Source organism: Panthera tigris, chromosome B4 (assembly GCF_018350195.1).
Source record: "Panthera tigris isolate Pti1 chromosome B4, P.tigris_Pti1_mat1.1, whole genome shotgun sequence".
NCBI classification, from domain to species: Eukaryota; Metazoa; Chordata; class Mammalia; order Carnivora; family Felidae; genus Panthera; species Panthera tigris.
In genome coordinates this window covers 54,072,007-54,312,716 of record NC_056666.1, presented here as the reverse complement: position 1 = coordinate 54,312,716, position 240,710 = coordinate 54,072,007, and the positions used below count along the sequence as shown (strand labels likewise).

The window sequence follows — 240,710 nt, the reverse complement described above, 5'->3', positions numbered from 1 at the left end:
TTGTCTTTTTTATTTAACCATTCTGCCAGATATAAAGTGATATCTTATTGTAGCGTTAATATACATTTTCCTGATGATTAGTGAGGGGGAGTATCTTTCCCTGTGTCTATTGGCCATCTGTATATCCCGTTATGAAAATGTGTATTAAGGTCATCTGACCATATTTTTAATTGGATTATTTGTTTTTCTGGTGTTGAGTTGTATCAGTTTTTTATGTGTTTTGAGTATTAACCCCTTATTTGATGTATCATTTACAAATATCTTCTCCCATTCAGTAGGTAGCATTTTTGTTTTATTGATGGTTTCCTTTTTAGTGCAAAAACATTTTAGGTACATGAATTAAAAAAGATAGATACACCCCTATGTTTATTGCAGCATTATTTATAAAACGCAGAATATGTGCAAGAAACATGAAATTCAGCCCCTGCCCTTATTGAGCATATCTTCTAATCCAAGGGGTAAAGCATAGCTGTAACACAAAGTGGAAAATGTTTCATAAGTAATATACAAATAAGATGTCTTGGGAAATTGAGTGCAGGATTATCATTTGTGGCTGGCACAGTGATTTCTCTAAAAACAGAGAAGACTTTGTAGAGGAATGGCATTTGAGCTGGCTCTCTCCAAGGACAGATTAGGTTTTTCCCACACTTGGGCATCAGGGAGAGATTATAGGCAGAGAGAACAACACTTGGAAAAGCACAGGAAAATGAAGCCGTGTTCAGAGCACACTGAGCATACAGTGTAGCCTGAACCTTGGCTGTGAGGGGGGGGTGGCAACAGAACATGCACAGGTGGATTGGAGCCAGAGCTTTCCTCTGAGTGCAAAGCACTTTGGCTTTGAACTCACTACCCATGCTGAAAATCCTGAAGTTGGTTCTTCTACCAGGAACTATCTGCATTCTTGAACTTTAAATTTCTGTACTATTGTCTGCTTTGGTCCACCTACTCTGAAAGTGCACAATTGAGACCCAGGTGTCCTTGGTTCTGGTGTTGTTCCACCATGAACTATCAATGTGACCTTGAGCAAACTGCTCAGACCTTTATTGCTCTGCTTATTTATCTGTAACATGAAAGGTCAGGACTGATCATTTCTAAAGTTTCATTTACTTAAAAATTCTAGGACTTCTTCTGATTCTTCTGTCCTTTATTCTCTCCACTAGGTCTCTCTACTGTGTGGGGTCTGATGTACATTGTGCCCACTTTTCACTGAAGCCCATTGTTGGTGCTGTAGAAGTCCAATAAATAATTCCCCCAATTCCCCTTCCTGTGTTTAAAACCAAGTGATAATCAAGACATAGAGACATACTATTAAACAGTCAGCTACAGCCTAATTGGTTTGCTAAGCCCACATCATTAAATTAGACAGACTTACTCCTCACAGGTAGTGCTGAGCACAACCTGCCTCCCACCACAAGAGAGAGTCTGCTTTTATTAGATTTTCTCTTGTATGAGCAAGTTGGAATGCAAGTGTGCTGTGGACAAGTTCGTTCTGGATGAATAAAGAAAACCAACACAAAACTGGAAGGGGCTGAGCTGGGCATCCTCACAGCTGTCTCTTCAACTCACTACTCAAATTCTCAATGAGAGAGGATGTGGAGAGAGGCCAGGAATAGTACTGTGTTCAGGATGGCTCAAATTTTAGCTCCTGCCATCTCAATTGGAGGGCTTGTGAAAACTCTGCTCCTAGTGTTTGGAATTCAGTGGGCTTGGGTGTGGCCCAGAACTTGTACTTCTAACAGTTCCCAGGTGATGCTGCTGATGGTGGTCCAGGGACCACACTTTGAAAATCAAAGCTCCACCTGAAGCCTCTCCACATGTAATGATGAAGGGAAAAAAACAAAGTGCCTTTTTTTTTTCTCAATATATGAAGTTTATTGTCAAACTGGTTTCCATACAACACCCAGTGCTCATCCCAAAAGGTGCCCTCTTCAATACCAATCACCCACCCTCCCCTCCCTCCCACCCCCCATCAACCCTCAGTTTGTTCTCAGTTTTTAAGAGTCTCTTATGCTTTGGCTCTCTTCCACTCTAACCCCCCACCCCCCTTTTTTTTTCCTTCCCCTGCCCCATGGGTTTCTGTTAAGTTTCTCAGGATCCACATAAGAGTGAAACCATATGGTATCTGTCTTTCTCTGTATGGCTTATTTCACTTAGCATAACACTCTCTAGTTCCATCCATGTTGCTACAAAGAGCCGTATCCAAAATCTATAAAGAGCTCACCAAACTCCACACCCGAAAAACAAATAATCCAGTGAAGAAATGGGCAGAAAACATGAATCGACACTTCTCTAAAGAAGACATCCAGATGGCCAACAGGCACATGAAAAGATGCTCAACATCGCTCCTCATCAGGGAAATACAAGTCAAAACCACACTCAGGTATCACCTCACGCCAGTCAGAGTGGCCAAAATGAACAATCAGGAGACTATAGATGCTGGAGAAGATGTGGAGAAACGGGAACCCTCTTGCACTGTTGGTGGCAATGCAAATTGGTGCAGCCACTCTGGAAAACAGTGTGGAGGTTCCTCAAAAAATTAAAAATAGACCTACCCTATGACCCAGCAATAGCACTGCTAGGAATTTACCCAAGGGATACAGGAGTACTGATGCATAGGGGCACTTGTACCCCAATGTTTATAGCAGCACTCTCAACAATAACCAAATTACGGAAAGAGCCTAAATGTCCATCAACTGATGAATGGGTAAAGAAATTGTGGTTTATATACACAATGGAGTACTACGTGGCAATGACAAAGTGCCCTTTACATGGGAAATAGGTTCAAGAATTCCTTACACTTACATTAATAAGTTATAAAGGCTTAGGGCCCAAAGCCAATGCCAGAAAGTGAAAGCGCCCAAGGCTAGCCATTAAGTAGAACAAAACATAGAGTGGAGAGCCACGCTTCCACAGGACAAAAGCATCTGAGAACAGTTAGAAGCGAAAATCCACTTTAACAGGATGAAAGCGTCCAAGAACAGCTAATGGTACACAGGTTGTAATTGAATCTTGTGTAACTTATCATTCTCAGAATAGCATACTCCATTTATCTTAGTCCTTATAAAAGTCAGATAACCAGATGCAGTGCTTGCAGGAAATGGCCATCTGCGTGGCTCTGAGATGTTATGACCCTCACCTCTAACACTGCATGCCTTGGAGACCTTTTATCTTTCACACCCAAGTTAATGATGACTGTTTTATTGTTTCTTTCTGCATGCCCATCATGTATTTAAGTTTTCAAGATCCTAATAAACATGGAGAAAGGACCATCATTCAGGGCTCTTGTCTCCCCATAGACATTAACTTCTCTCATTTTCATTTCTGTGTCTGCTCTCTTGCCGGACAAGAGAGAACTCCAGATTCCTGATCTGCGACAACCTTCATATTTTAAACATTTAGATTAAAATAGCATCATTAATACTTTCACAGTGTGGAAATCATAGTGATTAATCTTGCAATGTATGTGTATATGAAATCACTACAAAGTACACTTTAAATATATTACAGTTTTATATGTCAGTTATACCTCAATAAAGCTGAAACAAAAAAATAATATACCACAGTTATCTGTGATTATTTATTTATTTTATTCCCTGATTGCAGATCATAGGTTGTGAGTGTATCTTATTCACTCCTCCTGACCATCCAGCTGGGGGCCAGGAACAGAATGAGTATATAATAAACTCATGTTAAATTGAATTGAGCCTTACACATTTCTTTGGTACTGAAATTTCTCCTAACCTTTCAGGCTATATGATGAGGGATGTGTTGTTTCACATTTGAAGGGAAATAATGGAACAGGTTTGTATTGTGTATTGTGCTCTGGAGCAAGATTCCTGAATCAGGAAGGGATGAGATATGACTCTTGTGTCAGCTGGAGGATAGACAGACAGAAGGATGTGGGCAGATAGACTCTTCATAGGAGACAGTTGTGTCAATTACTCTGGTCATCAAGATCCTTGCACTTTGAATTGTGGTCCATGGGTCAGCAGCATGGCTGTCACCTGGGAGCTTGTTAGAAATGAGAATCTCAGCCACACCCCGACCTACTGAATCAGAATCTACATTTTTAACAGGCTCCCAAGTGATCTATATGCTGTTTCCACTTTGAGAAGTACTGGCCTTAGATGATGGATGATAGACGTCTGGCCTCAAATGAGCACTAAGGAAGGTCTGAAAACTTTGGTATTTGGAACACAAGAGAATGGGCCTAGGCTTGGAAATTGAATTTTGGGAAGAGAGGGATCATTCTCCTGTCCCCAGGACTCCCACATTAGTCACTGTGGTAGGATTTGTCACTCTGCCCACATAGGGAAAATGTGGGAGGGAAAATGCCTGATGTGCCCTCTCTGGAGTCTGCCTGGTCCTCAGGGGCTCCCCTGGGGCAAGAATCGTGTGGGTCAGGGGTGCTGCCAATTCTGTTTCCCCTACTTCATGTGATGGCCTGAAAGGGACTGTGGAGGTCATATTAGTCACACTGAGCCTCAGGGTTGTACTTTCTCTTAATCAAATGAGTGATAACTTGATGATGCTAATTGAGGAGGTTATGGAGGTTGGGGATATTGAAATTGGAGTTCTTAACTTTCTGTCCTGGAAATTAGGATATTTTCATCCTTCAAAAACTTTACGGAGAGACAAGATGACTGCATGAGATGACTAAATCAATTCTTTTTGAGGACTCTTGAAGTTTTTAAATGGTTAATAACAAAATGTATGAGACCTATAATTACAGAGACCTGGACTGATTGGCAATGCATCAGTGTTACCAGGCAGGCATTTGAGAATTTTCTTCAGCCTTTGAGGGTTTGTGTACCTCATCCCCAACCAGAATGAGTGTAAAGAGAGGCCAATATTGAAGGAAGACAGATTGAGATAGAAGATAAGGAAGAATTTCTGAGATTGGACAGTGACCAGGAGAGATGAGAGGGAGCAAACTCCTCAGCCATGCACATGGCTGTCTCACTTGGGTTTGGAATGCCTCGGATGGGCCCCTGTCCAGAAAAAGGGTACTGTACAAAATGAACTCTCAAAATCTATTTCATCTCAAGAATTCTCCAGTCAACTCCTGAAATAAAAGGCTGGGGTGGACGTTTTGTATGTATAAGGCAGTGAGGTATGTGGATGATGAATGGCAGAAGGAAAAACCAATTTTAGAGCATTGAAATCTGTTGCAAATTTTAAAACAGGGCTTGGATTTAGGAGAATAAGTTGCATGTTAGGGTCAAGTAAGAGTTTTAGGTTTTCATGTCCTTCCCATCTGTATGTATTTATCTCATCTCACTGATGAGATTTAAAAATCTCCTAAGGGAAAAGAACATTTCTTTTATGTATGACTTTTATATCTGCAATGCCCCCAAAATGATGACAAAAGTAATAACTCCCATTGGCTGAGTGGTATGCCCTGTACTTTGACCCAAATATTTTACATAATCACCTCTTTCATACAAGAATTGTATGAGGTGAACATTGTTATGCTTTTACAAAAGTTGAGACTAATGCTCAGAGAGGTTAAATAATTTGTGCAAAGTGGGTGTGAAGCTAGGATTAGTGCTGAGTTTGAGCAAAGCTCACACAGCTCAGCCCTGAGCTATACTCTCTGTGGGGTAGTGGCTCAAAAAGGGGTAGATAATCACTGACACTTGATGGCATAGAGGTAATTGAAGGGCAGTGGATAATTCCAAATAGTGAGTCATGAGAAAACAATTTCTCTTTGTTTGTGGAGTGTAGTTGGAGAAACACTTGGTGACACGTGCAAGCTTCTACTCAGACATTCTTTCATTCACCTTCACTGTGCCACACCCTACAGTCAGAAGATTGGAAAGGGCCTGAGGCTGGGTACATATATTCATAAAGCACCTCACTGAAAGTCATGTATGTGCCTAGTATTTAGAACTATGTGTTTAAATTTGAGTGAAAATATGCAGCAATATTGGGGTATGCTTTCTAGGTAGGTTTACCAACAAGCATATTTGTTAGACTCTCTGATTATGGGGTGTGTGTGTTGTGTGTATACACAAATCCTGAAGGAGTTCAGCCAGTTATGAGGAATTAGCTGCCTTCCACTCCCAGCCATGTAGGTGTGTCTGTATCAAAAATTGACATTTATTTTTCATCACCTCTCAAGGGAACCTCAGTGAGTTTTCTTTCTGGTAAGATTATGGCTAAGATGCTGGGCTGCTTGGAGCCCTAGAAATCTGCTACAATCAGAAGAAGTTTGCAGCCGCAACACAATACCCTCCTGTCTTTTACTTTAGCCTAATACACAGCTGCCCTTGCATGCACACTACTCATGGAACCACCTCCTCTCTCCTAGAACCCCTCATGGAAGGTACTAAGAGAAAACATTTTATTTACTTCTTTGCTTGCAAGTAGGACTCTCTATTTGAGCCATCCCACAAAGAGGAGAAATGAAAGTTTTACCAATGAAGGAACCTAGAATTGAGATTGTGAGAATCAAGTAATTTGTGAAACTAACTTCATATAAAGCAATGGGCATTTATGGAAGCAAGGATAGTGAGAGAAGTTGACTCTCTCTCTTTACTTCTTTAGAAAACCTGAAGCAAAGTTCCTGGAAGCAGGCAGGGTATGACCAGCAAGTGGTTTGAAGGCAGACAGAGCACAGGAACCTCCTCCCCCACCTTTCAATGCCAGTATTTGGGAGACTTTTATGAGGGATTTTATGACAAACTTTACTTCACATCTGGCATTTCACAGCCTCTCTTTTCCAGAGAAGAAGGAAATGTAGATAATTATTGACATATAGTATCAGAATATGAAGGAAAATGGACTCTGGAGATGGAAGAGGAGATTTTCTCCCTTTCCCCAGGAAGGCAAATTACCTAACTTATTTGTGCAGTGTCTGCTTTTCTGTGCTTTGTGCTCTTCTCAGTAATGAGAGTAAGAAATCCTTTCATTGTTTATAAAGAACCCAGTGGGGGGAGACAGGAGATAAGAGACATATAGATGGAAGCATAATGGTTACATATGTTTACCATATATTCTTTATATCTATGGTGAAAATGTCCCATTTGAACCGTATACCTCTTCAATAAGATCAGGTGTAGGAGAAGTGGGGATAAAAAAGCTAAGCTGGGACCCAGGACCTGGCTCTGGTCTTCTGTATTTAAGGCCTCCAATTTCTGCAATTTTGCCTGGAATTTCACTGGTCCTTTCAGTTAGTTCACTCTCCAGTGATGAAGAGAAGTTCAATATCAATTGATGCCCAAAGTCAAGAAATCCTTGCCAGTAGCTGTGTCTTTTCCTTGGAATGCTACCTCTCAATCTCTGACTACTGAAGTCCTACACAGTCATCATGGTCCAATTTAAATGTTACCTCCTGTCACTGCCTTTCTGGATAATCCACCTCAGAAGTAATTTATTTCCTCTGACCCTATCATTTGTGTCAGTGTTACCATAGCTGTCTTTTTTTTTCTTTCCTTTTTTTCTTTTTTAGTTTACAAGAGTCAATTTATTAAAAGAATAAAGTCATTATTTAAGATAAAAATCAAAATATTACATAAACATGCCATATTACTAAGAGTAACAGTATTTCTTTAAAGAGAACATTGAATAACCAACATTTACTTTATTGTAACAAATCTTTTAACAACTTCAAGTTTAGTCACCTGTTATTTCTAACATTCGTCTTTCCCGTGACAACAATATATCACTATTTTTTGGTTAAAATCTAGATGCTCAGTTTTAGGTGAATGCAAGTGCTACACTTTGTCACTTTACAGTACTCAAATGCAACCTGTAAGTTAGGAATACACTTTCAATTCATAACACATGAACAGTGATCAAAATCTGAGAAATTCTCCAAACTCTGATATTATCATTAACATTTGTTGCCCTGACATCTTAGTGAGTTCTTTAAAGGTTGCAAACGTTGTCATTAGGCAATTATAGGGTGAGGGTGGGACAAGTTTGTCCCAGACAAGGGCACTGCGGACAGGAGATCATGGGTTACAGAAATGGAAAAGCTTCTGAGGCCTAGTAGGTGCTAAATTGGTGGAATCCACATCTCTTACGAAATGTCTCCACTCCAGCAGAGTGATGGGGCAGGGATCTACAGGGACAAAGAAAACAGGGCTTAGAAGAAACAGGCGAAGAGGAAAACAGCACTTGGGCTGCCCCTTTTGGGGTCCAGGCATTAGATCAGAAGCCGCTGGGCTAGGGGTTGGAGGCTGGCGGGGTGCTGAGCTCGTGGGGCCAGGCGGGACCCCGAGAAGCATGGGGCCACCACATCCGCTCACCTAGACAGGCCCAGCACGTCCCCAGCGACAGCAGCTCAAGGGGTCTGGGTCAGCTCAAGTGCCACCCTCCACCGCCCTGGTCCGCCTGTGTCTTACAGGCCCCTGCGCCACTTCTCCTCCTACCCACGGACTCCCTTGGGTCCCAACTTCTTCTGCTCTTCACCTCAGAGGGAGATGTCTAGAATCCTGGGAGGAAGATAACCCCAGGTGGTTTCTTAGCTGAGGAAATCAGCAGTGGGCATCCCCTGGAGAACTCTGCCCCCAGAGTCTCCTGTGGTGCCAACTCCCATGGCTGACTCTCCACAAACTGTCTTCATTGATGCTTCCCCTGTGACTTCTCTTCCTCCCTCACTAGCCTGTGGGCTTCTGGAGGGCAGAGACTGTGCCTGAACATACTGATATTCTCTCCACAGTGCTTAACACAGAGCTAAAGACTTGTTCAACAACTCTCACGTGTGGATACAGTTGTAGGACAGAGGCCAGGGGTAGAGAGGTAGAGGTAGGGGCATTATGAATATTGATTGAGGTTATTGTTAATAGAGACCTACACCATACTTTCAGGTAAAGATCATATTAGCAGGAATAATTTATCCCACGAGTAGATTTATTCTCATATAATATGTTTACTCATCATTCATTCTTTCTCTTGTTCATATATAGAGATTTTCCTAGTGGGAAAGCAAATGTTCACATAGTTACAGAGGGTGATAAACATCCCAAGGATATGAACAAGAACTTGGGATAAAGAATAACAGAATTTTCTTTAGATAGGGAGGTTAGGAAAGGCGTTTATGGTCACTGTCATATATTTATCCTACTATAATTATTAGTTAACTCAATTTCTAATCTGAAGAGCAAGAAAGATAAAATCATTAACAGTATGAGAATAACAGCCTTCCCACCAGGGGGCGTGTTAGCCAATCCAACCTTAGGAATGGCTCTTTCTCTGGTGGAACTTCCCAACCTCCCCCCTTGCTTTGACAAGAGGAAAGTCAGGGCCCTCCCCTTGCCTCAGGATGGACCCTGCCCCCTCTTCTGTAGCCTAGGAGTTGGGGGAAAAAAAAAACAGGTGTTAAAAGTTTTGAGATTGCTAGAGACTTGGAGGCAGATCAGTGTAGTGGCCTGTGAGTAATGCCCTAGGAGGTGAGAAGCTGAGGCAGAGATGGAGACAAAAGTACTCAGAGAGAGAGAGGGAAACTGCTGTCACAGAGATTCCCCTTTCACCTCCCACCTCAGTCTCAGTGGGTTCTGGGCTCTGTACACTTGGGGAGCTGGTCAGGGCTTTTAGGCTTTAGGGGAGGGGGTAGATATCCCATGAGGGACTTTAGAGACCATTGTCCCAGCAGCCTCAGCTAGCTCTTTCATTACCAGGTTGACTACTTTCCTGCTGCTCACATGCCAGCACAAGTTGGTATCATTAGTTTTGGTCTCTTGCAGGGCAGGGGGCACATTAGGAAAGGCTTGGGAGTGGGTACGAAGAATCTGAGACTGGTTCCCTGGAGCTTTTATACCCATTAACCCTTTCTTGTCCCTGCTTCCTGTTGGGATAACATGTTTTGGTTGCTACATCAAGAGGAATGGTTCCAGTTCACATGAACGGCCTGACCTCCTTGGTCCTGCTGAGGAACACCACAGGCTGTTAAGAAGTTCTTACTGAGGTTACCATAAGTTCCTCAAATTCAAGTTGTTGCCTTAACCTCTCTTCAGGCTTCCCCCACCGATTGGGACCAGCTTCTCTGCCAGTTGTATCTTGCACAAGAGTAAAGGCTGTACTTCTTTAAAAAAAATTTAATATTTATTTATTTTTGAGAGACAGAGCATGAGTGGGGGAGAGGCAGAGAGAGAGGGAGACACAGAATCTGAAGCAGGCTTCAGGCTCTGAGCTGTCAGCACAGAGCGCCATGCAGGGCTTTAACTCATGGACTGTGAGATCATGATCTGAGCTGAAGTTGGACACTTAAACAACTGAGCCACCCAGGAGTCCCAAGGCTGTACTTCTTCAAGAGGAACCTACCTCTCTGCTCCATAGTGCGTAGAGGACTTACATTGCTTTGTTTTAAAGAGATGCCTGTTCAGAGAGGAATAACTATACTTCCTTCTAGCTGCTCAGGGCACACACAAGACACACTCCTGATCCTCAGAAAGGACAGGCAATTTGGAGTAGTACCTACAGAGTGCTTGAAGTCAAACAATCAAGTTCTCGTCCAAGCAGGTCCACTTGCTGTGCCTGAAGCAGGACTTATATCTTCTAACATCTGCACTAAGGCCGGCACCTGAGATGAGATGGTTTTAGATCTGGCAAGGGACTTCAAACTATGGGTACAGGGAAGTGAGGTGGAAAGAATGAATACTGCTTGGAGAAGGAAGAGGAAGAGTGGGGCCAGAACACACATGGAGGCAGGGGAATGAGACAGTTGACTCCTGAACCCAGGGAGCTCAGATTTGTATCCAGGGCAGAGTTCATAATCTGTACACTGTACTCATGCTCTAGTTCCAAGCTGAAGGTCCTTTCTGGAGTCTCTCCCTCAATGGCAGCAGCCTTACTATCTCCCTTCTGTGGGAGACAGGATAGGGCATTAGGCTCAGGATAGGTCAGAGCAGATTCTGGTGGGAGAGCTGACATTAATGTGGGTGAATATGGACAGATTTTCCCAAGAGCTTTGTTCAAAAGTAGGAGGATTAGGGGATGGAAGACAGAGGAAGGAAGAAGGTCCAAGTATCCTCTCCGTGTTCACTGGATTAGGGGATGAGAGAGAAGGGGAGGCTTCAGTCAGATTCATGTCTCCATTAACTGTTTTGGTTTCCTACTTTATCCCTTTCAACCACAATCTAAGTGACTGAAAATAGAGGGTATATTGTTAATAACTTCCCTGGTCCTCCATTCCACATCATGTAAGTTTATCCTGTCACATGTCCCTGGAGCAGATACTCCTGTGACCCATCTCCTTCAGGGGAAGGCCTTTCAGTCCCAAGTCCCTCCCAGAACAGGCTCTACAACAGCAAAGCAGAATGTGTACTGGGGATTTCTCTTCATGCCTTAACTCATGTTGTTTTTCTACAGCAAAGCTGTCTGCCTACCTCCCCATTCCTCTCCTTTCTTCCTCTTTTCCCTCTTCACCACTCCTGTTTCTTTCTATAACCACCTGCTGGGGTTGGGGATTATGTTCTCTACATTTCACTCCCTCTACTCTTGTTTCTTCTGTCTTTTGATTCTCCTCTTAAAATCTCCCCCCGTCCCCCATCCTTGTCACTCCTCTCCTATCCCTGCTTGGTCAGTTCTTCCTGCCTTCTTCTGGGTCATTTCACTTCTCTTTTTCCTCTCAACCTTCTTTATCTATGACTCCAACTTTGAAGAGATGGGGAGATGAGTTTTATGGACAGCATCTGTGAGGGAGTGGGCTTTGGACACAGCAAGAGGCATGGTGGTCAGACATCCAGAGTAACCTGATAGGCACTGACAATGTGGCCTAAATGTCTTCTAACCCATCCTGTCTCTTAGATGGGACTGAGGTGCAAGTGACAGAGAGTAAAATAAAACTGGTTAGATTATGTGGTCAATAAGTCCTCTTTGCCTAAAGTCTAGGCTTAACAATATCCAAATATAAGGGGCACCTGGGTGGTTCAATCACTTAAAGATCTGACTTCAGCTAAGATCATGATCTCACAGTTTGTGAGTTTGAGCCCCACATTGGGTTCTGTGCTGACAGCTCAGAGACTGGAGCCTGCTTCAGATTTTGTGTCTCCTTCTCTCTCTGCTCTTCCCCTGCTCATGCTATGTCTCTCTCTGTCTCTCAAAAACAAACAAATGTTAAAAAAAAAAAACCAACTTAAAAAAACCCAAAAATAAATTTGAGGAGTCACTGGCAAGTGCAAGTGGGGATATGGGCATCCCCAGGTGCATCCTGTCTCTAGTCATAAGGAAAGTGGGGCCACACACTACTTCCTCAAGTTCACAGGTAACCCCATGAAATGGGGTAAGTTCCTGCTTTTAAGGCTCAATTTTGTATCCCAGCCACAGAGAACTGGTCAAGGTGATAGCTGAATCACACAATTGTCAGGGAGTGCATGCTATTGTTCAATTGTTCAAGTAATCGTATGCCCATGGGGTCCTGTTATTATCCCCACAGAGTAATAAGCATGAAGTTGGCTATAGATGGGATAAATTATATACTGTGATGAATTCCCTGACATTTACAAGTTGCCTTGCTTAGACAAACAACAAATATTCAAAGACTAATCAGAACTAGAATTCCACATTTATAAAGGTGTGTTACTGAAACATGAATTTTCTCTCTAAAATCACCCTCATTTCCAAAGAGAGTCAAATAGGGACTAAATCCTTGGAAAAGGAAGTCCAATTTTAACAAAGGTAACCTAATTATTTACATAAGCTCAGCAAGAATAGTGATTGATCTTATAGATTGTTTTAAACTTGCTTTGCTGGAACTTTTCATAAGGACTCTCTTGATGGCACTTTCAATAGTCTCTCGAGGCCAGAGGCCAAGCCGAATAAATACCTGCCATCAATTTTGCCAGTGATACTTGTAGATTTGGGTAAATTTCTCTTCTGAAAATCCTCCAAATTTATCCTGAGGTATACTGCACCTGCCAGGAAGTGATATTGTTTAATCACCTGGTAAGGCTGCTGGGAACTCAGTAAGCAGGTTATCAGGCCAACATTTCCAAGAGGCTTTATTGCCTCCATAAAGTCAACCTTAGTTCCTTAAAGCTGTCTGGTCATATGTGAGTCGATGCATGACTGTCTTAAACATGACATTCTAGTCAAAGTCTTGGTAGAGTAACCAATGTTTTCACTGGTGTCCTGTTATAAGGAGAATACCTCATTGAACTTGTGCAAAAAATGCACTTGCCTTGAAACAAAGAATACTCACAAAGAGTCTCAGTAACCAATGCTTTAGTGTTCTATCTTATTTGGAAAAGACTTAGATATCCAGTGAAATCCACCTAAGGTTTTATATAACTTAGCACAACTTTGGAAATTTCAAATTACTAAAGATTTTGAAAGCTATACACCTTTTTATTTATTCATCCAACTTACTCTTAACAATTACTCATGAAAACTTTATGAGTTTAATTAATCATCATTTAATTCACTTTTTGCTGACAAATGGCAATGGAGAGAACATGAGCTCCTTTGACCTCTACTAAAACTTGGTAGAATAAAAGTTTTATATATAATGCTAATACCTCTAAAAATCTTTCTTAAATTTTAATGAAACCAATGAATTTGAATTTACATTGGGGTGCTTCTTGCTCCATGATAGTGAGGGGAGGGGGAGCAGGAGCCTTTGGCACCCCTGGCAGGGAGGATGGCATAGGAGCCCATTATGTAAGTCCTGCCAATGCGGGAGCAGAAACAGGAGTTTTCAGAAAGGCCAGAGGCAGATCTAAAGTTTGGACTAACATTCCTTTCTTCTTTTGGTCTTCTGTCTCCCTCCTAAATAAAAACAAGGAAGTCCCTCCGCACCATTTATTCAAAATATTTCCTGATGGACGGATGAACTACTTTCTTTGGGAACAGGAGTATTCCTGTTTTCTTCCTGGGCAAAAGTTGAGAAGCAACACAGAAACAGAACTATCACTCTATGAATCCCAGAGTACCTCTGATGGCATTCTTTTCCCCCCAAAGGTGGTGCATCATGGACTGAACCAAATGGCTTCCTAGTTTCTGGTTCCTCCCCCAAAGTCAGAGTTCCACTGACTGAACAAAAGGTCTCCCTAGACAAACTTAAAGCCACACCTAAACTCCCTATTTGGAGACAACTCAATGGGAGGAAGAGATCCAAGAGACCCATTTCATGGCGATCTTTCCTCTGAACCTAACATACATGACAAGGTGGTATCACAATAAAAATTATTTCTTTCTTCCTGCCTACATTCCTCCCACATATTCCAATTTTGGTCCAGCAGGCTAACTGCTGGGATAGAGACGGAACTTCCCATTCTACATAAATTTAAACCACCACCCCCCCCACACACCAAAACAGATCTGTCGCAACTTCCAAATAAATTGAACATTAGTCATGTCCCTTTTAGTTTCTCAGGAAATCTGAGGCTTTCTAATAGGAAGAGCATGGGCAGGAAAACAACAACACACAGTGCTTCACAATTGAGAAACTTGTGTAGGTGTGGAGTCTGAGAGACTTGTCAGGTCCTGCATCTCTTCAGCTTCCCCAAATGCTCCTTTACTTCCAATCCAACCAACAAGCAAAGTTGGAAGTCAGCTTCAGTGAGGAATCAGCAGGGAGTTTCTCCTAGACAAAAAGAGTCTGGGAAGCTAGATGGACAGATGCCTCAGATTCCTCCCCTAAGAGCAACTAGCCTGGAGCAGCTAACCTCCTACTGTAGCCCAAGTTACTAGCCCAGGAGACTAGGGAGGAATCCTTGGCCTGGTATACATCAACTGCTCCAACTTTGGAGTCTAGGGGAACTGAATGGATGCCACAGGGACGTTGGTTCCTGGCTGGCTCGCCAAAATTTGTTACCTTACCCCAAGTGCAGCTGCTCACCACTCCAAATGCTAATACTCAAGAGAAGAGTTTTGACTGAAAAGGATTATGAGCTTTATTCAGGAGGCTGGCCCATGGGGAGAAGCTGACTCTTGTCCAAATGACAGATCTGAGGTTTTCACCTGGACCAGGAGTTTTAAAGGTGCTTAATTCATTAGTTAAGGGAGGACATTTCTGGAGCATGCAGATTCAATGGTACCAGCTATAGATGTTATCTCAGTGTAACTGGGTGTGGTTGCTTGCTGAGGGGTAAAGTGTTGTGCAAGGTCTCTGGTTTCTGTTTCATGATGTGCAGAAGGGCTCTATTCTTTTCTAGGTTAGAAGGCATGGTCTATTATAGGAATACAGAAAAGGTTAATCATTCATGTAGGCTAAGGGTGTTGATAAATGCATCAGGAATACTAGGTTTACTGGAGGGGCCCAGGTGCTTCAAGGTGTGATCTAAGATTCTGCCAGAATGGGGGCATTCACGCCAGTGTCCTAGGTGAAGCCTCAGAGGTCTGGTTTCTCTGGCTGAAGAGAGGGTTTGTGGCTGGTGGGGTGGGGGTACCGTGGCCTGAGTCTTGGGTTAAGCGTCCTGGTGTCCTGAGCTGGGCTGGGTGGAGGTGGTAGGAGGAGAGGACCACCCCCTCTGCTTAGGTAAGACTCAAGGCTCAGGTCCTGTCTTATAGCATATTTTCTCCAGGTGGCCCAGAGGGGAAGGGAAGAGAATGGGGCACAAGACACTTCAGACCAGTCCAGCCTCATTCCTACCCCTCTACCCTCCCTCACCTCACTAAGCCCAGCTTCTCAATGGGTCATGTCACACTTATTACACATGTGCTGTGTGCACAGAGCCCCAAAGTGATCTTTGGTCATTCTCACCCCAGGAACCCCTGCCTTCCCCCTTCAGTCCACACAGATCCTCAGACCCCTCAGCCCCTGGGTTGATCTCAGAGCCCTAAAGCCTCTTCAGAAGCTTCGGATCTGGAACCTAGATATTTGGGACATACCATGGAGACCCTGAAGAAGTGGAGACAGGGAAGGTTGGGAGATAGCCCCACAATTTCCTGGGGACAGGATGATGATTTACATTAGCAAGAAAGATTCACGTGAGAGGAGAGGAAGAACTTCGCAGGAGCACACATCAGTGGCTGGTTTTCTGAAGCAGAAATCCTGGGCCTGATACAGGGAGGGAGCAAGAAGAAAAGGAACCCATAGAGGGAGCTCCTCTCCCCATGAATGTTGGGGTTTAGCAATGTGTGGTGGGGAATAGGAAGACCACATGGAGCAAACAGGCAGGAAACAAGGGAGACTCTGGGGGAATCTCTGGCTTCCACGTGGAAGCGCGAGGCCTGTCCCACGTACACACTGTAAATGCCAAATTAAGAGGAGGAGGCTGGGCTCTCAGACATCACTGATCTGGGAGGAGACAAGGTGCAGAGGCGGCGCAGGTTACTTTCTCTCCTGCAAACCCGCTCTAGCAGCTGAGGGTGAGTCTCCCTCCAGCGTGAGTGGAGCCGCAGGTGGTGGGACGACCTGATGGGCACAGTCAACATTTCCTCTGTCTTCTCCAGAGACAAAGTGGCTTTGTGGGTAATGAGGCTATCGCGAGTTCCCACTAGGCAAAGGGTCCTGGGGCAGGGCCAGGCTGTGGGCTGGCCCCGCCCCACTAAGACAGTGAGAAGGGGGCAGGGTTTGTGATGGGCGGGGCTTCCTCCAGTTGGGATGGAATTACCTAGGAGGTTTTCCTTGGTCACCATATTCCTCTGAGCATCCAGCCCAGCACCTCGCTGATGAGATGTCTTTTCAGCTCTCCTTAACACCCGACCAGGTCTGTTCCCAGGAAGAGTGGGGGGAGGGCAGACAGAAGGCAGGAGGAGAGAGAAGGGGGCAAATGTCCATCCTTTCACTGGCCTCTGAGCCCCGATCGACTCCCTAGATTCTGAAGGGTGGGAAAGGTACAAAGACAGGTGTAGAAATGACTTGAAAGGGGGAGGAAAGGCAGGATGCAGCAGTGTGGAGAGATGGAGGTAATGGGAGAGTGGAGCCCACTGGGAGGTGGGGTTGTCTGGGGAGGTGAGCCAGGAGGGGGGAGGGAGGCAGTCTGGGTGGGGTGGAAGGTGGTCAATGTGGGAGGGAACAGAGTGAGAGATGGGCAGTGCAGGGGGTCAGAGGGATGGGGGTGGGCAGGTAGAGGAACCAGTATGGAGCAATGCCAGATGGAAAGTTAGACATGGTCAGGGTGGTGGATTATCTGGAAGGAGGGCTGGAGGAGGATCCCACTGGGACAGCAGTTAAGAAGCAGTCAGAACCTGGGAGGAATGTAGGGAGTACAGGCTGTGGCAGGGAAAGCAAGGATGTTTGTGGGTCCTTGGAGGGTCCCAGGAAGGTGAGGGTAAGAACTCCAGAGCCACCTCCCACTCAGGCTGAGGCCTGATTTGGAGGGGACCTGATGAGGCCACCTGAACAGCATGGATAGCAGTGCAGTACCTGCTCCCCTTAGACCCAGGCACCTGCAGAGTGTGCCCATCAGGGTGGGTACAGACTGGGCTGCTTCTCAGCTCTGAGGGCAGAATCTAATGGGGTTTCTTTGGAGCATTTTTTTTTTCATTTTTTTAGTATTCATGTAGTGACACAATCTCACCCACATCTCCTTATCACCCCAAGTCCTGTCACATAACTGTCTCCTGCTCTGTGTATAAAGAATGTTTCAGAATAGGAGTAATTCAGGGAAGTTAGGACACTGGAAGACTCCCCTGGGGATGATTCACCCTTCATGTCCATCTGTTGTGTGGGCTCAGTGCTCCATTGAGAACTATAGGACAGTGGTTAGCCCCATGAAAGATTTTAGTGAAAAAGCAACCTATAAAGGGGCAAGAGGCATGATGGACCAGGAGGGGCAGGGGCAGATATAGGGGTGAGGGTGTGGGATGGAGCCTGCCAAGTCTGAGATCAAGTTTCCCCAGGTGTGGACACCTGGTGGTCTGAGCCTGAAGCAGACTGATTTCTGTTTCAGGGACACAGGACTGGAGTGGTGTTGGGGAGATGCTCAGCACAGGGGCTGGGGAATGGAATGGTGTGGCTTTCCATGGGTCGACACGTGGCCGATGGAAGCTCTGCCTGTTTTAATCTTCACAGAATTATTAGGTAAATTTTATTAATCCCAACCTATATGTGATGAAACTGAGGCTCAGAGAGGCTATGGCAAGGACCCAAGATAACAGCTTATTGATAGACAAAGCAGGATTTGAACTCAAGTCCTTGGCTCCTGTGCTCTTGCTCTTTCCAGCACACCTCTGGGCAGAAGGTGTTATTCTGTGATGTGTCTGCCTCATTTAAGGCCTGGGGCTGGGAGGTGAGGGACTAGGATGGCAGATTGAGGCTCAAAAGTGTTTGTTGTATGAAAGAATGCGGATATAATATGGTCCTGCTTTGGTGGTTGGGCCTGAGTCCTAGAGACTCTGTGGTAGGAAGGGGAATATAGCAAAGGGGTTCCAATGTGGGCCAGGAAACTGGAAATAGGTTTCCTGTGGGTTTCCATGCTTTTCCTGGACATTCTAGGTCTCTAGATTCTAGAGGTCTGGGCACTGGATCTTTAGAAGAAGGAACGAAGTGGTGTATCTGTGAGCAAGGTGTGTTTAACGAGTGCACGAGTATGTCAGTTTGGGTGTGCATGCCTGTCTGTAAATACATGAGTTTGTGAGTAGGTGTCTTTTTGTTGCACACCTGTGAGAATGTTTGTGATGTGTGGGTGTATATATGTGTATATTTTGAGAGTATGTGTGTAGGTATGGGTGTGAGCATCTGAGTGTGTATCTGCATGGGTGAATGTGTGTTGCAGACTAGGAGTCTGGAGTTCTCTCTTGTCCAGCAAGAGAGAGGCTAATGTCTGGGAGGAGGCAAGAGCCCCAAACAGGACTTTCATCTCTGTATTTTAAAAAAAAAAATTTTTTTTAACGTTTTTTAATTTATCATTGAGAGACAGCGAGAGACAGAGCATGAGCATGAGTAGGGGAGGGGCAGAGAGAGGTGGAGACACAGAATCCGAAGCAGGCTCCAGGCTCCAAGCTGTCAGTACAGAGCCTGACGCGAGGCTCAAACTCACGAACTGTGAGATTGTGACCTGGGCCGAAGTCCGTCGCCCATCCGACTAAGTCACTCAGGTGCCCCTGGTCTCTGTATTTCTTGAGCTCTCAAGATCTTACACATATGGTGAATGTGAAGAAAACAATCCAAAATAATCATTAACGTGTGTGCGCAGGGAAGCAAAGGGTCTGAGGGGCAATTGGAGTTTGTGATCAAAGTACATTAGGATATTGACGTCAAGTGGAAAGTAATTCAGTGCAGGTGATAAGTTACTTGTGATCCCATTACAGTATCTCACTGGCTAACCTTGGGTACTTTCGCCATGTGGTGGCAGCCTTAAGCTTTTTCTAACCCATTTGTGTAAGTAGAACATATTTCCCTACAATTCCCCCTTTTTTGTTTTTGTCTTCTACAGTTTACATGCGAGGACTGTCATGATGAGCTCCTAATCTGTCTTTTCCTGTCAGGTGATATGGAGGGTGATTCTGCAAGAGCACAAAAACGACACAGTAAAAGTATTCCACTCCCAGAGTTATAATGGAGGATTAGTGCCTTTTGTGTTTTTCATATAAATTCAATGGCAGCCTCAAGGCTTGAAGGCATGCCAATATTTGTCTATAGAAGTTTGGCTTATTAGCTCTTTGGTAGTGTTTACCATAACTTGGTTAAGTACATGTGCAGTTTGGTAGTGTGGTGAAAGCTAATTCCAGCAATGGTAGCAGAGGCTATAATGCTTACGATGGCTAGGATCCCCATGATTAAAAGGCTTATGAATCACCTTTGTCTGTTTAATGAATACCAGTGATGGAGATCATAACCTTCAGATGCAAATCGGAGATATATATGCAATACCATTGTGCTCTAAGAGGATGCAGGCCTGGTTAGACAGGCGTTTAAGGCTTCCCATGTTATATCAGGGGCAAGGACTTAGGTTTGTAGAGTGGCTATAGGATGAGGAGTCAATAAAGAGGCTTCTTCCATCTTGAAAGAGGGGGACGGTGGTCACTCATTCATATTCTGGGGGGTCTCCACTCCATAGAGGCCTGGAATCTGAAAGAACACAAGCATATCCTCTACCCCAGGTGGATTTTGTATAGCACCATAGGACAGGAGGGTTTATCTAATTTAAAAGAATGTTGCTCAACTGCATTAGTCTTTGAGGGTCCAGATTTACAAAGTTAAGAGTGATAATAGCACAATCAAGGAGAAGTTGAGGTTGTAATATAGACAACCCTGGGTAATTCTCCCTTTGTTTGTTTTTTTTTTTTTAAGGCATTTTTAAGTTTATTATGTGCTCGTTCTACAATTGCTTAACTTTGTGGATTATTAGGAAATTTCATTTTGTCTGCCATTTTCTTCTGCCTTACCCCCCCCCCCCACATCATTCCCCCCTGAACTATTTGACCCTTAAAATCTTTAAGGTTGCTGGGGGAAGATGGTCTTCTCTTCTGTAACTTCTTCTGGCTGAATAGGGGCATAGAGATGCCCCTACCAATGGGTCAACATTGCTCAGTTGGGGTAGGTATAGGGGAGTTATGAAAGCAAAAGATAGAGTTTGGGGGAACCGGAGCATTCTTGAGCAGGAAGGACTGTCTGTGTACTGGAAATTACAACAGTGAAGAGGTCTTCCAACAAGAGTCACAAAACTAGGAAAAAAAGACTCAAAAATGGACATGATTAAAAGATGTAATACAAGTGACAAGGACATTCGGTTATTTCTGTGGCACATAACACTTCAATAATTAGAATATCAAGTGATGACCTTATACCAAAGAAATATTAAAACTAGGAATTGCATATAATCTCTAGAATAGTTATAGAATTTACTCAAATGTAACCTAAGGCTTATTCTGTGTTTGATTGTGCTTCCAGAGTAACTTAGCATACCAAAGAAGCCTAATTGGTCAAAAAGACTTCATTTACAATTTAAATCTTGGGAAATTTGTTAAACAAAACCTCAGAAAGTTATAAAGCACAAAGCATGTTTACCATCAGACCCTAATATCCCTAGTTTCTCTGCAGTAAGAAGCAAAAAGCAGATAAGCCTTGTTTGGTAATCAATGCTTTAGCATCCTATCCTATTTAGAAAAGTCCTAGGGGTGCCTGGGTGGCTCAGTCAGTTAAACATCTGACTTCAGCTTGGGTCATATGAGTTGGAGTCCAGCATTGGGCTCAGTGCTGACAGCTCAGAACCTGGAGCTGCCTCAGATTATGTGTCTCCCTCTTTCTCTCTGCCCCACCACAGCTTGCACTCTCTCTCTCTCAAAAATAAACATTAAAAAAAAAATTTTTTAAAGTCCTAGATTCAATCCCACTTTATCATGCAAGCAAAACTTTTTAGGTTCCAAAGGTTTTGAAAGCTATCTTAACAATTACCATGAAAAGTAGGAGGCAGGAAAAATTAACCATTACTTTAAGTCCTAACATGAGCTTACTTGACCTTTGATAAACAGGTCTATTCCAAACCAACAAACTTACATTTAGGTCCACCTAAGACAATTTGTTCCCCATGGTTAAGTTTTACCTGGAACACTGGTGGGGAAATCTGAAATGGGTGGTCTTTGCTCCTTGACATCTCAGAGACATTGTTTAAGGGTTGGGAAAAGGTTTCTATAGCTAATAATATGGCTCACAGTTCTAAATGTTAGTTAGGTAGATCTCGGTGCAATGTATATTATATGTTTCCGTTTTTTTCCAGTTTTCCAAAGGCAAGTAGTCTTGTGAGTTTTCCCCGAGGCATCTGTAAACACCATAAGGTCATTCTTAATAGGTTGTAGCATCGTGGTAAAGATGTCAGAGGGAATGTTTTGTTCCTTTAAAAGAACAGATTTTTTTTTCCAATGACAAAGCGGAGAGTTGACATTCTCTGGACATAGGGGTGTCAAAGGGTCTGGCTGACAATAAGGAGGTCTAGATTCCTTGGAAAAATTTGTATTTACGTTGGGTGGGTCTATGTCTTCATAACATTATCCGCACTCAGGGGCAGAAGGGCTGTAGTGACAATAGACCATGTAAGAATGACCTCAGGTGGAACATTGGCACCTTATGTATGGTGTTCCTTTAGTGTATTACCTATTTGTTCCCATGTCTAGGTCAAATGTTCCTTGTTCAGGAAACCAAGGTCAGTGTTGCTGGATAATCATTAATAATTTAAAGAGTGCTATATGAATGTATTGTTTCTGTTCTGGGGATAGGGAGTCTCCCATAATAATTCTCTCAAAAGTTCCACGGCAGCAGCTCCTAATATAGTTTCACTTTTCTCTTACCTCATCAGGAGAGATTAAAGTCTCATGCATTTTTTTCTTTTAGAGCTCTAGTCAATCCATGGCATTCTGTAGTCTTTGAGTACACACTGCTTTCTAGCCACATTGACCTCTAGTCACATAGGCTTTTCTTCTCATCACATCGGGGTCACCATCTGTCACAGATGATGAGTCTAGAGTTCTCTCTTGAGAGAGGGGATACAGAATTGAATATGAGAGTGGCTAATGTCCAGGAGAAGACAAGAGCCCCAACAGGGGTTTCATCTCTGTATTTATTGAGGTCTCAAGATCTTACACATGAGGTGAATGTGAAGAAAGCAATCAGATAGTAATCATTAACTTGCTTTGTGCAAGAAGCAAAGGGCCTGGGGGGCAAGTGGAGTTTGTGATCAAAGTACATTAGTATATTGACATCATATGGAAAGTAATTTCCTGCAGGTGATATAACAAGTAACTCATAATTCCTCTACACTATCTCACTAGCCAAGCTTCGGTGCTTTTGCCCTGTGGTGGCAGTTTTCCACCCTAAGCTTTTTTCTAACCCATTTATGTAAGTAGAACCTATTTCCCCACACATGTGTATATGTGTGTGCTGTTCCAGAAGATCCAGAAGACTCATAGCTGAAGATGTCTTTGGTTTGTGCACATTTGTAGCAGGACTCAGGCTGTTTTGTGGGGTGAGTGGGAGGCCAGAAGAGAAAGGCTGTCTGTGTTTGGGGTGTGGGGGATTGCACAGCCTGAGCATGGGGAGTCTCTGCCCTGCCAGGCACAAGGGGATGGCATCAGGGTCCCAGGACCTGAGACTGGGTGGGGCCTGAACTGAAGCCTTCACAAAGGGCTTGCATTGGAAGAGCTCAGATATCCTGCTCTGACCAGAGGGCCAGACTATGGAGGGTTCAGGCATACTGTCTCCCCCAAATCCCCCGAATCCCATCAGGATTTTGGAATAGTGTAACCAGGCTGCACTTCATAACTGTAGGCTCCACCCATTCTGTCTGAGAGCCATAGAGTTCCAAAAAGTCTTTGTGTGCTACCTCCTGAGGCTGGGATGACCACAATCACAGTGAAAACTTCTGTCTCTGACAGTACTAGCCAGACAGGCCCAAACCATGTCCTTGTCTCTTGGAGGCCTCTGGTAAGTCCATTCCTACATTCCTAGTGAATTTCACACAAGCTGAGGTTTTTCAGACCCCTTGTGCTGGGACGTTCTACGGAGTCTAACTTAAATCCTCTTGTTGCACTTTGCGCCTATAAGACCAGGTTGAGTTTGTTAAATGGATCCCAGCACCCTCTCCCCAAATTATGGAAGTGGTTTCTTTGTAAGGGACATGGATCCAGAGTGTAGGGACGCTGAGAGGATGTGAGGATAAGTCTAGTGGTTTGTGGATGGGTCAGACGTTTCCTGGGCAGGAAGGCCATGATCAACAGGGCAGATTGAGATAATGGAGTTCAGAAACCACTGGTTTCCCCTCTGTTTCCCTTCTGTTTCCCTTGTTACTCCAAGCTGTGCTGTGTCAAACAGGGACAAAGTTAGAATTTTAGAATTGGAAAGTGCTTCCCTGTCTGCAGCTTTGAGGAGCCTCTGGAAAAACAGGACAAAGAGCAAATGATGAATGAAGAGACATTGCTCTTCCAGCTCAGGAAGTAGGAGGAGAGGGTCAGGGGCTGTGGGACTCTGAAGGGCAGAGGGGTGTAAGTGCTGAGGGTGACGGTGTGCAGTGCATGGTGTTTGTGGTGTATGTGTCTGTGCTCTGTGGTTAACAGTCCTGTGTGTACCGTCATGTATGTGAACATGTATCACATGGGGAAGGGTACAGCTTTGATGGTTTTTTTAAACCACGGTTTGTGAGTAGGCTTCCCACTGGGGCCTATGAAGTGTGCTTTTCTTTAGGTGCAACAGTCAGAACAGATGGGAAGACCCTTGGAATGAGAAGCAAGAAAATGTGGTTCCATTCTGGCTCTAGGTATCAGCTGGGACTCTGTGAAGTGTCACCTCCATGCTGGGATGTCCCCTGCTGTATGAAAAACCACACAGCCCTTGTGGGCCAACAGAAAGGGAAAGGGGCCTGCAGTGGGTGATGACATTTCAGGCATCAAAGAAAATAAGGGGTGCCATGGGAAAGGACTGCACAGGGGTTCCAGAATTGGGAAATTCATGGGTTCCTGCTGGAGCCAAAGACTCTCTCAACTTGTGCAGCCCAGCCCTATGTCAGCACCCTGGGCCCAGGGCTGGCTCTGCAAAGAGAGCTATTCTTTGTTGCCCTCTTGTGGCCTCTGAGCCCTTTGTAGGTCGTTGCTGAGAATGTTCCCTCAAGTTCCCAGGGGCAGTACAGCACCCCCTACCCTCTGGTGGAAATTGCCTACAAGAGGAGAAGAGTTGTTTGGCAGGCTAACTATATCTTTTCCCCATCTCCCCTGGTTTCTGGAGGCACCCACAATCTCCTTAAGGCTGGAAAAGTCTTCCTGAGATCTCTTTTTGCCATTGTATGAGGTTTAAGTTCTGCTTTTGGGGACGTGCTATGGAGACAAGGGACTGAGATCAAGATATTGAGCAGTGAGAGCAACTTCTGTCCTCCTTAGGATCCATCTAAAACTTTGGCTTCTCAGGGTATTTGGGAGTTTTCAAGGAAAGATGGCAGGGGTGGTGACATTCCTGGAGAAAATGGGTCTGGAGCAGACCAGAGATTATGTGTGTAGGTTTCCATGAATTTGCACCTGACTCTGTCCCTCAGCCTCAGCAGGGAGATGGGTTGGCAGGAGCCAGGAGGCAAGAGACAGGGATGCTGGAGGGAGATGTCACATTTGACAGATGCTGAGGAGACTCTTTATCTGCTAGCTCTGGAATCTCCTCCCACCCACTACACTGCCCTTAACCCTCCCCTTCTAGTGCTCAGTGCTCATTAGTGACTGCCTGTCTTGGGGGAGACATCCAGGGGGCCAAGTTGCATTGGATGGGTAGGGGGGAGAGGTGGAGGGAGGGACACCAGGTACGTGATGAAGGAGGAGGTGTTGGAATGACTGGGATTTGAGCTCAGGTCTCATTATCACTGGGGTGCTTGGAAGGCTTGGCAGGGGAAACTGTCCTGGGGGTAGATACTGAGTTTCTGGGGGTGAGTGAGTGAGGGTGGGTGTGGGATTGAGTATTGAAAGAGATTGATATCCAATGGTTTCGGCACTTATTTTTGGGTACCTGTTGAAAGATGAGCAAATAACTTTATTGAAAACTTCCTATGTACAAGAAGAGTTACAGGTGCCATGAAGTGATAAAAGACAGATACACATTTTTTTATCTTCCCCTTCCCATATTTGAAGACCTACCACATGTCTTCCCTTGATTGGTTGAACAAAGGGGACCTCTCTGAGGGGTTCAAAGAGCCACTGTGCAGTTCTCACCCAGGATGCAGAGGCAAAGCTGTCAGTCTTTCTGTTCTGCACACCCTGCAAAGACCCTCTGTGAGCCTCCTGCCTCTCCTCACTCCTCTTCTCACAGAATTCTCCAGACTCATAGATACCTGGCAGAGGGGGACCTTGAGTGCCCTTCCAGAATGTCCAGTGCTCCCACTTGATAAAGTGGGGAGGGGTAGGGTAGACTCAATCCCTCACTGGGACCTGGAAGCCAATATGCAGACAACTGCTCCTTTCACCTTGTAAGAGTGTGTGTGTGTGTGTGTGTGTGCGCGTGCCACCTCCTTCAATCCTTCCCAATTCCACCTCACCCCCCTTCTCTGCACTCTTTGAGGCTGACTCCTGCTCCCCCTCTCTGAGCACTGCCTCTATCCGTGGGTTCCTCAATTTGCCTCAGTTCCACATTCCCTCTGCAGGTTCTCTCCCTTGCTCAGACTTTTCATACTTCCTCCTGGACTGAATCTTTCTGAGCCCAGGCCATCACTACCTCTCACTCCCTGGTGTCCTAGACTCTGTAACCTGGTTCCTCTGTGTCACCATCTTCTGCTCTGTCTACACCTTGCTTGGCCTCTCCTTGCAGGTCCTCCTTCCCCACTCTCAGGTGCTGCCTGAAGCTGTAGTCACCTCCCAGTGTGAGTCCTGGCCCTCAGTGTGCTTCTCCTGGGTTGCTCTCTCCCACTGACCCCTCTCCTGCTGGATATCAGGTGTGGTTCCTGGGCTTTGCCCCTGCCGCTTCCATGGGGGCTCTTCTGCCCACTCCAGAGTTCTAGTTTGGCCTGTGTCCTCCTCCCCCTTCCTTTTGTGTAGCTGCAGGCATTGCCTTCTGGCTCCCAGTCTCTGCCAGGACTCCCCTGGTTGGGGACAGTGGGTGGGATGGTGGTGGTGGGGCTGTGGTGAAGCAGGAGGTCTTGGGCTGATCTGGAATCCCAGCCCTGTTCCTCCCCATGTAGCCTCTTCACGTGGACTCACTCACCTGTGAAAGGTGGGAAGTAATTGCAATGGCTGCAGGAAATAATTCCTGGGACTGTAGTGAGAATTAGTGCTGTGGTCAGGATGCAACACTCTCAGCATGTAGTATGTGCTCAGTAAATAGTAGCTCTTATTATTTGTCCTTCCTCAGTCTGTTCTGCTTATCCTGGAGTCCAAAAAATGTCTAGACGAGGGAAAAACTAAAGTAATAGACTAAAGAAGCCAAAACCAAGTGACCATCAAGAATTTCATACAGTTCAACCTAACAAGTACTCTAAGCTCTGAACACAGGAAACGCCCATAAGTGTGGACAAGAAGGGAGCATGGGGACTGGACTGAACCACAGAACACAGAAAACCATGTGAATTGTGCACTTAATGGAACAAATTCCAACCCAGGGAGGATAGAGGCTGCCCAAAGTCTAGCCTCCATTCATCCTGTGGTGGCTGTGCTGGCCCCCCTCTGTCCCTGTAGTCATGGGCCTGTGTCTGCTGGGGCTGCAGAGGGTCTGGGAGTCCAGCTCCCAGAACACTCTCACCTCCAGACAGGACTTGGACTCCTGGAGCCTCATATGCACATCTTCCTCTCCCCTTCATTTGTGTTGTTAGGTGTGTGTGCGTAAACTCATACACACACATACACACACATACACACATGCACACCCACCCACATGCACATACAGGTGCCCTATGATCTCTAAATAAAGCATTGCCCCACTAGAGATGGATTCCCTCCAGCTTCCTGCTTCCCTGACACTAAACCTCACAGGACAGTGTAGGCTCAGATGTCCCTGCTTGGGTTTCTTTCTCAGTTCCCTCTTTTCTCCAAGGGAGCAGAATCAGCGAATCACACAATCTACACTCTATATGTGCTGGTCAGTGAGGGGAGACCTAGAGGGGGGAGCAGGGCCCTGTCCTGTGGGAGCTCCTGGCAGCTGGTGGGATGAGGCTGAGAGCCAAGACAGAGAGACACAGCACTCTAGGAACTCCCCCAGCAAATGTTTGTGACCTGAGTTGGTCAAAGGCAACTGGACCAGGCCTTGTGACTCGGACAATGGGAGACAGACAAACACCAAAGGTGGGAAGATGGAGGAGACACAGAACTCTAGAAGGTGTCCTAGGAGACAAGAAGAATAATACTCATTTATTTAGCAAGGAACAGGAGAACAGAGAGGAGAGGATCAGATAAGCTAGAGCTCTCAGTAAGTACATGACATTGAGGGAGATAATATGAACTTTATAGGCAGATGAGGCAGAAATATGTAGGTGTGGGGGGGGGGTAGAAAAAGTATGTTAGGGAGGCAGAGGGATGGAGGAGGCAGGGTCTGCAGGAGAGACAGAGAGCTTGGAGAACCCACCCTCAAGGGATAGTATATAACAGGGTGTTACAGGTGGTAGAGATGTGGGGCAGCAATGTAAAATGTGCCGTGGTTGTAGCTCCACAGTGACCCTGGGCTGGGTGGGCAAGATGCTGGGAAGCTAGGCTGACGTCCCTGGCTGTGATGTGTCCTCATAGGCTTGAGGATGAATGAGCCTCAACTGCATAGGCTAGTGAGCCATGGCTTGGGGGAGACAGCTGCCTATGCCTAGACAGGTGGGGAAGAGACCCCTGGGGGTCAGGAGACAGAAAGAGGGAGAGGGAGACAGGGATAGGGTGAGGAGAGGTAATGGGAAGACTGAGGCTTTGAGCCCTTATCCTGGCTATCCCCTCATCCACCCCTTCCATAGATTGAATCTTGTGTTTTAAAGCTCAAATATCTTTAGTAAATGATCTGCTTTAGCCTTTCATATTCAGAGGGTAAGGTATGACATCCCCACTTCCCAGATGAGGCCTCCACTTGGCCAAGCTCTCCTGGGCAGAACATGCTGAGAAGGGCTGCAGGTCTTTTGCCATCTGGGGGTCACTTCTCCCTCACACAAGTAGGCACCAGGTCTGGCTGCTTCCCAGAGCCTAATTTACAGAAGGGGGCACCATAGTGCAGTCATTTGAATCTTTGCTCTGTCCCTTACCAGCTCTGTGGCTTGAGGCAACTTACTTAACCTCTCTGTGCCTTAGTTTCATTATCTGTAAAATAGCACTAATACCTGCTTCTGTAGTCTGTTACTGAGCATCAAATGAAATATATGCAAAAGAAATGTGTAGAGTTGAACAGATTTATAAAACTAAATGTACTAGGCATTTCCATGTGTCTGTATCCATCTGGTTGTTTGCTTTGGAAAAGTGTCTATTCATATCTTCTGCTCATTTCTCCACTGGCTTATTTTATTTATTTATTTATTTTTTTGGTGTGAGTTTGATGAACTCTTTATAGATTTTGGATCCTAACCATTGATTCCATATGTCATTTGCAAATATATTCTCGTTGGTTGCCTTTTAGTTTTGTTGATTGTTTCTTTTGTTGTGTAGAAGCCTTTTATCTTGATGAGGTCTCAATAGTTCATTTTTGCTTTTATTTTCCCTGCCTCTGGAGACATGTCTACTAGGAAGTTACTGCGGCCAAGGTCAAAGCGGTTGCTGCCTGTTTTCTCCTGTAGGATTTTGACAATTTTCTGCCTCCCATTTAGGTCTTTCATTCATTTTGAATTTATTGTTGTGTAGAAAGTGGTCCGGTTTCATTGTTCTGCATGTTGCTGTCCAGTTTTCTCAGCGCCATTTGCCGAAAAGACTTTTTTCCATTGGCTACTCCTTCCTGCTTTGTTGAAGATTAATTGGCCATATATTTGTGGGCCCATTTGTGAGTTTTCTGTTCTATTCGATTGATCTATGTGTCTGTTTTTGTGCCAATACCATGCTCTCTTGATGATTACAGCTTTGTCATTCAGCTTAAAGTACGGATGTGATGCCTCCACGCTTTTGTTTTCTTTCTCAACGTTACTTTGGCTATTTGGGTTCCATAAAAATTTTAGGATTGTTTGTTCTAGCTCTGTAAAGAATCCTGGTGTTATTTTGATACATGAAAAGATGGTGAGCCTCATTCATCATCAGGGAAATACAAATCAAAACTGCAATGAGACACCACATCTCACCTGTCTGAATGGCTAAAATGAACACCTCAGGAAACAACAGATGCTGGTGAGGATGTGGAGGAAGGGGAACTCTTTTGCACTGCTGATGGGAATGCAAACTGATGCAGCCACTCTGGAAAACAGTATGGAGATTCCTCAAAAAATTAAAAATAGAACCACCCTATGACCCAGCAATTGCACTAGTAGGTAATTATCCAAAAGATACAAAAATGCTGATTTGGGGCACATGCACCCCAATGTTTATTGCAGCGCTATCAACAATAGCCAAATTATGGTAACATCCATAATGTCCATCAACTGATGAATGGATATGGAAGATGTGGTGTGTGTATGTATATGTATATATGTATGTGTGTATATGTATATATGTATATTTATATGTATATATATATACACACACACATACATATATACATATACATACACATGGTGATGTCTCAAAAACTACATATCCAATTACCATAGGATCCAGGAATCCCACTTCTGGTTCTGGTCCCACAGAATTCAGGGAAGGACTCAAGAAGATATTTCTATTCACATATTCATAACAGCATTATTCATAACAGCTAAAAGGTGAATCCGCCAGTGGATGGAATGTGAACAAGATGTGGGAGATACACAATGGAGTATTATTCAGCCTTAAAGAGGAAGGACATTCTGACATATATTCCAACCCGGATGAACCTTGAAGACACATGCTAAGCGGAATAAGTTGGTCACAAAAGGAGAATATTGTGTGATTCCACTTATATGAGGTACCTACAGTAGTCAAATTCAGAGAGGGAAAGTAGAATGGTGGTGCCAGGGACTGCAGGGAGGGAAGAATGGGGAGTTAATGTTTATGGGTACGGAGTTTCAGCTGAGGAAGATGAACAAATTCTGTGCAACAAGTTGCACAACAGTGTGAAGGTGAGGCTCTCTTAGATCACCCATTTTATAATCACAACACCCTCTGTGAACACATCCTAACCTTTTCTTGCTTCCCTTTTCTCTGCAGTGCTGATTGCAAATCCAACACAATGTATATGCATACAACTTATTTGTTTATTGTTTGCTTTCAACTACAGGATGTAACGAACTTGTGTGGAGAGATTTCTGTGCTTTTTCTGCTTCATCTGCAGTGCTGAATAAATGAGAATCAGTATATTAGTTGAACATATAAATGAAAGACCATGATTGGACACAGACTTGAAGAGAAGGCCAAACAGAAGGAGAAATTGGGAAGATTCCATTTTTCATTTGATTTTGGAAACCAATTTCTTCTACCCTTGGGTATTAGACTCAGCCCCAGTGTTCATGGTGGCTTTTGTTCATTTGCCTTTTCATATGCCTTGTGAACTCTTTCACTCTTGGACATGTTGCTGTACATGTACACAACATTTACCTTTACTTAAAACTCTTGCCCTGAACTCGAAGCTTCTACTCCTGTATTCATGACTGCCGCTACCTCAGTTGCAGGGCTGCTTGAGTTAGGACTTGAGAAACTCTGGGGTAGCTCAGCTTTCTAAAAACCTTTATAGTTGAGTGTTTGGGAGTCACTAGTTGGATTGGCTCCAGAGTCTTCATTGTCCAGAAATTTTAAGGAGGAAGAGAGTTTTCGTATACTTTAGGTGAGAAAGGATTTATGTTTGGATACAGAGGATTGATATGATCTCTGCAGATGTTATATTTAAATCCACTTCTCTGGAACTTTGGGAAGTAAAATAATTATTTAACAGCCTCATTAGCCTTCCTCTCGAGTCTTTATCAAATTTCTAGCAAAAAAACTGGTATCCAAACTCTCTTTGAAGCTATTCAGGTGGAAACACTAGGCCAACTTCCTGATGGGCTAGAGTGTTAACACCCAGCCAGAGGAGCCAGTAGAACTTACTGTCTTAGAAAATGTTTTGAAAAGGAAATGTCCAGATGAGGGCCGTACCCTTCTCAGAGACAGAGCAGCGAACACAATGACCTCTAGGCTAAAGAGCAGTGGTTGGGGCTGGCTGGGAGGGGAAGACAGACTGCAATTTAATGGGTGGATTGTTGGACTTGACAGGAGTTGTTGTGGGAGATTTGGGATGGAACTTTGGTTTTGGAGTTCGGAAGGAGTTCAGAGACTGAGAGAAATACACGGAGGAGAGGGAGGGAAGGGGGAGTTGGGGGCATTGTGGAATTCATACAAGCTGGCTTCATGTTCCCTGGCCTCTCTCTGCATTTCTTTCAGCACCTCCTATGCACCAAGCACCTCCTTTGGAGAGACTGTTTCCTAGTTAAAATGAGATTCACAGACCCAGGGCCCTTATTAGGGAAATATCCTGGAAATGTGCTTGAAATAGATGATGGTGCTTGTTCTACTCTCCTGTTTACACCTCTGTTTGGCCCTTTCTCTCTTTCAAAAACAAAAACAAACACAAATACCCAAACAAATAAACAGAAAACAAAACAAGCAAAACAAATTTTATATATATATATATATAAATATATATATATTTATTTATTTATATATATATATTTATATATATATATAAATTTATTTTCTCTGTCCTAAATGCCTCTTACGGTTGCTTCATATCATTATGAGCAGATTCTTGTCCTGGGTAGTGAGGTTGGAGGTGGGAGTGTGGATTCCAGAAGAAGGAGGTAGATAGATCCTGGCTCTGCCCTCTGGAAGCTTTTTAGACTATAAAGGAATTTAAGTGACACATGCAGGACACCAGCACACAGAAAGGGAAAATTAGTTTTAGCTGAGCATCAGGATGGACCTTAAGTGCAGATGGGTATTGGAGGGAGGTTGGAGATGGGACCAGTCAAGATGCCTTAGGAAATGCTTCCCTTACACAAGGGAAAACATTGTAGAATGGGACTGAGAAGACCTAGAACATGGCAACAGGATAAAACGGAGTGAGGAGGGCATCCCTGGCAGGACAGGCACTTACTCAGGCCAAAGGTTCATCCCAGGAAGGGTAAGTCAAGATGTGAGGAGCTGAGCTAGGAGGGAGGTGATGGGCCTGAGGGTAGAGGAAGCTTTAGGGAAGGGTTCTGAGAGGTGGGTCAGAGAGTCTGGACTGAATATAAACTATTGGAATAATTGTAAGTTACTGCACAGAGAAAGGGCCTTTCTGAAAATAGCACTTGAGGATGATGTTTTTGTGTATTGTTATGAACTGGATTTGTGGTAGGCTTTCTCAGGATTCCCAATCATGGCTTTGCTTTGTCTTCTGTAAGCTTGCTTGTTCATTTTTCTTCTGCCTGCTTGTGTTGGAGTAATGAAACGTGATAATTTAATTCCCAGATATTTTGTTCTTTGGGTTGTTTCTCTGGTATCTTCATACTTTGTCTGCAGCCCACTGTCCCTCATCTTCAGTAAATGTGAGAAGAGCACAAGGACCACCCTGCACAACACAGTTGAGGGAAACAGAAATGATCAAAAGGCTTACCCATCTCTGACCCTGCCATTCAGATGGTCCTCCTCTGGGATTCCTGCTCAGCATCTATGAATGGACTTCAGAAGACTGTAGGACATTTTTTTGAGGTGACTAACCTCAGAGGGGTCTGTGATTCAGCAAATGACAAGAACCACTGTTGTATCTTTGTTGGGAGGTTGGTGGCTGGAGATGGTTCCCCAGAGAGAGAAACATGGTACAAGTGTCCTTAGTGCCCAGTAAGGAAACTCCAGAACAGTTGAAGGAGATGAGGGCAAAAGAGGAATTGGGCAAAGGGAAATGGGTTTGGAGGGAACTGGTAAGAGGGGTGCCCCATCTTCCCTTGTTCTCCACCCTCTTTCTAGCAGCTATTCCTTCTCTGTGTTCTCCATGTCCTGACAATTACAGGGTACAGTTACCCTTCAACTAAACTCCCACAACATTATCTCATGCAATTCCTTGTTGAAACTGAAGTGCACAGAGTGGAGTCAACCCCTCCCTCAGCCATGGACTGAGCATCATTGCTTCCTGGTGGGCCCCTTTTCAATGCATTTTATTTTACCCCTTTCATCTTGATCTCTATTATTTCCCCTCCTCACTGGAGGCACTTCCTTCAGTGTATATAACAAATGTTCTCCCAATCCCTGCTCTATATGTGTATTTAGATACATTCCTTCACTCTACAAATACACAGTTGTAGTGTGGGAACTAGGCCAAGAGCGAAACAATAAAAATTTCCTGCTTTCATGAAATATACATCTTTTGGTGTGAGGAAATAATACAATTATTTAAAAGATATAGTACCTTGAATAGTGACAAGTGCTATTAGGAAAATGAGGGCATGGGGATAAGGGATGGCATGGGTGGTTAGGAGCAGATTGTAGTTTTATATATGGTGATTAAGGAAGGCTATGCTATACATGTTCTTTTACCAAATGCAGTGAAGTGAGCAACCATGGGGCTATCTGGGCTAGAAGTGGTATGGTCATAGGGACAGCAAGTACAAAGGCCGTGAGGTAGGGTCTTGCCTCGTATGTTAGGAGTTCAGAATGGTTAGGGGGCTAGAGAAATATGAGTGGGGGAGAGACAGAAACAGAGGCTGAGTAGCAGGTGGGTCAGTGACAAATACTGTAGGACTTTGTAGGTCATTGTAAATGCAAACATTGGCTTCTACTCTGCATAAAAGGAGAAACCAGTAGAAGGTTTTATCAGAGAATGACAAGAAAATTTTAATGGGTATGTGCGTATCCTTGACAAATAGGCAACGCTCTTTGGCTGTTTTGTAAATGTATATAAATGTAACTGCTGTATACCTCATCCTGCTTCTACTTCCGTTACTTAACATTGTTTCTGAAATGTACCCATGTTGTTATCTTTAATCTACTTTTTAAAATTTCTGACTGCTGTGTAATATTTCATTGTATATATATGACACATTTTACTTACACATTCCTCTAGTAACAGAGGCTGGCATAGCTCCAAATCAGAAACAGTCTTGTGATGAACTCGCTCATATGAGTCTCCTTATAAACTCAGGACAGAGTTTCCCTGGGGTGTATATCTCAGAGAGGGATTTCGGAGTGGGAGGGTGCGTGCATTCTTAATTCCACTGATTGTGCTTCAGGATGGTGACCCCAGCTATACTCCCACCAGCAGTGGGTGATGTTTTATATCTTCTCATCAAATTTTTATGTGGATCCTGTAAGGGAAGTGAAGTAAGGTTCCTTGTGGGTGAGGAAACCTGAGGCTTAGAGAGATCAAGCAAATAACCCTGGTTTATATAGTGAAGTGGATGAGGAAAGGTTCAAATCCAAAATTTCTGACATAATGTTCATTGCTCTTAGTACTATAGTATCCAGAACTGCCCCTTCTCGGAATAAGATGAGGCATCCATAGGCAAAAATATTGATGATGATGATGATGATGATGATGATGATGATGTTGTTTACGGCTTTCATTTTCTTGATGCCTGAACTAACCCAGTGAGCTTAGAACCTCCAAGTGTTTAGCACCATGTAGGGGGGTGTCTAATTGGGGTACGTAGCATTTCAAGGCAAAGTATATGGAATAAAGCTGTTTTCATTGTTTCATGAGGGCGAGCTAACAGGCTCGAATTTTAGTGGATGATTTTGGGGCTAGAAATTTATAAAGACTAACTGATTTTCAAATTTGGGAATTTGGATCGGATTTCAATATTAAACTTTAGGTAGATTATATTAATTGCATATTGTTTGCTAGGCACTGAGCTAACTACTTTATAGGCATAATTTCTGTTATGCCTCACAATTATCCTATGAGGTACTTTTACTTTCATTTGACTGTTATTGAAACTAAAGCACCGAGAGGTTAACTAATTTGTCCAGAGTACCCAGTATAAGGTTGAGTTGTGATTTGAACCTGAATCATGTGCCTGCAGAGCCTTTACTCCTAAATGCTAAACAGTGCTGCTTTCCTGTGAAGGAAGCTTTTGTAATCTCTCCCCTTTGAAATTGAGGACAATTTCTTGTCATTTGGGGTGATTTACAGTAGCAATGGGAAGCACAGGGCTAGTGGACAAGAATCTCCAGAGGGACAGGATATGAAGTTTGAAAGTGTTCCCCAGTGTCTTCATTATGCCTCCCTCTGTCCCCCAAAGTAAGAACCTCTGCCTTAGGACATCCCACCTAGATTATAGGGCCTGATATCTTCAAAACATGTGACAATTCTTTGTCACCATGTGTGGCTTATACCTGCCATGAATGATGTACAGTAAAGTTTCATCAGTTTGTCTTCCCTTCACACTTTTCATTTTGCTTGCCTTCTACAAGGATGGTAATATGATTTATATCTTTACCTAAATCAGGATTACAAATACTGTTTGGCTACAAAGTATGAATCTCTCAAAGGCAATTAGGTAGGAATTCTGGATTATGTTCTCTTTCAGATTTGTATTCTCAGTTTGTGTATTTGTTCAATAAGTATCTATTGAGAATCTAACTCACACTTTGATAGAAGACACAGGCAGCTGAGCAGAAATTCTGGTACATTAGGATAGATGGCACATGGGGTAAGCTAGGTGCTATAAAAACACACAGGAAGGGCAGCATAAGGTCAGGGGAGGCTTCCTGGGAAAGCAACTTCTGAGCTGGGAACTAAAGAGAAGTGGGGTTAGCTACGCAAACTGGACAAGAGGACATTGGAGGCAAGGGACCAGGTTGAGTGTTGATTCTTACAGCTGCAGCAGGAAGTGGACAGGGGATCAGGCTGGAAGAATCAACACAGCTCAGATGATGAAGGAAGGAAGAAAGGAAGGAAGGAAAGAAGGAGGGAGGAAGGAAGGAAGGAAGGAAGGAAGGAAGGAAGGAAGGAAGGAAGGGAGGGAGGAGGTGGAAGGAAGGAAGGAAGAAAGGAAAGAAGGAAGGAAGGAAGAGGAAGGAAAGAAGGAGGGAGGGAGGGAAGAAGGAAGGAAGGAAGGAAGGAAGGAAGGAAGGAAGGAAGGAAGGAAGGACTATGAAGGAAGGGCAGTGGGGAACCACTGAAGGATTTGAAGCCTGGGGGTGGGTGGGCAACATGTCAATGCTATTCATAGTGTAGCAAGATTCCATGAGTTAAGTATTGACTCTGTCTATGTTGTGTGCTTGTTAGTAAATCATAACCTTGGAACTGGTGGGTGGCAAATAAGGAGTCTAGATGGATTTGTACACAGAAGCTTTGACCCATAACATTAAGATTCCTTTTGATAATATGTAGAGAAGACAGTTCAATTTTGACTTGGTCTTTCTGCCTTAAAACCCTTTGACAACATTTCCTAAAATTCTCTCACAACCAAACCCCAAGTAGTGAGGAGAATGGGGGCTGCATGACTTTGTTTTCTGTTTTTCTGTATTCATTTCTGAGACATTGCTGTGAATTGTTCACCAAAGTCTTGCTCCATTTGATGGAGGGTGCCATTTGAATAGCAGCAGTGGAGGAAGGGGAAGGAGGAACCACATGTAGGGCTCCTTGAGTAACAAAACGTATTTGGCATATTGAGACCATGGTTTGAGCTAGTGAAAAATAACTATGGTAGAAAATTAAGAGGGAGTTACAAGTTTGTGTTTTAATATAAGCTCAGAGAGCAGGGCAGGGTCTCCAGGTGGCTGGCCACTGACATCACAGATGGCCCAGGATGTTTATAGAGCACAGTGTGGCCAGTGAGAAGACTCTCTCCAGAAGTGAGCTCACCTTCTCTCCTGGAACCCAGAGAGGGAGGAGACAGAACGAATTGTTTTGGCTGTGAGCAACTGAGCTAGGTGACCTACTGCTTTCCTTCCTACCCATCACACTCTCATAAATGTGGACATATAAACTGTAGTAAGTTTTGCCTTGTTGCTTTGGGTGAGGTTTACTGAATGTCAGAATTCACAAAATGCCCTTTCTGGCTCTTCTTCCTTAGTAATGGACACTTGGTTGGTGTATGCACCTATTTCTCCTGTGTTTCCTCACGAGAGAGTCCTCTAGTTCTTTCTGGGAATTATGAAGGCCTTGCTTCTTTCTCCCTCTTCCTCTCTTCTCACAGTGCTCCCTGTTGGCCTAGATGGGTAAAGGGAAGGGTTGGACTGTACTTTCCTTGCCATCAGTACAGCTAAATGGATGATGCAGGATGAGGAGAAAGGGGGCCATCTGATCTTGGGTACTGATTTGGGCGTAAAGAGTTTTAAGACAGTGGGACCAATATTTGTATTTTAAACTCAGATGATATTTGAGAAATGGTTCTGTACCTACAACGAGGTCCTCTAGTCCATGAATTAATGTGTCATAACTTATGCTGAAGCACCACACAAACATCTCATCTACAAATTGTTGCACAATAGCTTCATACCTTTTGTGTCCTACAGCTTAATTAGCCCACGAGGCTACATGAGTTAGATGAAACCAAATGGGATTTTGTCATGTGGTGTGTAAAAAGGAGAATATTGATAGATATTTGGCACTTTTCTGGGGGGTAAATGGCATTAATTTTTTATGATCTTTTGTTTCAGTTTCTGTGATACTTGGGCTGCAACAGGTGACATGGGAACTTCTGAGCTGTGGTTGTGAACTTTCGTAAGTTGGTTGTATACCATTGTTCAGTAAATATTTATTGTTTATTTAGGGTTTAGGAAGGGCTATTACATACCAGGTGAAATACAAAGGAGCAGCTTTGAAGCCTGAGTAACAAACCTCATCAACCCCAACTCAACTTGGCTAAATTCAGCCTCACCAAACCTGATCCCAGACTCTGCTCCCTGGACTTGCTGCAGCTCTCTGATCCTGGAATCCTCTTCAGTTCCAGCTAGATGCTGCGTCAGGCACTTCGTAGATTTGGTCAAAAACTGGTACGCAGACCTACGCTGAAGGAACCGGTGGCTGAGAATGACCCACGGAGAAGATTGAGCACTCTGGATTTAGTGACCCGGGGTGTGGGCCACACAGTGGGTATAGGTGTGTATGTCCTGGCTGGTGAGGTGGTCAGAAATCAAGCAGGACCATCTTTTGTGATCTGTGTTTTGGTGGCTGGCCTATCTTCTCTGTTGGCTGGGCTGTGCTATGCAGAGATTAGTACCCGCATTCCCCATTCTGGCTCTGCATATCTCTAAAGCTTTGTCACTATAGGTGAACTCTGGGCCTTCATCACTGGCTGGAACCTCATCCTCTCCCTTGTTGCTGAGAAAGCCATTGTGTTCATCACATGGATGTTAACTTTTGACAACCTGTGTGGGAACCGGCTGTCTCAGACTGTGCAAGAGAGCATCTCAGCACATGTTCCCCCTGTCCTTACAAAATATCTAGAATTCTCTGCTCTGGGTTTTGTGTTGTTGTTCATGGAATTCAGGAGTCTTTGGTATTCCGCATCATTATTGAGTTCCACAGCTGCCAAACTGGTCACATTGGTGAAACTTTTGGCTCTCAGCTTTGTCATAACCTCTGGCTTCATTAAGGGGGACCTGCACAACTGGAAGCTCACAGAAGAGGACTACGTAAAGGCTGGGCTCAATGACACCTCGAGCTTGGGCCCTCTGGGCTCTGGAGGATTTGTGCCTTTTGGCTTCAAGGGGATTCTTGGTGGATCAGCTACCTGTTTCTATGCATTTCTTGGTTTCAACCATATTGTTACCAGAGTTGAAAAAGCCCAGAGTCCCCAGCGTTCCATCCCCATTGGCATTGTGATTTCACTGTTCATCTGCTTTTTCGTGTATTTTGGTGTCTCTTCAGCATTCACGCTTATGGTGCCTTACTACCAGCTCCAACCTGGGAGCACCTTGCCTGAGGTATTTCTCCATATTGGCTGGGTCCCTGTCTACCAGGTAGCTTTTGCATTGCTGTGCATTCTTTCCGCCAGCCTTTGGAGCTTTGTGTGGCAAATGTGTCAGGTGCTATACATGATGGCAAAGGATGGCTTCCTGTTCCCTGTCCTTACCCATATCTCTTTCTTCCAATACTCTCTTATCATGATCATTGTGTTTGTTGGAACTATTCCAGTCATTGTAATCATCTTTGGAGTCACTGATCTCTTGGACCTAAGGTCAGTTGTGTCCCTGATTTTTCATTCCCTGTTTGTGATTTGTGTTCTCATCCTCAGGTATCAGCCTGAGATGCAGAATGAGGAAAATGAAGCACAGGTGCAGGAGGAGAATGGACCTGCAGCAGAGAGGCTGACTCTACAGCGACTACTTTTTCCAGGTAGTTCCACCCCCACTCCACTCTCTGGCCGGGTTGTCCATGTTTGTTCCTCACTGCTTGTCTGTTGCTCATTCTTCTTTGCCTGGTGCTGACCCAGGGGCCAGTTCTGCTTTCTGGAGACCCAGTGTGGATTTTGGTGGTTGTGCTGCTCCTGGTGCTCATCATTGGGATCACTGGGGTCATCTGGAGACAGCCTCAGAGCTCCAGTCCCCTTTACTTTAAGGTCCCTGCCTGCCTCTCCTCCCACTACTGAGCGTCTTTGTGAATGTTTACCTTATGATGCAGATGACAGCTGGCACCTGGATAGTATTTGGTGTCTGGATGCTAATTGGGTTTGTTATCTACTTCGCCTATGGGATCCAGCACAGCTGGGTCGCTATCCCCACTTAAGTCAGGGCAAAAAGTGTAGACCTTGAACTCAGCTGTGTCAGTACATATGCAGTTTGACATCATCGACCCAGTCAGGTCCCCCTGCATAATAATGGAATACTCTTGATCACAGGGAAAGGTGGGCCTCCCATGGGATGTTGGTGGGTGAACACCAATAGAGCTCTGTGTATATTGTGGAGTGATGGGTGCATCTTTGTTAATTTTCCTTTTTTTTTTTTTTTTTTTTTTTTTTTTACTTGTCTACTTGAATTGTATCTGTAGTTGCTTACTGGCTTTAAAATGTTATTATTATAAGAAACTAGAAAAAACATTTTTTATTTCCTTGCTTAAATATCCAGTACCCGTGGGGTGCCTGGCTGGCTCAATCACTAGGGCATGCATTTTTTTCTCTCAGGGTGGTAACTTTGAGCCCCATGTTGTGTGTAGAGATTATTTAAAAAAATAACCAGTAGCAGTATTACTGGATCATAGGTACTTTTATTTTTAATTTTTTGAGGAACCTCTATACTGCTTTCCGTAGTGGCTGCACCAACTGACATTCCCAACAAGAGTACCTGAGGGTTCCTTTTTCTCCACAATACTTGCTTATCTTTGTCTTTTTGATTTTAGCCATCCTGACAGGTTTAAAGTGATATCCAATTGTAGTGTTAATTTACATTTCGCTGTGATTAGTGATGGTGAACACCTTTCCGAGTGTCTGTTGGCCATCTGTATATCATCTTTGGAAAAATGTCTATTTAGTTCCTCTGCCCATTTTTCAAGTGGATTGAGTTGTATAAGTTGTTTCTGTATTTTGTGTATTAACCCATTATTGGATATATCATTTACAAATACCTTCCCTTATTCAGTGGGTTGCCTTTCTCTCTTGATGCTGATTTCCTCTTCAGGGCAAAAGCATTTTAGTTACATGATTTCAAAAAGATATATGCACCCCTATGTTTACTGTGGCATAGTTTACAATATCCAGGACATGGAAGCAACCCAAATGTCCCTTGATAGGTGAATAGATAAAGAAGATGTAATATCTATCAAATTATCTATTTGTCTATCTATCTATCTGTCATGGAATATTACTCAGCTATAAAAAAGAATGGAATCTTGGCATTTGTAACTACATGGATGGACCTAGAGGAAATAATATTATGTGAAATAAGTCTGTTCAGAGTAAGACAAACACCAAATGGTTCCACTCTTATACCAATTTAAGAAATAAAACAACAACAACAAAAAAGGAAAAAGTGAGACAAACAGTAAAAACAACCCCATACACTCAAATATAGGGAAAAAACTGTTGGTTGTCAAAGTGAAGTGGGTACAGGGATGGGTGAATAGATAAAGGGAATTAAGAGTATACTTATCTGGATGAGCACTGAGAAATGTGTGGAATCAATAAATCATTATGTACTACACCTAGAATAATATAATAACACTGTATGGTAATTATACTTCAACAAAAACAACAAAAAAAGAAACTAGAATCAAACCAAAAAAAACAAAAAAAAACCAAAAGATGAAATATGGCCCCTGCCCTTAAGGGGCTTATATTCTAATACAAGGGGTAAAGCATAGCTGTAACACAAAGTAGAAAGTGTTGTCATACTAAGTAATATATAAACAAAGTGTCCTGGGAATTCAGAGTGGTGGAGGATCCCATGGGGTTGGCACAGTGGTGAGGGTTGATTGGTGAAATCAGAGAAGACTTTGTAGAGGAATGGCATTTGAGTTGGCTCTCTCCAAGACAGGTTAGGATTTTTGCACATGTGGGCAGCGGTGAGAGACTGTAGGCTGAGAGAACAACACTTGGAGAAGCACAGGAAAATGAAGCAGTGTTCAGAACACACTGAACACACTGTAGTGTGTGTAGCCTGAGCCTTGGCTGTGAGAGGGGACAACAGAACATGCACAGGTGGATTGGAGCCAGAGCTCTCCTCTGAGCACAAAACACTTGGATTTGAACCCACTACCCATAATGAAAATCCATAGGGTTGGTTCTTCTACTTGGCAATATCTGCATTCTTGGACTTGAAAGTTTCTCCACTCTTGTCTGCTTTGGTCCACCTGCTCATAAAGTGCACAGCTGGGAGCCAAGTATCCTGGATTCTGCTCTTGTTCCCACCATTAACTAGCAATGTGACCTTGAGCAAGCCTTTTGGTTCCTTCAATGTTTTGCTTATTTATTTTTATTTTTTTGTAACACGAGACGTCAGAACTGATTATTTCTAAAGTTAGGTTCACTTACAGAATTCTAGGATTTCCTCTGGTTCTTGTGTCTTGTTATTCTCTCAGCTAGGTCTCTCTACTGCAGGCAACCTGAACGTGCATCCTGCCCACTTTTCACTACAACCCATGTTGGAGTTATAAGGATGTGATAAATAACACACCATTTCTCACTCCTATGTTTGGAACCAACTGATAATCAAGACATAGAGACAGTTGATTAAACACTTAGCTTTTGATCTGTAGCCCAATTGGCTTGCTAAGCCTGCATCACTAAATTAAACAGACTTATCCTCATCAGAAGTAATGCGAAGCAATCTCCACAAGACGCCACAGGAAAGATTCTGCTTTAATTAGATTTTTTATGTATGAGCACGTTGTAATGCATGTGCTTCGGTCAGTTTGGCACTGGATAAAAAAGGAAAACCAATAAAAAATGGAAGGGGCTGAGCTGGGCATGATTAGTGCTGTTTCTTTAACTCACTAATCAAAGTGACAGTGAGGGGGGCAGTTTTTTTCCTGGAGTGGGGCCAGGAATAGTACTCTGTCAGTGGTTCTCAGTCTTCAGCAGGTGTCACCATACCTTGAGGACTTGTGACAAAACAGATTGCTGGTCCCTGGCCCCAGCATTTAGAATTCAGTAGGTCTGGGTGGAGCCCACAACATGTACTTCTAACAAGTTCCCAGTTGATGCTGATGCTGTTGGTCCTGGGACCACATATAGAAAACCAAGTCTCCACATGGAAAGATGGAAGTGAAGGACACAATTTGCCTTTTGAACACTTGCCTTCATTTCATGAAACATTTAGATTAAAATACAATTGTTAATCCTATCACCTTGGGGAAATCATTGTGAATCATTTCACAATGTATATGTATGCCAGATAACCACAATGTATACTTTAAATATCTTAAATTTTATGTCAATTGTACATAAATAAAGCTGAAATAAAAATGAAATACCACAGTTATCTGAGTGCCTTTATTTTTGTATATTGTTCCTGATTGTAGATCATAGATAAGGAGTGTATCTTGTTCGCTCCCCCAGAGAATCCTCCTGTATCTAGACACACAATGAGCATTTAATAATTCATGGTGAATTGAATAGAGCTTTACACATTTCTTTGGTACAGACATTCTCCTTCCTTTTAGGCTAGCACTGTGTTTCTCCTTTAAAACTATCTTCCTGGAGCCTTGCTTGACAAACAGCATTTGCACCCAGAACTACATCTAGAAGTGTATCTAGATCTGTACCCAACATCTAGAACTGTACCCCAGCACGTGTAGTTTTGCCTTTGTGTGGCTCTGCCTGGAGTTCTAGTGACTGTCCTGTCTGTTCCATCAGAGTGGAGTCTTGCTCAGGACAAGGAGCAGATTCTCTCCTCCCTCTAGAGAGGGTAAGAACAATGGTAAGAACAATGTTCACTCAAAGAGCAACAGCACTGGTGCAGCTGATAGCCTGACATGACTCTCCTGGTCTTGCTGCATCCATACTCAAGGGACTTGGAGAGGGTCCAAGGTACCAAAATTAAGGGAAGTCTACCTGACTCCAGGGAATCCCTGAAGATGAGACTGGCTCCAGCTTGGGCACAACAGGCATCTTTCTTGAAGAGTCAGAGTTTTATGGTTGGCATATGGGAGCCAGTGTTTTCCTATTGTATTTATGTATGAGGCCTTACTAGAAAAGAAGGATGGGAAGCTACTTTCTTACTTGTGGAATTTGTCACCTTTCCAACAGAGAGTAGGTTTTTCCAGGGAAGCCTGCTAGAGGCAGGACTACCCATATACTTATCCCTTCCTTTAGATGATTTCTTGGGAGACTGGTGCAAAAATCTTGTTGAAGCATCTTCAATTCCTTTGGGTAAAGAGAATTTACACCCCAAATGGGAAGAAAAATGAACGGAAATAGGAGGAATTACTAACTGGACAGGGATTGAGACATCATTACTTTGGAAGGGAAGGTATGAGTAGAAACTGAGAAAGAGTCACTTCCTGGAGAGGGTGCCTATGGAGCAATTTGGGAAGTAGAAGAGGGACAGATGAACTGGAAAAGAAATGGGACAGTATTCTAGGCTACATGGACCTCTAGGAGGCATGAGATATTGAGACTTTTGTGAGGGATGTGTGTTGGCATTTGAAGGGAATTTATGAGCCAGGTTTGTATTGTGTATTGTGCATCGTGTTATGGAGTAAGATTTCTGAATCAGGAAGGAATGAGAGGAGGAGTTAAGATGGGGGAGACATAGCTGGAACCTGGGCTTTCCTCATCCCTCAAACACAGCTGTCAGATCACTTGGAAAACCCAGGAAACCTATCTGCAGAATGGCAGAAGGATTTCCACAGTTAGAAGGAGAAATCTTGGCAGGTGTGAGGTATGCGAAAGTGAATTGGGAGAAAGATGGCAGGCTGTAGAGGGGAGGGAACCCTTTCCATGGAGAGACAAAAGAGAGAAAAAGAGACCCGGTTTGAGAAAGTGCTGCATCAAATTCACACAAGGGGAAAACCTCTCTGGACCATGGGCTGGGGAGTGAGAAGTACTGAGTGTCCCAGTTATTTTTTTGCTTGCATTTGGGGCTCAAAGTCTGAAATTTTGGAACTGCACAACTTTCTAGAGTTGAACTGTAGAGCTGTTGCTTGTGCTCATGGTGAGGTGGGAGCTGGCCCCACAGTGCTAGCTTGGTGTAGGGATCTCTGGAATGCACTGGGACAGTAAAAGTCCCCTTCTTGGAGTACTTGTGGTAGAGGATGTATTGCCTCCCCAAGGACAAAATACTCTGCAGGTGCCAGCAAAAGGCCTTTCATTAGTGGGGGACAGAGACACACTCAGATGGAATATAACCTTTGCGGTTTTTAGCAGTGCTACTCCATAGATTCCTAACACTGCTCAGGTGTGGGACAGTTTTTCAGGGACAGAGAACTTCCAGCATGGAGAGGCTCTACTCTGGAGGAGGGGAGTGGATCTGCACAGTGCCAGTCTCACACTGGGGTGCGAGAGTCCCAGACCAGGATGAGAGACTGGGGTAATGCCATTTTCCCCCTAACACCAACATGGTGGGACTTCAGAGATCAGACAGTGGCGCTCAGTAGAGTTGGGACCTGCATACACTGAACCCTGGTCCCGTGCTGGCAGCTGCTTATTAATTGCGGCAGGACTGACTCTGAGCCAATGCAGCAGACCTCTCCTCCAGACCAGCACAGCCAGCACCTCTCATGCACCAAGTGCACTGAAAATGAAGCGCTTCAAAATGACGCCTGCAGTCCTTTTTTCTTTTTCCTTCTTCTTCTTTTGTTTGGAGTCAGGCTTATAGTTTCTTGTTGGTTTCATTCAGTTGTCTTTCTTTTTCCCGATTTTTTTGTGTAACAGGCTTCTCCCTCATCCCTTTTATCCAGGGTTACTTCAACAAAGAAACCAAAGCACACCAAGTTAAAGGTCCAACACTCCTACAATGAGTGCAAGGAGGAACTCTGCAGAGGACTGACCAGTGGGAAAGAGCACCCAAAATGCAACAGCAGAGTGCACACCAAAAATACTGGAGTGCCAGGCTCTGGGCAGTGTATGGCCCCATTTTAATATAGTAGTAACTCTCAGTGGTAGGAAACACAACAAGCTTTTATTTTTTTATTACTTATTTATTTAATATTTAAATTTTATTTATTTATTATTTTTTTAATATGAAATTTATTGTCAAATTGGTTCCATACAACACCCAGTGCTCACCCCAAAAGGTGCCCTCCTCAATACCCATCACCCACCCTCCCCTCCCTCCCACCCCCCATCAAACCTCAGTTTGTTCTCAGTTTTTAAGACTCTCTTGTGCTTTGGCTCTCTCCCTCTCTAACCTCTTTTTTATTTTTCTTCCCCTCTCCCATGGACTTCTGTTAAGTTTCTCAGGATCCACATAAGAGTGAAACCGTATGGTATCTGTCTTTCTCTGTATGGCTTATTTCACTTAGCATCACACTCTCCAGTGCCATCCACGTTGATACAAAAGGCCATATTTCATTCTTTCTCATTGCCACATAGTAGTCCATGGTGTATATAAACCACAATTTCTTTATCCATTCATCAGTTGATGGACATTAAGGCTCTTTCCATCATTTGGCTATTGTTGAAAGTGCTGCTATACACATTAGGGTACAAGTGCCCTTATGCATCAGCACTCCTGTATCCCTTGGGTAAATTTTCCCTTGGGTAAATTCCTAGCAGTATTATTGCTGGGTCATAGGGTAGATCTATTTTTAATTTTTTGAGGAACCTCCACACTGTTTTCCAGAGTGGCTGCACCAGTTTGTATTCCCACCAACAGTGCAAGAGGGTTCCTGTTTCTCCACATCCTCTCCAGCATCTATAGTCTCCTGATTTGTTCATTTTGGCCACTCTGACTGGTGTGAAGTGATATCTGAGTGTTGTTTTGATTTGTACTTCCCTGATGAGGAGTGACTTTGAGCATCTTTTCATGTGCCTATTGGCCATCTGGATGTCTTCTTTAGACAAGTGTCTATTTATGTTTTCTGCCCATTTCCTCCCTGGATTATTTGTTTTTTGGGTGTGGAGTTCGGTGAGCTCTTTATAGATTTTGGATACTAGCCCTTTGTCTGATATGTCATTTGCAAATATCTTTTCCCATTCCGTTGGTTGCCTTTTAGTTTTGTTGATTGTTTCCTTTGCTGTGCAGAAGCTTTTTATCTTCATGAGGTCCCAATAGTTTGTTTTTGCTTTTAATTCCTTTGCCTTTGGGGATGTGTCAAGTAAGAAATTGCTGTGGCTGAGGTCAGAGAGGCTTTTTTCCTGCTTTCTCCTCTAGTGTTTTGATGGTTTCCTGTCTCACATTCAGGTCCTTTATCCATTTTGAGTTTATTTTTATGAATGGTGTGAGAAAGAGGTCTAGTTTCATCCTTCTGCATGTTGCTGTCCATTTCTCCCAGCACCATTTGTTAAAGAGACTGTCTTTTTTCCATTGGATGTTCTTTCCGGCTTTGTCAAAGATCAGTTGGCCATACTTTTTGTGGGTCTAGTTCTGGGGTTTCTATTCTATTCCATTGGTCTATGTGTCTGTTTTTATGCCAATACCATGCTGTCTTGATGATTACAGTTTTGTAGTAGAGGCTAAAGTCTGGGATTGTGATGCCTCCTGCTTTGGTCTTCTTCAAAATTACTTTGGCTATTCGGGGCCTTTTGTGGTTCCATATGAATTTTAGGATTGCTTGTTCTAGCTCAGAGAAGAATGCTGGTACAATTTTGATTGGAATTGCATTGAATGTGTAGATAGCTTTGGGTAGTATTGACATTTTAACAATATTTATTCTTTCAATCTATGAGCACGGAATGTTTTTCCATTTCTTTAAATCTTCTTCAACTTCCTTCATAAGCTTTCTATAGTTTTCAGCATATAGATCTTTTACATCTTGGTTAGGTTTATTCCTAGGTATTTTATGCTTCTTGGTGCAATTGCGAATGGGATCAGTTTCTTGATTTGTCTTTCTGTTGCTTCGTTGTTAGTGTATAAGAATGCAACTGATTTCTGTACATTGATTTTGTGTCCTGCGACTTTGCTGAATTTATGTATCAGTTCTAGCAGACCTTTGGTGGAGTCTATAGGATTTTCCATGTATAATATCATGTCATCTGCAAAAAGTGAAAGCTTAAGTTCATCGTTGCCAGTTTTGATGCCTTTGATTTCCTTTTGTTGTCTGATTGCTGATGCTAGCACTTCCAACACTATGTTAAACAACAGCGGTGAGAGTGGACACCCCTGTCGTGTTCCTGACTCAGGGGGGAAAGAGCTCAGTTTTTCCCCATTGAGGATGATATTAGCTGTAGGCTTTTCATAAATGGCTTTTATGATGTTTAAGTATGTTCCTTCTATCCCGACTTTCTTGAGGGTTTTTATTAAGAAAGGATGCTGAATTTTGTCAAATACTTTTTCTGCATCATTTGATAGGATCCTATGGTTTTTATCTTTTCTTTTATTAATGTGATGTATCACACTGATTAATTTGTGAATGTTGAACCAGCCCTGCAGCCCTGGAATGAATCCTACTTGATCATGGTGAATAATTCTCTTTATATGCTGTTGAATTCGATTTGCTAGTATCTTATTGAGAATTTTTGCATCCATATTCATCAGGGATATTGGCCTGTAGTTCTCTTTTTTGCTGGGTCTCTGCTTTAGGAATCAAAGTAATGCTGGCTTCATAGAATGAGTCTGGAAGTTTTCCTTCCCTTTTTATTTTTTGTAATAGCTTGAGAAAGATAGGTATTATCTCTGCTTTAAATGTCTGGTAGAATTCCCCTTGGAAGCCATCTGGTCCTGGACTCTTATTTGTTGGGAGATTTTTGATAACTGATTCAATTTCTTCACTGGTTATGGGTCTGTTCAAGCTTTCTATGTCTTCCTGTTTGAGTTTTGGAAGTGTGTGGGTGTTTAGGAATTTGTCCATTTCTTCCAGGCTGTCCAGTTTGTTGGCATATAATTTTTCATAGTATTCCCTGATAATTGCTTATATTTCTGAGGGATTGGTTGTAGTAATTCCATTTTCATTCATGATTTTATCTATTTGGGTCATCTCCCTTTTCTTTTTGAGAAGCCTGGCTAGAGGTTTATCAATTTTGTTTATTTTTCCAAAAAAAGCAACTCTTGGTTTCATTGATCTTCTCTACAGATTTTTAGATTCTATATTGTTTATTTCTGCTCTGATCATTATTATTTCTCTTCTTCTGCTGGGTTTAGGCTGCCTTTGCTGTTCTGCTTCTATTTCCTTTAGGTGTGCTGTTAGATTTTGTATTTGGGATATTTCTTGTTTCTTGATACAGGCCTGGATTGCAATGTATTTTCCTCTCAGGACTGCCTTCGCTGCATCCCAAAGCGTTTGGATTGTTGTATTTTCATTTTCATTTGTTTCCATATATTTTTTAATTTCTTCTCTAATTGCTTGGTTGGCCCATTCATTCTTTAGTAGGGTGTTCTTTAACCTCCATGCTTTTGGAGGTTTTCCAGACTTTTTCCTGTGGCTGATTTCAATCTTCATAGCATTGTGGTTTGAAAGTATGCATGGTGTGATCTTAATTCTTGTATACTTATGAAGGGCTGTTGTGTGACCCAGTATGTGATCTATCTTGGAGAATGTTCCATGTGCACTGGAGAAGAAAGTATATTCTGTTGCTTTGGGATGCAGAGTTCTAAATATATCTGTCAAGTCCATCTGATCCAATGTATCATTCAGGGCCCTTGTTTCTTTACTGATCCTGTGTCTAGACGATCTATCCATTGTTGTAAGTGGAGTATTAAAGTCCCCTGCAATTACCACATTCTTATCAATAAGGTTGCTTATGTTTGTGATTAATTGTTTTATATACTTGGGGGCTCCTGTATTCGGCTCATAGACATTTATAATTGTTAGCTCTTCCTGATGGATAGACCCTGTAATTATTATATAATACCCTTCTCCATCTCCTAGTTTGTCTGATATAAGTATGGCTACTCCAGCTTTCTTTTGACTTCTAGTAGCATGATAGATATTTCTCCATCCCCTCACTTTCAATCTGAAGGTGTCCTCAGGTCTAAAATGAGGCTCTTGTAGACAGCAAATAGATGGGTCTTTTTTTAAATCCATCCTGATACCCTATGTCTTGGTTGGAGCATTTAGTCCATTTACATTTCAGTGTTATCATAGAAAGATATGGGTTTAGAGTCATTGTGATGTCTGTAGGTTTCATGCTTGCAGTGATGTCTCTGGTACTTTGTGGTCCTTGCAACATTTCACTCACAGAATCTCCCTTAGGATCTCTTGTAGGGCTGGTTTAGTGGTGATGAATTCCTTCAGTTTTTGTTTGTTTGGGAAGACCTTTATCTCTCCTTCTATTCTAAATGATAGACTTGCTGTATAAAGGATTTCTTGGCTGCATATTTTTTTCTGTTCATCACGTTGAAGATTCCCTGCCATTCCTTTCTGGCCTGCCAAGTTTCAGTAAGTAGATCTGTCACTAGTCTTATCAGTATCTCTTTATATGTTAGAGCATGTTTATCCCTAGCTGCTTTCAGAATTTTCTCTTTATCCTTGTATTTTTCCAGTTTCACTATGATATGTCGTGCAGAAGATTGATTCAAGTTACATCTGAAGGGAGTTCTCTGTGCCTCTTGGATTTCAATGCCTTTTTCCTTCCCCAGATCAGGGAAGTTATTAGCTATGATTTGTTCAAGTACACCTTCAGACCATTTCTCTGTCTCTTCCTCCTCTGGAATCCCTATTATATGGATATTGTTCCATTTGATTGCATCACTTAGTTCTCTAATTCTCCCCTAATACTCCTGGATTTTTTTTATCTCTCTTTTTCTCAGCTTCCTCTTTTTCCATAATTGTATCTTCTAATTCACCTATTCTCTCCTCTTCCTCTTCAATCCGAGCTGTGGTCGCCTCTATTTTATTTTACACCTCATTTATAGCATTTTTTTAGCTCCTCCTGACTATTTCTTAGTCCCTTGATCTCTGAAGCAATAGATTCTCTGCTGTCCTGTATACTTTTTTCAAACCAAGCGATTAATTTTATGACTATTATTTTAAATTCATGTTCCGTTACATTGCTTAAATAGTTTTTGATCAGTTCATTAGCTGTCGCTATTTCCTGGAGTATCTTTTGAGGAGAATTCTTCCGTTTTGTCATTTTGGATAGTCCCTGGAGTGGCAGGGAACTGCAGGGCACTTCCCCTGTGCTTTCTGGAGTAACTTGTGTTGGTGGGCAGGGCCACAGTCAGACCTGATGTCTGTCCCCAGCCCACTCCTGGGGCCACAGTCAGACTGGTGTGTACCTTATCTTCCCCTCTCCCAGGAGCAGGACTCACTGTGGAGTGGTGTGGGCCCTGTCTGGGCTACTTGCACACTGCCAGGGTGGTGGTGCTGCTTCTATGGGTTCTGGTGTATTAGCTGTGGTGGAGCTTCAAGGTTGACAGGGGCAGGAGGGGTAGGCTTAGCTTGCTTTACCATTGGTGGTCCCCTGCCAGAGAGGCCCTGCATAACTGGGAGGGAGGCAGGCAGACCCGTTGGAGGGACGGATCCACAGAAGCACAGTGTTGGGTGTTTGCATGGTGCAAGCAAGTTCAGTGACAGAAACTAGTTTCTTTGTGGCTTCGGCTGGGGGATGGGCAAGGGAGATGGCGCTGGCCAGTGCCTTTGTTCACTGCGGAGCTGAGCTCTGTCCTCCAGGGCTCAACAACTCTCCCTCCCGTTGTACTCTAGCCCTCCAGCTCTCCCAGCAGAGCTGTTGACTTATAACATTCCAGATGTTAAGTCCCGCTGGCTGTCAGAACTCATGCAGTCTGGCCCTTCCGCTTTTGCAAGTCAGACTTGAGGGCTCTGCCTTGCCGGGAGGGCTGCCCCTCCACCGCCCCAGCTCCCTCCCGCCAATCCGTGTAGTGCGCACCGCCTCTCTGCCTTCCTAGCCTCTTCCGTGGGCCTCTTGTCTATGCTTGGCTCCAGAGAGGCCATTCTGCTAGTCTTCTGGTGGTTTTCTGGGTTTTTTAGGCAGATGTGGGTGTAATCTCAGCGATCAGCAGGACGCATTGAGCCCAGCGTCCTCCTATGCCACCATCTTGTCCTTGCTCTAAATTTTTATTTATTTTTGACAGAGAGAAATACAGAGCATGAGCAGGGGAGGGTCAGAGAGAGAGGGAGACAGAATCTGAAGCAGGCTCCAGGCTCTGTGCTGTCAGGACAGAGCCTGATGTGGGGCTCCCACAACAAGCTTTTATATCACATAAAACACAGAAACTTAGCTAAAATGACAAGACAGAGGACTTCTCCCCAAAAGAAAGGTTAAGAAGAAATCTCAGCCAGGGACTTGATCAAACATATAGAAGCAATATATCTGAACAAGAATTTAGAACAATAGTCATAAGACTACTAGCTGGGCTTGGGAAAAAAAAAGCATAGAAGATACCAGAGAAACCCCTGATGCAGAGATCAAATACCTAAGAACTAGTCAGGATGAAATAAAAATTGTTATACCTAGGGGGGCTGGGTGGATAGTTGTTTAAGTGTCTGACTGTTCATTTTGGCTCAGGTCAAGATCTCCTGATTGTAATTCGAACCACACAGCATGATCCCCACTGACAGTGTGGAGCCTGCTTGGGATTCTCTCTCTCTCTCTCTCTCTCTCTCTCTCTCTCTCTCTCTCTCTCTCACACACACACACACACACACACACACACACACACACAATTAAAAAACCACATAAACTTTTTAAAATTGCTGTAACTGAGATGCAAAACAAACTGCATACAGTGACGAGAATTGAAGAAGCAGAGGAGAGAATAGGTGAGATAGAAGATAAAATTATGAAAAATAATGAAGCTGGAAAAAAAGAGGGAAAGGAAATTATTAGATCACAAGCGAGACTTAAAGAACTGATTCCTTGAAACGAAAAAATATTCATATTATGGGAACCCAGAAGAAGAGTGAGCAAAAGGGGTAGAATATTGATTTAAACAAATTATAACTGAGAACTTCACTAATCTGGGGAAAGAAACAGGCTTTCAAACCCAAGAGGAACAGAGAACTCCCCTCAAATGAACAAAAACAAGGCAACACCACAACATAGCATAGTGAAACTTGCAAAAATACAAATATGAAGATAATTCTAAAAGCTGCTAGGGATAAATTATCCTTAACCTACAGGGGTAGACTTTTAAGGTTAGTAGTACACCTGTACATGGAAATTTGGGAGGCTAGAAGAGAGTGGCAGGAAATATTCAATGTGTTGAATGGGAAAAATGTGCAGCCAAGAATCCTTTATCTAATAAGGTTCTCATTCAGAATAGAAGGAGAAAAAAAGACCTTCCCAGACAAAAAATAAGGAGTTTGTGACCACTAAACCAGGCTTGCAGGAAATTTTAAAGAGGACCCTGAGTGGAGGGGAAAAAAAAAAAGATCAAAGCAACAAGACTACAAAGTACCAGAGAACGTCACCAGTAACAGCAACTCTATAGGTAACACAATGGCACTAAATTCATATCTTTCAATAATCACTCTTAATGTAAATGGACTAAATGGTCCAGCAACAGACATAGGGTATCAGAATGGATAAACAAATGAAGATCCATCCATACATTGCCTACAAGGGACTCATTTTAGACCTAAAGGCACCTGCAGATTGAGAGCGAGGGGATGGAGAACCATCTGTCATGCTAATGGAGGTCAAAAGAAAGCTAGATTAGCCACACTTATATCAGACAAAGTAGATTTTATTTTATTTTTTTTTTATTTTTTATTTTTTTTTCAATATATTAAGTTTATTGTCAAATTGGTTTCCATACAACACCCAGTGGTCATCCCAAAAGGTGCCCTCCTCAATACCCATCACCCACCCACCCACCCCTCCCTCCCACCCCCCATCAACCCTCAGTTTGTTCTCAGTTTTTTTTTTTATTTTTATTTTTTAATATATGAAATTTACTGTCAAATTGGTTTCCATACAACACCCAGTGCTCATCCCAAAAGGTGCCCTCCTCAATACCCATCACCCACCCTGCCCTCCCTCCCACCCTGCCCTCCCTCCCACCCCCCATCAACCCTCAGTTTGTTCTCAGTTTTTAACAGTCTCTAATGCGACAAAGTAGATTTTAAACCAAAGACTGTAACAAGAGATGAGAAAGGCATTATCTCATAATTAAGGAGTCTATGCATCAGGAAGATCTAACAATTGTAAATATTTTTGTCCCAACTTGGAGCACCCAAATATAGAACTTAATAACAAACGTGAAGAAAATCATTGATAATAATACAATAGTAGTCGGGGACCTTAGTACCCCAATTACAACAATGGACAGATCATTTAAACAGAAAATCAACAAGAAAACAATGGCCTTGAAAGACACTGGACCAGATGGACTTAACAGATACATTCAGAACATTTCACACTAACGTTCTTCTCAAGGGCACATGGAACATTCTCCACAATAGATACCATACTGGGTCACAAATCAGCCCTCAACAGGTAAAGAAAGATTGAGATCATACCATGGAGTTTTTCAGAGCATAACACTACGAAATTTGAAATCAACCATCAGAAAAAATTTGGAAGGCCCTCAAATATATGGAAAGTTAAAGAAAACTTACTAAAGAATGACTGGGTTAACCAAGAAATTAAAGAAGCAATAAAAAAAATTACATGGAAGCCAATGAAAATGAAAACAGGACAGTCCAAACCCTTTGGTATGCAGTAAAGGCAGTCCTAACAGGAAAATACATTGCAATCCATTCTTATTTCAAGAAACAAGAAAAGTCATAAATACACAAGCTAAGCTTACACCTAAAGGAGGTAGAAAAGGATCAGGAAATGAAGCCTAACGCTAGCAGAGGAGGGAAATAATAAAGATTAGAGCAATAATAAAGGATTTGGAAACAAACAAACAAACAAAAAAACCCAAAAACCCAGTAGAACAGATCAATAAATCTAAGTGCTGGTTTTTTGAAAGAAGAAAGAAAATTGATAAATTCATAACCAGACTTACCATAATGAAAGAGGACCCAAATAGATAAAGTCACAAATGATAGAGGAGAGATCACAGCCAACACCACAGAAATACCAACGTTATAAGAAAATACTATGAAAAATTAAATGCCAACAACCTGGGCAGCAAATGGACAATCTCCTAGAAACTCACAAACTACCAAAATTGAAATAGGAAGAAATAGAAAATTTGAACAGCATGGTATCTATTATCAGAAATTCCAACAAATGAGTCCTGGGCCAGATGGCTTCCCAGGGGAATTCTACAACATATTTAAAGAGCGGTTAATACCTATTCTTCTCCAACTGTTCCAAAACATAGAAATGGAAGGAAAGCTTCCAAACTCATTCTATAAAGCCAGCATTACCTTGATTCACAAACCAAAGACCTGACTAAAAAGGGGAATTACAGGCCAATATCCCTGATGAAACTGGATGCAAAAATTCTCAACAAGATACTAGCAAATTGAATTCAATAGTACACTAAAAGAATTATTCAACATGATCAAGTGGGATTTATTCCTGGGCTGCAGGGATGGTTCAATAACCAGAAATTAATCAACATTATATATCACATTAATAAAAGAAAGTATAAGAACCACACGATCCTCTCAATAGATGCAGAAAAAGCATTTGACAAAACACAGATTTCTTTCTTTGTAAAAAACAAAAGCAAAAACAAAATCTTTATAAAGTGGGTATAGAAAGAACATACCTCGAGATCATATAGGCCATATGTGAAAGACCCACAGCTAATATCATCCTCAATGGGGAAAAACTGAGAGTTTTCCTAAGGTCAGGAACATGACAGGGATGTCCACTCTCATGAATGTTGTTCATGGAGTGTTGGAAGTCCAGGCTTGAGCAATCAGACAACACAAAGAAATAAAAGGCATTCAAATTGGCAACAAGAAGTCAAACTTTCACTCTATGCAGACGACATGATACTCTACATGGAAAACCTGAAAGACTCCACGAAAAAAATGCTAGAACTGAAACATGAAATCAGCCAAGTCATAGGAAAAAAACCAATGTACAAAAATCTGTGGCATTTCTATACACCAATAATGAAGCAGCAGAAAGAGAAATCAAGGAATTGATCCCATTTGCAGCAGACCAAAAACCATAAAATACCTAGGAATAAACTTAACCAAAGCGGTAAAGATTTATACACTGAAAACTGTACTCCCAAAGCCAAGACTACACTGTATACACTGTTGAATAAAAGTGTCTGGTTTGTCTGGGTTCTGTTTCATTGTGTGCAGAAGGGCTCTGTTGTTTTCCAGGAAAGAATGCACAATATATAGGTATACAAGGAAACATTAATCAATCATATGGGCTAAGGGTCCTGGCTAAAGCTTCAAGACTACTAACTTGATTGCAGTGGCCCAGGCAACACAAAGAGGTCACCTAAGATTCTGCCAGAATGAGGGCATTCACCCTGGTGTCCTAGGTGAAGAAGGCTCAGAGATCTGGGAGCCCTGGCTGAACAGAGGGTATATGTTGCTGGTGGGGTGGGAGTACAGTGGCCTGAGCTCTTGGAGATGTGTGTCCTGGTGTCCTGAGCTGGGCTGGGTGGAGGTGGTTGGAGGGGAGGACAACTCCATCAGCTTAGGGAGGACTCCAGGCTCAGGGTCTGTCTTAGAGCATATTCTCTCCAGGAGGCCCAGAGGGGAAGAGAAGAGAACGGGAAACAGACATTTCAGACCCATCCAGCCTCATTCCTTCCCCTCTACCCTTCCTCACCTAGCTTAGTCCAGCCTCTCAATGGGCCATTTCACACATATTACACACTGGCTGTGTGCACCAAGCTCCAAAGTGTTCTTGGCCCATTCTCACCCCAGGAACCACTGCCTTCCCCTTGCAACCACACAGATCCTCAGTATTCTCAGTCCCTAGCTTGATCTCAGAGCCCCGAAGCTTCTTTGGAAGCCTGGGGTGTGGAACCTAGATATTTGGGACATACCATGTAGACCCTGAAGAAGTGGGGGAAGGGAAGATTGGGAGAGAGCCCCACGATTTCCTGAGGACAGGATGATGGCTTACATTAGCAAGAAAGATTCAAGTGAGAGTAGATGAAGAACTTCTCTTGAGCAGACAGCACTACTTGTTTCTGAAGCTAAAATCCTGATACAGGGATGGAGTAAGATGAATAGGGTCCCATAGAGAGAGATCCTCTCCCCAGGAGTGTTTGGGCTAAGCAAGGTGTGGTGGGGGAAGGGAAGACCACCTGGAACAAACAGTTGGTAAACAAGGTGAGACTCTGGGGGAATCTGTGGTTTCCATGTGGAGGCCCGAGTCCTGTCCTGCACACACCATGTAATTGTGAAATTTTGCTGAATCCTCTGGGCTCTCAGACATCAGTGATCTTGGAGGAGAAAAGATGCAGAGGCTGAGCACATTCCTTTCTCTCCTGCAAACCTGTGCTAGGAGCTGAGGGGGAGTCTCCCTCCAGCGTAAGTGGAGGCAGAGGTGGTAGGACAACCTGCGGCAACAGTCGCCGTTTGCCTCTGTCCTCTCCTGAGACGAAGTGGCTTTGGGATGGCCAGGTAATCAGGCCTTCCCTGAGGTCCCTTTCAACCTGGGGCAGCACTGAGCTGTGGGTTGTCCCCGCCACTCAATGCCTGTCAGGAAGGGACAAGGTCACCATGGAGGTCCGAGTCCCCCAGGTGGGACTGAATTACCTAGGAAGTTTTTCTTGGTCACCTTATCCCACTCACCAATTTCCTGATGGAGAGAGGTCTCTTCAGCTCTCCTAAACACCTGACAGGGTTTGCCTAGAGGAAGAGAGAAGAGACAGTAGGCATATGGCAGGAAGAGAGAGAGGGGGGCAAATGTCCTTCCTGTCATTGGGCTCTGAGCCCTGTTCTACTCCCTAGATTCTGAAGGGTGTGAAAGGTGCAAAGGAAGGTGTAGAAATGACTTGAAATGGGGGCAGATTGGTAGGATGTAGCAGGGTGGAGAGATGGAGGTAATGGGAGAGTGGAGCCCACTGGGAGTTGGGGTTGTCTGGGGAGGTGAGCCAGGAGGGGGGAGGGAGGCAAGCTGGGTGGGGTGGAAGGTGGTGAAGGTGGGAGGGAACAGAGTGGGAGGTGGGCAGTGCAGGGGGTCAGAGGGAAGGGGATGAGCAGGGGAGGGAGGTGGAGGAACCAGGATGGAGCAATGCCTGATGGAAACTCAGAGATGGTCAGGGTGGTGGGTTGTCTGGAAGGACTGGAGCACGATCCCACTGGGAGGAGCCCAGAACCCCTTCCCCCAAGCATGGAAGTAGTTTCTTCTGGATAGGGAAGTGGGTTCAGGGTGTAGGGACGCTGAGAGGATAGGCGGTAAAGCTGGTGAATCACAGATGGGTCAGACATATCCTGGGCAGGAGGGCCATGATCAACAGGGCAGATTCAGAGAAGGGAGTTCAGAGATCACTGCTTGCAACACTCACACTTTACAGACAGGGGCCAGAGGCCCTGCAGGAGGGAACACTCAGTGTCCCCTGCTACGTGATGGCTGCCTCTGGAAAACCTGCCCCTGACTCCTAGTCTAGGAGTCCTTCTTGTTCCCCATTTGGAGGGCCCTGGACTCTATTCCCATTCTCTTGGCTTTATGGGATGGGAAGAGGTGGAGAAGGACTTCAGCTAGACTGGGATGATATTCCCCTTCCTCCTCCTCTAGTGACTCCTTTCCAGCCTTCCATCTAGACTTCCAGGCCTCCCATCCACTACACCCATTCCTTCTCCTTCCCACCCTCCCTCCACACTCTCCCAGGATCTGGTCTCTTAGCTCCTCCGGGCAGCCATTGCAGTGTTTAGTCCTCCCTACCCTGCTCTGGCCTCATAGTCTGACTCCAGTCTGAACCACCCCCTCTCCTCCTCTTCCTGCAGATTAGCCTCCTAGTCCTTTGCAAAATCACTGCTTACTCTCCTCCTCTGGGATGTCTTCTGTGATTAACTCTCCTGGTTCTGGATCCCACACTGTTTCTTTCTAAACCACAGGAAATGTACCTGCAGGCCTTTCCTTGTTCTGGTCTCTTCTGTTTCCTGACTGAGAGCCTTGTCCCTGCTCCTCACTCTGACATCCTCCCCTGGCATGGGACATGGACCTGGGCTTCCCCAAAGGAGGGCCATGGTTTTCTCCTTTCTCTCAGGACTCCGTGTATGGACCAGGAGGGCCAGTACTGCCCTGGAGAATTGCCTGAGCCCCTCCGTGTTCTCCGTGTTCTGGGAATGACAGAGATAATGATGTCCAACTGGGTTTCACCCCAAGGACGGAGGTGGCAGTGCAGACCCTTCCCTGTCTGTATCTCTGTGTTTTATTGGGGTGTAGACTTCACCTCCAGGTTGCATCCTCCTCCTGTTCCTGGTTGCCCTTGATCCAGTTAACCGGCTTCTTAAGGCTGCTGCCCTGGAGCTCCTGGGATGCTGGGACAGGCGTGTGTTGCAGGGAGTATGGCCGGAGTTGCAAAAGATGAGTCCATAAATAAAATGCATTTAAGTGAAGATCCTCATACTCATGTTGGAATGAGGCTCCGACTCCAGAAGGAAGCTTCTTTTTATTAGGATACTTGCTAAAGACTATGTGCATAAAGTCAGCTAAGCATGTGTATTAATCAATTTACTGGTTTAGCTTTTCAAGGTTGAATTTCGAGTTAATTGGTTTCTATAACACTAGGAAGGGTCAGGTGGGAAGAAGGATCCGGTCCTGGACAATATTAATGGCTCTAGGCGTTCCTTGTTCCTTGGGGAGCTGCAGCTTGCTTTCAGCTGTGTAAATGCATCCTAAGGCCTTGCACCTTCTCCAGCCTTTCCCTCTTGAAGTCTCTTCTTTTGATGCTTCGCTCCTGCATCTCCCACAGGTGTGGGGAGTGGCAGGCAGTCCAACTATGATTTCTCAACTTGGGCTTCACACTGCACCTGACCACTAGCTTCCTGGTTGGGTCTCTGCAGACCCGTTTTCCCTCTCAGGCTTGTCTTCCACCCTCACTTTCCTTTCTCCACTCCCTCCTCACACAGCCCACCTATCTCCAAAGCCTGAGTTCTCTCTGCAAGCTCTCTCTTTCCTGAGAACCTTGCGGTTGGCCTCCTGCCTGGCAAGGAGGATGTGTGGATGGAGATCTGGGTGGAGGAGATCAGTGTCCTGGCTCTGGTGAGGCACCAGGCCTAGCTCTGGGCCCATCTGTGCATTAGTTGCCACCTTATGGCCATTCTGAGAACCGCAGGACTGTGGGTCCTTGCTGAGAAAGGAAAGGGGGAGGGCCTGGTTGGCTTTTAGAGGGAAGCAGGCCTCAGAATTGCTAATTGACATTGGAGGTTTTCTCAGGGAGCCTTTGAATTCCTACCTGGCCTGGGAGTGGAAGCCAGGGAAGAAAGTCAAGTAGCAGGGATACACCTAGATGGAGAGAGATAATTGAAATTCTGTCCTCAAGTCTCAAACCTACAATTCAAATCCTCCCTCCCCAAAAGTGCCCTAAAGGGAAACAATCTGAAACCAAAGCAGGAGGAGGTGATATCTGACCTGAGAACTTCCCAATAAATTCCAAAGTGTATTGGGATGCCACTACTTGTGACAGTTGCCCAGTTTTACAATGCTTTGGGTCCCAGTGAGTGGCTCCTCCCCCTTCCCCAGGTTCCCTGATCTCATCATGCTCAGCTCATTGTGCCTATTCAGAAAAGCCCCGTTTCCTCAGCCTTCCCTACTCCAGTCTGAGTGTGGCTATGGGCAAGATGTTAATCTGGTAAGTCCCTTCTGTGGTCTAACTGCAGTCCTGCATGGAGCACTGGAAGTGGAGAGAACCTCCATATGCCCAGAAGAACTGCAGATGGGAAGGAGGCCAGAGAAATGACCTGCGAGGAAGGTTCTGAGGGAGGGCAGTTCTACCTCAGGTTCTACTCCATCCTCCTCTCTCCTGCCCCACTGGGTCTGTGGAGATGAAGACCATGGGACAGAGTGGTACACACCCTGGAGAACTCTCTCTGCTTGGGTTCAGGATTCACAGGTGGTGGGGGGAGGGGAAGCTGAGTTCCATCATGGCCCTTGTTATTATCTTCTGTAGAGTGGGTATATTGGGGAGGGAAGAGGGGAGACAGTGTTTGTCTCAATCAGCCTGAGTCCTTCTGGCCTCACCCAGAGTCCCTTTGAAGCCATTTTCTCTCCAGGCCCCAAAATCCCAGTCTCTCATAAGCCCCATGATGATACCTCCTCCTCCATCCTGACCACCCAACCCAGCACCCATTGCTGGGGGCTCAGAATCACTGAGTCCTCCTGACCATCACCCCTCTGTTTTCCCTGTCATTGCTTGGACATCTTGGCCAGGAGCCTTGGCTCTGTGGTTGTAGGGTGGGAGCTGTGTCCAGGCACCCTCCCTCTGAGATACCATTTCTCCCTTGCCTCTTTTGCTGCCACCCACCTTACTGAGTTAAATTAAACCGTAATGCTGTGTGTGGCTCCAGCCCCATGGAGCTTGGCTCTGGAAAATGAAGACAATTCCTGTCTCTGTCATCTGGTTGCCTTATAAGTTTTTCCCCTGCTACCTGGTATGCTCGTTTCTGTATTTGATAACATCAGAATGGTTTTGATGTCAAGAATTTATAACAGAATGGGCACCATGAGAGCCCCTAAAGGTGATTGGCATTTGTCTCAATCCTAAGCAAGGAGGAGGCTCTGTCTGCTGCCTCTTCCATTTTGGGGAAGTTGTGTGAGAGCTGCACCCAGAAGGTCTAGGAGAAAATGCAAACACTAGAGTGGACAAGGAGGCACATGGGGAGAGAGAAAGAAAAGGAGAGGGTTTTGTCTTTTCAGGTTTCCCCCATGAGAGGAAGGTTGGAATAAGGTGTCGGAAAGCTTGGCATATTTTTCTTCTCTGTTTTTATAAGGAAGGAGTCCTGGATTGGGGAATGGCAGGGAGTTCATGTGTGTGTGTGTGCGTGTGTGTGGGGGGGCTACATAGAAGCAGTGGTGTGTGGCATGCCTGCATGCACACATTCACCCTTCAGTTCACAAGTTTGCACATGTACCCCCCCCCAAACTTGCCCCATTCCACTGAGTCAATGCCCTCAATCTAGTTATTATTACTGCCTCAGCTTAGCTCCCAGGAGAGGGGAGGAAGTAAGGCTAGTCAGAACACTGGGTCATACTCAAGCCAGAAGTTCCCAGCTGAGGGTAAAGGGAACAGGACAGAGCCTTCCCTTGGTCTGCAGTTAGGTTTTCTTCCCTGTCCCTCCTATTCTTCCTTCTCTCTCCTTTCAGTGCTCACCTCCATAGTAGACCCAGCTTTTGAGGTTAAAAGAGGGTCAGTGGCAGCAAGAAGGATCTGGAGGAGGAGTCAGTAGGTCAGAAGAGGGATGGGAGGTGCAAGGAGCATTGAAGGGCCTGAGAGAGAGGATCCCTGGGAATAGAGACATGAAGACCCTGGATGCCCCCTCCTCTCCATGTGTACAGGGCTGTGGTGGGAATGAACAAGATTGGAACAGGAAAAGCGCCTTTCTGTCTATAACTCTGAAGAGCCTCTGGAAACACAGGACAAAGAGAAAATAACGAATGAAGAGAAGTTTCTCTTGCAGCTCAGGAAGTAGGAAGAGAGTGGCAGGGGCCGTGGGACTCTGAGGGGCAGAGGGGTGTGTGTGCTGAGGGTGAGGGTGTGCACAGCACGGTGTTTGTGGTGTATGTGTCTGTGTTCTGTGGTTAACAGTCCTGTGTGCACAAGTCATGTATGTAAACATGTGTCACATGGGAAAGGGTGCAGTTTTGATGGGTTTCTTAATCCAAGGTTGTGAGGAGCCTTCCCACTGGGGCCTATGAAGTGTGCTTTTCTGTTAGGAGCAGCAGTCAGAACAGATGGGAAGACCCCTGGATTGGGAATCAAGAAAACATGGATCCAGTTCTGGCTCTAGCCATCAGGTGGGACCCTGTGAAGCCTCACCTCTGTGAGCTTGGATGTCACCTGCTGAACAACCATAAAGTAAAAGCCATGTGGCCCTTCTGTGCCAGCAGCCCAAGTCAGGGGGACCAGAAAAGGGAAGGGGACTGGATGGGTGATGGCATTTCAGGGGCCAAAGGGAATAAGTGATTTGAGTGGAAAGGCTGTAAGAGGAGTTTCCTGAATTTTGAAATTCATGGGTTCATGCTGGAGCCAAGGACTCCTCCAGGCTGGGCAGCCCAGCCTTATCCCTGGACCCAGGGCCCAGGGCCCAGGACTGGCTCTGCAGGGAGAACTGTTCTCTGCCACCCTCTTGTGGTCACCAAGCCCATCGCAGGTCTTTCCTGAGAAGTTTCTGCTCAAGTCCTCCTTCCAAGTCCCTTGCCCAATGGTGGAAATTGTCTATATTAGGCAAAGGGACTTTTGGTTCTCTAACCTCATCTTTACCGCCATCTCCTGCGATTTCTGGAGACACTCACAATCTCCCTAAGGCTGGTATAGTCATCCTGAGATTTCATCCTCTTTGCCATTGCCTGAAGATTTAAGCTCTACTATTGGGTTTATGTGGTGGAGACCAGGGGTTGAGATGAAGATATTGAGCAAAGAGAGAAATTGCTCTTCCTCCTTGGGTTCCATCTACAACTTCAGCTTCCCAGAATTTTGGAGTTTTCAAAGAAAGACTGAAGGGAATAGTTACAGTCCTGGAGAACATAAGTCTGGAGCAGACCAGGCATTATATGTCTAGGCTTCTGCAAATTTGCTCCTGAACTCACTCCATCAGCCTCAGCAGGGAGGTGGATTAGCAGGAGCCAGGAGACAAGAGACAGGGATGCTGGAGGGAGATGGCATATCTGCTAGCTCTGGAATCCCCTCCCACACACCAGGCTGCCCTTGACCCTCCCCTTCCAGTGTTCATTGCTCATTAGTGACTGTCTGTCTTTGGGCAGACACCCTGGGGGCCAAGTTGCATTGAGTGGCAAGCAGGGAGAGGAGGAGGGAAGGTCACCAGGTAAATGACTGAGGAGGAGGGGTTGGAATGACTGGGATTTGAGCTGGGGTCCAATGCTTACTGGGTTGTTTGGAAGTCTTGTCAAGGAAAACTGTCCTGGGGGCAGATATTGACTTGTTGGAGGTCAGTGAGAGAGGGTGGAGTGGGAAGGATTCTTTAAAGGGCTTGATTTCCACTATTTAAGGCACTGTTTTGGTTGTGAAATATGAGCCAATGACTTTATTGAGAGCTTCCTGTGTCCAAGAAGGGTTACATGTGCCATGAAGAGATAAAAGAGGGACACACATATTTTCTCTTCCCTTCCCATATTTGAAGCCCAGCCCCATCTCCTCTCTCAACTGATTGACCCATGTGGGCCTGTCTGAGGGGTGCACGGAACCACTGGGCCATTCTTGTCCAGGATGCAGAGGCAAAACTCTCAGACTTTCTGTTCTGCACATCTCCCACCCCTTTGACAAATAACCTGCACAGGTTCTCCTGCCCCTCCTCACTCCTTTTCTAGCAGAATAATCCATTCATGTAGATCCCTGGACAAGGGAACTTGGAGTCCCCTTCCAGAATTTCCAGTGGCTCCCAGTGGAAGGATTTGGGAGGGGAAGGCCCAGACTTAAGGCCTGTCAGGCCAGCATAGCAGGAGGGAAGTGACCTGTATCTGGAGTCCTTGGGAATGTTCTGTGAGAATCAGAGTGCTGCAGTCAGGGATGGAAGTGCATATTAACCTGGCACATACCACCTTCCACACAAAGGGCTGCCCGCCTCATCTCTGCCCTCTGAGCCAGCCCACCCCTGGAATCCCAGGGCAGCAGGGGGAGGGTGCACAAAAGGGGAGAGATGGACACAGGGATGGGGACAGTAGGGCTCAGTAATTCAAGCCAAGTCCAACAGTTGGGACTCATAAGGCAGATTCAGTTCTAGCACCTTGAGTGTCCAAGAGACCAAGACACAGAGTTAACAGAGACAGTGGTCAGTGGAACAGAGAGACAGGCAGTCAGACTCAGAGACAGAAGAGAGGGAAGAGAGCATCAAGAGAGCAGAGAGAAATTTCCAAGACACACACAGAGAGACTCTGAGAGGCCAGAGAGAGTAGAGAGACACAGGGATTCAGAGACAGGAGTTGGACTCAGGTTCAAGGGACCCAACAGCCATTGACCAAAAGCGAAAGACAGATCCATGCACCCGGGTCCAGGACTGAGGAGGCAGCCAGGGAAGTGAACACAGAGAGGGAGGGAGAGGGAGACAGAGAAGGGAAAAGAGGAGGTGGAGACCAGAGGGGGAGGCAGTGAGAAGGGGCAGGTAGAGGTTGCAGAGGTGGGATGCAGACTCTGAGTCAAGGGCTCTGCTGCTGCTGCTGCTGCTGTGTGTGTGTGTGTGTGTGTGTGTGTGTGTGTGTCAGGAACACAACAATTCATAGCTCCATACAAAATGGCAGAGTCCTCTGGTGCTGAAGGAGACCCCACACCCTCCCTCTGCAAGATTGCTCTGAGCAGTGGAGGTGGAGGGGGGAGAACAGAAACAAGATGTGAGTTAGAGGAAGACTGAGATGGAGAAGAAATGACAGAGCCCTGACTGAGACCAGAAGGAGGAAAAGTGAGAGTGGAGCATGAAGAAGAGAGATGGACAGAAAACAGAAGGAGACAGAGGAGGAGAAAGAATACGTTGGAGGTGGGTGTGCAGAGGACAGGAAGAGGGAGGGCACCTCTCACTGCAGGAGGGACAGAGGTGAAGAGAGAGAGAGAGAGAGAGAGAGAGAGAGAGAGAGAGAGAGAGAGAGAGAGAGAGAGACAGGCTGTTGAGAAGCAGATGAGGGGAAAGGGGGGACAAAGCATGGCACCTGTCTCCTCAGAGAGGCTGGACTGGAATGAAACAACCCTGTGGGGAGGTGGGGAGGAGGTCAGTGAGTGCTTTTTAGGGTGACCATGTGTCTCTCTTGTTTTAAGTACAATGAACCTATTCCATGCAACCATCTTCTTCACAGGAGCACTTACAACTGCTGCTGCAGGTGCCTGGTCACCTGGCATCCTCTGTGGGAATTGGCTTCACAGCCTGCAGCACAGCTCTGAGCATCCTCACCAGAGGCACATGCTTGTCCTTGGGGTGGATATGATTTTTAAAAACTGCCAAGTTTTGTTTTTTTTTTCTGAGGCTTGAGAATAAGGTGAGGACCCAGCTGGGAAGCAGTATTTCTGGTTAAATACAAGGTGAATATGGGAAGACGCAGTGGAGGGTGTGCCCTCCTCCAAAATGGCTCTGAAAGGTCATTGTGAAGATGACATTTGCAGCAGGTGACAGATGAGACATTCCTTGTGGCTGCTGGAGCCCAGATTAATGTTCCTCTCTGTGAAATCAGGTAGTAGTGCTTCTGGGAACATTCTCAGCCTGGTACTGGAGGGGGAGAACTGCATTTGCCTGAGATACTGGGACCAGTCCTGTCCTTGGGAAGCTTACAGTCTCTCCCTGCTAATTGATATGCAAATTAACTGATTACACTCACCCAGCTCAGACCAACAAGTGCCAAAGACTAGGGCAAATTCAGAATCAGGGCCAGTTAGTTTATCAGGAAAGGCTACCTGGGGGAGGGGACTCATGAGTGGGGTGTAGAGGAAGAAATCCAACAAGGCATGGGATGGAGGAGGAAAATAAGAGAAATTCCTTCTGTTGCTTCTGAAGCAGGATGAGCAAACCATAAGGCAGGATGAGCAAACCATAAGGCAGGCAGGAGACAGCTTGGCTGGCCTGGAATAAACAGCTGGATTGGGAACCAGCATGAAGGAGAGTGGAGAGGAGCAGATCTTATGGCCAGGGTGGGTGTTCTGAATTTGCTGGGAGATGTGTTGGGGCCCACTGGAGGGTGCCCTGAGATGTTTGGTCAGTGATGTGTATGCACTCAATTGTCTCACTCAATTGGAGTGTGTATTGGATGTGTATGCACTCAATTGGAGAAGTGTATACCCCAGTTTTCATGCCTTCTGTGTGTGTGTTTATTAAGGGGGAGAAGCTGTACATCCAGTTTGCTTTGTGTCAAGGGGCTTTGTAACCCCAGCTCTTGGCTTTCCATTTGTGTAGACTATTGGCACAATGGTATGTTTGAGTGATTTTGTTCATTTGTGAGTCTCCTTGTGGTCACGTGTAACTGGTGTCTCAGTTTTGTGTGTGTGTGTGTGTGTGTGTGTGTGTGTGTATGTATTTTTTTTTTGTCTGCTATAGGTGCAGGGAAGTGTGAGTGCAAGGTTGTTTATTGTGTTTGTTATGTGTGTGAGTGTGCATGCACATGTCTGCAGGAAGACTGGGGTTTTCAGTGAGCCCTGACTACCCAGCATCACTGTCTGTCTCTCTCCCTCCACTGGCTCCATCTGCCGTCGCTGAGGTCCTGACAAGGAGGCAGTGGTAAATTGGCAAAGAGCTATGCCCAGAGAGCCCAGAACTATTGTAAACCATGCAGTGATTGCACTTATGGGAGAAACCCTCATGAAGAACCAGAGGACCAACCGACACAGAGTCCGGCAGGCACACAGTGCTCCTGGAGCAGATGCACTCACATGCCCACATTCACAGACACCCACAGGCCTGCCACATAAGAAGGACACACACACACTGCCTCATGATCTCCCTCTCCTCCCCTCCTCTGAGTCCTGAGGCCCTTTATCTCATCAGCTCCAAACACCCACCAGGTTTTGGTTTGCTGGGGCTGGGGCGCTCCCTTGGTCTTCAGAGACAATGACCATACAATTGCTCCCTTTCCTTGGAGGCTGTGTGTGTGTGTGTGTGTGTGTGTGTGTGTGCATGCACTCGTGCATGAGTCCCTCCCTTCATTCCTTCTCCAGGCCCACCCCCTCCCCCATCTTCTTTCCCTTCTCCAGGCTGACCCTGACTCCCCCCTCTCCACAAGCTGCCTCTACCCTAGGTTTCTCTATTTGCCTCATTCTCACATCCCTTCCAGTCTCTCCCTGCCTCTTGCTTTCCACACTTTCACCTGGACTTTATCTTTTCTCCCCCATACCTCTGCTATTGCTCCCTCCTGCTGTCCTGGACTCTGTAGCCTGGTTCCTCCAAGTCACTTCCATTTTGGCCTCCCCCTGCAGGTCCTCCTTCCTCTGTCTTGTGCTCTGCCCCTGGCTTCCTCCAACTCCCATTCCCATGTCTGCCCTAGGTGTATTTCTGCCCTGGCTTTTACTTGGACTGGCCTTTCTCCTGTCGGGTTTCAGGAGTGGTCCTTGGCCTTTCTCCCAGCCCTTCCATGGGGGTTCTTCTGGCCCTTCCAGAGTTTCAGTTTGACCTGTTTTCTCCTCCCCCTTCCTGTTGTGAAGCTGCAGGCATTGCCTTCTGACTCCCAGTCTCTTCCAGGACTTCCCTGGTTGGGTGGCGGGACAGTAGTGAAGCAGGAGGTCTTGGGCCGAGCTGGAATCCAAGCCCTGTTCCTCTTCATGTAGCCTCTTCACCTGGACTCACTCACCTGTAAAAGGTGGGAAATAATTTCAGGGGTTGAAGGAAATAATTCCTGGGACTGTAGTGAGAATTAGCACTGTGGTAAGGATACAACATACTCAGCACATAGTAAGCATGCAGTAAATATTAGCTCTTACTATTTGCCTTTCCTCAGTCTGCTCCCCTGTCTCCTTAGCCTGAAGTAAAAAAATATGTTTGGAAGAGGGAAGAACTAAAGTAATAGACTGTAGAAGCCAAAACTAAGTGTCAGAAATTTCATATGGTGGAACCTAACAAGTGCTCTAAGCTCCGAACACAGGAAATGCCCGTGAGTGTGGGCAAGAAGGGAGGGTGGCGCCTGGACTGAACCACATAACATAGGAAATCATGTGAATTGTGCACTGGACAGAGGAAATTCCAACCCAGGGAGGACGGAGGGTGCCCAAATTCCAGCCTGCATTCACCTTTGGTGGTAGCGCTGACCACCCTCTGCCTGCAGTCATGGGACTCTGTCTGCTGGGGCTGCAGATGGTCTGGGAGTCCAGCTTCTGAAATACCCGGACTCCTGGAGCCTCAGACCCACTTCTTCCTCTCCCCTCCATGCGTGTTGTTAAGTGTGTGTGCAGAAACACACACACACACACACACACACACACACACACACACACACACACACACACTGGCACCCTGGGATTTCTAAAGGAAAGGACTGGCCCATTAGAGATGGATTCCCTCTAGCTGCCTCTTTCGCTGACACTAAACCTCACAGGCTAGTGTAGTGTCAGATGATGTCCCTCTTCAGGTTTCTTTCTCAGTTTTCTCCTTTCTCCAAGGGAGCAGAATCAGTGAGTCACACACTCTACTCTCTCTGTGCTGGGCATCCAGGGGAGACCCAGAGGGAGGAGCAGGAGCCCTGTCCTGCAAAAGCTCCTTGCGGTTGGTGAGATGAGGCTGAGACCTAACACAGGGAGGCACAGCACTGTGGGTGCTCTCTTGCAAATGTTTGTGAGATGAGTTGGTAAAGGGCACCTGGACCCGGGCCCATGATTCAGATGATAGGAGGCTGGCAATGACCAAAGGAATATGGAGAAAGACATAGAAGTCTAGTAGGTGTCCTAGGAGACAAGGAGAATGATATTTATTTAGCAAAGATCAGGAAAATGGAGAGGAGAGGATCAGATAAGTCAGAACTCTCAGGAAGGGCATGATCTTTTTTTTTTCTATCTCTCTCTCTCTTTTCTAATTTAATTATTTTTTTAAAAAAATTTACATCCAAGTTAGTTAGCATATAGTGCAACAATGATTTCAGGAGTAGATCCCTTAATGCCCCTTACCCATTTAGCCCACCTGCCTCCTGCAATCCCTCCAGTAACCCTCTTTTTGTTCTCCATATTTATGAGTTTCTTAGGTTTCGTCCCCCTCCATGTTTTTATACTATTTTTTATTCCCTTCCCTTATGTTCATCTGTTTTGTATCTTAAAGTCTTCATATGAGTGAAGTCATGATATTTGTCATTTTCTGACTGACTAATTTCGCTTAGCATCATACCCTCTAGCTCCATCTATCTAGTTGCAAATGGCAAGATTTCATTCTTTTTTTATTGCTGAGTAATACTCCATTGTGTGTGTGTGTGTGTGTGTGTGTGTGTGTGTGTGTGTATCACATCTTCTTTATCCATTCATTCATCAATGGACATTTGGGCTCTTTCCATACTTTGGCTTTTTCAATAGTGCTGATATAAACATTGGGGTGTATGTGTCCCTTCGAAACAGCATACCTAGATCCCTTGGATAAATACCTAGTAGTGTAATTGCTAGGTTGTATGGTAGTTCTATTTTTAATTTTTTGAGGAACGTCCATACTGTTTTCCAGAGTGGCTGCATCAGTTTGCAATCCTACCAGCAGTGCAAAAGAGATCCTCTTTCTCTGCATCCTCACCAACACCTGTTGTTGCCTGAGTTGTTCATGTTAGCCATTCTGACAGGTGTCAGGTGGTATCTCAATGTGGTTTTGATTTGTATTTCCCTGATGATGAGTGATGTTGAGCAATTTTTCATGTGTAGGCTGGCTATCAGGATGTCTTCTTTGGAGAAGTGTCTATTCATGCCTTTTGCCCATTTCTTCACTGGATTATTTGTTTTTTGGGTGTTGAGTTTGGTAAGTTCTTTATAGATTTTGGATACTAATCCTTTATCTGATATGTCATTTGCAAATATCTTCTCCCATTCCATCAGTTGCCTTTCAGTTTGGCTGATTGTTTTCTTCGCATTACAGCAGATTTTTATTTTGATGAGGTCCCAAAAGTTTATTTTTGCTTTTGTTTTCATTGTCTCTGTAGATGTGTTGAGTAAAAAGTTGCTGCAGCTGAGGTCAAAGAGGTTTTTGTCTGCTTTCTCCTCAAAGATTTTGATGGCATCCTGTCTTACATTGAGGTCTCTCATCCATTTTGAGTTTATTTTTGTATATGGTGTAAGAAAATGGTCCAGGTCCATTCTTCTGCATGTCGCTATCCAATTTTCCCAGCACTACTTGATGAAGAGCCTGTCTTTATTCCACTGGATATTTTTTCCTGCTTTGTCAAAGATTAGTTGGCCATACGTTTGTGGGTCCATTTCTGGGTTCTCTATTCTGTTCCATTGACCTGAGTGTCTGTTTTTGTGCCAGTACCATACTGTCTTAATGATTACAGCTTTGTAATACAGCTTGAAGTCTGGGATTGAGATGCCTCCTGCTTTGGTTTTCTTTTTCAAGATTGCTTTGGCTATTAGGGATCTTTTCTGGTTCCATACAAGTTTTAGGATTATTTGTTCTAGCTCTGTTAAGAATGCTGACGTTACTTTGATGGGGATTGCATTGAATATGTAGATTGCTTAGGGTAGTATTGACATTTTAACTATATTTGTTCTTCCTATCCAGGAACATGGAATATTTTTCCATTTTTTTTGTCTTCTTCAGTTTGTTTCATAAAGCTTTATAGTTTTCATTGTGTAGATTATTCGCCTTTTTGGTTAGGTTTATTCCTACGTATTTTATAGTTTTTGGTGCAATTGTAAATGGGATTGATTCCTTGATTTCTCTTTCTGTTGCTTCATTGTTGGTGTATAGGAATGCAACTGATTTCTGTGCATTGATTTTATATCCTGCAATATTGTGGAATTCATGGATCTGTTTTAGAAGTTTTCTGGTGGCATCTTTTGGGTTTTCCATATAGCATATCATGTCATCTGTGAAGAGTGAATGTTTGACCTCCTCCTGGCCAGTATGGATGCCTTTTATTTCTTTGTGTTGTCTGATGACTGAGCCTAAGACTTCCAATACTGTTTTGGATAATAGTGGACATCCCTGTCTTGTCCCTGACCTTAGGGGAAAAGCTCTCAGTTTTTCCCCGTTGAGGTTGATATTAGCATTGGGTCTTTCACATATGGCTTTTATGATCTTGAGGTATGATCCTTCTGTCCCTACTTTCTTGAGGGTTTTTATCAAGAAAGGATGCTGTATTTTGTCAAATGATTTCTCTGCATCTATTAAGAGGATCATGTCTTGCTTGTCCTTTATTTTATTGATGTGATGAATCACAGTGATTGTTTTGCAGATATTGAATCAGGCCTGAATCCCAGGTATAAATCCCCCTTAGTCGTGGTGAAACATTTTTTAATGTAGTGTTGAATGCAGTTGGCTAGTATCTTGTTGAGGATGTTTGTGTTCATGTTCTTCAGGGAAATTTGTCTGTAGTTCTCCTTTTCAGTAGGGTCTTTTTTCTGGTTTTGGATTCAAGGTAATGCTGGCTTCATAGAAAGAGTTTGGAAGCTTTCCTTCCATTTCTATTTTTTGAAACAGCTTCAAGAGAATAGGTGTTAACTCTTCCTTAAATGTTTGGTAGAATTCCCCTGGAAAGCTATCTGGCCCTGGACTCTTGATTTTTGGGAGATTTTTGATTAATTCTATTTCCTTACTGGATATGGGTCTGTTCAAATATTCCATTTCTTCCTGTTTCAGTTTTGGTAGTGTACATGTTTCTATGAATTTGTCCATTTCTTCCATATTGCCCATTTTATTGGCATATAATTGCTCATAATATTCTTTTATTATTGTTTTTATTTCTGCTGTGTTGGTTGTAATCTCTCCTCTTTCATTGTTGATTTTATTTATTTGGGTCCTTTCCTTTTTATTTTTGATCAAACTGGCTAGTGGTTTATCAATTTGCTAATTCTTTCAAAGAAACAGCTTTTGGTTTCATTGATCTGTTCTCCTGTTTTGTTTTGTTTTGTTTTGTTTTGTTTTGTTTTGTTTTTGGTTTTTATAGCATTAATTTCTGCTCTAATATTTATTATTTCCTGTCTTTTGCTGGTTTTGGGTTTTATTTGCTGTTGTTTTTCCAGGTCTTTAAGGTTAGGTTAGCTTGTGTATCTGATACCTTTTTTCCTTCTTTAGGAAGTCCTGGATTGCTATATACTTTCCTCTTATGACTCCCTTTGCTGTGTCCCAGAGATTTGGGGCTGTGGTATTATCGTTTTCATTGGCTTCTGTGTACTTTATTATTTCCTCTTTAATTTCTTGGCTAGCCCATTCATCCTTTAGTAAGATGTTACTTAGTCTCCAAGTATTTGTTATCTTTCCAATTTTTTTCTTCTGGTTGGTTTTGAGTTTCATAGCGTTGTGGTCTAAAAATGTGTACAGTGTGATCTTGATCTTTTTGTACTTGTTGAGGGCTGATTTGTGTCCCAGTATGTGGTCAGTTCTGGAGAACGTTCCGTGTGTAATGGAGAAGAATGTATATTCTGCTGCTTTAGGTGCTGGCTGCACCTAGGAACGTTCACAGGACTGTGCTACTGCCGTTGCCCAGAGACTGTGGCTGGTGCTAGCCCTCCCCAGAAAAAGTTCATGTGATCATGTAGCAGCAGCATTTCAGGGATTATGGCAAGTCACAACACACATCTGGTAGCAGGCTTCACCCCAGCAACCTTGTTTCAGCACCAGCTAATGTGGTTGTTCTCCCGGGTCCACTGGGGCCTTGCCTGTGGGAGACCACCCAGCCTCTACCAGATTTCCTTCCAGCAGGGGAACTTCCTCTCCCACGTGGCCCAAAGACCCCATACTTCCCTCGGCTTCTGGGGATTCACCCATCTCATCAGAGCACCACCAGGTATCGAGCTATGGAGTTTCAGACTCTGCATTCCCCCTGTTTATAGAGTCTTAATGGAATTTAAACCCTCTCCTTTCTCCCTTTTTTTGTTCAGTCCTGAAGCTGTTTCCACCTTTCCACTTTTTCTCCAGCTGCCTTTGGGAGAGTATTTTTCCTGTATTATCCCCCCACCCCCATTTCCATCTTCTCTCCACAGCTCCCTGCCCTTTGCTGCTTCTCTCTCCACCAGTTCACCTCTTGGTGCTGTGTACCTGCTGAGTTCTGTGATTCAGGTTGTACAGATTGTTGTGTTAACCCTCAAATCAGTTTTCTAGGTGTGCAGGGTGGTTTAGTGTTGATCTGGCTGTCATGGACGCAAGAAATACTTCCATGCTGTTCTGCCATCTTTGCTCCTCCACCCCACATGGGTCTCATTTGAAGGGCCATTTGTGGATCACATGACTACTGAGGTGATTCTGAGGGAGAAGTTCTCCCACAGTGGGAACAGTTGCAGGGCTCATGCACTGTGCGATCCTGTCCTATATGCACACGTGGTAGCTCCCTGGGTCCCTGCACTTGCAGTGATGCAGGCACATTGGTCATGGATAGGTCTCCTCTTTGAAGCCACAGATTGTTGGCTCAGGTGAGAGACATCGTGGAGGCCTTGCCACGCAAGTCACAGGTGTGCTTCTCCTGGATGTGCTTTCTAGAGTGGGTCCTGGCCACCCTCCACCTGCTGCCCAGGGCCCCTGCAGCACCTGTGACTGCCCAACCTCTTATACCACTTTCTTCCCCTCCCCCACCAGCTCGCTCAGTTGGGATGCTCAAGGTTAGGGGCATCACTGTGGGCATCTCCATAGCACCTGAGGTGTGCCGGCTGCAGGCCTTGACTCCTGTGTGGATGGCCTGATACCTTGGGATGTTGTAGTCATCTGGAACTCCATGGCACAAGTGCACATATGTAGGTCCCATGGTCTTTGTCTTCTCCCAGGTAGGTGCAGCCTGGGTCACAGCAACCACTGAGATTAGGGCTATCATGGCAGTAGCATGGCTGTGGCACTGGTGACTGCAGAGAAAAAGGTGTGGCCTGGGCATGTGGCGTGGACACTGGTGGGGACAGGGGCAGAGACTTCAGAGTGGCTGTGTCTATTGTGAAGTGAGAGGCTGGGCCAGGGGCACAGTAACAAGGGCAGCAGTGGTGCAGCAGACTCCTAGGTGGCAGGGAGAACCCAGAGCAGGTCCACCTGGAGGAGCTGGGCTTTGGGGACTGGGCCCTGGCTAGCAGCATTGGCACAGACTGGAATAGAATCCCCTGGGATATAAAAAAGGGGAACTGGAGCTCAGTCCTGACCTGAAAAGGGTTCTGGGTATGACTCTGCGGTGGGTGGAAGGCATTCTTGAGGCTGCCTACCCCAGGGAAGTCCAAGCCTTGCAGGGGGAAGGCCATGGCAACAGTGTGCTAAGGAATATAGGGAATGTGGCCTTGGACACTGACGGGCCCCAGGGGTTCAGTTGGAGCCAGGGGCACAAGCCCCAAAGGGCCCAACACTGGCCTGCCATACTGGGTCAAGCTTAAAGCATGGCCTTAGGGCCCTCAGGCTGCCTGAGCACCTCTGCTGGACAATGGGAGGTAGGGAAGGAGGGATCCTGGGACAGTTTTTTCACTACCTGGTGATTGTCTGGGGGCCCTATTATTTCCCCAACCACCCACCTCTACCCAAGACAGTGAATAGCACAGGGAGAAAAAGGTAAAGATTGCTTTTGGGACCTGATACAAGCATACACAGACCCTCCCCCTGCACTTCCCCTGAAGTAGATGCATATTTGGGAAAAATCCCAGCCTGAGGCAGAGGAAGATAGCCTAGGAATACTGCAACAGACACAAATGAAACCCCTAGGTCTCCCTTCCCCAGTGTTCTGTCCTGACAGCCATCCTTCCAATTCCTGCCTGTCTCCTTTGCCTCTAGGAATTTTGGCTCTGTAGTCCTGGCTGGGCCACTCATCCACTACCAAGCATAGCACCTGGAACAAAGGAAGTGCTTAATTAGTGCCTTTGGTCCATGCCTACTGGACATATGTTAGGGCAGGGTCAATGTGATTTGTAGGCTTTCCTCAGTTGGAGGTTCTTCATGACATCTGTAGAAGTTCTTTCTGTTCAAATTTCAATGTTCTGTCTTAGTATAGTTAGTATATACTCTGTCCCTTTAGGGTCCTGCTGCTACTCTTCTCTCCCTTCCCTCCACCTCCACCCCAGTGTTTTTTTTTTTTAAATATAGGTTATCATCAAATTGGTTTCCATACAACACCCAGTGCTCATCCCAACAAGTGCCCTCCTCAATGCCCATCACCCACTTTCCCCTCTCCCACACCCCCCCCATCAACCCTCAGCTTGTTTTCAGTATCCAAGGGTTTCTAATCATTCGCCTCCCTCTCTGTAATGTTTTTTCCCCTTCCCCTCCCCCATGGTCTTCTATTAAGTTTCTTAGGATCCACATATGAGTGAAAAGATATGGTATCTGTCTTTCTCTGCCTGATTTATTTCACTTAGCATAATACTCTCCGGTTCCATCCACATTGCTGCAAATGGCCAGGTTTCATTCTTTCTCATTGCCAAGTAGTATTCCATTGTATATATAAAGCACATCTTCTTTATCCATTTGTAAGTTGATGGACATTTAAGTTCTTTCCGTAATTTGGCTATTGTTGACAGTGCTGCTATAAACATTGGGGTACACGTGCTGTATAGCTTGGGTAAATTCCTAGCATCCACCCGACTGTTTAAGGAACCTAATTTAGGGTTTAGGAAAATCTCAGCACCATCAAGAGAAGACAGTGGTGCCCCCTTTCCATGAGGCCAATGGCTTCTTAGGCCCATCATTTCTGCATTCAGCCCTTGGTCTTTAAGTAGGCCCCACTTTCTCCATCTCTGAGAAGTCTTGGCTTTTGTTTGATGATTAACATTCTTGGAAATGTCCTTTGGTCATTGTTTCAGGGTCTTGGAGGCCCTACGTTTTGAATGTCTAGAGCAGGAAGCTCTCTAGGTAGGAACTATATCTTTTTCTTTACTTCCTCCAACAAAATGCCCAATGCATGTTCAGTTAGAATATGCTATGAATTCTGGATGACTGTGTCAGGAAATCCCTTGAGGTGAAGCTTAAGCAAATTCCCTTTTAGTTTTAATCCTGGAGTGAAGTGAATGCTGAATGAGGGAGTGGGGATGTGTGGTGCTGATAGAGGAACCTAGCAGGAGATTCTGAGAGGTGTCTGTGGTAGTGCTTCTATCCTTGTTTACAAGACTTCTGAGTGGCTCCTTAGCTGAAACTAGGACTGGCCTCCAAATCACCACAGGCTGGTACCACGTGGCTCCCCACACTGTCTTTCTGCCAACCAGGCCCTCCTCCATACCTTGAAAAGCTTGTTTACTTGTACATGCAGATCTTGGGTCAACAAAGTTTCCAACAAGTCCCTTTTAATCCCTCAGTCCACCTCCTTACCCATGCAGGGTCCCACTTGTCATCCTTTGCCCATTTCTAGCTTTCCTCCAGGATTCTGCCTAATCCACCTCCTTCACAGCTCCCCACCCTTCTCATAAGCCCTCCTCCCAGGCACACCAGCCCTCTGGTGGCCCCGCCTCCTGATGGCTCTGCTTTCCTGAGGGCCTGGCCTCTCCACTGCCCTACCTCCCTGAGGGCCACCTCTAAACTCCACCTCAAGTCCTGACTCTGCTAGGCCAAGATCCTTTCCTTTCCCTTGGTTTGTCTTGCACTGTCTCTCAGGTCTTTCTCCTCTGATACAGAAGCAGCACATGGGTAAGTAGTTTCTCATGTTTATAGAGTTGACATGAAAACTGAGACAGAGGCAGAGAAGAAGAAGGCTGGGCACGAAGTACAGCTGGCTGTGAAAGCCCTGTGGGGTTTGAGCAGAGGGTATTTTATGGCACCAGAGCTAGACAGTGGATTGGGAGATGGGGGTGCAGACCAGAGGCCTTGTGAGTTTGGGAAGGGCATGTGAGTTTCCTGGGGTCAGAGTGATTTGGAGGCCTATATTCTATTCTCTTCCAGACCAGAAAGGTTCTCAGCTCTGCTGAGGAAACTATGATGTAGGGGAGGTGTATCCTGGGTGCTTTTCCAGAGTTCTTCTCAACTCTTTGCCCTGCCCTCCTTCCTGGTCTTTCCTTTCTGACCTGGCACACAGCTTGCTTTATTCATCTTTGTCTTCCCCACAGGGCCCAGCACATAGTATACTTAAACATGTTCTTTGAATGAATATGGATCTGGTGTTTCCTTCATGTTTTGCCACATTTTCTCACTGGAGATTCTGAGAATATCTGTGTCCTATCTCCTTAGGGAGGACATTGTCGTGGACCTTGCAGAATAGCAGGTCTAGTTTGATAAGGTGGTCCACCATCACCAGAGGGGATGTGACTGTTTTCTTCCTAGATGTTCAAGGAGCTAGATATCTATTTTTACTGCTGAAGGTACCTCCCTGACTTTCTTATGTAATTAAAAAAAGTTGCCTGGTGGGGATTGATTATAGGCCAGGTCAGGCTGTAGGAGGCAAGATTACCAAGTTGCCCTGGGTGTGGGTGCTTAGTGGTCTTTCAGTCACTTTAAGAAGGCTTCTCTGTGGTCCCACACATGTTATAAATGACTGCTAAATAACCTTGAAATTTAATGGCTCTGTTATTTCTCTTGGATTCTATCAATTTCATGTACATGATAGGCATATTTCATTGATTGATAAAGAATTGGAGGAGAAGCCTGAAACAGGTCTGTCTTCCCGGGTTTCCAAGAGGAAAAAGAGAGTTTGCTGTTATCTCAGAACATATTTGCAACTCTTTAACTTTAAAGGCCTTGGGAGTCTTAAACTATCCTCCACCCTCCACCTTCCCCAGCGCCATGTACACTGTGGGCTGTACCCAGCACCAGAAGCCCAGATAATAGTATCCATGCATAAAACCTGTTTTATTGATTATATGTGGCAAATGTCAATTTCTAGGTTGTCTTTCTTGTTCCCTCTAGCAGTTAGTTCTTGGGCAACTTCTCTCCATTATCAATGGATAGGTGTTATGTTCTTCTTGAAGCAGATTCATTTTAACATTAATTTAAGCAAAAAAATGTGGAAAGGTCAATTCTTTCAAATGTATGCACTAAATTGACAAATATGATTTTTAGAATATATTTTCATTTTATCCTCCTCATTTTTTCTTGTATTATCCCAGAAATCACAAAGCAGAGTGGGGAATAGAAAGACCTGGGGAAGAGGGATAAAGAGTGTCCCTTAAATAGTGGTGTAGATTTGTTGCCTGAGCTGGGGTAAGGAGGATGAGTTTTGAGGGAGAAGTCATATGAATCTATATTTGAACAGGAACTCAGGACTTTGATGCAGGATACAAGTTTCATATGACTCAGATGATCTAGTGTCTTTCCCACAACAAAAGAAAGCAAAACAAATTAACTTTTCAAGGCAGATGGTGACAGTGTGGAGCAGCTACCTAGGGCTATGAGAGGAAACAAGCACAGTATGTTGAGAGAGGACAGAGAGAAAGAGACAGCTGAGTACTTACATGGAGGACACAAGGACACATTTGAAGATATGAAGTAAGGTGACCAGAGAGAGTCAGCCTTTCCTAAGCCACCTTGTATGCAGTGTATTACTGAGGATATATATTGGGAGGAAGTACATGGAAGAAAGAGCCATAACCTCTGACCACTCACAACTGCTAGTACGAAAGTGGAGATAGGATGTAGTATTGCATGGGATCACTGGATGGATATTCAGGATCAGATCGTTACAAGGAAAGGAAAGATCTCAGGGGAAGAAAAACAAAACTTCTTAACATGACTTCTTAGAAAAAATTATTGTGGATCAGTGCTCATAATAGACAAAGGTCATCCTATGTTGCAGGGTTTTATTTTGTTGTTTTGTTTTTGTTTTGTTTTGTTTTTAGAAAATAAGGTGGACAAGCAGATGGATTTCCTTCTACTGATTTCTCCTGAGAACTTTTTATTAGGTGTTTCATGTTGACAGGATTCAGAGTTGGGAAGAAAGAGTGGTCAATTGTAAGGGAAGCAGAGAAGAAATTGATTTTAATCATTGACATTCATGTATCACATCACTTTCCAATCACTTAATTGTACACCCTTCCTGGATTTTCCAGATATCTTTGATTCCTGTTTTGATTCTTCCTGGTAGCCCATCTGCTTTCGGAAGACCTCTAGAAGCAGAAGTTCAGGCCTTTCTGATTTTCTCAGCCCAAGCTGAATATGTATCTTGAACTAATGTTTTCCTGGAAAACAGTTATACACAATGCCAAGTGGGGTAATTCTTCCCTCTTCTATGTGGTGTCCCAGGCTGACACATGATACACAGAAGATACTCACTAGTCTCATCCACAATGGAAAATGAAGTCCTTAATACTTTTACTCTGAAGCCATCTGGGATCTTGACATGCCATTGTCTTGAGTATTTATTTCTGATTTAGGAATACACTTCCTCATTTATACTTTATGTATCTTTTAGTTCTTTTGGGAGGTAGGGAAGTGTTCATGAAATGTAATCTACAATTTCCAGAGAGGGGAATTCTGTATTTGCCACCATTGTCTTGCACTGTGTGTAACTGAGTGCATGATAATTTGTGGGTAATGGTTGTGGTGATGATAATTAAGGGAAAGAAAAATGTTTCTTTTGCTTGAGGTTTTTTTTTTTTCCCACAAAGTATCACTGTGGTGCCTGAATTTGCAAATTTGAAATTGTCTTTGTATTCATTTACGTTTAATTGAAATCTCATCTTTAAATTTTTTTTAACATTTATTGATTTTTGAGACAGAGAGAGACAGAGCATGAACAGGGGAGGGACAGAGAGAGAGGGAGACACAGAATCTGAAACAGGGTCCAGGCTCTGAGCTGTCAGCACAGAGCCTGACGCGGGGCTCGAACTCACGGACCGTGAGATCATGACCTGAGCCGAAGTCGGACGCTTAACCAACCAAGCCACCCAGGCGCCCCTAAAATCTCATCTTTAATAGGTTGAATCCAGTCTTTCTCACTAGGGCTTTTTGTGGTTTTTATTTGAGGGACCACCTGAATTCTCACTTTAGATCCAACCCCAAGTACACAGAATCCATCTGTGTAGTATGTACACATAGTACAAGAAAAATGGAAGCAAATACAGAAAATTATTTTTTGGGAGTTCACAATATAAGAGTATTTTATAGATACTTCCCTATCCACCTGAAATCAGTGAAATCCTATTCTACACCCCATTCCATCAATTGACTATGGTCCCACTCCTCCATTCTGCAGGCCAGCCTTAAATGTAGTTATTGCAGTTTGAGTATTGTGTCATGTTGTCTAATGCCAAACAATTAGAGGACGTATTATACAAATAAAGTAAAGCAGTGAAAGTAGTAAAACTCTGTGTTGTCTGTCTGTTCCATTGTCACACATTACAAGGATGACACTGATGTAAATCATGAATGTCACTGATGATGTACATTCTCTTGGCTGACTTAGGTTACTTCCTTTGTACTTTGACTTTGTTGTGGTGAAAGAGACTTGGACCTCAGCTCTTGTGTCAGATCTCTGACATCACCAAATTGGGCTGTGTATCCTGAGGTACTTCTTGGCTATCACCAGTTAACTCTTTGCACCTCAGGCTTCAGCTGGAAAGGAAAGGAAAGCTAAAAACTTCATTAGACAAAAGCTCTTCTCCTGGGCTCCACCTCAGCGCTTACTCCTTCTACCCTCTTTCCTAACTGGGTTTTCTTCCAATGGTTCTAGGCCACTGGTTCTAGGCCAGTGAGTTATGCCACTGGACATTAACGAGGAAAGAGAAAGGGGCAAGGAAACCATACTGGAGAGATCAGATACCTATCTGTAGCTGTGACCAGAGAAGTTTCCAGAAGGAGGGTCATAATGAACAGGGTTGGTAAAGAGCATATTCTAGGCAGAGAAGGACAGTTTGGGTGAGATCTGATGTTAACGCCAGCAAGACGTACATGTGTGGGGAAAGATTTGTGCCAGTAGGAGCCACATAAAAGGTTAATAGTATGTGTAAGTGGTAGAACAACAGTGAAAAGAAATCCTTGGAAATATAATCTTAGAAGTTTGGACTTAATAGAGAGCAGGAAACTGCAGGTTGGTTGGGTGTGTGTGTGTGTGTGTGTGTGTGTGTGTGTGTGAGTGCCTTTTTAAGACTTGAAGGAAGTGTCATTTCCAGAAGAAGCACACACACTTCAATTCTTCTGCATATAGTGATCAGGAAGAATGTGGTTTAGGGCTTTATCCTGCTTCAAGGGCAACACTCTCTGGTGACTGCTGAGTGAATCTGAGTGAGAGTCTAGAGGATCTCTGTTTAGAGTTACCAACTTTATGGACCAGGAGGGTGGACTAGGGAGTATGGCAGGTGGCTGGCCCTGGATATGCAGTATTTGCAAACCATACAAATCTACTAGATAGAGGACTAGTGTGGACAAGATGTTAAGTGTCAAATGACTTCATGTCAGCCGACTTGAAATGAGGGTTAGGCTAGTGATTTCCAAATACCTGGAACCAGTGAGGTTCAGGTGGAATTCCTTGCATTTATTCCAAGTTTTTATGCAATTTCCCTGGATAAGATCAGGATCCTAAGAAGCTGCTTTGCCAACCCCCTTGTTTCTTAACAAAATTTGGATTTTCTTCCTTTTGGAATTAAAACAGAAAGGCAATCCTTTATCTTCTCTGTTGATCTCCCTATACAAATAGCATGTTCAGAACACCTACTATTCCTTCTCTCGTGTTCATATTCCTTCATAACTTTAAAAAAATAGCAAGGAGTCCAAAAATAGCCATAGAGGTCTATATTCATGCCTTATGTTCGTTGGTCTTTGCTCTTATTTCCATGGATGATTAATAAATACTAACGATGCTCAGAGTTGGTCACAGGTATGAGTCACCATGGGGGATACAAATGCCCATTTTATATATTCTAGTTGGTCAGATATCTTGTTGTCAACAATAGCCAAGCCAGAATGATCAATCTGACATAGCTGAAATCTTTTTTCCAGCATCACCCCGATGTTTTACTTCTGAAATGGGTTTAATCATATTTTGGAGTGACTGTTGACCTGATATTCTTCTGGTACTGGATCTTCTGGGTTAAGGATAAGAGGACATTGCCATTCTCTGGCAAACATTCCCAATCTGCTCCTCATTGGCAGCCCAACCTGGAGAGCAAATGGCCAAGTGAGATAGGAAGCTTAAAAAGAGGTTTTTGTTAGGTGCACCTGGGTGGCTCGGTTGGTTAAGTGCTAGAATTCGCTGGGATCATGATCTCAAGCCCCATGGGTTTGAGCCCCGCATCAGGCTCTGTGCTGACAGCTCAAAGCCTGGAGCCTGCTTCAGATTCTGCGTCTCCCTCTCTCTGCCCCTCCCCTGTTCATGCTCTGTCTCTCTCCATCTCTGAAAAATGAATAAATATTAAAACAAATTTAAAAGAAAAAAAGAAAAGTAAAAAAAAAAAAAGATGCTCCATTAAACCACTTTCATTAAACTGGAGCAATCTACCCTCCTGTCCTTCTTTGTCCCAGTTGGGGCTCTCCTTTGTGACAGAAGTTTCCTAATGGTGTGTGCTGGCTACATCTTGAAGCCATGAATGATGGCTGAGGTTTGGGAAGCTCAAACCTGAAAGGAATTAGGTTGTCAGGGAAATTGCAACCATCTTCTTGCCATTGGGCTCCCATTTTAGAAAATGTCTGTTCTCCTGTCTGCCTATATTTCTTTACACAATGAAAATCAAGGTTTCATTTTCTTCTCTAGAATTCCCTAAGCTGCCCTGAAGATGGTTCTTTTTCTTCTTAAGAAGGAGGCAGTGACCAGAAAATATTTGGAATAGAGTGGGGAAAGAATTGGATGATGAAAGAAGTCTCAAGAGTGTGACTTATATTTGGCATCTAGAGATCTATTATCCTGTATTTTCACTAAAAGCCAAGCAAAAGGAGATAGGCTAATGTTGTGGGCAGGATTTTACAAAAGTTGTAGAATCTTATCTGGGAACTATTGGAATGGATATCAGATGCTTTGGAGACTTTTTCGGCATCTCGAAGTCCCTAGATTAGGTTTAGATTTTAGTAAGACATGGTTTAGATGGAACATTCATATTTAACGTCCCAACACTTTTTTTTGTTTATATATTTATTTTCAGAGAAAGAGACAGCACAAGTTGGGGAGGGGCAGAGATAGAGGGAGAGAGAGAATCCCAAGCAGGCCCCTCGCTGCCAGCACAGAGTCTGATGTGGGGCTCAAACTCATGAATCCGTGAGATCATGAGCTGTGCCCAAACCAAGAGTTGGATGCTTAACCAACACCACCACCCAGGCATCTCTCCCTCACCACCTCCCCCCCCTCCTTTTTTTAAAGTTTGGTCCCAGCACTTCTAACTGGCTCATCAGTTTCTATTTGGGAGGAGAGGGAAGACATCAGCAGAGTGTGACCTGTGCACAAAGGTAAGAAGTGGCTTAAATACTCATTTAATAGCCATGCCCTTGAATTGTGTTTCTTTGTGGATGTCGGGTGCTGGAGGAGAAAGAACATGGTTGTTGAAGGAACAAAGAACCAAGTTCAAATACCAGTTCTTCTTTGTACCTGGTAAATAGTACAAAGAATCAAGTTCAAATTCCAGCTCTTCTTTGTACTGGCTAAATAGTAGTTGCCTAATATCTCAGATAGTAAGTGGGATAAAAACACTTTATTGGGTTGCTATGGGGCTTAAATGAAATAACGTATGTACATTACTTGCAGCTCAACAAATCTGGTTCTCTTTCACTGCTCTTTCCACGTATCCCTAATTCTTGCACATATACCTGGTAACCTTATTTGCCAGATACCATTTTTCTCTGTCTTCAGCCTCTGCATATGTTCCCTTAATGCCTCTAGAGTTCAAGTCTAGGGCTCTGGTTTATTAGTGTGTATTAGTCCCACAAAATGTCAATGAGAGCATGACGTTTTTATAACCATACTTACATGAGGCAAGGCTGTGGTGTCTTTCCAGTCATTTTTGTTTGCTGACAATTTTGATTGTAAATCAAAGACTAAGGAGTTCTATCTTCCCACCCAATCCTCTGATCTAAAGTTACTGATTTGAGGCTAAAACATTCTGGGTCAGATTTGGTTATAACCAAAAATCATGTCAAACTTGTTTATAAAGGGCATTCAGGGAGAAGAATCCATAAACTTTACTTCTGGGACATTCTTTTTTTCTTCCTACATTTTTAGTGTGCAAAATATCAATCCTACAGAAAGTTGCAAGAACTTTGCAACATTTATTTTTTGCTAGGATTGACCAGTTGTTAACATTTTGCCACATTTGTTTGCTGTGTCCAATGTGTGCGTGTGTCTGTGTGTGTGTGTGTGTGTGTGAAATATGGTCCATAGTCTAACTTTTCTAATTGTCCATTTTTTTTTACTACAGTATTTCTCCATGTTCCAGGTACAATCCTTGGTTATGCGTTGCATTTCATTGTTATGTCTCTTTATTTTCATTTAATATGCAACATTTCCTCAACCTGTCATTCCTGACATTGACAGTTTTGAAAAGCAAAGTTCACTTGTTTTATAGAGAGTCAACTTTCTGTACAAAGTTGTTTTGTAGACTGATTACTTGTATCATCAGATTAGATTACATATTTTGGAGGGAATATTATATAAGAACATGTTAAAGACAATGAGTGCCATGTATACAGGGAACATATCTTTTCCTCCCAGTTGTGTTTGTAACATCAAGCACTAGGAGTGGCATTTAGAAGGTGTTTAATATTTATTGAATGAATGAATAAATGAATGAAATAAGACTTTTGCTGCCACTTAGGTCTATTATCTTTCTACTTGAGGAAGGGGGAGGAGCAGGCTTCTCCTATATCTTAGTCCCGGTTTTATTATAAATGTGTGAAAGCTTAAGGATAACTCAGGACATCTGTAAAGACCTACAGAGAGAGGAAATTAGATGGACAGTATGTTGTGAGGCAACCTGTGGAGTCTCTTTACCCTGGGGGTGGGTGGCGATCATACTGTGTTGCCAGTGGTTGATGAATTAGGTGGTTGTCAGCTGGAAAGAGAACCAGCACAGAGAACCTATGGGAACATGGCCTATTTCTTTGAAAGAGAAATTAATTATTTAGGCTTCCATATTTTACTATAATTATCTCCACTAACACCCATTTGAATCCTAAGAATACCATAGTGAAAATTGGTTCTGTGTCTCCTCCCTTTCCCGCAGGAACAACCCCATTATTCTATCCTTATCTACCCTCCATGTCACCCCCACCCCCATTCACATACATGTGTATTTATAACATTTTTGAATGGTGGTTCAGTAGTCATTCCAGATTTTCATTGTTGATAAAATATATAACTCCTTAGACTTCTCATGTGGATGTAGAAGTTTTCATTGCTCTTTCCCAGGGGGAAATGAGGTTATGAAAAGTATTCTTTACCTCTCAGAAATGTATTTTCATTTCTGAATGTACTTCCCTCTGGGGCCCTTTCTCTCTCCAGCCGTGAGCTACTCAGATGCTTCTGCCATTCCTTCCTGAGTCATCTGGGGCTTGGGAGTGGCTTAACCTATTCAATTTTTCAAGGCTTGCAAGTGACTGATGCACATGGTTACTGTCCCATTTCTGAGAGTCTCCCTACCCATATCTTTGCAGTCCTTAACTTCATAAGGTTCTGGAAAACCCACCCTTTATCTCCATGTCAGCTCGTCATTATTCACAATAATGGTGGAAATCATCTAAAATAACGAATGATACTAAAATGACTTTTGTTTGGTATTTAAGTATTTGAGTCCTGCCTAGAGATAATCCAGGGAGTGGACATTTACAGTAAAAGCAATCCATCATGTTACTCTCCCATAGTTATCTGTATGACATCTCTCCCTTGGCATGTAGAGAGGGAGGGGCAGCAGGAACACAGCTTGTCCAGCTCTCATTGGGTTGTCAGATGCATCAGACATCTATTAAGAACTCTGCAAAACTTGTCTCCACGCTTTTTCTTCAAAATCAGGAGGAGGCCTTCCCTTAACCCAATACTTAATTCACAGAACATGAAAATCAGTAGGCAACCTGTGAAACTGTCACTTTTTCTAGGGTTTTCATCTCACCCAGAGTCAAACAGCCAAAGTCCTCACAGTGACTCATAGACTATACATGAAGGGTCTATCTTCCTGCTTTTTCTCTGACATCATCTGCTACTGTTTCCCCCTTCACTCACTCTGTCCTGGCCCATTGGCCTCCTTGTAGTCTTAAAAAGTATGCAAGTACCACTTCACACCTGTTAGGATGGCTAGTATTAAAAAAAAAAAAAAACAGAAGATAACAAGTGTTGGGGAGGATGTGGATAAATTGGGACACTTGAGCATAGCTGGTGGAAATGTAAATGATGCATTCATGTGGAACACACTATGGTGATGTCTCAAAAAACTACATATCCAATTACCATAGGATACAGGAATCCCACTTCTGGTTCTGGTCCCACAGAATTCAAGGGAAGGACTCAAGAAGATATTTCTATTCACATATTCATAACAGCATTATTCATAACAGCTAAAAGGTGAATCCGCCAGTGGATGGAATGTGAACAAGATGTGGGAGATACACAATGGAGTATTATTCAGCCTTAAAGAGGAAGGGCATTCTGACATATATTCCAACCCGGATGAACCTTGAAGACACATGCTAAGTGAAATAAGTTGGTAACAAAAGGAGAATATTGTGTGATTCCACTTATATGAGGTACCTACAGTAGTCAAATTCAGAGAGGGAAAGTAGAATGGTGGTGCCAGGGACTGCAGGGAGGGAAGAATGGGGAGTTAGTGTTTATGGGTACGGAGTTTCAGCTGAGGAAGATGAACAAATTCTGTGCAACAAGTTGCACAACAGTGTGAAGGTGAGGCTCTCTTAGATCACCCATTTTATAATCACAACACCCTCTCTGAACACATCCTAACCTTTTCTTGCTTCCCTTTTCTCTGCAGCGCTGATTGCAAATCCAACACAATGTATATGCATACAACTTATTTGTTTATTGTTTGGTTTCAACTACAGGATGTAACCAACTTGTATGGAGGGATTTCTGTGCTTTTTCTTCTTTTTCTGCAGTGCCGAGTAAATGAGAATCAGTGTATTTGTTGAATGGATAAATGAAAGACCATGATTGGACACAGAGTTGAAGAGAAGCCCAAACAGAAGGAGAAATTTGGAAGATTCCATTTTTCATTTGATTTTGGAAACCAATTTCTTTTATCCTTGGGTATGAGACTCAGCCCCAGTGTTCATGGTGGCTTTTGTTCGTTTGCCTTTTCATATGCCTTGTGAACTCTTTCACTCTTGGACATGTTGCTGTACATGTACACAACATTTACCTTTACTTAAAACTCTTGCCCTGAACTCAAAGCTTCTACTCCTGTATTCATGACTGCCGCTACCTCAGTTGCAGGGCTGCTTGAGTTAGGACTTGAGAAACTCTGGGGTAGCTCAGCTTTCTAAAAACCTTTATAGTTGAGTGTTTGAGAGTCACTAGTTGGATTGGCTCCAGAGTCTTCATTGTCCAGAAATTTTAAGGAGGAAGAGAGTTTTCGTATACTTTAGGTGAGAAAGGATTTATGTTTGGATACAGAGGATTGATATGATCTCTGCAGATGTTATATTTAAATCCACTTCTCTGGAACTTTGGGAAGTAAAATAATTATTTAACAGCCTCATTAGCCTTCCTCTCAAGTCTTTATCAAATTTCTAGCAAAACAACTGGTATCCAAACTCTCTTTGAGGCTATTCAGGAGGAAACACTAGGCCAACTTCCTGATGGGCTAGAGTGTTAACACCCAGCCAGAGGAGCCAGTAGAACTTACTGTCTTAGAAAATGTTTTGAAAAGGAAATGTCCAGATGAGGGCTGTACCCTTCTCAGAGACAGAGCAGTGAACACAATGACCTCTAGGCTAAAGAGCAGTGGTCGGGGCTGGCTGGGAGGGGAAGACAGACTGCAATTTAATGGGTGGATTGTTGGACTTGACAGGAGTTGTTGTGGGAGACTTGGGATGGAACTTTGGTTTTGGAGTTCGGAAGGAGTTCAGAGACTGAGAGAAATACACGGAGGAGAGGGAGGGAAGGGGGAGTTGGGGGCATTGTGGAATTCATACAAGCTGGCTTCATGTTCCCTGGCCTCTTTCTGCATTTCTTTCAGCACCTCCTATGCACCAAGCACCTCCTTTGGAGAGACTGTTTCCTAGTCAAAATGAGATTCACAGACCCAGGGCCCTCATTAGGGAAATATCCTGGAAATGTGCTTGAAATAGATGATGGTGCTTGCTCCACTCTCCTGTTTACACCTCTGTTTGGCCCTTTCTCTCTTTCAAAAACAAAACAAACACAAAAACCCAAACAAATAAACAGAAAAGAAAACAAGCAAAACAAATTATATATATAAATTTATTTTCTCTGTCCTAAATGCCTCTTATGGTTGCTTCATATGATTATGAGCAGATTCTTGTCCTGGGTAGTGAGGTTGAGGTGGGAGTGTGGATTCCAGAAGAAGGAGGTAGACAGATCCTGGCCCTGCCCCCTGGAAGCTTTTTAGAGTATAAAGGAATTTAAGTGACACATGCAGGACACCAGCACACAGAAAGGGAAAATTAGTTTTAGCTGAGCATCAGGATGGACCTTAAGTGCGGATGGGTATTGGAGGGAGGTTGGAGATGGGACCAGTCAAGATGCCTTAGGAAATGCTTCCCTTACACAAGGGAAAACATTGTAGAATAGGACTGAGAAGACCTAGAACATGACAACAGGATAAAAGGGAGTGAGGAGGGCATCCCTGGCAGGACAGGCACTTACTCAGGCCAAAGGCTCATCCAAGGAAGGGTAAGTCAAGATGTGAGGAGCTGAGCCAGGAGGGAGGTGATGGGCCTGAGGGTAGAGGAAGATTTAGGGCAGGGTTCTGAGAGGTGGGTCAGAGAGTCTGGACTGAATATAAAGTATTGGAATAATTGTAAGTTACTGCACAGAGAAAGGGCCTTTCTGAAAATCGCATTTGAGGATGATGTTTTTGTGTATTGTTATAAAATGGAATTGTGGTAGGCTTTCTCAGGATTCCCAATCATGGCTTTGCTTTGTCTTCTATAAGCTTGCTTGTTCATTTTTCTTCTGCCTGCTTGTGTTGGAGTAATGAAATGTGATTTATTTAATTTCCAGATGTTTTGTTCTTTGGGTTGTTTCTCTGGTATCTTCATACTTTGTCTGCAGCCCACTGTCCCTCATCTTCAGTAAATGTGAGAAGAGCACAAGGACCACCTTGCACAACACAGTTGAGGGAAACACAAATGATCAAAAGGCTTACTCATCTCTGACTCTGCTATTTAGATGGTCCTCCTCTGGGATTCCTGCTCAGCGTCTATGAATGGACTTCAGAAGTGTGTAGGACATTTTTTTGAGGTGACTAACCTCAGAGGGGTCTGTGATTCAGCAAATGACAAGCACCACTGTTGTATCTTTGTTGGAAGGTTGGCAGCTGGAGGTGGTTCCCCAGAGAGACAAACATGGTACAAGCATCCTTAGTGCCCAGTAAGGAAACTCTACAGACAGTTGGAGGAGCTGAAGGAGAAAGAGGAATTGGGAAAAGGGAAATGGGCTCAGAAGGAACTGGTAGGAGGGGTGCCCCATCTTCCATTGTTCTCCACCCTCTTTCTAGCAGGATTTCCTTCTCTGTGTTCTCCATGTCCTGACAATTACAGGATGCAGTTACCCTTCATGTAAACTCCCACAATATTGTCTCATGCAATTCCTTGTTGAACCTGACGTGCACAGAGTGGAGTCAACCCCTCCCTCAGTCATGGACTGAGCATCATTGCTTCCTATCAGGCCTCTTTTCAATGCATTTTATTTTACCCCTTTCATCTTGATCTCTATTATTTCCCCTCCTCACTGGAGGCACTTCCTTCAGTGTATATAACAAATGTTCTCCCAATCCCTGCTCTATATGTGTATTTAGATACATTCCTTCACTCTACAAATACACAGTTGTAGTGTGGGGACTAGGCAAAGAAAAAAAAAACAATAAAAAATGCCTTGCTTTCATGGAACTTACATCTTTTGGTGTGAGGAAATAATAAACAAGTAAGTAAAACATATAGTACCTTGGATAGTGAAAAGTGGTATGAGGAAAATGAGGGCATGGGGATAAGGGATGGCATGGGTGGTTAGGAGCAGATTGCAGTTTTATATATGGTGATTAAGGAAGGCTATGCTATACATGGTCTTTTACCAAATGCAGTGAAGTGAGCAACCATGGGGCTATCTGGGCTAGAAGTGGTATGGTCATAGGGACAGCAAGTACAAAGGCCCTGAGGTAGGGTCTTGCCTGGTATGTTAGGAGTTCAGAATGGTTAGGGGGCTAGAGAAATATGAGTGGGGGAGAGAGAGAAACAGAGGCTGAGTAGCAGGTGGGTCAGTGACAAATACTGTAGGACTTTGTAGGTCATTGTAAATGCAAACATTGGCTTCTACTCTGCATAAAAGGAGAAACCAGTAGAAGGTTTTATCAGAGAATGACATGAAAATTTTAACAGGTATGTGCATATCCTTGACAAATAGGCAGCACTCTTTGGCCCTTTTATAAATGTATATAAATGTAACTGTGCTGTATACCTCATCCTGCTTCTACTTCTGTTACTTAACATTGTTTCTGAAATGTACCCATGTTGTTATCTTTAATCTACTTTTTAAATTTTTTTTTCAACGTTTTTTATTTATTTTTGGGACAGAGAGAGACAGAGCATGAATGGGGGAGGGGCAGAGAGAGAGGGAGACACAGAATCGGAAACAGGCTCCAGGCTCCGAGCCATCAGCCCAGAGCCTGACGCGGGGCTCGAACTCACAGACCGCGAGATCGTGACCTGGCTGAAGTCGGATGCTTAACCGACTGCGCCACCCAGGCGCCCCCTTTTTTTTTTTTTTAATTTTTTTTCAACGTTTTTTATTTATCTACTTTTTAAAATTTCTGACTGCTGTGTAATATTTCATTGTGTATATATGGCACATTTTACTTACACATTCCTCTAGTAACAGAGGCTGGCATAGCTCCAAATTCAGAAACAGTCTTGTGATGAACTCACTCATATGAGCCTCCTTATAAACTCAGGACAGAGTTTCCCTGGGGTGTATATCTCAGAGAGGGATTGCAGGGTGGGAGGGTGTGCATTCTTAATTCCACTGATTGTGCTTCAGGATGGTGATCCCAGTTACACTCCCACCAGTGTTGGGTGGTGTTTTGTATCTTCTCATCAAATTCTTATGTGGATCCTGTAAGGGAAGTGAAATAAGGTTCCTTGTGGGTGAGGAAACCTGAGGCTTAGAGAGATCAAGCAAATAACCCTGGTTTATATAGTGAAGTGGAAGAGGAAAGGCTCAAATCCAAAATTTCTGACATAATGCTCATTGCTCTTAGCACTATAGTACCCAGAACTGTCCCTTCTCGGAATAAGGTGAGGCATCCATAGGCAAAAATATTGATGATGATGATGATGATGATGATGATGTTGTTTAAGGCTTTCATTTTCTTGATGCCTGAACGAACCCAGTGAGCTTAGAACCTGCAAGTGTTTAGCACCATGTAGGGGGATGTCTAATTGGGGTACTTAGCATTTCAAGGCAAAATATATGGAATAAAGCTGTTTTCATTGTTTCATGAGGGCGAGCTAACAGGCTCGAATTTTAGTGGATGATTTTGGGGCTAGAAATTTATAAAGACTAACTGATTTTCAAATTTGGGAATTTGGATCGGATTTCAATATTAAACTTTAGGTAGATTATATTAATTGCATATTGTTTGCTAGGCACTGAGCTAACTACTTTATAGGCATAATTTCTGTATGCCTCACAATTACCCTATGAGGTACTTTTACTTTCATTTGACTGTTATTGAAACTAAAGCACCGAGAGGTTAACTAATTTGTCCAGAGTACCCAGTTTAAGGTTGAGTTGTGATTTGAACCTGAATCATGTACCTGCAGAGCCTTTACTCCTAAATGCTAAACTGTGCTGCTTTTCTGTGAAGGAGGCTTTTGTAATCTCTTCCCTTTGAATTTGAGGACAATTTCTTGTCATTTGGGGTGATTTAGAGCAGCCATGGGAAGCATGGGGCTAGTGGACAAGAATCTCCAGAGGGACAGGATATGAAATTTGAAAATGTTCCCCAGTGTTTTCATTATGCCTCCCTCTGTCCCCCAAAGTAAGAACCTCTGCCTTAGGACATCCCACCTAGGTTATAGGGCCTGATATCTTCAAAACATTTGAAAATTCTTTGTCACCATGTGTGGTTTATACCTGCCATGTGTGATGTATAGTCAAGGTTTCAACAGTTTGTCTTCCCTTCACACTTTTCATTTTGCTTGCCTTCTACAAGGATGGTAATATGATTTATATCTTTATCTAAATGAGAATTACAAATATTGTTTGGCTACAAAGTATGTATCTCGCAAAGGCAATTAGGTAGGAATTCTGGATTACGTTCTCTTTCAGATTTGTATTCTCAGTTTGTGTATTTGTTCAATAAGTATCTATTGAGCATCTAAGTCACACTTTGATAGAAGACCCAGGCAGATTAGCTGGAATTATGATACATTAGGATAAATGGCACATGGGGAAACACAGGTTTTATGAGAGCACACAGGAAAGGCAGCATAAGGTCAGGGGAGGTTTTCTGGGGAGGCAACTTCTGAGCTGGGAACTGAAAGAGAAGTAGGGGGTTAGCTAAGTGAAGGGACAAGAAGACATTAGAGACAGGTAATAGGGTGAGTGTAGAATTTCACAGCTGGAGCAGGAGCTGGGCAGGGGATGAGGCTGCAGGAATCAGCACAGGTCAGATGATGAAGGAAGGAAGGGCAGTGGGAACCACTGAAGGATTTGAAGCCTGGGGGTGGGTGGGCAACACTTCAATGACATTTATAGTGTAGCAAGATTCCATGAGTTAAGTATTGACTCTGTCTATGTTGTGTGCTTCTTAGTAAATCATAACCTTGGAACTGGTGGGTGGCAAATAAGGAGTCTAGATGGATTTGTACACAGAAGCTTTGACCCATAACATCAGGATTCCTTTTGATAATCTGTAGAGAAGACTTCAATTTTGACTTGGTCTTTCTGCTTTTAAAACCCTTTGACAACATTTCCTAAAATTCTCTCAAAACCAAAGCCCAAGTAGCGAGGAGAATGGGGGCTGCATGACTTTGTTTTCTCTGTTTTTCTCTACTCATGTCTGAGACATTTGCTGTGAATTTTTCATCAAAGTCTTGCTCCATTTGATGGAGGGTGCCATTTGAAGAGCAGCAGTGGAGGAAGGGCAAGGAGGAAACACATGTAGGGCTCCTTTATTAACAAAACGTGTTTGGCATATTGAGACCATGGTTTGAGCGAGTGAAAAATAACTATGGTAGAAAATTAAGAGGAAGTTACAAGTTAGTGTTTTAATATAAGCTCACAGAGCAGGGCAGTGTCTCCAGGTGGCTGACTGCTGACATCACAGATGGCCCAGGGTGTTTATAGAGCATAGTGTGGCCAGTGAGGAGACTGTCTGCAGAAGTGAGGTCACCTTCTCTCCTGGAACCCAGAGAGCAAAGAGACAGAAGGAATTGTTTTGGTTGTGAGCTACTGAGCTAGGTGACCTACTTCTTTCCTTCCTACCCATCACACTCTCATAACTGTGGACATATAAACTGCAGTAAGTTTTGCCTGGTTGTTTTGGCTGAGGTTTACTGAATGTCAGAATTCACAAAATGGCCTTTCTGGCTCTACTCCCTTAGTGATGGATACTTGGTTGGCATATGCACCTGTTTCTCCAGTGTTTCCTCATCAGACAGTCTCGTCCTCTAGTTCTTGCAGGTAGTTATGAAGGCCCTGCCTCTTTATCTGTCTTCCTCTCTTCTCACATTGCTGAGAGGATAGGGGGTAAAGCTGGTGGATCACAGATGGGTCAGACATTTCCTGGGGAAGGGGAACCATGATTAACAGGGCAGATTCAGAGAAGGAAGTACAGAGATCACTGCTTGCAACACTCTCACTTGACAGACAGGAGCCAGAGGCCCTGCAGGAGGGAATACTCAGTGTCTCCTGCTACGAGATGGCTGCCTGTGGAAAACCTGCCCCAGATTCCTAGTCTAGGAGTCCTTCTTGTTCCCCATTTGGAGGACCCTGGACTCTGTCCCCATTCTCTTGGCTTTATGGAATGGGAAGAGGTGGAGAAGGACTTCTGCTAGACTGGGGTAATAATCCCCCTTCCTCCTCCTCTAGTGACTCCTTTCTAGCCTTCCAGCTGGGCTTCTAGGCCTCCCATGCACTGACACCTATTCCTTCTCCTTCTCGCCCTCCCTCCACAGACTCCCAGGATCTGGTCTCTTAGCTCCGTCTGGGCAGCCATTGCAGTGTTTAGTCCTCCCTGCCCTGCTGTAGCCTCATAGTCTGACTCCAGTCTGAACCACCCCCTCTCCTCCTCCAGCAGATTACCCTCCTAGTCCTTTGCAAAATCACTGGTTACTCTCCTCCTCTGGGATGTCTTCCGTGATTAAATCGCCTGGTTCTGGATCCCACACTGTTTCTTTCTAAACCACAGGAAATGTACCTGCAGGCCTTTCCTTGTTCTGGTTTCTTCTGTTTCCTGACTGGTTTTCCTGGTTTTCTCCTTTCTCTTCAGACTCCATGTATGCACCAGGAGGGCCAGAACTGCCCTGGAGAATTGCCTGAGCCCCTCCGTGTTCTCTGTGTTCTGGGAATGGCAGAGATAATGATGTCCAACTGGGTCTCACCCCAAGGACGGAGGTGGCAGTGCAGACCCTTCCCTGTCTGTATCTCTGTGTTTTATTGGGGTGTGGACTTCACCTCCTGGTTGAATCCTTCTCCTGTCTTGGTTGCCCTTGACACAGTTAACAGGCCTCTTATGGCTGCTGCCCTGGAGCTCCTGGGATGCTGGGACAGGTGTGTGTTGCAGGGAGTATGTCCAGAGTCACAAAAGATGAGTCCATAAACAAAATGCAGTTAAGTGAAGGTCCTCATACTCATGTTGGAATGAGGCTCCGACCCCAGAAGGAAGCTTCTTTTTATTAGGATACTTGCTAAAGACTATGTGCATAAAGTCAGCTAAGCATGTGTATTAATCAATTTACTGGTTTAGCTTTTCAAGGTTGAATTTCGAGTTAATTGGTTTCTATAACACTAGGAAGGGTCAGGTGGGAAGAAGGATCTGGCCCTGGACAATGTTAATGGCTCTAGGCGTTCCTTGTTCCTTAGGGAGCTGCAGCCTGCTTTCAGCTGTGTAAATACGGTCCTAAGGCCTTGCACCTTCTCCAGCCTTTCCCTTTTGAAGTCTCTTCCTTTGATGCTTCTCTCCTGCATCTCCCACAGGTGTGGGGAGTGGCAGACAGTACCACTGTGATTTCTCAACTTGGGCTTCACACTGCACCTGACCACTTGCTTCCTGGTTGGGTCTCTACAAACGTGTTTTCCCTCTCAGGCTTGTCTTCCACCCTCACTTTCCTTCCTCCACTCCCTCCTCACACAGCCCACCTATCTCCAAAGCCTGAGTTCTCTCTGCAAGCTCTCTCTTTCCTGAGAACCTTGGGGTTGGCCTCCTGCCTGGCAAGGAGGATGTGTGGATGGAGATCTGGGTGGAGGAGATCTGGGTCCTGGCTCTGGTGAGGCACCAGGCCTAGCTCTGGGCCCATCTGTGCATTTGTTGCCACCTTAAAGCCATTCTGATAACTGCAGGGTTGGGGTCATTGCTGAGAAAGGAAAGGGGGAGGGCCTGGTTGGCTTTTAGAGGGAAGCAGGCCTCAGAATTGTTAATTGACATTGGAGGTTTTCTCAGGGAGCCTTTGAATACCTACCTGGCCTGGGAGTGAAAGCCAGTGAGGAAAGTCAAGTAGCAGGGATACATCTAGATGGAGAGAGGTAATTGAAACTCTGTCCTCAAGTCTCAAACCTACAATTCAAATTCTCCTTCCCCAAAAGTGCCCTAAAAGGGAAACAATCTGAAACTAAAGCAGGAGGAAGTGATATCAGACCTGAGAAGAACTTCCCAATAAATCCTAAAGTGTATTTGGATACCACTGCTTCTGACAGTTGCCCAACTTTACAATGCCTCTCATCCCAGTGAGCTGCCCCTCCCTTCCCCAGGCTCCCTGATCTCATCATGCTCAGCTCATTGTGCCTATTGAGAAAAGCCCAGTTTCCTCAGCCTTCCCTACTCCAGTCTGAGTGTGGCTATGGGCAAGATGCTAATCTGGTAAGTCCCTTCTGTGGTCTAACTGCAGTCCTGCATGGAGCACTGGAAGTGGAGAGAACCTCCATATGCCCATAAGAACTGCAGATGGGAAGGAGGCCAGAGGAAGGACCCTGCGAGGAAGGTTCTGAGGGAGGGCAGTTCTACCTCAAGTTCTCCTCCATCCTCCTCTCTCCTGCCCCACTGGGTCTGTGGAGATGAAGACCATGGGACAGAGTGGTACACACCCTGGAGAACTCTCTCTGCTTGGGCTTCAGGATTCACAGGTGCTGGGGGGAGGGGAAGCTGAGTTCCATCATGGCCCTTGTTATTGTCTTCTGTAGAGTGGGTATATTGGGGAGGGAAGAGGGGAGGCAGTGTTTGTCTCAATCAGCCTGAGTCCATCTGGTCTCACCCAGAGTCCCTTTGAAGCCGTTTTCTCTCCAGGCACCAAAATCCAGTCCCTCATAAGCTCCCATGATGATAGGTCCTCCTCTACTCCTCCCGCCCCCACCAAGTACAGCACCCTTTATTGGGGGCTGAGAATCACCAAATTCTCCTGACTACCCCCACCCCCTCTGTTTCTGCTGTCACTGCTTGGACATCTTGGCCAGGAGCCCTGGCTCTATGCACACAAGGTGGGGACTGTGTCCAGGCGCCCTCCCTCTGAGGTACCATTTTTCCCTTGCCTCATTTGCTGCCACCCACCTTACTGAGTTAAGTTAAACAGTAATACTCTGTACACTCCAGCCCCATGGAGCTGGACTCTGGGAAGACGAAAACAATTCCTGGTCCTTCTCATCTGGCTGCCTTATAGTTTTTCCCCTGCTACCTGGTATACTCATTTATGTATGTGATAATATCAGAATAGTTTTGACTTCGGGAATTTATAGTAGAATGGGCACCTTGAGAGCCCCTAAAGGTGATTGGCTTTTGTCTCAGTCCTTAGCAAGGAGGAGGCTGTCTGCTGCCTCTTCCATTCTGGGGAAGGTGTGTGGGAGCTGCACCCAGAGGGTCCAAGGGGAAAATGCAAACACCAGAGTATATTAGGAGGCACATGGCGAGAGGGAAAGAAAGGGGGAGGGTTTTATCTTTTCAGGTTTCCCCCATGAGTGGAAAGTTGGAATAAGGTGTTTGAAATCCTGGCATGTTTTTCTCTTCTTGTTTTCTTAGGAAGGAGTCCTGGATTGGGGAATGACATGGAGTTCTTGTGTGTGATGGACTATGCAGAAAGGGTTGTGCGTGGCACGCCTGCATGCACATATTCACCCATCAGTTCACAAGTTTGCACATGTGCCCCCCTCCCCCAAACTGGCCCCATTCCACGGAGTCAATGCATTCAATCTAGTTACTATCACTTCCTCACCTTAGCTCCTAGGAGAGGGGAGGAAGTAAGGCTAGTCAGAACACTGGGTCATACTCAAGCCAGAAGTTCCCAGCTGAGGGTAAAGAGAACAGGACAGAGCCTTCCCTTGGTCTGTAGTTAGGTTTTCTTCCCTGTCCCTCTTATCCTTCCTTCTCGGTCCTTTCAGTGCTCACCTCCCTCCCTAGGAGACCCAACTTTTGAGGTTAAAAGAGGGTCAGTAGCAGCAAGCAGGATTTGGAGGAGGAGTCAGTAGGTGAGAAGAGGGATGGGAGGAGCAAGGAGCATTGAAGGGCCTGATAGAGAGGATCCCTGGGAAGAGAGTTGAGGACCCTGAATGGCCCCTCCTCTCCATGTGTACAGGGCTGTGGTGGGAGGGAACAAGATTAGAACAGGAAAAGCACATTTCTGTCTATAACTCTGAAGAGCCTCTGCAAACACGGGACAAAGAGAAAATAATGAATGAAGAGAAGTTTCTCTTGCAGCTCAGGATGTAGGAAGAGAGGAGCAGGGGCCGTGGGACTCTGAGGGGCAGAGGGGTGTGTGTGCTGAGGGTGAGGGTGTGCACTGCATGGTGTTTGTGGTGTACGTGTCTGTGCTCTGTGGTTAACAGTTGTGTGCATTCTCATGTGTGTAAACATATCACATGGGGAAGGGTACAGCTTTGACATGCTCACAACAAGTGAGGTGAGCAGTCTTCCCACTGGGGCCTATGAAGTATGCTTCTCTGCTAAGAGCAGCAGTCAGCACAAAATGGGAAGACCCTTGGATTGAGAATAAAGAAAATGTGGGTTCAAGTTATGACTCTAGCTGTCAGGTGGGACCCTGTGAAGCCTCACCTATGTGAGCTGGGATGTCACCTGCTGAACAACCATAAAGGAAAAGCCATGTGGCCCTTCTGTGTCAGCGGCCCAAGTCAGGGGGGCCAGAAAAGGCAAGGGGACTGGATGGGTGATGGCATTTCAGGGGCCAGAGACAATATGGGATGATAGTGGGAAGACTGTAAGAGGAGTTTCCTGAATTCAGAAATTCACAGGTTCTTGCTGGAGCCAAGGACTCCAGCCTGCAGCCCAGCCCTATCTCAGTACCCAGGGCTCAGGGCTGGCTCTGCAGGGAGAGAGCCCTTCTCTGCCGCCCTCTTGTGGCCACCAAGCCTATCGCAGGTCTCTACTGAGAAGGTTCTGCTCAAGTTGTTCTAGCCAAGTCCCTTGTCCCCTGGTGGAAATTGTCTATATCAGGAGAAGGGACCTTTGCTCCTCTAACCTCATCTTTCCCCCCATCTCCCTTGGTTTCTGGAAACATTCACGTCTCTTTAAGGCTGGGATAGTCTTCCTGAGATTTCACCCTCTTTACCATTGCCTGAAGATTTAAGCTCTACTTTTGGGGATGTGTGGTGGAGACAAGGGGCTGAGATCAAGATATTGAGCAGAGTTCCTCCTTGGGTTCCATCTACATCCTCAGCTTCCCAGAGTTTTGGAGTTTTCAGGTAAAAACTTCAGGAGTAGTGACATTCCTGGGGGAAATTGGTGTGGAGCAGACCAGGCATTATGTGTCTAGGCTTCTGTGAATTTGCACCTGAGCTCAGTCCCTCAGCCTCAGCAGGGAGGTGGATTGGCAGGAGCCAGGATCAAGAGACAGGGATGCTGGAGGGAGATGATGTATTTGACAGATGCTGATGGGACTCCTTATCTGCTAGCTCTGGAATCCCCTCCCACCCACCAGGCTGCCCTTGACCTGCTCCTTCTAGTGCTCAGTGCTCATTAGTAACTGCCTGTCTTTGGGGGAGACATCCAGGGAGCCAAGTGCCATTGGTTGGGGAAGGGGGAGGTGAGGAGGAAGGAGGGACATGAGGTAAGTGATGGAGGAGGAGGGGTAGGAATGACTGGGATTCAAACTGGGGTCCAATGATCACTGGGGTGCTTGGAAGTCTTGGTAGCGCAAACTGTCCTGGGTGAGTGAGGGTGGGAGTGGGAAGGATTATTTATAGGGGTTGCATTCCACTGATTATGGCACTGTTTTGGTTGTGAAATATGAGCCAAGGACTTTATTGAGAGCTTCTTATGTACAAGAAGGGTTACAGGTGCCATGAGGGAATAAAAGAAGGAAGGACACACATATTTTTTGTTCCCCATTCCCATATTTGAAGCCCAGCCCCATCTCCTCTCTGGATTGATTCACCCATGTGGGCCTGTCTGAGTGTTGCAAAGAGTCACTAAGCAGTTCTGGTCCAGGATGCAGGAGCAAGGGTCTCAGACTTTCTGTTCTGGACACCCTGTCCCCCTCTGGCAAAACATCTGCAGTGGGTCTCCTGTCTCTCCTCACTCTTCTTCTCACAGAATACTCCAGTCATGTAGATACATGGCCAAAGGGAACCTGGAGTACCCTTCCAGAATTTCCAGTGGCTCCCAGTGGAAGGATTAGGGAGGGGAAGGGCCCAGCCTCAAGGTCTGTCAGGCCAGCATAGCAGGAAGGGAAGTGACCTGTATCTGGATCCTGGGGAATGTTCTGTGAGAAGCAGAGTGCTGCAGTCAGAGCTGGAAGTGCATCCTAACCTGGCACAGACCACCTTCCACACAAAGGGCTGCCCTCATCTCTGTGCCCTCTGAGCCAGCCCACCTCTGGAATTCCAGGGCAACAGGGGGAGGGTGCACAAAAGGGGAGAGATGGACACAGGGACAGGGACAGAAAGGCTCAGTAAATTCAAGCCAAGTTCAACAGTTGGGACTTGTAAGGCAGATCAGGTTCTAGCACCCTGAGTGTCCAAGAGACCAAGACACAGAGTCAACAGAGACAGTGGGCAGTGAAACAGAGACAGGCAGTCAGACCCAGAGACAGGAGAGAGGAAAGAGAGGAACATCCAGAGAGCAGAAAGAAAGATCCAAAATAGACACCCAGACACACCTAGAGGCCAGAGATAGTAGGGTCATACAGGGACTCAGAGACAGGAGCTGGACTCAGGCTCAAGGGCTAGCCATAGACCCAAAGCCAAAGACCGATCCATGGACATGGGGCCAGGGCTGAGGAGGTAGCCAGAGAAGTGCAAGCAGAGATGGAGGGAGAGGGAGACAGAGAAGGAAAGGAGGGGGTGGGGGGCAGAGAAAGAGGCAGTGAGAGGTTGCTGAAAGTGGGATGCGGACTCTGAGTCAAGGACTCTGCTGCTGCTGCTGCTGCATGTGTGTGTGTGTGTGTGTGTGTGTGTGTGTGTGTATGGCAGGAACACAACAATTCGGAGCTCCATACAAAATGGCAGAGTCCTCCAGTGCTGAAGGAGACCCCACACCCCGCCTGAAGGACTGCTCTGAGCAGTGGAAGTGGAGGGGGGAGAACAGGAACAAGATGCGAGTTACAGAAAGACTGAGATGGACAAGAAATGGCAGAGACTGAGATCAGAGGTAGAAAAGGTGAGAGTGGAGAAGAGAGTAGAGAAATGGACAGAAGACAGAGGGAAACAGGAGGAGAAGGAATATGATGGAGGAGGGTGTGCAGAGAGACAGCGAGAGGGAGGGTGCCTCTCACTGCAGGAGGGAGAGAGGGGCAGGGAGAGGGACAGGCTGTGGAGAATCAGATGAGGGGAAAGGGGGAAAACAAGGAGGGCACCTGTCTCCTCAGAGGGGCTGGGCTGGGATGAAACAGCCCTGTGGGGAGGTGGGGAGGTGGTCAGTGAGGGCTTTTTAGGGTTACCTTGTCTCTCTCTTGTTTTAAGTACAATGAACCTATTCCACACAACCATCTTCTTCAATGGCGCACTTACAACTGCTGCTGCAGGTGCCTGGTCACCTGGCATCCTCTGTGGGGATTGTCTTCACAGCCTGCAGCACAGCTCTGAGCATCCTCACCAGAGGCACATGTTTGTCCTTTAGGGTGGACCTAATTATTGAGAATTGTCAAGTTTTCTCTGAGGCTGGAGAAAAAGTGGAGGACCCAGCTGGGAAGCCATATTTCCAGTTAAATACAAGGTGAATGTGGGAGGACACAGTGGAGGATGTGCCCTCCTCCAAAATGGCTCTGAAAGATCATTTTGAAGGAGATGCTTGCAGCATGTGACAGAGAGAGACATTCGTGGTGGCTGCTGGGGCCCGGCATAACTTTTCTGTCTGTGAAACCAGGTAATAATACTCCCAGGAACATTCCAAGCCTGGTACTGGACCACTGAGACCAGCATTTGCCTGAAATAGTTGGTCAAGTGGTCCTGCCCTTGGGGAGCTTACAGTTCCCTCCCTGTCAACTAATATGCAAAGTAACTTGGTGACACTGACCCAGCACAGACCAACAAGTGCAAAGGACAATGGCAAATTCAGAATCAGAGTCAGTTAGTTCATCAGGAAAGGCTGCCTGGAAGACAGGATTCATGAGTGGGGTGTAGAAGGAGAAAGCCAAGAGGGCATGGGATGGAGGAAGAAAAGAGGAGTAGAATCTCTATTTTGCTTCTGAATTAGGGTAAGCAAACTATAAGGCAGGCAGGAGACAGCTTTACTGGCCTGTACTAAATACTTGGATTGGGAACCAGCATGAAAGGTAGTGAAGAGTGGCAGATATTGACAGCCACGCTGGGTGTTTTGAATTTGCTAGCAGAGATATTGGAGCCCACTGCAGGGTGCCCTGAGATGTGTTAGGCAGTGATGTGGATGTGCACAATTGTCTGGAGAAGTGTATACCCAGATTTGCATGTCTTCTGTGTTTGTATGTGTTGTGGGGCAAGATATACATCCAGGTGATGTTGCATCAAGTGACTTTGTGCCCCAGGCTCTTATCTCTCCATTTGTGTGGGTGATTGTCATGTTCATATGTCTGAGTACCTTTGTTCATTTGTGTGTCTTCTGGTCCTGTGTGATTGGTGTATCATTTTTTTTGTGTGTGTATTTTCTTTGGCTGCATGCTGTGGTGGGTAGCTGTGTGCAAAGGTGTATGCTGTGTATGTGTCTGTGTTTATGTGTGTGAGTGTGGGGGCTCCTGTCTGCAGTAGGAGTGGGGGAAGTACTAACTGCCCAAGCATCACCTTCTCTCTCCCTCCCTGGCTCCATCTGTCCCTGCTGAGGTCATGGCAAGGAGGCAAACAGCAAACGGGCAAAGTGCTTTGCCTGGAGAGACTAGAAACAGTATAAATGAATCACAGACTCCTGCTGCTGGGGAAAAACTCATGAAGAGGCAGAGGAGAACAGACATAGAGTCCTGCAGGCAACAGGCTGCTCCTTGGAGCAGGTGCACTCACATGCACACACACTCTCAGGTACCCATAGGCCTGCCAGGCACAGAAGGACACACACACACTGGCTCATGACCTCCCTTTCTCTTCCCACTGTCTGAGACCTAAGGCCCTTTGATCAATCCCATCCAAACACTTGCCAGGGTTTGGGGTGATGTGGCTGGGGTGCTGCCTTGGATCTTGGAACCAATGACCAGACAATTGCTTTGAGGTGTGTGTGTGCACTCATGCACTCCTTCCTTCACTCCTTCTGCCATTCTGCCATCTCACTCCCATTTCTTTCCCTCCTCACTGATGACTCTGACTCCCCCTCTGCACAATTAGCCTCTAACCTGGGTTCCTCCACTTACCTCAATCCCATATCTCTTCCACAGGTCCTCTCCCTCCTTCCTGATTTTTATCCTTTCACCTGGACTTTATCTTTCCTTCCCTGTGCCACTGCTATTTCTCCCGCCTTGCTGTCCTGGATCTGTAGCATGGTTACTCCAAGTCACCGCACTTCTGTCTACACGTGCCTTGGCTGCACCCTGCAGGTGCTTCTTCCTCAGTCCTGTGCTCTGCCCCTGGCTGCCTCCAACTCCTCTTCCCATATCTGCCCTAGTGGTGTTTCGGACCTGGTTCTTTCTCTGACTGGCCCTTCTCCCATTGGGTTTCAGGTGTGGTCCCTGGCCTTTGCCCATGTTGCATCCATGGGGGCTCTTCTGGCCCCTCCAGAGTTCCAGTTTTGCCTGTGTCCTCCTCCCCATCCTGATGTGAAGCTTCAGGCATTGCCTTCTGGCTCCCAGTCTCTGCCAGGACTCCCCTGGTTGTGGGGGGCTGTGGCAAAGCAGGAGGTCTTGAGCTGAGCTAGAATCCCAACCCTGCTCCTCCCCATGTAGCCTCTCCACCTGGACCCACTCACCTATAAAAGGTGGGAAATAATTGCAGGGTCTTCAGGAAATAATTCCTGGGACTGTAGTAAAAAATAACACTGTACTAAGGATGCAAAATGCTGGGTACATAGTAAGCACTCAATATATATTAGCTCTTATTATTTGCCCTTCTTCAGTCTGCTCCCCTGTCTCCTTAGCCTGTGTAAAAAAATGTTTAGAAGAGAGAAAAGCAAAAGCAGTGGACTGTAGAAATCACAACCAACTGATTACCAGGAATTTTTTATGGTTCAGCCTAACAAGTGCTCTAAGCTCTGAACACAGGAAATGCCTGTGAGTGTGGACAAAAAGGGAAGATGGGGACTGGAGTGAAGCACAGAACACAGAAAACCATGTGAATTGTACCCTGGTTGGAGCAAATTCAAACCCAGGGAGGATGAAGCCTGCCCAGGGTCCAGCATGCATTCACCTATGGTGGCAGCGCTGGCTGCCCTCTGTCCCTGCAGTCATGGGCCTGTGTCTGCTGGGGCTGCAGAGGGTCTGGGAGTCTAGCTTCTAAATACTCTCACCTCCAGACAGGACCTGGGCTGCTGGAGTTTCACAAACACATCCTCCTTTCTCCTCTGTGCATGTCAGGTGTGTGTGCATATATGTGCGTGCATACACACACACACACACACACACACACACACACACGCCCTAGGATCTCTAAAGGAAAGCACTGCCCCACTAGAGATGGATTCCCTCCAGCTGCTTGTTTTCCTGGCACTAAACCTCACAGGACAGTGTAGGCTAAGATGATGTCCCTGGTTGGTTTTCTTCCTCTGTTCCCTCTTTTATCCTAGGGAGCTGAATCAGTGAGTCACACACTCTGCCTTCTATGTGTTATGGACACTGAGGGGAGATCCAGAGGGAGAATCAAGGGCCCTACCGTGTGGGAGATCCTGGCAGCTGGTAAGATGAGGCTGAGAGCCAAGACAGAGAGGCATAGCGCTCTGGGTGCTCCCTCAGCAAATGTTTGTGAGCTGAGTTGGTCAAGGACAACTGGACCAGACCCCATGACTCGGATGATGGGAGACTGGCAGTGACCAAAGATGGGATGATGGAGGAAGACACACAAGTCTAGAAGGTTTCCTAGGAGACAAGGAGAATGATACTCATTTGGTTAACAAGGAGCAGAGAAATGGAAAGGAGAGGATGAGATAAGTCAGAGCTCTCAGTAAATGCATGATCTTGGGGGTAGGGAAAGTGGACCTTGGATGAGAAGGAAGTGTGTGTGTGTGTGTGTGTGTGTGTGTGTGTGTGTTGGGAAAAGTGTGTTAGAGGGATGGAGGAAACAGGATCTGCTGGAGAGACATAAAGCTTAGAGAGCCAGGAGAGTCCACCCTCCAGTGGTGGGATGTGATGGGTGTCACAGGTGGTAGAGATGTGTAGCAGAAATGTAAAATATTCCATGGTTGTAGCTCCCCAGTGACTCTTGGCTGGGTGGGCAAGATGTTGGGAAGCTAGGCTGATGTCTCTGGCCTTGATGTGTCCTCATAGGCTGTGAGGCTGACTGAGCCTGTACTGCATAGGATAGTGAGCCATGGCTGGGGGAGGCAGCTTCCAGGACTTAAGCAGGTGGGGAAGAGGACCCTGAAGGTCAGGAGACAGAAAGAGGGAGAGGGAGACAGGGATGGGGATGGGGAGGGGTAATGGGAAGACTGAAGGCTTTGAGAACTTTATTCTGGCTACACCCTTCACCTACCCTTTTCATGGACTGAATTCTGTGTTTTAAAACTCAAAGACCTTCAGTAAATGATCTGGTTTAGCCTTTCATCTTCAGAAGGTAAGTTATGACTTCCCCACTTTCCAGATGAGGCCCCAACTTGGCCAAGCTCTTCCAGGCAGAACATGCTGAGAAGGGCCACAGGAGGCAGGTCTTTTGCCCTCTGGGGAGTAATTTTTCCCTCACACACCAGGCCCCAAGACTAGCTGCTTCCCAGGGCAGAAGTTGCAGGACTCACCTGCAGGAGCGGGCATCACACTGCAGTCATTTGATTCTTTGCTCTGCTCCTTACCAGCTCTGTGACTTGAGGCAAGTTACTTAACCTCTCTGTGCCTTAGTTTCATTATCTGTAAAATAGAAGTATTAATACCTGCTTCTGTTGCCTGTTATTGAGCATAAAATAAAAATATATGCAAAATAAATGTGTATAGTTGAAGAGATTTATAAAACTAAATATTCTAGGCAATTTCTTATTATCAATGAGTTTCTGAATGTTTATGATGAATTGATTTATGTATTTGTGGGCTTAAATGTTTACAATTGTTAGGTCTTCTTGGTGGATAGACCCCATAATGATATAATGCCCTTCTTCATCTCTGTTAAGGTCTTTTTGTTTTGTTTTGTTTTGCTTTGTTTTGTTACAGTGTTTATTTTAAAATTATATTGTCTGATATAAGTATGACTACTATGGCTTTCTTTTGATGACCATTAGCATGATAGATTGTTCTCCATCCCCTTACTTTCAATCTGAAGGTGTCTTTAGGTCTAAAATTGGTCTCTTGTAAACAGAATATAGATGGATCTTGTTTTCTTATCCATTCTTTTACCCTATGTATTTTGATTGGAGCGTTTAGTCCATTGACATTTAGAGTGAGTACTGAAAGATATTAATTTATTGTCATTGAGTTCCCTATAGAGTTGGAGTTTCTGGTGGTGTTCTCTGATCCTTTCTAGTCTTTGTTGCTTTTTTTGTTTGTTTGCTTTGTTTTGTCTAATCTTTTCTCCTCTCAGAGAGTCCCCCTTAAAATTTGTTGCAGTGCCAGTTTAGTGTTCATGAACTCCTTGTTTTTGTTTGTCTGGGAAACTTTTTATCTCCCCTTCTATTTTGAATGACAGCCTTGCTGGACAAAGAATTCTTGGCTGCATATTTTTATAATTCAGCACATTGAATATATCCTGCTACTCCTTTCTGGCCTGCCAAGTTTCTGTGGATATGTCTGCTTCAAACCTGATCTGTCTTCCCTTATAGATTAAGGACTTTTTTTTTTTCTCTTGCTGCTTTCATGATTCTTGCCTTGTCTGTTTATTTTGTGAATTTGACTATGATGTGCCTTGTTGATGGTTGGTTTTTGTTTGACTTAATGGGAATTTCCCGTGCTTCCTGGATTTTGATGTCTATGTCTTTCCCCAGGTTAGGAAAGCTTTCCACTATGATTTGCTCACATAAACCTTCTACCCCTTTTTCTCTCTTCATCTTCCAGGAACCCTATGATTCAGATGTTATTCCTTTTTAAAGAGTCATTGAATTCTCTAATTCTTATATCGTGCTGTTTTGCCTTATTTTCCCCTCTCCTTTTCTGCTTCATTAGTCTCCATAAGTTTGCCCTCTCCATTACAGATTTGCTGCTCTGCCTCATCCATCCTTGTCGCCATGGCATCAATACACGATTGCAACTCAGTTATAACATTTTTTTTTTAATATATGAAATTTACTGTCAAATTGGTTTCCATACAACACCCAGTGCTCATCCCAAAAGGTGCCCTCCTCAATACCCATCACCCACCCTGCCCTCCCTCTCACCCTGCCCTCCCTCCCACCCCCCATCAACCCTCAGTTTGTTCTCAGTTTTTAACAGTCTCTAATGCTTTGGCTCTCTCCCACTCTAACCTCTTTTTTTTTTTTTCCTTCCCCTCCCCCATGGGTTTCTGTTATGTTTCTCAGGATCCACATAAGAGTGAAACCATATGGTATCTGTCTTTCTCTGTATGGCTTATTTCACTTAGCATCACACTCTCCAGTTCCATCCATGTTGCTACAAAAGGCCATATTTCATTTTTTCTCATTGCCACGTAGTATTCCATTGTGTATATAAACCACAATTTCTTTATCCATTCATCAGTTGATGGACATTTAGGCTCTTTCCATAATTTGGCAATTGTTGAGAGTGCCGCTATAAACATTGGGGTACAGGTGCCCCTATGCATCAGTACTCCTGTATCCCTTGGATAAATTCCTAGCAGTGCTATTGCTGGGTCATAGGGTAGGTCTATTTTTAATTTTCTGAGGAACCTCCACACTGCTTTCCAGAGCGGCTGCACCAATTTGCATTCCCACCAACAGTGCAAGAGGGTTCCTGTTTCTCCACATCCTCTCTAGCATCTATAGTCTCCTGATTTCTTCATTTTGGCCACTCTGACTGGCGTGAGGTGGTATCTGAGTGTGGTTTTGATTTGTATTTCCCTGATAAGGAGCGACGTTGAACATCTTTTCATGTGCCTGTTGGCCATCCGGATGTCTTCTTTAGAGAAGTGTCTATTCATGTTTTCTGCCCATTTCTTCACTGGGTTATTTGTTTTTCGGGTGTGGAGTTTGATGAGCTCTTTATAGATTTTGGATACTAGCCCTTTGTCCGATGTGTCATTTGCAAATATCTTTTCCCATTCCGTTGGTTGCCTTTTAGTTTTGTTGGTTGTTTCCTTTGCTGTGCAGAAGCTTTTTATCTTCATAAGGTCCCAGTAATTCACTTTTGCTTTTAATTCCCTTGCCTTTGGGGATGTGCCGAGTAAGAGATTGCTACGGCTGAGGTCAGAGAGGTCTTTTCCTGCTTTCTCCTCTAAGGTTTTGATGGTTTCCTGTCTCACATTCAGGTCCTTTATCCATTTTGAGTTTATTTCTGTGAATGGTGTGAGAAAGTGGTCTAGTTTCAACCTTCTGCATGTTGCTGTCCAGTTCTCCCAGCACCATTTGTTAAAGAGACTGTCTTTTTTCCATTGGATGTTCTTTCCTGCTTTGTCAAAGATGAGTTGGCCATACGTTTGTGGGTCTAGTTCTGGGGTTTCTATTCTATTCCATTGGTCTATGTGTCTGTTTTTATGCCAATACCATGCTGTCTTGATGATGACAGCTTTGTAGTAGAGGCTAAAGTCTGGGATTGTGATGCCTCCTGCTTTGGTCTTCTTCTTCAAAATTACTTTGGCTATTCGGGGCCTTTTGTGGTTCCATATGAATTTTAGGATTGCTTGTTCTAGTTTCGAGAAGAATGCTGGTGCAATTTTGATTGGGATTGCATTGAATGTGTAGATAGCTTTGGGTAGTATTGACATTTTGACAATATTTATTCTTCCAATCCATGAGCAGGGAATGTCTTTCCATTTCTTTATATCTTCTTCAATTACCTGCATAAGCTTTCTATAGTTTTCAGCATACAGATCTTTTACATCTTTGGTTAGATTTATTCCTAGGTATTTTATGCTTCTTGGTGCAATTGTGAATGGGATCAGTTTCTTCATTTGTCTTTCTGTTGCTTCATTGTTAGTGTATAAGAATGCAACTGATTTCTGCACATTGATTTTGTATCCTGCAACTTTGCTGAATTCATGTATCAGTTCTAGCAGACTTTTGGTGGAGTCTATCGGATTTTCCATGTATAATATCATGTCATCTGCAAAAAGCGAAAGCTTGACTTCATCTTTGCCAATTTTGATGCCTTTGATTTCCTTTTGTTGTCTGATTGCTGATGCTATATTAAACTATATTAAATTATATATTAAACAGCAGCACTATATTAAACAGCAGGGGTGACAGTGGGCATCCCTGTCGTGTTCCTGATCTCAGGGAAAAAGCTCTCAGTTTTTCTCCGTTGAGGATGATGTTAGCTGTGGGCTTTTCATAAATGGCCTTTATGATCTTTAAGTATGTTCCTTCTATCCCGACTTTCTCAAGGGTTTTTATTAAGAAAGGGTGCTGGATTTTGTCAAAGGCCTTTTCTGCATCGATTGACAGGATCATATGGTTCTTCTCTCTTTTTTTGTTAATGTGATGTATCACGTTGATCGATTTGCGAATGTTGAACCAGCCCTGCATCCCAGGAATGAATCCCACTTGATCATGGTGAATAATTCTTTTTATATGCTGTTGAATTCGATTTGCTAGTATCTTATTGAGAATTTTTGCATCCATATTCATCAGGGATATTGGCCTGTAGTTCTCTTTTTTTACTGGGTCTCTGTCTGGTTTAGAAACCAAAGTAATACTGGCTTCATAGAATGAGTCTGGAAGTTTTCCTTCCCTTTCTATTTCTTGGAATAGCTTGAGAAGGATAGGTATTATCTCTGCTTTAAATGTCTGGTAGAACTCCCCTGGGAAGCCATCTGGTCCTGGACTCTTATTTGTTGGGAGATTTTTGATAACCGATTCAATTTCTTCGCTGGTTATGGGTCTGTTCAAGCTTTCTATTTCCTCCTGATTGAGTTTTGGAAGAGTGTGGGTGTTTAGAAATTTGTCCATTTCTTCCAGGTTGTCCAATTTGCTGGCATATAATTTTTCATAGTATTCCCTGATAATTGTTTGTATCTCTGAGGGATTGGTTGTAATCATTCCATTTTCATTCATGATTTTATCTATTTGGGTCATCTCCCTTTTCTTTTTGAGAAGCCTGGCTAGAGGTTTGTCAATTTTGTTTATTTTTTCAAAAAACCAACTCTTGGTTTCGTTGATCTGCTCTACAGTTTTTTTAGATTCTATATTGTTTATTTCTGCTCTGATCTTTATTATTTCTCTTCTTCTGCTGGGTTTAGGCTGCCTTTGCTGTTCTGCTTCTATTTCCTTTAGGTGTGCTGTTAGGTTTTGTATTTGGGATTTTTCTTGTTTCTTGAGATAGGCCTGGATTGCAATGTATTTTCCTCTCAGGACTGCCTTCGCTGCATCCCAAAGCGTTTGGATTGTTGTATTTTCATTTTCGTTTGTTTCCATATATGTTTTAATTTCTTCTCTAATTGCCTGGTTGACCCACTCATTCGTTAGTAGGGTGTTCTTTAACCTCCATGCTTTTGGAGGTTTTCCAGACTTTTTCCTGTGGTTGATTTCAAGCTTCATAGCATTGTGGTCTGAAAGTATGCATGGTATAATTTCAATTCTTGTAAACTTATGAAGGGCTGTTTTGTGACCCAGTATATGATCTATCTTGGAGAATGTTCCATGTGCACTCGAGAAGAAAGTATATTCTGTTGCTTTGGGATGCAGAGTTCTAAATATATCTGTCAAGTCCATCTGATCCAATGTATCATTCAGGGCCCTTGTTTCTTTATTGACTGTGTGTCTAGATGATCTATCCATTTCTGTAAGTGGGGTGTTAAAGTCCCCTGCAATGACCACATTCTTATCAATAAGGTTGCTTATGTTTATGAGTAATTGTTTTATATATCTGGGGGCTCGGGTATTTGGCGCATAGACATTTATAATAGTTAGCTCTTCCTGGTGGATAGACCCTGTGATTATTATATAATGCCCTTCTTCATCTCTTGTTACAGCCTTTAATTTAAAGTCTAGTTTGTCTGATATAAGTATGGCTACTCCAGCTTTCTTTTGGCTTCCAGGAGCATGATAAATAGTTCTCCATCCCCTCACTCTCAATCTAAAGGTGTCCTCAGATCTAAAATGAGTCTCTTGTAGACAGCAAATAGATGGGTCTTGTTTTTTTATCCATTCTGATACCCTATGTCTTTTGGTTGGCGCATTTAATCCATTTACATTCAGTGTTATTATAGAAAGATATGGGTTTAGAGTCATTGTGATGTCTGTATGTTTTATGCTTGTAGTGATGTCTCTGGTACTTTGTCTCACAGGATCCCCCTTAGGATCTCTTGTAGGGCTGGTTTCGTGGTGACGAATTCCTTCAGTTTTTGTTTGTTTGGGAAGACCTTTATCTCTCCTTCTATTCTAAATGACAGACTTGCTGGATAAAGGATTCTCGGCTGCATATTTTTTCTGTTTAGCACACTGTAGATATCGTGCCAAGCCTTTCTGGCCTGCCAAGTTTCAAAGGAGAGATCAGTCACGAGTCTTATAGGTCTCCCTTTATATGTGAGGGCACGTTTATCCCTTGCTGCTTTCAGAATTTTCTCTTTATCCTTGTATTTTGCCAGTTTCACTATGATATGTCGTGCAGAAGATCGATTCAAGTTACGTCTGAAGGGAGTTCTCTGTGCCTCTTGGATTTCAATGCCTTTTTCCTTCCCCAGTTCAGGGAAGTTCTCAGCTATAATTTGTTCAAGTACCCCTTCAGCACCCTTCCCTCTCTCTTCCTCCTCTGGGATACCAATTATGCGTATATTATTTTTTTTTAGTGTATCACTTAGTTCTCTAATTTTCCCCTCATACTCCTGGATTTTTTTATCTCTCTTTCTTTCAGCTTCCTCTTTCTCCATAACTTTATCTTCTAGTTCACCTATTCTCTCCTCTGCCTCTTCAAGCCGAGCCATCGTGGATTCCATTTTGTTTTGCAATTCGTTTAAAGCGTTTTTCAACTCCTCGTGACTGTTCCTTAGTCCCTCGATCTTTGTGGCAAGAGATTCTCTGCTGTCCTGTATACTGTTTTCAAGCCCAGTGATTAATTTTATGACTATTATTCTAAATTCACTTTCTGTTATATTATTTAAATCCTTTTTGATCAGTTCATTAGCTGTTGTTATTTCCTGGAGATTCTTCTGAGGGGAATTCTTCCGTTTGGTCATTTTGGAGAGTCCCTGGCGTGGTGAGGACCTGCAGTGCACTTCCCCTGTGCTGTGGTGTATAACTGGAGTTAGTGGGCGGGGCCGCAGTCCGACCTGATGTCGATGTCTGCCCCCAGCCCACTGCTGGGGCCACAGTCAGACTGGTGTGTGCCTTCTCTTCCCCTCTCCTAGGGGCGGGATTCACTGTGGGGTGGCGTGGCCCGTCTGGGCTACTTGCACACTGCCAGGCTTGTGTTGCTGGGGATCTGGCGTATTAGCTGGGGTGGGTAGGCAAGGTGCACGGGGGCTGGAGGGGCAGGCTTAGCTCGCTTCTCCTTAGGTGATCCACTTCAGGAGGAGCCCTGTGGCAGCGGGAGGGAGTCAGATCCGCTGCCGGAGGTTTGGCTCCACAGAAGCACAGAGTTGGGTGTTTGCGTGGAGCGAGCAAGTTCCCTGGCAGGAACTGGTTCCCTTTGGGATTTTGGCTGGGGGATGGGCGGGGGAGATGGCGCTGGCGCCTTTGTTCCCCGCCAAGCTGAGCTCTGCCGTCCGGGGGCTCAGCAGCTCTCCCTCCCTTTGTCCTCCAGCCTTCCCGCTTTCCGCGCAGAGCTGTTAACTTATGACCTCCCAGACGCTAAGTCGCGCTTGCTGTTGGAACACAGTCCGTCCGGCCCCTCCGCTTTTACCAGCCCGACTCGGGGGCTCTGCTTGGCCAGCGAGCCGCCCCTCCGCCCCGGCTCCCTCCCGCCAGTCCGTGGAGCGCGCACCGCCTCGCCGCCCTTCCTACCCTCTTCCGTGGGCCTCTGGTCTGCGCTTGACTCCGGAGACTCCCTTCTGCTAATCCTCTGGCGGTTTTCTGGGTTCTTTAGGCAGGTGTAGGTGGAATCTAAGTGATCGGCAGGACGCGCTGTGAGCCCCGCGTCCTCCTACGCCGCCATCTTCCGGATCAGTTATAACATTTTTAATGTCGTCCTGACTAGATTTTACTTCTTTTGTCTCCACAGAAAAGGATTTATGCTTTTTTCAACCTCAGCTAGTATTATTATCGTGATTCTACATTCTGATTCAGATATCTTGCTTGTATTTGTGCTGATTAAGTCCCTGGCTGTCATTTCTTCCTGTTCTTTCTTTGGGGGTGAATTTCTTCATTTTGTCATTTTGGAGGAATAAAAAGAATTCATAAATTAAAAAAATAAATTAAAAACAACACAAAAAATCAAATATAGAATACTATATCATAGCTGTGTTTTGGTCTGGCTGTTGAAAGAAGCTTGATAGAATAGAGAGAAGGAAAGAAAATGAAAAAGAAAGGAAAAAGAAAAAAAGGAAACATTTGAAAATAAAAAAAAGAAATACAATAAAATAGAATAAAATGAAATGATGAAAGTAAAAACAATTTAAAAATTTTGTAAAAAAGTAAAAAATAGGGGCACCTGAGTGGCTCAGTTGGTTAAGTGTTTGACTTTGACTCAGGTTATGTTCTCGTAGTTCATGAATTCAAGCCCCATGTTGGGCTCTGTGCTGACAGCTCATTGCCTGGGTCCTGCTTCAGATTCTGTGTCTGTTTCTCTCTCTGCCCCTTCCCACTCGTACTCTGTCTGTCTCTCTCAAAAATAATAAAAAACATTTAACAAATTAAACAAATAAAAAAATAAAAAATATAGTAGAAAAAAGTAGAGAGAAATCTTTTTATAAAAATGGAAAATAAAAATAAATTTTTTCTTTCTGTATTCAAGAATAATAAAAGAAAGAAATTGAATAGATGGACCAATGAATAGAATGGAATACGATTGAAATTGAAACCCTAGAAGTCAATCTATGAAGCACTTTATAATCCCTAAACTAAGCAGGGAGAGAGAGTTGTGGTGTTACTCTAGAGGGTGGTAGGCGCAGTTGGACAGGGAGTGGTGTAACAGCTCTTTCCTCCACTAGATGGTGCTTCTTAGCTTACTGGGGTGGATCGTTGTGGTGTGTGTGTGTGTATGCGCATGCATGGGAGAGGTGAAAATGGCTTTACCCAGCTACCTGGTCTCTGGTATCAGAACTCTGTGCTCCCATTGACTGGCAATCAAGCACCCCTCCTTTGTCTCTGGCCTCCATCCACTCCCTGCTTCTACTCTGTTCACAACCAAGTCATCAGCTTCCAGGAGGCAGCTCCCTCCTGAGTTTTATCTCAGATGGGGCTGTGTTTCCACACCCCTTACTTCTGAGGGCCCTGCAGCTTTGACCCACTCAGACCCTCTGGTGGATGGTCTCACCCAGCAATGGCCAGGTCCGAGCCTGCTCTCAGGAACGTTTGTGTGATCATGTAGCAGCAGTGTTTCAGGGATTATGGTAAATCACAACACACATCTGGTGCCAGGCCTTCACTGCCTTTTAAAGTCCTTTTTCCAACACCAAACGTGGCTACTATCCAGGGTTCACAGGGATCTTTACCTATGGAGAGGCTGCACAGGCCTTTCTTGCCCTCCCTTCCATCTCTTTCTTGCTTCTCTTATCTCTGTCTCTTCCTGCCTCTTCCCCTGTCTTTGGTTCACATCCCTGCCTCCTTACTTCTTCCCTCACCCCTCAATTTTCAGATACTTCATGTGAAATCACATGCATGGACTCCACCTTCCATGTCGCCACATTGTGTCCATTCCTCCAAGACAGAATTATGACCCCACTCTTTATCCTCTGATTCCCCCCACCCTGCCAGTCTTGGTCACTTCTTTTCATTTCTACTTTTTTTGAATTAAAATATTGTAATGGGGCCCACAAAAAAGGAGGGAGTGAGGGTGGGGAACATGCAGGGGACAGAGGAACACAATGACATGGCAAGGCCACAGCTTCTGTCCTATGGGAGGGGGATGAGAAAAAAAGGCCAGAGCTGGAGCTGGAGGGGAAGAGGAATGGAGACACTGTGGCTTCATTCCCCCACTTCTGGTAAGCATCTATAGTCCCTAGATTCTCCCTCACCCCAGTTTACCCTGAACACCAAAATTCTATCTCTTGTCCTACCTCTTGCCCTAGTGGCTCTTTCTTTTGCTCCCTTGACTTGTCTTACTCTGATAGTTATACTAGTAAAATGATGTTTAGGGCCTGGCCCCAAACAACCCCACCTTATGAACTTACTACAGTTGCCTTCCCTGCTTCTGCCCCTACTCCAAGTCTCACGTTTTTTTGGTCTGTGTGACAGAATCTTTGAGTCCCTCCCTTCTTCCCCCCCCCTTAAAGAAAGAAAAGCACCAATTCCCCAGGGAGAGACAGCAGAGAGTAGTGGGGATGGAAGAGGAAGAGGAAGGACCATCAAGGAGGGGCTCACACATCCCTGGAAGGGCAGGGCAGGGGGAGGGGGGAGGGAGGAGAAGGGTGAGGACACTAGCAACTCCTGTGCTCTTCCAGTCCTGCCCACTACCCGGGACTTTAACACAACTGAGGGGACAGGTGTGTGTGGATTCAGGGAGGAGAGAGGTGCAGGAGAACCAAATCCTTAAAACCTAGTGAATTCCCCTAAGAAAGATGTCTTCCTCCTTTCCTTCTGGAGGCTATATGGTTGATGGGGAAAGTAGTGAGGAGGTGTTGGGAAGAGAGAGGGGAAGAGGAGAGGACTCCAAGGGACCTTCCTACACTTTCCACTCTCCCTGCCTCCAAAGGATAGTTCACCAGGGCTGGGAGGGAAGTGGCTGAGAGGCTGCCCCTTGGGCTTAGAGGGAGCCCACAGCTGGGGGAAGAGGGTGCCACTGCCACTGCAGCTGCTGCTCTAAGACAGACCTCACCGGTACCTTGGTTGCAAAACTCACAGACATGATGAGGGTCCTGGCAGTGCACCTTCCTGTGGTCCAAAATATAAGCCGAGATCGCATCTTGCCTCACACATGACATGGCACCTTCTCCTTGAGTCACACTGTGTATGCCCACAGTGGGTCCTTCTTGGCAAAAGCTGCCTCACATAGGTCACATTTGAAGGGCTGTCTGTGGAGGGCACTTGTGGGACATGGCTGTTAAGATGATCTTGAGGGAGACGGTCTCCCACAGTGGGAGTAGTTGCAGGGCTTGTGCACTGCGCCACCCTGTCCTGTAGCATGGGAACACGTAGTAGCCCCACCGTCATTGCACTTGCATCACTGTAGGAACATTGGTCATGGGTAGAACTCCTCATCTGAAGTCATAGCTTGTCTAGGCTTGGGTGGGAGAGGTCACCAAGGCCTTGCCAAGCATGTCACAGGCGTGCTTCTCTGGATGTGTTTTCCAGGGTGGGTCCGGGTCACACTCCACCCAACACCATGGCCTCTGTGGCCCCTGTGACTACTCAACTACTTGCACTCTCATCTTTCCCTCCCCCACTGGTCCACTCAGCTCAGCTAGGGATGCTCAGGAGACTTAGGGGGACCATGGTGGGCATCTCCATAGTACTGGAAGGGACATGGCCAGCCTTGGCGCCTGTGTGGATGGCCTGATGCCTCAGGAGATTGCAGCCATCTGGAACTCCTTGACGCAAGGGCGCACATGTAGGGCCCTTTGCTCTTTGTCTTCTTCTCCCAGTCAGGTGCCACCCAGGCCACAGTGGCAATCCAGATCAGGGCTATGATGGTGATGTCATGACTGCAGCGTTGGTGACCGCAGAGACAGGAACGTGGTCTGGGCTACTGGCGTGGACACTGGTGGGGGAGGGCAACGGGGACTTCAGAGCCACTGTGTCCACCGTGAAAAGGGTGGAAAGGCCAAGGGTGCAGCAGCAAGGGCAACAGTGGTGGGGGTTGACTCCTGGGTGGCATCGTGACCTGTAGCACATCCACGTGGAGAAACCTGTAGTGGTAGTGGGAGAGGCTGTGGCCTGAATGGGGGCACCGAGGAGGGCTGGAGTGGACTTGGGTGAGCCCTAGGAAGCAAAGAAGATGGTTGGAGTAGAGCTCAGTTCCAACCTGCAGGGGATTCTGGGCAAGACACTAAAGTGGGTAGAAGAAGTTCATGAGGTGCCCACCAGGGAGGTTGAAGCCCTGCGAGGAAAAGGGGGCAGCAACATGCTAGAGAATATGGGGAACATTGCCTCCACCACTGAGGGGTCCCACGAGGCATAAGCCCTGCAGGGCCCAGGCTCTGGGTCAAGCCTAAAGCATGGCCTAGTGCCTCTAGGCTGCTCGAGCACTCCTGCTGCCCAAAGGCAGGTAGGGAAGGAGGGCACCTGGACAGGTTCTTTCATTACCTGCTGATTGTCTGGGGTCTATGGTATTTCTGTAGCCCCCACCCTCTACCCAGCAGGTAGTGAATAGCATAGGGATAAAGGGAAGGATTGCTCTTGGGATGGCATACAAGGATAGACAGATTTTCCTCCTGCACCTCCCCTTATTTCCTTTAGCAGATGCATATCTGAGGAAGTCTCAGCTTGAGGCAAGGGAATAAAGCCTAACACTGTTGGAACAGACAAAAATGAAACCCCAGGTGCCCCTCACCTACTGTTCTGTCTTGACAGCCTACTTCCAATTCCTGCCTGTCTCCTTTGCCTCTAGGATTGGCTCTGTAGTCCTGGTTGGGCCTCTCATCCACCACCCAGAATAACACCTGGAACAAAGAGGGGCTCAATTAGTGCCCTTGGTCCATGACTACTGGATATGTGGTAGGGCAGGGTCAATGTGAATTTTAGGTTTTCTTCAGTTGGAGGTTCTTTCTGACATCTGGAGCAATTTTTTGCTCAATGTTCTCTGTCTTAGTATACTTAGTATAGACTCTGTCCCTTTAGAAATTCCCACTACCCTTCTCTTACCCCCTTCACATCTACCCCAGTGTTTAAGGAACCTAATTTAGGGTTTAGAGGCATCACAGCACTATTAAGAGAAGGCAGTGGTGCTCCTTTTCCTGGAGACCTATGCCTTCTTAGGCCATCACTAGTGCATTCAGTCTTTGGTCTTTAAGTAGGTCCCACCTCCTCCATCTCTGAGAAGTCTTGCCTCTGTTGGATGATTAATGTTCTGGGAAATATTCTTTGGTCACTGTTTCAGAGTCTTAGAAACTATGTTTGGAATGTCTAGGGCAGGAAGGTCTCTAGGTAGGGGCTATATATTTTCCCTTACTTCCTTTAGCCCAATACTCAGTGCATATTCAGTTAGAATATGTGAATAACTGTCTCAGGAAATCCCTTGTGGTGAAGCTTAAACCAGAAACCTTTTGGTTTAATCCTGTAGCAATGGGAAACATGGGTGATAGGTTGGGAATGGGTGGTGCTGGTAGGGGAACCTAGTAGGAGATTCTGAGAGAGGAGGCTCATGGAGAGGTTGCTTCTACCCTTAATTAAAGGACTGCTGAGTGGACACTTTGGCTGGATCTGGGACTTGCCTTCAGATCACCACAGGTTGGCTCCACCTGGCTCACCACACTCTACTTCTGAAAATCAGGACCTCCTCCATGACCAGCACCCTGGGAAGCTTACTTCTAAGTTCACATCTTGAAAAAGTCTTCTTTAAAACTCAGTCCACCTCCTTTCCCATGCACGACTCCACTATTCTTCCATTGTCCACCTCCAACTTTCCTCCAGGATTCTGCCTAATCCATCTCCTTCACAGTTTCCCACCCCTCCCTTGTGCCCTACTGTCAGGCTTCCCAGGCTCATAATAGCCCTGCCTCCTGATGGCCCTGCTTCCTGATAGCCCTGCCTCCCTGTGGGCCCTGCCACCTTGAGTTCACCCTCTAAGCTCCACTCCAAGTCTTGACGCTGCTTGGCCAAGCTCCTTCCCTGTCCCTGGGTTTCACTTAAACATTCTTTTCAGGTCCTTCTCCTCTGAGGCTGAAACAGCCCATGGGTAAGTGATTTCTTCTATTTATAGTGTGGAAAAGAAAACTGAGACAGAGCCAGAGAGGAAGAAGGCTGGCTTGGACTGCAGTTAGATGCCCAAACCCTATGGGGTTTGAGCAGAGGTTATTTCATGGTTCCAGAGATAGACTTTGGATTGGGGGTGTGTGAAGACCAGAATCCTTGTGAGTTTGGGCAAGACAGGTAGATTTTCTGGGGTCAGAGTGATTTGGAAGCCTATACTGTGTTCTCCTCCAGACCAGAAAGGTTCTCAGCTCTGCTGAAGAAAATATGAGTTAAGGAAGGTTGTTCCTTGGCGCTTCTCCTCCAGCTTCCAACCCACCTCTTTGCTTTGCCTTCCTTTCTGGACTTTCCTCTCAGACCTGGTGCAGAATTTGCTTTATTTAGCTTTGTCTTTCACTCTGGGCCCAACACATAATATGAATAGACATTTTCCTTGAATGAAGATTCTTCCACCTGGCTCTGGTGTCTCCTTCATGTTTTGCCACACTTTCTCACTGGAGATTTTGAGAGTCTCTGTGTCATCTATTCTTAGGGAGGACATTGGCATTGACTTGACAGAATAGCACGTCCAGTTTAATAAGGTGGTTCCCTGTCACCAGAGAGGAATTGAGGTCTTCTTCCTCTAGGCCTTAGGAGTTAGATATCTATTTTTTACAGCTGCTGAAGGTACCTCCCTGCTTTTCTTATCTAATTTTAAAAAGTTTGGGGTGACTGGTTACAGGGCAGGTCAGGCTATAGGAGGAAAGATTACCAGTTCCCCGGGGATGTGTCTGCCTAGTGGTTTTTAAAACACTTTAGGAAGGCCTTTCTGAGGTCCCAAGTATATTATAAATGAATGAGTGCTAAATAGCCTTGAAACTTGATGGCTCTGTTATTTCTTTTGGAGTCTATCAACTTTATGTACACGATAGGCTTTTTATTGATTGATAAAGGCTTGGTGGAGAAGCCTGACATAGGTCTGGCTTCCTGGGTCTCCAAGAGGCAGTTTGCTGTTATCTCCGAACATATTTGCAACTCTTTAATGTCAAAGGCCATTCAATGAACATAATGTCAAAGAATATAAACTGTTCTCTCTCCTCTCTCCCCTCCCTACCACCATGTATACTGTGGGCACTACCCCAACACCAGAAACACAAACAACACTTATCCATGCATGACACCTGTTTTATTGATTATAGGTGGCACATGTTTCTTTCTAGATTGTCCCTCTCTTGCACTCTAGCAGTTCTTGTGCGACATCTATTATCATTTGATAACTGTTATAGGCTTCTCAAAGGTAGATTAATTTTAACCTTAGTTTAAGCAAAATCATGTGGAAGGGACAATTTCCTTTACAAGTATATTTCAAATGGGTAAATATGATTTTATGGAATATATTCTTTTATTTAATCTTAGTCCTTGTTTCTTGTTTTATCCCAGAAATCACAAAGCAGTGTGGAGATTAGAAAGAACTAAGGAAGAGGGATAAAGAATGTCCTGTAAAAAGTGGTGGTAGATGCTCTTTGTTGCAGATTATGTTGCCCAAGCTCGGATTAGGCAGATGGGTCTTGAGGGTGAAGTCATATGGCTCTGTATTTGGATAGGAACGCAGGAGTTTGAGGCATGATACAACTTTCATATGACTCAGATTATCTGGTGTCTTGCCTACAGCAAAACAAAGGAAAACAAATTAACTTTTCAAGGTAGATGGTGACAGTGTGGAGCAGCCACCTAGGGCTGTGAGATTAACCACGCAGGGTGTGGTGAGAGAGGACAGAAAGAGAGAGCTGAGTACTTACAAGGAGGAGTGAAGGGCACATTTAAAGAACTAATATTACCAGAGCGATAGTTAGCCTTTTCTAATCCACCTTGTGTGGACCACTCACAACTGCAAGTCTAAAAGTGGAATAGGATATAGTGTTGAGTGGGATCACTGGATGGATGTCCAGAATCAGCTTACAAGTTGAAGAAATATTTGAGGGGAAAAATAAAGTTGTTGAGCATTACTTGTTAGAAAAAATGACTGTGGATCAGTGCTCGTTGGAGACAAAGGTCATCCTGTCTACAGTTGTAGTTTGGAAAACAAGGTGGATAGGCAGATGTATTTCATTGTTCTGCTTTCTTCCTATGACTTTATTAAGTGTCCCGTGCTGACAGGATTCAGTGGTTGTTAAAAGTGAGTAAAGAATCATATAGGAAATAGAGAAGAAATTGACTTTCACTGTTGACATCATTGTCACATCACTCTCTAATCATTATTGCCCACCCTTCCTGGCTTTTCCTAGCTGTATTTCTGATTCCTGTTTGGAAAATCCAATTCTGGTTCTTCCTGGTTGCCCATTCAAGTCTCTGAAGACCTCTAAGTGCAGAAGCTCAGTCCTTTCTGATTTATCAGGTTGAACATCTTGTTTTGGTGTGATAGAAACGTTAACAATTTCAAAAAGTAGATTCTCAATGAAGCTAAACTTGTAAATGTCAAATCATGAATGGGGAACATTGCGTCTACCTCTGTCTTCTCTGTAGTTATTCCGGAAGGACTAAGACAAGGTACCTTGTTGACAACCATCCCAGAATGGTAGTAGATTATATGGAGTCTATACAGTTTCTAGAAAAGCTATGGCTCTCTGCTTGTTTACCCAAACAATGGTGCAATGATACTTGTCTGGTGTCTGCATATAGGAGGGACTCCATATGTATTGTGGGGAAAAAAGCAAAAGCAGGTTGGTCTACATCTATGTAGATTTTGGTCTACATTAGAGTGGATGGATTTGGTCTGCATACAGTTGGTCTGAAACGTGTTATGTTGCATCAGGATGGATTTTCACCAACTTGGAATTCAGTCTTTGCCAGACTGGGGTGGGATTGTGAGGTGTAGGGCTGAGGGTGGTAGGGTAGATAGATGAGATGGAAGAGGTGGCTGTGTTTCCTCTTCGTCTAATGAGTACACAGTTTGGGGGCTGCCATGCTTTCAAGTTCTAGTCTTGGTTGTGCCTATTAGTATTTACCTGCAGAATTAGGGTTTCTAGCCTCATTGAGACCAGGAAGCAGGTTCTATCCTGAGGAGTTTTATTTTAGAAAGAGAGACAAAGGCTTTTTCCTAGTAACATGCAAACAGAATATAGTACAAAGTGGGAACATAGGTAGGAGGATGCCTGGTAAGTAATCCGTTTGTGAGGTTTTCCCAGAAGACTCCTGGGAGATAATGTTGGATATTAATTTTCTTTGTTATGCCCTAAACTTGTTTACTTCAGTATTTTTCCAACCTTTGAGGGAAGTTATCTGACCTTTCTTCTCTTTCCCCTGGGGAGAAGTTACACTTTTAATACTAGTGCAATAGTTTCTCTTTCTTTTCCTTATCAGCAGACCAAGATGAGAGCTGTTGTTGTTGTATCTTAGTATATAGATCCATATAAATATCGGTAGCAAATATTTAACTAGATCTTGTTTAGTCGGTCAAACTGGACTTACTGTTTTGAGATGTGGTGGATTATTTTTTGTATTTTGGTGGGGGACATGGAAGGAAGGCCTAAAAGAAGTTCTATTTATTAGATCATGTCCAAGCTGAAGAGATACTTAAACTGAGGTCTTACTGCAAAATAGTTATGCATAATGCCAAGATGGGGCAATTCTCTGCACTTCCATGCAGCCTAGTCAGGTTGACTAACAGTGCACAGAAGATACTCACTACTCTTGCCAACACAGAACATGAGGTCCTTACTACTATTACCTTCCATCAACTAAGAAGCCATCTGAGATCTTAATATGCCTTAGCCTTGACTGTTCATTTCTGATTGAGGAGTACCTGTTCTGGTTAAAACCTCATGTATCTTTTATTTACTTAGGCATTTGGGAATGTATTCTTGAAATGGCCTTACTTGTAAGTTCCCAAAGAGGGGAATTCTGTATTTGCCACTACTGTCTTGCACTATGTGTAACTGAGTGATGATGATTTGGGGGTAATAGTGGTGGTGGTGATGATTTAGGGGAAGAAAATTGTTGCTTTTGCTTGACTTCTTTTGCACAAAGAATCAGTGTGGTGCCTGAATTTCTAATTTGGAATTTGCCTTTGTATTCATGTACAATTAGTTGAAATCTGATCTTTAATAGATTGAATAAAGTCTTTCTCACTTAAAAACTTATTATAGTTTTGACTCGAAGGACAACCTAACTTCTCATTTTAGTCTATATTAAAAGTATACATTAAAAGTATACAGAACCTATCTGTGTAGTTATTTACAGAAAGTGCAGGAAAAATGGTGGTAAATACAGAAAATTATTATCTATTGGAGCTTTCAATAATTTTTTAAATGTTTCTCTATTTTTGAGAGAGAGAGAAAGACAGAGTCTGAGCGGGGAGGGGCAGAGAGAGAGGGAGGCACAGAATCTGAAGCAGGCTCCAGGCTCTGAGCTGTTAGCACAGAGCCCGACACTTGGGTCGAACTCAGGAACCATGAGATCATGACTGGAGCCAAAGTCAGATGCTTAACCAACTGAGCTACCCAGGCACCCCTGGGAGCTTGCAATATAAGGGCAAGGCAAGGCAATATAAGGTACCATTCAATTAATTGACTATGGTACCACTCCTCCCTTCTGCATGTCAGTCTTAAATGTTTCAATCTGAGTCTTGTGTTATGATGCTTAATGCCAAAGCATTACCTGACCTATTTTCCAAATAAAGAAATGAGAGTAGTATAATTCTCTGTTGTCTATATGTTCAGTTGCCACACATTAAGGTGATGACACTGGTGTAATTAATGAATCTCTCAGATAATGTATATTCTCTAGGCTCTTGGGTTACTTCCTCTGTACCTTCACTTTGTTGTGGTAAAGGAGAATTGGACCTCAGTTGTGTCAGATTTCTGACATCGCCAAATTGGGCTGTACATCCTGGGTTACTTCCTTGGCTGTGGCACATTAACTCTTTGTACCTCAGGCTTCATCTGGGGAAGGAAAGGCAAGTGGAGAACATCATCATGTAGAAGCTCTGTTCCTCAGCCAACATCTCACCACCTATTTCTCCTATCATCTTCCTTAACTGTGTTCTCCCAAGGAGAAATTCTAAGTCAGTGAGTTGTGCCACTGGGTATAAATGAGGGGAGAGAAGAGGACAAGGAGAACATACAGGAGAGATCAGATATCTATCTTCAGGTATGCCCAGAGAAACTTCCAGAAGGGGGATCATGTTGAACAAGGTTTGGAAAGAGTGTTCTAGGCAGAGAGGAAAAGTCTGTGTGACGGTGATGTTAATAGCAGCAAGATGTGCATGTGTGGGGAAAGATTTTCCTGTTCAAGCAGGAGCCACAGAAAAGGTTAATAGTAGGAGTAAGTGGTAGAAGGACAGGGAAAAGAAAGATTTGTAAATACAACATTAGAAGTTTGGATTTAATAGAGAATAGGAAATTGCAGGTCTGGTTGAGAGTGTGTGTGTGTGTGTGTGCGTGCACGCGCTCATTTATGTGTGTGCACACATGTGACTTAAGACTTGAGGAAAGTGTTATTTTTCAGAAGGAGAACAACCATAGCTTATTATTCTTTTTTTCTTCCTACATTTTTAGTTTGCAAAATATCAATTCTACAGAAAGTGGCAAGAATAGTATAGTAAACACCCATTTATTTTTCACTAGGATTGAACAGTTGTTAATATTTTGCCACATTTGCTCACTCTGTCCAATGTATTGTGTAAGTGTGTGGGTGCATGTATTTATGAAATATGTCTACAGTTTAGGTTTACTAAATTCCTATTTTCTTATACTAAAGTGTTTCTCCATGATCCAGATGCAATCCAGGGTTATGCATTGCATTTCGTTGTTATTATGCCTCTTTATTCTCATTTAATCTGTAATAGTTCCTCAGCCTGTCATTCCTGACATTGATAGTTTTGAACAGCACATGTCAGTTGTTTTATAGAAAGTCCACTTTCTTTACAAAGTTGTTTTGTAGACTGATAATTTTTATCACCAGGTTTAGGTTACACATTTTGGACAGGACTATTATATAAGAACATGTTAAAGACAACGAGTGCCATGTATGCATGAACATTCCTTCTTTCCTCCCAGTTGTGTTTGTCGCATCAAACAGTAGAACTGACATTTAGGTGTTGAATGTTTATTGAATGAACAAATAAATGAATGAAATAAAACTTCACTGCCATTTAGGTCTCCTATTTTTCTACTTGAGGAAAGGAGGAGGAGCAGCCTTCTCCTATATCTTAGTCCCCTTTTGATGATAAATGTGTGGAAGCTTAGGGATAACCCAGGACATCTGTAAAGACCCATAGAGGAGAGAAATGAGATTGACACTATGTTGTGACACACCTGTGGAATCTCTTCACCCTGGGGGTGGGTGGTGATCATACTCTGTTGCGGGTGGTTGATGAATTAGATGGTTCACAGCTGGAAAGAGAACCAGCACACAGAACCTATGAGAACATGACCTATTTCTTTGAAAGAGAAATTAATTAGTTAAGTTTCCAGATTTTCCTATAATTAACTCCACTAACAGCCATTTGAATCCTAAGAATGTCATAGTGAAAATTCATTTCTGTCTTTCCTCCTTTTCCAGCAGGAACAACCCCATTATTATCTCCTTCTCTCCCCTCCATGTCTCCCCGCTCCCAATCACACACATAAGTGTGTATTTCTAACATTTTTGAATGGTAGTTGATTAGCCATTCTATCCAGATTATTAGCTGTTGAGAAAATCTATAACTCCTTGGACTTTTCATCTATGTGTCTGTTTTTGTGCCAATACCATGCTGTCTTGATGATGACAGCTTTGTAGTAGAGGCTAAAGTCTGGGATTGTGATGCCTCCTGCTTTGGTGTTCTTCTTCAAAATTACTTTGGCTATTCTGGGCCTTTTGTGGTTCCATATGAATTTTAGGATTGCTTGTTCTAGTTTCGAGAAGAATGCTGGTGCAATTTTGATTGGGACTGCATTGAATGTGTAGATAGCTTTGGGTAGTATTGACATTTTGACAATATTTATTCTTCCAATCCATGAGCAGGGAATGTCTTTCCATTTCTTTATATCTTCTTCAATTACCTTCATAAGCTTTCTATAGTTTTCAGCATACAGATCTTTTACATCTTTGGTTAGATTTATTCCTAGGTATTTTATGCTTCTTGGTGCAATTGTGAATGGGATCAGTTTCTTTATTTGTCTTTCTGTTGCTTCATTGTTAGTGTATAAGAATGCAACGGATTTCTGTACATTGATTTTGTATCCTGCAACTTTGCTGAATTCATGTATCAGTTCTAGCAGACTTTTGGTGGAGTCTATCGGATTTTCCACGTATAATATCATGTCATCTGCAAAAAGCGAAAGCTTGACTTCATCTTTGCCAATTTTGATGCCTTTGATTTCCTTTTGTTGTCTGATTGCTGATGCTAGAACTTCCAACGCTATGTTAAACAACAGTGGTGAGAGTGGGTATCCCTGTCGTGTTCCTGATCTCAGGGAAAAAGCTCTCAGTTTTTCCCCATTGAGGATGATGTTAGCTGTGGGCTTTTCATAACTGGCTTTTATGATCTTTAAGTATGTTCCTTCTATCCCGACTTTCTCAAGGGTTTTTATTAAGAAAGGGTGCTGGATTTTGTCAAAGGCCTTTTCTGCATCGATTGACAGGATCATATGGTTCTTCTCTTTTTTTTTTAATTAATGCGATGTATCACGTTGATTGATTTGCGAATGTTGAACCAGCCCTGCATCCCAGGAATGAATCCCACTTGATCATGGTGAATAATTCTTTTTATATGCTATTGAATTCGATTTGCTAGTATCATAATTGAGAATTTTTGCATCCATATTCATCAGGGATATTGGCCTGTAGTTCTCTTTTTATACTGGGTCTCTGTCTGGTTTAGAAACCAAAGTAATACTGGCTTCATAGAATGAGTCTGGAAGTTTTCCTTCCCTTTCTATTTCTTGGAATAGCTTGAGAAGGATAGGTATTATCTCTGCTTTAAATGTCTGGTAGAACTCCCCTGGGAAGCCATCTGGTCCTGGACTCTTATTTGTTGGGAGATTTTTGATAACCGATTCAATTTCTTCGCTGGTTATGGGTCTGTTCAAGCTTTCTATTTCCTCCTGATTGAGTTTTGGAAGAGTGTGGGTGTTTAGGAATTTGTCCATTTCTTCCAGGTTGTCCAATTTGTTGGCATATAATTTTTCATAGTATTCCCTGATAATTGTTTGTATCTCTGAGGGATTGGTTGTAATCATTCCATTTTCATTCATGATTTTATCTATTTGGGTCATCTCCCTTTTCTTTTTGAGAAGCCTGGCTAGAGGTTTGTCAATTTTGTTTATTTTTTCAAAAAACCAACTCTTGGTTTCGTTGATCTGCTCTACCGTTTTTTTAGATTCTATATTGTTTATTTCTGCTCTGATCTTTATTATTTCTCTTCTTCTGCTGGGTTTAGGCTGCCTTTGCTGTTCTGCTTCTATTTCCTTTAGGTGTGCTGTTAGATTTTGTATTTGGGATTTTTCTTGTTTCTTGAGATAGGCCTGGATTGCAATGTATTTTCCTCTCAGGACTGCCTTCGCTGCGTCCCAAAGCGTCTGGATTGTTTATTTTCATTTTCGTTTGTTTCCATATATTTTTTAATTTCTTCTCTAATTGCCTGGTTGACCCACTCATTCTTTAGTAGGGTGTTCTTTAACCTCCATGCTTTCGGAGGTTTTCCAGACTTTTTCCTGTGGTTGATTTCAAGCTTCATAGCATTGTGGTCTGAAAGTATGCATGGTATAATTTCAATTCTTGTAAACTTATGAAGGGCTGTTTTGTGACCCAGTATATGATCTATCTTGGAGAATGTTCCATGTGCACTCGAGAAGAAAGTATATTCTGTTGCTTTGGGATGCAGAGTTCTAAATAGATCTGTCAAGTCCATCTGATCCCATGTATCATTCAGGGCCCTTGTTTATTTATTGACCATGTGTCTAGATGATCTATCCATTTCTGTAAGTGGAGTGTTAAAGTCCCCTGCAATGACCACATTCTTATCAATAAGGTTGCTTATGTTTATGAGTAATTGTTTTATATATTTGGGGGCTCCGGTATTCGGCGCATAGACATTTATAATTGTTAGCTCTTCCTGATGGATAGACCCTGCAATTATTATATAATGCCCTTCTTCATCTCTTGTTACAGCCTTTAATTTAAAGTCTAGTTTGTCTGATATAAGTATGGCTACTCCAGCTTTCTTTTGGCTTCCAGGAGCATGATAAATAGTTCTCCATCCCCTCACTCTCAATCTAAAGGTGTCCTCATGTCTAAAATGAGTCTCTTGTAGACAGCAAATAGATGGGTCTTGTTTTTTTATCCATTCTGATACCCTATGTCTTTTGGTTGGCGCATTTAATCCATTTACATTCAGTGTTATTATAGAAAGATATGGGTTTAGAGTCATTGTGATGTCTGTATGTTTTATGCTTGTAGTGATGTCTCTGGTACTTTGTCTCACAGGATCCCCCTTAGGATCTCTTGTAGGGCTGGTTTAGTGGTGATGAATTCCTTCAGTTTTTGTTTGTTTGGGAAGACCTTTATCTCTCCTTCTATTCTAAACGACAGACTTGCTGGATAAAGGATTCTCGGCTGCATATTTTTTCTGTTTAGCACACTGAAGATCTCGTGCCAATCCTCTCTGGCCTGCCAAGTTTCAAAAGAGAGATCAATCACGAGTCTTATAGGTCTCCCTTTATATGTGAGGGCACGTTTATCCCTTGCTGCTTTCAGAATTTTCTCTTTATCCTTGTATTTTGCCAGTTTCACTATGATATGTCGTGCAGAAGATCGATTCAAGTTACGTCTGAAGGGAGTTCTCTGTGCCTCTTGGATTTCAATGCCCTTTTCCTTCCCCAGTTCAGGGAAGTTCTCAGCTATTATTTCTTCAAGTACCCCTTCAGCACCTTTCCCTCTCTCTTCCTCCTCTGGGATACCAATTATGCGTATATTATTTCTTTTTAGTGTATCACTTAGTTCTCTAATTTTCCCCTCATACTCCTGGATTTTTTTATCTCTCTTTTTCTCGCTTCCTCTTTTTCCATAACTTTATCTTCTAGCTCACCTATTCTCTCCTCTGCGTCTTCAAGCCGAGCCGTCGTGGTTTCCATTTTGTTTTGCATTTCGTTTAAAGCGTTTTTCAGCTCCTCGTGACTGTTCCTTAGTCCCTTGATCTCTGTAGCAAGGGATTCTCTGCTGTCCTGTATACTGTTTTCAAGCCCAGCGATTAATTTTATGACTATTATTCTAAATTCACTTTCTGTTATATTATTTAAATCCTTTTTGATCAGTTCATTGGCTGTTGTTATATCCTGGAGATTCTTCTGAGGGGAATTCTTCCGTTTGGTCATTTTGGAGAGTCCCTGGAGTGGTGAGGACCTGCAGGGCACTTCCCCTGTGCTGTGGTGTATAACTGGAGTTGGTGGGCGGGGCCACAGTCCGACCTGATGTCTGCCCCCAGCCCACCGCTGGGGCCACAGTCAGACTGGTGTGTGCCTTCTCTTCCCCTCTCCTAGGGGCGGGATTCACTGTGGGGTGGTGTGGCCCATCTGGGCTACTTGCACACTGCCAGGCTTGTGGTGCTGGGGATCTGGCGTATTAGCTGGGGTGGGTAGGCAAGGTGCATGGGAGCAGGAGGGGCAGGCTTAGCTCGCTTCTCCTTAGGTGACCCACTTGAGGAGGGGCCCTGTGGCAGCGGGAGGGAGTCAGATCCGCTGCTGGAGATTTGGCTCCGCAGAAGCACAGAGTTGGGTGTTTGCGTGGAGCGAGCAAGTTCCCTGGCAGGAACTGGTTCCCTTTGGGATTTTGGCTGGGGGATGGGCGAGGGAGATGGCGCTGGCGTGCGCCTTTGTTCCCCACCTAACTGAGCTCTGTCCTCCGGGGGCTCAGCAACACTCCCTCCCTTTGTCCTCCAGCCTTCCCACTTTCCAAGCAGAGCTGTTAACTTATGACCTCCCAGATGCTAAGTCGCGCTTGCTGTCGGAACACACTCCATCCGGCCCCTCCGCTTTTGCCAGCCAGACTGGGGGGCTCTGCTTAGCCGCCAGGCTGCCCCTCCGCCCCGGCTCCCTCCCGCCAGTCTGTGGAGGGCGCACCGCCTCCCCGCCCTTCCTACCCTCTTCCGTGGGCCTCTCGTCTGCGCTTGGCTCCAGAGACTCCGTTCTGCTAATCCTCTGGCGGTTTTCTGGGTTATTTAGGGAGGTATCGGTGGAATCTAAGTGATCAGCAGGACGCGCGAGCCCAGCGTCCTCCTATGCCGCCATTTTCCTGTATCCTCTGGACTTTTCATCTAAATGTAGAAACTTTCATTGCTGTTTCCTTGGGGGAAGTGTGGTTATGACACGTATTCCTTGCCTCTCAGAAATGTATGTTCAGGCTTCCCTCTGGGGCCCTTTCTCTTTCCATTCATGAGCTACTCAAATGCTTCTGACAGTCCTTCCTAAGGCATCTTGGGTTTTGGAGGGGCTTAACCTAGTTAATTTTGCAAGGCTTGCAAGTGCCTGATGCACATGGTTACTGTCCCATTTCTGGGGGTCTCCCTGCCCCTGTCTTTCCAGTCCTTAATTTCACAAGGTTCTGAAAAATGTGCCCTTTGTCTCCATGTCAGCTCTTCATTATTCATAATAATGGTGGGAATAACCTAAAATAGTGAATGATACTAAAATGACTTTCGTTTGATATTTAAGTGTTTGAGTCCTGCCTAGAGATAATCCAGGGAGTGAATAGTTCCAGGAAAACCAATCCATCATGTTACTTTCCCATGGGTAGCTGCATGGAATCTCTGCACTGGCATGTAGAGAGGGAGGCCAAGGCAAGAACACAGCTTGTCCAACCATAATCGTGTTTTCAGATGCATCAGACATCTATTGAGAACTCTGCAAAACTTGTCTCCACACCTTGTCTTCAAATTCTGGAGAAGACCTTTCCTTAGTTTAAGAACCCAGTACTTAATTCACAGAACATGAAAATCAGTAGGCAACCTGTCAAACTATCACTTTCTTAAAGGCTTCCATCTCGCCCAGAATCATACAGCTGAAGTCCTCACAGTGACTCTCAGACCCTACATGAGGGATCTGTCTTCCTGCTTTCTCTCTGACCTCATGTCCTACTGGTTACCCCTCACTCACTCTGTCCTGGCCCCACAGGCCTCAACAGTTGATAAGTACCACTTCGCACCTGTTAGGATGGCTAGTAATAAAGAACAAAACAAAACAAAACAAAACAAAACAAAACAAAAGATAAAAAGTATTGGTGAGGATGTGGAGAAATTGGGACACTTGTGCATTGCTGGTCAGAATGTAAAATTGTGCCTCCATGGGGAACACACTATAGTGATTTCTCAAAAAACTACATATCCAATTACCATACTATCCAGGAATCCCACTTCTGGGTATATATGCCACAGAATTGAAAGCAGGGACTAAAAAAGACATTTGTATACATGTATTCATAACAGCATTATAACAGCTAAAAGGTGAAACAACCCACATGCCCATTAGTGGATGGGTGGATAAACAAGATGTGGGATATACATAATGATGTATTATTCAGCCTTAATGAGGAAGGACGTTCAGACATATGCTCTGACATGCATGAATCTTGAAGACTTTATGCTAAGTGAAATAAGCTGGTCACAAAAGGACAATATTGTGTGATTCCACTTATATGAGGTACCCACAGTAGTCAAATTAAGACAGAGAATGAACAATCATGGTTGCCAGGGGCTGCAGGGAGGGAAGAATGGGGAGTTACTATTTAATGGATACAGAGTTTCAGCCGAGGAAGATGAACAAGTTCTGGAGATGACGGTGGTGACGCTTGCACAACAGTGTGAAGGTGAGGCTGTCTTAGATCAACCATCTTATAATCAAAACACCCACTCTGAGCACATCCTTACCTTTTCTTGCTTTCTTTTCTCTGCATCACTGATTGAAAATCCAACACAGTAAATATTCATATTACTTATTTGTTTATTGTTTGCTTTCAACTTAAAGACGTAACCAATTTGTGTGGAGGGATTTCTGTGCTTTTTCTGCTTAATCTGCAGTGCTGAATAAATGAGAATTAGTGTATTTGTTGAATGGATAAATGAAAGACCATGAGTGGACACAGACTTGAAGAGAAGGCCAAAACAGAAAGAGAAAGTCCAAATATTCCATTTTTCATTTGATTTTGTAAACTAATTTCTTCTACCCTTGGGTATGAGACTCAGCCCCAGTGTTCATGGTGGCTTTTGTTCTGTTTGCCTTTTCATATGCCTTGTGAACTCTTTCACTCTTGGATATGTTGCTGTACATGTACACAACATTTACCTTTACTTAAAACTCTTGCCCTGAACTCAAAGCTTCTACTCCTATATTCATGACCGCCCCCTACCTCATTTGCAGGGCTGCTTGAGTTAGGACTTGAGAAACTCTGGGGAAGTTAAGTTTCTAAGGAGCTTTATACTTGAGTGTTTGGAGGTACTAGTTGCATTGGCTCCAGAATCTTCATTGTCTGGAAGTTTTAAAGAGGAAGAGAGTTTTCATATACTTTGAGGTTAGAAAGGATCTATGCTTGGATACAGAGGATTGATATGATCTCTGTAGATGTTGTATTTAAATCCACTTCTCTGAAACTTTGAGAAGTAAAATAATTATTTAACAGCCTCATATGCCTTTCTCTCAAGTCTTTATCAAACTTCTAGCCAAGCAACTGGTACCCAAACTCTCTTTGAGGCTATTCAGGAGGAAACGCTAGGCCAACTTCCTGATTGGCAAGAGGGTTAACACCCAGCCAGGGGAGCCAGTAGAACTTACTGTATCAGAAAATGCTTTGAAAAAGAAATGTCCAGAGTGAGGGCAGTGCCCTTCTCAGAGACAGAGGGGTGAACACAATGACCTCCAGGACAAAGAGGAGTGGTTGGGGCTGGTTGGGACAGGAAGATAGTCTGCAATTTAATGGGTAGATTGTTGAACCTGACAGGAGTTGTTCTAGGAGACTTGGGATGGCACTTTGATTTTGGAGTTTGGAAGGAGTTCAGAGACTGAGAGAAATTCACGGAGGAGAGGGAGGGAAGGGGGAGTTGAAGGCATTATTGAATTCATACAAGCTGGCTTCATGTTCTCTGGCCTCTATCCACATTTCTTTAAGCACCTCTCATGCACCAAGTACCTCCTTTGGGAGAGACTGTTTCATAATTAAACTGAGATTCACAAACCCAGGGCCCTCATTTGGAAATACCTTAGAAATGTGCTTGAAATAGATGATTATGCATGTTCTAGCTCCTGTTTACACCTCTGTTTGGCCCTTTATCTCCTTCAAAAAAAATCCAAACAAACAAATAAACAACAAAACAAAACAAATTCCCTCCAGGAATCTTAAGATATAGTAGTTGATCAAAACATCTGTATATTCATTTTCTATGTCCTAAATGGCTGTTATGGTTTCTTAGCACATTTATGAGCAGATCCTTGTCCTGGGTAGTGAGGTTGGAGGTGGGAGTGTGGAATCTAGAAGGAGGAGGTATATAGATCCTGGCCCTGACCTCAGAAGCTTTTATATTATAAAGGAATTTAAGTGACACACACAGGACACCAGCAGACAGAAAGGGAAAACTAGTTTTAGCTGAGCATCAGGATGGACTGTAAGTGCTGATGGGAATTGGATGGAGGTTGGAGATGGGGACCGGTCAGGATGGATTAGGAAAGGCTGACTAATCACCAGGGAAAACATTGTAGAATAGGACTGAGAAGGCCTAGAGCATCAAGACTGGACAGAAAGGAGTGAGGAGGGCATCCCTGGCAGGGCAGGGTAAAGGCTTATCCAAGGAAGGGTGAGTCAGGATATAAGGAGCTGAATTAAGAAGGAGGGGATGGGCCTGAGGGTAGAGGGAGAATTAGGGCAGGATTCTGAGAGCTGGGCCAGAGAGTCTGCACTGAATATAAACTATTGGAATAATTGTAGATCACTGCACGGAGAAAGGGCATTTCTGAAAATAGTGTTTGGGGATGATGTTTTTGTGTACTGTTATAAACTGGATTTGTGGTAGGCTCTCTCAGGATTCCCAATCATGGCTTTGCTTTGTCTTCTATAAGCTTGCTTGTTCATTTTTCTTCTTCCTGTTTGTGTTGCAGTAATGAAATGTGGTTATTTAATTCCCAGATGTTTTGTTCTTTGTGTTGCTTCTCTGGTATCGTCATACTTTGTCTGTAACCCACTCTCCCTCATCTTCAGTAAAAGTGTGAAGAGCAAAAGGACCAACCACCCTGTAAAACACAGTTGAGAGAAACAGAAGTTATCTAAGTATTTCCCACCTCTGACCCTGAGATTCAGATGATCCTCCTCTGGGATTCCTGCTCTGGGTACATAGATGGACTTCAAGAGAATGTAGGACTTTTTTTTGAGGTGACCAAACTCAGAGGGCTCTGTGATTCAACAAATGTTAAGAACCACTGTTGTGTCTGTTGGTAGGGAGGTGGCTGGGGATGGTTCCCCAGAGGGAAAAATGTGGTACAAGCATCCTTAGTGCCCAGTAAGGAGCATCCAGAGACAGTTGAAGGAGCTGGAGGAGAAAGACGAATTGGAGAAAAGGAAATGCGTTCAGAGGGAACTGGTAGGAGGGGTGTCCCATCTTCCCTTGTTCTCCGCCCTCTTTCTAGTAGGCTTTTCTTCTTTGTGTTCTCCATGTTCTGACAATTACAGGATCCAGTTACCCTTCAATTTAACTCACAACATTATGTCATGAAATTCCTTGTTGAAACTGAAGTGCACAGAGTGGAGTCAACCCCTCTCTCCGCCATGGGGTGTTAGCATCTTTGCTTCCTGTCAGGCCCCTTTATAATGCATTTCATTTTCCCCTTTCATCATGATCTCTATTCTCATTTCCCATCCTCACTGGAGGCACTTGCGTTAGTGTATTTAACAAATGCTCTTACAATCCATGCTCTATATGTGTATTTAGATACATTCATTCACTTTACAAATACACAGTTGTAGTGTGGGGAATATAGCCAAGAGCAAAACAATAAAAATGCCCTGCTTTCATGGATCTTACATCTCTTGGTGTGAGGAAATAATAAACAATTAAGTACAACATATAGTACCTTGAATAGTGACAAGTGCTATGAGAAAAATGAGGGCATGGGGGTAAGGTGTGTTGTGGGTGGTTAGGAGCAGATTGTAGTTTTATATGTGGTGATTAAGGAAGGCTGTGCTACACATGTGCTTTACCAAATGCAGTGAAGTGAGCAACCGTGGGGCTATCTGGGTTAGAAGTGGTATGGTTATAAGGAGAGCAAGTACAAAGGCCCTGAGGTAGGGTCTTGCCTGGTATGTTAAGAGGCCAGAATGGTTAGAAGGCTAGAGAAGTATGAGTGGGGGAGAGAGAGAAACAGAGGCTGAGTAGCAGGTGGGTCAGTGACAAATACTGTAGGACTTTGTAGGTCATTGTAAATGCAAACGTTGGGTTCTACTCTTCATAAAAGGAGAAACCAGTAGAAGGTTTTATCAGAGAATCACATGAAAATTTTAACAGGTATGTGCGTATCCTTGACAAATAGGCAGCACTCTTTGGCTGTTTTATAAATGTATATAGGAGAAGGTTGGAAGATGGCGGCGTAGGAGGACGCTGGGCTCACCGCGTGTCCTACTGATCACTTAGATTCCACCTATACCTGCCTAAATAACCCAGAAAACCGCCAGAGGATTAGCAGAACGGAGTCTCTGGAGCCAAGCGCAGACGAGAGGCCCACGGAAGAGGGTAGGAAGGGCGGGGAGGCGGTGCGCCCTCCACGGACTGGCGGGAGGGAGCCGGGGCGGAGGGTCAGCCTGGCGGCTAAGCAGAGCCCCCCAGTCTGGCTGGCAAAAGCGGAGGGGCCGGATGGAGTGTGTTCCGACAGCAAGCGCGACTTAGCATCTGGGAGGTCATAAGTTAACAGCTCTGCTTGGAAAGTGGGAAGGCTGGAGGACAAAGGGAGGGAGTGTTGCTGAGCCCCCGGAGGACAGAGCTCAGTTAGGTGGGGAACAAAGGCGCACGCCAGCGCCATCTCCCTCGCCCATCCCCCAGCCAAAATCCCAAAGGGAACCAGTTCCTGCCAGGGAACTTGCTCGCTCCACGCAAACACCCAACTCTGTGCTTCTGCGGAGCCAAATCTCCAGCAGCGGATCTGACTCCCTCCCGCTGCCACAGGGCCCCTCCTCAAGTGGGTCACCTAAGGAGAAGCGAGCTAAGCCTGCCCCTCCTGCTCCCATGCACCTTGCCTACCCACCCCAGCTAATACGCCAGATCCCCAGCACCACAAGCCTGGCAGTGTGCAAGTAGCCCAGACGGGCCACACCACCCCACAGTGAATCCCGCCCCTAGGAGAGGGGAAGAGAAGGCACACACCAGTCTGACTGTGGCCCCAGCGGTGGGCTGGGGGCAGACATCAGGTCGGACTGCGGCCCCGCCCACCAACTCCAGTTATACACCACAGCACAGGGGAAGTGCCCTGCAGGTCCTCACCACTCCAGGGACTCTCCAAAATGACCAAACGGAAGAATTCCCCTCAGAAGAATCTCCAGGATATAACAACAGCTAATGAACTGATCAAAAAGGATTTAGGTGGGGGTTCCGGAAGATGGCGGCGTAGGAGGACGCGGGGCTCACAGCGCGTCCTGCCGATCACTTAGATTCCACCTACACCTGCCTAAAGAACCCAGAAAACCGCCAGAGGATTAGCAGAAGGGAGTCTCCGGAGTCAAGCGCAGACTAGAGGCCCACGGAAGAGGGGCCCCTCCTGAAGTGGATCACCTAAGGAGAAGCAAGCTAAGCCTGCCCCTCCAGCACCCGTGCACCTTGCCTACCCACCCCAGCTAATACGCCAGATCCCCAGCAACACAAGCCTGGCAGTATGCAAGTAGCCCAGACGGGACACGCCACCCCACAGTGAATCCCGCCCCTAGGAGAGGGGAAGAGAAGGCACACACCAGTCTGACTGTGGCCCCAGCAGTGGGCTGGGGGCAGACATCGGGTCGGACTGCGGCCCCGCCCACTAACTCCAGTTATACACCACAGCACAGGGGAAGTGCCCTGCAGGTCCTCACCACGCCAGGGACTCTCCAAAATGACCAAACGGAAGAATTCCCCTCAGAAGAATCTCCAGGAAATAACAACAGCTAATGAACTGATCAAAAAGGATTTAAATAATATAACAGAAAGTGAATTTAGAATAATAGTCATAAAATTAATCGCTGGGCTTGAAAACAGTATACAGGACAGCAGAGAATCTCTTGCCACAAAGATCGAGGGACTAAGGAACAGTCACGAGGAGCTGAAAAAGGCTTTAAACGAAATGCAAAACAAAATGGAAACCACGACGGCTCGGCTTGAAGAGGCAGAGGAGAGAATAGGTGAGCTAGAAGATAAAGTTATGGAGAAAGAGGAAGCTGAAAGAAAGAGAGATAAAAAAATCCAGGAGTATGAGGGGAAAATTAGAGAACTAAGTGATACACTAAAAAAAAATAATATACGCATAATTCGTATCCCAGAGGAGGAAGAGAGAGGGAAAGGTGCTGAAGGGGTACTTGAACAAATTATAGCTGAGAACTTCCCTGAACTGGGGAAGGAAAAAGGCATCGAAATCCAAGAGGCACAGAGAACTCCCTTCAGACGTAACTTGAATCGATCTTCTGCACGACATATCATAGTGAAACTGGCAAAATACAAGGATAAAGAGAAAATTCTGAAAGCAGCAAGGGATAAACGTGCCCTCACATATAAAGGGAGACCTATAAGACTCGTGACTGATCTCTCCTTTGAAACTTGGCAGGCCAGAAAGGCTTGGCACGAGATCTACAGTGTGCTAAACAGAAAAAATATGCAGCCGAGAATCCTTTATCCAGCAAGTCTGTCATTTAGAATAGAAGGAGAGATAAAGGTCTTCCCAAACAAACAAAAACTGAAGGAATTCGTCACCACGAAACCAGCCCTACAAGAGATCCTAAGGGGGATCCTGTGAGACAAAGTACCAGAGACATCACTACAAGCATAAAACATACAGACATCACAATGACTCTAAACCCATATCTTTCTATAATAACACTGAATGTAAATGGATTAAATGCGCCAACTAAAAGACATAGGGTATCAGAATGGATAAAAAAACAAGACCCATCTATTTGCTGTCTACAAGAGACTCATTTTAGACATGAGGACACCTTTAGATTGAGAGTGAGGGGATGGAGAACTATTTATCATGCTCCTGGAAGCCAAAAGAAAGCTGGAGTAGCCATACTTATATCAGACAAACTAGACTTTAAATTAAAGGCTGTAACAAGAGATGAAGAAGGGCATTATATAATAATCACAGGGTCTATCCACCAGGAAGAGCTAACTATTATAAATGTCTATGCGCCAAATACCCGAGCCCCCAGATATATAAAACAATTACTCATAAACATAAGCAACCTTATTGATAAGAATGTGGTCATTGCAGGGGACTTTAACACTCCACTTACAGAAATGGATAGATCATCTAGACACACAGTCAATAAAGAAACAAGGGCCCTGAATGATACATTGGATCAGATGGACTTGACAGATATATTTAGAACTCTGCATCCCAAAGCAACAGAATATACTTTCTTCTCGAGTGCACATGGAACATTCTCCAAGATAGATCATATACTGGGTCACAAAACAGCCCTTCATAAGTTTACAAGAATTGAAATTATACCATGCATACTTTCAGACCACAATGCTATGAAGCTTGAAATCAACCACAGGAAAAAGTCTGGAAAACCTCCGAAAGCATGGAGGTTAAAGAACACCCTACTAAAGAATGAGTGGGTCAACCAGGCAATTAGAGAAGAAATTAAAAAATATATGGAAACAAACGAAAATGAAAATAAACAATCCAGACGCTTTGGGACGCAGCGAAGGCAGTCCTGAGAGGAAAATACATTGCAATCCAGGCCTATCTCAAGAAACAAGAAAAATCCCAAATACAAAATCTAACAGCACACCTAAAGGAAATAGAAGCAGAACAGCAAAGGCAGCCTAAACCCAGCAGAAGAAGAGAAATAATAAAGATCAGAGCAGAAATAAACAATATAGAATCTAAAAAAACGGTAGAGCAGATCAACGAAACCAAGAGTTGGTTTTTTGAAAAAATAAACAAAATTGACAAACCTCTAGCCAGGCTTCTCAAAAAGAAAAGGGAGATGACCCAAATAGATAAAATCATGAATGAAAATGGAATGATTACAACCAATCCCTCAGAGATACAAACAATTATCAGGGAATACTATGAAAAATTATATGCCAACAAATTGGACAACCTGGAAGAAATGGACAAATTCCTAAACACCCACACTCTTCCAAAACTCAATCAGGAGGAAATAGAAAGCTTGAACAGACCCATAACCAGCGAAGAAATTGAATCGGTTATCAAAAATCTCCCAACAAATAAGAGTCCAGGACCAGATGGCTTCCCAGGGGAGTTCTACCAGACATTTAAAGCAGAGATAATACCTATCCTTCTCAAGCTATTCCAAGAAATAGAAAGGGAAGGAAAACTTCCAGACTCATTCTATGAAGCCAGTATTACTTTGGTTTCTAAACCAGACAGAGACCCAGTATAAAAAGAGAACTACAGGCCAATATCCCTGATGAATATGGATGCAAAAATTCTCAATTATGATACTAGCAAATCGAATTCAATAGCATATAAAAAGAATTATTCACCATGATCAAGTGGGATTCATTCCTGGGATGCAGGGCTGGTTCAACATTCGCAAATCGATCAACGTGATACATCACATTAACAAAAAAAGAGAGAAGAACCATATGATCCTGTCAATCGATGCAGAAAAGGCCTTTGACAAAATCCAGCACCCTTTCTTAATAAAAACCCTTGAGAAAGTCGGGATAGAAGGAACATACTTAAAGATCATAAAGGCCATTTATGAAAAGCCCACAGCTAACATCATCCTCAACGGAGAAAAACTGAGAGCTTTTTCCCTGAGATCAGGAACACGACAGGGATGCCCACTCTCACCGCTGTTGTTTAATATAGTGCTGGAAGTTCTAGCATCAGCAATCAGACAACAAAAGGAAATCAAAGGCATCCAAATTGGCAAAGATGAAGTCAAGCTTTCGCTTTTTGCAGATGACATGATATTATACGTGGAAAATCCGATAGACTCCACCAAAAGTCTGCTAGAACTGATACATGAATTCAGCAAAGTTGCAGGATACAAAATCAATGTACAGAAATCCGTTGCATTCTTATACACTAACAATGAAGCAACAGAAAGACAAAGAAACTGATCCCATTCACAATTGCACCAAGAAGCATAAAATACCTAGGAATAAATCTAACCAAAGATGTAAAAGATCTGTATGCTGAAAACTATAGAAAGCTTATGAAGGTAATTGAAGAAGATATAAAGAAATGGAAAGACATTCCCTGCTCATGGATTGGAAGAATAAATATTGTCAAAATGTCAATACTACCCAAAGCTATCTACACATTCAATGCAGTCCCAATCAAAATTGCACCAGCATTCTTCTTGAAACTAGAACAAGCAATCCTAAAATTCATATGGAACCACAAAAGGCCCAGAATAGCCAAAGTAATTTTGAAGAAGAACACCAAAGCAGGAGGCATCACAATCCCAGACTTTAGCCTCTACTACAAAGCTGTCATCATCAAGACAGCATGGTATTGGCACAAAAACAGACACCTAGACCAATGGAATAGAATAGAAACCCCAGAACTAGACCCACAAACTTATGGCCAACTAATCTTTGACAAAGCAGGAAAGAACATCCAATGGAAAAAAGACAATCTCTTTAACAAATGGTGCTGGGAGAACTGGACAGCAACATGCAGAAGGTTGAAACTAGACCACTTTCTCACACCATTCACAAAAATAAACTCAAAATGGATAAAGAACCTGAATGTGAGACAGGAAACCATCAAAACCCTAGAGGAGAAAGCAGGAAAAGACCTCTCTGACCTCAGCCGTAGCAATCTCTTACTTGACACATCCCCAAAGGCAAGGGAATTAAAAGCAAAAATGAATTACTGGGACCTTATGAAGATAAAAAGCTTCTGCACAGCAAAGGAAACAACCAACAAAACTAAAAGGCAACCAATGGAATGGGAAAAGATATTTGCAAATGACATATCAGACAAAGGGCTAGTATCCAAAATCTATAAAGAGCTCACCAAACTCCACACCTGAAAAACAAATAACCCAGTGAAGAAATGGGCAGAAAACATGAATAGACACTTCTCTAAAGAAGACATCCGGATGGCCAACAGGCACATGAAAAGATGTTCAACGTCGCTCCTTATCAGGGAAATACAAATCAAAACCAAACTCAGATATCACCTCATGCCAGTCAGAGTGGCCAAAACGAACAAATCAGGAGACTAGAGATGCTGGAGAGGATGTGGAGAAACGGGAACCCTCTTGCACTGTTGGTGGGAAAGCAAATTGGTGCAGCCGCTCTGGAAAGCAGTATGGAGGTTCCTTAGAAAATTAAAAATAGACTTACCCTATGACCCAGCAATAGCACTGCTAGGAATTTACCCAAGGGATACAGGAGTACTGGTGCATAGGGGCACTTGTACCCCAATGTTTATAGCAGCACTCTCAACAATTGCCAAATTATGGAAAGAGCCTAAATGCCCATCAACTGATGAATGGATAAAGAAATTGTGGTTTATATACACAATGGAATACTACGTGGCAATGAGAAAGAATGAAATATGGCCTTTTGTAGCAACGTGGATGGAACTGGAGAGTGTGATGCTAAGTGAAATAAGCCATACAGAGAAAGACAGATACCATATGGTTTCACTCTTATGTGGATCCTGAGAAACTTAACAGAAACCCATGGGGGAGGGGAAGGAAAAAAAAAAAGAGGTTAGAGTGGGAGAGAGCCAAAACATAAGAGACTGTTAAAAACTGAGAACAAACTGAGGGTTGATGGGGGAGGGGAGGGAGGGGAGGGTGGGTGATGGGTATTGAGGAGGGCACCTTTTGGGATGAGCACTGGGTGTTGTATGGAAACCAATTTGACAATAAATTTCATATATTGGAAAAAAAATAAATGTATATAAATGTAACTGTGCTGTATACCTCATCTTCTACTTTTGCTACTTGTTTCTGAAATGTACCCATGTTGTTATCTTTAATCTACTTTTTAATTCTGACTGCTGTGTAATATTTCATTGTGTACATGTGGCACATTTTACCTGTACATTTCTCTAGTAACAGAGGTTGGCATAGCTCCAAACTCAGAAACAGTCCTGTGATGAACTCTTTCAGCTGAGCCTCCTTATAGACTCAGGAGAGAGTTTCTCCTGGGTGTTTACCTCAGTGAGGGATTGCAAGGTGGGAGGGAGTATGCATTATTAATTCCACTAAGATTTTGCTTCAGGATCATGACCCCAGTTACAGTCTCACCAGCAGTGAGTGATATTTTGTATCTTCTCATCAAATTCTTATGTTTATCCTATAAGGCAAGTGAAGTAGGTAAGTTTCCTTGTGGGTGAGAAAACCTTAGAGACATCAAGCAAATAACCCTGGTTTATATAGTGCAGTGGAAGATCCAAGACTCAAATCCATAATTTCAGACATAATGGTTGTTGCTCTTAGCACAGTACCCAGCACTGCCCCTTCTATGAATGAGACATCCATAGTCAAAAATATTGATGATGATGATGATGATGTTTGAGGTTTGCATTAAAAAATTTTTTTAATATTTATTTGTTTTTGAGAGAGACAGAGACAGCATAAGCAGGGAAGGGCAGAGAGAGAGGGAGACACAGGATACGAAGCAGGCTCTGGGCTCTGAGTTGTCAGCACAGAGCCCAACATGGGGCTTGAACCCACGAAGTGTGAGATTGTGACCTGAGCCACCCAGGTGTCCTGAGGCTTGAATTTTTTTCATTACTGGACTAACCCAGTAAGCCTAGGACCTCTAAGTGTTTAGTACCATGTAAGAAGGTGTCTAATTAGGGTACTTAGCATTTCAAGATAAAATATATGGAATAAACTGTTTCATTATCTCATGAGGGTGAGCTAACAGGTTCAAATTTTTGTGGATGATTTTGGGGCTAGAAATTTATAAAGACTAATTGATTTTCAAAGTTTGGGGATTTGGATCAGATATCAATATTAAACATTAGGTAGATTATATTAATTACATATTGTTTGGTAGGCACTGAGCTAACTACTTTATAGGCATCATTTATCTTAAACCTCACAATTACCCTATGAGTACTTTTACTCTCATTTGACTGTTATTGAAGCTAAAGCACCAAGAAGTTGACTATTTGTCCAGAGTACCTAGTCTAAGGTTGAGTTGTATTTGAACCTGAACTGTGTACCTGCATAGCCTCCTTACTCCTAACTACTAAACTGTGCTGCTTTCCCGTGAAAGAAACTTTTATAATCTCTTCTTTTTGAAATTGAGGACAATTTCTTGTCATTTGGGGTGATTTAGAGTAGCCATGGGAAGGACAGAGCTAATGGTTAAGAATCTCCAGAAGGGCAGGGTATGAAGTATGAAAATGTTTCTGAGTGTCTTCATTATCCCTCTCTCTGTTCCCTGAAGTGGGAACCTCTGACTTAGGACATCCCACCTATATTATAGGGCCTGAGCATGATGCCTTCAAAAAATTTGGCAATTCTTTGTCACCCTGTGTGGCTTATACCTGCCATGAATGACGTGAGGTCAAGGGTTCATCAGTTTGTTTTTCCTTCACACTTTCATTCTGCTTGTCTTCTACAAGGAAGGCAATACCATTTATATCTTTACCTAGATCCGTATTATAAATATTGTTTGGCTAAAAAGCATGTATCTCAAAGTCAATTAGATAGAAATTCTGGATTATGTTCTCTTTCAGGTTTCTACTCTCAGTGTGTGTATTTGTTAAACAAGTTTTTGTTGAGCATTAATTGAGCATCTAACTCACACTTTGATTAGGGCACAGGCAGCTGAGCAGGAATTGTGACACATTAGGATAAATGGCACATGGGGTAAGCTGGGTGGTATGAGAGCACATAGGAAGGGCAGCATGAGGGTCAGGGGAGGCTCCTGAAAAGCAACTTTTGAGCTGGGAACTGAAAGAGAAGTAGGGGGTAGCTACGTGAAGGGACAAGAGAGTATTAGAGACAGGTAACAGGGTGAACATGGAATTTCTCAGCTGGAGCAGCAGCTGGACAGGGTGGGAGGCTGGAGGAACCAGCACAGGTCAGATGATGAAGGAAGGAAGGACTAGGAAGGAAGGGCAGTGGGAAGCACTGAAGGATTTGAAGCCTGGGGGTCGGTGTGGGACATATCAGTGACATTTACAGTGTAGCAAGATTCCATGAGTTAAGTATTGACTCTGTCTATGTTATGTGCTTATTAGTAAATCATAACCTTGAAACTGGTTGCCACTGGTGGGTGGTAAATAAGGAGTCTAGATGGATTTGTACACAGAAGCTTTGACCCATAGCATTAGGATTCCTTTTGATAATCTGTAGAGAAGACTTTTCAATTTTGACTTGACCTTTCTGTCTTTAAAAACCACTGACGACATTTCCTAAAATTCTCTCAAAATCAAAGCCTGAATAGTAGGAGAGTGAAGGCTGTTCAACTTTGTTTTCTCTGTTCTTCACTACTCATTTCTGGGGCATTGCTGTGAATTGTTCACCAAAGCCTTGTTCCACTCGAGGAGGGGTCCATTTGAATAGCAGCAGCAGAGGAGGAGGAAGGAGGAACCACATGTAGGGTAGTGTTTCTTCATTAAGAAAATATCTTTGGCATATTGAGACCATGATTTGAGTGAGTGGAAAATAACTACCATGGAAAGTTAATAGGGAATTACAAGTCTGTGTTTTAATATAAGCTCACAGAGTAGGGCATGGTCTCCAGATGGCTGGCAGTTGACATCACAGATGATGCAGGGTGTTTATAGAGCACAGTGTGGCCAGTGAGGAAACTGTCTGCAGAAGTGAGTTCTCCTTGTGTCCTGGAACCCAGACAGGGAGAATACAGAAGGAATTTTTTTGGTTGTAAGCTACTGAGCTAGGTGACCTACTTCTTTCCTTCCTCCCTATCACACTCTCACAATTGTGGATACAAAAATTGTATTAAGTTTTGCCTGGTTACTTTGGGTGAGGTTAACTGAATGCTCAGAATTCACAAATTGGCCTTTCTGGCTCCTCTCCCTTAGTAATGGACACTTGGTTGGCTTATGTACCTATTTCTCCAGTATTTCCTCACCAGGCAGCCTGGTTTCTCTAGTTCTTACAGGTAGTTCTGAAGGCCCTGCCTCTTTCTCTACCTCTCTTCTCACAGCGCCCCCTGTGGGCCTGTATGGGTAAAAGAAAAGGTTGGACTGTACATTCTTTGCCACCAGTACAGCTAAATGGATGATGTCGGATGAGGACAAGGGGGGACATCTGACTATGGAAGCTGATTTGGAGCTAAAGAATTTTAAGACTCTGGGACCAATATTTGTATTTTAAACTCAGAATATATTTACGAAATGGTTCTGTAACTGCAACAAGTTCCTCTAGTTCATGAATTAACGTGTCATAACTTATGCTCAAGCACCACACAAACAGCCCATGTGTGAATTATTGCATAATAAATTCATACCCTATTGTGTCCTACAGCTTAATTAGTATATGAAGCTACATGAGTTAGATGAACCCACATGAGATTTTGTCATGTAATGTGTAAAAAGGAGAATGTTGGGTGATATTTGACACTTTTCTCAGGGGAAAGCAGGGTTGAGTTTTTTTAGTAATCTTTTGGTTTCAGTCTCTGATACTCAAGCTGCAACAGGTAACATGGGACTTCTGGGCTTTGGTTAGTTGGTTGAAGACTGTTGTTCAGTAAATATTTATTGTTTATTTAGGCATTGTGAAGAGCTATCACATACCAGAAAATACAAAGTAGCAACGTTGAAGCCTGAGTAACGGACCTCGGCAGCCCCAACTCAACTTGGCTTAACTCAGACTCACCAAACCTGATCCCAGACTCTGCTCCCTGGGCTTGCTACAGCTCTCTGATCCTGGAATCCTCTTCAGTTCCAGCTAGGATGCTGTGTCAGGCACTCCACAGATTTGGTCAAAAACTGGTACGCGGACCTACGCTGAAGGAACCGGTGGCTGAGAATGACCCACGGAGAAGCCTGAACACTCTGGATTTAGTGGCCCTGGGTGTGGGCCGCACACTGGGTGTAGGTGTGTTTGTCCTGGCTTGTGAGGTGGTCAGAAATCAAGCAGGGCCATCTTTTGTGATTTGTGTTTTGGTGGCCGGCCTATTTTCTATGTTGATTGGGCTGTACTATGCAGAGATTAGTGCCCGGGTTCCCCATTCTGGCTTGGCATATATCTACAGTCATGTCATTATAGGTGAGCTCTGGGCTTTCATCACTGGCTGGAACCTCCTCCTCTCCATTGGTGCTAATGCAGTCATTTTTTTCCACATATTCTTCTTAGCTTTTGAGCACCTGCGTGTGACCCTGCATGAAATTATCTTACCACATGTTTCCCACCTCCTAGAAGACAATCTAGACTTCATTATTATGTTTCTTCTGTGGTATCTCACAGAGTTGTGGTATATTTGCATTTCCTCAGTTATCAAAATGTTCACATTGGTAAAAATTTTGGTTCTAAGCTTTGTCATCATCTCTGGCTTCATTAAAGGGCACCTGTACAACTGGAAGCTCACAGAAGAGGACTATGCAATGGCTGGACTCAATGACACCTCCAGCTTGGGCCCTCTGGGCTCTGGAGGGTTTGTGTCTTTTGGCTTTGAGGGGATTCTCCGTGGAGCAGCTACGTGTTTCTATGTATTTATAGGTTTTGAGGAAATTGTTACTAGAGTTGGAGAAGCCCAGAACCCCCAACGTTCCATCCCCAGGAGCATTGTGATTTCACTGTTCATCTGCTTTGTGCTGTATTTTGGTGTCTCTTTAGCACTTACACTTATGGTGCCTTACTACAAGCTTAAACCTGGGAGCATCTTGCCTGAGGCATTTCTCCTTATAGGCTGGGCCCCTGCCTACTATGTGGTAGTGTTTGTATTTTTGTTTTTTTTTTTTAGAAATAGGTCTGACCTTATTTTATTCACATATCAACTGTTACACAATATGGCAGTAGATGGTCTCCTGTTCCCTGTCTGTACCAGGATCCTTACCTGGAATATCCCCCAGCGTGGGATTATTGTAATTTTTTACATTATTGCAATAATCATGATCTTCTTCTTTGGACTCACTGATCTTATGGACCTCATGCTTATTGGGTCCCTGATGTCTTACTCCATGGTTGCTATTTGTGTTCTCATCATCAGGTATCAGCCTGAGAGGAGGAATGGGGGAAATGAATCAGAGGTGCAGGAGGAGAATGGACATACAGTAGAGAGGCTGACTCTACAGGGACTACTTTTTCCAGGCAGCTTTACCCCCACTCCACTCTCTGGCCGGGTTGTCTATGTTTGTTCCTCACTGCTTGCTCTGCTGCTAATTCTCCTTTGCCTGGTGCTGGCCCAGTGGCCAGTTCTGCTTTCTGGAGACCCAGTGTGGATTTCAGTGTCTGTGCTGCTCCTGGTTCTCATCACTGGGATCACTGGGGTCATCTGGAGACAGCCACAGAGCTCTAGTCCCCTTCACTTTAAGGTCCCTGCTCTGCCTTTCCTCCCACTACTGAGCGTCTTTGTGAATGTTTGCCTTATGATGCAGATGTCAGCTGCCACCTGGGCCCGATTTGGTGTCTGGATGCTGATTGGGTTTGCTATCTACTTCAGCTATGGGATCCAGTACAGCCTGGTCTCTAACTGAACTTAAACTAGGTCCAAAACTGTAGACCTTGAACTCAGTAGTTCCAGTATCTATTATTTTTATTATTATTTTTTACTTATCTAATTTTCCGTTGTGCCTGTAGCTTCTCACTGGCTTTTAAAAATATATTATTAAAAATGGGGCACCGGGGTGGCTCAGTCAGTTAAGCATTTGACTTCAAAGCTCAGGTCATGATCTCATGGTTTGTGACTTCGAGCCCCATGTTGGGCTCTATGTTAATAGCTCAGAGCCTGGAGCCTGTTCTGATTTTGTGTCTCCCTCTCTCTCTCCCCCTCCCCACTCACACTCTATCTCTCTCTGTCTCTCAAAAATAAACATTAAAAAATATAAAAATATTATTTAAAAAACTATAAAAAATGTTTTTCTTTTCTTTGATAAAATATACAGTAGTGGTGGGGTGCCTGGCTGGCTCAGTCAGTAAAACATGTGACTCTGGAACTAAGGGGTGATGAGTTAGAGCCCCGCATTGGGTGTAGAGTTTACTTAAAAAATATGCAGTAGCAGAATTACTGGATTACAGAGTATTTCTATTTTTAATTTTTTGAGGAACCTGCATACTGCTTTCCATAGTGGCTGAACCAATTTACATTCCTACCAATAGTACATGAGGATTCCTTTCTCTCCTGATCCTGGCCAACATTTTTTTTTCTTGTCTTTTTGATTTTAGTCATTCTGACAGGTATGAAGTGATATCTTATTGTAGTATTAATATACATTTCCCTGATGATTACTCGGAGTAAATATCTTTCCCTGTGTCTATTGACCATCTGTATGTCTCTTTGGAAAAATGTATATTTAGATAGTCTGACCATATTTTTAATTGGATTACTTGGTTTTCTGGTGCTGACTTGTATAAGTTATTTATGTGTTTTGGATATTAACCCCTTATTTGATTTATCATTTACAAATATCTTCTCCTGTTCAGTAGGTAGCCTTTTTGTTTTGTTGATGGTGTCCTTTTCAGGGCAAAAAAATTTAGTTACATGAATTAAAAAAGATAGATGCATCCCTATGTTTATTGCAGCATTATTTATAAAATCCAAGATATGTGGGGGAAAAAGATGAAATATGGCCCAAGCCATTATGGAGCGTATCTTCTAATCCAAGGGGTAAAGTATAGCTGTAACACAAAGTAGAAAGTGTTGTCATAAGGGAAATGCAAATAATGTGTCTTGGGCATTCAGAGTGCAGGATGATCATTTGTGGCTGGCACAGTGACTAGTAAAATGAAAGAAGACTTGGTAGAGGAATGGCCTTTGAGTGGGCTCTCTACAAGGATGGATAGGATTTTGTCACATGTGGGCAAGAGGGAGGAACTTAGGCACAGAGAACAATAGGAAAAGCACAAGAAATGAAGCAGTGTCAGAGCACACTGAGCATGCAGTGTAGCCTGAGCCTTGGCTGTGAGAGGGGACAACAGAATGTGCACAGGTGGATTGGAGCCAGAGCTTTCCTCTGAGCACAAAGCACTTTGGCTTTGAACCCACTACCCATGCTGAATATTCCTGGAGTTGGTTCTTCTACTTGGAAATATCTCCATTCTTGGACTTTAAATTTCAGTACTGTTGTCTGCTTTATTCCACCTGCTCTGAAAGTGCACAGCTGAGACCCAAGTGTCTTGGGTTCTGGTGTTGTTCCACCATGAACTATCAATGTGACCTTGAACAAACTGCTCAGTTCCATCAATGCTCTGCTTATTTATCTGTAACATGAAAGGTCAGGACTGATCATTTCTAAAGTTTCATTTACTTAAAAATTCTAGGACTTCTGATTCTTCTTTCCTTTACTTTCTCCACTAGATCTCTCTACTGTGTGGGGTCTGAATGTGAATCCCACCCACTTTTCACTACAGCCCATTGTTGGTGCTGTAGAGCTCCAATAAATAATACCCCATTTTACCCTCCTCTGTTTAGAACCAAGTGATAATCAAGATATAGAGACATATGATTAAATAATCAGCCACAACCTAATTGGTTTGCCAAGCCCACATCATTAAATTAGACAGACTTACTCCTCATCACAAGAAGTGCTGGACACACCCTGCCTCCCATCAAAAGAGACAGTCCGCTTTTATTAGATTTTCTGTTGTATGAGCAAGTTGGCATGCAAGTGTCCTGTGGACAAGTTGGTTCTGGATTAATAAAGAAAATCAACACAAGAATGGAAGGGGATGAGCTGGGCATACTCACAGTTGTCTCTTCAACTCACTAATCAAATTATCAGTGAAAGAGGGTGTGGAGAGAGGCCAGGAATAGTAATCTGCTCAGTGATGGCTAAAACTTCAGCTCCTGCAGCTCACTTGGAGGGCTTGTGAAAACCTGCTCCCAGTGTTTGGAATTCAGTACATCTGGGGCGGGGGGGGCAGAACTTGTACTTCTAACAGTTTCCAGGTGATACTGATGCTGCTGGTCCAGGGACCACACTTTGAAAACCAAGGCTCCAGCTGAAGTCCCTCCACATGTAAAAATGAAGGGAAGCAAACAAAGTGCCCTTTTAACATCTACCTTCATTTTTGAAACATTTAGATTAAAATACCATCATTAATCTTTTCACAGTGGGGAAATCATAGTGAATGATTTCACAGTGCATATGTAGATCAAATCACCACAATGTACACTTTAAATATCTTACAGTTTTATATGTCAGTTATACCTCATTATGGCTGAAAGTAAATATATATATACCACATGTCTCTGTGTGTCTTTATTTATTTTATTCCCTGATTGAAGATCATAGGTTATGAGTGTATCTTGTTCACTCCTCCTGAGCATCCAGCTGGGGCCAGGAGCATAATGAGTATATAATAAATTCATGTTGAATTGAACTGAGCCTTACACATTTCTTTGGTACTGAAAATTCTCTTTCCTTTCAGTCTACCACTGTGCTACTCTTTTAATACTATCTTTTGGGGACTTCCTTGACAAATAGCTTTTCTTTATGTCCAGAACTATATCTTGAACTCTATGTGGAGCTATACCCAGCATCTAGAACTGTACCCAGGCACTTCTAGTTTTTCCTTTGTGTGGCTCTGCCTGAGTTATGGTGACTGTCCTGTATGTTCCATCATATTGGAGTCTTGTTCAGGGCAAGGAGTAAGTTCTCCCCTTCCTCTAGACCCAAGAGTAAGAACAGTGTTGTTCCTTCATAGAGAAACAGGGAAAATACAACCCTGGACAGGAGAATGCCTGACATGACCTCTCCTGGTCCTGCTCCATCTGTTTCTGTGGCATGTGTGGAGGGGCTGGAAATAGTGAAATTGATAGAAGACCCAATTGCTCTACCTGACTTCAGGGAATCACTGAAGAGGACACTGGATACCAGCTCCTTTAGATGCTTTGTTGAGAGACTGGTATATAATTTTGTGAGATAATCTAAGATTCTTTGGGGAGAGAGAAGTTTTCCCCCAAGTGGGGAGAAGCACAGACTGAAATAGGAATTGGGAACTGGATAGGGATGAAGGCATCATTACGTTGTAAGGGAAGGTGTGAGTAGAAACTGAGAAAGATGTATTGGTCAAGAGACACTGGAGGTGTACGCCTGTGGAGAAATTTGGGAAATAAAAGATGGATAAAAGAATTGGAAAAGAAATGGGGCAGCAATTCCAGGCTACATGGACCTTTAAGAGTCATGAAAGAATGGGACTTTTGTGAGGGATGTGTTGCTTCACATTTTAAGGGAAATTATGGAACAGGTTTGTGCCGTGTATTGTGCCCTGGAGCGAGATTCCTGAATCAGGAAAGGGTGAGATATGGGTTCTCATTGTCATCTGGAAGATAGACAGACAGAAGGATGTGGACACATAGACTCTTCATGGGAAAGAGTTGTGTCAACTGCTATCGTCATCTAGGCCCTTGCTCTTTGACGTGTGCTCCATGGACCAGAAGCATGGCTATCACGTGGGAACATGCTAGAAATGCAGAATCTGAGGCCCCACCCAGACCTACTGAATCAGAATCTACATTTTTAACAGACTTCCAAGTGATCTGTATGCTCTTTCCAGTTTGAGAGGCACTAGCCTTACATGATGGATGATAGGTGTCTGGCCTCAGATGAGCCTATGGAAGATTTGAAAACTTTGGAACTGGGAACACAAGAGGAGGGGCCTAGGCTTGGAAATTGAATTTCGACTAGAGAGAGAAGGGTGGGGGCCCTGACTGCCCTCCTGTCCCCAGGCCTCTCACACCAGTCACTGTGTTAGGATTTGTCACTATGCCCACTTTAGGAAAATGTCTGCTGTGCCCACGCTGGAGTCTGCCTGGTCCTCAGGGGCTCTCCTGGGGCAAGCATCTCATGGGTCAGGACTGATGCCAATTCTGTTTCCTCTACTTCATATGATGGCCTGAAAGGGATTGTAGAGGCCATATTATTCATGACGAGACTCAGGGTTGTACTCTCCTAATCAAATGAGTGATAACTTGATGATACTAATTGAGGAGGTTATAGAGGTTGGGGGGATTAAAGTTGGAGTTCTTAATTTTCTGTCCTGGAAATTAGGATATTTTCATCCTTCAAAAACTTTCAAAAACTTTAAGGAGAGACCAGATGACTGCACAAGATGACTAAATCAATTATTTTTAAGGAAAATTTTGAAGTTTTTAAATAGTTAATAACAAAATATATGAGACCTATAATTACAGGGACCTGGGATGATTGGCAATGCATCAGTGTTACCAGGTGGGCATTTGAGAATTTTCTTCAGTCTTTGAGGGTTTGTGTACCTCACCCCAATCAGAGTGAGTGTAAAGAGGGACCAGTATGGAAGGAAAACAGATTGAGATAGAAGATGAAGAAGAATTTCTGAGATTAGACAGTGACCAGGGGATATGGGAGGGAGCAGGCTCTCTGGCCATGCACATGGCTGTCTCACTTGGGTTTGGAATGACTCAGATGGGCTCCTGTCCAGAAACAGGGTAATGTACAAAATGAGCTCTCAAAATCTTTTTCATCTCAAGAATTCTCCAGTCAACTCCTGAAATAAAAGGCTGGGATGGATATTTGGTGTATATCAGGTGGCGAGGCATGGGAATGATGAATGGCAGAAGAAAAAAACAATTTATTAGATCATTGAAATCTGAAAATTTTAAAACACGGATTGGATGTAGGAGAATAAATTGCATGTTACAGTTCAAATAAGAGTTTTAGGTTTCCATGTTATTCCTCTCTCTATGTATTTATCTTGTCTCATTGATGAGATTTAAAAACCTCCTAAGGGAAAAGAACATCTCTCTTTTATATATGGCTTGTTTATATCTGCAATGCCCCCCAAACGGTGACAAAAATAATAACTACCTTTGGCTGAGTAGTATGCTCTCTATTTTGCTCAATTATTTTACATAGTCACCTATTTCATACAAGAATTGTATGAGGTGAGAATTATTATGCTCATATTACCAAAGTTGAAACTAATGCTCAGAGTGGTTAAATAATTGCTGCAGGTGAGTTGTGAAGCTAGGAGTTGTGCTGAGTTTGAGCAAAACATATGCAACTAAGCCCTGAGCTACACTCTCTGTGGGGTGGTGGCTCAAAAGGGGTAGAAGATCACTGAAACTTGATGGCATAGAGGTAATTGAAGGGCAGTGGATAATTCCAAATAGTGAGTCATGAGAAAATAATTTCTTTTTGTTTTGTAGAGTGTAGTTGGAGAAACACTTAGTGACACATGCAAGCTTCTATTCAGACATTTTCTCATTCCCCATCACTGTCCCCAACCCTTCAGTCAGGAGCTTGGACTCCTCACCCAGGAATGAGGCTGGGCACATACATTCATAAAGCACCTCATTAAAGTTATGTATGTGCTTAGTATATGGACATGTTTATTTTATTTTATTTTTTAAATTTACATCCAAATTAGTTAGCATATAGTGCAACAATGATTTCCAGAGTAGATTCCTTAATGACCCTTACCCATTTAGCCCATCCCCCATCCCAGAACCTCTCCAGTAACCCTCTGTTTTTTCTCCATTTTTAAGAGTCTCTTCTGTTTTGTCCCCCTCCCTGTTTTTATATTATTTTTGTATCCCTTCCCTTATGTTCATCTGTTCTGTGTCTTAAAGTCCTCATATGACTGAAGTCATATGATATTTGTTTTTGACTGACTAATTTCACTTAGCATAATACCCTCCAGTTCCATCCACGTAGTTGCAAATGGCAAGATTTCATTCTTTTTGATTGCTGAGTAATACTCCATTGTGTATATATATACCACATCTTCTTTATCCATTCATCCATCGATGGACATTTGGGCTCTTTCCATACTTTGGCTATTGTTGATAGTGCTGCTATAAACATTGGGGTGTATGTGTCCTTTCAAAAGAGCATACCTGGATCCCTTGGATAAATACCTAGTAGTGCAATTGCTGGGTCATAGGGTAGTACTATTTTTAATTTTTTGAGGAAACTCCACACTGTTTTCCAGAGTGCTGCATCAGCTTGCATTCCCACCAGCAGTGCAAAAGAGTTCCTCTTTCTCTGCATCCTTTCTCATTGCTCATTTTATTGGCATTTTATTTGTTGTTGCCTGAGTTGTTAATGTTAGCCATTCTGACAGGTGTAAGGTGGTATCTCATTGTGGTTATGATTTGTATTTCCCTGATGATGAGTGATGTTGAGCATTTTTTTTTTCATATGTCGGTTGGTCATCTGGATGTCTTCTTTGGAGAAGTGTCTATTCATGCCTTTTGCCAATTTCTTTACTGGTTTGTTTTTGGGTGCTGAGTTTGATAAATTTTTACAGATTTTGGATACTAACCCTTTATCTGATATGTCGTTTGGAAATATCTTCTCCCATTCTATCGGTTACCATTTAGTTTTGCTGATTGTTTCCTTCACTGTGCAGAAGATTTTTATTTTGAAGAGATCCCAGTAGTTCATTTTTGCTTTTGTTTCCCTTGCCTCTGGAGACGTGTTGAGTAAGAACTTGCTATGGTCAAGATCAAAGAGGTTTTTGCCTGCTTTCTCCTTGAGGATTTTGATGGCTTCCTGTCTTACATTTAGGTTTTTAATCCATTTTGAATTTGTTTTTGTGTATAGTGTAAGAAAGTGGTCAAGGATCATTCTTCTGCATGTCGCTATCCAGTTTTCCCAGCACCACTTGCTGAAGAGACTGTCTTTATTCCAATGGATATTCTTTCCTGCTTTGTCAAAGATTAGCTGACCATATGTTTGTGGGTCCATTTCTGGGTTCTCTTTTATGTTCCATTGATCTGAGTGTTTTTGTGCCAGTACCATACTGTCTTCATGATTACAGCTTTGTAGTATAGCTTGATGTTTGGGATTGTGATGCATCCTGCTTTGCTTTTCTTTTTCAAGATTGCTTTGGCTATTTGGGGTCTTTTCTTGTTCCATACAAATTTTAGGATTGTTTTCTATAGCTCTGTGAAGAATGCTGGTATTATTTTGATAGGGATTCCATTGAATATGTAGATTGCTTTGGGTAGTATTGACATTTTAACAATATTTGTTCTTCCTATCCATGAGCATGGAACCTTTTTGCATTTTTTTGTGTGTCTTCTTCAATTCATTTCATAAGGTTATAGAATTCAGTGTATAGATTTTTCACCTCTTTGGTTAGATTTATTCCCAGCTATTTTATGATTTTTGGTTCAATTGTAAATGGGATCGATTCCTTGATTTCTCTTTCTGTCGCTTCATTGTTGGTGTATAGGAATGCAACCGATTTCTGTGTATTGATTTTATATCCTGCAACTTTGCTGAATTCATACATCAGTTATAGCAGTTTTTTGGTGGCATATTTTGGGTTTTCCATATAGGGTATCATGTCATCTGTGAAGAGTGAAAGTTTTACCTCCTCCTGGCTGATTTGGATGCCATTTATTTTTTTGGGTTGTCTGATTGCAGAAGCGAAGACTTCCAATACTATGTTGAATAACAGTGGTGAGAGTGGACATCCCTGTCTTATTCCTGACCTTAGGGGTAAAGCTCTCAGTTTTTCCCCAATGAGGATGATATTAGCGTTGGGTCTTTCATATATGGCTTTTATGATCTCGAGGTATGCTCCTTCTGTCCCTACTTTCTTGAGGGTTTTTATCAAGAAAGGATGCTGTATTTTATCAAATCCTTTCTCTGCATCTATTGAGAGGATCATATGGTTCTTGTCCATTCTTTTATTGATGTGATGAATCATGGTAATTGTTTTGTGGATATTGAACCAGCCTTGCATTGCAGGTATAAATCCCACTTTGTCATGGTGAATAATTCTTTTAATGTATTCTTGTATCCGATTGGCTAATGTCTTGTTGAGGATTTTTGCATCCATGTTGATCAGGGAAATTGGTCTATAGTTCTCCTTTTTTAGTGAGGTCTCTGCTTTTGGAATCAAGGTCATCCTGGCTTCATAGAAAGTTTGGAAGTTTTCCTTCCATTTCTATTTTTTGGAACAGCTTCAAGAGAATAGGTGTTGGGGCGCCTGGGTGGCGCAGTCGGTTAAGCGTCCGACTTCAGCCAGGTCACGATCTCGAGGTCCGTGAGTTCGAGCCCCGCGTCAGGCTCTGGGCTGATGGCTCGGAGCCTGGAGCCTGTTTCCGATTCTGTGTCTCCCTCTCTCTCTGCCCCTCCCCCATTCATGCTCTGTCTCTCTCTGTCCCAAAAATAAATAAAAAACGTTGAAAAAAAATTAAAAAAAAAAAAAAAGAGAGAATAGGTGTTAACACTTCCTTAAGTGTTTGGTAGAATTCCCCTGGAAAGCCATCTGGCCCTGGACTCTTGTGTTTTTTTTGGGAGATTTTTGATTACTAATTCGATTTCTTTACTGGTTATCGGTCTGTTCAAATGTTCAATTTCTGTTTCAGTTTTGGTAGTGTATATGTTTCTAGGAATTTGTCCATTTATTCCAGATTTCCCATTTTATTGATGTGTAATTGCTCATAATATTCTTTTATTATTTGTATTTCTTCTCTGTTGGTTGTGATCTCTCCTCTTTCATTCTTGATTTTATTTATTTGGATCCTTTCCTTTTTCTTTTGACCAAAATGGCTAGTGGTTTATAAATTTTGTTAATTCTTTCAAAAGAAACATCTTCTGCTTTCACTGATCTGTTCTACTGTTTTTTTTTTTGTTGTTGTTAGTTTGTTTGTTTTGATAGAATTAATTTCTGCTCTAATTTTTATTATTCCTGTCTTCTGGTTTTGGTTTTATTTGCTGTTCTTTTTCTAGTTCTTTAAGGTGTAAGTTTGCGTTGTATATCTGAGACCTTTCTTCCTTCTTTAGGAAGGCCTGGATTGCTATATAATTCCCTCTTATGACTGCCTTTGCTGTGGCCCAGAGGTTTTGGGCTGTGGTGTTTTTTCATTTTCATTGGCTTCCATGTACTTTTTAATTTTGTCTTTAACCTCTTCATTAACCCATTCATTCTTTAGTAGGATGTTCTTTAGTCTCCAATATTTATTACATTTCCAAATTTTTTCTTGTGGTTGATTTCGAGTTTCATAGCATTGTTGTCTGAAAACATGCACGGTATGATTTCGATCTTTTTGTAGTTGCTGAGGGCTGATTTGTATCCCAGTATGTGATCTATTCTGGAGAACATTCCATGTACACTGGAGAAGAATGTATATTCTGTTGCTTTAGGATGCAATGTTCTGAGTATATCTGGTCCAGTGTATCATTCAAAGCCATTGTTTCCTTGTTGATTTTCTGATTAGATGATCTGTCCATTGCTGTGAGTGGGGTGTTGAAGTCCCCTACTATTATGGTATTATTATCAATGAGTTTCTTTATGTTTGTGAATAATTGACTTATATATTTGTGTGCCCTCACATTTGGGTGTAAATGTTTACAGCTATTAGGTCCTCTGATGGATAGAGTCCTTAATTATGATATACTTCCCTTCTTCGTGCCTTGTTACAGTCTTTATTTTAAAGTCTAGATTGTTACAGTCTTTATTTTAAAGTCTAGATTGTCTGATGTAAGTATGGCTACTCTGGCTTTCTTTTGTTGACAATTAGCATGGTAGATGCTTCTCCATCCCCTACTTTCAATCTGAAGGTGTCTTTAGGCCTAAAGTCAGCCTCTTTTAAACAGTATGTAGATGGATACTGTTTTCTTATCCATTCTTTTACCCTATATCTTTTGATTGGAGCATCTAGTCCATTGACGTTTAGAGTGAGTACTGAAAGATATGAATTTATTGCCATTATGTTGTTTGTAGAACTGGAGTTTCTGGTGGTGTTCTCTGGTCCTTTCTAGTATTTGTTGCTTTTGGTCTTTTTTTTTTTCCCATCTTTTCTCCCCTCAGAGAGTTCTCCTTAAAATTTCTTGCAGTGCTGGTTTAGTGGTCATGAATTCCTTTAAATTTTTTTGTCTGGGAAACTTTTAATCTCTCCTTTTATTTTCAAAGACAGCCTTGCTGGATAAAGAATCCTTGGCTGCATATTTTTTTATGATTCAGCACATTAAATGTATCCTGCCACTCTTTTGTGGCCTGCCATGTTTCTGTGGATAGGTCTGCTGCAAACCTGATTTGTCTTCCCTTGTAGGTAAAGGACTTTTTATCCTTGCTACCTTCATGATTCTTTCCTTGCCTGAGCATTTTGTGAATTTGACCGTGATATGCCTTGTTCATAGTTGGTTTTTGTTGAATCTAATGGGAGTCCTCTGTGCTTCCTGGATTTTGATGTCTGTTACTTTCCCCAGGTTAGGAAAATTTTCTGCTATGATTTGCTCACAAAACATTTCTACCCCTTTTTCTCTCTCTTCATCTTCTGGGTCCCCTAAGATTCTGATGTTGTTCCTTTTTAATGAGTCACTGATTTCTCTAATTTTTAAATCATGCTCTTTTGCCTTAGTCTCTCTCCTTTTTTCTGCTTCATTATTCTCCATAAGTTTGTCTTCTATATCACTAATTTGCTCATCTGCCTCACCATCCTTGCCGCCGTGGCATCCACTCAAGATTGAAGCGCAGTTATAGAATTTTTTATTTCATCCTGACTAGCTTTTACTTCTTTTATCTCCACAGAGAGGGATTCTAATCTATTTTTGACTCCAGCTAGTACTATTATCATGATTCTAAATTCTGATTCATACATCTTGCTTGTATCTGTGTTGGTGAAGTCCCTGGCTGTTGTTTATTCCTGCTCTTTCTTTTATGGTGAATTCCTTTATTTCCTCATTTTGATGGGAGAAAAGGAAATAATGAGGGTAAAAAAAATTAAAATTAAAACATTAAAAACAACACACACACACAAATACACACACAAAATCAAATAAATGGTGCTAGATCCTAGGTGTGTTTTGGCCCAGGTTTTGAAAAGGGCTTAAAAGATTAGAGAGAAAAGGGGGGGGGGGGCGGAAAGGAAATCATTTCAAAATTTGACAAAATGAATACACTGAAATAGAATAAAATGAAATGATGTAATAAAACAGAATTTGAAAAATTTACAAAAAAGTAAAAAATATATAGTTAAAAAATTTAAAAAATATATTTTTAATAAGCCTAGAAAATAAAAATAGATTTTTTTCACATTCTGTATTGAAGAAAAAGAAAAGATACAAAAAGAGATAGGAAAAAAGAAAATTGAATAGATGGACCAGCGAACAGACTAAAATATGATTGAAATTACTGTATTTTCCCGTAGAAGTTCAACTATGGAGCAGTTTATAGTTGTAAACTAAGTAGGCGAAGAGACTTATGTTCCTGAAGACCGAGGTTGGTCCAGTATGTGGGACTTAGTGTAATGGCTCTGTTCTCCACTAGATGGCACTGCTTAGCTTACTGGGGTGGATTTTTGTGGCAGGTGTATGTGTGTATGCGCATGCATGGGAGAGGTGAAAATGGCGTCACCCAGCTATCCAGTCTCCGGTAATGGAGCTCTGCTCTCCCTGATTAGCAATCGCACACCTGTCCTTTGTCTTCAGCTTCTGTACATTCCCCACTTTTACACTGTGACCAAGCCCCAGGCAACACCTCCCTCCTGAGTTTTATCTCAGAAGCAGCTGTGTTTCCCGACCCCTTACTTATGAGGGACTGTGGCTGTAACTTGCTCAGATATTCTGTGGAAGGGTCTCACAGAGCAATGGCCGGGTGCTGGCTGCACCCAAGAACATTTGTAGGACCATGCTGCTGTCAATGCCCAGAGACTGTGGCTGGACGTCAGCTCACCCGAAAAACAGTTCTCCTGATTCTGTAGCAGCAGCATTTCAGGGATTATGGAAAATCACAACACATCTGGCACTAGGCTTCATCCTTAATGACTTTGTTATAGCACCAGAGAATTTGGTTGTTCTCCTGGGTCCACTGAGGCCTTTGCATGTAGGGGGTGTTACAAAGCCTCTAGCATATGTCCTCCCAGCAGGAGAACTGCCTCTCCCCATGTGGCCTGAAGACACCTAGACTTCACTCTGCTCCTGGGGATTTGCCCTTCTCACCAGAGCACTGCCAGGTATCAAGCTGGGGAGTTTCAGATTCTGTGCTCTCCCTGTTTATAGTCAATGGAATTTAAACCCTCTCCTTTCTCCCTTTTTAGTTCAGGCCCTGTGGCTGTTTCCACTTTTCTACTTTCTCTCCAGCTGCTTTTAGGGGACTGCTTTTCCTGTATTCTCCCTCACACACATACACACACCATCTCCATCCTCTCTTCACAGGCGAAAACAGCTCCCTACCCTCTGTAGCTTCTCTCTCCCCCAGTTCACCTCTCTATGCTGTGTACCTGCTGAGTTCCATGGTTCAGGTTGTGCAGATTGTTGTGTTAATCCTCAAATCAGTTTTCTAGGTGTGCATGATGGTTTAGTGTTGGTCTGGCTATATTTCATGGACACAAGAAAAACTTCCATGCTGTTCTGCCATCTTGCCTCCTCCTCCCCTCATGGGTCACATATGAAGGGCCATCTTTGGATCACATGACTGCTGAGCTGCTTCTGAGGGATAAGCTCTCCCACAGTGGGAGCCATTGCAGGGCTCATGCACTGCGCAATTCTGTTCTGTATGCACATGTGGTATCTCCCTGGGTCCCTGCACTTGCAGTTCTGCAGGCACCTTGGATATGGGTAGGTCTCCTCTTCTGAAGCCACAGCTTGTCTAGTCTTGGTGGGAGATGCTGTGGAGTCCTTGCCATGCATGTCACAGGTGTGCTTCTCCTGGATGTGCTTTCTAAAGTGGGTTCTGGTCACCCTTCACCCGCTGCCCAGAGCCCCTGCGGCCCCTGTGACTGCCCAACCTCTTGTACCACTGTCTTCCCCTCCCCCACCAGCTCACACAGCTAAAGATGCTCAGGAGGCTCAGGGGCACCACTGCGGGCATCTCCATAGCACCTGAGGAGTGCTGGCTGCAGGCCTTGTCTGTGGATGGCCTGATGACTTAGGATGTTGTAACCATCTGGAACTCCTTGGCGCAAGGTCACAAGTGTAGGGCCCCTTTCTCTTTGTCTTCTCCCAGGAAGTTGCTACCTAAGCCACAGTGACCATTGAGATTGGGGCTACCATGGTAGTGGCATGGCTGCAGAGATGGTGAACGCAGATAAAAAGGTGCGGCCTGGGCATGTTGTGGGGACACTGGTGGGGGCAAGGGTGGAGACTTCAGATTGGCTGTGTCCATTGTGAAGTGGGAGGCTGGGCCAGGGGCACAGAAACAAGGGCAGCAGCAGTGCGGCAGACTCCTGGGTGTCAGTGAGAACCCAGAGCAGGTCCACCTGGAGAAGCCCTGCCATGGGGACTGGGGCCTGGCTGGTGGGGCTGCCACGGCTTGGAATGGAATACCCTGGGAGGCAAAAAGGGAACTGGAGCTCAGTCCTGACCTGAAAGGGGTTCTGGGTGTGACTCTGGTGGGTGGAAGGTATTCATGAGGCTGCCCACTCCAGGTAAGTCCAGGCCCTGCGAGGGAAGAGGGTTGCAGCAGTGTGCTAGGGAATACATGGAACATGGCTTTGGCTACTGACAAGCCCGAAGGGGCTCAGGTGGAGCCAGGGGCACAAGCCCTGAAGGGCCCAACCCTGGCCTGCCTGACTGGGTCAAGCTTAAAGCGTGGCCCGAGGGCCCCCAGGCTGCCTGAGCACCTCTGCTGGACTATGGGAGGTAGGGAAGGATCCTGAGCCAGTTTTTTCATTACCTGGTGATTGTCTGGGGCCCTATTATTTCCCCAGCCACTCACCTCTACCCAAGACAGTGAATAGCACAGGGAGAAAGGGGTAAAGATTGGTTTTGGGACCTGATACAAGAATACACAGACCCTCCCCTGCACTTCCCCTGAAGTAGATGCATACTTGGGAAAACTCCCAGCCCAAGGCAGAGGAAGATAGCCTAGGAATATTGCAACAGACACAAATTAAATCCCCAGGTCTCCCTTCCCCAGTGTTCTGTCCTGAGAGCCATCCTTCCAATTCCTGTCTCCTTTGCCTCTAGGAATTTTGGCTCTTTAGTCCTGGCTGGGCCACTCATCCACCACCCAGCATAGAACCTGGAACAAAAGAGGTGCCCAATTAGTGCCTTTGGTCCATGACTACTGGAGATGTGTTAGGGCAGAGTCAATGTGATTTGTAGGCTTTCCTCAGTTGGAGGTTCTTCATGACATCTGTAGCAGTTCTTTCTGTTCAAATTTCAATGTTCTGTCTTAGTACAGTTAAGATTCTGTCCCTTTAGGGTCCTGCTGCTACTCTTTTCTTCCTTCCCTCCATCTCCACTGCAGTGTTTAAGGAACCTAATTTAGGGTTTAGGGAAATCTAAGCACTATTAAGAGAAGGAAGTGGTGCCTCTTTTCCATGAGACTGGTGGCTTCTTGGGCCCATCTCATCTGCATTTGGCCCTTGGTCTTTAAGTAGGCCTTATGTTCTCCATCTATGAAAAGTCTTGGCTTCTGTTTGAGGATTAACATTCTCGGAAATGTCCTTTGGTCACTGTTTCAGAGTCTTGGAAGCACCACGTTTTGAATGTCTAGAGCAGGAAGCTCTCTAGGTAGAAACTATATCTTTTTCTTTACTCCCTCCAACAAAATGCCCAATGCATGTTCAGTTAGAATATGCTATGAATGCTGAGGTGACTGTGTCAGGAAATCCCTTGAGGTGAAGCTTAAGCAAATTCCCTTTTAGTTTTAATCCTGGAGTGAAGTGAATGATGAATGAGGGAGTGGGGATGTGTGGTGCTGATAGAGAAACCTAGTAGGAGATTGTGAGAGGTGTCTTTGGTGGTGCGTCTATCCTTGTTTACAGGACTGCTGAGTGGGCTCCTTAGCTGAAACTAGGACTGGCCTCCAAATCACCACAGGCTGGTTCCACATGGCTCCCCACACTCTCTTCCTGGCAACCAGGACCTCCTCCATACACTGAAAAGCTTGTTTACTTCTAAAAGCAGATATTGGGTCAACAAAGTCTCCAACAAGTCCCATTTAAGCCCTCAGTCCACTTCATCACCAATGCAGGGTCTCACTTGTCTTCCTTTGCCCATTTCCAGCTTTCCTCCAGGATTCTGCCTAATCCACCTCCTTCACAGTTCCCTACCCTTCTCATGAGCCCTCCTCTCAGGCACACCAGCCCTCTGATGGCCCCACCTCCTGATGGCTCTGCTTTCCTGAGGGCCTGGCCTCCCCAGTGCCCCAACTCCCTGAGGGCTCCCTCTAAGCTCCACCCCAAGTCCTGACTCTGCTAGGCCAAGCTCCTTCCCTCTCCCTTGGCTTGACTTGCACTTCTTTCTCAGGTCTTTCTCCTCTAATACAGAAACAGCCCATGGGTAAGTGATTTCTCATGTTTATGGAGTTGACATGAAAACTGAGACAGAGCCAGAGAGGAAGAAGTCTGGGCACAAAGTGCAGCTGCTGTGAAAGCCCTGTGGGGTTTAAGCAGAGGATATTATATGGCATCAGAGCTAGACAGTGGATTGGGAGAGGGGGCTGCAGAGAGGCCTTGTGAGTTTGGGAAGGGCAGGTGGGTTTGCTGGGGTCAGAGAGATTTGGAGGCCTACATTCTGTTCTCCTCCATGCCAGAAAGGTTCTCAGCTCTGCTGAGGAAAATATGAAGTAGGGGAAATTATTCCTGGAGGACATTATTCTCCTCCAGAGTCCTTCCCACCTCTTTGTCCTTACCTGTCCTTCCTGGCCTTTCCTTTCTGACCTGGTGCACAGCTTGCTTTATTCATCTTTGTCTTCCCCACAGGGCCCAGCACAGAGTATGCTTAGATATGTTCCTTGAATTAATGAAGATTCTTCTTCCTGTCTCTGATGTCTCTTTCATATTTTGCAACACTTTCTCATGGGAGATTCTGAGAGTCTCTGAGTCCTATCTTCTTAAGGAGGACATTGCTGTGGACCTTGCAGAATAGCAGGTCTAGTTTGATAAGGTGGTCCACCATCACCAGAGGGGATGTGAGGGGTTTATTCCTAGTTATTCAAGGATCTAGATATCTATTTTTACTGCTGAAGGGATCTCCGTGCCTTTCTTATCTAATTAAAAAAAGTTGCATGGTGTGTAAGCCATACAGAGAAAGACAGATACCATATGTTTTCACTCTTATGTGGAGCCTGAGAAACTTAACAGAAACCCATGGGGGAGGGGAAGGAAAAAAAAAAAAAGAGGTTAGAGTGGGAGAGAGCCAAAGCATAAGAGACTCTTAAAAACTGAGAACAAACTGAGGGTTGATAGGGGGTGGGAGGGAGGGGAGGGTGGGTGATGGGTATTGAGGAGGGCACCTTTTGGGATGAGCACTGGGTGTTGTATGGAAACCAATTTGACAATAAATTTCATATATTGAAAAAAAAAAGTTGCATGGTGGGGATTGATTATAGGCCAGGTCAGGCTGTAGGAGGCAAGATTACCAAGTTCTCCTGGGTGTGGCCGCTTAGTGGTCTTTTAAACACTTTAAGAAGGCTTCTCTGTGGTCCCAAATATATTATAAATGAGTGAGTGCTAAATAACCTTGAAACTTGGTGGCTTTGTTCTTTCTCTTGGATTCTATCAATTTCATGTACATGATAGGCATAGTTCATTGATTGATGAAGTCTTGAAGGAGAAGCCTGAGATAGGTCTGTCTTCCTGGGTTTCCAAGAGGAAAAAGAGTTTGCTGTTATCTCAGAACATATTTGAAACTCTTTAACTTTAAAGGCCTTGGGAGTCTTAAACTATTCTCCACCCTCCACCCTCCCCAGTGCCATGTACACTATGGGCTGTACCCAACACCAGAAGCCCAGATAACACTTACCCATGCACAAAACCTGTATTATTGATTATATGGCAGATGTCAATTCCTAAGTTGCCTCTCTCATTTCCTCTAGCAGTTATTTATTGGGCAACTTCTCTCCATTACCAATTGATAGTGTTATGTTCTTCTAGAAGCAGATTCATTTTAACCTTAGTTTAAGCAAAATCGTGTGGAAAGGCCAATTTCCTTCACATGTATCCACTAAATTGACAAATATAATTTTTAGAATATATTTTTGTTTTATCATCATCATTTTTTTCTTGTATATCCCAGAAATGACAGAGTTGGGATTAGAAAGAACTGGGGAAGAGGGATAAAGAGTGTCCCTTAAAAAGTAGTGTAGATTATGTTGCCTGAGCTGGGGTAAGTAGGATGAGTCTTGAGGGAGAAGTCATGATACATGTTTCATATGACTCAGATGATCTAGTGTCTTTCCTACAACAAAACAAAGCAAAACAAATTAACTTTTCAAGGCAGATGGTGACAGTGTGGAGCAGCTACCTGGGGCTATGAGAGGAACCAAGCCCTGTGTGTTGAGAGAGGACAGAGAGAAAGAGACACCTGAGTATTTACATGGAGGACAGGAGGACACATTTGAAGATATGAAGTAAGGTGACCAGAGAGAGTCAGTCTTTCCTAAGGCACCTTGTATGCAGTGTATTACTGAGGGTATATATTGGGAGGAAGTATATGGAAGAAGGAGCCATAACCTCTGACCACTCACAACTGCTATTCTGAAAGTGGAGACAGGATGTAGTGTTGTGTGGGACCACTGGATGGATATTCAGGATCAGATTCTTACAAGGAAAGGAAGGATCTAGGAGAAAATATCAAAGCTGCTTAACATGACTTTTTAGAAAAAAATGATTGTGGCTCAGTGCTCATTGTGGCTCATTGCTTTGTGGCTCAGCACAAAGGTGCTCCTATGTTGTTCGTTTTTATTTTTGTTTTTTTTTGTTTGTTTTGAAAATAAGGTGGAAAAGCAGATGGATTTCCTTCTACTGCTTTCTCCTGAGAACTTTTATTAGGTGTTCTGTGTTGACAGGATTTGGAGTTGGGAAGAAAGAGTAGTCAATTGTAGGGGAAACAGAGAAGAAATTGATTTTCACCATTGACATTGATGTGTCACATCACTTTCCAATCCCTTAATTGCACATCCTTCCTGGATTTTCCCAGATCTATTTTTGATTCTTGCTTGGAAAATATAATTATGATTCCTCCTGGTAGCCCATCTAGTTTCTGAAGACCTCTAGAAGCAGAAGTTCAGGCTTTTCTGATTTGCAAGGTTGATCATCTTGTTTGGTGTAATAGAAATGTTAAGAATTTCCAAAACTAGATTCTGACTGAAACTAATCTAAATGTGTCAAATCATGAATGAGGAGTGTGGCACTTTACCTTGTCAGCAGTTATCCCAGAAGGACTAAGAAAGGGCGCCTTATTCACAACCATTCCAGAATATTACTAGATTTTATGGAGTCTATACACCCTCTAGAGAAGCCCTGGCTCCCTGATTGTTTGCCCAAATAATTGTGCAATGATACTAGTGTGGTGTCTGCATGTAGCAGTGACTCCATAGATGTTATGAGAAGGGAGCAAAAACGTTTTGTCCTTGGGGCGCCTGGGTGGCGCAGTCGGTTGAGCGTCCGACTTCAGCCGGGTCACGATCTCATGGTCCGTGAGTTCAAGCCCCGCGTCAGGCTCTGGGCTGATGGCTCGGAGCCTGGAGCCTGTTTCCGATTCTGTGTCTCCCTCTCTCTCTGCCCCTCACCCGTTCATGCTCTGTCTCTCTCTGTCCCAAAAATAAATGAAAAACGTTGAAAAAAACAAAAAACAAAAAAAAAAAAACGTTTTGTCCTATATTTACATAGATTTTGGCCTATAATTGAGTGGATGGATTTGGTGCACATACAGTTGGTCTGGAGTGTGTTAATTTGCATCTGGATGGGTTTTCACTGACTTGGAATTCAGCTTCTGCCAGACTGGGATGGATTTGAGAGGTGTAGCACTTAGGTAGTAGGACAGGTGAGTGAGTTGGTGGAAGTGGCTGTGTTTCCTCTTGGTCTAGTGAGCAGACAGCTTGGGGGCTGCCATGCCTTCCAGTTCAAGTCTTGGTTACACCTAGTAATGTATCCTTGCAGAATTAGCCTCATTAAAGGAACAAGAAGCAGTTTCTGTCCTACGGAATTTTTTATTTTAGAAAGCCTCTTCCCAGTAACATGCAAACAGAATACAGCACCAAGTAAGATCCTAGTTGGGAGGATGCCTTTTAAGTAATCCATTTGGTGAGGTTGCTTTCAGAAGACTCCTGGGAGATAAGATAGTTTCTCTCTCTTTTCCTTTTCAGCAGAGACCAAGACTGAGAGTTACTATTATTATTATTTATTATAGTTATTATTATTACATCTTACTGTCTAGTTCCATGTTAATATCTAGTTCCAAAACTGAGAGTTATTGTTGTTGTTATTATTATTATTACGTCTTACTATCTAGTTCTATATTAATATCTGTAGCAAATATTTAAATGGATTTATCTAGTCGGGCAAACTGGATTTACTGGTTCCAGGTGTAGTGGAGTTTGTTTTGTATTTTTGATGGGGGGCATGGAAGGAGAGTCTAAAAGAGGCTCTACTTATTGGATCATGGCCCAACCTGAGTATGTAGCTTGAACTAATGTTTTCCTGGGAAACAGTTATGCATGATGCCAAGATAGGGTAATTCTTCCCTCTTCCATGCAGTCTTCTCAGGCTGACACACAGTACACAGAAGATACTCACTAGTCTTATCAACAGGGGAAAATGAGGTCCTTACTACTTTTACTTTCCATCAACTATGAAGCCATCTGGGATTTTCACATGCTATTGTCTTGAGTATTCATTTCTGAGTTAGGAATATATATCCTCATTTATACTTTATGTATCTTTTACTTCTTTTGGCAGGTGTGGAGGTGTTCATGAAACACCCATAATTGAAAAATCCCAGAGAGGGGAATCCTGTATTTGCCCCCATTGTCTTTCACTGTGTGTAACTGAGTGTGTGATTATTTGTGGGTAATGGTGGTGGTGTTGATAATTTAGGAAAAGAAAAATGTTGCTTTTGCTTGAGGTTTTGTTTTTTTTTTTTCCACAAAGAATCACTGTGGTGCCTGAATTTTCTAATTTGGAATTGTCTTTATATTTATTTACATTTAATTGAAATCTGATCTTTAATAGGTAGAATCCAATATTTATCACTTGGACTTTTTGTGGTTTTGACTTGAGGAGCCATCCAAACTCTCACTTTAGACCCAGACCCAAGTACACAGAACTATCAGTGTAGTTATTTATAGATAGTACAAGAAAAATGGTAGCAAATACAGAAAATTATTTTTCTGGTAGCTTATAATATAAGGGCATTTGATGGATACTTCCTTATCCACCTGAAACAAGTGAAATACTATTCTACAGCCCATTCAATTAATTGACTATGGTCCCACTCCTCCTTCTTCGGGCCAGCGTTAAATGTAGTTATTGCAGTTTGAGTATCGTGTCATGTTTTCTAATACCAAAACATTAGAGGACTTATTTTACAAATAAGGTAAGCAGTGAAAGTAGTAAAACTCTGTATTGTCTGTCTGTTCCATTGTCACACATTAAAAGGATGACACTGGAATAAATCATGAATGTTGCTGATGATGTACATTCTCTCAGTTGACTTAGGTTACTTCCTTTGTACTTTGACTTTGTTGTGGTGAAAGAGACTTGGACCTCAGTTCTTGTGTCAGGTCTCTGACATCACCAAACTGGGCTGTATATCCTGGGGTACTTCTTGGCTGTCACCAGTTAACTCTTTGCACCTCAGGCTTCAGCTGGGGAAGGAAAGGCAGCTAAAAGCATCATCAGGCAGAAGCTGTGCTCCTTGGTTTCACCTCAGCACTAACTGCTTCTACCCTCTTCCTTAACTGTGTTTTTCCCCAATGCATAGTTGTAAGCCAGTGACTTATGCCCCTGGACATTAATGAGGAAAGAGAAAGGGACAAGGAGACCATACTGCAGAGAGCAGATACCTATCTGTAGCTGTGACCAGAGAAATTTCCAGAAGGAAGGTCATACTGAACAGAGTTGGGAAAGAACATATTCTAGGCAGAGAAGGACCGTCTGTGTGATTGTTGATGTTAATGCCAGCAAGACGTGCATGTGTGGGGAAAGATTTGTGCCAGTAGGACCACATTAAAGTTTAATAGTATGAGTAAGTGGGAGAACAACGGTGAAAAGGAAGCCTTTGAAATACAATCTTAGAAGTTTTGACTTAATAAGGAGCTGGAAACTGCAGGTTGGTTGGGAGTGTTTGTGTGTGTGTGTGTGTGTGTGTGTGTGTGTGTATGTGTGTGTACTAGTGTCTTTACAGACTTGAGGAAAGTGTCATTTCCAGAAGGAGCACTCACACTTCAGTTATCTTCTGCATATAGTAATCAGGAAGAATGTGATTTAGGGCTTTATCCTGCTTCAAGGACAGCACTCTCAGAACTGACCTTCTACTGGTACTGGCTTTCCTGGCAAAGGATAAGAGGACATTGCCATTCTCTGGCAAACATTCCCAGTCTGCTCCTTATTAGCAGCCCAGTCTGGGGAGCAAATGGCCAAATGAGATAAGAATCTTAAAAAGATGTTTCGTTAGGTGCACCTGGGTGGCTCAGTTGTTCAAGCGTTGTAATCAGCTTGGGTCATGATCTCATGGCCCATGGGTTCAAGCCCTGCATCAGGCTCTGTGCTGACAGCTCAGAGCCTGGAGCCTGCTTCGGATTCTGCGCCTCCCTCTCTCTGCCCCTCTCCCATTCATGATCTGTCTCTCTCCATCTCTGAAAAATGAATAAACGTTAAAAAAGTTCAAAAGAAAAATTAAAAAAAAAAAAGACGTTCCATTAAACCACTCTCATTAAACAAGAGCAATCTACCTCCTGCCCTTCTTTGTCCCAGTTGGGGCTGTCCTTTGTGACAGAAGTTTCCTAATGGTGTGTGCTGGCTGCATCTTGAAGCCATGAGTGATGGCTGAGGTTTGGGAAGCTCAAACCTGAAAGGAATTAGGTTGTCAGGGAAATTTCAACCATTTTCTTGCCATCAGGCTCCCGTTTTAGAAAACGTCTGCTCCCCGTATGACTGTATTTCTTTACACAATGGAAATCAAGGTTTCATTTTCTTCTCCAGAATTCCCTAAGCTACACTCAACATGTAGCTTAAGAATGAGGCAGTGACTAGAAAAGATTTGGAATAGAGTGGAAAAAGAAGTCTCAGGAGTGTGACTTATATTTGTCATCTGGAGATCTATTATCCTGTATTTCCCCTAAAGGCTAAGTAAAAACAGATGGGCTAACGTTGTGGGCAGGATTTTACAATAGTTGTAGAATCATATCTGGGAACTATTAGAATGGATATGGGACGTTTTGGAATCCTTCTTGGCATGTAAAAGGGCCTAGATTAGGCTTAGATTTTCGCAGGACATGGTTTAGATGGAGCATTCAGATTTAATGGTCCCAGAACTTTTTTTTAAGTTTGTTTATTCATTTTGAGAGAGAAAGGGACAGCATGAGTTTGAGAGAGGGAGAAATAAGGGGGTAGAGACAGAGAATCCCAGTCATGCTCCATGCTGACAGATCAGACCTGATGTGGGGCTTGAACTCATGAAGCCATGAGATCATGACCTGGGCAAAAACCAAGAGTTGGATGCTTAACTGACATAGCCACCCACGCATCTCCCCCTCATCCATCTTTCTTCTTTTCTTTCTTTCTTTCTTTCTTTCTTTCTTTCTTTCTTTCTCTTCTTTCAAGTTTGGTTCCCATGCTTCTAGCTGGCTCATCAGTGTGTATTTGGGAGGAGAGGGAAGATATCAGCAGAAGATGACCTGTGCACAAAGGTGAGAAGTGGCTCAAATACTCCTTTAATAGTCGTGCTCTCAAATTGTGTTTCTTTGTGGAAGTAGGGTGCTGGAGGAGAAAGAACATGGTATTTGAAGTGACAAAGAACCAAGTTCAAATTCCTGCTCTTCTTTGTACTGCTAAATGCTAGTTGCCTAATGTTTCAGTCAGTAAGTAGAGTAATAGTGCTTATTTTATTGGGTTGTTATGGGGGTTAAATGAGATAACATATGTGCATTACTTGCGGCTCAACAAATCTGTTTCTCTATCATGGCTCTCTCCATGCATCCCTAATTCTTGCACATATACCTGGTAACCTTATTTGCCAGATACCATTTTTCTCTATCTTCAGCCTCTGCATATGTTCCCCAATGCTTCTAGAGTTCAAGTCTAGGGTCCTGGCTTATTAGTGTGTGTTAGTCCCACAAAATATCAATGAGAGTATGAGGTTTTTATAACCGTACTTACCTAAGGCAAAGTTGTGGTGTCTTTCCAGTCATTTTTGCTTGCCGACAATTTTGGTTGTAAATGAAAGACAAAGGAGTTCTATCTTCCCACCCGATCCTCTGATCTAAAGTTACTGATTTGAGGCTAAATCATTCTGGGTGGGATTTGGTTCTAACCAAAAATCATGTCAAACTTGTTTATAAAAGGCATTCAGGGAAGGAGAATCCATAAACTTTACTACTGGGACATTCTTTTTTTTCTTTCTACATTTTTAGTTTGCAAAATATCAATCCTACGGATAGTTGCAAGAATATTATATTAAATACCCATTTATTTTTCTCTAGAATTGACCAATTGTTAATATTTTGCCACATTTTCTTGCTCTGTCCAATGTGTGTGTGTGTGTGTGTGTGTGTGTGTGTGAAATATGGTCTATAGGTCTATAGTCTAAGTTTACTAATTGTCCATTTTTTTTACTAGAGTATTTCTCCATGGTCCAGGTACATTCCAAGGTTATGCATTGCATTTTGTTGTTATGTCTCTTTATTTTCATATAATCTGCAACAGTTCCTCAGCCTGTCATTCCTGACATTGATGGTTTTGAAAAGCAAAGTTCACTTGTTTTATAGAAAGTCAACTTACTGTACAAAGTTGTTTTGTAGACTGATTGCTTTTATCATCAGATTTAGGTTACACATTTTAGACAGGAATATATAAGAACATGTTAAAGACATGGGCATGCCTTTTTTTCTCCCAGTTGTGTTTGTAACATCAAGTGCTAGGTAGGAGTGGCATTTAGAAGGTGTTTAATATTTATTGAATGAATGAATAAATGAATGAAATAAGACCTTCATTGCTACTTATCTCTATTATTTTTCTACTTGAGGAAAGGAGGAGGAGCAGTTTTCTCCTATATCCTAGTCCCTTTTTTATTATACATATTTGAAGGCTTAAAAATAACCTAGGACCTCTGTAATGAACCCACAGAAAAGGAAAGTGAGATCAGGACTATGGCATGAGGCAAGCTGTAAAGTCTCTTTACCCAGGGGGTGGGTGGTGATCACAGAGTGTTGAGAGTGGACGATGAGTTAAGTGGTTGTCAGCGGGAGTGAGAAATAGCACACAGAAGTTAGGAGTACATGGCCTGTTTTCTTGCTGAGAGAAATTAGTTATCCAGGTTTACATATTTTACTATACTTCTCTCCCCTAACCCCCAATTGAATCCAAGAATGTCATAGTTAAAATTGATTTCTGTCTCTCTTCCTTTCTCAGCAGGAACAACCCCATTATTCTCTCCTTCTCTATCCTCTACCCCCACTCCCAACTTATACACATAAATGTGTATTTCTAACATTTATGAATGATGGTTGAGCAGCCATTATATGGATTATCTCCAATAATCTGGAGAACCAGGTTATTAGTTGTTGAGAAAGTAGATAACTCCTTGGAATTCTCATTTATGTAGAGCTCTCATCCCTGTAACTTGGGGGAAGTGAGATTATGACAGGTATTCTTTGCTTCTCAGAAATGTGTAGTCAGTCTTCCCTATTCGCTCCTTTATCTCTCCAGCTCTGAGCATCTCAGACATTTCTGACAGTCCTTCCTGAGGCATATGGGGCTCGGGCCTGGACTCATGTATTTAATTCTGTAAGGCTTGTGAGTGCCTGATGCACATGGTTCCTGCTCCCTTTCTGAGAGTCTCCCTACTTCTGCCTTTGCAGTCCTTAATTTTACCAGGTTCTGGAAAAAGTGCCCTTTATCTCCATGTCAGCTCTTGATTATCCACAATAATGGTGGTTATAACCTAAAATAGTGCATGAAACTAAAATGATTTTGTTTGGTATGTAAGTGTGGGAGTCCTGCCTAGAGCCTGCCTAGAGATAGTCCATAAGTGAACAGCTTCATGAAAGCAATCTGTCATGTTACTCTGCCATGGGTGGCTGTATAGCATCTCTGCTTTGGCATCTAAGAGGGAGGCAGATGCAAGAATGTGGCTTGTTCAGCCCTCATTGTGTTGTTAGAAGCACCAGACATCTAATGAGAGTTCTGCAAAATTTATCTCCATGCCTTGTTTTCAAACTCTGGAAGAGGCCTTTCCTGGAAGAGGCCAAACTCCTTGGTTTGAGAACCTAATACTTAATTCACAGAACATGAAAATTTGTAAGCAACCTGTGAAATTATCACTTTTTCAGTGGTTTCCTTCACACCCAGAATAAGAGCCAAAGTCCACACAGTGACTTTCAGACCCTACGTGAAGGATCTGGCTACTTGCTTTCTCTCTGACCTCATCCCCTACTGCTTTCTCCTCACTCATTCTGTCCTGGCCCCACAGCCCTTCTTGTTATTTCTTAAAAATAACCAGGTACCACTTCACAACTGTTAGGATGACTGCTATTAAAGAAAAAAAAACCCAGAAGATAACAAGTGTTGGCAAGGATATGGAAAAATTGGGACACTTGTGCATTGCTGGTGGGGATGTAAAATGGTGCAGACACCACAGAAAACAGTATGGAAATTTCTCAAAATATTACATGTACAATTACCATATGATCCATCAATCTCACTTCTAGGTGTATATCCCAGATAATTGAAAGGAGGGACTCAAAAAGACATTTTTACACTCACATTAATGATAGCATTATTCACAACAGCTAAAAGGTGAAACAACCCATACACCCATCAGTGGATACACAAGATATGGGATATACACACAATGGAATATCATTCAGCCTTTGAGAGGAAGGACATTATGACATATACTCCAACATGGATGAACCTTGAAGACATTATGCTAAGTGAAAAAGGAGGTCACAAGAGGACAATATTGTGTGATTCCACTTATATGAGTACCTACAGTGGTCAAATTCAGAGAGATAAAGTAGAATGGTGGTGCCAGTGGCTGTGGGGAGGGAAGGTGGAGTTACTGTTTAATAAGTACAGAGTTTCAGGTGAGGAAGTTGAACAAGTCTGGAGATGGATGGTGGTGACAGTTGCACAACAGTGCGAAGGTGAGGCTGTCTTGGATCACACATTTTTAAAATCATAATACCCACTAGAGCACATCCTAACATTTTATTGCTTTCCTTTTCTCTGCAACACTGATTGCAATGCCAATGCAACATATATTTTTATTACTAATGTGTTTATTGTTTGCTTCCTACTGCAGGAGTATAGCAATGTGGGTGGAGAGATTTTGTGATTTTTTTCCTTTATCTGCAGTACTGAATACATGAAGACATGTATATTTGTTGAATGATAAGTGAAGGACTGTGATTAGACACAGACTTCTAGAGAAGGCACAAACAGAAAGAGAAAATGGGAAGATTCCAGTTTTCATGTGATTTTGTTCACTAATTTCTTCTACCCTTGAGTATGAGACTCAGCCCCACTATTCATGGTGGCTTTTGTTCTGCTTACCTGTTCACATGCATTGTGAACTATTTCACCTTTGGACATGTTGATGTGCATGTACACAACACTTACTATTATTTAAAACTCTTTCCCTGAACTCAAAGCCTCCACTCCTGTACTCGTGACTGTCCCCACCTCAGTTGCAGGGTTGCTTGAATTAGGACTTGAGAAACTCTGGGGAAGCTCAGCTTTCTAAAAAGCTTTATACCTGATTGTTTGGGAGTCACTGGTTTGATTGGCTCCAGAGTCTTCATTGTCTGGAACTTTAAGGAGGAAGAGAGTATTCATATACCTTGAGATGAGAAAGGAGCTGTGTTTGGATACAGAGGGTTGATATAATCTCTGGAGATGTTACATTTAAGGTTCACTGCTCTAAAACTTTGAGAAATAAAATAATTATTTAACAGCCTCATTAGCCTTCCTCTCAAGTCTTTATCAAAATTCTAGCAAAGCAACTGGTATCCAAACTATCTTTGAAGCTTTTCAGGAGGAGACACAAGGCCAACTTCCTGATTCACAGGAATGTTAGCACCCAACCATGGGAACCAGTGGGACTTATTGCCTTGGAAAAATGTTTTAAAAAGGAAAGGTCCAGAGGAAACTAGGTGGCTCAGTTGGTTAAGCATCTGACTTCAGCTCAGATCATGATCTCATAGTTTGTGGTTCATGAGATCATGAACCACATGAACCACATGAACTACATGTGGTAAGCTGTGCTGACAGCTCAGAGTCTGGAGCCTGCTTCAGATTCTGTGTCTCTCTGCTTCTCTGCCCCTCACCTGCTCATTTTATCTCTCTCTCTCTCTCTCAAAAATAAAAGTTAACATTAAAAAATTTAAATAAATAAAAAATAAAAGAAAAGGTCCATAGTGAGGGCAGAACCCTTCTAGACACAGAAGAATAAACACAATGACTTCCAGGACAAAGGGGAGTTGTTGGGGCTGGCTGGGAAAGGAAGACAGCCTGCAATTCTGTTGGTGGATTGTTGGATTTGACAGGAGTTCTTCTTGAGTACTTGGAATGGAACTTTGGTTTTGGAGTTTGAAAGGAGCTCAGAGACTGAAATACATGGAAGATGAGGGATGGAAGGGGAGAGACGAGGGTATTATGGAATTCATGCAAACTGGCTTCTCACTCCCTGGCAACTCTGCCTTTTCTTCAGCACTTCATTTGCACCAAGGACCTCCTTTGGGAGAGACTGTGTCTTAATTAAACTGAGATTCACAGACCCAGGGCCCTCATTAGGAAATGACCTCAGGAAAGTGCTTGAAATAGATGATGGTGCATGTTCTAGTCTCCTGTTTAGACCTGTGTTTGGCCCTTTCTCTCTTTCCAAATAAACAAACAAACAAAAAACCCAAAACAACAAACCTTTCCTTTAGAAAGCTCAAGATATATTAGTCAATAAATACATGTATATATTCATTTTCTCCATCCTATATGCCTCCTATGGTTGCTCAGTACAATTATGAGTGGATTCTTGTTCTGGGTAGTGAGGTTTGGAGGTGGGAGAGTAGGATTCAGAAAAAGGAGGTATATTGATCCTGGCCCTGCCCTCCAGAAGTTTAAAGGAATTTAAGTGACATACCCAGGACACCAACAGACTGAAAGGGAAAATTAGTTTCAGCTGAGCATCAGAATGGTCTGTAAGTGCTGGCAGGAAGGGGAGGAACTTTGGAGATGGGGACCAGTCAGGATGGCTTAGGAAAGGCTTCTGAGACGTGGGTGGAAAAGTTGTAGATTAGGGTTGAGAAGACCTAACATTAAGACTGGACAGAAGCATTAAGACTGGACAGAAAGGAGTGAGGAGGGCATCCCTGGCAGGGCAGGATTTACTCAGGCCAAAGACTCATCCCAAGAAGGGTAAGTGAAGATGTGAGGAGCTGAGTTAAGAAAAAGGTGATGGTCCTGAGGGTAGGGGGAGAATTAGGGTAGGTGCTCTGACAGCTGGGTCAGAGAGTCTGAACTGAATATAAGCTATTCGAATAATCATAGATTATTGCACAGAATGAGGGCGTTTCTGAACATGGTGACATGGTGTTTGAGGACAATGTTTCTCTGTGTTGTTATAAGCTGGATTTGTGATAAGCTCTCTCAGGATTCCCAATCATGAGTTTGCTTTTCTCTTCTATAAGTTTGGTTGTTCATTTTTGTTCTGCCTCCTTCTGTTGGAGTCATAAAATGTGATTATTTATTCTCAGATATTTTGTTCTTGGGTTGCTTCTATGGTATCTTCATACTTCATCTGTATCCCACTGTCTCTCATCTTCAGTAAAAGGTAAACAGAAATTATCAAAAGCATTACCCATCTCTGATCCTGCCATTCAGATGGTCCTCCTCTGGGATTCCTGCTCAGGGTCCATGGATGGACTTCAGAAGAATGTATTATATATATTTTTTTATTGAAGTGACCAACCTCACAAGGGTGTGTGATTCAGCAAATGTTAGGAACCACTGTTGTGTCTTTGTTGGCAGGAGACGGCTCCCCAGGAGAAATGTGGGACAAGCATCCTTAGTGCCCAGTAAGGAGCCTCCAGAGACAGTTGAAGGAGCTGAAGGAGAAACAGGAATTGGGAAAAGGGAAATGGGTCAGAGGGAACTGGTGGGAGGGATGCCCCTCTTCCCTTGTTCTCCACCCTCTTTCTAGCAAGTATCCCTTCTCTGTATTCTCCATGTCCTGATGACTACAGGATTCTGGTTCCCCTTCGATTTAAATCTGTTAGGTGCCCACTATTTATCAGGCTCTGAACCAGGTCCTCTCACAACATCACCTCAGGCAATTCCTTTGTTGAACCTGAAGTACACAAAGTGGAGTCAACCCCACCCTCAGTCATGGACTGTTAGCACCGTCGCTTCCTGTCAGGCCCCTTTTCAATGCATTTTATTTTCACCTTTCATCATGATCTCTATTCTTATTGCCCCTCCTTACTGGAGGCATTTGCTTTAGGGTATTTAACAAATTCTCCTCCAATCCATGCTCTGTACATTTATTTAGATACATTCATCCACTCAACAAATTCACAGTTGTAGGTGTGGGGAATACAGCCAAGAGCAAAACAATAAAAAAGTCCTGCTTTCATGGAACTTGCATCTTTTGGTGTGAAATAAATCATAAACAAGTAAAACACATAGTACCTTAAAAAGTGATAAGTGCTGTGAAAAAAAAAGGGCAGGGAGACCAGGTATGTTGTGGTTATTTAGGAGTAGATTTCAGTTCCATGTGGAGAGAATAAGGAAGTCCTTGCTACAAATGTGCTGTTTCACCAACTGTAGTAAAGGGAGAAACCATGTGGATATGTGGGATAGAAGTGGTGCGGTTATAGGGGACAACAAGTACAAAGGCCCTGAGGTAAGGTCTTGCCTGGTATGTTAGGAAGCCAGAATGGCTGGGAAGCCAATGACTAGAGAAAAATGAGTGGTCAGAGAGAGAAACAGAAGGCTGAGAGGTATCTGGGTCAGAGACAAGTACTGTAAGACTTTGTAGGCCTTTGGAAATGCAGACTTTGGCTTCTACTCTGGATAAAAAGGGAAACCAGTGGAAGCTTTTGAGCACAGGAATGATGTGACATTTTTAATACATATGTGTATATCAGCTATTTTTGGCTGTTTATAAATGTATATAAATGGAATTGTGTTGTACATCCTGCTTCTACTTTTGCTTCCTAACATTATTTCTGAGATCTACACATGTTGTTTTTTGTAAATCTACTGTATTTGTGACTGTTGTGTATATTTCATTGTACATATATGGCACATTTTACTTCTATATTCCTCTAGTGACATATGCTGACATAGCTTCTAACTCCCTGCTACCACAAACTGTCCTATGATGAACATGCTCATATGGGCCTCCTTATGGACTTAGGAGAGAGTTTCCTTGGGGTGTTTACCTTGAAGGTCCATTGTGGGCTAAGAGGGTATGTGCAATCTTTTTTTTTTTTTAATTTTTTAATGTTTATTTGTTTTTGAAGGAGAGAGAGAGACAGAGTGTGAGTGGGGGAGGGGCAGAGAGGGAGACACAGAATCCAAAGCAGGCTCCAGGCTCGAGCTGTCAGCACAAAGTCCGACACGGGTCTGGAACCCACAAACTTAGAGATCATGACCTAAGCCGAAGTCGGAGGCTTAACCGACTGAGCCACCTAGGACCCCCAGTCTCTTTAATTTTTCATTAACGTTTTATAAGGAGTCTTTTTGTTTTTAATTTTTTTTAATGTTTACCTATTTTTGACAGAGAGAGAGAGACAGAGCATGAGCGAGGGAGGGGCAGAGAGAGAGGGAGACACAGAATCCAAAACAGGCTCCAGGCTCTAAGCTATCAGCACAGAGCCCAACACAGGGCTTGAACTCACGAACTGTGAGATCATGACCTGAGCTAAAGTCGGACTCTTAACCAACTAAGCCACCCAGGCATCCCAGGTGTGTGTGTTCTTAATTCCACTAAGACTGTGCTTCAGGATGGTGGCTGCAGTTACACTACCACCAGCAGTGCACGGTGGTTTGTATCTTCTTTTTTTTGTTTGTTTGTTTATTTTTTATTTTTAAAAATTTACATCCAAATTAGCATATAGTGAAGCAATGATTTCAGGAGTAGATTCCTTAATGCCCCTTACCCATTTAGCCCATCCTCCCCTCCCACAACCTCTCCAGCAACCCTCAGTTTGTTCTCCATATTTATGAGTCTCTTCTGTTTTGTCCCCCTCCCTGTTTTTATATTATTTTTGTTTCCCTTCCCTTATGTTAATCTGTTTTGCCTCTTAAAGTCCTCATATGAGTGAAGTCATGTGATTTTTGTCTTTCTCTTACTGACTAATTTCACTTAGCATAATACCCTCCGGTTCCATTCATATAGTTGCAAATGGCAAGATTTCATTCTTTTTGATTTGTGAGTAATACTCCATTGTATATATATATATACCACATCTTCTTTATCCATTAATCCATCGATGGATATTTGGGCTCTTTCCATACTTTGTCTATTGTTGATGGTGCTGCTATAAACATGGGGGTGCCTGTGTCCCTTTGAAACAGCACACCTGTATCCCTGGAATAAATGCCTAGTAGTGTAATTGCTGGGTCATAGGGTAGTTCTATTTTTCGTTTTTTAAGGAACCTCCAGACTGTTTTCCAGAGTGGCTGCACCAGCTTGCATTCCCAGGTTTGTATCTTCTCATGGAATTTCATGTTGATCTAGTAAGGAAGTCAGGTAAGGTTCCTTGTGGATAAGGAAACTGGGGCTTAGAGAGATTAAGCAAATTACCCCAGTTTATACAGTGAGGCAGAAGAGCCAGGGCTCATATCCAACATTTCTGACATAATGTTCATTGCTTTTACCTCTATAGTACTCAGCACTGCTTCTTCTAGGAATAAGATGAGGCATCCATAGACAATATATATATATATATATATATATATATATATATATATATATATATATAATATATATATATATATTATTATTTGTTATTATATTTGAGGCTTGCATTTTTTGATGCCTGGTCTAAGTTAGTAAGCCTAGGACTCCCAAGTGTTTAGCACCAAGTACAAGGGGGTCTGTCTAGAGTACTTACTGTTTCAAAGCAAAATATGTGGAATAAAACTATTTTCATTGTCTCATGAGGACTAGTTAACAGGCTCAAGTTGTAGCGGATGATTTTGAGGCTAGACATTTATAAAAACTAATTGTTTTTCAAAGTTTGGGGATTTGAATCATATTTCAATATTAAATTTTAGGTGGATTATATTAAGTACATATTGTTTGCTAGGTACTGAACTAACTACTTTATAGGCATCATTTAACTTACTCCTCACAAAAACTCTATGAGGTATTTACTTTTACTCTCATTTGACTGTTTTAGAAACTAAAGCCCTAACAGGTGAACTAATTTGTCCAGAGTCATCTGGTATGAGATTGAGTTGTGATTTGAACATGAACCATCTAGCTGCAGAGCTTTACTCCTAACTACTAAATTGTGCTGCCTTCCTGTAAAGGAAGCTTTTGGAATCTCTTGTCTTTGAAATTGAAGACAACTTCTCATTTGGGGTGGATTAGATCAGTCACAGGAAGTACAGGGCTATTGAACAAGAATCTCCAGAAGGAGAGGATCTGAAGTTTGAAAATGTCCCCAGGTGTCTTTACTATCTCTCTCTCTGTCCCAAAGTGAGAACCTTTGCCTTAGGACATGCTACCTAGATTATAGGGCCTGGGCATGATGCCTTCAAAAAGTTAGAGCTTCTTTAGCTGGGTGTGGGTGTCTGGTTGCCTGTAACCCAAATCAACCTGATATTTAAAACAAGTGTCCTCAAATGCAAACATTCTTTAAAAAAATTAAGTTATTTATTGAGAGAGAGAGAGAGAGAGAGAGAGAGAGAGAGAGAGAGAGAGAGAATGCAAACAAATGAGCAGAGAAGGGGCAGAGAGAGAGGGAGAGAGAAAATCCCAAGCAGGCTTCATGTGGTTAGTGTGCAGCCTGATGTGGGGCTTGAACTTCAGAACCATGAGATTATGACCGGAGTCAAAATCAAGAGTCACACGCTTAACAGACTGAGCCATTCAGGTGCCCCACAAACAATTCTTTATCACCCTGTGTTGTTCATACCTGCCATGAATGATGTGCGGTTAAGGTTTCATCAGTTGGTTTTCCCTTCACACTTTTCATTTTGCTTGCCTTCTACAAGGAAGGTAATTCCATTTATATCCTTACTTGAGCCAGGATTATAAAGACTGCTTGGTTACAAAGTATGTATCTCAAAGTCAATTCTGGATTGAATTCTGGATTATGTGCTCTTTTAGGTTTCTCTTCTCAGTTTGTTCATTTGTTCAATAAATATTTATTGAGCACCTAACTCACAGTCTCATAGAGGACATACACAGGCAGCTGACCTTGAATTTTGTTACATTAGGGTAAATAGCACATGGGGGAAGCCTGGGTGTTATGATAGCACATAGGAAGGGCAGCATACAGGTCAGGATAGGCTTCCTGGGGAAGAAACTTCCAAGCTGGAAGCTAGAAGAGAGGTGAAGCTTAGCTAAGTGAAGGAACAAAAAAGCATTAGAGGCACAGGGTATAGTTTGGATGTTATATTTTGCAGCTGGAGCAGGAACTGGGCATGGGATGAGGCTGGGGGAATCAGCACAGGTTAGATGATGAAGAAAGGAAGTATTATGAAGGAAGAGCAGTGGGGAACTACTGAAGGGTTTCAAGCCTCAGGGTGGGTGGGGACACGTCAATCATATTCATAATTTAGAAGGTTCCATGAGTTAAGTATTCACTCTCCTTATCTATGTTGTGTGCTTGTTGGTAAATCATAACATTGGAACTGGTGGATGGCAAATAAGGAGTGTAGATGGATTTGTACACAGAAGGTCTGACCCATTTCCCAAGGGTTCATTTTGATTATCTATAGAGAAGACTTTTCAATTTTGACTTAATCTTTCTATTAAAACCTCTGACAACATTTCCTAAAATTCTCTCAAAATAGGAGCCTGAGTATGGGGGAGAGTGGGGGCTGCATGACTTTGTTTTCTCTGTTCTCCACTTCTCATTTCTGGGGCATTGCTGTGAATTGTTCACCCAAAGCCTTATTCCCCTTGAGAAGAGGCCCATTTGAATAGCTTCAGTGGAGGACATCACAGACAGTGTAGGGTGTTTATAGAACACAACGTGGCCAGGGAGGAGACTGTCCGTAAAAGCGAGGTCTCCTTCTCTCCTGGAACCCAAAGAGGGAGGAGACAGAAGGAATTGTTTTGGTTTTGAACTACTGAGCTAGGTGACATACTTCTTTTCTCCCTGCCCATCATTACTGTGGACATAAAAGTTATAGTAAATTTTGTCTGGTTGCTTTGGGTGAGGTTTATTGAATGTCAGAATTCATCAAGTGACATTTCTGGTTCTTCTCTCTTCTTACTAATGGATGCTTGATTGACTGCTACACCCATTTCTCCAGTGTTTCTTCACAAGACAGCCTGTTCCTCTCATTATTGCAGGTAGTTATGAAGGCCCTGCCCCCTTTGCTCTCTTCTATTTTCACAGCACCCCTGTTGGCATAGTTAGGTAAAGGGAAGAGTAGGACTGTACACACTTTACCATCAGTACAGCTAAGTGGATGACACAGAATGGGGAAAGGGGGGACCAAAGTGACATCTGACTTTGGGTACTGATTTGGAGGCAAAGAGTTTTAAGACAGAGGAACCAATATTTGTATTTCAAATTCAAATGTAATTTAAAAAATGGTTCTGTAATTGCAATGACACATGAATTAATGTGTCATATCTCATGCCCAAGCACCACGTAATCATCCTGTGTGTGAATTATTGCACAATACATTCATTCCCTGTTGTGACGTACAGCTTAATTAGTACATGAAACTACATGAGTTAGACGAATGTAAAGGGATTATGTCCCATGGTGTGCAATAAAGGAGAATGTTGGGAGGTATTTGGCACTGTTTCTGAGGGGAAATCAGGGTTGATTTTTCTATGATGTCTTTTGGTTTCAATTTCAGTGATACTTGGGCCGCAACAGGTGACATGGGATTTCTGAGCTACAGTTGGTTGGTTGAACACCACCATTCAGTAAATATTTCTTGTTTAGGCATTATGAAGGGTCAAATGAAATACAAAGCAGCAACTTTGAAGCGTGAGTAATGGACCTCGGCAGCCCCAAGTCTACTTGGCTTCACTGAGTCTCACTGAACCTGATCCCAGATTCTCCTCCCTGGGCTTGCTGTAGCTCTCTGATCCTGGAATCCTCTTCAGTTCCAGCTAGGATGCTGCGTCAGGCACTTCGTACATTTGGTCAAAAACTGGTACGAAGACCTACACTGAAGGAACCAGTGGCTAAGGATGACCCACAGAGAAGCCTAAACACTCTGGATTTAGTGGCTCGGGTTGTGGGCCGCACAGTGGGTATAGGTGTGTATATCCTGGCTGGTGAGGTGGCCAGAAATCAAGCAGGACCATCCATTGTGATCTGCTTTTTGGTGGCTGGCCTATCTTCTGTGTTGGCTGGGCTGTGCTATGCAGAGGTTAGTGCCCGAGTTCCCCATTCTGACTCTACATATCTCTACAGCTTTGTCACTATAGGTGAACTCTGGGCTTTCATCACTGGCTGGACCCTCATACTCTCCCATGTTGGTGATAAAGCCATTGTGGCCCGTGCATGTATCTTAGCTTTTGACAACCTGCGTGGGAACAAGATCTCTCAGACCCTGCGTGAGAGCATCTCACCACATGTTCCCCGTGTCCTTACAGAATATGTAGATATCTTTGTTGTGGGTCTTGTGTTTTTGCTCATAGAATTCCGGAATCTGAGGTATGTTTGGTCTTTCCCAGTTACCAAAATGGCCACATTGGTGAAACTTTTGGTTCTCAGTTTTGTCATCATCTCTGGCTTCATTAAGGGGGACCTGCACAACTGGAAACTCACAGAAGAGGACTATGCAATGGCTGGACTCAATGACACCTCGAGCTTGGGCCCTCTGGGCTCTGGAGGATTTGTGCCTTTTGGCTTTGAGGGGATTCTCCGTGGAACAGCTACCTGTTTCTATGCATTTATAGGTTTTAGCAGCATTTTTGAAAAAGTTGAAGAAGCCCGGAATCCCCAGCATTCCATCCCCATGGGCATTGTGATTTCACTGTTCATCTGCTTTTTGGTGTATTTTGGTGTCTCTGCAGCACTTACACTTATGGTGCCTTACTACAAGCTTCGACATGGGAGCACCTTGCCTCAGGCATTACTCCATATTGGCTGGGACCCTGCCTACTATTTTCTAGCTTTTGCATTTCTGTGTATTGTTTCTGCCAGGCTCTTGAGCTTTATGTTTCCCATACGTCGAGTATTACACAGGATGGGACAGGATGGTCTCCTGTTCCCTGTCCTTGAAGGAATCCGTTCCCGCCCATTCATCCTTATCATGACCACTGTGATCTTGAGCATTATTACAGCAATCATGGCAGTCTTCTTTGGGCTCACTGATCTCCTGGACCTTAGGTCAGTTGGATCCCTGATACCTCACTCCCTGGTTGCTACTTCCATTCTCATCCTCAGGTATCAGCCTGAGGCAAAGGAAGGGGAAAATGAATCAGAGGTGCTGGAGGAGAATGGACATATAGTAGAGAGGCTGACTCTACAGGGACTACTTTTTCCAGGCAGCCCCACCCCCACTCCACTCTCTGGCCGGGTTGTCCGTGTTTGCTCCGCACTGCTTGCTTTGCTGCTAATTCTTCTTTGCCTGGTGCTGGCCCAGTGGCCAGTTCTGCTTTCTGGAGACCCAGTGTGGATTTCAGTGGTTGTGGTGCTCCTGGTGCTCATCACTGGGCTCACTGGGGTCATCTGGAGACAGCCTCAGAGCTCTAGTCCCCTTTACTTTAAGGTCCCTGCTCTGCCTCTGCTCCCACTACTGAGCATCTTCATGAATGTTTGCCTTATGGTGCAGATGACAGCTGCCACCTGGGCCCTATTTGCTGTCTGGATGTTGATTGGGTTTGCTATCTACTTTGCCTATGGGATCCAGTACAGTCTGGTCTCTAACTCCGCTTAAGTTAGGGCCAAAAGTGTAGACCTTGAACTAAGCAGTACCAGTACATATTTGGTTTGACATCATCACACCTGAATGCAGTCTTGTCTCTCTGCACAATATTGGAGAGTCTCTTGACTGCATGGAAAGCTAGGCCTCCAAAGGGATGTTGGTGGGTGAACACTAATAGAGCTCAGTGTGTATTGTGAAGGATGTGTCTTTGCTCTTTCTCCTTTTTTTTTTCTTTTAACCTGTCTACTTTTGAGTTGTGTCTGTAGCTGCTTACTGGCTTTCAAATATTATTAAAAGAAATTACAAAAAGTGTTTTTGTTTTCCTTGGTTGAATATCCAGTAGGGTGCCTGACTGGCTCAGTCAGTACAACATGCAACTTTTTATCTCACGGTGGTGAGTTTGAGCTCCACATTGTGTATAGATGTTATTTTAAAAAAACGCACAGCAGAATTACTGGATCAATAGGTGGTTTTATTTTTAATTTTTTGAGGACCTGCATACTGTTTTCCACAGTGGCTGCACCAATTGACATTCCCACCAACAATACATGAGGGTTTCTTTTTCTCCATATCCTAGACAATACTTGCCTATCTTATCTTTCTTTTTTTAATTTTTTTAATGTTTATTTATTTTTGATAGAGAGAGAGACAGAGCATGAGTAGGGGAGGGGCAGAGAGAGAGAGGCAGACACAGAATCTGAAGCAGGCTCTAGGCTCTGAGCTGTAGGCACAGAGCCCAACGCAGGACTCGAACTCACAGACCACGAGATCATGACCTGAGCCGAAGGTGGACGCTCAACCAACTGAGCCACCCAGGCACCCCTATCTTATCTTTCTGATTTTAGCCATTCTGATAGGTTTAAAGTGATATCTCATTGTAGTGTTAATTTATATTTCCCTGATGGTTAGTGCTGGTGAACATCTTTTCCAAGTGTTTATTGACCATCTGTATGTGAAAATAGTATGGAGGCTCCTCAAAAAATTAAAAATAAAAATTACCCATAACCCAGCAATTGCACTACTAGGTATTTATACAAAGGATACAAAAATTGCTGATACCAAGGGGCACATGCACCCAATGTTTACAGCAGCACTATTGACAATAGCCAAAATATGGAAAGAGCCTGAATGTCCATAGACTTATGAATGGATAAAGATGATGTGGTTTATATATACAATAGAATAATACTCTGCAATAAAAATGAATGGATTCTTGCCATTTGCAACAATGTGGATGGAACTAGAGTGTATTATACTAAGTTAAATAAGTCAGTCAGAGAAAGATAAATATCATATGATTTCATTCAGATGTGGAATTTAAGAAACACAGCAGATGAACATAGGGGAAGGGAAGGAAAAATAAGATAAAACTATAGAGGTAACCAAACCATAAAAGACTCTTAAACAGTGAGAACAGACTGAGGGTTGCTGAGGGGAGGTTGGTGGGGGAATGGGCTAAATGGGTGATGGGCATTAAGGAGGGCCCTTGTTGGGATCAGCACTGAGTTTCATATGTAAGTGGTGAATCACTGGGTTCTACTCTTGAAACCAATATTACACTGTATGTTAACTAACTTGAGTTTAAACAAATAAATTTTTAAAAAGGAAGGGATGAGATATAATTTTCATTGCCATCTGGAGGATAGACAGAAAGAAGGACATGGACAGATAGACTCCTCAGAGACACTAGTAGCTGCTACTGTCATGTAGATCTTGCTCTTCAACGTGTGGTCCACGGACCAGCAGCATGAGTGTCACCTGAGATCTTGTTAGAAATGCAGAATCAGGTCCTACTCAAACCTACTGAATCAGAATCTGCATTTTTAACAGACTCCCAAGTGATTTGTATGCTCGTTTATGTGTGAGAAGCACTCACTTCAGATGATGGAGGATAGGTGTCTGGCCTCAGATGAGCACTATGGAAGATCTGAAACTTTGGAAGAGGAGGGGACTGAGCTAGGGAAATTGAATTTTTGGGAATAAGGAGAAGTGTAGGCCCTGGCTTCCCTAGTGTCCTTAGGCTTCCCATATCAGTCACTGTGCCAGGGTTTGTCACTCTGTCCACTTTGGGAAAATGTCTGCCATGCCCATGCTGGAGTCTGCCTGGTCATCAGAGGCTCCCTTGGGGCACAGGATTGTGTGGGTTGGAACAGGTGCCAATCCCTACTTCATATATGTCCCAAAAGGGACTGGGGAGGTCATTTTAGTCATGCCGAGCCTCAGGGTTGTACTGTCTCTTAATCAAATAAGTGATAACTGAAGAGGTTATGGAGATTGGGGGATTGAAATAGGAGTTAACTATCTGTCCTGGAAATTAGGATACTTTCATCTTTCAAAATCTTTAAGGATAGACCAGATGACTGCATAAGGGGTTATTTCCTAGTCAGGGCCAAATTAATTTTTTTAAGGAATCTTTTGATGAATTTTAATGGGTGAATAACAAATGAGACTAAATTTCCAGAGACCTGGAGGATAGGCAATGGAAAAATGTTATCAGATGATCATTTGGGAATTTTCTTAGGCTTTTGAGGGTCTGTATACCTCGTCCCCAATCAGAAAGAGTGATGAAGAGAGAGGCTAGTATTAAAGGAAAACAGATTGAGAGTAAGAAGAAGGAAAATTTTTCTGAGATTAAAGGGTGACTGGAGGTGATGGGAAGGTGTAGGCTCTCTGGCAGTGTGCATGGCTGTCTCACTTGGGTTTTGGAATGCCTCAGATGGGCCCTGCCCAGAAACAGGACAATGTACAAAATGAACTCTTGAACTCCCAAATATTTTTTATCTAAAGAATTCTCCTGTCAACTCCTGAAATAAAAGGCTTGGGTGGATATGTGGTATATATAAGGCAATGAGGCATGGGGACAATGAATGTCAGAAGAGAAACACCAATATTCTTAGAGCATTAAAATTAAAATTAAAACAAGGCTTAGATTTAGGAGAATAAGTTGCATGTTAAGGCTCAAATAAGAATTTTAGGTTTCCATGTCCTTCTTCTCTCTATATTTTTATCTTGTCTCACTGATGAGATTTATAAACCTCCTAAGGGAAAAGAACATATCTTTTATCTATTACTTGTTTATATCTCCCATGCTTACAAAGTGATGATAATAATAGCTCCATTTGTTGAGTACTATGCTGTATGCTGTGTTCCAAGCACTTCACATAATCACCTATTTAATACAAAAGTTTTATGGTGGAGTATTGTTATGGTCATTTTACAAAAGTTGAAACAAAGACTCAGAGGCATTAAGTGATTTGTGCAAAGTGAGTGGTGAAGTTAGGCTTTGTACCAAGTTTGAGGGAAGCTCATGCTGCTAGCTGCCGAGCTATACTCTCTGTGGAGTAGCAGCTCAGTAAGGGACTGATGATCATTGAAACATGATGGCATAGCATAATTGAAATACAGTGCCTATTTCTAAATAGTGAATAATAAAAAAAAATAATTCTATTTGTTTCATGGAATGTAGTCAGAGAGACACTTAATCACACATGCAACTTGTACTCAGACATTCTCTCATTTACCTTCATTGTGTCCCAACCTATAGTTAGGAGCTTGGAAAAGGGGTAAGGTTGGGTAAATATATTCATAAAGCACCACATTCAAAGTCGTGTGTGTGTGTGTGTGTGCATATATATGGACATACCTGTTTGAATTTGAGTAGAAATAGGCACCAAGGTGTGGGCTATGTTTATCTTGGTAGATCTATAAACATGAGCATATTATTTAGATTTTTAGGGTATGGTGTGTGTGTGTGTGTGTGTGTGTGTACACAAATCTTGAAGGAGTTTAACCATCTATAAGAAATTGGCTACCTTCCTTCCCTGACAATAGTTGGTGTGTTTGTACCAAACCCTGATATTTATTTTCATCACATCTCAAGGGAACCTCAGTGAGTTTTCTTTCTGAGAAGTCTATGGCTAAGATGATGAGTTGCTTGGAGTCCCTATGAATCTGCTACAATCAGAAGAGTTTTGCAGAGAAAGAGAAACAGAAACCCCAAGGAAACACCCTGCTGTTGTTTACTTTCTAGCCTAATACACAGCCTCCCTTGTATGCACACCACTCATGTAACCACCTCCCCTCTCCTAGAACCCCTCATGGAAGGTACTAAGAGAAGACATTTTATTTATTTCTTTGCTTGCAAGTAGGACTCTCTATCTGAGCCATCCCAGAAAGAGGAGAATTGAAAATTATACCAGTGAAGGAATCTAGAGTTGAGATTGTGAGATCAGGCCCTTTGTGAAACTAACTTCATAGAAAGCAATGGACTTTGATAGAAGCAAGGATGGTAAGAAGAGTTGGTTGTCTCTGTCTACTTCTTTAGAAAACCTGAAACAAAGCTCCTAGAAGCAGGAGGCAGGACGACCTGCACGTGATTTGGAGGTAAACACAGTACAGGAACCTTCTCCCCCACTTTCCAATGCCAGTACTTGGAAGACTATTGTATGAGGATTTTATGACAAACATTACTCTCCATTTGACATTTCACAGCATCTCTTCTCCAGAGAAGGAGGAAATATAGATATTGACAATTTGCATCAGTAGATTGAGGAAACCCAGGTATGCAAATTATCTGACTTAATTTGTGTAGTTTATGCTTTTCTGTGCTTTGTGTTCTTCTCAGTAATGAGAGGAAGAAATTCTTTCATTGTTAACAAGAACATAGTGGAGGGGAGAGAGGATATGAGAGATATATAGATGGAAGTATTATGGGTATCCTGTCCCATATGAACCCCACACCCTTTCCATAAAATTAGGTGGAGAAGAAGTGGGGATAAATGGAACCTGAGCTAGAACCCATGTCCTGGCTCCTGTCTTCTGTATTAAAGGCCTCCAGCTTCTTGAATTTCACTGGTCCTTGTATTTCACTTTCTCATTATGAACAGTAGTTCAATATCAAGTGATGCCCAAAGTCAAGAAATCCTTCCTAGTAGCTATGTCTTTTCTTTGTATATCCATCCTCCCTATCTCTGACTACTGAAATGATACACAATCATCATCATCCAGTTTAAATGTTACCTCCTGCCCAAGCCTTCCTAGATAATCCTAATCAGAAGCAATTCATTTCCTTTAACCTCCTCTACTCCTTTGTGTTAGTCTTACCATAGCTGTGTTTTTGTACACTGTCTTCATTTGTGGTTACCCTGTGCCCTCCCTTTATCCCTCACTCAACTGTATGCTTCTAGAGTGAAACTGTTTGTATTCTCTCCACAGTGTTTAACACAGGGCTAAAGAATGGTTAAATAACTGTTGTGTATGGTTCACACTTATGGGAAAGAGGCCATGGGTAGAGATGTAGAATAAAGGCTTTATGAATGTTGATTAAATATATTGTTAATAGAGATATGGACATCATGCTTTCAGGTAGAGATCATATTAGTAGGAAATTTTTATCCTACAAATAGATTTATTCTCATAATATACATTTATTCATTATTAATTTTTCCCCTTATTCAAATATAGGGTTTTTTTTCCCTCCTGGGAAATGGGCAATAAACAAGAAAACAAACGTTAAAATAATTCTGGACTGTGATGAACACCTGAAGGAAATAAACAGGGTCTTATGATAAAGAATCAGAGGGAGTTTTCTTTAGATAGGAAGGTTAGGAAAGGCCTTTATGGTCACTGTTATATATTTACCTGACTATGATTATGGCTTAATTCAATTTCCAACCTGAGGAGCAATAACAAACAAAAAAAAAAACAATCAATAACAGAATGAGAATAAGAGCCTTACCACCAAGAGGCATATTTGTGAACCCAAACTTAGAATTGGTTCTTTCTTTGATCCAACTTCCAACCTCCCCCCTGCCTGGGGAAGAGGGCAAGTCAGGCTCTCCCCTTGCCTCAGGATATACCCTGGTACCTCTTCTCCTGCCAAGGAGTTGGCAAGCAAAACAGGTGTTGAGAGCTTTGATCTTGCTAGAGACTTGGAGACAAATCAAGGTAGAAGCCTCTGAAATAATGCTTCAGGATGTGAGAAGCTGGGGAAGAGATGGAGACAGAAGTATGCAAAAGGAGAAGCTAATTGCTGTCACAGAGACTCCCTTTTACCTTGGTCTCAGTGGATTTTGGGCTCTGTACTTCTTGGGGGAATTGGTCACGGCTCTCAGACATTTGGGAAAGGGGAAGATATCCCCTAGTGACTTTAGAGACAACATCCACCCTTAGTCATTTCTGGATCCCTGCTCCAAGGCTGAAGACAACCACAGCTTTGAGGAGCAAGCCTTCTGCCAGTATCCCAGAAGGCCCAGGACGTTCTTTCATTGCTGGGGTCTTCCTTTGTCTACTTCCCTGCTCCCCTTCTCCTGGCACAAGTTGGTTGCATTAGTTTCTGTCTCTTGCAGAACAGTGGTGACATTAGGAATGGCTTGGGAGTGAGTAAGAAGAATCCTGGAGGTTTTACACCCACTAACCCTTTCTTGACTATGCTTCCTGTTGGGATAACATGTTTTGGTTGCTAGCTCAAGAGCAGTAGCTCCCTCTCTCACAAAGGCCTTAACCTCCTTGGTCATACTGAGGGATACCTCAGACTGTTGAGAAGGTGTTATAGAAATTACCATAAGTTCCTCTAATTGAAGTTGTAGTCCTCACTTCTCTTCAGCCTTCCCCCACCCCACTGGGACCAGCTTCTCTACAAGTGGTATCCTACACACTATAAAGGCTGTACTTCTTCAAGAAGAACCCTACCTCTCTGCTCCATAGTGCCCAAAGAACTCACATTGCTTTGTTTTGAGAGATACTTATTGGAGGAGGAAAAGCTATACTCCTTTTAGCTGCTCAGGGTGCACACAAGTCACATTTCTGATCTTCAGACATGGACAGGCAGTTTGGAGTAGTGGTACCTAGAGATCTTGAATTCAAGCAAGCAAGTTCTTGTCCAAGTGGGTCCACTTGCTGTACTTGACAAGGGATGTCATGCTATGGGTGCAGGGAAGTGAAGTGGCAAAGAATGAACACTGCTTGGAGGAGGAAAAGGAAGAGTGAGGCCAGAACACATATGGAGGCAGTGGAATGGGGAAACTGACTCTTGAACCCAGGTCCTTTCTGGAGTCTCGCTCTCAGGGGCAGCAGCATTACTGGCTCCCTTCTGAGGCAGACAGGATAGGGTATGTGACTCAAGGCAAGCCAGGGCAGATTCTGGTGGGAGAGCTGACATTAATGCAGGTGAATATGGACAGATTTTCCCAGGAGCTTTGTTTTAAAGATAGAGAGAAGAGGATGGGAGACAGAGGAAGGAAGAGGGTCCACGTATCATCTCTGGGTTCACTGGATTAGGTGATGAGAGAGAAGGGAAGACTTTAGTCAGAATCATGTCTCCATTAACTGCTTTGCTTTCCTACTTGATCCCTTTTCTTCTTAAAAAAATTTTTTTAATGTTTTATTTATTTTTGAGACAGGGAGAGACAGAGCATGAACGGGGAGGGTCAGAGAGAGGGAGACACAGAATCTGAAACAGGCTCCAGGCTCTGAGCTGTCAGCACAGAGCCCGACACAGGGCTCAAACTCAGACCGGGAGATCATGACCTGAGCCGAAGTCGGCTGCTTAACCGACTGAGCCACCCAGGCGCCCCTACTTGATCCCTTTTCAACCACAACCTAAGTGATTGAAAATAGGGAGGATATCGTTAATAACTTCCCTGATCTTCCATTCCACATCATGTGAGTTTATCCTGTCATGACTTATGAAGCAGATACTCCTGTGGCCCATCTCTTTCAGGGGAATGCCTTAAGTCCCAAGTCCCTTTCAGAAAATGTTCTGCAACAGCAAAGCAGCATGTGTATTGGGTATTTCTCCCTCACACCTGAATCTATGTTGTTTTCCTACAGAAATGCTGTCTGCCTCCCTCCCCATCCCTCTTCCTTCTCCTCTTTTCTCCCCTCACCCAGCCTGTTTCTTTCTATATGCACCTGCTGGAGTTGGGGATAATGTTCTAAATATTTCACTTCCTCTACTGTTGCCTCTTCAGTCTTTTTATTCTTCCCCTCCAATCTCTCCCACACTCCTCCTCCTGCCTGGTCAGTTCTTACCTGCCTTCTTTGTGGGTCATTTCGCTTCTTTGTTTCCTCTGTTTCCTTCTTCATCTATGATTACAACTTTGAAGAGATGGGAAGATGAGTTTTAAGAGCACCATCTGTGAGGGAGTTGGCTTTGGACACAGCAAGAGGCATGGTGGTCAGACATCAGGAAGAACCTGATATGTACTGACAGTGTGGCCTAACTTCCTCCTGACCCATATTTCTTAATAGATGGGGCTGATGTGCACGTGACAGAGACTTATATAAAATTGTTAAATTAAGGATCAAGAAGCCCTCTTTGCCTGATATTTAGCCATATCTTAGTTATAAGTAATCACAGGAAATGGAAGAAGACATGTTGGGGATATGGATGTCCCCAAGGCACCCTCTTTCCTGCCATAAGGAAGGTGGGGCCATCCACTACTTCCACAGTTCACAGTTAACACCATGGGTTGGAGGGAACTCTGACAATGAGTATCCCACCTACACAGACCTTCTTTCAGACCTGTTCAGTGTTCAAGTAATCATATGTTCCTGGGGTTCTGTAATTATCCCCACAGAATAACAATCATGAAGGTGTCTATACATGAGCTATGTGGCAAATTCTCTGAAGTTCATCTCAAGTTATCTAGATTAGGCAAACAACAAACATTCAAAGACAGCTAATCAGAACTAGAATTTAAAATCCACAAAAGTGACTTGTTGAAACATAATTTTTCTCTCTAAAATCACCCTCATTTCCAAAGAGAGCCAAATAGAGATTATTTCAGTTGAAAAACAAATCCAATTTTAACAAAGTTGGCCTAATTATTTACCTAAACTCAGAAAGAGTAGTGATTAACCTGATAGATTCTTTCAAACTTGCCTTACTGGAACTTTCATAAGAAATCTCTAAGATTGAACTTTTCATAGCCTCTTAAAGCCAGAAGCTAAGCCAAATATCTGCCATCAGATCTTCCTATGGTACCTGTAGATTTGGGTGCATTCTTCTTCTCGAGGTCCCTTAAATATCCTGAGGTTTCTTGAACCTGCCAAGAAGTGACATTCTTTACTCACCTGGTAAGGCTCCTGGGAACTCTGTAAGCAAGGGATCTGGCCAACATTTCCAAAGGGCTTTATTGGCTCCGTAAAGTCAACCTTAGTTCTTTAAAGCTATCTGGTCATATCTGAGTCTATTCATGTCTCTCTCAAATATGATATCCCAGTCAGAGCCTTGGCAAGGTAACCAAAATTTCCAATGGAGTCCTGTTACAAGGAGAACAGATTCTCACTGAATTTATGCAAACAACTGCAATTTCCATGAAAGAAGAATACTTACCAAGAGTTTCTGAACTCTGGAACGTTTCAGGTAGAGGAAAATGTTAAATTTTCCAATTTGCACACAAAGGAATATTTTATCATGTTTCTGTAAGTCACAAATGTCCTAAAAGAAAGTTTTCTTAAATATGGAGAAGCTAATATTAGAGAGCCTGCCATGTTAAACAAGAGTCCTGAAAATTATACTCATCTTCCTCCATTCATTCAGTTCTATGTTACTAATTCTTGTTCTGTTTGATTGCAGTTTTTCCATTTATTCCAGAAATTCTCATCCAGTTTAGCTTTATGATTTTAAAGATATCAAAACCTGTATTTGTCAAAAGTCAATTCCATGAATCTCCTTGAAGAGGAAACACATTTTTTCAAGAGCATCAGAAAATAACTATAAATGACAAAAGACTCAAAAGTTAACATGATTCAAGATCTATAATTGCAGTTGACAAGGAAATCTAATTACTTCCAGGACACACAACATTCCAACAATAGAATGTCAAGTGATGACCCTATGTGAGGATATATTAAAACATCAGGAATTCCATATGTTTGTTAGAACAGTTACAGCATATGCCATACAATACAACCCAAGAAGGTTCAGCACCTTTTTTTTTTATATAACACTTCCCATGTATTTTAACATAACAAATAAACAAGCCTAATTAGTCAAAAAGATTTTACTTAGAATTTGAAACTTGGGAAGTTTGTAAAAAAAACTTAGAAAGCTCTAAAGCACACACATGAATAGGATTACAGATCATCACAAAACTTAATAATTAATTATTCATTTAACCAAGCTTGCAATAAGAAATTCTACAGAAAGTTATACAGTTGTTAGCAAAACTTAGCTCCTTTAATATTAAGGAGTTGTATATCTGTTAAGTAATCAAAGACTTGATGAGACAAATCATAAAACTTTGGTTTTCTGGGCAGATAGAGAAAAGAAGAAAAACAAAACAAAACAAAGCAACTTTTATTTATAATTTCTTATCAAGAGGAGACCAACAACCCAAAAAAACTTAGTCTTTTAACAGAGAGAAAAGCAGAATTTCGATCTTATACCAGTGTCCTTTCAAAATCCATTCCTTTCAATATGAGTTAGTCCTAACCATACATAAAATTATTTTCCAAAGCTTTCCCTTCACAAGCCTACAACTTTCTTTTTCATTCAGATTTTGTCCAAAAGCTTTATCTAAATAACCAGTCTCATTTTAGGACAAAATTACTTTTTTCACATTAACAAAAAATGTATTCTCATTTCTTCTTTTTAAGTTTATTTTTATTTATTTTGAGAGACAGAGAGGCAGAGACAGAGAGAACAGGGGAAGGGCAGAGAGAGAGAGAGAGGGAGCAAGAGAACCCCAAGCAGGCCCTTTGCTGTTAGTGCAAAGCCCGACTTGGGGCTCAATTCCACAAACTGTGAAAGCATAACCTGAGCCAAAATCAAAGTCAGACACTTGACCGGCTGAGCCACCTAGGCACCCCCCAAAAATGTTTTCTCACTTCTTATACCTTCCTTATACATCTCCTACTTTCCTACATATTGAGTTGTTCTCCTTCTCATTTCCATCGGTCTTAATGACATGTAGTACAATTTTAACTCTTAGAAACCTTAGTCTCCAAGGAAAATTAAGCAGTAAACAAAGGTGAACTGTCTATAATACCAGAATACTTCAGATTGGAAGTTTATGAGTATATTTTATAATTTCTATAAACATATGCTTTTCCAGAGTGCAATCTTTAAAAAGCATAAAGGATGTTTACCAACAGAGTCAAGTATCTTCAGTTTCTTTGAAATAAAAAGGTCAAAGCAGATACACCTCTGTTCAGTAACCAATGTTTTAGTGCCTGTTTTATTTGGAGAATACTTAGCCAGTGAACTCAACTCAATTTTTCATTTACCTTAGCACAAATTTAAAATTTCAGATTACTGATATTTTGAAAGCCATAAACTTTTTTATTTATTCAACTTACTTCTTCTTAACAATTATGAAAAAACTTTATGAAACTTTATGACACAGACACAAGTAACCATTATTTTAAGCCACCTTTTTGCTGACAGAAATAACAGGAGCTCCTTTGACTTTTACTAAAACTTGATAGAATAAAGGTTTTATATTTAATGTTGAGAATGCTAATGACATGCTTATTAGCTTTAATAATGGAATATTTTGCACCTGTGTACATGAAAAGTTAATCAATTTGTTTCCTACTGGCAATTTTTACCTGGGGAAACTATGGGTAATCTGAAGTGTGCAGTTTAAGTCCAAGGTAGCCCATGGGCCCCTTGATGTTGATTTGGGAGGGACTTAGCTTGAATCTTGTAAGGAGGGGGTCCAACAGATTGGGGTGCTTTGCTCCTTGATAGGGAGGTAGGAGAAGAGGGAATCCATGCTGCCCCAGGCACTGAGGATGGCAGAGGAGCTTTGTAAGTAAGCTGCACACATGCTAGTACAGAAACAGGAGGAAAAGGATGAGGTAGAGGTGAAAGGTGCCTCTAGAAAGGCCAGAGGCAAATGCAAAGTTTGGACTAACATTCCTTTTTTTCTTTTGGTCTCCTGTCTATCCCTCCTGCACAACAGGGTTTTTCTCTGATTGCTTTTCAGTCCTCTACACCATATATTTTAAATATGTCCTAATGAAATTTCTTTGGGAATAGAAGGAGTATCCCATCTTACTGGGGAAAAGTTCAGAAACAACACAGTGGAAACAATGATGCCTTGAGTACTTCTGTTGGCCCAAAAGTAGGGCTCTTGACCTACTAAACCAATGTTTCTCTAGTTTCTTTTCCCTCCCACAAAGTCAGAGTTCTGCTGATTTAAACAAACCAAAACCTCTACTTGGAGGCAACCCAATGTAAAAGAGAGATCCAAGAGAGCCATTTAATGGCCATCTTACCTCTGACCTTAACATACATGACAAGGTGGTATTAGAATAAAGCTTATCTCTTTCTTAGTTACAGGTTCCTGTCTATATTCCTTCCACTTATTCAAAATTCAGTCTTGGGGCGCCTGGGTGGCTCAGTTGGTTGAGCGCCGACTTCGGCTCAGGTCACGATCTCGCGGTCCGTGAGTTCGAGCCCCGCGTCGGGCCCCTGTGCTGACAGCTCGGAGCCGGGAGCCTGTTTCAGATTCTGTGTCTCCCTCTCTCTGCCCCTCCCCTGTTCATGCTCTGTCTCTCTCTGTCTCAAAAATGAATAAAAAACATTAAAAAAATTAAAAAAAAAAACAAAAACAAAAACAAAATTCAGTCTAGTGGGTTAATTGGTGGGGTAGAGATGGAAATTCCCAGTATACACACATTTAACACAACACAACAACCCCCCCCCACAAGCACATCAAAACAGATTTTTTCCAAATTCAAACTAAATTGACCATTATTCAAGTCTCTTTTAGTTTCTCCTGAAAGCCATGCCCTTCTAATGGGAAAGACATGGACAGCAAAACAAAAGCACACAGTGCTTCATGAATGAGAAACTTGTATCAGTGTGCACTCTGAGGGACTTACCTGGTCTTGAATTTCCTCAGCTTCCCCAAATGCTCCTTCCTTTGCACTCCAACCAAAATGCAACATTGACAGCTAGCATGGTCTGGAATTAGCAGACAATTTCCCCTGAGACAAAAAGTACTCTGGGCAGCTACACAGACAGATCCCTCAGATTCCCTCCTGGAGAGCAACTAACCTGGAACAGCTAATATCCTTCAGTCCTCCAAGTTAATAGCCCAGGAGACAAAGGAGGAAGCCCTGGCCTGGTGCAGGCCAAATGCTCCAATAAAAAAAAAAGATTTAATTTTTACTTATTTTTGAGAGAGAGAGACAGCATGTGAGCAGGGGAGGAGCAGAGAGAGAGGGAGACACAGAATCTGAAGCAGGCTCCAGGCTCTGAGCCATCAGCCCAGAGCCCGAAGCGGGGCTCGAACTCACGGACTGCAAGATCATGACCTGAGCCGAAGTCAGACACTCAACCGACTGAGCCACCCAGGCGCGCCCCCCCCCCCAACTGCTCCAATTTAGATTTCCAGGGAATTTGACACCCCAGGGGCAGTGGCTCCAGGCTGACTCCTGAAAATTTGTTAACTACATGTACATTCAGCTGTGCATCACTGCAAAAGTCAATATTCAAGAGAAGAAGTTTTTGTTTTTTTTAATGTTTATTTATTTTTGAGAGGAGGGAGGGGCAGAGAGAGGGGAACAGAGGATCTGAAGCAGGTTCTACACTGACTGCAGAGAGCCCAACGGGGGGCTTGAACCCACGAACCCTGAGATCATGACCTGAGGTGAAGTGTGACACTCAACCGACTGAGCCACCCAGGTGCCCAAGACAAGAGTTTTGATTGGAAATAATATGAGCTTTATTCAGGAGCCAGCCACCTGGGGAGAAGGCAGACTCTTGTCGAAAGAATCTCTGAGTTTTCTGCCTGGCCTAAGGGTATTTCAAGGAGCTTAGGGCAGTGAATCAGTTAAAGGAGGATAGTGGTCCCTAACATTTCTTGATTACATGCAGACTCCATGGTACCAGCTACCGATGTTGTCTCATTACTCTGAGGTTGTGCAAGGGGATCTGGTTCCTTAGTGAGGGGTGGGTGGAGGGTTGAACAAAAGTGTCTGGTTTGTCTGGTTACTTTTTCATTATGTGCAGAAGGTGTTTGTTGTTTTCCAGGAAAGAATGCACGATCCATAGTTTTACAAGGAAATGTTAATCAATCATGTGGGCTAAGAGTCCTGGCTAAAGCTTAAAGACTAGTAAGTTGATTGCACAGACCCAGACAACTCAAAGAAGTCACCTAAGATTCTGCTGGAATAGGGGTATTCTGGCTGGTGTGTAAGGTGAGGGGTCAGAGATGTGGGAGCCCTGGCTGAAGAGAGAATATGTGGTTGGTGGGGTGGCAGTACAGGGTACAATGGTTGGGCTCTTGGGGATTGGTGTCCTGGTGTCATGAGCTGGGCTGGGTGGAGGTGGATGGAGGGGAAGACATCCCTTACAGCTAAGGGAGGACTCTAGGCTCAAGGACTGCCTTTTAGCACATTCTTTCCAGGAGGCCCAGAGGAGAAAGGAAGAGAATGGGGAACAGACACTTCAGACCATTCCAGCCTCATTCATTCTCCCCTACCCTCCCTCACCTTGCTAAGCCCAGCTTCTCAATGGGCCATTTCACACTTATTACACACCTGCTGTGTGCACAGGGCTCCAAAGTGGTTTTGTGTGTGTGTGTCATTCTTTCTCTTGCAGTCCACTCAGATCTTCACACTCCTCAGCCCCTGGGTTGATCTCAGGGGCCAGAAGCCTCTTCTGAAGGCTGGGATCTGGAACCTAGATATTTGGGACATGCCATGGGGACCCTGAAGAAGTGGGGGAAGGGAAGGTTGGGAGAGAGTCCCACAACTTCCTGGGGATAGGATGATGATTTATATTAACAAGAAAGATTAAAGTGAGAGGAGAGGAATAATCTGCCAAGAGCAGACAGTGTGACTGGTTTTCTAGAGCAGAAATCCTAGGCCTGACATAGGGAGGAAGCAGGATGAATAAGGGCCTGTAGAGAAAGATCCTCTCCTCAGGAGTGTTGGGGTTCAGCATAGTGTGGTGGGGAAAGGGGAGACCACGTGGAACAAACAGGCAGGAAAAAAGGTGACCTCTGGGGGAATCTTTGGTATATATGTGGAGGCTTCAGTCCTGTCCTGCACACACACTGTAATTGAGAAATTACACAGAGTCTGCTAGGCTCTCAGACATCAGTAATCCCAGAGGAGAAAAGATGCAAAGGCTGTACACATTGCTTTCTCTGACTCAAACCTGTGCTAGGAGCTGAGAGGGAGTTTCCCTCCAGCCTGAGTAGAGGTGCGAGTGGTGGAAGGACCTGATGGGAACAATCACCATTTGTCTCTGTCCTCTCCTGAGATGGAGTGGCTTTGGGGTGACTAGGTAATCAGGCTCTCGCGTGGTACTGGGGCTGCTAAGAGTCCTTTCCAACCTGGGGTGGGGCTCAGCTATGGACTGAGGGCAGGGGTTCCCCCAGGTGGGACAGAACTGCCTGGGAGGTTTTCCTTGGACATCCTATACCTCTAAGCATCCCCACCCATCACTTTGCTGATGGAGACAGGTCTCTTCAGCTCTCCTTCAAACCGACTGGATTTGCCCAGAGGAAGAGAGAAGAGACAGTAGGAAGAGGATAGGAGGACACAGAAGGGGGCAAATTTCCATCCTTTCATTGGGTTCTAAGCCCTGTTCTACTCCCTAGATTTGGAAGGGTGTGAATCATGCAAAGGCAGGTGTAGAAATGACTTGAAATGGGGCAAAATGGTAGGATGCAGCAGGGTGGAGAGATGGAGGTAATAGGAAGGTGGAGCCCCCTGGGAGGTGGGGTTGTCTTGGGAGGTGAGCCAGGAGGGGAGGCAAGCTGGGTGGAGTGGAAGGTGGTGAAGGTGGGAGGGGACAGAGTGGGAGGGGGGCAGTGTAGGGGGTCAGAGGGATGGGGATGGGCTGGGCAGGGAGGTGGAGGAACCAGGATGGGGCAATGCCTGATGGAAACTTAGAGATAGTCAGGGTGGTGGGTTGTCTGGAAGGACTGGAGCAGGATCCCACTTGGAGGAGCCCAGAACCCCCTCCCCCAAGCATGGGAGTAGTTTCTTCTGGATAGGGAAGTGGGTTCAGGGTGTAGGGACACTGAGAGGATGGTTGGGTAAAGCTGGTGGATCACAGATGAGTCAGACCTTCCCTGGACAGGAAGGACATGATCACCAGGGCAGATTCAGAGAAGGAAGTTCAGAGGCCACCAGGTGCAACACTGGCACTTTACAGACAGGAGCCAGAGGCCCTGCAGGAGGGAACACTCAGTGTCCCCTGCTACGTGATGGCTGCCTCTGGAAAACCTGCCCCTGACTCCTGGTCTAGGAGTCCTTCTTGCTCCCCTTTGGAAGACCGTGGACTCTGTTCCCATTCTCTTGGCTTTATTAGATGGAAAGAAGGGGAGAAAGACTTTAGCTAGACTGGGGTGATATCTTCCTTCCTCCTCCTCTAGTGACTCCTTTCCAGCCTTCCTGCTGGGCTTCTCAGCCTCCCATCTACTGAAACCTATTCCTTCTCTTTCCTTGTCTCCCTCCACAGGCTCCCAGCATCTAATGTTTTAGCTCCTGCTGGGCATCCGTAGCAGTGTTCAGTCCTCCCCACACTGCTCTAGGCTTATGGTCTAACCTCAGTCGGAACCATCCCTTCTCCTCCTCTTCCTGCAGATTAGCCTCCCAGTCCTTTGCAAAATTGTCCTATAATCTCCTCCTCTGGGAAGTCTTCCGTGATTAACTCTCCTGGTTCTGGATCCCACAGTTTCTTTCTAAACCACTGGAAAGGGTACCTGCAGGCCTTTCCTTGTTCTGGTCTCTTCCTCTTTCCTGGCTGTGAGCTTTGTCCCTGTTCTTCCCTCTAACCTCCACCCCCAACATGGACCTTTGCCTCCACTCAGGCAGGGCTGTTTTTCTCCTTCCTCCCAGGATCCGCTCCATGCACCAGAAGGGCCAGGACTGCACTGGAGAATTGACTGAATCCCTCCCTGTTCTCTGTTTTCTGGGAATAGCAGAGATAATGATGTCCAATTGGGTTTCACTCCAAGTAGGGAGGTGGCAGTGCAGATTCTTCCCTGTCTGTATTTTAGTGTTTAATTGGGGTTTAGGCCTCACCCCCAGGTCTGTATCCTCCTTTTTCCTTGTTGCCTCTGACCCAGTTAACAGACCTCTGGAGCTGCTGCCCTGGAGCCCCTGGGATGCTGGGTCAGGTGTGGGGAGTGGCAGGCAGTCCAACTATGATTTCTCAACTTGGGCTTCACACTGCACCTGATTACCTGCTTCCTGGTTGGGTCTCTGCAGACCTGTTTTCCACTCAGGCTTCTCTTACACCTTCCCTTTCCATCTTCCACTCCCTCCTTACACAGCCCACCTATCCCCAAAGCCTGAGTTCTCTCAGCAAGCTGTCTTTCCTAACCCTTGGGGTTGGCCTTCTGCCTGGAGAGGAGGATAGGTGGATGAATATCTGGGTGGAGGAGAGGGTCCTGGCTCTGGTGAGGCACCAGGCCTAGCTCTGGGCTCATCTGTGCATTTGTTGCCACCTTGTGGCCATACTGAGAGCTGGAGGGCTGGGGTCCTTGCTGAGAAGGGAAAGGGGGCTGACCTGGTTGGCATTTAGAGGGAAGCAGGATTTGGGGCACCTGGGTGGCTCAGTCGGTTAAGCGTCTGACTTCAGCTCAGGTCATGATCTCGCGGTCTGTGAGTTCAAGCCCTGCGTCGGGCTCTGTGCTGACAGCTCAGAGCCTGGAGCCTGTTTCGGATTCTGTGTCTCCCTCTCTCTCTGACCCTTCCCCATTCATGCTCTGTCTCTCTCTGTCTCAAAAATAAATAAATGTTAAAAAAATAGAGGGAAGCAGGACTCAAAATTGCTAATTGACTTTGGAGGTTTCCTCAGGGAGCCTTTGAATTCCTACCTGACCTGGGAGTGGAAGGCAGGGACTTTGGACGTTTCCTCAGGGAGCCTTTGAATTCCTACCTTACCTGGGAGTGGAAGCCAGGGAGGAAAGTCAAGTAGCAAGGACACATCTAGATGGAGAGAGAGAGATAATTAAAACTCTATCATCAGGTCTCAAGCCTACCATTCAAATTACCCCTCCCCAAAAGTACCCTAAAAGGGAAACAATCTGAAACTAAAGCAGGAGGAGGTGATATCTGACCTGAGAACTTCCCAATAAATTCCAAAGAGTATTGGGATGCCACTACTTGTGACAATTGCCCAATTTTACAATGCCTCAGGTCCCAGTGAATGGTTCCTCCCCCATCCCCAGGCTCCTTGATCTCATCATGCTCCTTGTGCTTATTCAGAAAAGCCCAGTTTCCTCAGCCTTCCCTACTCCAGTCTGAGTGTGGCTATGGGCAAGATGCTAATCTGGTAAGTCCCTTCTGTGGTCTAACCGCAGTCCTGCCTGGAACACTGGAAGTGGAGAGAACCTCCATATACCCAGAAGAACTGCAGATGGGAAGGAGGCCAGAGGAAGGACCCTGTAAGGAAGGTTCTGAGGAAGGGCAGTTCTGCCTCAGTTTCTCCTACCTCCTCCTCTCTCCTGCCCCACTGGGTCTGTGGAGATGAAGACCATGGGACAGAGTGGTTCACACCCTGGAGAACTCTCTCTGCTTGGGCTTCAGGTTCACAGGTGCTGGGGGGAGGGGAAGCTGAGTTCCATCATGGCCCTTGTTATTGTCTTCTGTAGAGTGGGTATATTGGGGAGGGAAGAGGGGAGGCAGTGTTTGTCTCAATCAGCCTGAGTCCTTCTGGTCTCACCCAGAGTCCCTTTGAGCCGTTTTCTCTCTAGGCACCAAAATCCCAGTCTCTCATAAGCCCCATGATGATACCTCCTCCTCCATCCTGACCACCCAACCCAGCACCCATTATTAGGGGCTGAGAATCACTGAATCCTCCTGACCATCCCCCCTCCGTTTTCCCTGTCACTGCTTGGACATCTTGGCCAGGAGTCCTGGCTCTGCGGGTGCAGGGTGGGAGCTGTGTCCAGGCACCCTCCCTCTGAGGTACCATTTCTCCCTTGCCTCTTTTGCTGCCACTCACCTTACTGTGTTAAATTAAACCGTAATGCTGTGTGTGGCTCCAGCCCCACGGACTTGGCTCTGGAAAATGAAGACAATTCCTGTCTCTGTCACCTGGTTGCCTTATAAGTTGTTCCCCTGCTACCTGGTATGCTCATTTATGTATGTGATAATATCAGAATGGTTTTGACCTCAGGAATTTATAGTAGAATGGGCACCTTGAGAGCCCCTAAAGGTGATTGGCATTTGTCTCAGTCCTTAGCAAGGAGGAGGCTCTGTCTGCTGCCTCTTCCATTCTGGAGAAGGTGTGTGGGAGCTGCACCCAGAGGGTCCAAGGGGAAAATGCAAACACCAGAGTATATTAGGAGGCACATGGCAAGAGGGAAAGGAAGGGGGAGGGCTTTATCTTTTCAGGTTTCCCCCATGAGTGGAAAGTTGGAATAAGGTGTTTGAAATCCTGGCATGTTTTTCTCTTCTTGTTTTCTAAGGAAGGAGTCCTGGATTGGGGAATGACATGGAGTTCTTGTGTGTGATGGACTATGAAGAAGGGGTTGTGTGTGGCACGCCTGCATGCACATATTCACCCACCAGTCCACAAGTTTGCACATGTGCCCCCCTCCCCCAAACTGGCCTCATTCCACTGAGTCAATGCATTCAATCTAGTTACTATCACTTCCTCACCTTAGCTCCTAGGAGAGGGGAGGAAGTAAGGCTAGTCAGAACACTGGGTCATACTCAAGCCAGAAGTTCCCAGCTGAGGGTAAAGTGAACAGGACAGAGCCTTCCCTTGGTCTGTAGTTAGGTTTTCTTCCCTGTCCCTCCTATTCTTCCTTCTCTCTCCTTTCAGTGCTCACCTCCCTAGTAGACCCAGCTTTTGAGGTTAAAAGAGGGTCAGTGGCAGCAAGAAGGATCTGGAGGAGGAGTCAGTAGGTCAGAAGAGGGATGGGAGGTGCAAGGAGCATTGAAGGGCCTGAGAGAGAGGATCCCTGGGAAGAGAGAGTTGAGGACCATGAATGGCCCCTCCTCTCCATGTGTACAGGGCTGTGGTGGGAGGGAACAAGATTAGAACAGGAAAAGCACATTTCTGTCTATAACTCTGAAGAGCCTCTGCAAACACAGGACAAAGAGAAAATAATGAATGAAGAGAAGTTTCTCTTGCAACCCAGGAAGTAGGAAGATAGGGGCAGGGGCTGTGGGACTCTGAGGGGCAGAGGGGTGTGTGTGTTGAGGTGAGTGTGTGCACTGCATGGTGTTTGTGGTGTATGTGTCTGTGCTCTGTGGTTAACAGTCCTGTGTACATCAGTGATATATGTAAACATGTATCACATGAGGAAGGATGTAGCTTTGACGGGTTATTTAATCCAAGGTTGTGAGCAGGCTTCCCACTGGGGCCTATGAAGTGTGCTTTTCTTTTAGAAGCAGCAGTCAGAACAGATGGGAAGACCCCTGAATTGGGAATCAAGAAAACATGGATCCAGTTCTGGCTCTAGCCATCAGGTGGGACCCTGTGAAGCCTCACCTCTGTGAGCTGGGATGTCACCTGCTGGATAACCATAAAGGAAAAGCCATGTGGCCCTTCTGTGCCTGCAGCCCAACTGGGATGGGGGGACCAGAAAAGGGAAGGGGACAGCATGAGTGATGGCATTTCAGGGACCAAAGACAATATGGGATGCTAGTGGGAAGGCTGTAAGAGGAATTTCCTGAATTCAGAAATTCATGGGTTCATGCTGGAGCCAAGGACTCCTCCAGCCTGCAGCCCAGCCCTATCTCAGCACCCAGGGCTCAGGGCTGGCTCTGAGAGGGCAGGGAGAGAGAGCCCTTCTCTGCCGCCCTCTTGTGGCCACCAAGTCTATCGCAGGTCTCTACTGAGAAGGTTCTGCTCAAGTCCTCCTGGCCAAGTCCCTTGCCTCATGGTGGAAATTGTCTATATCAGAAGAAGGGACCTTTGCTTCTCTAACCTCATCTTTCCCCCTCATCTCTCCTGGTTTCTGGAGACACTCATGATCTCCTTAAGGCTGGGATATTCTTCCTAAGATTTCACCCTCTTTACCATTGCCTGAAGATTTAACCTCTACTTTTGGGGATGTGTGGTGGAGACAAGGGGCTGAGATCAACATATTGAGCAGAGAGTGCAATTTCTCTTCCTCCTTGGGTTCCATCTGCAACCTCAGCTTCCCAGAATTTTGGAGTTTTCACGGAAAATCTGCAGGAGTAGTGACATTCCTGGAGAAAACGGGTCTGAAGCAGACCAAGGATTATGTGGGTAGGTTTCCGTGATTTTGCACCTAAGCTCAGTCCATCAGCCCCAGCAGGGAGATGGATTAGCAGGAGCCAGGAGGCAAGAGACAGGGATGCTGGAGAGAGATGGCATATTTGACAGATGCTGACGGGACTCCTTATCTGCTAGTTCTGGAATCCCCTCCCACCCACCAGGCTGCCCTTGACCCTCCCCTTCTAGTGCTCAGTGCTCATTAGTGACTGCCTGTCTTTGAAGAGAGGGCCAAGAGGGGCCAAGCTGCTTTGGGTGGATAAGGGAGTGAGAAGGAGGGAGGGACACAAGGTATGTGATGGAGGAAGAGGGGTTGGAATGAACGGGACTCGAGCTGGGGCCCCATGGTCACTGGTTTGCTTGAAAGGCTTGGCAGGGGAAACTCTCCTGGGGGCAGATACTGAATTGCTGGAGGTCAGTGAGTGGGGGTGGAGTGGGAAGCAATATTGAAAGGAATTGAGTTCCACTGATTAAGGCACTTTTTTGCGAGACCTGATGAAATATAAGTCAATGACTTTATTAAGAGCTTCCTATGTCCAAGAAGGGTTACAGGTGTGATGATGGGATAAAAGAGGGACACACATATTTTCTGTTCCCCTTCTAATATTTGAATCCCAGCCCCATCTCCTCTCTGATTGATTGACCCATGTGGGCCTGTCTGAGGGGTGCAAGGAACCACTGGACTCTTCTGGTCCAGGATGCAGAGCAAAATTCTCAGACATTCTGTTCTGCATATCACCCACCCCTTTGACAAAGAACCTGCACTGAGTCTCCTGCCCCTCCTCATTCCTCTTCTAGCAGAATACTCCAGTCATGTAGATCCCTGGTCAAAGGGACCCTGGAGTGCCCTTCCGGATTTTCCAGTGGCTCCAATGGAAGGATTAGGGAGGGGAAAGGCCCAGCCTCAAGGTCTGTCAGGCCAGCATAGCAGGAAGGGAAGCAACCTATATCTGGAGTCCTGGGGTATGTTCTGTGAGAATCAGAGTGCTGCAGTCACGGCTGGAAGTGCATCCTAACCTGGCACAGACCACCTTCCACACAACGGGGTGCCCTCCTCATCTCTCTGCCCTCTGAGGCAGCCCACCCCTGGAATTCTGGAGCAGCAGGGGGAAGGTGCACAAAAGGGGAGAGATGGACACAGGGATGGGGACAGAAGGGCCCAGTAAATTCAAGCCAAGTCCAACAGTTGGGACTAGTAAGGCTGAGCTGGTTCTAGTACCCTGGAGTGTCCAAGAGACCAAGACACAGAATCAACAGAGACAGCGGGCAGTGGAACAGAGAGACAGGCAGTCAGACTCAGAGACAGAAGAGAGGAAAGAGAGCATCAAGAGAGCAGAGAGAAATTTCCAAGACAGACACAGAGAGACACTGAGAGGCCAGAGATAATAGAGACACACAGGGACTCAGAGACAGGAGTTAGACTCTGGCTCAAGGGGTCCGACAGCCCAAAGCCAAAGACAGATCCATGGACATGCGGCCAGGGCTGAGGAGGTAGCCAGGGAAGTGCACACAGAGAGTGGGAGGGAGAGGGAGACAGAGAAGGGAAAAGAGGAGGTGGAGATCAGAGGGGGAGGCAGTGAGAAGGGTCAAGTAGAGGTTGCAGACAGTGGTATACAGACTCTGAGTCAAGGGCTCTGTTGGTGTGTGTGTGTGTGTGCATGTGTGTGTGTGTGTGTGGCAGGAACACAACAATTCAGAGCTCTGTACAAAATGGCAGAATACTCTGTGCTGAAGGAGATGCCACAACCCTGCTGAAGGACTGCTCTGAGCGGTGGAGGTGGAGGGGAGAAACAAGATGTGACTTAGAGAAAGACTGAGATGGACAAGAAATGGCAGATCCCTGACTGAGATCAAAGGGAGAGAAACTGAGAGTGGAGCAGGGAGTAGAGACAGAAGACAGAAGACAGAAGACAGAGGGAGACAGAGCAGGAGAAGGAATATGATGGAGGCAGGTGTGCTGAAAGACAGGGAGAGGGAGGGCTCCTGTCACTGGAGGAGGGAGAGAGGGGTAGGGAGAGAGACAGGCTGTTGAGAAGCAGATGAGGGAAGGGGGAAAGCAAGCAGGGCACTTGCCTTCCCAGAGAGGCTGGACTGGGATGAAACAGCCCTTTGGGAATGTGGGGAGGTGGTCAGTGAGTGCTTTTTAGGGTAATCTTCTCTCTTTCATGTTTTAAGTACAATGAACCTATTCCACACAACCATCTTCACAGGAGGGCTTACAACTGCTGCTGCAGGTGCCTGGTCACCGGGCATCTTTTGTGGGAATCGCCTTCACAGCCTGCAGCACAGCTCTGAGTATCCTCACCAGAGGCACATGCTTGTCCTTGTGGTGGATCTGGTTTTTTAAATCTGCCAAGTTTTTTTTTTTCTGAGGCTGAAGAATAAGGTGAGGACCCAGCTTGAGAGACATATTTCCAGGTAAAAACCAGATTAATGTGGGAAGACACAGTGGATAATGTGCCTTCCTCCAAAATGACTCTGAAAGGTCATTGTGAAGGGGATGCTTGCAGCCTGTGACAGAGTGAGACATTCCTAGTGGCTACTGGAGCCCAGATTAATTTTCCTGTTTGTTTGTGAAATCAATTGTAGTAGTGCTCCCAGGAGAATTCTCGGCCTGGTACTGGAGGGTGAGGACTGCATTTGCCTGAAATACTTGGTCAAGTAGTCTTGTCCTTTGGGTCTCCTCCCTGTCAACTGATATGCAAAGTAACCTGGTGACAATCCCCCAGAATAGACCAACAAGTGCAAAGGACAAGGAAATTTGGAATCAGGGCCAGTTAGTTGTTCAGGGAAAGCTGCCTGGAGGAGGGGACTCATGGGTGGGTGTAGAAGGAGAAACCCAACAGAACATGGGGTGGAAGAGGAAGAGAACCTCTCTCTGTTGCTTCTGAAGCAGGATGAGCAAACCATAAGGCAGGCAGGAGACAGCTTTGTTGGCCTGGAATAAATAGCTGGATTGGGGAACTAGCATTAAGGTATATGGAAAAAGATCTCATGGCAAGGCTGGGTGTTCTGAATTTGCTAGGATAAGTATTGCAGCTCACTGAAGGGCACCTGAGATGTGTTAGGCAGTGATGTGTATGTGTACAATTGTCTGGAGAAGTGCATACCCAAGTTGTGATGTCTTCTGTGTGTGTGTGTGTGTGTGTGTGTGTGTGTGTGTGTATGTGTGTGTGTGGTGGAAGTTTAGATGTACATCCAGGTGACTTTGTGCCCCAGGCCTCTTGTCTGTTACATCTGTGTGGGTGATTGGCACGTTGGTATGACTGAGCATCTTTGTTTATTTGTGTGTCTCTGTGTGGTCATGAGTGAATGGTATCTTGGTTGCATGTTGTGTACTTTATTTGACTGTATGCTATGGAGGGCAGTGTGTGCAAGGGTGTGTTGTGTATGTGTGTGTATGTGAGTGTGCATGCATGTGTCTTCATGGGGAGTGGGGCCCACAGGAAGTCCTGGCTGCCCAAGCATCACCTTCTGTCTCTTTCTCTTCCCTGGCTCCATCTGCCCTCCCTGAGGTCTTGACAAGGAGGCAAACAGCAAAAGGGCAAAGAGCTATGCCAGAGTGACCAGAACCTTTGTAAACCACATGCAGACTCCTCCGAGGGGAAGAAACTGGCTTGAAGAGCCAGAGGCCAGCAGACAGACACAGAGTCCTGCAGGCACAGGCTGCTCCTTGGAGTAGGAGCACACACACTCTCAGGTGCCCACAGGCCTGTGAGGCATAGAAGGACACACACCAGCTCAAGACTTCCCTCTCTCCTCCCGTCCCCTGAGCCCTAAGGCCCCTGTTCCATCCCCTCCAAACACTTGTCAGGGTTTGAGGTAATAAGGCCAAGGGTGTTGCCTCTGATCTTGAAGCCAATGACCAGACAATTGCCCTGGTGTGTGTGTGTGTGTGTGTGTGTGTGTGTGTGTGTGTGTGTTTGTGTGTGCGCGCGCGCACATGCTCTTAATCATCCCTTCCTTCCCTCCTTCAATCTCCCTCTGACATTTTTCCCTCCTCACTGCTGACTCTGGCTCCTCTTCTGCACAAGCTGCCTCTAACCCCAGGTTCCTCTACTTGCCTCAGTCCCACATCTCTCCCACAGAGTCTCTCCCTCACTCACGCTTTTCATACTTTGGCCTGAACTTTATCTTTCGTCCCCCATGACACTGCTATCACTCCCTCCTTGCTGTCCTTGACTCTTGTAGCCTAGTTCCTCTAAGTCACCTCCCTTCTGCTCTGTCTACACCCGCCGTGGCCTCCCCCTGCAGGTCCTCCTTCCTCTGTCTTGTGCTCTGCCTGTGGCTTCCTCCAACTCCCATTCCCATCTCTGCCATAATGGTGTTTCTGCCCTGGCTTTTACTCAGACTTTCCCTTCTCCCCCTGAGTTGCAGGTGTGGTCACTGGTCTTTGCCCCTACGCCTTACATGGGGGCTCTTTTGGTCCCTCCAGAGTTCCATTTTGGCCTGTTTCCTCCTCCCCCTTCCTATTGTGAAGCTGCTGACATTGCCTTCTGGAGCCCAGTCTCTGCCAGAACTTCCAGTGGTGAAGCAGGAGGTCCTGGACTGAGCTGGAATCCCAGCCCTCTTCCTCCCCATTAGCCTCTTCACCTGGACTCACTCACCTGTAAAAGGTGGGAAATAATTGCAGGGGCTGTAGGAAATAATCCCTGGGACTGTAGTGAGAATTAGCACTGTGGTAAGGATGCAAAATACTCAGCACATAGTAAGCACTCAATAAACTCTTGTTATTTGTCCTTCCTCAGTCTGCTCCCCTGTCTCCTTAGCCTGAAGTAAAAAAATATGTTTGGAAGAGGGAAGAGTGAAAGTAATAGACTGTAGAAGCCAAAAGCAAGTGTCAGGAATTTCACATGGATCAGCCTCACAAATGCTCTAAGCTCTGAACACAGGAAATGCCCATGAGTGTGGACAAGAAGGGAGGATGGGGACTGGATGAACCACAGAACACAGGAAACCATGTGAATTGTGCACCGGACAGAGCAAATCCCAACCCAGGGAGGATGGGGAGGATGGAGGCTGCCCAAAGTCCAGCCTGCATTCATCCTGCAGTGGTAGCACTGGCTGCCCTCTGTCCCTGCAGTCATGGGCCTGTGTCTGCTGGGGCTGCAGAGGGTCTGGAGTCTAGCTTCTGAAATACTCTCACCTCCAGACAGAACCTGGACTCCTGGAGCCTCAGACCTGCATCCTTCTCTCCCCTCCATGCATGTCAGGTGCACACACACACACACACACACACACTCACGTGCCCTGGGATCTCTAAAGGAAAACACTGCCCCACTAGAGATGGATTCCCTCCAGCTGCCTGCTTCCCTGACACTAAACCTTACAGGCCAGTGTAGGCTCAGATGATGTCGCTGCTTGGGTTTCTTTCTCAGTTCCCTCCTTTCTCCAAGGGAGCAGAATCAGGGAGTCACACACTCTACCCTCTATATGTGTGCTGGGCAGTGAGGGGAGACCCAGAGGGAGGAGCAGGGCCCTGTCCTGTGGGAGCTCCTGGGCAGATGGTGAGATGTGGCTGAGAGCCAAGACAGAGAGGCCCAGTGCTCTGGGTGCTCCCTTAGCAAATATTTGTGAGGTGAGTTGGTCAAGGACAACTGAACCAGGCCCCATGACTTGGATGATGGGAGACTGGCAGTGACCAAAGAAGGGAAGATGGAGGAAGACACAGAACTCCAGAAGGTTCCCTAGGAAACAAAGAAAATGATATTCATTTATTTAGCAGGGAGCAGGAGAATGGAGAGGAGAGGATCAGATAAGTTAGAGCTCTCAGTAAGTCCATGATCTTGGGGTAGAGAGTATGAAACTTAGAGACAAGTGAGGAGGGAAAAATGTAGGCGTGTGTGTGTGTGTGTGTGTGTGTGTGTGTATGTATGTGTGTGTGTATGTGTGTGTGTGTGCGTGTGTTGGTAAACATGTCAGGGAGGCAGAGGGATAGAGGAGGCAGGGTCTGCTGACGTGGGGCAGCAATGTAAAATGTGCATCGGTTGTAGCTCCACGGAGATCCTCGGCTGGGTGGGCACGATACTGAGAAGCTAGGTTGACTCCATGGCCTTGATGTGTCCTCATAGGCTGTGAGGCTGACTGAACCTGGACAGCATAGGCTAGTGAGCCATGGCTGGGGGGAGACAGCTTCCAGGGCCTAGACAGGTGGGGAAGAGGCCTCTGGGGTCAGCAGACAGAATGAAGGAGAGGGAGACAGGACTGGGGGTGGGAAGGGATGATGGGAAGATTGGGGTCTTGAGAACTTTATCCTGGTGATCCCCTCACTCACCCCTTCCACGGACTGAATTCTGTGTTTTAAAGCTCAAAGACCTGCAATCAATGCTCTGGTTTAGTTTTTCATCTTCAGAGGGTAAGGTATGACTTCCCCACTTCCCAGATGAGGCCTAAACTTGACAATGCTCTCCTGGGCAGAACGTGCTGAGAAGGGCCCCATGAGACGGTCTTTTGCCCTCTGGGGGTAACTTCTCCCTCACACAACAGGCCTCGAGCCTGGCTGCTTCCCAGGGCAGAACCTACAGGAGGAGGCACTACAGTGCAGTTATTTGATTCTTTGCTCCTCCCTTACCAGCCCTGTGACTTGAGGCAAGTTACTTAACCTCTCTGTGTCTTAGTTCCATTATCTGTAAAATAGCAGCACTAATACCTGCTTCTGTAGCTTGTTATACAGGATGAAATAAAATTTATACAAAAGAACTGTATGCAGGCATAAAGGTGTATAAATCTAAGTGCTTAGCCATTTTAAACCATACTTGTCCTAATCCTTGATATCTTCTTAGCTTATTCTTTCCAAACCTGCTATGCACATCAGCCTGTCTCCCAAGCCCTTTGCATCCCCAGCCTCTAAGTCTGCCATTTCCTTCCTCCTGATCTTACTTTTTATTCTCCATCTCTGTTTCCATCCTCCTTTCCATGGATACCTCAGCACTCCAAGTTTCTGGATACACTCTATTAACTTCTATATAATATAACTTATATTAACTTTTTCTTTTCTTTCTCTCTCCCTTTCTCTCTCTTTCCCTTTCTTTCTTTCTCTCTTCCTCCATCCCTTCCTTCCTTCTTTTTCCTTCCTTTCTTCCCTCCTCTTTCTTTCTTTCTTTCTTTCTTTCCTTCTCTTTCTTTCTTTCTTTCTCTTTCTTCCTCCTTCTCTTTCTTTCTTTCTTTCTTTCTTTCTCTTTCTTTCTTTCTCCCTCTTCCTTCTTTCCTCCCTCTCTCTTTCTCCCTCTCTCTTTCTCCCTTTTTCTTTTCTTTTCTTTTCTTTTCTTTTCTTTTCTTTTCTTTTCTTTTCCTGTGTATCTCTCTTTTCACATCCCAGAGAACAGGGCCCTGTCTTCTCCTCACTTGGGAGGCTTTCCTCCTCCCTTCCCCCTGGGCTGGGTTCACAGGGTGATTCCAAGAATGGACATGGAGAGGTTCAGAGAGTTTGAAATGCAACAGTAGAGGGAGGGCTTGTGGAATCAGAGAGCAAACTAGGCTTCTGCATATGGGGTACTTACTTACAAGGTTGGGGATATTTCTTCCGAATGTTTGCCATGACTGGGGGAGGGAAGCAGTTATCTCCCTCTTAGAGCTAAGGGTTAGAGAGACTACATTTTGTTCCCTGATGTGCAACATATCATCGGCAGGTCAATCCCACAGGAAAAGAAATAGCAGTCAAGAGAAGGCTTTTCTTTTCCTGTTTGGGTTCTGTGTGTGTGTGTGTGTGTGTGTGTGTGTGCATGCATGTGCACGCACATGTGTGTGTGTGTGTGTGTGTGTGTGTCTGCATCTATAATTTACCAACCCTAGCTATAATGAAATACTTTCTAGAATATTCTAAATTTATTTTGCAGAAATTAAGTCCATCTCTTCAGAGGAGGCAGTTTCTAAAGTCCAGATTCTGGTTCAGTATGTTTCATAAAAAATGTATGTACAGGGTGGAGAGGGATGGTAAAGGGTAGTTTGGAGAAGAAAAGAACTTGGCAAAGAAAGCCTAGCTCCTTGGTTTAATTACATGCAAGCTCTGGACATTCTGAACTTTATTAAACTTCTAAGTGTCCATAGGGGTGGGATGGATCTGGTGGATTTTGCTCCCTGATCTTCTCTGCAGGACCTCTCTAGCAAGTTCCCTCTCCACCCTCCCCACCCTCTTGCAAAGGAGACTCCTAGGGCTCTGGCCTCTAGAACCTACAAATGTGGATGGCAGGAATGGGAGCCAGGAGAACCATTCCACTTTACATTGCTTGAGTTAATGTTCTTAGGGTGTCCCCTGGCTCTGAGAGGAGCTGGGGATCTAGTCTTTGCAGAGACCCAAGAAATCCTGGGGAAAAAGGCAGGGTCCAGCCTGTCATGTTAAGTCTTAGGTCTTCACACATTTGTCTGGTTGCTTCACTGCTGGTCCCTTAAACCTAGATTCAAGGATGTACACTGGCCTCAAGATCTCTATTCTCTGCCCCAGTTTCTCTTTTGTGGGTTGCATGTATATTTCTGTGGGCCCTTTAATGGAGAGCTGCTTGAAGGCATTAATGGTGATGCTCAGAAGGTATCTATGTTGTCGACCCCAAATTAATGGACAGTCACTAGTATCTTATTTTTTTTTATACTTTGCATGGTGCTTATTTAGCTGTCAATGCAGACATAGTCCCAGTCCTTACCCTCTCCTCCCTCTCCTCCATGTGATCCTTAACCAGTCTGTCCCCAGCACTTTCTCTAGAGCTTGTCAGCCTCCCTTGTCCACATGTCTCTGTTTCTCTTTCTTCTTGGCGCCCACTCTCCCTCGCATTGGTTGTGTCAGGCTGCATTAACTCTGAGAAACTTAGGAATGAGCTTCAGGAGTCTTTTGATTGCAGCATTTGTAGGGAGATGATATGTGAGGCAGTCTTCATATCCATGTAGGGGCCTCTGGGATCCCCAGGTGAGCATTGGGAGGGAGCCTAGGACAGCAATGGCAGTAGCTTCACCATGTCAGCAGCTTCACCATGTCAGCTTTCTGGGCACATCCACCACCCAGCAGCACCTGAGAGAGAACCGCCCTCAGAAGGGGGCCAGGTAAGATGGAAGAGGATCATAAAGCGAATATATGTCCCTTCCCTGGCCTGGCTCCCTCCTCCTGCTCTATACTTGCCTCCTCTCTTTGTCTTGCTCCCTCTGCTCCTCCCTGAAGCCCTGTCTACTTCCTTCTAACTTTTCCTTCTTCACCTTCATCTCTGTCAGGCAGATCTGTCTGTCTGTCTCTCCAAGTCCAAATATTTTGTGGTCTGAGATTTTCCAGGACGAGTCTGCCACCAGCTCTTTCTTCTGGTTGTCTCTCTCCCTGCTTCCCTCCCTCAGTCTCTGAGGGTCTCTCTTCCTATCACATCTTTGTGAGTTTCACCCTGTGTGCCTTTTAGTTTCTCCTCACACATCTACTCCCATATGTCTCCTTTTGCACCCCCCCTTTCCCTGTTCCCTCTCTTGCCCTCCCTTCCATTTCATTCCCTGCTTCACTCTCTTTTTAAAAATTTATTTTGACAGACGGATGTGATGGGGGCAGGGAGAGAGGGAGACAATATCAAGCAGGCCCTGTGCTATCAGTGCAAAGCCCATTGGGGTCTCAAACCAGGAACCCTGTGATCATGACTGTGAGCTAAAGACTGGGCCACCAGGCACTCCTCCCTGCTTCTCTTATCTCTGTGTCTTTTAGTCCCCTCCCTTGTCTCTGGCTTAAATCCCTGCTTCCTTTCCTATTCTCTCCTCCCACCCCTCAAGGTTGGGGTACTTCATGTGAAATCATTTGGATGGGCTCTGACTGCCAGGTCCCCCATTCTGTACGCTGCCCTCCAGGATAGACTTATGACCCCAATTCTGTATCTTCTGCATTCCCCCAGCCCTGAGCCAGTTCTTTTTCTTGCCTGGTGATTGTCTGGGGACCCTGATATTTCATCTGCCCCCCGCCTTCTACCTAGCAGGTAGTGACTAGTGCAGTGAGAAGGGAAAAATTGCTCTTGGGACCAGATGCTCTTGAGACCCTTCCCCCACACTTGCCCTTTTCTTCCTTAAGCAGATGAACATCTGGGAAAATCCCAGATTGAGGCAGGGGAAGACAGCCTAGGACTGTTGGAACAGGCACAAATCAAACACCCAGATGCCTCTCCCCTACTGTTCTATCATTACAGCCATTCTTCTAATTCCTGCCTGTCTCCTTTGCCTCTAGAAATTTTGGCTTTGTAGACTTGGTTGGGCCAATAATCCACTACCTGTAACGTAGAACATAGAACCTGTATCAAAAGAGGTGCTGAATTAGTGTCCTTGGCCCATGACTACCGGAGATGTGTTAGGGAAGGGCCAATGTGATTTTTAGGTTTTCCTCCTTTAGAGGTTCTTCCTGAGATCTGGAGAAGTGGTGCCTCTTTTCTTTGAGATCCATAGCTTCTTGGGCCCATCACTCTTACATTCAGCTCTAGGTCTCTAAGTAGGCTCCACCTGCTCCACATCTCTGAGAAGTCTTGCCTTTGTGTGAAGATTAAATTTCTGGGAAGGAAGAGGACCCATCCTTTGGTCACTAGCTCAGGGTCTTAGAAGCCCTATGTTTTGAATATCTAGAGCTGGAAGCTCTCTAGTCAGGAACTGTCTTTTACTTTACTTACTCTAGCACAATGGTCAATGCATATTCAGTTAGAATATGCTATGGATGCTGAATGACCATCTCAGGAAATCCCTTGTGGTGAAGCTTAAGCCAGTTCCCTTTAGTTTTATTCCTGGAGTGATGGGAAATGTAGGTAATGGGTTGAGAATGGGTGGTGCTGGTAGAGGAAGCTGGTAGGAGATTCTGGGAGAGGTGGCTGGGGGTGGGAGGTGCTTCTATCCTTGTTTACAGGACTCCTGAGTCTGTTATCTTTAGCTGGATCTAGGACTGGTTTCCAAGTCTCTCTACAGGCTGGTCTCCACCTAGGTCCCCACACTCCTTACATCTAGGACCTCCTCCATATCCAGGACCCTGAAAAGCTTATTTACTTCTGAATTCAGATCTTGCTGCCAAAAATGTTTCCAGCAAAGTCCCATTTAAGCCCTCAGTCCACCTCCTCACTCAGACAGGATCCCACTAGTCTTCCATTGCCCACCTCCAGCTTTCCTCCAGGATTCCAGCAAAGCCACTTCCTTCACCCTTTCCCACCCTTTGGATGCCCCTGTCTCCCTATGGCCCCAACTCCCTGAGGCCCAGCCTTCCTAACTCTCAGCCTCCCAAGGGCCCCTCCTCCCAAGGGCCCCACCTCCTAGAAGGCCCTGCCTCCCTAGTGCCTCAATTCCCTGAGGGTACCATCTAAACTCCACTCCAATTCTTAACTCCGCTGGGCCAAGCTCCTTACCTGTGTCTGGGTTTGACTTGCATTTTCTTCTCAGGTGTCTCTCCTTTGAGGAAGAAAAAGCACATGGGTAAGTGATTTCTCCTGTTTGTAGAGTTGACATGAAAACTGAGGCAGAACCAGAGAACAGGAAGGCTGGGCTTGGATCATAGCTGGCTGTGGAAGCCCTGTGGCATGTGAATGGAGGGAATTTCATGGCACCAAAGCTGGACTTTGAATTGGGGTGGGGGCTGTAGAGCAAAGGCTTTGTGAGTTTGGGAAGGACAGGTAAGTGTGAGGGGTCAGAGTGATTTTGAGGCCTATATTCTGTTCTCCTCTAGACCAGAAATTTTCTCAGCTCTGCTGAGGAAAATATGAGTTAGGGGAGGTTATTCCTGGCATTTCTCTTCCAGCATCCTTCCTACCTCTTTGCTCTGCTTTCTTGCTTTTCCTTCCTGACCTGGTGCAGGGCTTGCTTTACTCATCTTTGACTTTCCCACAGGGCCCAGCACAGAGTATGCTTAGACATGTTCTTTGAATGAAGATTCTTCCATCTGGCTCTGATGTTTCCTCCATGTTTTGCCACACTTTATCACTGGAGATTCTGAGAGTCTCTGAGTCATACCTTCTTAGGGAGGACATTGGTGTGGACTTGGCAGAATGGCAGGTTTGATAAGGTGGTTCCCCATCACCAGAGAGGAGCTAGATATCTATTTTTACAGCTGTTGGAGTTATCTCCCTGCCTTTCTTATCTAACTTTAAAAAGTTGTGGTGGGGATTGATTCATATGCCAGCTCGAGCTGCAGGAGGCAAAATTACCAAGTTTTCCTGGGGTGTAGCTGCCTAGTGGTCTTTAACACACTGGGTTTCCAAGAGGCAGTTTGCTGTTATCACAAAACATATTTACAACTCTAAAGGCCCCTGGAGTCTTAAACTGTTCTCCACCCTTCGACCCTCCCAACCACTTTGTATGCTGTGGGCTGTACCCCAAAACTAGAAGTTCAGACAACACTTATCCATAATTGACATCTGTTTTCTTGACTATGTGTGGCAAATATTTATTTCTAGGTTGTCTTTTTCTTGGCCTCTTTCCCTCTAGCAGTTCTTGGGCAACTTTTCTCCATTATTAAATGATATGTGTTATGTGCTTCCAGAAGACAGATTCATTTTAACCTTAGTTTAAGCAAAATCATGCAGACAGGTCAATTTCCTTCACCAAGTGTATTCCAAATTGATAAATGTGGTTTCTGGATTGTATTCTTTGGGGTTATCCTTGTCTCTACCCCTTCTTTTTGTGTTATTGCAGAAGTCTCAAAGTAGAAAAGGGATTCAAAAGAATTAGGAAAGAGGGATAAAGAGTATCCCTTAAAAAGTGGTGTCAGTGGATACTTGTTGTATATTCTGCTGCCTGAGCTGGGGTGAAGCAGATGGGTCTTGGTGGAGCAGTCATATGGATCTATATTTGGATAAGAACCCAGGACTTTGAGGTATGATACAACTTTCATATGACTCAGATGATCTGGTATCTTTCCTACAACAAAACAAAGCAACACAAATTTACTTTCCAAAGGAGCAGGTGGTGGTGTGGAGCAGCTCCCTGAGGCTGTGAGAGGAACCAAGCACAGTGTGTTGAGGGAGGACAGATAGAAAAAGACAGCTGAGTACTTACAAGGAAGGATAGAAGGACACATTTAAAGATATGAAGTAAGATGACCAGACAGAGACTTGGCCTTCCCTAACACACCTTATATGCAGTGTATTACCGAGGGTTATATTAGGAGGAGGTACATGGAAGAAGGAGCCAAGGGCTCTGACCACTCACAAGTGCTAGTAAAAGTGGAGAAAGAGTCTAGTGAGAGATTGGACACTGGATGGATCTAGATTCTGTGCTTACAAGGAAAATAAGGATTTGGGGGAAAAACAAAGCTGTTTAGCAAGGTTTCTTGGGAAAAAATGAGTGTGGATCAGTCCTTAATGTAGACAAAATCTATGCTACATTACAGCTGTAATTTGGAAAATAATGTGGATAGACAGGTGGATTTCTTCTAATGCTTTCTCCTGAGGATTAAATTTTTTGTTTTAATTTTAGAGAGAAAGAGAGAGAGAGAGTGGGAGGTGAGGGTCAGAGAAAATCTTTTTTTAAGTTTATTTATTTTGAGAGAGAGAGAGAGAGCATGAGAAGGGAAAGGGAAGAGGGAGGGGGAGACAGAACCCCAAGTAGGTCAGCACAGAGCCCCACAGGACACTCAGCCTCATGAAGTGTCATGACCTAAGCTGACTGACCATGAGCTGAAACCAAGTGTCAAATGCACATCTAAGCAACTGAGCCACCCAGGCACCCCCAGAGAGAGAGAATCTTAAGCAGACTCCCTGATCTGTATGGAGCCCAACTCTGGGCCCTATCTCAGGACCCTGGGCTCATGAGAAATCAAGAGTTGGGAGCTTAACTGATGGAGCCACTCTTAACCAGTTAACTCTTCTTAACCAGAAGCCCCTCTCCTGAGGACTTTTATTAGGTGTTCTGTGTTGACATGATTCGGGGTTGAGAAAAGGGAGTAGAAAATTGTAGGGGGAAGTAGAGAAGAAATTGATTTTCACTGTTGACATCAATGTATCACACCACTTTCTAATCCTTTAATTGCACACCCTTCCTGGCTTTTCTAAATTTGTTTCTGATTACTATTTGGAAAATCTAACTTTATTTCTTCTTGGTAGCCCACCTAGTTTCTGAAGACCTAGAGAAGCAGAATCTCAGACTTTTCTGACTTGTCAAGTTGATCGTCTTCTTTTGGTGTGATCGAAATGTAAAGAACTTCCAAAACTGGATTCTGACTGAATATAACCTGAAAATTTATCAAATGATGAAAAATATTGCACTAAACTCTGTCTTTCCTGCAGTTATCCCAGAAGGACTAAGAAAATCCACCTTGTTCACAAACATCCCAGAATGATACTAGATTATATGGAGTCTATACAGCCTCTAGAGAACCAGCATCTGCTTGTTTACCCAAATAATGGTGCAACAATACTAGTGTGCTGTGTGCATGTGACAGGGATTCCATAGGTATTGTGGGAAGGAAGCAAACATGTTTTGGTCTACATCTACAGAGGTTTTGGTCTACATTTGTGTAGATGAATTTGGTCTACATAGATTTGGCCTGGATCATGTTAGGTTGCATCAGGATGGGTTTTCACTGACTTGGAATTCAGCCTCTGCCAGACTGCTTCATGAGAAGCAACATCTGAACTGGGAACGGAAAGAGAGTGGGGGTTAGCTACATGAAGGGGCCAAGAGGGCATGAGAGGAAGGGAACAGGGTGAGTGTATAATTCCTCAGCTTGAACAGGAACTGGGCAGGGGATGAGGCTGGAGGAATTAGCACAGGTAAGATGATGAAGGAAGGAAGGACTGTGCAGGAAGTACAGTGGGAACCACTGAAGGGATGAAGCCTGGGGATGGGTGAGGGACACATCAATCACATTCATAGTGTAGAAACTTCCATGAGTTAAGAACTGACCCTCCTAATCTATCTTGTCAGCTGGTTGGTAAATCATAACATTGGAACTGGTGGGTGGCAAATAAACAGTCTGGATGGATTTGTACACAGAAGGTCTGACCCATTTCCCAAGGGTTCGTTTTGACCATCTATTAGAGACGACTTTTTAATTTTGACTTCCTCTTTCTGTCTTTAAAAATCTCTGGCAAGATTTCCTAAAATTCTCTCAAAACCAAAGTCTGAATAGGGAGGGAAGTGGGGGCTTCATGGTTGTGTTTTCTCTGTTCTCTACTACTCATTTCTGGGGCATGGCTATGAATTGTTCACCCAGAGTTTTCTCTCCTTGAGGAGGGGCCATTTGAATAGCAGCAGGGGAGGAGGGTGAAGGAGGAGCCACATGCAGTTTCATTCATTAAGAAAATGTATTTTGTAGGGGTGCCTGGGTGGTTCAGTAGGCTAACTGCTGGAGTTTGGCTCAGGTCATGACCTCAGAGCTCAAGAGTTGCAGCCCCACATCAGGCTCTTTGCTGTCAGCACGGAGCCTGCTTGGGTTCCTCTGTTTCCCCTCTCTCTCCCCCTCCCTTGCTTGCACTCTCTCTGTCTCAAAAATAAATTAAAAAAAACATTAAAGAAAAGAACATGTATTTTGCATATTCACACTTTGGTTTGAGAGTCAAAAATAACTCCTTGTGAAAAATTGTTACTTATAAGTGAGTGTTTTAATACAAGCTCACAGAACAGGGAAGATTCTCCAGGCTACAATAGCTGACATCACACAGATGGTGCAAGGTGTTTTTAGAGGACAGTGTGGCCATGGAGGAGAGTATCTGCAGAAGTGAGCTCACCTTCTCTCCTGGAACCCAGAGAGGGAAGAGACAGAAGGAATTGTTTGCTTGTGAGTTACTGAGCTAGGTGACTTATTTTTTTTTTCTCCCTGCTCATCACACTCCCATGACTGTGGATGTAAAAATTGTAATGAATTTTGCCTTGTAGCTTCGGGTGAGGTTTATTAATGTCAGCATTCATAAAACCACCTTTCTGGGTCTTCTCCCTACTTAGTAATGGTTCCTTGTTGGCTCTGCACTCATTTTTGAGTGTTTTCTTATCAAATAGCTTTGTCCTCTAGTTCTTACAGGTAGTTATGAGGACGCTGACCCTCTCTCTCTCTTTCTCTCTTCTCACAGTGCCCCCTGTGGCCCTAAGTGGGTAAAGGGAAGGATTAGACTGCACATTCTTTGCCATCAGTCCAGCTAAGTGGATGACACAGAATGAAGAGAAAGGGGGCCAAAGTGACATCCGACCTTGGCTAGCTGATATTGAAGCTAAAGGTTTTAAGACCAAGAGACCAATATTTGTATTTTAAACTCAGATGATATTTAAACATTATTCTGTAATTGGAACACAGCCCTCTAGTCCATGAATTAATGTAACATAACTCACGCATAAGCATGGCACAAACATACTGCGTGTGAAATATTACACAATAAATTCATGTCCTGTGTGTCTTCATTAGTACATGACACTACATGACTTTGGTGAACCCAAATGAGATTGTGTCGTGTGGTGTGTAAAAAGCAAAATGTTGGAAGGTATTTGGCACTTTTTCTGAGGGGAAATCAGGGCTGGTTTTTCTATGACATTTTTCATATCAACTTCTGTGATATTTGTGCTGCAATAGGTGACATGGGACTTGGCTTTGGTTGGTTGGTTGAACACCACTGTTCAGTAAATATTTATTGTTTATTTAGGAATTATGGAGCGATAGCACATACCATTTGAAATATGAAGTAGCAGCTTTCAAGCCTGAGCATGGAAACATGCAGGCCCAACACAACTTGGCTTAACACAGACTCACCAAACCTGATCCCAGACTCTGCTCCCTGAGCTTGCTACAGCTCTCTGATCCTGGAATCTTCTTCAATTCCAGCTAGGATGCTGCGCCAGGCACTTCGTAGATTCGGTCAAAAACTGGTACGAAGACCTACGCTGAAGGAACCGGTGGCTGAGAATGACCCACGGAGAAGCCTGAGCACTCTGAATTTAGTGGCCCTGGGTGTGGGCAGCACAGTGGGTGTAGGTGTGTATGTCCTGGTTGGCGAGGTGGCTGCCAGTCAGGCAGGACCATCCATTGTGATCTGCTTTTTGGCGGCTGGACTATCTTCAATGTTGGCTGCGCTGTGCTATGCAGAGATTAGTGCCCGGGTTCCCCATTCTGGTCCTACATATCTCTACAGCCATGTCACTATAGGTGAACTCTGGGCTTTCATCACTGGCTGGAACTTTATTCTCTCCTATGTTGCTGGTACAGCCATTGTGATCCAGGCTGGGACCTTAGCTTTTGACATTCTACTTGGGAACCAGAACTCTCACACCCTCCATGAGAGCATCACACAGCAAGTTCCCCGTGTTCTTGTAGAACATCCAAACTTCTTTGTTGTGAGCCTTGTATACTTCCTCATAGAATTGCAGACTCTGAGATTTAGTCAGTCTTTCATGGTTATAAAAGTGATCACATCGGTGAAACTTTTGGTTCTTGGTTTTGTCATCATCTCTGGGTTCATTAAGGGGGACCAGCACAACTGGAAGCTCACAGAAAAGGACTTCTTAAAGGCTGGACTCAATGATACCTCCACCTTGGGCCATATGGGCTCTGGAGGATTTGCGCCTTTTGGCTTCAAGGGGATTCTCCGTGGAGCAGCTGCCTGTTTCTATGCATTTATTGGTTTTGACAGTATTGTTACGAGAGTCGAAGAAGCCCGGAATCCCCAGCGTTCCATCCCCATGAGCATTGTGATTTCACTGTTCATATGCTTTTTCTTGTATTTTGGTGTCTCTGTGGCACTTACACTTATGGTGCCTTACTATCAGTTTCAACGTGGAAGCACCTTGCCTGAGGCATTTCTCCATATTGGCTGGGCCCCTGCCTGCTATGTTGTAGCTTTTGGATTCCTCTGTAGTCTTTTGGCCAATGTCTTGGGCTTTATGGTCCCCATACGTCAGGTGATATCCAGGATGGCACAGGATGACTTCCTATTCCCGGCGCTTGCCAGGGTCCAAACTGGTACATGCACCCCTCTCATGGCAAATGTGATCTTTGGCATTATTGCACCAATCATGGCCTTCTTCTTTGGACTCACTGATCTTTTGGACCTCAGTTCAATTGGGATCCTGCTTACTCATAGCCTGGTGGCTATTTGTGTTCTCATCTGCGGATACCAGCCTGAGAGGAGGAATTGGGGAAATGAAGCAGAGATGCAGGAGGAGAACGGACCTGCAGCAGAGAGGCTGACTCTACAGGGACTACTTTTTCCATGCAGCCCCACCCCCACTCCACTTTCTGGCCGGGTTGTCCGTGTTTGCTCCTCACTGCTTGCTCTGCTGCTCACTCTTCTTTGCCTGGTGCTGACCCAGTGGCCAGTTCTGCTTTCTGGAGACCCAGTGTGGATTTCAGTGGTTGTGGTGCTCCTGGTGCTCATCCTTGGGATCACTGGGGTCATCTGGAGACAGCCACAGAGCTCCAGTCCCCTTCCCTGTAAGGTCCCTGCTCTGCCTCTCCTCCCACTACTGAGCATCTTCATGAATGTTTTCCTTATGATGCAGATGACAGGTGGCACCTGGGCCCGATTTGCTGTCTGGATGTTGATTGGGTTTGCTGTCTACCTCGCCTATGGGATCCAGTACAGCCTGTTCACTTAACCCCAACTAAGTTAGAGCCAAAACTATAGGACTTGAACTCAACAGTGCCAGTACATTCAGTTTGACATCATTACACCTGAATGCAGTCGGGTCTCCTGCATAATAATGGAGGGTACTCTTGATCTCATGAAAAGCTAGGCCTCCTGTGGATTGTTTGTGGGGGAACACTAATAGAGCTCTGTATTTATTACAAAAGAATGGATGTGTCTTTGCTCTTTCTCCTTTTTTTTAAATTATTCTACTTGCATTTGTGTTTGTAACTGCTAACAGGGTCAAAACATTATTGAAAGAAACTAGAAAAAGTGCTTCATTTCTTTAGTTAAATATTTAGTACTGGGAGAACATGGGTGGTTATGTTCCTGGCTGGCTCAGTTGGTAGAGCATGTGACACTTGATCTCAGGGTGGTGTGTTTGAGCCCCTGTTGGGTGTTGGCTGAAATTATTTAAAATAATATCAACTAGCAGAATTACTGGTTCATATGGTAGTTCTATATTTAATTTTTTGAGGAACTTCCATCGTGTTTTCCATAGCAGCTACATCAATTGACATTACCACCAATAGTGCATGAGGGTTACTTTTCCCCCATATCTTCACCAACACTTGTTTTTCTTGTCTTTTTTAGCCATTCTTACAGGCATAAAATGATATCTCATTGTTCTGTTAATTTATGTTTCCCTGATGATTAGTGATGTTGGGTATCTTTTCATGAGTCTGCTGCCCATCTCTATGTCTTCTTTGAAAAAATGTGTATTCCTATCCTGTGTCCATTTTTTAATTGGATTATTTGTTTTTTTGGTGTTGAGTTCTTTAGTTTTAAGTGTTTTTTTTTTCTGCATTTGGGGCATTAACCCCTTATTGGATATGTTATTTGCAAGTATTTTCTTCCAGTTAGTAGGTTGCCCTTTTGTTTTGTCGATGGTTTCCATTTACATCCTTTTACAAGAAGCAAAACTTCTTGGTTAAATAAATTTGAAAAGATATATGCACCCCTATGTTTACTTTATTTTTAACTTTATTTATTTTGAGAGAGAGAGGGAGCATGAGCAGGAGAGGGCAGACGAAGAGGGAGAGAGAGAGGATGCCAAGCAGGCTCCACACTGTCAGCATGCAGCCTGATGTAGGGCTTGATCACATGAACCATGAGATCATTACCTGAGCTGAAATCAAGAGTGAGATGCTTATTCGATGGAACCACCAAGGCACCCCTATTGCACATTATTTACAATAGCCAACAACAACAACAACAACAACAACAACAAATAGCCCAATGTTCTTAAATATAGGGAATAAACTGGTAATTGCCAATGAGGGAGTGGGTAGAGGGATGGGTGAAATTGGTAAAGGGAATAGAGAATATACTAATCTTGATGAACATTTGAAAAGTGTGGAAGTGTTGAATCATTATATTCTACACCTGAGAATGGTATAATGACATTTATGCTAATTATACATCAGTAAAAAATAAATAAAAAAAACATAAAAGACCAAATAAAACCCCAAAACAGATAAAATATGGCCCCTCTCCTTACGGAGCTTATATTCTAATACAAGGGGTAAAGCATAGCTGTAATACAAAGTATAAAGTATTGTCATAAGTAATATACAAATAAAGTGTTTTGGGAATTCAGAGTGGAGGAAGATAATTTGTGGTTGGCACAGTAGTGAGATTTGATTGGTGAAATCAGAGAAGAATTTGTAGAGGAATGGCATTTGAGTTGACTCTCTCAGGGACAGATAGGATTTTGCTACACATGGGCAGGAGGGAAGGATAGGCAGTGAGAGCACCATGAGGAAAAGCACAGGAAAATGAAGCAGGGTTCAGAGCACACTGAGAAGGCTGTGTAGCTTGAGCCTTGGCTGTGTATGTGTGGGGGGGAGAGAAGTAACATGAGCAGGTGGATTTGAGCTGGAGCTTTCCTCTGAGCACAAAATGCTTTGGCTTTGAACATACCACCCATAATGAAAATCCCTGTGGTTGGTCCTCCTACTTGGAAATATCTGAATTCTTGGACTTCAAATTCCTGTACGGTTGTTTGCTTTTGGTGCACAGAAGGTGAACAACTGAGAACTAAGTTGTGATCTTGCTTCCACCACCAACTAGCAATGTGAACTTTTTTTTTTTTTTTTGGTACGCATTTTTTATATTGTGTGTATTTTAGGAAGAATATGTATACTTCTTTTCCTAAAAAAATATTGTTCCTTTTACTCATGTAGATTATTTAAAATTTGCATTTTAAATTTCTTTTTTTTAAATATGAAATTTATTGTCAAATTGGTTTCCATACAACACCCAATGCTCATCCCAACAGGTGCCTTCCTCAATACCCATCACCCACCATCCCTTCCCTTCCACCCCCCATCAACCCTCAGTTTGTTCTCAGTTTTTTTTTTTTTTTAATTTTTTTTCAACGTTTTTTATTTATTTTTGGGACAGAGAGAGACAGAGCATGAACGGGGGAGGGGCAGAGAGAGGGAGACACAGAATCGGAAACAGGCTCCAGGCTCCGAGCCGTCAGCCCAGAGCCTGACGCGGGGCTCGAACTCACAGACCGCGAGATCGTGACCTGGCTGAAGTCGGACGCTTAACCGACTGCGCCACCCAGGCGCCCCTGTTCTCAGTTTTTAAGAGTCTCTTCTGTTTTGTCCCCTCCCTGTTTTTATATTATTTTTGTTTCCCTTCCCTTATGTTCACCTGTTTTGTCTCTTAAAATCCTATGAGTGAAGTCATATGACTTTTGTCCCTCTCTAACTTCACTTAGCATAATACCCTCCAGTTCCATCCATGTAGTTGCAAATGGCAAGATTTCATTCTTTTTGATTGCCGAGTAACACTCCACTGTATATATATACCACATCTGTATCCATTCATCCATAAATGGACATTTGGGCTTTTTCCATACTTTGGCTATTGTTGATAGTGCCGCTATAAACATGGGGGTGCATGTGTCCTTTTGAAAGAGCATACCTGTATCCCGTGGATAAATGCCTAGTAGTGCAATTGCTGGGTCGTAGGGTAGTTCTATTTTTAGCATGGAATCTTTTTCCTTTGTGTGTGTGTGTGTGTGTGTGTGTGTGTGTGTGTCTTCAATTTCTTTCATAAGCTTTCTATAGTTTTCAGTGTATAGATTTTTCACCTCTTTGGTTAGATTTATTCCTAGATATTTTATGGGTTTTGGTGAAACTGTAAATGGGATCAATTCCTTGATTTCTCTTTCTGTTACTTCATTGTTGGTGTATAGGAATGCAACCGATTTCTGTGCATTGATTTTATATCCTGCAACTTTGCTGAATTCGTGAATCAATTCTAGCAGTTTTCTGGTGGCATCTTTTGGCTTTCCCATATAGATTATCATGTCATCTGTGAAGAGTAAAAGTTTGACCTCCTCCTGGCTGATTTGGATGCCTTTTATTTCTTTGTGTTGTCTGATTGCAGAGGCTAAGACTTCCAATACTATGTTGAATAACAGTGGTGAGAGTGGACATCCCTGTCTTGTTCCAGACCTTAGGGGGAAAGCTCTCAGTTTTTCCCCTTTGAGCATGATATTAGTGTTGGGTCGTTCACATATGGCTTTTATGAACTCGAGGTATGCCCCTTCTACCCCTACTTTCTTGAGGGTTTTTATTGAGAAAGGATGCTATATTTTGTCAAATGCTTTCTCTGCATCTATTGAGAGGATCATATGGTTCTTGTCCTTTCTTTTATTGCTCTGATGAATCACGTTAATTGTTTTGCTGATATTCAACCAACCCTGCATCCCAGGTATAAATCCCACTTGGTCATGGTGAATAATTTTTTTAATGTATTGTTGGATCCGGTTGGCTAATATCTTGTTGAGGATTTTTGCATCCATGTTAATCAGGGAAATTGGTCTGTAGTTCTCCTTTTTAGTGTGGTCTCTGTGTGGTTTTGGAATCAAGGTCATGCTGGCTTCATAGAATGAGTTTGGAAGTTTTCCTTCCATTTCTAATTTTTGGAACTGTTTTAAGATTATAGGTGTTAACTCTTCCTTAAATGTTTGGTAGAATTCCCCTGGAAAGCCATCTGGCCCTGGACTCCAGTTTTTTTGGGAGATTTTTGATTACTAATTCAATTTCTTTACTGGTTATGGGTCTATTCAAATTTTCAATTTATTTCTGTTTCAGTGGTAGTGTATATGTTTCTAGGAATTTGTCCATTTATTCCAGATTACCCATTTTACTGGCATATAATTGCTCATAATATTCTCTTATTATTACTTTTATTTCTGCTGTGTTGGTTGTTATCTCTCTTCTTTCATTTTTGATTTTAATTATTTGAGTCCTTTCCTTTCTCTTTTTGATCAAACTGGCCTAGTTGTTTGTCAATTTTGTTAATTCTCTCAAAGAACCAGCTTCTGGTTTCATTGATCTGTTCTACTGGTTTTTGGTTTCTATAGCATTGATTTCTGCTCTATTCTTTATTATTTCCTGTCTTCTGCTGGTTTGGGGTATTTTTTGCTGTTCTTTGTCCAGCTCTTTAACATGTAAGGTAGTTTGTGTATCTGAGATCTTTCTTCCTTCTTTAGGAAGGCCTGGATTGCTATATAATTTCCTCTTATGACCACCTTTGTTGTGTCCCAGAGGTTTTGGGTTGTGGTGTTATCATTTTCATCGAATTTCATATACTTTTTAATTTCCTCTTTAACTGCTTGGTTAGCCCATTCATTCTTTAGTAAGATGTTCTTAGTCTCCAAGTATTTGTTACCTTTCCAAATTTTTTCTTGTGGTTGGTTTCAAGTTTCATAGTATTGTGGTCTGAAAATATCACGGTATGATATTGATCTTTTTGTACTTAGGGCTGATTTGTGTCTCAGTATATGGTCTATCCTGGAGAACGATCCATGTGCACTGGAGAAGAATGTATATCCTGCTGCTTTAGGATGAAATGTTCTGAAGATATCTGGTCCAGTGTGTCATTCAAAACCATTGTTTCCTTGTTGATTTTTTTAAATATGAAATTTATTGTCACATTGGTTTCCATACAACACCCAGTGCTCATCCCAACAGGTGCCCTCCTCAATACCCATCACCCACCCCCCATCAACCCTCAGTTTGTTCTCAGTTTTTAAGAGTCTCTCCTTGTTGATTTTCTGATTAGATGGTCTGTCCATTGCTGTGGTTGGGGTGTTGAACTCTCCTATTATTATGGTATTACTATCGATGAGTTTCTTTATGTTTGTGATTAATTGATTTATATATTTGGATGTTACCACATTTGGCACATAAATGTTTACAATTGTTAGGTCTTCTTTGTGGATCGACCCCTTGATTATAATATAATGCCCTTCTGCATCTCTTGATACAGTCTTTATTTTAAAGTCTAGATTGTCTGATATAAGTATGGCTACTCCAGCTTTCTTTTGTTGACCATTAGCGTGATAGATGGTTCTCCATCCCCTTATTTTCAATCTGAAGGTGTCTTTAGGCCTAAAATGGGTCTCTTGTAAACAGCATATAGATGGATCTTGCTTTCTTAGCCATTCTGTTACCCTATGTGTTTTGATTGGAGCATTGAATCCATTGACATTTAAAGTGAGTACTGAAAGATATGAATTTATTGCCATTATGATGCTTGTAGAATTGGAGTTTCTGGTGGTGTTCTCTGGTCCTCTGGTCCTTTCTAATCTTTGTTAGAAAGATACATATATATACATACATACATATACATATATATATATACATACATATATACACATATATATACATACATATACACACACACATATATGTATATACATGTATATATGTATGTATGTGCATATATATGTGTGTATATATGTATATGTGTGTATATACATGTATATATATGTGTATACATATGTATATATATGTGTATATATGTATATACGTTATGTGTGTGTGTGTATATATATATATGTATATATGTATACATATATATATATGTATACATATATATATATATGTATACATATATATATATATATATATACATATATACATATATATATTTCATCTTTTCTCCCCTCAGAGAGTCCCTCTTAAAATTTCTTGCGGGGCTGGTTTAGTGGTCACAAACTCCTTTAATTTTTGTTTGTGTGGGAAACTTTTTATCTCTCCTTCTATTTGAATGACAGCCTTGCTGGATAAGCAATTCTTGGCTGCATATTTTTCTGATTCAGAACACTAAATATATCCTGCCACTCCTTTCTGGCCTGCCAAGTTTCTATGGATAGGTCTGCTGCAAACCTGATCTGTCTTCCCCTGTATGTTAGGGACTTTTTGTCCCTTGCTGCTTTCCTGATTCTCTCCTTGCCTGAGTATTTTGTGAATTTGACTATGATAGGCCTTGTTAATGGTCTGTTTTGTTGAGTCTAACAGGGATCCTCTGTGTTTCCTGGATTTCGATGTCTGTGTCTTTCCCCAGGTTAGGAAAGTTTTCTGCTATGATTTGCTCACATAACCCTTCTACCCCTATTTCTGTCTCTTCCTCTTCTGGGACCCCTATGATTCTGATGTTGTTCCCTTTTAGTGAGTCACAGATTTCTCTAATTCTTAAATTGCGCTCTTTTGCCTTAATTTCCCTCTTTTTTTCTGCTTCATTATTCTCTATATGTTTGCCCTCTATATCACTGATTCTCTCTTCTGACGCATCCATCCTTGCCACCGCTGCATCCATCCGTGATTGCAGCTCAGTTAGAGCATTTTTAATTTCATTCTGACTATTTTTTACTTCTTTTATCTCTGCAGAAAGGGATTGTAATCTACTTTCAACTCCAGCTAGTATTCTTATCGTGATTCTAAATTCTGGTTCAGACATCTTACTTGTGTTTGTGTTGGTTAAATCCCTGGCTGTCATTTCTTCATTTTCTTTCTTTTGGGGTGAATTCCATCATTTTGTCATTTTGAGGAGAGAAAAGGAATTAATGTAGAAAAATTGATATTAAAAAATTAAAATTAATAAAAATATTAAAATTAAAAATTAAAATCTCACACACACAGAAAATCGAATAGATGATGTTAGATCCTAGGTGTGTTATGGTCTGTGTGTTGAAAGTGGTTTGACAGATTAGAGGGAAAAAAAAGGGGGGGTAGAAAAAAAAGGAAATCGTTTGAGAATTTGAAAAAATGAATAAACTGAAGTAGACTAAAATGAGATGAGGGGGGTAAAGTAGAATTTGAAAAAATATACACAAAATTAAAGAATATAGTAGAAAAATATTAAAGAATAATATTTTTAATAAAAATTAAAAATATGAATTTTTGTTTTTATGTATGTAAGAAAAAAGAAATGAAAAAGAGAAAAAATATAAAAAAAGAAAGAAAAAAGAGAAAACCATTTGAAAATTTGAAAAAGTGAATACACTGTAGTAGACTAAAATAGAATGATGGAAGTAAAATAGAATTTGAAAAAAATTACATAAATGCAAAAAATATAGTAAAAAATTAAGTAAAATATTTTAATAGAAATTGAAAGTAAAAATGAAGTTCTCCTCTTTCTGCATTCAAGAAAAAGAGAAAAAAAAACAAAGAAAAAAATAAAAAAGGAAATTGTTTGAAAAGTTGAAAAGGTGAATACATTGAAGTAGACTAAAATAAAATGATGCAAGTAAAATAGAATTTGAAAAAAATTGCACAAGAGTAAAAAATATAGTAATAAAAATTAAACAAAAATGTTTTTATTAAAAATAGAAAATAAATATGAATTTTTCTTTCTGTATTCAAGAAAAAGAAGTGTGAAAGAGAAAAAGAAAAAAGAAAGAATGAAAGAAAATTGAATAGATGAACCTGCTAACAGATTGAAGTAGGACTGAAATTTCATTTCCCCTAGAAGTCAGTCTATGTAGTGCTTTAAAATCCATAAGCTAAGCTGGCAGTGAGACTTGTGTTCTTCAACAGCGAAGTTGGCCCAGTTGGGCGGGGCTCAGTGTAACAGCTCTGCTCTCCACTAGATGGCACTGCTAGCCTACCAGGGTGGATTGTTGCAGTGCTTGTAGGTGCATATGCGCATGCGTGGGGGGTGGGTGGGAAATGGTGCCACCCAGCTATCCAGTCTGTTCTCCCAGATCAGCAATTGCGCATCTGTCCTGTCTTCAGCTTTCATCCACTCCCCCACTTTTTCACTCTCCGTAACCAGGGCCCAGGCAGTACCTCTCTCCCGAGTTTTACCTCAGATGCAGCTGTATTCCCTCGGCCCCTTACTTCTGAAGGACTGCGGCCTTGACCCGTTCCGCCCCTCTGCGGGAGGGTCTCACCAAGCAATGGCCCAATGAGCAATGGCTGAATGTCAGCTGCACCCAGAAACGCTTGCTGGACCCTGCTGGTGCCCTGAGACTGTGGCCAGGTACTAGCCCACTCAGAAAAAGTTTGCGAGATAGTGTAGCAGCAGCATTTCAGGGATTATGGGAACTCACAACACACATCTGGCACCAGGTTTCACCGTTAACGACCTTGTTCCAACACCAGCGAATGTGGCCGCCTTCTGGGGTCTGCTGGGACCAGGTGGGTTCAACAGTCTCTACCAAATGTCCTTCCAGCAGTGGAACTGCTTTTCCCCATGTGACCTGACCTCCCGGACCCCACTCTGTTCCTGGGGATTTGCCTTTCCCACCAGAGCACCACCAGGTATCGAGCTGTGGAGTTGCAGCCTTTGCTCTCCCCTTGTTTACACTCTTAATGGAATTTAAACCCTCTCCTTTCTCCTTTCTCCCTTTTTAATTTAGTCCCTGAGTCTGTTTCCAATTTTCCACTTTCTCTCCAGCTGCTTTTGGGGAGGGGTGCTTTTCCCGTATTCTCCCCCCACCCAGTCTCTGTCCTCTGTCCTCCTGCAAAAGCCATTCCCTACCGTCAGTGGCTTCTTGCTCCCCAAATTCACCTCTCCGCGCCATGTACCTGCTGAATTCTGTGGTTCAGGTTGTGCAGATTGTTGTGTTAATCCTCCAATCACTTTTCTAGGTGTGTAGGATGGTTTAGTGTTGGTCTGGCTGTATTTCATGGACATGAGACACGCAGAAAACTTCCATGCTGTTCTGCCATCTTGGGTCCTCCCTTGATGTGAGTTTTTTAAACCAAGTGCTGTGAGCTGGCTTCCCCCTGGTATCTATGAAGTATGCTTTTTTAGGAGTAGCAGCACCAATTGGAAGACCCCTGGATTAGGAATCAAGAAAACATAGTTCCAATTCTGGTTCTAGTTATCAGCTGGGACCTTGTGAAGCATCACTTGTGTGAGCTGGCATGTCACCTGCTGTATAACCATAAAGGAAAAGCCATTCTGTTTGCCATCAGCCCAAATACTGGGGACCAATAAAATGAAGCGGACTGGAGTGGGTGATGGCATTTTAGGAGCCAAAGGTAATAAAGCATGCCAGTGGTAAATGCTGAAGGAGGGTTTTCTGAATTAGAAAATCATGAGAATTTGCTGGTACCAAGGATTACCCAGCCTGGGCAGCCCTGCCCTATCTCAGAATCCAGGGCCCAGGGCTGGCTCTGCTTGGAGAGCTGTTCTATGCTGCCCTCTTGTGGCCATCAAGCCCTTCGCAGGTCCTGCTGAGAACATTCCCCTCAAGTGCTCAAGGCCCTGTTCCTTGCCACCTGGTGGAAATTACATATGAATCAGGAGAAGTGATCTTTAGTCCTCCAAGAGTGCCTTTCCCCCTCATGTCCTCTGGTTTCTGGAGGCATTCACAACCTCTTAAAGGCTGGGGAAGTCTTCCTGAGATTTCACCCTCTTTACTATTGCCTGATTTTTAACTTTGGCTTTTGGGGATATGTGGTAGAGACAAGGAGCTGAGATCAAGATATTGAGCAGAGAGCAATTTCTCTTCCTCCCTGGGTTCCATCTAATAACCTTAGCTACCCAGGGTCATTGGGAATTTTCAAAGAAAGACAATATGGTCTAGTGACATTTCTGGAGAAAATGGGTCTGGAGCAGACCAGGAATTATGTGTCTAGGCCTCTGAGAATTTTCACCTAAGCCCAGTCCCTCAGTCTCAGCAGGGAGATGGATTGGCAGGAGCCAGGAGGCAAGAGATAGGGATGCTGGAGGGAGATAACGTATTTGACAGATGCTGACGGGACTCCTTATCTGCTAGCTCTGGAGTCCCCTCCCACCAACCAGGCTGCCCTTGACCCTCCCTTTCTAGTGCTTAGTGCTCATTAGTGACTGCCTGTCTTTGGGGAGACATCCAGGGAGCAAAATTGCATTGGGTGGGTAAGGGGGTGAGGAGGAGGGAGGGACATAAGGTAAGTGATGGAGAAAGAGGGGTTGGAATGACTGGGATTGTCGCTGGGATCCCATGATCACTGGGGTGCTTGGAAGGCTTGGCAGGGGAAACTGTCCTGGGGACAGATACTGACTTGCTGGGGGTGAGTGAGTGGGGGTGGGGGTGGGAAGGAATACTGAAAGGGATTGAGTTCCATTGATTTAGGCACTTATTTTGGGAAATCTGGTAAAATGTGATCCAAGGATTTTATTGAGTATTCTTATGTACAAGGAAGAGTTACAGGTGTCATAGGGGATTTTAGAGGGACACACATTTTCTGTTCCCCTTCCCTTATTTGAAGACCATCCACATCTCCTTCCTGGACTCGTTGCCCCACATGTGCCTGTCTGAGGGGTGCAAGGAGCAGCTGGGCAGTTCTCACCTGGGATGCAGAGGCAAAGTTCTCAGTCTTCCTGTTCTACACACACCCTCCCCCCCCTAGGCAAAGCATCTGCAATGGGCCTCCTGCCTCTCCTCATTCCTCTTCTCACAGAATGTTCCAGACTCATAGATACCTGGACTACGGGGACCTTAAGTGCCCTCCCAGAATTTCCAGTGGCTTATAGTGGATACACTGGGGAGGGTGAGGGCCAACTGGCAGGGAGGTGAGGCGAATCTCAAGTCCTGGAGAATATTTGATGAGGAGCAGAGGGCTGTAGTCAGAGCCTGTGCTGCATCCTAATTTTCCAGCCTTTCATCTTTCACATGAAGGGCTGCTTGCACAGTCCCCTCTGCTCCCTCTGAATAGCTCACCCTAGGAGCTGCAGGGCAGCACTGGGAGGCAGAGGAGAGGGCAGACAGACACAGGGACAGGGAGAGGGACAGCAAGGCCCAATAAATTCAAGGCAAGACTGACAGAGTGGGACCAAGAAGGCAGAGACGGTCTGGGCACCCTGGCAAGTCCAAGAGACCAAGACACAGAGTCAAGAGAGGTAGACAGTCCAAACTGGAATAGAGAGATAAGGAGATAAACTCAGAGACAGGAGAGAGGAAAGAGAGGAACATCCAGGGAGCAGATTGAAAGATCCAAGGCAGACACAGAGAGACACCCAGAGGCCAGAGATAGTGGAAATACACATGGTCACAGATAAATGAGTAGGCCCAGGTTCAGGAGGTGGGAAAGCCATGAACCCAGATCCAAAGACAGATCCATGGACATGGGGCCAGGGCTGAGGCGATAGAGAAGTGCACAGAGAGGGAGGGAGAGGGAGAGGGAGACAGAGAAGGGAAAGGAGGTGGGGGCCAGAGGGGGAGGCAGTGAGAAAGGGAAGGTAGAGGTTGAAGAGAGTGGGATACAGACTCTGAGTCAAGGTCTCTTCTGCTGCTGGTGTGTGTGTGTGTGTGTGTGTGTGTGTGTGTGTGTCAGGAACACAACAATTTAGAGATCCATACAATATGACCTAGTCCTGTGGTGCTGAAGGAGACCCCACTTCCCTCCCTCTGCAGAACTACTCTGGGCAGTAGAGGGAAAGGGGGGAGAACAGAAACAAGATGTGTGTTAGAGAAAGACTGAGATGGAGAAGAATTGGCAGAGCCCTGACTGAGATCAGAGGCAGAGAAACTGAGAGTGGAACAGGGAGTAGAGAAATGGGCAGAAGACAGAGGGAGACAGATCAGGAGAAGGAATGTGATGGAGGCTGGTGTACAGAGACACAGGGAAAGGGAGGGAGCCTCTCACTGCATGAGGGAGAGAGGGGCAGGGAGAGAGAGGCTGTTGAGAAGCAGATGAGGGGAAAGGGGGAGCAAGCAGGGAACCTGTCTCCCCAGAGAGGCTGGGTTTGGATGAAACAACCCTGTGGGTTGTGAGGAGGTGGTCAGTGAGGGCTTTTTAGGGTGATCTTCTCTCATGTTTTAAGTACAGTGAACCTATTCCACACAAGCATCTTCTTCATGGGAGCACTTACAACTGCTGCTGCAGGTGCCTGGTCACCTGGCATCCTCTGTGGGAATTGCCTTCACAGCCTGCAGCACAGCCCTGAGCATCCTCACCAGAGACACATGTTTGTCCTTGGGGTGGATCTGATTTTTCAGAATTGCCAAGTTTTCTCCAAGGCTGGAGAATAAGGTGAGGACCCATCTGGGAAACCATATTTCTAGTTAAAAACCAGGTGAATGTGAGAAGACAGAGTGGAGGATGTGCCCTCCCCCAAAATGGCTCTGAAAGGTCATTGTGAAGGAGATGCTTGCAGCATGTGACAGAGGGAGACATTTCTTGGTGGCTGCTGGAGCCCAGATTAATGTTCCTGTCCATTTGTGAAATGCTTCCGGGAACATTCCCAGCCTGGTGCTGGAGGGTGAGAACTGCATTTGCCTGAAATACTGGGTCTAGTGGTCCTGCCCTTTGGGAGCTTACAGTTCCCTCCCTGCCAACTGATATGCAAAGTTACCTAATGCCAGTCAGCACAGACCAACAAATGCAAAGGACAAAGACAAATTCAGAATCAAGGCCAGTTAGTTCATCAGGGAAGGCTGCCTGGAGGAGGGGACTCTAGAGTGAGGTATAGAAGGATAAACCTAACAGGACATTGGACAGAGGGGGAAAAGAGGAAGAGAACTTCTCTCTGTTGATTCTGAAGCAGGATGAGCAAACCATAAGGCAAGTAGAAGATTGTATTGGTGGTCTGGAATAACTTGGATTGGGAACAAGCATGAAAGGGAGTGGAGAGGCGCAGATCTTATGGCTAGGCTAGAGGTTCTGAATTTGCTGGGAGAGGTGTTGGGACGCCCTGGAGGGTGCCCTAAGATGTGTATTGGCACAATGGCATGGAGGAGTACCCAAGTTTGTATGTCTTCTGTGTGTGTGTGTGTGTGTGTGTGTGTGTGTGTGTGTGTGTGTTGGGGGGTGGGGGCAAGATATACATCAGGTCACTTTGTGCCAAGTGGCTTTGTGTCCCAGGTGCCTGTCTTTCCATCTGTGTGGGTGTTTGGTATGTCAGTATGTCTGAGCGCCTTTGTTCGTTTGTGTGTCTCCTTATGGTAACATGTGAATGGTATGTCAGGTGCATCTTGTGTATTTTATCTGGCTGCACGCAGTGGAGGGAAGCATGTGTGCATGGGGGTATGTTGTGTATGTGTTTGTGTGTGTGCATGTGTCTGCAGGAGATGGGGGAGCCCTGGCTGCCCAAGCATCACCTTCTGTCTCTTTCCTTCCACTGGCTCCATCCATCCCTGCTGAGGTCCTGACAAAGCAAACAACAAAATGGGAAACAGCTATGTCCAGAGAGACCAGAAAATTGTACACCAGGTACAGAGCCCCCCTGGGGGGAGAGGGGGCTCAAGAAGACCCAGGTGGCCAACAGGCAGACAAAGAGTCCTGCAGGCACAGGCTGCTCCTTGGAGCAGGTGCACTCACATGCACACACACTCTCAGGTACCCACAGGCCTGCCAGGCACAGAAGGACATACACACATTCATGATGTCCCTCTCCCCACCCTCCACCAAGCACAGTGACCCTGCCTTTCATCACCTCCAAAAGCCTCCCAGGGTTTGGGGATATGGGGCTGGGGATGCTCACTGGGATTTAGGAGCCAATTGCTCTTTTCTTGGAAGGGTGTGTGTGTGTGTGTGTGTGTGTGTGTGTGTGTGTGTTTGTGTGTGTGTGTGCGTGCGCGCACGCCCACCCTCACCTTCAAGCCTTCCCACATCCTCACCTTCCCCAGTGCTCTTTGAGGCTGACTTCTGTTCCCCCTCTCTGAGCACTGTCTCTAACCCTGTGTCTCAGTCCCACATCCCTCCCACAGGGACTCTGCTCCCCGCTCTTGCTTTTCATCCTTTTGCATGGACTTTATCTTTGTCACCCATGCCTCCACTGTCACTCTCTACCTAGTGCCCTAGACTCTATAGCAGAGTTCCTTCTGTGACCACCCTTCTGCTGTGTCTACACCTGCCTTGGCCTCCCCCCACAGGTCCTTTGTCCACCCTACTGCATTCTGCCCATGGTTGCCACTACCTACAATTCTGGTCAGAGGCTTGGGTGTGTCCCTGCCCAGGTTCTTCCTTAGATTGCCCTTTTTCATGTTGGTTTCAGGTGTGATCTCTGGGCTTTGCCCCCTCTCCTTCCATGGGGGCTCTTCTGCCCCCTCCAGACTTCCATTTTGGTCTGTTTCCTCCTCCCCTTTCCTGTTGTGTAGCTGCCTGCATTACCTTCTGACTCCCAGTCTCTGCCAGGACTCCTCTGGTTGGTGGGGGGCTGTGGTAAAGCAGGAGGTCCTGGGCTGAGCTGGACTCCTAGCCCTGTTCCTCCCATGGAGCCTCTTCACCTGGACTCACTCACCTGTAAAAGGTGGGAAATAATTGCAGGGGCAACAGGAAATAATTCCTGGGACTGTAGGGAGAATTAGCGCTGTGGTCAGGATGCAACATACTTGGCACATAGTAGGCACTCAATAAACATTAGCTTTTGTTATTTGTCCTTCCTCAGTCTGCTCCCCTGTCGCCTTAGCCTGGAGTCAAAAAGATATTAAGAAGAGAGAAAAGAAAAATTAATAGACAGTATAAACCAAATCCAACTAAATATCAGGAATTTCGTATGGTTCAGCCTAACAAGTGCTCTAAGTTCTGAACACAGGAAATGTCCATGAGTGTGGACAAGAAGGGAGGGTGGGTACTGGACTGAACCCAGAACACAGGAAGCCATGTGAATTGTGGACTGGACCAAGCAAAGTCAATCCCAGGGAGGATGGAGGCTGCCCAAAATCCAGCCTGCATTTACCTGTGGTGGTAGTGCTGGCCACCCTCTGTCCCTGCAGTCACGGGCTTTGTCTGCTGGGGCTGCAGGGGATCTGGGAGTACATCTCCCCCAATAGTCTTACCTCCAGACAGAACCTGGACTTCTGAAGCCTCAGACTCACATCTTCCTCTCCACTCCCTGCATATCAGGTACACACACACACACACACACACACACACGGCCCCTGGTATTTCTTTTTTTTTTTTAATGAATTCTTTAAAGCCTATATTTATTTATTTTTTTAATTTATTATTATTTTTTAAATTTACATCCCATTTAGTTAGCATATAGTGCAACAATGATTTCAGGAGTGGATGTCTTAATGCTCCTTAACCAGTTAGCCCATCCCCCCTCCCACAACCTCTCCAGTAACCCTCTGTTTATTCTCCATATCTAAGAGTCTCTTATGTTTTGTCCCCCTCCCTGTTTTTATATTATTTTTGCTATCCTTCCCTTATGTTCATCTGTTCTGTGTCTTAAAGTCCTCATATGAGTGAAGTCATATGATATTTGTCTTTCTCTGACTAATTCTGCTTAGCATAATAACTTCAAGTTCTATCCACGTAGTTGCAAATGGCAATATTTCATTCTTTTTGATTGCTAAGTAATACTCCATTATATATATACACCATATATATACACACACACACACACACACACACACACACTATACATTATATATATATATATATATATATATATA

At 44.0% G+C, this 240,710-nt stretch overlaps 4 protein-coding genes across 4 annotated transcripts; all 4 read left to right on the top strand.

Annotated features, from left to right (window-relative positions):
- Positions 1 to 37,829: 37,829 nt before the first annotated feature.
- Positions 37,830 to 148,095, top strand: LOC122240309 (cationic amino acid transporter 3-like). Its single transcript, XM_042991896.1, has 2 exons — positions 37,830 to 37,981; positions 146,019 to 148,095. The coding sequence occupies exon 2, from the start codon at positions 146,202 to 146,204 to the stop codon at positions 147,942 to 147,944; it is 1,743 nt and encodes a 580-aa protein (XP_042847830.1). The 5' UTR covers positions 37,830 to 37,981; positions 146,019 to 146,201; the 3' UTR covers positions 147,945 to 148,095.
- Positions 38,147 to 39,988, top strand: LOC102971003 (cationic amino acid transporter 3-like). Its single transcript, XM_042993682.1, is given in 3 exon segments — positions 38,147 to 39,655; positions 39,658 to 39,828; positions 39,831 to 39,988. Coding segments are annotated over 3 exon segments (1,770 nt in total). The 5' UTR covers positions 38,147 to 38,214.
- Positions 146,270 to 185,630, top strand: LOC102966745 (cationic amino acid transporter 3-like). The gene is made up of 2 exons (XM_042991892.1): positions 146,270 to 146,342; positions 183,436 to 185,630. Exon 2 carries the CDS (start codon positions 183,611 to 183,613, stop codon positions 185,381 to 185,383), a length of 1,773 nt encoding a protein of 590 aa, XP_042847826.1. The 5' UTR covers positions 146,270 to 146,342; positions 183,436 to 183,610; the 3' UTR covers positions 185,384 to 185,630.
- A 37,485-nt stretch (positions 185,631 to 223,115) lies between these two features.
- On the top strand, positions 223,116 to 225,376 carry LOC102967224 (cationic amino acid transporter 3-like). Its single transcript, XM_042991894.1, has one exon. The coding sequence runs from the start codon at positions 223,275 to 223,277 to the stop codon at positions 225,036 to 225,038; it is 1,764 nt and encodes a 587-aa protein (XP_042847828.1). The 5' UTR covers positions 223,116 to 223,274; the 3' UTR covers positions 225,039 to 225,376.
- The last annotated feature ends 15,334 nt before the right edge of the window (positions 225,377 to 240,710 follow it).

Bases quoted from the DNA above. Each gene is read 5' to 3' on its own strand.
- LOC122240309 (XM_042991896.1), top strand. From the start codon at position 146,202: ATGCTGTGTCAGGCACTCCACAGATTTGGTCAAAAACTGGTACGCGGA.
- LOC102966745 (XM_042991892.1), top strand. From the start codon at position 183,611: ATGCTGCGTCAGGCACTTCGTACATTTGGTCAAAAACTGGTACGAAGA.
- LOC102967224 (XM_042991894.1), top strand. From the start codon at position 223,275: ATGCTGCGCCAGGCACTTCGTAGATTCGGTCAAAAACTGGTACGAAGA.